The sequence below is a fragment of the Lissotriton helveticus genome, chromosome 6 (assembly GCF_964261635.1).
Source record: "Lissotriton helveticus chromosome 6, aLisHel1.1, whole genome shotgun sequence".
Classification (NCBI taxonomy): Eukaryota; Metazoa; Chordata; class Amphibia; order Caudata; family Salamandridae; genus Lissotriton; species Lissotriton helveticus.
In genome coordinates, this window is record NC_136067.1 from 269,509,906 (window position 1) to 269,798,263 (window position 288,358).

Here is a 288,358-nt window from a genome sequence, read left to right on the forward strand (position 1 = left end):
AAGTGCCTCAGCACCGGGCAATCCCAGGCTACATGGTGAAAATCCACAGGGGGAAGAGCTCCCCCGTAGATGTTGGGGGTGCCTCAGAGTGGGATATGTTGCATGCAGGTAGTTCAATTGTATCATAGGCAGCTGCGTCAAAACATCAAAGAGGCTTTTAAAGATCACAAGGTCCCTGCCTTTCCTAACCTGGCTCCAGATTCACTACAGAGGTGTATGCAGCTCTTTGTTTGGGGACAGGCACAGTCATATTTATGCGGAAGAGTCAGCTCCTTCCTCACAATCTCCCTCAGGAATGCCCATTAGCCTGGTGATGGGTGTTCAGGATGCAAATGTCATACCCGTTATCCATTTTTGTGACTGTCGAGAGGGAAAGCACAAAGCTCAGCAGTCACACAACCAAGACATGTATTCAGAGACAGGCAGAGGCACACGGTTAAAATAAGAAAATGTCAGCTATCTAAAATATGGTCTTGCCATAAGTTCTTATTTTAAATCAAACTCCAAATTTCTATCTGCTCCTAATTGGAAATTACACTTAAAAGTGGCTTATGGGAATCTCAAAGTTAACGTATAGGAGAGATAGGCCTTGGAGTACTGAAAAATAAAATTTAAGAGTATTTCACTACCAGGACATATAAAACTTAAAAGCACATGTCCTACCTTTAGAATACGCTGCACCCTGCCCATGGGGCTACCTAGGGCTTTCCTTAGGGGCGGCTTACATGTAATAAAAAGAGTGGTATGGGCCTGGCAGGTAGGATAACTTGCCAGGTCGAACTGGCAGATTAAAACTGCATACGCAAGCTCTGCAGAGTCAAGCCTGAGCCATGTTTAAAGGACTATTAAGTAGGTGGCACATTAGTAGCATTTAATTTACATCCCCTGGGCACAAATAATGCACTTTACTAGGGACTTATAAGTAAATTAAATATGCAAATTGTGGATAATCCAATGTTACCATGTGCAGAGTACAGAGCATATGCACTTTAGCACTGGTTGGCAGTAGTAAAGTGCTCAGAATCCTAAAACCAGCAAAAATTAAGTCAATTGAACAGGAGGTCAGAAGGCAAAAAGTAATGGGAAACCACGCCAAAAATGCCAGGTCCAACACGTGTTCCCCCAGCTGAAGGTGGGGAGAGCAACTCAACCCCTTGGGATTTCTCTTCACTAAGGCAGAAGCACCTGAGAGACCATCAGCATTGGCGTGGTCTGTGCTAGGACGGTGGTTCACCTTAAAAATCTATTCTCAGCAGGGAGCTAGACCACCCCAACGGTTTGGCATTCTCATCCCTCACCAGCATTACAAATCTCAGGGGCCTGTGGTCTGTCTGAACCCAGAAGTGAGTACCAAACAGATATGACCTTAGTGTCTTCAGCACCAAGACCACAGCAGAGGCTTCCAGTTCAATTGCACTCCACCTCTGTTCCATGGAAAGTAGCCATATAATGATGAAGGCTACAGGCTCATCCAGACCTTTTTCATTTAGCTGTGAGAGCACGTCCCCTATGTCATGATCTGAGGCGTCCGTCTGTACAACAGACTCTTGGGAGAAATCAGGGGCCTTGACCACGGGTGCTATCCACATGGCTTCCTTCAGAGCGTCAAAAGCTTTCCGGGTACGCCTCCATCAAGATCACCTGACATGGCTGCTTCTCTGAAAGTCAGCTCTGTCAAGAGGGCACCAATAGTACCATACCCCTTGATGAATCTCTTGTAATAGCAAGTGAGGCCTCACTTCTGTCTGGGTCTTGGAGGGATTCCAGGCCAAAATGGTGTACATTTTAGGCTGCAGGAGCTTAACCTAAGTACCAAACATCCCTATCTGGCAACGTATTGGCCTTGGTAGTTAGGCCTGAGCTCTCCAGAGCCTGAAGCACTTTCTGGAGGTGGTTCAAGTGGTTCTCCCAACTAGAACTGAAGACCACAATGTCGTCTAGTTAGATGCCCTTCAACTCAGTCAGTACCTGATTGACCAGTGTCTGGAAGGTGGCAGGGGTGTTCTTCACTCTAAAAAGCAAGACCCGAACTGGAAATGACCTTCTTGTATTGAGAACGCTGATCTCTCTTTAGCCCTCTCATTCAAGGATATCTACCAGTATGCAGACAATAATGTGCTGCGGAACTTGCAAGCTCCAAGTCGGTCAGTGAGCTCATCAGTTCTGGAGATAGGGTGCGCGTCAGTCCTGGGGACTTCATTGAGCCCACAATAGTCTACACAGAACCTATGTTCAGGTGTGACACCCGGAGTGGTATCCTTGGGCACCAACACAACTGGGCTGGACCATGGGCTGTTTGAGTGCTCAATAACCCCTGATGCCAGCATCTTGGAGACCTCCTACTTGATGCTAGCCCTCACCTTATCAGACTGCCTGCAAATGTTGTTCTTAACAGGTGTGCTGCCCTCTTACCAACATTATGGGTACAACATACAGTGAGTCCTGGGGTAAGGGAGAATAAAGAGGCAAACTGTCCCAACAACTGGCAGCAGTCTCTCTGTTGATCTAGGGTCAGTGTAGGGGGAAAGCTGACACCTTCCACTGACCCATCCTGTTCCTGGAAGAAAGGAGGTCGGGGGCCATTCACTCTCCTCTTCAACCACAACATAAGTAACCAGAAGCATGGTAACCTCAGAACTCTCAAAGTGGGGCTTTGAGTGATTCATATGCAGGACCCTCAAAGGGTTCCTAGGGATCTTGAGGTCCACCAAGTAGCTGACATCACTCTTGCACTCCTTCATCTCATTAGGCCTAGACCAACAGTCTTGCAGTGCTCAAGGCTCCACGGCCTCCATTACCCATACTTTTCGACCAGCCTGAAACTCAACTAGAGTGGTATTCTCGTTGTACCAAAATGTTATATCTTCCTGGCTAGCTTCCAGGTTCTCCTGTGTGAGCTTCTGGAAGTGGGTTGTCTTGGTGCAGAATGCTAGCACACAGCTAACTGCATCCTGGGGTGGCTTCTTGGGCGCTTGCTCCCAGCCTCCTTTAACCAAACTGAAAGGTCCTCTCATAGGGTGTCCATATAGCAGTTCAAAAGGGCTGAAGTCAACCACCTTCTGTGGAACCTCCCTGCAGGCAAGCAAAAGGCAGGGAAGGAGAGATTTCCACTTAAGTCTCACAGGTTCAGGTAGACCCATAATTATGCTTTTGGGGATAACGTTTAACCTTCCAACCAACCCATTTGATTTAGGGTGGCAAGGAGTGGTGAACTTATAGGTCACATCACACTCCTTCCCTATGGCCTTTATGTAATTAGACACAAGGATGGTACCCCCGTCAGATACCACCTCCTTGGGGAAACCCACAAGAGTAAAGATCCCCAGCAGCGCCCTGACCACAATGGGTGCAGTCACAGTCCTTAGAGGGATAGCTTCTGAGAACCGGATGGCACCAAGATCACAATGAATCAGTTGCCCATGACTGTCTTGGGATGCAGAGGCCCCACCATGTCAATGCTAACCAGCTCAAAAGGGGTGCTTATGACAGGAAATGGTTGCAAAGGGTCCTTGCATGTCTCACCTGACTTGGCACTTGCCTTGCAGTAAGGACAAGATCTACAGAATGCATCTGAGGCCTTCCTCATTTAAGACAAATAAAGGTGGGTGACAAGCCTGTTAATTGTCTTGTCTTGCCCCAAACGACCTGCCAGTGGCACATCATGAGACAAACCAAGTAGGATGGTCCTAAAGTGCTTTGGTACTACCAACACATGCGTTACACCAGGCTCAGGAACCTTAGGCTCACTAGACAGGCATCATCTCTACCAATAGATTAAGTGCTGCCCAGAGGCATAACAACCTGCCAGCCACTCAACCAGCTGCCAAAGACCCACAAGAGTAGAGCACTCCTTCTTCTTCTTGTAAATCTTTTCCCTGGAGGGTTCTCCTTCCTGCCCTCTCTGTCAGTTGGTCAGCTCAAGCAAGTGCCCCAGTTAAGCCACATCTTCCTATATAGGTACCAAGGAATCCCTCTCAGGTTCCACCTCCTTCTGGACCATAGGATTATCAGGGGTGGGTTTCTCATGCCCCTTGCCCTTCTTTTTGGCAGATACCTGGGTCATTGTTCCAGGCTCCAGGTCCATCTGACCACCCTCATGAGCTGCCATGGACCGTGTGGTCAGGGATACCCGCTCAGGCAACCCAATGATCTCCAAATATGACCTCAGCTCCACCTTCTTCCAGGTGGTGTGCTCCAGGTCGTTGCCCAGCAGACAATCCAAAGGCATGGACAGACTCACAGCTATCTTCAGCAGACCTGAGACACCCGACCCCCCTCAATGAATCCAGAGCCACAGAGTAGTAATTCTCATGGTTGTCAGCAGCAACTCAGTGGAATGTGTCTCTCAGAGCCTCCATCCTCTGCCCATTTATGGATTCCCACTGACTGTAATTTTTAGTATTGTCAGGCATGTGTGTTCTGTACCATCTATTCATCACCCAGGGACACTAGGGTTAACTGCACATTCTCCACAGCACTATATAGGACTATTGTCTCCCCAAGTGCTTCACTGGGCAACCTCAAATTATACCGGCCCTTCACCCAACTATCCAATGCCTTGCAAAAAGAATCCACACAATTCACCCAGGTTTCTTTCAAATCTTCTGACTATTCCTGATTTCTGCCTATATTTCCCTGGGATCAGACCAAACTTCTTGATTAGGTCCTCATTCATGGGAGGATACCTTATTGTGTCACTATCCTCTAAGGCCAGTAGAGTATCGCTCGCCTCACTATGGATATGTCTCCGAAAACTAGCCTTCCTATCTTCTTCAGGGACCTTGTGCAGTTGGAGTGGAATTTCATCGGCCTCAAACTATCTTTCTATGTCATCTCTACCAAACCTTTGAGTATATGGACCCTCCTATCGGAAAGCACTGAACAAATGCTGCCATTATCACTGCTAGACTACACCTGCCAGGCTTTGATGTCCAACTCTCTTAAGCTCAACTCCTGAGCCAACATCATCTTTTTCTCCTCAATATCCAATACCTTTTGCCTCTACTCCAACTTCAAGGCTAGCCTTTTCTCCTCTGAGGCCTTCCTCTTCACCAATTTGAGCTTAGACATCATCAATTTGAAAATTAACTCCTTCCTCCTGTTCTCCAGCTCTTCTGGGGACGGACCTATGTATGACACCCTGCATCCTACCCTGGAAGGAATCCCCATTTCTGGAAGGAAGTTACCCTCCTTCTCGACAGACAGCAACTCAAGGCCTCCTCTCAGACACTGGTCAAAATCATCTTCCTCATCCTGCTCATGCTCACACTCCTCTGAGGTCTTATTTAAAGCATTATAGGCTACTAACCAGGGTCTCTGTGCCTTATGAAGATCCACCTTCCTGGTGTCAAAGTGTAACTCTCAATTCTGGCCAGCTCAAACTCCATTCCTGCTGGTGCAGAGCCAGGACCACCAATCAGAGACATGATTATTAGGAAAAACTCAAAAATGACAATCAGGGATTTGAATTGGTCTAGATGTGGATAGTAGTGTACCCAAAATTACTGTAAGTCGTTGCACAAACACAAGTCTTGTCCTCCCCACTGATCACCAATTTTAGAAATTGAGGTTTCTGGTTGGCAGAGTATACACACTTTTTAAGCAGGAGCCACAATCCTAGTCAGGGTAAATCAGATACACACTCTAGAATAACATGTGCTCACCCACTGGTAGCTTAGCAAAGAGTACTCAGGCTTAACTTAAGAGGAAATGTGCAAAGTATTTGTGCAACACTTACAGTAGCACAATTAAATCACCACAAAAAGAGTTCAAACCAGTTTAGTAAAATAGAGAATATTTATCTAAATAAAATAATCCAATCAGTAGAATTCGAGATATGTATTTTCAAAGATTAAAACCATAAATAGAGTTTAGAAGTCAATAGCACTAAAAGTTTACATGTGATCACGCTAGACTGAGGAAAATCCAAAGTTCAGGCCAACCACAATGAAAATCCATCTGGCTAAAGAACCCACGCAGGGATCACACATAAAAAACTTTGTATGGAGCAAAGTGTTGACATCAAACACACAATGTGTCAGAATTTTACCCCTAGTCGGATAACTGCTTTGGAGACGAGCCTTGCAGATGCTATTGAAGAACTGGCGATGTGTCTTAATTGTGCCTCACAATCCGGATCTGCATTATTGTTGATTTGGCACTGCACTGGTGTCAGGGAGCTATGCTTCAATTTTCATGCAGTTGGGTCAATGAACGTGTTTTTGTAGAAAAACAGCTGCAGAAATCACTTCTGAGGCCCAGGACTGAGGAGGAAACCTCAGGGTAGGACTCACAGATGGCAGAGTCTAGCAGAAAACAGTGTTTACAACGCTGTCATAACATCACAGTGCTTTTACAACGCGGTCACTACAACAACCACGTTGTTAGTATGTGATACCTTTACATCGCAAGTCATTAGAATGACTTGCTGTAGTGGGCGCTAAGGTATTGGAAATGAAATCCAACACCTTTCCTGCTGTTGCGTAAACTGGAGCAGGAATAGTAAATAATACTATTCCTAAGTCCCGCGCGCCCCCTACATTAAGTCGTTCTAATGACTTGCGATGTAAAGGTATTTGCTTACTAACAACAACAATGTAATAACATACCTTATAACATGCTATATTCAATTCAAATAATCTTTATTTCGATCCTAAAAGATCATAAAAGATATACAAATAATTTTCATCATTAAGAACATTATAAAAAATATGCTATAAATTTAAAAAAATTCCCCAAGGACATGATTACACACTGATTGCTGGAAAATACAATTTGGTTTTAAAAAAGAGAAGCAGATATTCATGGAGCTTTAGTCTCCCTAATAATTATTGCACGTAATCGCCACATTGCCGTCAGGAATTTTGCCATTACGAACACTGTTGGAGCTGATAAGTCTGTTTTGAGGACTCTGCAGGCCGGGGCATAAGTTCGGAAGCCCAGATTCCTCAAATGGGGGACCAACCAATATCTCCTGATTCTGCTGTATGCTCTGCAGAACAGGACCACATGAAGATCACTTTCCAGTTTATAGTTGCATGCAGGACACACCCCTAAGTCCAGATTACCTTCCCAGGATTTAGTAAGGGACCTCAGGGGGAGAGAACCATATCTCCATTGCATGAAGATCTTCCGTGCAAACACCGGCGACATAGCGTCTAATACATATTCGGGACAATAGGAGTCTTTTGTCTTAATAAATGTGCCCGTTAGGGATCCATCCCGTGTGGAATTAATGGTTTTCTGAAGCATAGCGCTATAAAATAAATTTGAGAGTTCCTTTCTGGGAAGTCTTGCGGCTACTGCTTCCGGGTTGGACCATAACTCTGGGACTCCAACCATAACTCTGGGACTCAGGGTAGGACTCACAGATGGCAGAGTCTAGCAGAAAACAGTGTTTACAACGCTGTCATAACATCACAGTGCTTTTACAACGCGGTCACTACAACAACCACGTTGTTAGTATGTGATACCTTTACATCCCAAGTCATTAGAATGACTTGCTGTAGTGGGCGCTAAGGTATTGGAAATGAAATCCAACACCTTTCCTGCTGTTGCGTAAACTGGAGCAGGAATAGTAAATAATACTATTCCTAAGTCCCGCGCGCCCCCTACATTAAGTCGTACTAATGACTTGCGATGTAAAGGTATTTGCTTACTAACAACAACAATGTAATAACATGCCTTATAACATGCTATATTCAGTCTAGCAGAGTTGCAAGAAATATTTTGTGTCCCTGAGACTTTAGAAAACTGGAGGCAAGCCAGAAAGCCTCGGAGAATCTTGGGTTCAACAATGTAGAGAGCAGGTCTAGTCCCTCTCACACCCAGGCAAGAAGCAGCAGGCCTACACAGCAGAGTTAGTTGCAAAGACGCAGTCCCTCCTGTAGCACAGCAATCAGCAGGCCAAGACAGCAATGTAGGTTTCAAAGTGACAGTTCTTCCTACAGCACAGCAGCTCTTCTTCCAAGCAGAATGTCCGTAGTTCCAGCAAACGTTTGATTTGGTGGAATCAGGGATCGAATACTTACATCCAATTGTGCCCTTGAATGACATGAAAGGGGCTTTTGTAGATCACAAGTTCACTGCCTTTCCCATCCTGGCTTACGACTCACTTCCCCTAATACACTTTTTAATCTTTCCCATTCACCCCACAGTGAAGGGATCCCTTGGGAGTCGATAGGGAATTTTAATCTTTAAAGTTACGCCCTTACTTAATTGTCTTCCTAGGAGCTCCCTGGAACAGGGTTGAGCTCACCCTGTCTTTAGGAGCCAGGGTGAACCTGGTGATTAAGTGTGCCAATACTAGAGTGAGTGAGGATTAGATCATAAAAAAAGGGTTGTTTCTTTTCCCCTCTCCTATTACAGTGGTGATTAGGCTAGGTTTGGCACATGATCCCATTGTTTCTTTCCACATACAATGATACTCCAGAGGGGATACTTTTAGGTCAGAAGTTGTCCCGTAGGGAGGACTTGTATCCTTGGTTAAAAGGATCTGTCTACCCTTTATGGTGCACTGGGGCTCCCCTGGATCTCTGGGCCACTTTTTTTTAGCTAGGTTAACTTACCAGGTCGGAATGGCAGTTTATAACTGCACACACAGGCTCTGCAGTGGCAGGCGTGGCCCATGTTTAAAGGCAGCTGAAGTCGGTGACACAATCAGTGCTGCAGGCCCACCAGTAGCATTTAGTTGACAGGCCCTGGGCACACATAATGCACTTTACTAGAGACATGTAAGTAAATTAAATATGCCATTTGTAGATACACCAATGTTACAATGTTTAGAGTACAGAGCACATGCCCTTTAGCACTGGTTGGCAGAGGTAAAGTGCCCAGAATCCTAAAACCAGCAAAAATGAAGTCAGCAAATCAGGAGGTCAGAAGGTAAAAAGGCAGGGAAAGCCACGCCAAGGATGCCAGGTTGAATATGTATGCAAAGATAAAATATATACATATGGGCTAGTAGCTGAGATAGAACATTTTATTTTCTACTTTCGTGGAAATGCCATAACATACTTTGCGGCGTCAAGAAATGACTAATTACGCTTTTGTAAATATTTTCACAGGAACTGAAAATAGCACTTATGTGCATATTTTGAACTCTGCGTGTGTGCGCGCTCACAACCTTGGATCTTTGCATTTTTCCCAGTTCCCAGTGAAAGCTGTTGTTTATGAATATTCAAAGTCCTATTCTCCAGTGAATTAATGCAAGAACGTGCGCTGTGTTTAATCTATGCGCAACGAATCCATCAATCATTCAGGCCTGATTTAAAAAACATCTTACTATTCATATAGTTTTGAATAGTAGTTTGTTTATGTTTGGTTTACTTATATCCACAAGCCCATTGGAACGTACAGAACGTTTCCTTTTAAAGAAAAATGCCAGTGAATGCACTGATTGACATATGCTGAAAAATAAATAATTGCAAGAAAAGCAAATATCATTACGTTAATAACAGTATGGGAATGAAACACACGTGTTAAAGATGGGATTGCACTTCAAAGCGTTGTGGTTGAGAAATGAACATGTTATATGAACACATGCCAGGTTAATGCAACTTCTATGGGGCCGTGTGAGGGAAAAGTAATATTTTGGGGAACTTGTAGGTCAGGTATGGGATTAACTTGACTTTATATAGGTAAACAAAACAGCTACTGAAAAACATGCTTTTAAGAAGAACAGTGACTTTCCTGTTGACTAAAGAAAAACAGAATAATTCATTGTTAAACTCATATAGTTCGGGTGATGTTATGATTTCAAAATACAAGTCCATCCACATACCGGTACATAGTCTACCCTAATAGTTTGATATGCCTAATTAGATTTTAAAGCAGGAACTCAATTTGTACGGATTTAGGCTGCAAGTACAATGAGTGCTATATAAAATTAGTTCAAAAGTGAAGGAGGCTCACACATAACTCTGGGCCATATTTTTCAAAATGTAACACAGCGCAGTGTAGCAAGTCACCTTGCTACAGTGCGCTGCATTACAGGAAAAGGGCAGGAATGTGTCGTAGTTATGACAATATGACACATTTCTACCTTTTCCCAGTGCTGGTGGACAATGCGCTGCCTAGCATCAATGCAGGAACTGTTACACCATGGTGCAAGTGTGCCTGCGTTGTAAGCAGGATTGTTTGGGCCATATGTAACAAAAAGTAATGCAACACACCAAGTCACCTTGTTGTGCTGCACTGCGTTACAGGAAAAGGGTGCATTTCTGCCTTTTCCCAGTGTTGGTACACAATGGGCGGCCTAGCGCCAATGCAGGTACCCTTGCACCAAGGTGCAAGAGTGTCTGTGTTGCATGCAGGATTGTTTTGTGCAGGAGGGGGCACCCGTAATGTTAAATTTGGGAATGCATCAAAATCCATGGGTGTTTTGTGAGAACACCCAGGCCACGCCTCTCTAGGGCAGAGTAACTGCACTGCATTGCGCTGCTCTGGATTTATCAGGCCACTCAGGGCCCAGCAGAGTGGCACTGCGTGGTTTTAAAAATCGCATTTTGGAGTTGCATCACTGTTGGAAAATGAGGCAGTATCTGTGAGGCCTGCACAAATAGCATGAATACATTTGCCCTTCACTGGGAACCAAACACCCAATTGTAGCGCTTGACTCTCAGAGGGTAGTGTTGCAGAGCAGCCTGAGGCTTACTAAAGGGAGGCAGTGTGGGCTAGTAATCGCCATTTACAGGTGTGCAGAAATAACACTCATTAATTGATTGTCCAGTCTGTACTTTGCTTTATAAAAGTAAGAGTATATTTATTAAACACACACACTACCCGATGCTATGCACCAATTTACAAATATAGTACACACCACTACATCTTAAGGGCTAGCAGTCTGGGCTCTACACCTAAGCAGAGCAGCAAGAATACATGTTTAAGCATCACTTTAGATTCACAGTACTCATCACATTTGTGGATCATTAGTATGCATTGCAATTACAGCCCATAAAGGCATCATAGATGAAATCACAGGATTACGCATATACAGCCAGACACCCTAGCAGGTATGTCTGACAACATAACCCCACATTGCTTATGATATCACCTTACACAGGATTACGCATATACAGCCAGACACCCTAGCAGGTATGTCTGATAACATAACCCCACTTTGCTTATGATATCACCTTACACAGGTACTTAACAATACACATGTGACCTTCAGTCTCTCTAAAAGCAATAACATTAGTAAATGCAGTTCTGGTGCAATTACACCTCTTCATCTCCAGGGGATGCCCTTCTCCAGACATCCCCAACTCAGCCCTTCACTCCTTGATGTACTTCTCCATACACCCTTTAGCTTTCTGTTGGAGGGTCTGGTCCTACCAGGACCCCCAGGTAAGTGCTATGGCACGAGGAGCCCACCCCCGGCCTCTCATGCCCATTTTTGGGGGCCTGGTCCAGCCCTGGCCCGAGGTGCTTAACCAGTGTTTTCAGGGTCCCAGTCCCACCCGGTTGCCCACGCCGGCTCCCCCGTGGCCAGAACCCTCGTGTACCATGAAGTAATACAGAACACAACACTAGGTCAATTTAGAAAAATACAACACATTAAGGGTGTATGACTTTATATACTGTGCACCCCAAATGAAACAAGATTATTAACCCATTGTTCACGTTCACTAAAGAATTGTGCTGGCACAAAACAATGCCTATTCATGGAAAGTGACACAAAAAGTCTTGTATTGTGTGCACCAGCACGGGGGTGACAGAAGCATCTATCTTACTAGATATGACTACACTGTACCTTTCCCTTCAGCCAATCAGCAAATTCAGTTTGTATACAGTTTTTCATGGAACAGTAGTAAATCTGACCCACTTTCTCACTCGTCCCAGTGCCTTCTATTAGCAGCTGAGTATAGGCAGGTCATAGAGTAAAGAGGTCTCTAACTGCTCTGGTTACCTTCCCTTGAGACCTGGGTTAGCAATGTTGTGTAATAGTGAAAGAATGATAACAGTTTGAACCCCTGGCTAACCCCAATTGATGTACAGGGAATGCAGCGTGGATAAGGCACATTATGAGAAAAAAACAACCAGTCAGAAAAAATAAGTTGTGTTCCAATTTCACAGATACAGTTTACCTTGGGACATCTGTGCAAGATGTTTAGGCCGTTCAGGGTGTGGCAGCAAATGATGGGAGCACTCCTCAGGAGTTCAAGACAACTGAACAAGATTGGCTTGATAAATAGAGTTTATTTATTTATTTATTTATTTGTTTTCTTATATCGCGCCAGAATCGACCCTGTCGGGGTATCTCCGCGCTTTGCACGCCAGGTTGGTAAGGAAAGTAGCTATGTGGATGGGCCAGGGTCTCAAATAGATGAGCTAAGACCGTTATTCTTCCAGAAATAAGTTTGTTTTGAGCATCTTCCTGAAGGATAAGTGGTTAGTGTTCTGTCTGAGACCGAAAGGCAAATTATTCCACAAGGTCGGCCCCACAAGGGAGAGGGCACGGCCACCTTGTCTGGTCTTCTTAATAAGTGGGGGTTTTACTAACAGTTGGTTACTTGATCGAAGAGAGCGATCTGGTTTATAGAGTTGGAATTTTTGGGCTAGATATTTGGGTCCATCTCCAAAAAGGCATTTATGAATGGTACAACAGATTTTGAACTTGATACGTTGCCGTATCGGTAGCCAGTGAAGTTCCCTCAATAGGGGCTTGGAGGGAGTTCTTGAAGGAGCGTCCAGTATCAGTCTTGCCGCCGTATTCTGGACCACCTGTAGCCGGTTTAAGGCATCCTCGTTAGCTAGTATCAGGAGCCCATTTGTAAAAATCAAAATCAAATGCCTGAATACAAAAAGATAACAGCAATGTAGATATGCCCTTGTGGTACAGGACAGCAGTGGTGGCCAACCTGATGTCAGAACCATATCACACAACCCAAATCAAAGTGTTTGCCAAGTTCACAAGTATCACGTTATTGTACTATAATTAAATCTTCCTTGATAGCAAAGGAGACATGGATTTCCAGCCATAGCCTATGACCTATATCAATTACCTATGACATTTGGCCCTTGGCATACATTGTGACCCCCTATATTTTAGTGCTATGTTACAAAATGTTGCTATTTTGTGTTGTGTGCCATGAAGTTTTGCAATACATATATAGGTTCCCTGTTCGTGGTGTGTATGTAAAGCAAACACATGCATTAGAGAGTGTTAGACCTGGCACCTTGCCGTGAGTTTCCCTTCCACTTTTTTGCTGATGTGCCTCAGATGTTTTTGCTGGTGTCCACTGCTCAGGGTACTGCGCCACGGCCAATCCGTGCCGCAGTGCAAGTGCTCCCAATGTAAAGTGTAACTGTGATTGATGTTCATGATTGGTTCATTGGATTTACTATCAGTCCCCAGTAGAGTGTACCAGGAGTGCCAGGGATTGTGAATGCCAATACTGCTAGTGGGCCTGCAGCGCTGTTTGCGCCACCCACAGAAGAAGCCTTTTAAAATGTGTCTAGGGTCTGCCATTGCAGAACCTGCGTGCAGTCTGGTACTGTCATGCTGGCTGGGCAAGTGCACACACTTGCCAGCCTCTAAACCTTCCCTTTGCTTCATATTAGTCACCCCTATGGTAGGCCCAAGGGCAGGGTACATTGTAAGTGTAAGGTAGGACCTGCTCTGATGTATGTGGCATGTCCTAATAGTGAATTACAGCCAAATTCGTTTTTCACTATTGTAAGGCTACCTGTTCTCTTAGGCCAAGATGGGCTGCTGGAATTATTACACTCTATAATCCCAGCAGGCTCAGGGAACATGGTAGAAAGTCAAGTTTAGTATGCCTGAACTCAGAATAATAAAATACTTCTTTAAGTAAAGTTTATTTTAATATCCTGTGTTTGCAAATGCTACTTTTAGAAAGCTAGCATTTGCTTGCCTAACCATTTCAGCCCGCCTCTGCTAGGATGTGTACTGTCTGGGATATGTGAGTGACAGGGCTGGGGGATGACAGGTGGTGAATGCAAGGATTACACCTTAGTGGGAGGTGGGAGTGCCCCTGGACTCTGAATAAGGCTTTTCACTGCCACCACAATGCTGGCTCCACCTCCTGGAGAGCGACTGATGACTCAGCCCGACACCTGGCCCAGGAAGAGGGCAGCCTGTCAACAAAGTCATCCTGGCTGCCCCTGTCCACACAATGCTGCCTCCACCTCCTGTGGGGCGTCTGATGTGCCATCCCTGCTCCCTGAAAGGAGAGACCAGAGTACACCCAACAAAGTGCTCAGAGGCTGAAAGAAGTTATGCAGAGGCCCCCCTGGCCTGTAAGAGCAAAGAAAATGCTGTATAAAAGTAGGAGCCCTGCGCCTTGCAAACTAGAATCCTGTTTCCCACAAAGGACCTCTGCCCAACTAGAAGGAGAAGAAGACGCTGGAAGGACTGGCCTGCTGATTGCCTTGCTGAGGAAGGAGAGGAAAGGACTTGCTGAAAAGACTTTGTAGACTTATGCTGAAACTTTCTCCAAGGGCTTGACTGAGCTTGCCCCCTGACCTGAGCCACAGGATCATCTGGCTCAACCTGCTCCCTGCTCGTCTGCGGGTTACTGGGAGGATTTCTGCCCCGCCGGAGCCGTGACCCTGGTGCCCCCCAGCCCCTCCTTGATGCCGTGACTGCTGCTGTTTGGCCGTTCGCGCCGAGGAAGAGCCCCGCTCCGCAGAGCCGCTCTTCCCCCGCTATGTCAAGCCGCCTTGTCACCTTGTCACCGGAGGCTCGCTGCCGTGACCCTGGTGCCCCCCAGCCCCTCCTTGAGGCCTTGACTGCTGCTGTTTGGCCGTTCCCGCCGAGAAAGAGCCCCGTTCCGCCGAGCCGCTCTTCCCCCGCTGTGTCAGGCTGCCTTGTCACCTCGCCACCGGAGACTCGCTGGTGTGCCACCCACGCTCCCGCTTGAAGCCCCCACCGGAACCAAAGATCCAGAGAGCAGACTCCGTGAAGCTTTGGGAGCCCCGGACGCCGGCCTCGCCCTTTACAAAGAGCCACTGTGCGCCCCGCACCCGCCTTCACAGGACCAAACCCCAGGTACGCTCCCGCCTAAGCGTACTCCCCAAGTACGTCTCACCCCCCTGGTAAGGGTGTCGAGTGGCCGAAGCACCCCCAAGAAACGCCGCTCATGATGCACAGTGCTTGCCACGGGCTAGAGGCCCGCAACATTCTTCTTTCCCCTTAAAAGTACTGTGCGCGGCGATTGCCCCTGTACGCCCGGCCTTCCAGCCTTGCCCGCCTTTCTACCCGCAGCGCACCAACGAGGTACGTGCCGACCTGCCTGGAGCTGACCGCGAGGGCGTACTACAGTGACAGGCCCCTGGTCGCTCTAGGCACGGCACGCACATGGTACGAGTTGTCCCCCGTGCGCCGCGAGAGGCGTGCAACTTAACCGGACTGCCCCGTACGCCTCGTAGCTGGAAGCGGTACGCGTCGTACCCGTGCTCACGCTAGATGCGTGAGTCGCGGTAGGGTCTCGCTCATTTTCACCGGGGAAAGCGTACAGAAGCGCTAAGAAGAGGCCAGGGAGTCCTAAAAAGGCCTCAAGGGACTAAGGACATTTTAAAGAGACTAAAAGTAAGAAACAGCTTACAATACAGAAGAGAACTTGCCATTGTTTTACAGCTTGTGGCCTAACAAAACGTTATCAAAGGTCTTGTAGTAATTTGCCTGCATAGAGATATATATATGTTTACATAAAGAAGACGTATTTTTACATATCTACAGCCTGGTGTCAATTTGTGGGGGGATTGGTACATTTACTGTGTGTGTGATTACAAATGCTTAACTCAGAAGCGCCTGAAGAATAGCCTTGGCTGCTCACGCCACGCACCTAGAGGGTAAGCAAGGGTAATTCTAAGGGGTCATCCTTTGCCCTGACTTAGAGGAGAGGGTCCCTGCTTCTCACAAGTGAATACTTGCGCCAACCAGAGACCCCCAATTCTAACAGAGAGTTTTTTCAGTCTTCTTCCTTTTGTTAGGAACCACAGCAAACTTAGGCTGCAGCCATTTAAGTGAAGAATAATCAAGTCACATGCAAAATCCATATTCCAATGTGGTAGTGTCATTGCTGCAATTGGGAAGAAATTAGGACCCCTAGATTCATCGGTTTCAATAAAAGTGGCCAATCTTGTAGCAATAACAATGAAACCAAGTCTTCCAGGTGTGGGGCTGATGGGACAAATGCAGTTCATATCTTTGCTATTCGATCAGTGCTATGCAATTATTGGACCTTTGCTTTTGGAAACGTTAACCGCATCTCTCATGTTGATATCTTGTGGGATTCGAAATTAATTATGTTAGGGCACTCACCTGCTATCCCAATAAATGTTGTGGGGTTATATGTTTTTCTATCTCCCCTCGTAGATTGAGGCTGTGAAGGATTTGGGATCCAAATTAGGCTTTGAATGGGTCAGACTATAGCTGGTCTTGACCAGTTAAAGTCTGACCAGTCCAAAGCCTTATTGGATCCATGTCATTTCTATGATGGTTTCTTTTGGGCCTCAAATGATTTGTTTAGCTGTAACGCTTCTTTTATAATTAATATTTTTTTATATCTCAAATGCTCTTATTTTGTTCTTTTGTGTGGATAATGATCTCCCCCCAAAAAACACGCAAATACAAAAAAAATGAAATCATGTCTTGCAATCTTATGAGAATGTAGTCACCCCTAGCATTTTATATTGTAACCTGGTTTCAATATTTACTATTTACTGTGCTGTAATGCGATACTACCACATTTTCACAAAGCAGCATTACCCCATTATTTGAAATAATACATAGTGAAGAGACAAGTTATCAAGTGGGCATTCAGAGTGCATGGCCCTGGCAGACCAGGCACGATTTCCTGCATAGACAACGTGTGTTATAAAGCCCTAAGATGGTGATCTACGTGATTTAAGAGTGAGTTGCTCCTCAACAGAGTAATTGACTTGACTTTACACTGGGTACTCCAGACTAGACAACATTTGAATATGGGTGACTATGTTTCCTCAAGAGAATGAGATGCATTTGTGTGTGAGTCAGAAATTCTGTTGCAAATTGAAGGAAGACTGATCCCTGTTCAACCCCTGTCAGGGTTTGAATAGCTAGGCCTTTGCACAATAGTGAATAACAAATTTCGGCGTTTTTTCACTAATACTTAAAAGTACATGTCCAAAAATATATTATATTCTACCCTGCTCTATGAACAACCTAGAGCCTACCTTATGGGTCACTTATATGAGGTAACAGGGGAGCTAAGGCTTGTCAAGGGACTTATATTGCCAAGTCAAATTGGCAATTTAAATCCACATTCAAGCTGAAATGGCATACTAAAAGTCATTCAAAGCAATTAATAAACCTTTTAGCAGATTTTCAAAATATTCTCAGACACATGTCTACTTGCAACAGAAAGATTCACCAGTTACTTTAACCCAGAACAGAAAATAAATATGTTTGGCCGTCCAACAGCGGGTCTGACTTTCTTTATAGCCATAGCATTACAAATGGAAGAGGAACTAGTGGAGCTAGACAATGACAACTTTTTGACAGTTAAACTCTGGAAAAGGCATGTCACAGCCACAAAACCTCTGAACAAAAGCCTTGTATCTCAACAAAAGAAGAATTGAAAAATCTTCAAAGGGTGGGGAACAATCGAAAGATGGTCCCAATGGCGGTCCCAAGCTCAAACTTGATAGAAGCAAACTGGGTCCGCTTTCTAACTGAGCATTTTAGTAAGTCTCCAGAAAGTACAGTGTAAGTTATTCAAGATAAGGAAAATGGTCCAGTTGCTCTGCAGCCTTCAAACCTAACCACCTCTTCGCTATACTTAACAGAGCAAATCCGTACCGTAAATAACAAAAGCAGACAAGAAAGAGCTGAAGGCCCAAACAGAATCCCACAAGCGCTGTATAAGACTAACCCAGCTTTTTGGGTGTCCAAGCTGTCAATAGTCTTCAACAGTACCCTTCAATTAGAGATGGGACACAATCCAAGAGTTTTTCTGCACATTGGTGCGCTCATCTCTAGTGTCCACAGCCTAGTGCACTGCGACTCACGTACACTTCTGTTTGCATGTTGGCTGTCCTCTGGACTTCATTCGGCTCACCCCATGTTGCTCAGCAGTTGACTCGGTATTACATGTACTTTCTGTTTCCGTTGCACTGGTCTCCAATTTCCAAGTGGTTGCCAACACCAGACATTCCATGTGAGTTGGCTTACACGCACCCCACACATCCAGAACAGGTGTCATTGTACATGTGGCCCTGCCAATAAAGGGGCCGGGTGCATGTGCCCGTAGCCAGTTCAACATGCTCTCTGCGTGTGTCTCTGTGATCTTGTAGAATGCATGTGGGCCCTGTGCCCTGCAACTTTACATTTTGTGGTGTACATCAGATGCAGACATGTCACAACAGGCAGCAGGTTGGAGTTTGGACATGTAGCTTTGTCATCCCCCACTCAATTCGTAAGGGAAGTGGCCAAGGCAGTTATAAGCACAGCCAACATGGGTGTGTGACTGCTAATTGGACACCTCTGGGCATGGTTCTGTGCTGTGACTGTGCATCTGCATGTGTCTCTGGCAGCGTGGGTCCCCTTAGTGGGGTGTGGGTGGACCATGACAGGTGATAGACCCCTAAGTATGTATCCTGATTCGCATTCCATTGGTTCGGCCCCCAACCACACCTGTTGGGCCAACTCCTTTTCGAGTGCTGACACATGGCATTGGGGTGCCATGTGTGGGTGGGTGAAGTGTCGTGAACCAGCTGTGCTTGCGGGTGCTTCCTGCTGTGTGGTCTGTTGCAGGCTCGGTGTTATCCTCTGAGTAGCTTGGCTGTCCGGGTCCTGGTGGGGAGGTGCGTAGGATAGCCATATGCTGTTGTTGGGTCTCGGTGTCAACGGTGTGGTGGTCCTCTGCGGCATCACTGATGTGTTGTATTATGTGCTCTGCTGCAGGTGTTGTGTGGCCTGCTGCAATGTGAAGGGGAGGTGCATGTTGCCTGTGTGTTGACATATATGTTGGCGCATTGTGCTAGTTTGCATGCAGACTGTATGGCATTGAACATTGTGACTGTCTTCTGCTTTTGGGTCAGTTGCTGGTAGTGTTCTGTCACGTCCGTATCACTGGTCTTGTTATCCTGCGGTCTGCACCGTGTCTTCCTCTCCCTCTTTTCCTTGGCCTTCCCCAACTCTGTTGTTCCTTGCTGGTAGTCTCTGGGGGTTGAGGGGTTCAAGTTGACCTCTACGCTGGGTCACCGTGCATCCATGTTGCTACGTGCTTTGGCTTGTATCTGGTGTATTTTTCCAGTGTTTTTATGGTGCATTGTTCCACCAGACGCATGAGATTTGCAGGCCTGTGGCTGGTTTTCACTACTTTTTGTACCGCGGTTGGCCTCATCGCATGTTTTTTTGCGTTCGCGTATCACATTTTTGCGGCGTGGCGTTGATTTTCACGCACACATTTGCTGTGTTCTCTGGCGTCTATCTCATGCTACCGCCTTGTTGTGAATTCCACATTGACACAGGCTTATTTTCCCGCGATGGGCTGCGATGTTGAAAGTTGCGTTACGCTACTCTTGCAGTAGTTATCACACGTTCTTGTGAATATACCCCCAGAGGGTGCTACTTAAGTCTTCTTTTTAATGTCTGGCAGGTATGAAATTGAGTGCAAAATAAAGAAACTTTCAATCCTTATTTTGCGATCTTCCAAAATCTACTTAATTAAGTATCTTGAGCTCAAGCATGTATTTATGTTATTATAATTATGTAAATAATGTACTTATTCAGTTTTGGTAATAATTCAACACAAGGAAAATTAGAGGTAACCTCATAAAAACATGTTGTGGTGAAAATAATGCACCTGTTGAATATCAAAACGAGCAGCGGGTTTGAAATGCTAAATAGGCTTAAATCGAGATAGAATTATTTAATTGAATTTTTACCCAAGCTGACTGTTCGGTTAATTATTTCAGTGTAGGATACATTTTGAGAAATTATGAGTAATTTTCCATAGTTTCCCAGAATTAGACAAGTTATTCCCACCCCTAACAAATGCACAAAGAACATTTAGGATGATGGTATCTGAACTGAAAATACTGGAACTTAACTGGTCAGCACCTTGAATAACTTTGCTATTTAGTTGCAAATAAAAAAGTGTCATTGTTTTGTTCAATTTTACTATACTTTTTTCACATCATTTTTGCCATTTCGCACTTTGTTTTTAAGCAGCACCTTTCATCACAGTAGGAAACTGGCAGTAATCATCAGTCGAACCAAAGTGTGAGGAGAAAGCATTTGATAATCACAAGCTTTCACCCCATCCCCCCTCCTGTCCCTTCCCCTTGAAAAGTGCGCCTTTGCAGATCTCTTGCTGCCTCTGTGCCAGCTGGAGGGTTAGAAGACAGTAAGAGCTGATTTAGAAAAGTGTTCTGCACCACTTATGGGAGTTCCCTCCTCGGTAATTCAGGAAAATGAGGGGAATGAATTGATTACAAGTGAATTACAGACTCTTAATATTCATTAAACCTTTTATCCTCTTAGAACAGTTGCCAGTGTTTCTGTTACATTGCTTGCCAAGGGATTCTGTGCACGTGCCACCAAGGTTGCCAACTAAATGGAGGTATTTTGCAGTAATGTGGCAATTAAGTGTCATGATTTTAACAGCCAAAGAAATGTTTTCGATACCTTTCGTGGAGCATTTAAAACATTTAAGAAACAGTGTCCAAAGTGAGTTTAATGTATTAAGCTTCTCAGATAATGCAATGGGAAGGTTTGGAATAAATTGCAACTAGGCACATGGCGGAATATTTGTAACAATGAAAAAAGACACAAATAATATATTTGCAATATTTTAGCTCCAGGTGATGTCCTTATCTGATAGACAGTCGATTAGATTAATGTAGGGTCTGTGTGTAACCTGAAGGTAAATTATAAAATCATAAAACCACATATAAGATCAAATCGACATAGATTATTCAAAAGAATGTACAATTTTGTTATGTACCATATACACACTAGCCATCAAGATCTTCCTTATGTGTATAGTCTGCCTAATAGCAGTCGCAACAGTAGTGCAGACCTCCTATGATTGCAAAATGTGTGAAAATATCAACACTATTGTACATTGTCTTATATGGTATTTCTTTAACACACGTTTGATAAAACTAATTCTCACCACATTATAAAAACGACAAAAAAACATAAAATGCAGCATCCCTTAAAGTTTCTATCACAGGTAAATTTTTCTAGAGCTCTAAACCAGTCATTTTGACGAGGGCATGTAATCATACAGTACACCATATTAAATCTAAAGTGTGTGGATACGTATTTGTTAGGATTGGCATCTTTTAGCGTGTTTCCCCAGTCTTTTTGATTTCTGACCTCCTGGTTTTGACTCTGTTTTTTCTGGTTTCGTGTCTCTGCACACTTTCTCACTGCTGTTCAGTGTTAAAGTCAGTCAGACCCTAGTATAGTACACTGTGTGTGCTCAGGGCCTGTAAATCAAATATGTGGCTAGTGGGCTTGTAGCTCTGGTTGTGCTGCCCACACAAGCTTCCCTTCGAAGGTAACTCAGACCTGCCAATGCAGTTTCTGTATGCAGTCTAGTAATGTCACGTCGACTTGGCAAGTGCACCCACTTGCCAGGCCCTAACCTTCCCTTTTCCTACATGTAAGCCATCCCTAAGGTAGGCCCACGGTACCACTGTGGGCAGGGCGAAGTGTATGTGAAAGGTAGGACATGCCCTGGTGTGTGTGGCATGTGCTTATAGTGGAATACTGGCAATTTCGTTTATCACTATTGAAAGGCTATCTGGCCCATAGGAAAGCCTGGGAGTGAATTTATAACATCTGATAAATATAACTTCCCATTGGGACCAGATAAGAAAATAAAGTTTAGGATGCCTGAATTTAAAAATGCATCTTTTAGTAAGGGTGATTTTTATATCCTGTGTTTGAAAATACCACTTTTAGAAAGTGCTTAGCCATCCTGTGTGCCTCTGCTAGAATGTGGATTGCATGTCTGGTCTTGGAATGACAGGGGCTGAGGAGGAGCAGTGGCTCCAGAGTCTGATGGGTCAGGGCTGGGCTGAATAGACCTGGGCTGCATTTAGAGTAGGAGTAGGTGATTTCCTTGCACCTGAATGGGCCTGGGCTGCCTTCCACGATGCTGTCTCCACCCCCTGCCAGGAAGCTCTCTGCTTGAGAGGAAAAAGGAATTTGGCATATAAATATTGGGGCCCAGACCCCAGAACTTTAGAACTCTCTTGGAACCAAGAAGACTGCCAAGAAGAAGAGCTGGAGAAGCTGTGAGGAGGTACTCACTTTGCTGTGTGCTTTGCTGTGTTGGCCTGCAGTGGCTGCTTCTGTCTTAGGCAGTGAAAGGACTTAACTTTCAGTCATTTCTTTTCTCCAAGGGCTTGAGGTAGATCTTGCCCCCTGTTCAAGAAGTCTCAGGAACAGCAAAGACTTAAAGTTCTTCCGCCATCAGCACTGGGGACTCCAGCAGCAGGATGTGATGTTCCCCGTGGTGCTGCAAAGTACTAGCACAACCTGAATGGGCCCGCCAGGGTGGGATCCAATCCACGTCGTTCCAACCACATACGGCGGTGACGACGAAGAGCAGTTTGGCTCTCAACCTAATCTGCTTTCCCCGCCCACGCTGCGTTTGACTCTCACCCCCCACTGACCCTAGCATAATTAACTCTGAGAAGCCGTGAGTGGCCGGGCACTCATTTTGACGTCAGTTATGCTGGATCTAACTTGGAAACGTTGTTGTAGTGAGAGAGAACTCGCAGAGCTGTGAGCTGCCAGACCCTTAACCTGCCAGGAACAGTGTGCACCAAGCTACTGCTGCTTACACAGTTATTACAATATAGTGCATTATAGTACTGCTCTGCATTGATGGCTGAGCAGCGCTATAATGCGTGACTAATGCTTTTCAGTGCGGTGATGCGAATTACCACACTGAAATGCGTTAGACTCACTCCTGATGCTTGATACTTGGCAGGACTGCATCTTCTTCCTGGTAAAGTGAGTGCTTGTGGAGTGCCTCACTCGCTGTAATGTGAAGAGGCGCCTCAGAGGTTTGGTCCTCCCCCCCCCCGGCGCTGCCCTCTGCGAAGGAAGATGCACCCGCCTTCACAGAAGATGAGTAGCGTGATCCCACAGCTGCATTCCTATAGGAAACAGGCACCTCTGCACAACACGGATAGTGGAGAGGATCAGAATTTGTCCTAAAGTGAGAGAAAGCGGGTGTTGAGGGACAGCGTGCCTCTCTCCGGAATTGTGCTGCCTTGGTAAACAGCATTTCTGCATAATGGGTTGTTGCAGCAACTGGGAGACTCCTGCTTTGATGTATTCTCCAGCTGGATTATTCTTTTTGATTCAGCAACTTCCCTGCGAGATCGCAGGCAGTTTTATTTGGCCATCTTGCATGCAGGAGACCCAGCGAGGTCTCCCTGCAATTGTCTTCAGTGTGTGGGTGGCCCCTACCCTTTTAGCCCGCACCTGAGTTTCTTGCACTGCTGACTGGTGGCACGGAGTGAGCTTAGATGGAGCCCACATTAATCCAAATATGGCTGAAACTGCCTAAATTACAGTATAACCTCTAATCAGAGCGCTGGAGCACTATACCAATATGTTCATTGGAATTTTAGAGGATTACTTTCCTGAAATACTTTAGTATCAGTGATCGGAGCACAGATGCGCTGTGTCTATGTGTTCATTGTAATTTTGGGAGATTTACCCTACATATTTTGCATTACCTGCAAAGTATTTATGGTTTTCTGCTGACAGTTGGTAATTCATTTGCATTTTCATAACCTGAATTGCTTTCTTGCACTCATGTGAAGATTCATGTCATAATTCATGTTCGTATTTCTTAATCTGTTGCATTTCATGCCCTGATAATGTATGTTGTTTGTATTCTTGCATTTACAAGCTAACCAGTACAATTTCAGTAACTTCATGATATGCACAAAACATATCATTCATGTCGTTTTGGTCTATGTTATATGTACAATATATACTTTATATTTTTTATATAATCTTGTGTGGAGTCTCTCGTGATGTATTCATTGTGTTTCTGTGTGAGGGTGTTGCACAAACGCTTTACACATTGCTTCAGTTGATAAGTCTGACTACTCTACGCCAAGCTACCAGATGGTGAGCACAGGCTATCTTTGGTGGGCAATTTACTTGCCCTTACTAAAGTGGTGGATTCGGCCTGGGTTAGGTGCACACCTTCAGCAACCAGAAATCCCATTTCTAACACATGTTGCTTCACCCATCGAGCCAAATAAAACCCCCAAGTAGGTCAATATCCTTTTCTGATCTAACTGTGTGTCTTTGACATAGAATCGTCATGGGGATACCATGTCGGATCCACAGATCATGATGAAGGATTTCTTAAGGTTACCCTTCTGATCTAATTCACCCACAAACTTTGCAAAGGTACTCAGTAAAGTTTGGAGGGCTTTTGCGGTATGGGACATTTGAAATGCATCTTCAGCATAAAAAAGGGTGTTAATTGGATGGTGACCAACCTGGGTTTTGTCCCTGCATCCATTCAATGACACCCTTTGTACATTTTTCATTTAAATGATGAAATGACGAATATTAAGGGTTCAAGGACACACCTCTACCTCACTTCCCCATGCTATATGAAACTCGTCAGATCTTTCCTCATTGATGCCATATTGCACCCTAATGGTGGTCCTGGTATAAATATCTTTTAATAAAGTTAAGATAGCCGGATCCACACCCATGTCTCCTATCAAGTGCAATAGGTTGCTATTAGTGATGCAATCAAAAGCACTTGACAGGTCCATGAATGCTAGAAAGACTTTATATTTTTTAGCAAATGTGTACTTATGAACCAATAGGGACAAATTGAAACATTGCTCTACAGTTACAATGCCCATCTGATACCCATATTGGATGTATGACAAAACATGATGTGTCTCTGCTTACTCTCGCAGTCTTCCCAATTGAATTCTCCCCAATACATTGACCAAGGTGTCAAAAAGGGAGATAAGACAGTAACAACTAGGGTCACTTTAATTACCTTTTTTTGTAAATAGGTATAATTATAGATTCAGACCAAGTATGCAATTTTCCTGTTTAATAAGCTGATTTGAGGACATTTATCAGGAGGGTGCCCCGCAATTTGACGTTGGTCATGAAAAGGTCAGATAGAACTCCATCCAGGCTAGTAGCTTTAGAAATTGGGCATTTCTTTATGGCTAGAATCACTTTTTGAAGTTTTTTAACAAATGTTGGTTCGCCTTTAATGATTAATTGTGCATGGTTGAAAGAATGACCCATCTCTGAAGTGCATCTCAGGGACCTAACAGCTACTCAAGTGGGAACATAGTCATGGGCTTGAATGAACACTTCCATGGTCTGGACTCCCCTTTCTCTAAAATGCTGTGTCATTTTTTTCCTTACTCGCTGTCACTAAAGCAGTTCATTTCCCCTTTTTGATCAGTTCTTTCCTCTGGCTTAACAATATTTTATATCTCTCTCTGCATTCTGCAGTATGGGACAGGACTTGAGACTGCTTTGGTGACCAGGTAAATTTCCAAATACTTCTACTTACCCCCTAACCTTTTCCTTGGCGAAACTGGTCACTAAGTCTGGGCCTGAGTAACAGAGTACAAGTCTTTCAAACTTTTCAAAAGTTTTCAAACTTTATAGTTTCAACTACTTGTTTGTGCTTTGGACTCAAAAAGTTGAGATTGTCCGAATGAGGTCGCACACTGCTCGTCCCATCAGCGTGTGACCCCGGAGCATGATGGTCGATGTAGTCGGTATCAGCGGGTGCGCTTCTACCCGAGTGTTGAATCTTGAGGGTGTTCACTGGTGTGCTTGCCATCCCTGGACAAGTGTTTCGCGTTCATTAACGCTCATCAGCAGGGATTAGGCGTGTGCACAGGGTTGCTGCTTGGGCTGCCGAAAATATTCGTAGGTCCAGATACCTCTTAAGGCACGCAGGTGCGTTATCTTGAGGTCGTCACCTCCACTGGCTCAAGGGAGCCTGTATAAATAGTATGTCCGAATGAGGTCGCACACTGCTCGTCCCATCAGCGTGTGACCCCGGAGCATGATGGTCGATGTAGTCGGTATCAGCAGGTGCGCTTCTACCCGAGTGTTGAATCTTGAGGGTGTTCACTGGTGTGCTTGCCATCCCTGGACACGTGTTTCGCGTTCATTAACGCTCATCAGCAGGGATTAGGCGTGTGCACGGGGTTGCTGCGTGGGCTGCCGAAAATATTCGTAGGTCCAGATACCTCTTAAGGCGCGCAGGGGCGTTATTTCGAGGTCGTCACCTCCACCGGCTCAAGGGAGCCTGTATAAATTGTATGTCGGAATGAGGTCGCACACTGCTCGTCCCATCAGCGTGTGACCCGGAGCATGATGGTCGATGTAGTCGGTATCAGCGGGTGCGCTTCTACCCGAGTGTTGAATCTTGAGGGTGTTCACTGGTGTGCTTGCCATCCCTGGACACGTGTTTCGCGTTCATTAACGCTCATCAGCAGGGATTAGGCGTGTGCACGGGGTTGCTGCGTGGGCTGCCGAAAATATTCGTAGGTCCAGATACCTCTTAAGGCGCGCAAGTGCGTTATCTCGAGGTCGTCACCTCCACCGGCTCAAGGGAGCCTGTATAAATAGTATGTCCGAATGAGGTCGCACACTGCTCGTCCCATCAGCGTGTGACCCCGGAGCATGATGGTCGATGTAGTCGGTATCAGCGGGTGCACTTCTACCCGAGTGTTGAATCTTGAGGGTGTTCACTGGTGTGCTTGCTATCCCTGGACACGTGTTTCGCGTTCATTAACGCTCATCAGCAGGGATTAGGCGTGTGCACGGGGTTGCTGCGTGGGCTGCCGAAAATATTCGTAGGTCCAGATACCTCTTAAGGCGCGCAGGTGCGTTATCTCGAGGTCGTCACCTCCACCGGCTCAAGGGAGCCTGTATAAATAGTATGTCGGAATGAGGTCGCACACTGCTCGTCCCATCAGCGTGTGACCCCGGAGCATGATGGTCGATGTAGTCGGTATCAGCGGGTGCGCTTCTACCCGAGTGTTGAATCTTGAGGGTGTTCACTGGTGTGCTTGCCATCATTGGACACGTGTTTTGCGTTCATTAACGCTCATCAGCAGGGATTAGGCGTGTGCACGGGGTTGCTGCGTGGGCTGCCGAAAATATTCGTGTGTCCAGATACCTCTTAAGGCGCGCAGGTGCGTTATCTCGAGGTCGTCACCTCCACCGGCTCAAGGGAGCCTGTATAAATAGTATGTCCGAATGAGGTCGCTCACTGCTCGTCCCATCAGCGTGTGACCCCGGAGCATGATGGTCGATGTAGTCGGTATCAGCGGGTGCGCTTCTACCCGAGTGTTGAATCTTGAGGGTGTTCACTGGTGTGCTTGCCATCCCTGGACACGTGTTTCGCGTTCATTAACGCTCATCAGCAGGGATTAGGCGTGTGCACAGGGTTGCTGCGTGGGCTGCCGAAAATATTCGTGTGTCCAGATACCTCTTAAGGCGCGCAGGTGCATTATCTCGAGGTCGTCACCTCCTCCGGCTCAAGGGAGCCTGTATAAATAGTATGTCCGAATGAGGTCGCAGACTGCTCGTCCCATCAGCTTGTGACACCGGAGCATGATGGTCGATGTAGTCGGTATCAGCGGGTGCGCTTCTACCCGAGTGTTGAATCTTGAGGGTGTTCACTGGTGTGCTTGCCATCCCTGGACACGTGTTTCGCGTTCATTAACGCTCATCAGCAGGGATTAGGCGTGTGCACGGGGTTTCTGCGTGGGCTGCCAAAAATATTCGTAGGTCCAGATACCTCTTAAGGCACGCAGGTGCGTTATCTCGAGGTCGTCACCTCCACCGTCTCAAGGGAGCCTGTATAAATAGTATGTCCGAATGAGGTCGCACACTGCTCATCCCATCAGCGTGTGACCCCGGAGCATGATGGTCGATGTAGTCGGTATCAGCGGGTGCGCTTCTACCCGAGTGTTGAATTTTGAGGGTGTAATATTTTCGGCAGCCCACGCAGCAACCCCGTGCACATGCCTAATCCCTGCTGATGAGCGTTAATGAACACGAAACACGTGTCCAGGGATGGCAAGCACACCAGTGAACACCCTCAAGACTCAAGACTCGGGTAGAAGCGCACCCGCTGATACCGACAACATCGACCATCATGCTCCGGGGTCACACGCTGATGGGACGAGCAGTGTGCAACCTCATTCGGACATACTATTTATACAGACTCCCTTGAGCCGGTGGAGATGACGTCCTCGAGATAACGCACCTGCGCGCCTTAAGAGGTATCTGGACCTACGAATATTTTCAGCAGCCCACGCAGCAACTCCGTGCACACGCCTAATCCCTGCTGATGAGCGTTAATGAACGCGAAACACATGTCCAGGGGTGGCAAGCACACCAGCTGATACCGAATACATCGACCATCATGCTCTGGGGTCACACGCTGATGGGACGAGCAGTGTGCGACCTCATTCGGACACAAAAAGTTGAGAATAACGTTTTACAAAAAAATCTCTAACTCTGGAACTATCCTGTGGATATTGCTCATCTTGGTGTCTAAAAATTAATAAACATATGATCTATTGCTATAAATTGGTGTTGGATTTCTTTTGTGTTGTGTGACTTTCTTCTTTCTTTGTTTGGTGCTTATAAATGCTTTACCATTGTTCTTTTTTTAAGTTCTCGACCTGTGATTTCTTTTCTCTGTTCAAAGTCTTCCATATTGCAACCTGGCCATGGTACATTTATGGTTAAACCCACTGTGTTGTTTGGGACCCTTCCAATGGTTGGCCACTTCAAATCCTTCTTCATGTTTTGATAATTCAACAAACGCCATCTTGATGTCCACATATGGGGGTAATAAACACTAAAGCACACTTCATGACTCACAAAGGTGTGTTAAAAGACTTTTAATTGATGTGACACTAAGATATAATCTGTTGGTCTTCCTCCTCCTCTACTCTTGCAAGTGTGGTCAAATTAAACAGGGGGGCTATGTCCCTCATTAGAGAATACAACTTTAAATTTGGCGAGAGGTAGATAAAATAAGACTATCATAGTTATCTTGTGAAAAATGCATTAGCCCATTTCTCTTTGTGTTGCACAATCTGCAAATTTCCATGGCTGAAAATTGACAAACATAAGCATTGAAGCCAGACCAGATATAATTTATTCCCAACCTTATGCTTCAATAAGCTTAAATCTTTACCCATCCTAAATAGAATCTCTGCTTTTTCTGGGGTGAAAATATCATTATAGAAGTTCTCCCATTGCCTTAAATTCTCTAGGCCTTGAATTTGCTAGAACGTTTTACCTGCTATATATTTTAATTTCCTCCCCTGTAACAAAGTGGAGATGTTGGTAGCCAGGCCTCCTTTGACCCAGACAGATCTTGCACATATAGCGGGTAAGCATATCTTTGGTACCCTTTGATAATGTAGGGGTTCAATAGCCCATGTCTCTTGGAGACAAAGAAGCAAATACCTACTGATCTATTCTTAGGTTTCTGGGTTTGACAACCAGAGATACCATTTTAGATGGCATTTTGTTCAAGATATGGGTATCTGGTTTATCAGAAAAAGCCTAGAGGGACTGCTGTGTTCCATAAGGGCATTACAGTAGGAAGTCTTAACCTTGATAATTCCGTTGCTACCAGAATAACGGATCTGAGGTTTAAGACCACACTATACCCTGTACATCTTTTTTCACATCTCCCTACCTAATTCACTCCGGACACCACTATAATATCATTGAGCATGTCATGTGTACACCCCACTATGAGAAAACGGGCTTTGTGAAGGTTCCCTTCCACACACATGTTTTGCCCCCATTTTGACTAGTGATGTAGGTTTCTCGACTCTGAGAGTGCATTGAGACCTGCTAACCAGACCTCATTGCCAGTGTTCTAACCCCTTACAAAATATATGTTGTATTGACTACCCCCAAGTGGCATAGGCTCACTTACTTATAAGTATCTAGTATATGGTACCAAGGATACCCAGGGCATGCAAGTTAGAGTGTCAACACAGGGCTGCAGCACCAATTGTGCCACCTTGCATTTGACAAGGTACAAAATGGCTCCTAGCCTGCAACTGCATTCTGAAAGGGCAGTTTAAAACTGCTAGGTCGACTTAGCCATTTAAACCAATAGCAAAGCAACCACTTCCCTTAACAATACTTATAAGTCTCCACTAAAGAAGGTCCATTGAGCACTATGACAGGGAGCTGTATATTCTTGAGTGGGGCATATACTTTAATATGTCCCTACAGTCAAATTTCAAATTGACATTTTTTCTGTGGAAAAGTTAGTATCCCGCTGACTAACACAGAGTTACAGGTTGACATCTCAGTCCTGCTAACTTTTGAATGGTCCTACTAAAATGGGCACTTCAAGGTATAAAATTACTTGTGGCATTAATCCAACTTTATGCCAAAGTCAGATATCATGTCACTTTTAAGGGAGGGCAACTTTTAGAAAGTTGCCACTTTACTGTTCAGTTTATTCTGTGGCCTTTCACAGTTGCTAGACACCAGCCAGCCTTCTGCCCTCCTGGGGAGTAGTGTGAATGACTCCCATGCTGCAGGAAGCCAAACAAATTGTTGGTCCAAAAGAGTGAGTTTCAAAGGGTAAGGCACCTTTGTTGGGCAAATGGGAATCTCACTTGTTTAGGGCTGCCCCTGTGTTCAGGTAGATGGGCTGGCTGATGGAAGAGGCAGAGGAAACCAGTTGCCAAAATATTTTTGTCAAAGGTGTGTTATCCACAGGTAGCCACAACTCTTGGATGGGATATCAATCATCTAACAACCACGAAAAGTTTCAGACATCTTCAGAGAGGCACAATAGTGCTCTTTAGGATTGCTACATGCCACTCACAGATGGAAATCATCATAGGCACTAGGGATCCTGGTAGTCCATCGGCTAGTGACTACATGATCCACCCCGGTCACTTTCTGGGCATACATAATGCACCTCTGGCACCCTGAGCACCATATCCCATCTAGACTGTAGAGAGGACCAAAGAAGGACTGACCTGCTGAGCCCTGGACCTGGCAAGAGAGGCTGAACCAACCATGGACTGCACCTACTGCTCCTAACAACAGGCGGCGTGTGCCTGTGGCTCAAGGAAAAGGTGGTCCTAACCTGCAGAACAAAGTAGTGACTCCAGGGAACAGTCAGATCCAAGGCCAAAAAAACTGAAGCCTTCCGTCCTGGCGAGCCAGTAGCCAATTGCAAGGGATAACCCATGACGAGTAGCCAAGAAGACCTCCACTCCAGACTCAAAGGTTGCACCCAGAGCCGGAATGTGGATTGGTCAACAAAGACAGACAGTAGTCCTCACCCCGGAATGCCCCTGGAGCTGCTGTGACTGGAGATTGGTAGCCCAGCCACTGCTGTTCTTCGCCTGGCTCAAAAAGGACATTGCGGGGCTCTGAACTCTGTGGCCAAAGTTACCCCACCTTACCGGTAGACCGGGAAATACCCCAGGAAGACCCCCATCAACAGCACAGCACCCAGAGAATCTTTCAGCATCCTCAGCTTCCTGCATCCCCAGCATCAGGACCACTCTATTGAAGTCTATGGTGGTCTTTATATAAAGTATGTGTGACTTTCTTATATCTTTGTTTTGTGCTTCTAAATGCTTTATCATAGTTCTTTTGTTTAAGCATTGCTGCCCAAAGCCACAGCTAACCAGGGTTGAGCTAGAGGTTTTATCAAATTAACCTAATTAGCCCACAGATGGTTTTGTGAATGTATTACACGATAATGTCATACAACCATACCATATCATAAACCACAAGCCTCACACCCAATTTTTTACCCAGTCAATGTATGGCCTTCTTTAAGCTTCAGACAGATTTCTGTTCCAAATGGGGTAAATTGGGGGCCCGAGATCCAGTGAGTTCAGTTGACCACATTCTGAAGCCCTGCTCCAGCGATGGTCACAACATTTTGGTTGTGGATGGGGTGCAGCATTCAGGTCCTCTCATGTAAAATAAGATTGGATACTCCAATATGCCCCACCTGTTTAGAGCTGCCTTCGCAGTAACCGCTTTAGGGCATGATGTGCTCTTTGAGATCATTCTTGATTTCCTTGCATACAGGATGAATGACATTGGCTGTAGCTGTAGCTTTGTACTAAAATTGGAACAGGCTGCTACTATAGTTTTGACCACCTTCAAATGACCACTAAAATTATCTATTAGATCTTTCTGCTGTGTTTCAAGAGAAAGTAGCAAAGCTTGAATTTTGTCAATAATGAGTAAATATACACCTTTCATATATTCTCCACCACCCTCCATTACTGGTTTAAACTGGTTTTGAGGGAACTAACAGTGATTGCAGTGCTACCTCTCTAATGCTGTGTTTTTCTCTTTTAGTACAAGGCAGAATTTCTGTCATGTTTCAAAGGGGAAAGCTTGAATTTTGTCAAAAATCCCTTTTTCCATAGTGAGCAAATCCACACATCTACTATATCCCCCACCACCCTCCCATCCACTACTGGACTGAATTGGTCCAATTGGTCTATGAGGAACTTCTGAATTCATCGGAAGGTAATAGAACGAACCATCTAGAGGTACAGGATGAGCTGACCCTTCAGTGTAGCCTAACTCAATTCTACGCCCTAAGCGAAGAGCAAGTAGGTCACCTACTGTCACAAACTAAGTCCGGGTCCCCACTTGACCCTTGTCCCCGCATATCTTACATCTAACACTGGAGGAGGTCTGCACATCGCTGAACCCCCCCATCAGATCAGTCATCAGATCAGGGATTTTCCCTTTGGGCTGGAAAATGGCCTGTATCCAACCTATCCTTAAAAAAACCTCACTGGAGCCCCTGGAGGCTAAAAACTACCGCCCGATCTCCTGTTTAACTTTACCCTCCAAAATCTTGGAGAAAGCCATAAACCTGGAGTTGACGGCCTAACTAGATGCTAATAACATTCTTGACTCCTCCCAGCATGGTATTAGAGCTCGACATTCTACAGAATCAGCTCTGATCATGGCTGCAGAGGAGATTCGTAGGGTGATGGTCGGGGTGGTAGGGCGGCCTTGATACTGTTAGATCTCATGGCAGCCTTTGATACCATAAATCATGCGGTATTAGTAAGCAGGCTGCAGACCGTTGCGTTCAGTGGCAAGGCCCTGGCACTTTTAACATCTTTTTTGTCCTCCAGGGCCCAAATAAAACACTGGGAGGGACGTAGGTCAGAACGTTAATTCTCCCGGGTGGAGTCCCCCGGGGCTCGGCCCTGTCCCCAACCATGTTCAACATTTACGTGGCCCTGCTTGCCAGACTAATCAAAATTCATGGTCTAGTGCTCGTGTCTTATGCTGACTACATGCAGCAAGTGGTGCCTGTCACACAAAATGGCTGAACGGTTTCGTAACTGTCTTTCCTCGCTGATGTCGTGGATGAATGCAAATTTTCTGAAACTTAATACCGAAAAAAACGAGATCTTGGAATTTGGTCAGAAACCCTCAATTTGGATGCAAACTATGGTGGCCCACTGAACCCGGAACTTACCCGGTGCCAGTGTCTAAGGCTAGAAATCTCGTGTTTTTGGTGAACAAAGATCTAACATCTGCCCCTCAAATAAACCAAGTGGCCTCAGCCTGCTTTTTCACATTAAAGGTATTACGTAAGATTCTTCCATTCATTCCGTTCTCCTTGAGAAAAACGGTGGTAGGAGCGTTAATTCTATCAAGGATAGATTACTGTAATGCCCTCTATTTAGGCGCTGGAGTTAAACAGCAAAATATGCTTCAGTCATTGCAAAACGCAGCAGCAAGAGTACTGCATGGTTTACCCAAGCATCATTCCACTTTTGTCAGTATAAAACAACTTCGCTGGCTTCCTGTGAGACGTCGGGTGGAGTTCAAAGCCCTCTGCCTAGTGCATAAAGCCCTCTACAGAGGAGCGGCGCTAGATCTACAATCTTTATTTCTCCACTACATCCCACTGCGTTGGCTGAGATCCATGGACACTGGACTAGTTCTTCTTCCAAGGATAAAAAGAGTAAGATGGGGAGGAAACACTTTTCATTTCTGCCAGCCAAATTATGGAACTTCCTCCCTATCCAATTGCAACTCTCGTCCTCTGGCTCCCTTTTTAGGAAAAGCGTAAAAACCTGGCTCACACTGCCCAGCGCCAAGACGCCTCGGCATAAGGGTGCTCTAAAAATACCGTCAGTCAGTTTAGAGGGAAGTAAGAGGTGATTGCACCCTCATTACCGCTGCCCTTTTTTTACCCTTTTGGAGGGGGAGATTTTAAGGTGAAGCAGTGAGATGGATGTAATTGAGAGGCGTTTGCTAGATATATATAGGGTTCCTCTCTCACACAGTCTTCCCCATTGAGCTCTCCATTATACTTTATGCCTACTGATGTTACACTTGGAGCTTTCAATGCGAAAACTTCAGCCTGAATGTTTAATGTTAGGGTGGTAGCCACGATTTTCACTTCAGTGTTATTACTCTCTTTATTTATGACCGCTATACCTTCAGAGAGAAAGTTGGCTAGGGTATTTTCCAGAGTATATGTTTTTCCAGAGACGGGGATTGCTAGATTTCTGTTAACTATAATTTTGTTTGCGTATTAAATTCAGAGCCAAAAGACTAGACTGAGGCTGCGCCCTATGCTCCCATCACAGCCCTGGGATCTGACAAACACAACAGGATTTAAAAGTGCTCTTGTAGAGTGTTATAGTGCATTGGTGCCCCACTTCCTCCACTCAGCCAAATTGAATACTACGCTTTGGAGACAACACAACCACCTGGTTACAGCAACATCCAGCACAGCAGGAGTCAGGAGTGTTATTTCTGCTCAGCCAAACTGATGTGGATGTTTGAGTCTACATAGCTCTTTGGATGCAGGCATGTCCCAAGCAATGGGAGTCGGGAGTGCTCTTGTACCGTGTCGTTGCCCAAGGTCCTCCTGTCAGCCAAACTGGATGCTGGTTCTTTCTTTGAGTCCACAGGGGAGCTCTATTTACCTTGGATTTTTTCTGCCTTTCAGCCTCTCTACAGCTGGTCCTTGCCGCCACCGCCACCGGAGTTATGTGGGGGAAAACGCCGGTCTCGTGAGAGGAAGCCGGTCTAGGACCACAACTCCCAGCAGCCCTAGCAGCGCACACGCCACCCACGCCAGAACAAATCACCTGGAGGCGCTTAAAAGGAACACAGGGCTCCCGCAGCGGGGGAGCTCTTTTTACCTTGGATTTTTTCTGCTTTTCTGCCTCTTTGCCGCTGGTCCTTGCCACCACCGCCGCCGGAGTCATTTCGGGGAAAACGCCAGTCTCGTGAGAGGAGGCCGGTCTAGGACCACAACTCCCAGCAGCCCTAGCGGTTTTAACACAGCCCATGCCGGAACCAAGTTCCAGGAGGCGCTTAAAAGGTACACAGAGCTCCCGCAGCATGGGCGGGTGCGCCCGGGCCAATGGTGGGCCCGTCCGTGCCCATCAGAGGCCGAAGGAGTCTGGCCTGAGCCATGTTATTAACATTCCTATATTGTCCTGGTTCCAATTAGTGTGGACTTTAGAAGGTAACTGTGACTTTATTACTGTTGGTACTGACATTATATCAAGGAGAGGGAGATAAAATGAACAGGTTAACATCTGGAAATGGGCAAGGGGTAGTGGGGACGTTGGACGCCTTTTTATTGAGGGCCGAATCTGCACTCATTCACGAAATAGAACTCACTGAGAATAGGCTGTTCCTGGACCCACAAAACCCTCATAATCGACCTGCTCTTAATGACCCTACTTCACAAACGGGTTTGGAAGTTATTTCATCACAAATCAGTGTGTTACAATCCCCAGGCCTTGAAATTATTAATGCCTCAGATATAGCTGAAAATATTGATACTTCACTAAGACCAAAGGTGGTCACACAGGGTCAAACAGCCTAGTTTAACCAATGGAGTAGTTTCGCTCCGCCATCTAAAAAAAGGGAGGGGCAGGCATCAAATAAATAAAATAATTAAAGTTATCTTCTGCCTAAACCTTTTAGTCGGCTCATCTGAACCCGATACTGCACAAGTTAACTGAAACTGAGGCTAGGTTAGCACATTTAGAAAAATCAGCATCTAGTGCTTCCTTAACCTCTGTAGACCATGGGCAAAACACAGCTGAGGGTGCTGTCGCAAAAGGGGTTGTGCAGCAACCTGAACCCTAAGTAAGACCTGCGATTCGGGATGGTTTGCCCCTCCTATAGGTAGCATGCCCTTCTTCGAACAGCACTGAGACTCCACATCAGATAGGTTTGTTGCATAAGAATGCCCAGACTGCATATGCCCCAAGAAGTGCCAGAGTTGATAAAGCAAGTAATAACCATGAGGAGAGACCCAGAGATACAGGCATTATAGAGGGCCGGCCCTCCGATCAAAGACCCCCTAGTGCCCACACTCTAACCGGCACTTACCCCCGAAGCAACACCATACATTGTAGTGTTGGCTAATGTTTCTTCAATGCTGCCCGGTGACATTGAGCCCTGGTTAACACTGAGGAACAAATCTCTACATTTTTTGAGTGCAAGGACAGGTATTAATAATAATTTGCTATTTTTTAAATTCAATATGGTGCGCAGGACTGGGTGGGTGGGGAAATCTAACAAGATAGTCCACAGAGATTGTATCACATTTACTTTTAGATCTCAAGGTTTGGTCAGAACAATAGAAGAGAGGATGGATGATTATTCTGCAAATAAGAGGGGAATTTTCATCCTACCCTTAGAGTGTTTCTATCAGCCACCTACACCACGATGGCACACAATCGAAGACAGCAGTGCATGGACAAACCCGCACCCCCAGCCCCACCCTTGGTTCCATCCAAATAGTTTTGAGACTTTAAGCGGTCTTTTGCTGATATAGATTGACTAACATCAAACTTGAGAAAACAAGGGGAAAATGTTGTTTTAAATAATGCCCCAGAGATTGCCCCTAATAACGTAGATAGTACAGTAGCTTACACTTTTATATCAGACTATGAGTACTGCCTATATCCACCCCTGCACCGGCATAATAATAGTGCAGGATACAGATATTTCGCCCGCAGAGCTAGTCATGAGTAATACTGCTGGGGAAGGCTTAATGGCTAGGAATATTAATACTCGCCCATTTAGGCTCATCTCAAGGAATATTGGGGGCATTTCCTCAAAGCTATCAGATGAGGCCTGTGTACAATACATGAAGACATTTGATATTATCTGTGCCCAGGAAGCAGGGATGATGTCACTATGGATGGATATTGCTCATTTAATGTTCAGGCAACTCCATCACCCACCGGGAGGGCAAAAGGAGGGTTAGTGACTTTCATCTGCCTTCAATACGAGTCACTAAAAATAGAGAATATAAGAGACTCTCCCTGGTACCAACTTATTTTGATTTCCAACCTGATTGATGCCACACTATAATTTGATCCATTGGTACTACAATATTTTTGACCCGCAAAACTGTGCGGTTATTAATATCCTTAAAGAGGAAATTGATAAAGTTACGGGGAGATTCTTCCCATTGTGCATAATTTGGGTGGGTGATTTTAACTGCACACTATGTCAGCATGGTTCCATGTTTAAATATCGAAAACAAAAATATAGTCAACAAAAATATTGATGTAAAAATATCGATTACAAAAATATCGCCTCCCTATACATAAACAGGTAAGTACAATAATATCGACTCAAAAATATCAATGTAAAAAATATGGATGTAACAAATATCGACTTTAAAAAATAACATAATTTAAATTAAATTAATTAAATAATGTTATTATTAACAAATTAAATTAAATGTAATATATGTTTTAACTAATTATAACAAGTAAACTTAATTTAATAAATATAAACAAAAAAAGTGTACATACACACGTATTTGCTTAAATACAGTTTATTAACTATTATCTTTATTTCATTTATGAACTTTATTAATTATATAAAAATTAAATAAAAACATATACAAATAATTTAAATTAAATATTCTATATTTAATTAACACATTAAACTATTAAAAAAAAATACATACATTTAATAACAAAATAAAAACACTTGAGCGCTCGACCTCGGACCTGATGATCTGGGTTTGAGTCTCGGTAATGACGCCAAACATCCTGTGATTCTTGGCAAATCACTTAATCTTCCCGTGCCCAACAAAAATGAATGTGTGTCCTCATGTAAAGTAACTGGTGCTATGTAAGGGGCTCTGATACCCGATTTGGTTCGGGTCAAGTTCGCGCTATATTACCTACTGGCGATAGCCAGTAGGTATATATAGTTAGGATTGTTTTCCATAGGGTAATCGCAACATTCTATTGGGAATAACTTTGGCGCCGGTTGAGCAATCTTCCTGAAGTTTTCCTTAACTTTGCCTCGCGGCGCTCCGGTCATTCCCTGAAAGTTTAGGGGGGATTCGTCAAGCCGGGGCCGAGATAAAAGGGGGTCCCAAAACGTGTTTTCCCCATGTTAATTTCCATGGGGCGGTTGGACTCACTTTTAGCCCGAACGGCTGAATGGTTTTCCACCAAACTTGGCAAAATTGTAGGGACTGGTAGCCCTATGTGCCTTTGCTATGTCTCAAGATATGTGCTCCAGTGGTTTTTACGAAAATTTACTTTGAAAAAATATATATTGGACTATATATATGTTAGAGCCCAAATGTAGCCCAATGTAGCCCAATGTAGCCCAATGTAGCCCAATGTAGCCCAAAGATGGCCACCAGAGACAAAAAAACAAATGTAGCCCAAATATCAGCCAGATGTAGCCCAACTAAAGCCCAATGACAGAATGTCCCAGAGTGTTCTAAAGAACAACTAGAGCGCTAACAGTCTTACTTATGACAAAAGTATGGCACACCTGAAGTCATCTGGATTGGAATAAAGTGTTAACACTTAAAACATTTAATTTGCAAAGGAACAAAATGAGGGGGTTTATTTTGCCATAGAAATTATGGTTAGTGCTGAAGAAAGAAAAATTAGGGCACATTTTGAGTGACTTCTCAAATCCTCTTATATTTCATAAAAAAAAATCTGATATGCAGTCTCCCAAGATGGCCACCAGAGACAAAAGTGCCTGTGCTTAAAATCTTTGTTAGCAAAGCAGGCATTTGAGATTTAAAAAACGTTTTAATACATAAAAACGTTATCCGCTAATAGAATTAGCATTTAAAAAACCTTGCGAATTCAATGAAAAAACCATAGGTTTCAGGCCTTATATAGTTAGGAATTAGCATTTAAAAAACCTTGCGAATTCACTGAAAAAACCATAGGTTTCAGGCCTTATATAGTTAGGATTTAGCATTTAAAAAACCTTTGAAATTCACTGAAAAAACCATAGGTTTCAGGCCTTATATAGTTAGGAATTAGCATTTAAAAAAACCTTGCAAATTCACTGAAAAAAACATAGGTTTCAGGCCTTATATAGTTAGGAATTAGCATTTAAAAAACCTTTGAAATTCACTGAAAAAACCATAGGTTTCAGGCCTGATATAGTTAGGAATTAGCATTTAAAAAACCTTGCAAATTCACTGAAAAAACCACAGGTTTCAGGCCTTATATAGTTAGGAATTAGCATTTAAAAAACCTTTGAAATTCACTCAAAAAACCATAGGTTCCAGGAGTTATATAGTTAGGAATTAGCTTTTAAAAAACCTTTGAAATTCACTCAAAAAACTATAAGTTTTAGTGGTGTTGTAGTTAGCTGGACATTTTACTCATACAAAACCATTGAAATTGCTCCTATATTGTTAGTTGTACTAACTATATTTCGCACACCTGCAATCCACTGCTGATGATGTCACATATTAGATCATTCATGACATGGTCAGTGACATCACTGATGACATCTCAAATGACATCCCTGATGACATCACTGATGACATCATCCACGTGACAATCACATACACCTTTTCATACACTATTACAATTTTTCATCACTCTTTGTAAAATACAGAGTATCATATTTAAATCCATTGTCACAGCAATACAAGTATCTAAAAATCCACTCAGTGATTCATAGATGTATACACACATCTAATCACTTACCTATGGATTCACTCATACATGCTGTCAATGAACAATAGAGTAATCAAAAAGGCTAAGAAAAGGGCCCTCAATACCAATCGAGAGTCATTACTTGTGAAAACTGTTAAACCTGAAATGAACAAGCCAGTTTTTGTGTCAACTTTTAACACGGCTTCACACCATATAAAACGCTTGGTCATGCATAACTGGAAAATCCTGAACACTGGGGGGATGAACATTCCACCACTACTTTTTTCATTCAGACGTAGCCAAAATCTAAAAGATTTACTGGTACACACCAGACCCAGGGATCTGGGGGAGTGAGGGAGACCAACACACTACCAGGCCTACCTAGATTGATTGGCCACACAAGGTGCGGCTCATGTAGTGTCTGTCATCTCACACATAATTCCAAAACCATTGACCTTGGCCTTCGCACCCCCTGGGAACAGAGATTTCATACCAACTGCAATTCCCAGGGGGTTATATACTTGATCACATGCCCTTGCCAATTAATATATGTGGGGATGACAAGTAGGAAGGTTCGTGTGAGAATAACTGAACATCGCAGTACCAACAGATGCGGGAAGACCAATACTCGACTTACAGCCCACTTCCAGGAAAAAAGACATGGTATAGATGATCTGGAGTGGACTGTTATAGAAAAAATTCAACTAGGAAGATATCAAGCAGACGATCAGAATCTGTTGCTCCGGCGGGAGCAAAGATGGGTTTATCGACTGAAGAGCCATCTGGTAGGATTGAATGACGACATCCCCTGGCAGGCGCTGAGTAGACAATAGTTCCCTATTCAGTGATGAAGCTCTTTCTTTCCGACACACTAATTAGCCTGTTCCAGCATGAGGGTCTGGCTTTAGAATCAAATGGGGCCAGCTGTCATACAAAACCCCGTTCAGGATTTGTGAATACATTCAAGCGCATAGAATAACTTATACCAGCACCTGCCTAGTGGTCGATGTTGAGCCATGAGTGAATGTGAGGGATGTCCTGTTCTAACTCTATGGAGGGGGAATGGCTTATTTACTATGAGCGTCTCCCCTTTGGCATTCCTGTACATGTTTACCCTTGTGAAGAAGAACTGGTGTATGAGACTCCATTGAGGGGGAATTGCTGATCTATTATGAGCGTTTCCCCTTTGGAATTCCTGTACATGTGGACTCTTATGAAGAAGAGCTGACGTATGAGACTCCTAAGCATCGTCTGACTTATATTACTAGCTAGGGGATCTAAGTTTAACAATGCGTATTATTCGCCTCCTATTTTGATTGATCGGGAACCTACGTCTACGTAGTTGGCCGATCGCTAAGTTCTACCTACTAAATCTCATTTTAAGATTCAGGATGGAACATGGGATATAGGGTGTGTCTTGTTAATAAAATATGCACTTAACTACTGTCAACAACGGGTGGTTGCCATAGGGGAATTGAACCCCTGTCATTGGGTACACTCCCGGTTACAATCTTATTTCCTAGGATCTCCTAACAGCGATTTTAATTTCCTGATACAGCTCTCCCCTTCCATTAACGTTTTTTTTGTTTTTGGGCGAAATAGGTAGTATTAGTAAATAACACCTTGTTATTTGACATATTCTGTTAGACCTTAGGGAATGTGACAGCGTCATCAGAGTTTCGAACCCTGTACACGGAGTGGTATTTGCTCTCTAAACTACATTTCCCATAGACCTTGGGACGTACGCAGGGTACGCGATGACGTCCTTTGACGTGGTCACGTGGGACGCCAATGCCGTCTCACAACATTAAGAACCCGGGTTAACATAGCGTACCTGATCTACGCGGTGCCACGGGTCGTGCAAGATACGGCCAGGACAAGCCTTCGGAACGGTATTGTGGGGGCCCTGCTACGAGGGGGGAACGCTTCTAGCATAAGCGTTTTTACACTTGCAAATGAGGGCATTAGAGCGGACTAGAACACTAGAGTGTTCGGATGTATACGAGGGGGTTGAACCTTTCAGCTTACATTTCCCTCACCATTTACTTTCCAGATTGTGTTCTTTGGCGTCCTGTACACCGGACACCAGTACGAGTATATTAATGACATAAACTCAGTAAGTGAAACGTCTGGTTATAACAACCACAGTGGGTTATTTGCAATGGTTACAGTTGGATATTGTTGGTTTAGAACGGCTTTTGAGCTGTTCTAAGTGTTACTAGGTACTTGGTACAGGTGTCTGTACGAAGGCAGAGAAATGGTCTAGTATAAGGGATGCATGCCTTATATACATAAGACTACATAGGGACATTTTATATTTGTGAAAGAAGCCCATGCATTACTTTGCATTTGGGGCTTTCTAAAACAACACTAGACACACTATTTAGTGGCTATAGATATTGTATATAATTGAAAGTTTGAATATGTGGATACATATAAGGGTTCCTTATCCTCCCATGTTGTTCCTCTTTCTTTGCCACAGTGATTGTTTGCCCGCATCTGAGGGGACACTCTCCATATATTACACAGGAGTGGTATGGATTAATTGGACCTACCTCCCTGTTAGGGTAATAATTTTTCTCCGGATTACGGGGGAACCCTGAGTGAAACCGAATGCGACGGTCCTGAAGAAGACCGGAGTGACCATACAGGCGCATCAAGAGCGGTCGAAACATGTTGTCTCTGGCAGTGGTAGGAGGGAAGCCTTGAGGTTCCTAATTATCTCCTGAAGGCACTTTCCCATCCTTTGTTCACTTATTTTTAATCCTGGTAGAGGTGCCAAGAAAAGTCTAATAAAGTTTGTATTCTGGTTGACACCTTTAATCAGTTTTAAATCACTCCTCATACTGCACAATTCCTTTGTCGCACTTTTCGGTTGGAAACACTTGGTGTTTGCACTATTCTCACCTCATAGGGTGTGTTCAGTGTTGTGTTTGTTCAGTCTGTCTTGACTATATGTTGTGATTAAGAGAAATGTATTATTTTTCCACCTCCCTTATGCTCCGTCCTGTGTGGGGTACACCAGGGCGTATTGTAAGCAGGCCCAATGATGAAGCATGTCACATACCTTGGTATGTGAGTGAGGGCAGTTTTCTCAAATAGAGTGATTTGCCCTATTGGGGCTTGCTCTATTCCTTACTGTATTAGTATATATGGTTTTATTATTTACTCTACCCACCCCTTTTGTGTGTACAACTATAGGTCTCCGGGGGTTCGGGGTGGCAGAGTTTAAACTTATTTGACCCTCGCCCCTCTTTTGTGATTGTATAATGAACAATAGAACACTATCAAAAATACTTATACATCTATATCGACATTAAACAACAGCACGCATCCTATTCACATATGAAGTCATCCTACTCACTTATGCAAACAATGGATCATACTTACATATTTACTTAGCAAAACACTTATACAAACACCACTTCTTCTATTCATTTAGATAGTAAGTCATACTTAGTGAATTATAAAATCATTATTACAAGTATACAGTTATCCATACAGTCACTCACACAATCATTGTGTCTTATGTATACTTATTTATATACAACAACTGACACATGTCGGCTGCAGGCTAGCGGTCGCGATACCCTGCTCTAGCTCACACGGGCGTTCTTAACCGGGATCTCTCGGATGAGGGCTAAACTAAGGAGGCTCTTGTTTTTTACTTCTTTTTGAGCGTATATCACCGCTGCGCTGTCTTCGCATGTAAAAGACATTTATTTTCAGCTTTTGCACTTTTTCACGGAGTTGCAGTAATTTACTGAAAACCCTCTATGTTTGGGCTCGCTGGGGGTGTGTCATGTTTAAGTCCCTACCCGGCGGTAACTTACGTGTTGTCGACCCAGTCAACCTCCCACACTCTAATTGCTTCTGCTTCTGTTTCTGCGTCGGCTCCCTGGAGGTGGAACCGAGCCGCCCTGGAGTGCAGACGAGAAAGGCGGGCTCGTTCTCTCCGAAGGGACACTGTAGTGGCAGCTGCAGGACCGGGGGGAGATAACCTGCAAACAGAGGTGGCGAACCGAGGCAGAGACAAGGACAACTCCGCGCAGGATTTTCCACAGCGCAAGGAGGCGAAAGGCTGTGGGAGAGACATTCTTCTAACGAACAAGGTGAAGGGGTTACAGAGAGCAGGGGAGGAGGAGGTGGTTGCTAAACAGTTGGAGGCTGGGATTTTGTTACACCCTAGCTTGGAACCTGAGAGTGAAATAAATGCAACGAGTACAACGCAAGCTATAACCCCCGCAAATAATTTGTATTCTCTCAGGAGCAGAGCTATTACTCACTGCAAACAAGTAACAAATCTGACACCTACAATACCCAGAAAAGGCCATAGGGGTAAAACATCAGCTAAAGTACGGAGCACAGTAAACAAACAAGGGAGGTTAATTCCAGAAAAACCTAACTTTATCCCAGTACTGGAGACTTCCCAGGCATCCGAGCAGGAGTTTCAAGATACTAATGCTGAGATATCGACCTGGACTAGCGGTGCTTTAAAACCCACGCTTCCCAAGCCCTCTTCATACCTCTCAGCAGAAGCCAAGCCCAAACGTTCGAAGAGGTCTAATAAAAAAAAATCAGTGTTAGACCCGGGCACAAAGATAACACCTTCTTTGCGCTCTTACTTTAAAGTGGTTCCCCAGGTCTTGAGCCTTGCACATTCTGACCATTCCTCCAGTGGGGCCTCTCCTGGGGCAGTCTTAAGCTTAGCATTAACCAGCAATATGACTACAGTCCCTGTTTCTGATTCTCCTTCTATGGATGGCATACAGTTAGCTCCTGAGCTAGAAAATCTTTCAGTCTCTAAAGGTGATAATGAGACTCTTAAAGCCCTTAAAACCAACACGAGCGACACTAGACAGGTAGATCCTGATAGTTGCAACACTGCGGAAATAAGTAAGAGTCGAGTATTAGAACCAGATAATCCGCCTCAAGGGACTGAAGTGCCTCCAGTCTTGGACCAAAACGCTCTCAGTATTCAGGGCACTGTACAGCAACTAAGTCAGTTTTCCCAATCTCTCAGTTCCGATGAGCATTCACTATCAGAAGTCGCTGTTTCTACTCCTCCTTCAGACCTCTCTACAATATTATCTATGATTACTAACTTGACAGTCGACATCAAACGTGGATTTGAGGAGTCATCTAAAATTCAAAGAGAGATAAGGTCCTACTGTGAATCACTAGATAGTAAGATTGATGGGTTATATTCTAGGACGGGAGTCTTAGAAGAGACAACAGCGGTAATGTCCATAGAACTCGACAACGCCAAAGAGGAGATACGGAAGCTTAAAAGAGAAGACACGGCACTGGCGGAAAGAATAGAACACTTGGAAAATAATTCGAGGCGCTGTAATATCCGCATTTTGAATGTACCAGAAGCAAATGAAGGTACTAATATCAAAGCATACATTATCCAACTCCTAATTAAAACCCTAAATTTGAAACACACGGAGGAGGAGCTTAATCAGGATATTCAGCGGATTCACAGGGACCCATTCAGGCGCAATCCGCAACGTACAAAGCCTCGCAAGATATTAGTGAATTTTCACACATTTCAACTCAAGGACCATATTTTAAACTTAGCTTTAAAACAAAAATCATTGTCAGGTGAAGGTTTCTCTTTTCAAGTGCGTTCTGACTTGTCGCGGGCGACCCTTGATAGACAATGGGAGTTGGGTCGAAGAATGGAGGCCTTTAGAAACCTGGGAGCATCCGTCCAGTTGAGTTTCCCTGCAGCTCTCAAGATTATGCTAAACAACAAAATGTATAACGTTCACACTGTTCAAGCAGCAGATGAACTATTGTTAAGTTTAGGCACCTCCAATTAATAATGTCAGCTGCTACTATAGCTTTTTCTATAATATTAACTCCATAGAGTTTATAGCGCTTACTCATGAGTGAAACTACAAAGGGGAGGGAGAAGGAAAAAGAGAAAAAAAAAAAAAGGAAAGGAGAAAAAAAAAAAAAAAAAAAATTTAAAATCCTACTTGATCCTGCTTACAGAAGAAAGTAAAAATAAAATAAGGGAAAAATAAGGAAAACGTAACAGTCAACTTAGAAAAGAGAGAAAAAAGGGAAGGGTAAATGTGTTTTTTTTTTTTTTTTGTTTTTTAATATCACTTCACAACCACGTAATGCTCCACTAAAAAAAAAAAAAAACTAAGGAAAAAACAAAACAAAAAAAAAAAAAAAAAAGGGGGTGAAGAAGGAAATAAAATAAATTGGAAAAAAAAAGGGGATAAATGGGAGAGTGGGAAGTGAAGGAAAGGCGTGTGTATGTATATATATATATATATATATGTGTGTATATATGTATGTATATATATGTGTGTGTGTTTGTACATTTCTTTCACATTTTTCACAAATTAAATCAATAAATCAATAAAGAGCACTTTTAAACCCACTTATAGATACTACTTTAAGCTATTGAATTATATTTTCACCATAGGTTCCACTTGAGTTAGACACATCACTTATATTAGGTCCTCTACTATCTTAATTTAAGAACGTTCCGCCTGAGCCCAGATAGAGCTTTAGGGGTATCACAAACCGGATCCCTTCCGGTTGGATAATCTAGGGTTCCTCAGGGGTGGGGGGGAAATCAACACGAGGGAAGGGGTTAGGGGAATAAAAAATAAAATGTTTCTCATTTCTAAAATGGCGGTCGATAATTACATAAATAAAAAATGGGCTAGCTTTTCTTATCTTAGCAATATTAAGGGAAATGTATCGGCAGGACTTTCAATAAATATCAGTAGACATGCCAAGTATGAGCACCATTAAGATTCTCTCCTGGAACGTTAATGGCCTGCGCACCAAACCTAGAGCCAATACAATAGTACAATATATTCGGGATTTTGGTGCCCAGGTCATTATCCTCCAGGAGACACATTTGGTTGAAGATGAAATTTTAGACTTGGTAAAAAAGAATAGATGGATAGATTTAACAGTCTCTACTTCTCAGATAGTTAACACAAAAGGGGTTGTCATTCTTTTTAAAAAAAACATCACTACAAAACTCTTGAAACAAAAGGTCGATCTGCATGGCAGATGGGCAATCGCGACAGTAATGATTGGGGGGTCAAGCATTACATTAGTAGGCTATTATGGGCCTAATCGAGATGACCCATCTATTCTGGCCACGTTGTTTTCCGAGCTGTTACATTTTCCAGAACCAATGATAATAGCGGGTGACTTTAACATCGTCCTTGATCCGAAGTTGGATAAGTCCACTTCTACCAGACAACAGCTACATTCCAAATCAAGAGATTTTCTAATTAAAAATATGCACCAATACGGACTTATTGATATTTGGAGGGTAAGATCGGGCTCGAAATCTGGCTTCTCTTTTCGAAATTATAAGTATCGACACAGATCAAGGATCGATTTCATATTGGTTAACAAGTGCTTGGAAAAGTCAGTAAGGGATATAACTTATTTACCATCACACCTGTCCGACCATTCGGCAGTATGTTTAGACCTTGAACTACAGTCTCACACCGTGACAAGGTCTTGGACAATTGACAGATCGTTCCTTACATCCCCTGAGGATCTGGACTATGTTAAGGTCGAGACGCAAGAATCTTTTAAAACCAACATTGGCTCGGCGTCACACAGTTTAGTATGGGATGCATTCAAATGTTCTTTGAGAGGGATTGTCAAGAACAAAACTTCATACCGTAAGAAGCAATATACTCAAGAGGTTTCACAGATAGAGGCCAATATACTAAAAGCTGAATCATATTTAGAAAATACAAACAACAGCTCAGACTATGCTATACAGACCAAACAGGAGGAGCTCACGAAACTTAAAGGACAAATGGCTTCTGTACTAAATCAGCGAATCCTGCAGAGGTGGGAAGCTAGTAAATTAGCTAATTTCGAATTTGGCGAAGGGGCAGGCAAACTGTTAGCCTGGAAGTCCAGAACAGATCAAAAACGTAATAATATCATTTCTATAATAACGAATTCTGGTACAGCGACTTCAGACCCAGAAATAAGATTAGCTTTTAAAGACTTTTTTCAAGCTATCTATAGGGAGGACAACAATATCACCCCAATTCAGATAGAAAACTGGCTTAACAAAATCACCCTACCGACTCTCTCTAAAGAGCAGGCGAACCTATTAGACCACCCAATTATGTTAGAGGAGGTAACATCAGCCATATTAAACAGTAAAAATGGGAAGGCGGCAGGCCCGGATGGTCTTCCGGTAGAGATTTATAAGCATATTGTAGCCGATATCGCCCCTTTTCTTACCAATTTATTTAATCTGATACTGGTTGAGGGAGACTTCCCCCCTCCATCATGGAACAAAGCTTCCATTACGCTTATCTTGAAACCAGGCAAAGTAGCTACAGCCTGTGGCTCATATCGCCCAATTTCAGTCCTCAACGCTGACTATAAGATTTTCGCGTCTATACTAGCTATACGAATGGGACAGGTAGCCCCCTTAATTTTACACTCTAACCAGAAGGGTTTTGTTAAGGGTCGCCAACTCTACGAATTAATTTACGACCTTATAGGTGCAATTGACATGGCAACTACTTCATCACTGCCCTTGGCCATTCTTGCTTTAGACGCTGCCAAGGCCTTCGACAGGGTCAATTGGAAATACCTGTCGGGGGCCTTGGAAAAATTTGGGGTGGGCCGAGCTTTTCGTAGAACGGTGGAACTATTATACCATGAACCTTCAGCCTCGGTCTTGGTCAATGGTGGGCTGTCGGAACCCTTTACCATTACAAGAGGCACCCGGCAGGGTTGCCCGCTCTCGCCCTTACTTTTTGATATTTATATGGAGCCTTTCGCCCAATTGATTCGTGAAGAAATTAACATCACTCCATTTAGTCACAGAAATTGGGAAAAAAAAGTGTCTCTATACGCGGATGATCTTATGATCTTAACATCTGACATCAACACAGCATTCCCATTAGTAATTAATCTGGCACAAAAATTCGGTAAAATTTCCGGCTATGAAATCAACGCCACAAAAACCGAGGTAATGGTATGGAACATTACTAATACGACATTACCAGTACAACCCTGTGACAATATGAGATATTTAGGTATTAAAATTTTAAATGATATCAACCAGATTGCCCACATAAATTTTACCCAGGTAGCCAAAGACTGCAGGAACTTAATGAATTCTTGGAGACATCTCCCATTGACGCTCTTAGGCCGCTCGAATCTGGTCAAGATGTCCATCCTGCCTAAATTGACCTTTATTTTCAACAGTTTACCACTTTACTTTGAGAAGAAAATGATAGCAAAGATGCAAAGTGAGATTACTTCATTTATATGGAGGAATAAGTCTGTAAGAATCTCTTGGAATAAACTAAGGCGCCGTAGGGAGAAGGGGGGTCTGGCTGGCCCCGATATCCAAATCTATGCTTGGGCATTCCAGTTGGCACATGCTCGAATCCTATTTAAAACTCCAAAAGATCAGGGCATAGGCCTTATGTTTTCTACACTACTAAAATGTGAAGGCTTAAATCAAACAGGATTTTTATTTAAGTTTGGAGATCCAAAATTTTTTAAGAAAATTAAGTTGAAGATACTACAGGGTCTGGCAAGAACCTGGTACAACCTTAGAACTACTACCAAAATAGGCTACTATTCCAACGGTTCTCCTATATGGGATCTTCCAGCTCCACCTGAATGGACTAAAGATGCATTGATAAGCCCGCTAAAAGAAGCTGGGATTTTGACTTGGGGTGATCTCTTTTTTGAAGGGGAAATGTATTCCTGGGAACATCTAGTGAGTAGGGTAGGCTCAAACTTATCAAGACTGAAATTTCTCCAGATCTCCAGTTGGGCGGCAGCACAAAAATCTGACTCCACTCGCCAACTAATCCCTTTATTGGGTGATATCAGCCAACTAGAATCCTCCCTACTTGACAATGCCCTAAAAACCAAAGAGGTTTCCCATTTCTATAATTTAATCTTAGAGGAAATAGACGGAATATTCCACCTTCCAGATCATCTTTGGGGTCGTCTATTGCCGATAACTAATCTGCATGAACTTTGGGAAATATCCTTTACCGTGTTATGGGATATTGTAAAACCAGCGTGGCTGCGAAGAAACCACCTCTTTACCCTCCATAGGGCTTATTATTCGCCTCAGAGGTTGTCCAAATTTTCATCTGGTACACCAGTGGCCTGCCCTCGGTGTGGACAAGTCGAGGCCTCAGATGCACATATGTTTCACGATTGCCCACATCTAACAGTTTACTGGCAATCAATAAGCAACAGACTAACATCTTCTATAGGTACCATGGTGAATATAGATTTAGGCCTTGTAATCTTTGGAGTAAAAGACAAAAAGCGTAGTGCAAATAATAACCTTTTGTTCTACTCAATTTTGGTGGCTCGACGAGAGATTTGTAAGCGTTGGAAAGAGGCCTCCCCACCGACTCTACAAGATTGGAGTTCCTCCATGCTTTCTATATCGAAACTAGATTTATCTAGAGGAGGTAAACCAGAAAAAAGAGCTTTTTGGTTGAAACTCGATTGGTCTCAATGAGTAGAAACTGGGTTTTTTTTTTTTTTTTTTTCCCAGTTCCTATGATTACGAAGCCATGTCGAACTCCTTTTTGCTTATTCACATCTGTCCTTCATACCTAAGGTCAATTGTGGCATAGGCGGTGGTGTAATTTGGCTAATGGCAAGTTCCATCTTATATTGTTAAAGGGGTTGTGACTTAGCGTTAAGCTAATCTAGCTGTAGGGTCTTGGCGCTCCCTCTTAAACGACCGACCCCTACCAGTCATGTACTGAGACAGCATTTTAGTCTTCCAAGTCACACTCTTTCGAGCCCACGGCTCTGATGGTTCAGCCATGGTTGAGATGAGGAACAAAAAAAATTAAAAAAAAAAAAAAAAAAAAAACAACTGGCACATACATTGCCTTTTATTTTTCTAGTTTGTTGGACCTGTACCATTGAGAAATATATTTGCTCATCACCACACCCATAAAGATATTCACTCACCCAAACAACTGTTAGACCATGTAGTTTTAACTTCATATATCTACTGAATCAACTATTCACACATCTTTGGACAGTCACACACCCCCCACCGAACCACACACACTCTCACACTCCCATACAAATACTCAGTTAACTAATCAATAACTAATATAGGCTTTCACATAGCTAGTAACCAACTGTAGAATCAGTTTACACAACAACTGACAAAGTGATACAGATATTCACACAGTTTAGTCACTATCCACTATATTTAGTGAGACATTATAAATTGGTCAAGTAAACAGTCAATTACACTGCTACTAAATCCTCCATCCAAATATTTATTTATATATATCCACTTATTCTTCAATGCAAATTGCTATGTATATAATGCATATTTAAATAACGAAGCAAACCACATTCACTGGATGATGTCATCAGTGATGTCATCAGTGATGTCATTTGGGATGTCATCATTGATGTCACTGACCATGTCATGAATGATCTAATATGTGACATCATCAGCAGTGGATTGCGGGTGCGCGAAATATAGTTAGTACAACTAACTATATAGGAGCAATTTCAATGGTTTTGTATGAGTAAAATGTCCAGCTAACTATAACACCACTAAAACTTATAGTTTTTTGAGTGAATTTCAAAGGTTTTTAAAAGCTAATTCCTAACTATATAACTCCTGAAACCTATGGTTTTTTTCAGTGAATATATACATATATATATATATATATATATATATATATATATAAAAAAACATTGGATAGCGGGAGGGTAAAATTTACTATTCCCACTCCAGTAGGTGCAACAGTAGGGAAAGCGCTGGATAGCCTAGGGGTAAAAATTACTATTCCCACTCCAGTGAATGCAACAGTAGGGAAAGCGCTAGATAGCGTAGGGGTAAAATTTACTATTCCCACTCCAGTGAGTGCAACAGTAGGGAAAGCGCTGGATAGCGGAGGGGTAACATTTACTATTGCCACTCCAGTGAGTGCAACAGTAGGGAAAGTGCTGGATAGCGGAGGGGTAAAAATTACTATTCCCACTCCAGTGAGTGCAACAGTAGGGAAAGCTTTGGATAGAGTAGGGGTAAAAACTACTATTCCCTCTCCAGTGAGTGCAACAGTAGGGAAAGCGCTGGATAGCGGAGTGGTAAAAATTACTATTCACATTCCAGTGAGTGCAATAGTAGGGAAAGCGCTGGATAGCATAGGGGTAAAAATTACTATTCCCACTCCAGTGAGTGCAACAGTAGGGAAAGCGCAGGATCCAAAAACAATAAAAAAGAAAACTATCAACATTTTTATTACATTTAATTTCTAATTTCAACATAATTATTATAGAAATGTAAATATATTATTATTAACAAAGGTAATAAAAAATAATTAATTACACGTTAGCACTATAATATCCACAACACACACTTAAAATTAATTACACAATTACATTTAACATTTACTAATTAATTAATGAAAATGAATTTATTATTATGTATTAATTAATCAATAAACAATTAATTACTTATCAGCTTTCACACAATTTACACATATAAACACCACAACACACACCTACAATTAGTTACACAATTACAAATAATAATTACTAAATAATTAATGGTAATTCATTTTAAAATATTTAATAATTAATAAATAACACATTTATTACTTACTACCCTTCACACCATTTACACATATACACACCACAACACACACCTAAAATTAATTCAACAATTAACAGAATTAATTATTAATTGACTAATTGAAATTAATTAACAACTAATTATTAAACTATTAATAATTAATACATTAACACATTAATTAATCAATTCATTTTATATAATTAAATTACTTCCTACCCTATTCCCCTATAAACCTACAACCCGCTACGGAACTAATAACGCAAAATTAAACTTAAAATAAATTATTAACTAGAAAATTTCTGAAACATATAATAAAATGACAAATAATTCTTATTAAAAACACTAAAATACATAACATTATTAATAAATCGATATTTTTGTAAACTATATTTTTGTAAACTATATTTATTACAACTATATTTTTTAATCAATATTACTTACCTGTCAGTCGATATTCTTGTCATCTATATTTTTGTTGTCGATATTTCTTTCAAACGATATTTCTGTGGCGATATTATTGTCCCACGATATTTCTCCGTCGATATTCCTGCTCTGCACCGTCAGCACAGTATGCGCAAAATATGTGGGATTGTAGACACCGCAGATCACCTTTACCTCACTTTAAGCATACCCCACAGGGCGAACTATTCAACAAAATCATTGTAGTAAATGACCTATGCATGATTGATACTTTGGTCAGTATTTCTTCTGCCCAGTTTCCAACTTATCATGGTGGTGGTAGAGCTAGCACAATTGATTTCATTTTGATATCCAATAAGTGTGCATGTCTTGTAGATAGTTTTGTGGTGAACCAAACCCTGCTAGCGACCATAATCCCCTTACAGCCTCCCTTCATGTTGTTGCACAGAAGAGTTGGGGTGATGATCTTTAATTAAAAAATAATGGCAATCAGGTCGTTAGGCTAAAGTGAAGCACAACAAATTCCTCAAAATTTGAGGAGGCCATTATCAAAGCAAATCTAAGTAAAATCATGACATGCTTAGCTTTTTACTCCAATCCAGATGCTATAATGCAATTTTTCAAATCAATCTGTGAAAATGTGGATACAAATCTGACTAAATCAATGAGGAGTTGGGATTCACCGGAAATAAGATGGTTTAACGCTGAAAGGCGCAAAAAGATCTGAAGAAAGCTTTACATGCAGTCCTCCTTGACAGGGCTTTGATCAAGAGCGTTAAACAGGCCTACAAAAGCGTGCTTAAGCGTAGGAAGGACGAACTCAGAAGACTAGCCTGGAAAGATCTTGATGCTTGGGAGTCTCGTTTTTGGAATATATTTAACCTAAAGGGTGTCTCATCAGAAGATCAAAGGGATGAGATAGTCATTAACCCACAAACGCCATAGCAACTTAGTTCATCCCTATCTTTAAGTGAGGTTGAGGATGCCCTAGCAAAGGGCATTTCCTCGAAAGCCCCAGGACAAGATGGGTGCCCTTGGACCAATTTAAAAGTAATGCTCATCTATGGGGCCCCTTGGTGCTAACTGTTTTTAAAGCAGTAATAGTGGGTCACATTCCATTATCAGGGAGAAATGCAGTGGTAGCCCTGAATTTTTAAAAAAAGGTATCAGGAACGACCCCACATGCTTTAGGCCGATTTCTTTAATCAACGCCACCTACGAGGTTAGGGAAGGGTAATCCTTGCACATTTGGAGTCATGGGCCAATGCCTCTGGACTCATATTGAATACTCAATATGGCTTTAGAAGGGGAATGGGAACCAATGAACAGTGCCTCAACTTGTCCATGATTATGGGCATGAGGACATGAGGGCCGGGGGTCGATCCAATTGTTCAGTGCTTTCGATACAGTGAGCCGGGGAAGTTGTGGACACTGATGGGAAATATGGGTTTCAAAGAACCCCTCATTACCCTGTTGCGCAGGCTACATGCGTCTACCACTGTAGCTGTTCACTTTGGTCCGGGAGGGGAGAAGACAAGGCCCATTGCTTCAATTGAGGGGGTACGTCAGGGCTGTATTCTGTCCCCGTTTTTATTCCTAATATATACAAATGGTTTGAAATCATTCTTGTTAGAACAGTAACTAGACTTCCCAAGTATAGAAGGTAAATGGGTTCCATTGCTGTCTTATGCAGATAATAGAGTTTTGATGACCTTAACGGCAAATTACCTCCAAAAATGTTTGAATGCGTTTACTGAATTTATGATGGCATTGGACTCAAAGGTAAATTTTAGCAAATCATTTATTATAGTATGCGGTCCAAAGCAAACAAAAACAAGAACCTTTGTGGCAGGAGTATGAGGCTACTATAAAAGCTCCCAAATTCAGATTTTAGAGAATACATTTTTATTATCGATGATTCCTAGCAGTTCTTCAACACTTTTTTGTCACTCTGAAGTGGGTCTGGATTAAGTAAAAGATAGGATAAATATTGCCCCATTGATTTTATGGGGGAAAATCTGGACTTCGGAGGACTTTTTATTCTTGAGGAGTATCCTTAGAGATTGTATGAATCTTGATAACGCAATGTCACTCCCCTGGCTCCGTTAAGTTAAAGATACTTTTTATAACATAGGCTTGGAAAATTATTATGATAATCCCGATGGCATCCAATCAAACATGAAACAGGTTATAAAAACACATTTCATACTGAATTAACTATGTCTAACCAGGATTATGGAATACCAGATTGTGTGTCTCTAAGTCAACAGCAATTGTATTTGTCTTTTACAATGCATGTTCAATCTCGTTTCCTTATGACTAGATTTCGTCTTTGCACAGTGCACTTTCTTGTGGCCTTTCCTAAACAGGCTGGTTGGTGTGAGAGACTAACCCCCTGTCCCTGTAATAATTTAGCCAGTCAGAGCACATTGCACTTTATGCTGTTTTGCACACTTTATAAAGACGCAAGGGAATATTTTATCAAGCCTGTTTTAAAGGAACTTCGACCCTGTTCCTATCAGGAGGGCTTTAATTATCTGTGGTCATTATCTACCGCTGCTATTTGCAGCTCTGTGCTTAACTTTATTAGAACTACATTTTTAATCAGGAAACGCTATGAATCTTAAAATGAATTCAAGTTTTTAATTGATTTTAGGAGGTCTTCTAATACTTTGTATTTTGCATAAATGTGTTGCAGAACAATAGGAGGTTTTATTTTACGTATGTATGCAAACTTTTATGATTTAATTGAATCAAATAAAGTTATTTGGATCGAACTGAGTCCACACAGCCCCAGGGTTGCAGTGGAATACTACTGAGGTCAATCAAATCAGTGCATTCATTTAAATAATAATAAATTCCTGTTATCAATGCAGGGAAATATGGTAAATGGTACATTGTGCTAGATTACTGTAGTAATTATTTTTAAAGAAAGATGTTTGCATTAGGGTAAGTTATCCCTTATACAGCATGTAAGCAGGAGAATGTCTATGTCAGATAGATTACTCCATATAAACATGTTGGCCCACATGCATCATTGAGAATTGCATTCGCAAACGGTGCAAATCGCAATTTTCGGCCATTTGCGAATGCAATTCTCAAATTTTGGATGCATCATACTTTTCGCAATTTTAGGAATCGCAACCATGTTGCGATTTCTAAAATTGCGTTTGCATTTAAGAAATCGCAATTTGAGATTTCTTAAATGCAATACATGATAATTTTTAAATTGCGAATTCGCAAATTGGAAGGGGTAAATTAGCATGAAGTTGAACTTCATGCTAATTTACCGAAAACTTTCAAACATGCACAAGTTACATATTTGAAAGTTTTAATTTACACATTGGGGCATGTGTGTGTGTAAATTGCATTTAAAGTTAAATTTCAGGGGTGCAGGGAGGGGTTCTTTGGACCCCCCTGCACCCTTGAAATTGCATTCACATTTTGCGAATTCGCAAATTGAAAATCGCAAAATGTGAATGCCTTCCCATTGATTCCTATGGGCTTTTTGGCCCATAGGAATCAATGCGAAGCTTTTCCTTAATTGCGATTCGCAAATTGTGAATCGCAATTAAGGAAAAATAAGGAATCGCAAAAAAAGTTGCGATTTTTTCATGCATTGCCGTTTGCGATTTCTAAATTGCGATTCCTTAATTTTCGCAATTTAGGAATCGCAAACGGAAACGTTGATGCATGTGCCCGGTTGTATTTCCCATCAGCTGCATTGCAAGTGCATTGTAGCCCAAAGCTTTTGTAAGACATCAAATTTCAAAAGCTTTATTCGACAGGATGTCATAAAAGCAACACACAATACATCACAACACAATACACTATAAATAATACAGTAACAATTCACATATTGAATAGTTATTAAATTCCTTGGTCACGCTCTTTGGAAATACAGATTTAAAAAAAAAAAAAAAGAAGAACATTTATGGTCAATTAAAAATTACTACATGAATAAAACCAATTTTAAAAACATCAGGTGATTTGCTAGCTAGCATCATGTGGCTGAAAAGTGCGAGTGCGTTTAATCCAAGCCCACCTTAGAAATTTCGCTACAGCAACAGCTATACAGGGTGAGCAATCTGACTCTAATATCCTTAGGGATTCAATATGTCTCCGAGTACCCAAGTTTAAGCAAATGGGTTTTAACCATTTGCGACGAGGGGCAACATAAAGGGGGCATACAAAAAATAAATGAGCTATGGTCTCAACCAAGTTTAAGTAATTGTGACATTTATCATCTCTTAATGGTGCCCATTTATAGGTAAAAGCTTTTACAGAGAGGGTCCCTACCCTGAATGGAAATTACAATTTACGGTCTAAGGGACTCTCTATGATGTCCCAGTATGCCTCGCAAAGGGGGCGTGATTTATAATCTAGAAAACGGCCAGTTAGGTTGGTATTAATTCTACCTCTATGAGTTTTTACCCAGACCATTTTCCAATATTTATCTTTCAGTTGTTTTTTTTTATGGGAAAGTTGACGTGTCAGGTTCTTCCCATAGCTGGCTGAGTTCCAGCTCTTTTAAGAGTGTCCTTAGCTCTTTAAGCCACTGAATTGCATGAAAGCGATCTGCCTTAATCAAATCCCTCAATGCAAGGGCGTAATGATTCAATTCTGGAGTGATACAGATTCGTCACCAATACAATAGTGGTCGTAATCTCGCTATGTCCACCGCGTTTTTCCTACCTAGATCAAGAAAAAGTGGAACAGTAGGGGTGCTTTGGGGAACACCAACCAAGCTGCGTAAAAAAAAAATCGCCGATTTAGCCAGTTGGCTCAGGCTGGTAAATCCCCAGAGCTCTGATCCATATAAAGTAGCACTTAATACTTTTATATTATAAATCTCCAAAGCAGGTGTAATTGGCTTTGTAAGAGAAGATTTATATTTAGAGGATAGGGCACCTGCAAGTTGATGGTATATTTAAATAGCCATGTCTGTGTGACCTTTCCAACCCATATTGCTCTGGAGTAAAATACCTAGATAGGTAAAAGCCTCCACTTCCTCTAAGGGATTATCGTTCAGGTGGATTTTGCCTTTGAAAGTTTTTCGCTGATTCAGGGACATGGACTTGGTTTTTGAGGTGTTAATCTCAAGTCCACGCAGTTGGCAACATTCCCCAAATGCATTGACAGCCTTCTGCAGCCCACTCGGAGTCCGAGAGACAATCAGCGTATCGTCCGCGAACATGAGGACGGGTACGCGAGCCCCAGCTAGGACAGGAGCATCTGTGGGGGAACTGCGAAGATGGTCCACTATACCATTTATGTATAGAGAAAACAGTGTGGGGGCCAGGACACACCCCTGCCGAACACCTCGCTCGGCAGGGAATGGGTCGGTGACCTCACCCTGTGCCCCCCATCTGATTCTAGCAAAGTTGTTCTCGTGTAAGCGGACGATGAAGGTCAATAGCTCAGGGGACATCCCTAATTCAGCAAGAACTTTACAGAATTTAGAGCGGGGGACTAAATCGAAAGCCGATTTCAGGTCTACAAAGACTGCATAAAGTGTCCCTTTATTTAAAACAACATTCCTCCAATAAAGTGCAATAAAATAAAAGACTTGATCAATAGAACTAGTGCAGGGACGAAAACCGGCTTGGAATGGGGATAAAATGTTGTGTTCTTCTACTTATGTTTGTATTTTATTTTGGACTAGTCGACCTATAAGTTTTTGAGCTGAGTCTATAAGACTAATAGGTCTATAGTTACTTGGGAGGGATTTATCACCCTTTTTATAAACCGAAATTATTTCAGCTCCTTTCCACGAAAAAGGAATCGGAGCACCCCTAGCCACTGCGTTAGCCAGCAATGAAAAATACTGGCACCAAGACGGTCTATCATTTAAAAAGACATCAGCAGGAATGCCGTCCATGCCTGGAGCTCTGCCCCCGGTCACACAATCTAGTGCTATACTCACATCTTTTGTAGTAAAGAGCTGGCTTTGGTAAAAGATAGTGGAGGGTAGCGGGCACTCTTTCTCTATCAGGCTACGGGCATATTGCGGTTTAAAGAAATCCAACTACTGGGATTTTGCAACATTATTTTGGGGGGGTTCTGCTAATCCTCCCCTAAACCATTTAATGATGTTCCAAAATTGCTTGGAGTCTTTTGCTGCACAAGCCGATTTCAAATCCCGCCACCTATCCTCGTCCCACTGTCTTTTGGCGTCTCTCTGTACGCATCTATATGAATCCCTTCCCTCTCTCACTCTAAGGGGATTCTTTGACCTTAGTTCCACGCTCAGAGTTTGGCGGGCTAATTTACATGTGTCGTTATACCACCTAGCCATATAAAACTTTTTACCTCCCTTTTACGGATTTATGGCCTTACTAAAAAAAGGTTTGAGTTTGGAAAGAAGATGGGTGTGTGCCTCTAGTATTATTTTGGGGAAGTCCGGGCTACAGGTTTGTGGGTTCAGATGGGCTAATTCACTGGCAACCTCAATTTTAAGCGCCTCCAATTTTTCAGGGTTCTCAATGAATTTACCCCATTTGACATGGCGCATATTATTAGAGGCAACAATGTCTAATGTGTCCATCCCTCCCCTTGGGGTGTCATCTCTAACCCCCATTTGCGCTTGAAATATCGAACAAAGGGGATTGTGGTCACTCTCCAGCCTGGGTTTAATGGCCATGCCTACCCGGTAATTCCATGATCTTATGTCCACCAACAAATAATCTATTCGACTACTGTACCTTCCGTTATCAAATGTGTTTTTTCCCTGTCGGTCAGAAGGGGTTCTTCCATTAGCTGCTCTAAGCCCTCTTTCTAGGCACATAGCCTTTAGTTGTATGGCTGCAGCTGACAATCTCTTTATAGTGGGTGCTTCAAGTTGTGGGATTCCCCATCTATTATCCTCATCAGCGGTAAGAATCTGGTCCTCTTGACCGAGTGGTTCAAAGGTTGTATTAAAATCACCACCCACTATAGGAACTAGCTGCTCTGGGAAGACCTCAAGCTGGGAGTCAAGAGAGGCTATTACCTCAGATATATGTCCCCCTGCTATGCCCCTGGCGTAAACGTTAAAAATAGCCACCCTATAGCCATTTGTTCATTCAAGTCTAACTGTCATAATGTCATTCATTGAGGACATGATTTGTTGTGCCTTACATCGTAGGGTCTGGCGAACCCAGATTATCAGGCCACCTACTGGCCGACCTTTTTATTTTTTGATAGCGGGAACATAGAAGTTGAAAACCCCCAGATGAAAGACTGGAGCTATTGACCAAGACTCCTGAAAGAGGTTGATATCATGCTGGTCAATGAACCTACACCATTCCGGAGATAATAGCTTGTTACCAATTGCCGCAATATTCCATGTGAGAAGGGACAACCTTTCCCTGTTTTGAGGGGTAGTAGATGTGTTCAAAGAATACTCAACTCCTGAAATGTGACCCTCTATCTCTAATGATTGCTCTATGTTGGAATGCGTTGGGGAATGGGTCTCTGGCGGATCACTACCTGTTATACAAAAATCACGCTCCCTGTTAAAATTCAAACCTGTCGCTGGCGGGGAGTCACTAATATGGGTAGATACAACATGCACTTGCGGTAGTTCCAGTGGTTTTAACAATGGTTCCGAATCTTTACTAGTAACGACCTTCCCCTGATCCAAAGGATCGTACACTCTACTATTCAATGGTTTTTCTCCCTGGTAATAATTAGAGTCACCATGCAGTCAATCGCATTCCTCCATATCAGTCAAGGCCCCAAACCGATTTCTCAAACTGATTCCACCCACCATAAGTGGAGTAGCCCTCCCAAATGGCCTAGATGGATGGAAACGTCTTGACCTAAATCTACTTAAATTCATTACACACCAAGCCTATCGTAGAAAAATTCTAGAATTAGTGGGATTATTACTGAGTTCCTTAGTTGGGGAGGGAGTAAGTTGTCCAGCACATCAGTCAGCACCTGAGGACTCGAAAAGTTCATAGCTATGCAATCGCCCCTTAATTTTTTCTTGTGATCGCCTAGCCATGTCACCCTTCTAGCAATTATGATTTCCCCCGCTAGTTGCGGGTTGCCCCTAGGGGATATCCTTATGTTATTAGTCAGCCAGTGCAAAGCTTTATCAACTAAAGAAGCTGCCGTTTCCACTTGGCCAGGTCCCAAAGGGGGAGCATTGTCCAAGACAAGAACTAAGGGTAGGGCCTCAGGAATAAATTGGAATGGCTCTCTCTCTTGTAGAGGTTCAGTATATATGTTTGAGGAGGCACCCAGACCAATAGCTACAGTAGTAGTGAGTAGGGTCCCTCTCTCCTGGTTTGTTGGTTCACTAATATGTTTTGCGGCAGTAATTGCAAGGTTTTGATCTTTAGGTTCTAGCCCCTCTATGGCAGAAATGCCCTGAGTTAAAGGGGGTCAGTGTACCTGCCCCTTTGTGGTAACTGACTGGCCATCTGGCACCTGATGTAAAGCTATTCCTGCCATGGAGGCAATAGACTGAGATATCAAACCATCATTTTGCTCCAAAGCAATCATCCTATCTTCAATAGAGGATAACCTAGACAAGATAGGGGTCAAAGTAAGATCTAGTTTTTCTTTGACGGTTACCCAAATAGTGTTACATAAGTGCTCCAATGAAGGTTGGGAAATCAGAGGTGGTTGTTTAGATATTTTTAACTTTGCTTTTGAATGCCTTGTCCCCTTCTGTTTTACCTTTCCAGGAGGTACCAACCCACCAGCCCTAGTACATCGTCTCACAACAGGTGCGGGTGACGGGGAAGTACAAAGTGACACATCTTCAGTACAACCTGAGGGAGAGACATTTAGAGACTGGACATGACTACTCTTTGACATAGGGAGCGGATCAACCAGATCTATTAAGTCCAGAGGAAGACCTGGGGATACAGTCTGTGTTGCTGGGATGTCATGTATCATGGCAGTAATAGTACGACCTGGGTCCAGCAAGCGCCTTCTTTCTGTTCTTTCGATTTCCTCATTTAATATGCTTGATACTTTTACCAAGTATGAGTCCAGAGTCGCTCCTCCCCCACCATTAGGTTTGCAGCCATCAGTTCTCTTTTTCCCCATGATATATCGGCAAAGAGGATGCTTTGGTACAGTACCTTGATTTAAGGCAGATGTTGGAGGGGTAGCCCAGCCCAGCCCCCTCCGGCCCCGGATGGCCACAGACGGTCCCGCCCTTGTCCCGGGCTTCTCCCGGCGCGCCCCGCGGGGCGAGAGGCGTTCCTTGCTCTTGAAGCGCCTCCGGGCGCGTCGGGAGCGTCACTACTGCTGCGCTGGACCCCGGGGCAGCCAGGAGATGTAGTTTTCCTGCTGCTGGTGGGTCCGGCGTGATGACACTGCAGCCGTTGCCCTCACGGCGTGAAGCTCAGGGAGTAGATGCCGTTGCCCTCACGGCGGTAGAGGCAGGTACGTGAAAGCCGTTGCCCTCACGGCATTGAAAGAATCTCTTTGCTGTGTCCCCCGAGCGCGTTCGGTGCTCCTTGCTCTTAAAGCGCCTCCGGGCATGTCGGGAGCGTCACTACTGCTGCGCCGGACACCGGGGCAGCTGGGAGATGTAGTTTTTCCGCTGCTGGTGGGTCCGGCGTGATGACACTGCAGCCGTTGCCCTCACGGCGCAAAGCTCAGGGAGGAGATGCCGTTGCCCTCACGGCGGTAGAGGCAGATAGGTGAAAGCCGTTGCCCTCACGGCGTTGAAAGAATCTCTTTGCTGTATCCCCCGAGCGCATTCGGCGCTCCTTGCTCTTAAAGCACCTCTGGGCGCGTCGGGAGCATCAATGCTGCTGCGCCGGACCCCGGGGCAGCTGGGAGATGTAGTTTTCCCGCTGCTGGTGGGTCTGGCGTGATGACACTTCAGCCGTTGCCCTCACGGTGCGAAGCTCAGGGAGGAGATGCCGTTGCCCTCACGGTGGTAGAGGCAGGTAGGTGAAAGCCGTTGCCCTCACGGCGTTGAAAGAATCTCTTTGCTGTGTCCCCCGAGCGCGTTTGGCGCTCCTTGCTCTTAAAGCGCCTCCGGGCGTGTCGGAAGCGTCACTACTGCTGCGCCGGACCCCGGGGCAGCTGGGAGATTTATTTTTCCCGCTGCTGGTTGGTCCGGCGTGATGACACTGCAGCCGTTGCCCTCACGGCGCGAAGCTCAGGGAGGAGATGTTGTTGCCCTCACGGCGGTAGAGGCAGGTAGGTGAAAGCCGTTGCCCTCACGGCGTTGAAAGAATCTCTTTGCTGTGTAAGACATCATAATACAGCCTAAGTTGCTTTATATTTTTCTGTGGGTCGAATATTATTTTCTCATTCCATATCACACAAGAAGGAAAAATGGTGCCATGGTCTGTTTTGGCTCCAGAACTGCATGTGGTAATGCTTTTTTTCAAACATGTATCAGCTACTTTCTTCAGTGTAGTCACGGATGAAGTCTAACAAAAGGTGGAGGGAGGATACTCCCAGCAAGTGAGCAGAGGTTCATCCATTTCATCTAGTAGATGCAGTTTATAGTGATTTTGAATTGCTTACAAGTAGACAAGTGTTTGATTTGACATGTGTTTCTGGCAGTTTTTCTGTCTTTCAGAATAAACTTGTCTGGCCCTGCTTTCCTCGTTATCTCAACCAGATCTCTTTCCATTACCCCACAACCCCCAAATCAATCCGTCTTCTTCCGCCATGCCTTTCATCAGCCTTGTCCTGTTCTGCAATTCCTATAGACAAGCCTGACTTTTGTCTCACACTCATCACACCACCTCCTTACTTGTCTTCCACCTCTCTTTTTTACCTTGGTGACTCATGTATAGACCTGCCAACCTTAGGATGGTCTTCCCCCAAACTTTTTGCATCTCCTCCTCAATTTTGCTGAACCTATTTTTGATGGCAAACAACGTTTACCCCGAAACTTTTTCCCTGCAGGGAATCACAACACGGTCATTACAACAACTGCGCTGTGATTCTGCATACCATTACTCCGCAAGTGGGAAAAACGACTTGCGAAGGGGGGGGGGGTGGAGGGAGGTGTTGGATTTAAAATCCAACACCTATCCTAGTGTCCGCACAGACTGGAGTTGGAATAGTAAATTATACTATTCCAACATCCAGCGCCCCCCCCTCTGCATGTCATTGTTCCGACTTGAGGTGTAATGGTTGTTACAACGACCGCGTTGTGATTCCCTGCGGGGAAAAAGGCTGTGGGATTTCGACACATATTCATTTTTGATGGTCTTAGGACCCTGGGCATTTTACCACTCCTAACCAGTGCAAAAGTGCATGTGCTTTCTCCCTAAAACATGTTAGATTGGCATATATGGCATATACCCAACTGTCATATTAATAAATGTACTTGTAAGTCCATAGGAAAGTGGTACTACACGTACCCAGGGCCTGTAAAATAAACGGTAGTGGTGGGCCTGCAGCACTGATGGTGCCATTTACTTAAGTGTCATTGCAGAGTGTGTGTGCAGTTTTAAACTGTCACTTTGACATGGCAAAATAAACCTTTTTACCAGGCACAAATCTTCCTTTTTAATACATATATATCAATCCTAGGGTAGGCCCTGGACAAACCAAAGGGCATGGTGAAAAAGAATTTAAAAAGTTGGGCATGCACTTTTAGGTTTACATGTCCTGGTAGTGAAAAACGCTTTCATTTGTTTTTCACTACTGCAAGGCCTATTTCTACAATAGGATAACATTGGAATTGCCTTATTACATGTTTTACGTGTCATTTCCAAATGGGAAGAGACAACCAGTTCATGTTTGGTGTCTTTGTGATTGGGTGTGAAAAGCACTATTTAGTGGTGAAGTCGGGTTTTTGATCACAATGTTAAAAGTGCCACAGTTCGAAAGTTGGTAATTTTCTACCCTTAGTCTTTTTGTGCCTATACCCTGGTATACATCGCATGAATGGGTGTAACTGACTGTTACACTTTGTGAATTCTTCCTAGACAATCACATAAGTGTGCCGGGTGGGGCATGAGATAGCAGGATGGGGGGTGAAGCTGAGCACAGCTCCACTTACACCAGAATAGCCTGTGCTCTGCCTTCATACAAAGGGCCCAATGACCCTGCATTGACACTTCAGTCAGCTTGGAACCAGGGTGGGGGAGACAGGAAGTTCCATGCCCTTCATAGCCACTGTCTAAAACCTTCTCCAGGCTTCCAGAACAAGGGCACCAGTGTATAAAATAATGACTTCAAACACCAATTTTTCAGCACACTTCTGGTTCTTGGATACAATGCCAAAAAGAAGGACTGCTGTGCAGCTACAAGGACTTGCACTCTGCTTGACTACTGCCCTAAAGGAACTTCTGGACCCCTATGCAGACTTGCTGCCTGCTGTTTTCTTAATTGGGGAAGAAGAACTGGACCTGCAACTTTATCTTGAACCCAGAGTTACTCAAAGGGGTAGTTTGCTAACCTTCTGATCTGAGCCTCAGGGACATTAAAGGCTCCCCAACCAGGTCCTGAACCCAGCTGCAGTGAGTTCCTGTGCCACAAGTGGTGCCCTCTAGGTTCTGGACCCTTGGTGTGGTCATGGGCTCTCTAAATCAAGCTTTTGTGCTCTTTGTGTCTGTGAACGGGCCCATGCGTACCCGAACCACGCTGCTCGCTCCGTATTTCAGCAAGAGTCATCCCCAGTCCATTTCTTTGCACAGCGAGTATTGATCACCTGCGGAGGACCACCACTGCGAAGCTCCAGCCTGCCTTTCCATGATGCCTAGCTTGCTTTTTGTGCCATGCAAACTACTACCTGTGATGCTCTTATTGCTTCCTGCAGCCTTCACCAATGTGAATGAGACTCTTGCCACAAAACTTGAGAAGGCAAATCTTGAGTCAGACTAATTTGGAAATGTATCCGACCTAACCATAGCATTTCTTCAGCCAAGACCTACATGAAAACATGATGTAATCTGTACAGCCGTAAAAGTAAGACAGCAAAACAACCTATATATCAACAGCACTCTCAGACCCATCCAAAACTAGCAGCTTTTGTAAGAACTCCCACACACTCACAGGGTGCCTGTCAAAAACTGCTAGAAGTCGTCTTACATCACTAACAAACTAGTACTCTAGCAGCACCCCTTGACCCATCAGAGTTTCAGTAACACACCACCAGAAGCATGCTCACACTCCTCTCAGGTTAGTAGTTAACACTACTGTCAACGCTCACAAAGCAGACACTTCTGATGTCATTCTCATTCCCCTCAGTCTAGCATTCAAACACTACTGACTGCAGACTCACACTGTTCATGGACTACAGTCACACACCACTGACAGAACTCTCACATCCCTTAGAGACTAGCAGTATCAGATTATCGGAAGCACTCTCACACCCTTCACAGAGATGCAGTCACATACCATGGAAACCACTCTTGCAACACTCACACACCAGCAGTCTTAGAATACTGAAAAAATGTTCACACTCCTGACGGACTAGTAGTGACACAATACCAACAGCACTCTCACACCCTTCACATAATGGGTGCCATTTTAGCCCCGGAAAAGGTGCAACTGGCATTTCTTTAGGAAACCATTTTTTCCCCAAAGCTATTACCTCGGCCTGAACATTAGGTGAGCCTTGTTGCGTCATGACGTAAGTTGAATGGTCTTTTCAGACTGTCTCATATTTTTTACGAACGATGCCTCAACAGTGCATGTGCAGTGCAACATCATCTTGTCTCATTACTCTTGTAGGTAAAAGAAAGCTGCGTATGTTCCAGACAATTATTAATTATTCATTGCTCATTTTACTTTTTCTTCTATCATTTATTCTAATATGGCTATCTGTAATGGAAGTTCATGCATTTGCGACTCCAATAGGTTCTTAACTTCACTCTTTCAAAGACGTATACAGCTGCTGAGGCTGCACTGCATTCATCAGTTGAGAGAAGATCTAGAAGAAGTATGGGAACATCTTGGCATGCTCCTCACAGTTGTAGACACCATTATAAGTTTGGAATGATGAAAGCCCAGTGTGTTCTGGTCATAGTTTTTACCATTGAAGCTCAAAGATGTGGTGTGTACTTTTTAAACTAATATTCATATTCATGTATGTGGCAGCTTTCTTATTTACTTCGTCAAAAGATGTTGGGCAAATTAACTGCTTTGTAATTCCTCATATCTGAAGGACTGTGATTATAAACATGTAATCATGGACAAGGTGTTATTCACGCATTATGTACAGCCATTCTTCATTACTACAAGTCCAGGTCTTCCTCTTCATAGACAATGAGTATCCCTCCAACCTCTCCCATCCTGTTTCACTGCCAGTCTCAAGAATGAATGGATATTTGGTAATTTACAGGGAATGCCGGTGAGTCATCAAAGTTTTAGCTGGATGTGACGAGGCAGAGAAATTTAAAACTTCCACATATCTCAAGAATTGAAAAAGACCTCTATTCCTTTTACAAATGCAGAACGCATTTTGTCTTTCTCCAGGGGTGATGGTTAATGTTTTAGAGCCACTGCACAGTCTCTATTAAATTCTAAACTCATACATGTTTATCAACTAAAAAACCTTTACACACACTACGGGGTCGATTCTGATCCGGTAAAAACTGCTCTGAATAGCCGTTCGGAGCGTTTTTCCCGTACGAATCGTACCCTGCAACGTCCCCCGTATGTACGACGAAGTACGATTCGTACCAGGAGCAGGACTCTGTACGAATCGTACAGAGACCGTACGACTCGAATCCCCGTACGAGTCTCCGTTGGAACCCGCTGTACGCGACATCTGTACAGCTCGCGGCTGGTTTATACGACCCATCAAGTGCGATACGTGTCGGGTACGCACCGTACGACCCTTTTTCTACGGGAGCTGAAAACAGCCGTAAAAGCAGAGTTCGCCACAAAACAGGTACGGAACGCCCCCCCCCCCGGGTACGGTGCGTATCCCTCATGATCGCAGGGGTACGCACGTACACCCAGCATACATGGGGTACAATGCGTACCCATGCGATCATGGGGGGTATGCACCGTACCCCATGTACCCTGGGTGTACAGTACGTACCCCTGTGATCATGGGGGGTACGCACCGTACGGTGTGTATGTGAGTGTGCGCTTTTCCGTACGAATCACCCTTACCTGACGTGGACCGTACGGATCGCGTCCTGATACCCCGGTCCGGATCGTACTCGTTGGGTCGTACGGCGTGTGTACGAGTCATACGGAGAGGGCTCCTGATACGAATCGTACGGGCGTTTTTTTTACTGGATCGGAATCGACCCCCTAATGTCAAACCAATATTCAACATCGTAACAAGATCACCAGTGTCAACATTCCTGTTCTGAAATCTGCCATGACAGGGTTATATTAAAAATATCACTGAAAAAATATTGTGTGACACAAACATTGTGTGATATAAATGGCCTACAAAATAATGTCCCATTGGTTGTAGAATTTTGCTATTAACAGGGGCAATATTAATGCAAATGATGTTTGGGACGCAATGGGCCCGATTCACAAAGGTAAACTTAGACGTTTGGTCTAAACTTAGACCAAAGATCTATGTTTATGAATTTGGGAATTCATAAAGGGCAATTATGCTTACTATCTTTATGTCTCCACTCTCTCCGCCCTGAGTCATGGACATTAAGATAGTACTCATGAATGCCCTTTGTGAATTCACAAAGTCGTTAACTTAGACGTTTGGTCAAAGTCTAGACCAAACGTCTGAGTTTAACTTTGTGAATCAGACCCAATATTTTTGCCAGATGATAGACTGTTCAAAATTGTATGACCATCTTTTTTCAACAACTTTATTTTTAGGATTAACAACAGTGGAAAATACCATCTTTGTGTGGTGCATCCAAGCTTTTTGCATTGATTGTTTTGCTGCCAGCAGAACTATGTGCACATTACTACTGCAAGCCAGAAGAAAAGTGCCTGTGCTCCCCCTTTCAACATGATCAAGTTAGAATACCCATGACTGGCAGAATTAGCTTACATATTAGTCCCTAGTATATAGTACAAACAGTACCCAGAGACTTTAAGTTAAATGTTACTTGTGTGCTGCAGCACTAATTGTGCCACCCACTGGAGTGACAGTGCAAACATAATCGCATACCTACCATTTGTAGCCTGGCTCAGCAGTTTAGACATTAGCCTGGCTCAGCAACATTAGACCTGTCAAAATAACCCCTCTTGACAGGTCAAAACCTTCCTTTTAAATAAAAATAAGTTACTCCTAAATAGGCCCTATTGCCTATAGGTAAGGTGCATGGTATTTAAAAGTAAAACATAAAAATGTTTCATTTTACACATGTCCTTACAGTGACAAGCCCCAAAGGCTTTTTTCTCTGTAAAAAGGCTAGCTGTTCCATAGGAAAGCATTTGGATGCAATATTACATTTAATGAGGTTATCTATGATGAGGACACTTGTTAAAACTCCAATTAAGAGCCTGTTACTGTGGAGAGGAGAGAGGGGCAGGACCTCAAGCCCCAGTGTTCCCAGCGGCAGTCGCCCACGCCAGCAGATGTGCGCCCATGTGTGCCTACTTCAATCGCTTCGGGACCTCGCTGCGTGGGAGCCCGTTACTGATGAGAGGAGGCAAGGGCAGGACCTCAAGCTCCAGTGATCCCTGCGGCAGCCACCCACGCCAGCAGACGTGCACCCGAAGACACCTTCTTCAATCGCTTCAGGCCCCTGCTGCATGGGACGTGCACGGGTCACGCACATGCATGTGCCCAGGCAAAGACCTTGCCAAGAGCAGGCCCGTCTGTGCCCGTCAGCGGCAGGATGAGGCTTGACCCGTTCCCTTGGTTTTTATATCCTCATAGGCAAGTTACTATTCCCATAAACGCATTTTATGTAACTGACTATATTGTATGAGACAATCCAGGGGGTTTGACATTTATCTAATCTTGTGAGCACATTTTATCATATGCCTGCTAATAACTCTAGTTGTTTCTCTTGACCTAGTTATCAAGTTAGTGCATATATCTAAATGCAGGGCAGTAGAGCAAGCACAGGGGGCAACAAGTGCAAAGAAGGAAGTAGCAGAAAAGGAAAAGAGCACCCTGGAGGAAATAAATAATTTGATTGGGGAAGTGGAATTACTAATATGCCCCAACCAACCGCAACCAAAAGTGTTCTCCAAGGAAAAGAATAGAGGGAGCATCTGGAAAGAAAATGATTGTTGTGCAACGGCACCCCTCTATAAAGAGCTATCTGACATCACATCCAACACAAAGGGGTAGGCCTAGTAAAAATCAAAATGGCACTAGTTTATCCAATTCCACAAAACCCTTCCTCCCCCCCTTGAACGACCAAAATGGAGGCCCGATACAGCCTGTTCTGAGAACAGTTCGGCACACAGTAGTGTCAGCATCCCTGCCAAAAACAACGTCTAAACCCACATTGAATTCAAAAGAAGGATCCATTAAGGAACTAAAACAGCAGATAAAGGATCTAACCAAAGAGGTTAGAACACAAAGTAATGGTTAGCAAATTGTCTGAATCTTTCAAGTTAGTAGCAGACACAATGAATGAATGAAGCAGATTTGATAGAGCTATTAGCTAGTAGCAGATAAAATACACATGAAGGATCACCTGCTTAGTTCTAAAATAACCACGCAAAAAGAACACTATCCCGGCAGGCAGATCCCAGGAGATAGGAACACAACTGGTAAACCTCATGATCCTTCTTTACAGTATGCAGAACGGACCCTATCCATTGTCAAAAGGGTTTAGCACAGTATTCTGCACATCAAAATCCCAAAAGTCTCTATAGCACCGGGCCTCAGCCACCAGAACGGGCTAACACTTATAATTACCCTCTAAGCACCATTTACAGACTGAGTAGGTTGATTTAGTTTGCACAACCTTAAGATGTTCACTTCCAGGGGCCTGATCACAAACTGTGTTTTTTAAACTATTGTTCATAAATAACCACCTAGCCTGATTAAAGAGGGTGACGAATCATTAATCAACAAATGCACCCAATGGATCAGACATGTTAGGGGTTGTAGATTAATCATTAGGGAAGACATATTTGCTCCTAAAAGGTTTCCACAAGCAGGTTCTAATTTGGAGTACATAGCCCTGACATTAGCCAGCAGTTAGTAGAAAATCTGGTGGCATTTGATGTTCGGACTTCCCATCTAACAGACGCAAAGATTAGAATGAAGCATAACCCCAAGATCTCTGATTGGTACATGTTACCCATAAATTGGTCCTATCCTGTTTAGAAGGGTCCCTTTTACGTGAAATCAATTGATGGTCAAGGAAACTTCTCCATCAATTTCATCAGGATTTAGTTAATGAGTCCATTGGAGAGGGCACCGGCCTTCAACCAATTTTATGCGTCCTAAGTAAATCCTATTCCCTAACTGAACGCTTGAATATAGGTAATAAAAAAAGCAGCCCAAGAGGCCTGAATGTGCATCCAGAGCTACACCAGCCTACCGAGTCACCCCAACCTCATTCCTCTCATGGAACATCGCGGGACTGAGGCCAAAAGGAGCCTCTCTGCATTGGACTGACCTAATTGATAATCAGGATATTTGTTTATTTCAGGAAACATAGGCCACAGATCGAATATTTTGTCTAGGATACCTGAATTATTAAAAACCGGCAATAGGAGGACAGCTGGGCAGACCATCGGGTGGGTTGACCTTATTGATCAAGCAAGATATAGCATATAGGATTCATGTTCTTCAGATCGATAGTCCAGATATCCTGGCCATTCATATGTAGACTAGCCCCCAGACCCATATGACAATTTTCAACATATATGCCAGAGGACTAAGGTGGAAGAATGTCCAATACTGTTTCCTTACTAGACGACTATCTGGATTGGAATTCAAATATAGTCAACCTAGTTATAGCAGGGAAGTTTAATACAACCTCTGAGCCCATTGACCATGAAGATAGTAAGTTAATAGAAGAGGAAGATGCACAATGGGAAATCCCCATGTTAGAAATAGCACCCATCAAAAAATGGACAGATGCAGCCATACAATTTAAAGCTCTGTGCTTGGAAAAGGGGATCAGGGCAGTAAGTGGGAGGACGACATCTGACAAGTTAGGGTCATATACATTTATTAATGGCCATAGTGAACCTGGAACAGTGGCATGCCCTTATCGATATGGAGGTATTGGAGAGAGTTGAAAGTGATCATACAGGGGTGTAACACCGCCAGTGTAAAGTATGACTAGAAACGTACTGAGTTCCAATGACATGAGGAAAGTTAAATGGGATAAAATTATTGAAAATCCAGAAGTAGTAACAGCTATAATGGCAGATGTCACTAACACCTTGAATGAGATACAGACAGTTCAGAACCAGAAACATCTAAATAAAGTTATAGTTGGGGCCCACAACAACTTATTTGATAAAATAAAGACATATCTCTTAAAGCTGTATAGTCAGTATTCTGTACCCCCAGTGCTATTCAGGAAAATTGATATAACAAAGACTGTAGGCAAGCTTACAAGTCTCTTGCTGTAGCAAATAGATCAAAAATACGGCAATTATCAAACAAGCAAGGAAACTTCACAAAATGACCCAGTCGAGAGCAAAAAAGGGACTGGGATGAACAGAGATTGCCGGATCTCCACCCAGCTAGCACAGGGAAAAATCTTCAACATTTCTGACACAAGGGGTAGAGGAGGGCACGCTTTACCTCTTTACAATCATGTGGCACCAGAAACATGGACTGTGTACTTTTTGAAACAATACGTGGAAGAAGAAGAAGTGGTTGAGCCCTTCTTAATCCCTCCTCACAGGTCAGCTCTGTCTTTTGACATCTCCGACGTAGGTGTAGTGCTGGGAGCAGTTACGGAAGGAAGAGCTTAGACAAGGTTTTAGACAGTATCCCAGCGGACTCATTTCTGTATGATAAGGACACCTGGCAAAGATATATACTGATGCTAGCCAACGCATTAGCTTCTGGCACTCCCATTCCAGAATCTTGGCGAGGCATTGACAATATAACCATTTTTTAAAAAGGCGACTGATCTTTCCCTAGTAATTATAGGCCAATAAACTTAATTGATTCAGTGCAAAAGGTGGTGGTAAGACTATTATTGGCAAAAATCCAGGACTGGATGGCAACAAATGATATAATAACATCTTTCCAGGCAGGCTTCTGTGCCCATATCACCACTATTGACCAGGTTTTTCGCTTTATATTAATATACTGGCATACAGTAGTGATTGCAGAGGGCACCATTAGTGCTACCTTTGTAGACCATAATTCTGCGTTTCACTTGGTCGCACGGAAAAAACTTTTGACGGATCTTATGGAACTGGAAATGCCACTAGATCTATTATCCCTTATTGTCAGACTCCATGAGGATAACTTTGCTCAGGTGTGATGTGGTGCACAGGGTAACATCACAAACAGATTCTCTGTCTCAAAGTGAGTTCGACAAGGGTGCGTTATGGCCCCATCTTTCTTCTCTTTATTGTTGAATGAGGTTGCACAATGTTTTGCTACCTACCCTACAGATGCCCCAGTCCTAGCAGGTATAAAAATACCAATTCTTATGCTCGCTGATGACACGCTCATTATATCTAAAACACAGAGCGGTCTGCAGTGAGTACTCTTTCATTTTGAAGAATTCTGCAGGGTGCAAGGACTAGTGATTAATGCGAGCCAAACCAAATGTATGGTCCTACATAAGCATTGGGTAATAAAGGATAATGTGTTTTTAAATAATACGCCAAGGCCAATACGACAGAAGTTTTCAATTATTTGGGAGTCACCCTTGCTAAAAAGCTGACTTGGAAACCCCAGATTGAAAAAATAGCCTTAAAATATCGACAACTTGGAGGAGCATTAGTGAAAGAACACAAAACCTCACTAACAAAGCCAATAAGCCCTGCGTCACAGATTTATAACACCAAAGACATGGCCTTGGTACTATATGGCTCGGAATTATGGAGATTCAGAAATTTAACACCACTAGTCTTGTCTGAAAACAAGTTTCTAAGAGGCATTACAACCCTCCACAAACCACCGCACTAAAGCCACTGCACAATGATATAGGCTGTAGACCGCTGAATGAGGTAGTGAGGTTTCCCACAATAGCATACTGGTGCAGATTATGGACTACCCCTCAGATTACACAGTATGCTGCAGCACTTAAGGACAACCAGGAGGCTGATACTACATGCTAGATCAGCTGGTTTCATAAAGTAAAATGCATGCAGGTAGCAATGGGCTTGAGACATCTATGGGAGGAACCCATGGGCCAATGGTTTCCCTCGAAAAGGGAATTGAAAGAGCTATACTGGTCTATGACTACAACCGATATATTTAAATACATCTTAGCAGTGTGCAATGTCAGTTGCCAAATTCCTGGTGAGGATGTGGGTAATACGGTTCAAAATGCAAACCTTGTCTGGTGCTACACAACCTAGTAGCCAATCAAGTGCACATGATCTAGTGTAGTTAGCAGGGCTCTTAAGGTTAGGCCAGCATAGTCTTACTATAATTAACAATTTCTGGACTATGCTTAGTAGAAGCAGAGCCCATTATTATACAGTATGTTGGTGTGTACTTTTACTAGAATGAAGCATATGGCATGTTACATACAGGAATAAGGCAGTCCTGCTGCTAAACAATGACGGTACTGTAGCACCAGGACTGCTATATGATTAACAGCCGCTTTTTTAGATTGTTGAGGTTTAAGCCTAAGCATTCCAAAGAGGAATAATGAATGATTTTAAGTAGAATAATGAATAATTTAAATTGGTAAATTGGTTAATATCCGTTTTTGTACAACGGATATTTCTAGGATCTCATGATTATTAGCTTATTCATAAATGTATATATCTTGTGGCTTTTATTGGAAAATGACTTTGACATAACTAAATGTTTTATGTTTCTATGTTAATGTACTTTTATGATCTTGGAGATTGAAATAAAGAGATGATGATGATGAAAACTCCAATTCACCTGTGAAGTAAGATTCCTAATAAAAGTTTGGGAAAAGTTACATTTGGAAAATTACCTTTCCCCTACCTTCAGACTCTGGATATCCATTTGTATGAGCACCAACTGTCAACTGGCAGCTGAATAGACCCCTTGATGAGGTGTGGAAACTGCTCACTGAGCATGACAAAGGCTTTGGGAGCTATGTCTGTTCCTCTGACAAGATGAACATCTGGGCTGTGTCCAGGAACTTGATAAATTTCAAGGGAGCCAACTTTGTCACAGGCAATATGAGATCCAAAATAATGACTAAATGCAAAGGTAGAAATCTTCATCAGGTAAAGGTGATAAAAGTGTGGTGGAGAAGTGTGGCTCACTGGTTAGAGGAGGCAGACCCTGAAGCAGAGGTCAGACCCGGGACCAGGGTTCAATTCCCGACGCGGCAGGGTCTTGAGCCCAAATATCCACGGACTCGATAATTCTCGTTTCGGTGCCTACTCGAATCACGGGTTCACACTCTGCAGCTCTGGGCATTAGCCTGCTTAATCTCCACTATGGCCCCCCCGCGGCGGGATGCCTGGCTTTCACCTTGGGGAAGCCAGGACGGGTTCCCAAGGCAAGCGCCGAGATGCCTACGGGTAATCGAGCGCTATATAAGAATGCATAATAATAATAATAATAATCCGGCGGGCGATGGACCTTCCTTTTCGTCGAAATTCAAATTTACCCGCTCAGAATTTTCCCATCAAAGTCAGTGGCTGCACCGACCTCATCCAACACCACAGAATTAACTTCAGCTGCAGCTCCTATGAGGGATTTTAATTTCCATTTCAAAGACTGAGTCCAATCTTAATAAATTAAATACTATACTGTTTTGTAGACCCTTCAAATACTGAAGTTATCAAGAACATATGCAAGCTATGTTTTGGATGATTTTGTGTGCTAAGATATATCAACTTTTTTCTCAACAATAAATCAGATAAGAGCTGCCAGTTGCGTGCCAGCCCACCTTTCCTTAAAATACAATGAAAAAGAAGGTATTATAAAACCAAGCTTGATTGATCCATATGGCATTTATTTCATCTAGGCCACCTACTTGTAGCAATACATCCCGTGTAGCATTACATATTTGACATTGCAAACTAACTAACCAGTTAAGTTTAAGTTTAAAAATTTGTATAGCGCACTACTCACCCAGAGGGTCTCAAGGCGCTTGAGGGAGGGGGTACTTTACTTATCGAATATCCAAGTTTTTAGTTGTTTTCTGAAGGAGAGGTGGTTCTGTGTAAAGCGGAGGTGGGTGGGGGGAGAATTCCTGATCTTGGCCGCTAAGTAGGAGAAGGATCTTCCCCCCATGGTGGATCTTTGGATGCGTAGAATTGCGGCGAGGGCTTGATTGGACGATCTTAGTTGGCGGGTGGGGGTGTAAAAGGACAGGTGCGCGTTGAGGAATTCGGGTCCTAGGTCGTAGAGGGCTTTGTGTGCGTGGGTGAGGAGGCAGAACGTTATTCTCTTGTTGACGGGGAGCCAGTGGAGGTCTTTCAGGTGACCGGAAATGTGAGCTTGGCGGGGGATGTCTAGGATGAGTCTGGCCGAGGCGTTTTGGATGCGTTGGAGTTTTTTCTGTAGTTTGGCTGTGGTTCCGGCGTAAAGGGTGTTTCCGTAGTCCAGTCGGCTTGTGACCAGTGCATGGGTGACCGTCTTTCTTGTTTCGGTGGGGATCCAACGGAAGATTTTTTTGAGCATAGGTAGGATGTTGAAGCAAGATGATGAGACGGCGTTGACTTGTCTGGTCATCGAGAGGGAGGAGTCCAGGATGAAGCCCAGGTTGCGTGCGTGGTCCGTCAGTATGGGTGCGGTTCCCAGGGCCGGTGGCCACCATGAGTCGTCCCAGGCGGAGGGGGATGATCCTAAGATGAGGACTTCCGTTTTGTCCGAGTTCAGTTTTAAACAGTCATCCATTTGGCTACTTCTTTCATCCGTTCGTGTAGGTTGGTTTTGGCGGTGTTTGGGTCTTTGGTGAGGGAGAGGATCAACTGGGTGTCGTCCGCGTAGGAGATGATGTTGAGGTTGTGTTGGCGCGCGATGGATGCGAGGTGACTCATGTATACGTTGAAGAGGGTGGGACTCAGTGATGATCCTTGTGGTACGCCGCAGATGACTTTGGTGGCTTCTGATCTAAAAGGGGGAGGCGGACTCTCTGCGTTCTTCCGGCGAGGAACGAGATGATCCAGTCCAGTGCTTTTCCTTGTATTCCGACGTTGCTGAGGCGTTGTATAAGGGTGCTATGACAGACTGTGTCGAAGGCTGCGGATAGGTCCAGTAGGATGAGGGCAGCTGTTTCTCCGTTGTCCAGTAGAGTTTGAATGTCGTCTGTTGCTGCGATGAGGGCGGTCTCGGTGCTGTGTTTGGCTCTGAAGCCGGACTGTGAAGGGTCGAGGGCTTTGTTGGATTCGAGGAAGGCGGCGAGCTGATTGTTGACGGCTTTTCGATGACTTTTGCAGGGAATGGGAGGAGCGAGATGGGGCGGTAGTTCTTAAGTTCAGTAGGGTCTGCTGTGGGTTTCTTCAGGAGGGCGCTGAGTTTGGCATGTTTCCAGCTTTCCGGGAAGGTAGCGGAGTTGAGGGAGCAGTTGATGACGTCTCGGAGATGGGGTGCGATAATGGAGTCAGCTTTGTTGAAAATGTGGTGGGGGCATGGGTCGGTTGGCGATCCTGAGTGGATGGTGTTCATCAGGCGGATGGTGTCTTCAGTGGTGATTGGGTTCCAGGCGCAAAGGTTGTTGGAGGGGGGTTTTAGTTCGGAGGTGGGTGGGTGGACTGGTTTCCAAAGCTGTTATGTATGTCAGTGATTTTGTTGTGGAAGAATGAGGCTAGAGAGTCGCAGAGGTCTTGGGAGGGAGTGATGTCGTTGGTGCCGGCGGTGGGGTTGGTAAACTCTTTGACGATGTTGAATAGTTCCTTGCTGTTGTGGGCGTTGTTGTTGAGTCGATCCTTGAATGCTGATTTCTTGGTGGATCGGATCAGTTGGTGGTGTTTGCGGGTGGCGTTCTTGAGGGTGGCCAGGTTGTCAGTGGTTGGGTTTTTTCGCCAGGCTTTCTCGAGGGTGCTACAGATCTTCTTGGATTTCTTAAGGTCATCATTGAACCAGGGGGCTTTTTTGCTACCTTGCTTGGTTTGATTGTTTTTCAAAGGTGCTAATTCGTCAGCACTGTGGGTGATCCATTGTGTGAGGTTGGTGGCTGCTTGGTTTGGGTCCGATGAATTGGCAGGAGGGTTTTAGTGGAGTGATGTGAAGAGCTGCTCGGTGGTGATTTTGTTCCAGTTTCTGCGGGGAATTGGTTGTGGGTGGTTGTGGGTCGTAGTCTTTTTGTAGTTGAAGTGAACGCAGCTGTGGTCCGTCCAATGGAGAGCTGTGGTGTGATTGAAGGAGATGTGCTTGCTGGAGGTGAAGATTGGGTCGAGCGTGTGCCCGGCATAGTGGGTGGGGGTGTCAACAAGTTGTTTGAGTCCGAGATTGGCGAGGTTGTCCAGAAGGGTGGTGGTGTTGCTGTCGTTGTTCTTTTCCGGGTGGAAGTTGAGGTCTCCCAGCAGAATGTAGTCCTCGGAGGGGAGGCCATGTGGGCTGATGAAGTCAGTGATGTCTTCGCTGAATTGTGTGCGGGGTCCTGGTGGCCTGTAGAGGAGGGTGCCTCTGAGTGTGGACTTGGGGTCGGTGTGGATCTGGAAGTGAAGGTGTTCGGCGGCTGCGAGGTTTTCGTCGGAACTGGTTGTGATACGGATGGTGTTCTTGTGGACGATGGCGATGCCTCCTCCTGTTTAGTTGATGCGGTCTTTTCGGATGATCTTGTAGCCGTCCGGGATGGCTATGGCGATGTCGGGCGCTGATGAGGCGTTCATCCAGGTTTCTGTAAGAAAGGCGACGTCCGGCGATGTGGTGTCGAGTAGGTTCCAAAGTTCAATGGCGTGTCTGTGAACCGAGCGGGTGTTGAGCAGGATGCACTTCAGGTGGTTGTTGTCGGAGCTCTGTTTGGAATTTGTGGATTTGGTGTGGGTCCTGATGCAGTCGAACTTGCAGGAGTGGCAGGTGAAGGGTCCATGGGTGTGTCCTGGGGCGGCTTGGTAGCAGTTTGGGGTTCGGCCGGGGTTAAGTGCTGAGAGGGTTGCGGCTTCGTACGTTATGCAGGTGGAGTGGAGTTTGCGGGAAACAGGGGGTCTGGCGCTGGGCGCGGTCCAGGCGCGGACAGGCGTAGACGGGCTTACCTTTGGCACGCCTTCGGCGCGCATGGGGCGCGTCCGCTGCGCGTCTGTTGCTCTGACATATGTAGATAGTGGAGGGGGCGGAGCGAGGGAGGAGCAGCTGGGAGGCGGGAGCGGGGTGGAGGAACGGGCTGAGAGGCAAACAAACAACAAAATGGCAGCAGAGACGAAAGCGAAACAAGGCGAGATTGGGGCACAGTCTGGGAAGTCGCAATGATGTGGGCAGAGGCACCGGCACAATCTGGCAAAAATTATTAAACAAGCAGTGCAATCTAGCGCTACGATATAAATCTGGCACAAGTCAATGAGCAGTCAATGCGATATAGCGCTACGATATAAATCTGGCACAAGTCAATATGCAGTCAATGCGGTATAGCGCTATGAAATAAATCTGGCACAAGTCAATATGCAGGCAATGTGAGCAACGCACAGAATGCTTAGATTTAGCAGTGAGCAGTCAAGTGCTACGATACCGGGGAGCGTGGGGAGAGACCGCTTCTGCACTAGTCAGGACGGTCACAGCGTTAAGGCAGGCAGGACGTTCCTTGACTCTCTGGGGAGGGAGGAGCAGCTGGGAGGCGGGAGCGGGGTGGAGGGACGGGCTGGGAGGCAAACAAATAACAAAATGGCAGCAGAGACGAAAGGGAAACAAGGCAAGATTGGGGCACAGTCTGGGAAGTCGCAATGATGTGGGCAGAGGCACCGGCACAATCTGGCAAATATTATTAAACCAGCAGTGCAATATAGCGCTACGATATAAATCTGGCACAAGTCAATAAGCAGTCAATGCGGTATAGCGCTACGAAATAAATCTGGCACAAGCCAATATGCAGGCAATGTGAGCAATGCACAGAATGCTTAGATTTAGCAGTGAGCAGTCAAGCGCTACGATACCGGGGAGCATGGGGAGCGAACGCTTCTGCACGAGTCAGGACGGTCACAGCGTTAAGGCAGGCAGGACGTTCCTTGACTCTCTGTAGGAGGGAGGAGCAGCTGGGAGGCGGGAGCGGGGTGGAGGGACGGGCTGGGAGGCAAACAAACAACAAAATGGCAGCAGAGACGAAAGCGAAACAAGGCGAGATTGGGGCACAGCCTGGCAAGTCGCAATGATGTGGGCAGAGGCACCGGCACAATCTGGAAAAAATTATTAAACAAGCAGTGCAATCTAGCGCTACGATATAAATCTGGCACAAGTCAATAAGCAGTCAATGCGATATAGCGCTACGATATAAATCTGGCACAAGTCAATATGCAGTCAATGCGGTATAGTGCTACGAAATAAATCTGGCACAAGTCACTATGCAGGCAATGTGAGCAATGCACAGAATGCTTAGATTTAGCAGTGAGCAGTCAAAAAGCGCTACGATGCCGGGGAGCTTGGGGAGCGACCGCTTCTGCACGAGTCAGGGCGGTCACCAGTGACCGTCACCGGTCAACCAGTGACCCCTGAGTGACCTTGCAGACATTGGCTATATGTGTTCAGCTTTATGCATGCTTCTACTCTTTGTTTCCATGCTGTATAAATATAGGACGAGGCACGTATAATAACTCTGAGCTGTGTTTCCGATTAGTATTTGGTTACATCCCATAGGGCACTCTTTTATGATTCCCAAATGCAAGGATTTCACTTAGAACTTGAATAGAATTTCAAAAGGTTCTTTTATTTGTATACTGTTTTTGAAGAAATTATCCTCTTTGCTTTAATATCAATATATACATTTCATCAAGAGCTCCATCTGCTCCAATGCATTTCGGGTGTTTGCCCTTCGTCTGGGAGGATGTCTGTAATGCGAAAACATGATAAACATAGCTATGATCTACAACAGCATCATATCAGCATAAGAAGACTTATCGTAACAATTTCCCAAGTGAAACATGGGTGTGTAATATATAGTGTCCGCGAAGTGTCTTGTGAATTCAAACACTGAGTGCAATATAAGTGCATGAGCCAGTGTCAGTGAAAGTGACTCAACAAACGAACGTGGTGAGAAATAGCGGTGAGTGAATAAATAAAATGGGGGCTTACATGGACTCTTTTACAAGGCGGAAATAGTTCCTGAAAAACGGGCAAAAAAAGGCAGTGGGTAAAGAAGTGGCAGTCAATGGCTGCGGGTTAAAAGAATGAGTGCGGCGCCAAGCGCATAATAATCACTTACATCAGTTCCTGAACGGGGCCATTCGGTCCGTAGTTGTGCAATCGTCTCAGAGCGGTAACGCTTCCTGGTAGATGAAGAGTGGCTGCGCGTATGTCACGTGTTGCGGGCTTTGGGAAACATCAGCAGGAGAATGGAAGAAAGACGTTGAAGAAACCGGTGATGGAAAACAGAGTGGCTGTAACCAGGGTTACCGGGATGAACAAGAGAACACTCAAAGTAAAAGAACGCAGCAAAAACGAATCTAAAGGGGGAACCGGCTAATGAAAGAAAAGGCGTAAAATGCAAAAAACGACAAATACAGATTAGGAAAGATAAAAAACGGAATGTGAAGGAAATGGATGACCCAACAGTGGGTTGACCTGACAGAAGTGCAATCAAATATGTAGTGTAGATAATAATGTCACCAGTCGAGCAAAGGATAACAGGACATTGGCCCAATGAATGGCCTTTTAACAGTGTTACATTAATACATTGAATTTAAAGGTAACAAGCGAATTCAATACGATCATTCATTCCATAGGGTTTGGCTGAATATAATGTTGAAACTTAGTACGGTTTGGTGAACATTATCTGCGCCATCTTGCCTCTTCCCCTGATGCCACACTTTTTCGTGTCACCCGCCATTTTAAGATGCCCTGAGCCGAACAAGCCCTTTTGCATGCCGCTGGCCCCTGACATAGCCCTTCGCCCTCATTAAGCCTGCACGCTGACCAACCCCCTGCTTGCACCTGCCTTGAATCATAAACCCCTCTTCGGCGCTTCTCTGCCTCAGGCCCTCATCCTGTTCCCAGCACAACACCTCCCTTCTTCCCTTTCATGATCCCCGGCCCCTTTGATGCAAACCCCCTTTTCCCCGTGTGTCTGTTTGTCTTCCCCGTTCGCAGGCCGACACCCGGCTCTGCCGATACCATTCCTTGCCCCTCCCTGTACAATAGAAAGCTTCCCTCATCAAAGGATCCCCGGGTTGATCAAAGCCCCCACCCCATGAGATCCGATCGAACCCCGCATTCCATGAATTGACGGAATATCCTGCTGCGCGATACTCATCACCTGTTGTGACCAGGGTGGGGACCTCTACTGTAAATGTGTGTGGGAACGGGCCCGGAGGGGGGGGGTTCCGGGAATGTCTTTCCGTACATCAAAGCTTTGTCATGAGTATGTAAACTGTAATAAAAACCGCAAAACCCTGTATATAAGGGGCCAGACCTCAGACATAAGTTAGAGCACCTCAGAACGATACCTGCTGTCCGTTTTGCCGTGTTCTCCTCCGGAGAGAATAAAAACCTTGTTTCCTGCCTTCCAGTCTCCAGCGCCTGCCTCTTCATTGATTAAATAACTAGAGGGTCACAGAGGCAATACCGCCGGGCAAATATCGATTGTCCCCGACCCGAATCAGGTTTTTACAATTGGCGTCCCAAGCGTGGGGCCCATCAGCGACTCGTGGATCCAGTGGGAGAGGTCCCGACGACAGAGTGAACGACTGCAACGATCGGGAGAGCTCTTGCCCAATAGACCCTCGTCTGGCAGCCGATCATCCGAACTTCACTAGTTCCGAACAGACCTCTCTCGAGTGATCTACGGTCCTGACTGGGGACCATTAGGAGTGCCGTGAGAAATACGAGAAAAAGAGGACGAACGGGCGCTGGATTCGGAAGACAAGAAACTGTCCATACGGTCCGGGTAAGGTCGTGTAAACACGACGGATTGCGAAAATAATTGATTGCTTGATTGTTTACAATATATACTAGTATTACTCTTTGTTAACTTATTTTGGAGATTCACTGTCTGCACGCGGAGAAACAGTAGGCTCTTTCCCTTCTGCAAACAGTGAAGGATAGGTAACGCAACCGTCGCGCCTATTTTTCTCCCCCACTGACTCTATTATTTCTTAACGGTTTTTGGGAGACTCCCTCTCCCTCACTGATTAACTGGGTTATTTGACCCCGAACTACTGTTCGCAGATTGTCTTCTGGAGATTCTCTGTCTGCAAACCGGAAACAACAGATTCCTCTTTGCGGATAGTGAAAGGGTAGAGGACGCAGACTTTTGCACCTTACTTACTCTCCCCATTGACCTTACTCTATCTTATTTATTTTTTGATTGTTTGATTGTTCCTCGTTATTGGTTACTCTTTTTTATTTTTTGTTCATGAGGTATTCACTGCCTGCAAACAACGTAGAATAGGAATATTCTGTCTAGTCTTTGCACCTAGTGATAAGATAGGCAGTGCTGACTTTTTAGTCCCTCGTTACGAGCCGTCATGTCTGTCTTCTCCCCATTGATTGATAATTGGTTCAGCCCGGACCGTGTATTAGAGGTGGACCATATAGCTCCACTAGAAGGCACCCCTAATAAGGACATGTTCATAAACTATGGATTAGTTACCATAGCCTATAATAAATTGTGGCACAGGTATACCAAAGAAAGTCAAGACAAACAGTGGCCACTGGCAGGATCCTTTGACCTTGATAAAATAGAAACGTTGGAAATAGCCCTTCGCAATAATAAGACAACGCCTATTATGCTCGACAGTCTCGGTATGTGGCGCAGAGAGGCTATGCAACGACAGAAAAAAGACGAGGACAAACCAGGTAGAGAAATATACCGACAGGACAACCCCGGGACACCACGACCCAAAAGTTATCCCCCGACACTACGCAAAAGACGGCCAGACTTAGGGCCAGACCAATGCGCTTTTTGCAGATATGTCGGACACTGGAAAGCCCAATGCCCGACTCTACTGAGCGTGATTAAGGGCAAAGGGCCGACAGGAATGACAGGTCAGCAGAATGAGAAAAAGCGCGAGACAAAGAAAAATCCGACTCGCACGGACAGACCAGATAGAACCACCACGTTTGATTATACCCGATGGCACAGGTTCCGCCAGAACGATTTCAGCGACATGTTCGAGTTTTCCTAGGTCGGACAATATAAAAACGGGAACCCAGCCTAGCTCTAAATTAACAGACGGAAAAAGATAATTTTGGGCCAAATAATCACTGTTTTATGTTTGTCTTTGGATCTTGTGTGTCATACTTTTCTACTACACTCCCCGTCTGAGTTTGTGTGTACGTAATATATGAATCTGCGTCATCCCCCTGCACGTGCTTCCATGTTACATAAACTATGTTAATAGAAATTTTTAGCATGAAACAACCTGGAAAGAAAGAAATGGGAAACGAAATCAGTAAGCCACTGATAAACACGAACTTTTATTTTAACATAACAAACAAAGAAAAACACAATAAACGCTAGAAAAACAAGAACGGTAAACTGTAGAACATGAAAGTCAATAGAACATTCGCCCCCCCCCACCTTCTGGAACCTTCCAAAGTAGGGTAGGGTTACGGCTACGCCCAACCGGCGGCAACCCATATAAGGCGGGCCCTGCTGCCAACTCTTGGTCAGGAAATCTTAACGTATGGGGGAGCCGGAGGAGAGGCAGGAGCCAGCAGCCTGGGCAGTTGCAGGTAGTCCCGCCACATGCCTCCTCGGCCAGCCGCAACGGGCCTGGATAGTCTTAAGTAGTCCCGACACATGTCCAGAGAAGAACGAGACACCTCTTCCTTTTCCCTTCCGTAACAGCCGCAGCAGCTCTGGACGGCGGGATGTCCTGCACGTACCTCCACAACAATTTGTCCAAGTTGGGCTGGGAGGGAGAGGCGACGCGGACGAGCCTCTCCCACCTCCACGGATAGGAGGTCTCCCAGCCCCCGGCCCAACGCCGAACACCCCCAACCAGGCGATGGTGCCCCAATACTTGCGCAGCACCGAACGTGCAATGGTGCCCATATTTTCGGAACACCGAACCTGCAATGACTGCACCGATACTCGTGCCGCACCGAATGCGCGCCACAGGTGGCCATACTCCCACAGCACAGAGCACACGACTTGGGAAGCACCGGATGGGGAGAGACCTTCGTGCGGGCCGATGAAAAAGAGCAGCATGGGGTGCACCGGAAGAAGGAGACGGCGCGAACGAGTCTCCCTCGCCCCCCCAGGTGGGGGCATCACAGCTGACACCCCAGCCGAACGTCCCGCTTTCACAAAACAGAGCCCTCTTCCTTTCACTCCGAAGGATCTCTTCCACTCTTGCAAACTCGACGAGAGTGGCCCCTGTAGGGCCTCAAAATGGCGTCTGGGTCCGCTGGAAGGCGGGCCCCGGCCGCTAGAGCAACTTTGACCAGCAATATAACTCGGACACTTGCCCACTGGGGCACAAGCCCCCATCTCCGACAGCATCTCCGCAGCCTTGAAGATTCTACAAAGGTCCCCGGCGGAGCCTTCGGCCACTGCAGGCCTCCGGTAAGGGGCAACTGCCTTGATCGCCAACGAAATAAACATGACATTGCCACTCCTTCTGTTAGCATGAATTCTAGAACTGCCGAAAAGGACTCTGGTCCAACTGCCGGTTGTTAGAAACATTTTTCCCTGATGCTACTTCCGGACTAACCCGGCCCCGCCCAAAATGGCGCCGGTATCAATAGGAACTTACGAACACCTCGTGGTGTTCCTTCGCACTAATACAAACTTGATGTTCTGAGACTTATATGATCCTTTGTACACTTGGCTAGAAAAGACAAGGAGAGCTCACTCGACTAACATTGTGAAAGGATCCCGTTAAAAATGTTGAGTATTAATGTACGATGTATTATATTTTTATAGCTGATGTATAACCCCATTTATAATGCACACATACGGTATGCATATAGGAAATCTGATTGCAACTATTCTGACTATGCTTCTAAAATTATGAAATAAATGCCCCCGAACCCCCAGCCAATTAATAGACGTTTTAGTTTCTTACAAATAAATGAATAAAACTTTCCGATGTTTTTATTGCTACAAGACGACACCCCCCCCACTGTACGCACTTTAACCATTGCTGTGTCCGGCCAAATACGACCGCACCCTCATAATCCACGTGCTGAAATGATTTTGCAAAATAAAGGTTTTCGAAACTATGAACGGGTATTGCATGTTTTATTTTTGTGGGATCGGTGGGAGAGTTCTTTTCTGTGCACCCTACTCTGCTCTCTCTTTAAGGTTGAAAGAAGATGGTTGCCCAGCCCTGGAGGTCGGATCGGATCGACAACACGACACTCTGCCTTCAAAGTACGCGACCGACTCATGAACCCTCGCACGGAGGAAGACCTCGACTTCCAAGGATGGGTAAAACGAACGGCGTAAATGAGGGAATGTAAAAGAAAGGTGAAATAAAATGATGTAAATGTTATAAAGTACGACGTTCCAAGGTATTAGGGAACGGAGCTGACCCAAGAACCGAAGAACCTTAGAACGCCACAGCGTTGAAGGAGGTTTAAGGACCCCGATAGTGAGATACATCTTTTGACTAGGTACCTCGCACTAGACACCTCTGGTTTCCTTTTTACGTTTCCCCGCACACGACCTATATGGGCACACACCCCCCCCCCCCGACTCCAGAAACCATATCCCCGGGGACTCTGCCCCGAGGAGGAAAGCCGAGTAAGAGGTAAGTAAAGGACTCTTGAATCCATGTATTTGAAATATGCGCGAATGCTGTTCCCCTCCCCTCCCCCCTTTTTTCCTCCCTCTGCAGGTTACATCAGAGATTACAGCCGAGGTGTGGCGAAGATCTGAAGCCTTGCCATGTCTAATACACGAAGCAGACTAGCGCTGCAAGGTGGTGCCTAAACACGCCTACAAACTACTCACGTGTCGAACAAACCCGAAAAATTAGCATGACCTGATAAAAAGTGATCACCCTTAAACCAGACCGGACGAATGAACCCATGTCACGTACGATGCGAAACTATGAGAGAATGTGTGTGTGTGACTGAGGCATTGACTCAACTGGTCGAAGGACCGAGAATGCAAGGAAGTGCGACAAAATGGTACCCCTCTTTTCTTTTTCCCTTTTTCTCGAAGCATGTCCCCTCTGCCCTGTCTAATGCTCGGACTGCATGATTTCAACATACTAACGCAGACCCGTGAATGTCCTTTGCTGTGTAATGCACTAAATAGCCTTTCGTAAATACACTGCCACTCTCTGTCGCACGTGTACTATTTAGCCTGCTGTTGCACCCTCTCTCTCTCTCTCTCTCTCTCTCTCTCTCTCTCTCTCTCTCTCTCTCTCTCTCTCTTTCACACTCCCGCTCTTCCGAGCGATTAGCCCCGAAATTGACAGACTGCCACCCCTAGCACACCACCTAATTGGCTTCAAATACCGCCGGTATTTGCTCAAACTTGTCTTTAATAAAATCACCCTAATGCTGTGTCACCACCTCTCCTTTCCGGAAATATTTGATGAAACGAGAATTGGTCATAAAGGAAAGGACAGGTAAGCTGACTGAGGTTCCCTAAATCTGACCCGAAATGAGGGAACTACATGTCAGCGGCTACTACTATGAAATAAAAGTGCCTCAGATAACGCGCCCCTCCCCGTCCCAAATTGTCGCGATACCCAAAACCATAAAGGTAACCGAAACCCCCCATCTTCTCAGGACGCTCCCAGTATTGCGTTCAGTTTCCCCCCCCAATCAACGTTTTCTATGTACCTAGGTGTCTTCCGATGAGGCCCCTGTCTTCTCTAATTTAGTAATCCGGCTGCGAGAGGCTGCATAGGGACCAGAATGATGTTTTGCAAAATTAAAGATTAGACCGGAGCAAAGAAAACCATTACACTGAGCCTTGTCGAAAGTGAAAATGTTTAGTTAAAGGGCAGGATGCATTGATGATATAAAAAAGGTGTTTAGCCTATGTTCGTCCCTCAGCGAGAAGCCCATTAGTACCATGCGGTTAGCTCACACCACTTTTTATTAGCATTGCCCGGCTTACATTACAGGGGTGGGCCCCCATCAGATGACCTGTCGTGACTATATTAAACAGTTGTGAAGGAAAGCCATGGTAAACCCAGCAGGTCCACCATCGATCATTTATATGTATAGCGAACGTTCCTATCTTCATTTGCCTGGAGCTGGGAGAGAAATAGACTTATGTGGTTACTTTCCTCTACCAAATCTCTAAAAACTGTCTTTTCAAACTCCTTCAAGGGTACGGCTGTCGGAGGAAAGAAGGACCGGATGTGGGAGCACGTGGCCTGACTACGAACTATGGAACGTCTGCGACATGGGCCAAGGCGAGACCGCGACAGAACAGAGCTACAGGACGAGGCACTGTCTCCAACAAAATGAGAAGGAAGGGCTAACCTGATGCCCCTGTTCCATGTTCGAATGTGTGCCGAAAGGTCCCCGCTCTCTAGACTCGGTCATGAGCCCGCCTATCTGAAGTCTCTCGTTCCCCTAGTTTGTTCCTGATTTGGCCTTGCTCCATCCCCCTTTTTCTCCGACCTACCCTATGGACTATTTTGTACGCTCTTCTTCCACCTGAACTTTTGACTATTGATCCCAAAGGACACCGGGCGAGAAAGACCCTTTTTCTGACCAGAAACGCGAGGAAAGGGTCGTGCCCTGCAACACGGAACTTAGAATAGAGCTGGACTCGTAGCTCCACCGCCGGTGCTCCACAGTGCCAACGGAAGACGAAGAATCGCTGAAAGCTTACTAAACCTCGAACGTTCCCGATCATTTCCGCCACGTCTCGTTTCTCTCCCAGCCAACATTGTATTGATTATGTAACAATCCATCAGTTCGCCTTATGAAATGTACTCACTTTTGCATTGCATTACTATGACTTTCCTGCTAAACAAGTTTATCAAAGTTTACCAATAGGTCCGCCTCCTAACACTAGAAATGTTAAAATGTATTGTTTACAACTCTTTCATCTAGGGTTCCTACCGTTTTTCTTTCTCATGCCCACCACAATAGAACCGAGTAGAAAAAGAACCAGCAAGATGTCTTGGATATGTTAAAGGGAGGACTGTTGAAACTTAGTACGGTTTGGTGAACATTATCTGCGCCATCTTGCCTCTTCCCCTGATGCCACACTTTTTCGTGCGCACCCGCCATTTTAAGATGCCCTGAGCCGAACAAGCCCTTTTGCATGCCGCTGGCCCCTGACATAGCCCTTTGCCCTCATTAAGCCTGCACGCTGACCAACCCCCTGCTTGCACCTGCCTTGAATCATAAACCCCTCTTCGGCGCTTCTCTGCCTCAGGCCCTCATCCTGTTCCCAGCACAACACCTCCCTTCTTCCCTTTCATGATCCCCGGCCCCTTTGATGCAAACCCCCTTTTCCCCGTGTGTCTGTTTGTCTTCCCCGTTCCCAGGCCGACACCCGGCTCTGCCGATACCATTCCTTGCCCCTCCCTGTACAATAGAAAGCTTCCCTCATCAAAGGATCCCCGGGTTGATCAAAGCCCCCACCCCATGAGATCCGATCGAACCCCGCATTCCATGAATTGACGGAATATCCTGCTGCGCGATACTCATCACCTGTTGTGACCAGGGTGGGGACCTCTACTGTAAATGTGTGTGGGAACGGGCCCGGAGGGGGGGGTTCCGGGAATGTCTTTCCGTACATCAAAGCTTTGTCATGAGTATGTAAACTGTAATAAAAACCGCAAAACCCTGTATATAAGGGGCCAGACCTCAGACATAAGTTAGAGCACCTCAGAACGATACCTGCTGTCCGTTTTGCCGTGTTCTCCTCCGGAGAGAATAAAAACCTTGTTTCCTGCCTTCCAGTCTCCAGCGCCTGCCTCTTCATTGATTAAATAACTAGAGGGTCACAGAGGCAATACCGCCGGGCAAATATCGATTGTCCCCAACCCGAATCAGGTTTTTACAATAATTTGCTGATCCAAACGTTCTCTCTGCGCAACAAGAATTTGTTATTGTCTCGACCTTCCTTCCTTTCTGTGACCTCTAGGATCATAAATTTGAGTTGGGAGATGTTATGATTCTGTTCCACGAAATGCGTGGCAATTGAAGATTTAACATTCCGTGTCCTTATGTTTGATTTGTGTTCATTCAAAAGTATTTTCATTTTACGTTCAGTCTTACCGACGTATACTTTACCACAAGGACATTTCAGAAGGTAAATAACGTTAGAGGTGTCACAGGTGGCTGACACTGAGAGCTTGATGTTATGGCCCTTCATGGGGTGCGTCACACTTTTTTCGGGTATGATGTTATTGCAACTGTTACAGTTCATGCACGGTCTTGTACCTTTAGCTTCCACATTGATTTTTTTGGGTGTTTTGAGAATCTCTCCTAGGTTTTTTCCTCTAGTATATGCAAAAATGGGAGTATGAGTGAATATAGAGTTAAAACCAGGTTCAAAGCTCAAGATTGGCCAATGTCTTTTGATGATCTTTTTGTACTCAGTGCTCAAGTTGGAGAATTTTGAGACAACTACTGTCTGTTTATTAGGAGGTTTGAGAGTGGTTTTGAGTAGTTCTGTTCTGGGCATGGAGTGTGTTCTGGTTTTCGCTTCTTCTACAATGTGATGGGGATACCCTCTTTCCAAAAACCGAGCTCCCATTTCGTCAATGCGAGTTGAGATTCTGTTTGGGTCGGATGTTATTCTTTTGGCCCTGATCATTTGTGACATTGGTAGATGTCGCTTCAATGACATCTAGTGAAAGCTGGAAAAATGTAGAGTATTATTCCTGTCTGTCGGCTTCCTGTAAACATTTGTAGTTAAACCCTCAGAGTTCAGGGTGATCTCTACGTCCAGGAACGTGATTTTGTCAGTGCTGATTTCCAACGTGAATTGGATCCGTTGATCAATTTGGTTCAGGTTTAGAAGAGCATCCTGCAATTTTTCTCTGGTATTCTTCCAAATGATGAACACATCGTCTATGTATCGTACAATCAGTTTAATGTTCTCGCTCCATTCTGGTTTAGTGAGAATGTGCTTTTCCTCATATTGTTGCATGAATAAATTTGCATATACTGGTGCAGCACAATTACCCATAGAGGTACCTACTAGTTGGAGATACCAATCATCTTTGTATTTAAAATAGCTTTTGTACAAGGTGAAATATACCAATTCCATTAGAAATAGTTTCATGGATTGATCTATATCCAGGCTTAAAATGGCTTGTTCAATGGCTTCAATCCCTGATTTGTGTGGTATGGAGGTGTAAAGAGATCTTACATCTGCCGTGCACAACAGAAGGTTCTCATTCTCATTAATTTGTAAATCTTGAAGTTTCAGTAAGAATTGTGTGGTATCTTTTATGTAGCTTCTCATTGTTTTAACTGCTGGTTGAAGATATTTGTCTAAAAATTGGCCCACAGGTTCATGGAGGCTTCCACATGTAGATACAATAGGTCTCGGTGGTGGATCAGTGGGATTTTTATGGATTTAAGGAGCCATGTAGATGAATGGACTTTTTGGATTCTGCTTGATGAGAAATCTTCTGGTTTTTTCTTTGATGGTTCCAGCTAAAAAATCTTTCTCCACAAGATCCTTAAGAATGTTGGCAAATTGTGTTGTGGGATTGTAATCTAATTTCATGTAGGTGGTGGTATCTGATATATGTTCATTGAGTTTGTTATCATATATGGTAGTGTTCATGATCACTAGTGCTCCTCCTTTATCTGCCTTAGTACAAGTGATGGACTGGTTATTGGCTATGCTTTTAAGAGAATCCAAATCCTTCTGTGTGATGTTATTCCGTGTTTTTTTGTTAAAATTCAATTTGGATAAATCCTGTTTGATTAAATTCTTGAATAAATGTAGAGTCTTGCGGCTAATTGGTGCCTGATATGTGCTTGCAGTCTTCAAACCAAGTAGTTGGTCAGGCTCTTGAATGTCTTGAACTGGTAGAACATTTTCAAAAAAAGTCTCAGTCTTAGCTTCCTCATTAGTTTGAAAGTACTGACTTCGAATTCCAGTTGATCTGTTTTGGTGGTAGGTACAAAAGAGGTCCCTCGTTGTAGTAGTTTCTTTTCATTAGCCTTCAGTGTGTAGTCTGAAATGTTGATAACTAATTGTTTTTTGGGTTTGTCGTCTTTTTGTCCTTCTTTGTTTGAGTTGTACTCCTGGTGTTGGGATGATCTTTTTCTTTTGCCCCACCGAGGTCGTCTGTTTCTAGACCTTGTTCTAAAAAAGGAGTCACAGTGGTTTGAATTGAGGTAGTCGGTTGAGGTACATTAGTTTGTGCGGGAATGGTTAGTCCAGTTGTTTTAGGTAAGGTGTCTGATGGCCTTGTTGCTATTTGTGGGCGTTGACTTTGTGGTCTACTGGTCGTGTCACTGCCCGATGAGGAAGTGTCAGTGTATGGAGTATAGGGACAGTTTCTTCTTCTTTGGGCGTATACTTCCGCCCAGGTGTAGACCTCACCTAGTTTGTAATCCAAGGTGTCCCTTCGAAACTTCCTGATCTTCCTCTCATTAATATCCTGTGAATGTTAAGCCAATTGGTCATTGATATCTTCCAATATTTGAGACTATTCCTCAGTTGACATCATGTTGAACAACTCATTAGTCTCTTCTTCAATTTTTTTTTTTTTTTTTTTTTTTTACTTCTACAATTTCTTTTGTTAAGTCATTCAAAAGGTAGATTATAACGTATAATAACTCTGCTATAAATTCTCATGCAAAAAGCCTCTGCCTCGTTGCGCATTCTAATCTTAAACTTTAAGTAAAGTGGCTGCAGGTAATGTTTACAAAGGCCTACTGTAAAGTGGCACAACTTGAGAAAATGAGGTAATGTCTCTTCACCTCCAAAAGAGTACAGATAATAATCTGACCTCTCGTCTGGGGCGTCGTATCCACCTTTTGGTTACTGAAGCCACTGGTAATGTTCCCAATCAAGATCTTTTTTTCAGGACAATTGACAGATGTGTAAACCATGGTAGAGAATTAAGAACCTGTTGCTTCATAGTCTGTATGATGCCAGTTCCTCCTTAGACTATATGGGGAACCAATATTATAATGGAGCGAATGCAACATGATCCTCAATTTTTCCTAGACATAATTCAATTCTCGTAGCCAGCATTGTTGTGCCATGGCCAGATGCAATAACCATTGAATTATATAATTTTCAGTGATTTGTAGTTCTGTGGTCTTCTTATATCCTCAAATCTCGATACCATATAGGTAGGCAGCCCTTGCTGGCTTCGATAAGTGATTGCCACAGGAATTTTTAAATCTCACACCACTCCAGCTTGCTGGGCCAGAGTGATGTTACTTTTAGCCAGCTGTGAAAACCACAAACATTTTTCATCCAATCGAAAACCTAAGTAATCATAAGTGGATACTTGAACTAAAGGTGTTTTATAAACCTTAAAAATGTCTCTCAGGTTCTATTTTTAGGTTGAGAATCATACATTTTGTTTTCCCAACATTGATGTACAATTTCATAGCCATGCAATAAGACCCGAAACCTTCCAGCAAATGGTGCATATATATTTTTCTGTTATAGCCAACAATACCTCAGTAAAAAGTAAGTTTGGTATATGGTCATTGCATGATTTAGGTACGTCAATATTGAGGTCCTTCAGAGTTGTTGCAACTCAATTTATGTAGCAGTTGAAGAGGGTTGGTGCTAAGACGCAACTTTGTTTTATGCCTGTATTGGTATCTCCGTAGTATATTTGCCTCTCGTGCTATATCTAATCCTTGTAGTGTTTCCAGAGTGCAAGGCAATTAGGAACATCAGGATGTTATCTGGGATACTCATTCCGCTTAGGATTTGTCATAATGTAGAGTGATACATGCTATCGAAAGCTGGTGGGAGTTCGACAAAGACCAGATAAAGTGAAAACTTTTTTAAGCAAGCATATTTGAACAGATTAAGTTCAGTCTAAAGACCTTGTTGACCGCACCGTGAAGCAACAAAATCGCCTGCTAGTTAGAAACAAGATCTCTTGGACCCATTTTGTGTATAGGCACTATCATTGATTTTCTGCATGATGGGGGGATCTCGCCTAGAGACCAGATGTTATTAAAAGTGCAAGTTAAAAGCGAAGACCAAAGTGTTAACCGTGAAACTTTATCCGGGCCAGCTGCCTAATGAAGTTTTTGAGCCCGGATTCCTGGCCCGACTCCCTCTTCAGTGAATGTTTGCTTTTGCTCTAGGGTCGGTGGATTTCCAAGTGTTGTGCAGACTGTAACTAAAGATGCATGATCTAAAATGCAGTGTTTCGTGCCTTCATGATTATTAGCTGTTAGCTTTAGCTCCATGGTCCTGCTATAGTCTTCGGATTCCATTGTCTCAGTGGTGATTGAAGCGCCACCTGTCGGCCCGTGATGTTGTGCTAATGGGACTATCGACCCATTTGGTGGAAGCTCAGCATCTCTTTTGTACAGGGTGGTAAAATGATCGATCCTGAGTTACGGACTAATATTCAGCTCCATATTCTTTTGTCCCCCCTCACTACCACATCTAATAATGTCCCAGAATTTCTATGGATTTCATGAGGATATGGTGTCCAACAGACGTAGCTTGTACGAATAGTACTACTTATTATATATTTTAGTAACCCCTTGTACTGTTTTCTTTTATCAAGAAAAAACCTGTTCATTAGCTACACACAAGTGTCAATTCTTTATGGCCAGAGACAGAGATTCCTTTAGTTTCGCACACTCCACATCACAAGCAATCCTGGCCTAACAATTTCTGGACTATGCTTAGTAGAAGCAGAGCCCATTATTATACAGTATGTTGGTGTGTACTTTTACTAGAATGAAGCATATGGCATGTTACATACAGGAATAAGGCAGTCCTGCTGCTAAACAATGACGGTACTGTAGCACCAGGACTGCTATATGATTAACAGCCGCTTTTTTAGATTGTTGAGGTTTAAGCCTAAGCATTCCAAAGAGGAATAATGAATGATTTTAAGTAGAATAATGAATCATTTAAATTGGTAAATTGGTTAATATCCGTTTTTGTACAACGGATATTTCTAGGATCTCATGATTATTAGCTTATTCATAAATGTATATATCTTGTGGCTTTTATTGGAAAATGACTTTGACATAACTAAATGTTTTATGTTTCTATGTTAATGTACTTTTATGATCTTGGAGATTGAAATAAAGAGATGATGATGATGAAAACTCCAATTCACCTGTGAAGTAAGATTCCTAATAAAAGTTTGGGAAAAGTTACATTTGGAAAATTACCTTTCCCCTACCTTTAGACTCTGGAGATCCATTTGTATGAGCACCAACTGTCACCTGGCAGCTGAATAGACCCCTTGATGAGGTGTGGAAACTGCTCACTGAGCATGACAAAGGCTTTGGGAGCTATGTCTGTTCCTCTGACAAGATGAACATCTGGGCTGTGTCCAGGAACTTGATAAATTTCAAGGAAGCCAACTTTGTCACAGGCAATATGAGATCCAAAATAATGACTAAATGCAAAGGTAGAAATCTTCATCAGGTAAAGGTGATAAAAGGATCCGGCGGGCGATGGACCTTCCTTTTCGTCGAAATTCAAATTTACCCGCTCAGAATTTTCCCATCAAAGTCAGTGGCTGCACCGACCTCATCCAACACCACAGAATTAACTTCAGCTGCAGCTCCTATGAGGGATTTTAATTTCCATTTCAAAGACTGAGTCCAATCTTAATAAATTAAAGACTATACTGTTTTGTAGACCCTTCAAATACTGAAGTTATCAAGAACATATGCAAGCTATGTTTTGGATTTTGTGTGCTAAGATATATCAACTTTTTTCTCAACAATAAATCAGATAAGAGCTGCCAGTTGCGTACCAGCCCACCTTTCCTTAAAAATACAATGAAAAAGAAGGTATTATAAAACCAAGCTTGATTGATCCCTATGGCATTTATTTCATCTAGGCCACCTACTTGTAGCAATACATCCTGCGTAGCATTACATATTTGACATTGCAAACTAACTAACCAGTTAAGTTTAAGTTTAAGTTTAAAAATTTGTATAGCGCACTACTCACCCAGAGGGTCTCAAGGCGCTTGAGGAAGGGGGTACTTTACTTATCGAATATCCAAGTTTTTATTTGTTTTCTGAAGGAGAGGTGGTTCTGTGTAAAGCGGAGGTGGGTGGGGGGAGAATTCCTGATCTTGGCCGCTTAGTAGGAGAAGGATCTTCCCCCCATGGTGGATCTTTGGATGCGTAGAATTGCGGCGAGGGCTTGATTGGACGATCTTAGTTGGCGGGTGGGGGTGTAAAAGGACAGGCGCGCGTTGAGGAATTCAGGTCCTAGGTCGTAGAGGGCTTTGTGTGCGTGGGTGAGGAGGCGGAACATTATTCTCTTGTTGACGGAGAGCCAGTGGAGGTCTTTCAGGTGACCGGAAATGTGAGCTTGGGGGGGGATGTCTAGGATGAGTCTGGCCGAGGCGTTTTGGATGCGTTTGAGTTTTTTCTGTAGTTTGGCTGTGGTTCCGGCGTAAAGGGTGTTTCCGTAGTCCAGTCGGCTTGTGACCAGTGCAAGGGTGACCGTCTTTCTTGTTTCGGTGGGGATCTAACTGAAGATTTTTTTGAGCATACGTAGGATGTTGAAGCAAGATGATGAGACGGCATTGACTTGTCTGGTCATCGAGAGGGAGGAGTCCAGGATGAAGCCCAGGTTGCGTGCGTGGTCCGTCAGTATGGGTGCGGTTCCCAGGGCCGGTGGCCACCATGAGTTGTCCCAGGTGGAGGGGGATGATCCTAAGATGAGGACTTCCGTTTTGTCCGAGTTCAGTTTTAAACGGCTGTTCTTCATCCATTTGGCTACTTCTTTCATCCCTTCGTGTAGGTTGGTTTTGGCGGTGTTTGGGTCTTTGGTGAGGGAGAGGATCAACTGGGTGTCGTCCGCGTAGGAGATGATGTTGAGGTTGTGTTGGCGCACGATGGATGCGAGGGGACTCATGTATACGTTGAAGAGGGTGGGACTCAGTGATGATCCTTGTGGTACGCCGCAGATGACTTTGGTGGCTTCTGATCTAAAAGGGGGAGGCGGACTCTCTGCGTTCTTCCGGCGAGGAACGAGATGATCCAGTCCAGTGCTTTTCCTTGTATTCCGACGTTGCTGAGGCGTTGTATAATGGTGCTATGACAGACTGTGTCGAAGGCTGCGGAGAGGTCCAGTAGGATGAGGGCAGCTGTTTCTCCTTTGTCCAGTAGAGTTCGAATGTCGTCTGTTGCTGCGATGAGGGCGGTCTCGGTGCTGTGTTTGGCTCTGAAGCCAGACTGTGAAGGGTCGAGGGCTTTGTTGGATTCGAGGAAGGCGGCGAGCTGATTGTTGACGGCTTTTTCGATGACTTTTGCAGGGAATGGGAGGAGCGAGATGGGGCGGTAGTTCTTAAGTTCAGTAGGGTCTGCTGTGGGTTTCTTCAGGAGGGCGCTGAGTTTGGCATGTTTCCAGCTTTCCGGGAAGGTAGCGGAGTTGAGGGAGCAGTTGATGACGTCTCGGAGATGGGGTGCGATAATGGAGTCAGCTTTGTTGAAAATGTGGTGGGGGCATGGGTCGGTTGGCGATCCTGAGTGGATGGTGTTCATCAGGCGGATGGTGTCTTCAGTGGTGATTGGGTTCCAGGCGCAAAGGTTGTTGGAGGGGGATTTTTGTTCAGAGGTGGGTGGGTGGACTGGTTTCCAAAGCTGTTATGTATGTCAGCGATTTTGTTGTGGAAGAACGAGGCTAGAGAGTCGCAGAGGTCTTGGGAGGGAGTGATGTCGTTGGTGCCGGCGGTGGGGTTGGTAAACTCTTTGACGATGTTGAATAGTTCCTTGCTGTTGTGGGCGTTGTTGTTGAGTCGATCCTTGAATGCTGATTTCTTGGTGGATCGGATCAGTTGGTGGTGTTTGCGGGTGGCGTTCTTGAGGGTGGCCAGGTTGTCAGTGGTTGGGTTTTTTCGCCAGGCTTTCTCGAGGGTGCTACAGATCTTCTTGGATTCCTTAAGGTCATCATTGAACCAGGGGGCTTTTTTGCTACCTTGCTTGGTTTGATTGTTTTTCAAAGGTGCTAATTCATCAGCACTGTGGGTGATCCATTGTGTGAGGTTGGTGGCTGCTTGGTTTGGGTCCGATGAATTGGCAGGAGGGTTTTGGGTGAGTGATATGAAGAGCTGGTCGGTGGTGATTTTGTTCCAGTTTCTGCGGGGAATTGGTTGTGGGTGGTTGTGGGTCGTAGTCTTTTTGTAGTTGAAGTGAACGCAGCTGTGGTCCGTCCAATGGAGATCTGTGGTGTGATTGAAGGAGATGTGCTTGCTGGAGGTGAAGATTGGGTCGAGCGTATGCCCGGCATAGTGGGTGGGGGTGTCAACAAGTTGTTTGAGTCCGAGATTGGCGAGGTTGTCCAGAAGGGTGGTGGTGTTGCTGTCGTTGTTCTTTTCCGGGTGGAAGTTGAGATCTCCCAGCAGAATGTAGTCCTCGGAGGGGAGGGCATGTGGGCTGATGAAGTCAGTGATGTCTTCGCTGAATTGTGTGCGGGGTCCTGGTGGCCTGTAGAGGAGGGTGCCTCTGAGTGTGGACTTGGGGTCGGTGTGGATCTGGAAGTGAAGGTGTTCGGCGGCTGCGAGGTTATCGTCGGAACTGGTTGTGATACGGATGGTGTTCTTGTGGACGATGGCGATGCCTCCTCCTGTTTGGTTTATGCGGTCTTTTCGGATGATCTTGTAGCCGTCCGGGATGGCTATGGCGATGTCGGGCGCTGATGAGGCGTTCATCCAGGTTTCTGTAAGAAAGGCGACGTCCGGCGATGTGGTGTCGAGTAGGTTCCAAAGTTCAATGGCATGTCTGTGAACCGAGCGGGTGTTGAGAAGGATGCACTTCAGGTGGTTGTTGTCGGAGCTCTGTTTGGAGTTTGTGGATTTGGTGTGGGTCCTGATGCAGTCGAACTTGCAGGAGTGGCAGGTGAAGGGTCCATGGGTGTGTCCTGGGGTGGCTTGGTAGCAGTTTGGGAGTCGGCCGGGGTTAAGTGCTGAGAGGGTTGCGGCTTCGTACGTTATGCAGGTGGAGTGGAGTTTGCGGGAAACAGGGGGTCTGGCGCTGGGCGCGGTCCAGGCGCGGACCGGCGTAGACGGGCTTACCTTTGGCGCGCCTTCGGCGCGCATGGGGGGCGTCCGCTGCGCGTCTGTTGCTCTGACATATGTAGATAGTGGAGGGGGGCGGAGCGAGGGAGGAGCAGCTGGGAGGCGGGAGCGGGGTGGAGGGACGGGCTGAGAGGCAAACAAACAACAAAATGGCAGCAGAGACGAAAGCGAAACAAGGCGAGATTGGGGCACAGTTTGGGAAGTCGCAATGATGTGGGCAGATGCACCGGCACAATCTGGCAAAAATCATTAAACAAGCAGTGCAATCTAGCGCTACGATATAAATCTGGCACAAGTCAATAAGCAGTCAATGCGATATAGCGCTACGATATAAATCTGGCACAAGTCAATATGCAGTCAATGCGGTATAGCGCTATGAAATAAATCTGGCACAAGTCAATATGCAGGCAATGTGAGCAATGCACAGAATGCTTAGATTTAGCAGTGAGCAGTCAAGCGCTACGATACCGGGGAGCGTGGGGAGAGACCGCTTCTGCACGAGTCAGGACGGTCACAGCGTTAAGGCAGGCAGGACGTTCCTTGACTCTCTGGGGAGGGAGGAGCAGCTGGGAGGCGGGAGCGGGGTGGAGGGACGGGCTGGGAGGCAAACAAACAACAAAATGGCAGCAGAGACGAAAGGGAAACAAGGCGAGATTGGGGCACAGTCTGGGAAGTCGCAATGATGTGGGCAGAGGCACCGGCACAATCTGGCAAATATTATTAAACCAGCAGTGCAATCTAGCGCTACGATATAAATCTGGCACAAGTCAATAAGCAGTCAATGCGGTATAGCGCTACGATATAAATCTGGCACAAGTCAATATGCAGTCAATGCGGTATAGCGCTACGAAATAAATCTGGCACAAGCCAATATGCAGGCAATGTGAGCAATGCACAGAATGCTTAGATTTAGCAGTGAGCAGTCAAGCGCTACGATACCTGGGAGCATGGGGAGCGACCGCTTCTGCACGAGTCAGGACGGTCACAGCGTTAAGGCAGGCAGGACGTTCCTTGACTCTCTGTGGGAGGGAGGAGCAGCTGGGAGGCGGGAGCGGGGTGGAGGGACGGGCTGGGAGGCAAACAAACAACAAAATGGCAGCAGAGACGAAAGCGAAACAAGGCGAGATTGGGGCACAGCCTGGCAAGTCGCAATGATGTGGGCAGAGGCACCGGCACAATCTGGCAAAAATTATTAAACAAGCAGTGCAATCTAGCGCTACGATATAAATCTGGCACAAGTCAATAAGCAGTCAATGCGATATAGTGCTACGATATAAATCTGGCACAAGTCAATATGCAGTCAATGCGGTATAGCGCTACGAAATAAATCTGGCACAAGTCAATATGCAGGCAATGTGAGCAATGCACAGAATGCTTAGATTTAGCAGTGAGCAGTCAAGCGCTACGATACCGGGGAGCGACCGCTTCTGCACGAGTCAGGGCGGTCACCAGTGACTGTCACCGGTCAACCAGTGACCCCTGAGTGACCTTGCAGACATTGGCTATATGTGTTCAGCTTTATGCATGCTTCTACTCTTTGTTTCCATGCTGTATAAATATAGGACGAGGCACGTATAATAACTCTGAGCTGTGTTTCCAATTAGTATTTGGTTACATCCCATAGGGCACTCTTTTATGATTCCCAAATGCAAGGATTTCACTTAGAACTTGAATAGAATTTCAAAAGGTTCTTTTATTTGTATACTGTTTTTGAAGAAATTATCCTCATTTCTTTAATATCAATATATACATTTCATCAAGAGCTCCATCTGCTCCAATGCATTTCGGGTGTTTGCCCTTCGTCTGGGAGGATGTCTGTAATGCGAAAACATGATAAACATAGCTATGATCTACAACAGCATCATATCAGCATAAGAAGACTTATCGTAACAATTTCCCAAGTGAAACATGGGTGTGTAATATATAGTGTCCGCGAAGTGTCTTGTGAATTCAAACACTGAGTGCAATATAAGTGCATGAGCCAGTGTCAGTGAAAGTGACTCAACAAACGAACGTGGTGAGAAATAGCGGTGAGTGAATAAATAAAATGGGGGCTTACATGGACTCTTTTACGAGGCGGAAATAGTTCCTGAAAAACGGGCAAAAAATGGCAGTGGGTAAAGAAGTGGCAGTCAATGGCTGCAGGTTAAAAGAATGAGTGCGGCGCCAAGCGCATAATAATCACTTACATCAGTTCCTGAACTGGGCCATTCGGTCCGTAGTTGTGCAATCGTCTCAGAGCGGTAACGCTTCCTGGTAGATGAAGAGTGGCTGCGCGTATGTCACGTGTTGCGGGCTTTGGGAAACGTCAGCAGGAGAATGGAAGAAAGACGTTGAAGAAACCGGTGATGGAAAACAGAGTGGCTGTAACCAGGGTTACCGGGATGAACAAGAGAACACTCAAAGTAAAAGAACGCAGCAAAAACGAATCTAAAGGGGGAACCGGCTAATGAAAGAAAAGGCGTAAAATGCAAAAAACGACAAATACAGATTAGGAAAGATAAAAAACGGAATGTGGAGGAAATGGATGACCCAACAGTGGGTTGACCTGACAGAAGTGCAATCAAATATGTAGTGTAGATAATAATGTCACCAGTCGAGCAAAGGATAACAGGACATTGGGCCAATGATTGGCCTTTTAACAGTGTTACATTAATACATTGAATTTAAAGGTAACAGGCGAATTCAATACGATCATTCATTCCATAGGGTTTGGCTGAATATAATTTGCTGATCCAAACGTTCTCTCTGCGCAACAAGAATTTGTTATTGTCTCGACCTTCCTTCCTTTCTGTGACCTCTAGGATCATAAATTTGAGTTGGGAGATGTTATGATTCTGTTCCACGAAATGCGTGGCAATTGAAGATTTCACATTCCGTGTCCTTATGTTTGATTTGTGTTCATTCAAAAGTATTTTCATTTTACGTTCAGTCTTACCAACGTATACTTTACCACAAGGACATTTCAGAAGGTAAATAACGTTAGAGGTGTCACAGGTGGCTGACACTGAGAGCTTGATGTTATGGCCCTTCATGGGGTGCGTCACACTTTTTTCGGGTATGATGTTATTGCAACTGTTACAGTTCATGCACGGTCTTGTACCTTTAGCTTCCACATTGATTTTTTTGGGTGTTTTGAGAATCTCTCCTAGGTTTTTTCCTCTAGTATATGCAAAAATGGGAGTATGAGTGAATATAGAGTTAAAACCAGGTTCAAAGCTCAAGATTGGCCAATGTCTTTTGATGACCTTTTTGTACTCAGTGCTCAAGTTGGAGAATTTTGAGACAACTACTGTCTGTTTATTAGGAGGTTTGAGAGTGGTTTTGAGTAGTTCTGTTCTGGGCATGGAGTGTGTTCTGGTTTTCGCTTCTTCTACAATGTGATGGGGATACCCTCTTTCCAAAAACCGAGCTCCCATTTTGTCAATGCGAGTTGAGTTTCTGTTTGGGTCGGATGTTATTCTTTTGGCCCTGATCATTTGTGACATTGGTAGATGTCGCTTCAATGACATCTGGTGAAAGCTGGAAAAATGTAGAGTATTATTCCTGTCTGTCGGCTTCCTGTAAACATTTGTAGTTAAACCCTCAGAGTTCAGGGTGATCTCTACGTCCAGGAACGTGAATTTGTCAGTGCTGATTTCCCACGTGAATTGGATCCGTTGATCAATTTGGTTCAGGTTTAGAAGAGCATCCTGCAATTTTTCTCTGGTATTCTTCCAAATGATGAACACATCGTCTATGTATCGTACAATCAGTTTAATGTTCTCGCTCCATTCTGGTTTAGTGAGAATGTGCTTTTCCTCATATTGTTGCATGAATAAATTTGCATATACTGGTGCAGCACAATTACCCATAGAGGTACCTACTAGTTGGAGATACCAATCATCTTTGTATTTAAAATAGCTTTTGTACAAGGTGAAATATACCAATTCCATTAGAAATAGTTTCATGGATTGATCTATATCAAGGCTTAAAATGGCTTGTTCAATGGCTTCGATCCCTGATTTGTGTGGTATGGAGGTGTAAAGAGATCTTACATCTGCCGTGCACAACAGAAGGTTCTCATTCTCATTAATTTGTAAATCTTGAAGTTTCAGTAAGAATTGTGTGGTATCTTTTATGTAGCTTCTCATTGTTTTAACTGCTGGTTGAAGACATTTGTCTAAAAATTGGCCCACAGGTTCATGGAGGCTTCCACATGTAGATACAATAGGTCTCGGTGGTGGATCAGTGGGATTTTTATGGATTTTAGGAGCCATGTAGATGAATGGACTTTTTGGATTCTGCTTGATGAGAAATCTTCTGTTTTTTTCTTTGATGGTTCCAGCTAAAAAAGCTTTCTCCACAAGATCCTTAAGAATGTTGGCAAATTGTGTTGTGGGATTGTAATCTAATTTCATGTAGGTGGTGGTATCTGATATATGTTCATTGAGTTTGTTATCATATATGGTAGTGTTCATGATCACTAGTGCTCCTCCTTTATCTGCCTTAGTACAAGTGATGGACTGGTTATTGGCTATGCTTTTAAGAGAATCCAAATCCTTCTGTGTGATGTTATTCCGAGTTTTTTTGTTAAAATTCAATTTGGATAAATCCTGTTTGATTAAATTCTTGAATAAATGTAGAGTCTTGTGGCTAATTGGTGCCTGATATGTGCTTGCAGTCTTCAAACCAAGTAGTTGGTCAGGCTCTTAAATGTCTTGAACTGGTAGAACATTTTCAAAAAAATGTCTCAGTCTTAGCTTCCTCATTAGTTTGAAAGTACTGACTTCTAATTCCAGTTGATCTGTTTTAGTGGTAGGTACAAAAGAGGTCCCTCATTGTAGTAGTTTCTTTTCATTAGCCTTCAGTGTGTAGTCTGAAATGTTGATAACCAATTGTTTTTTGGGTTTGTCGTCTTTTTGTCCTTCTTTGTTTGAGTTGTACTCCTGGTGTTGGGATGATCTTTTTCTTTTGCTCCACCGAGGTCGTCTGTTTCTAGACCTTGTTCTAAAAAAGGAGTCACAGTGGTTTGAATTGAGGTAGTCGGTTGAGGTACATTAGTTTGTGCGGGAATGGTTAGTCCAGTTGTTTTAGGTAAGGTGTCTGATGGCCTTGTTGCTATTTGTGGGCGTTGACTTTGTGGTCTACTGGTCGTGTCACTGCCCGATGAGGAAGTGTCAGTGTATGGAGTATAGGGACAGTTTCTTCTTCTTTGGGCATATACTTCCGCCCAGGTGTAGACCTCACCTAGTTTGTAATCCAAGGTGTCCCTTCGAAACTTCCTGATCTTCCTCTCATTAATATCCTGTGAATGTTTAGCCAATTGGTCATTGATATCTTCCAATATTTGAGACTATTCCTCAGTTGACATCATGTTGGACAACTCATTAGTCACTTCTACAATTTCTTTTTTCTTTTTTTTTTTACTTCTACAATTTCTTTTGTTAAGTCATTCAAAATGATAGATTATAACGTATAATAACTCTGCTATAAATTCTCATGCAAAAAGCCTCTGCCTCGTTGCGCATTCTAATCTTAAACTTTAAGTAAAGTGGCTGCAGGTAATGTTTACAAAGGCCTACTGTAAAGTGGCACAACTTGAGAAAATGAGGTAATGTCTCTTCACCTCCAAAAGAGTACAGATAATAATCTGACCTCTCGTCTGGGGCGTCGTATCCAACTTTTGGTTACTGAAGCCACTGGTAATGTTCCCAATCAAGATCTTTTTTTCAGGACAATTGACAGATGTGTAAACCATGGTAGAGAATTAAGAACCTGTTGCTTCATAGTCTGTATGATGCCAGTTCCTCCTTAGACTATATGGGGAACCAATATTATAATGGAGCGAATGCAACATGATCCTCAATTTTTCCTAGACATAATTCAATTCTCATAGCCAGCATTGTTGTGCCATGGCCAGATGCAATAACCATTGAATTATATAATTTTCAGTGATTTGTAGTTCTGTGGTCTTCTTATATCCCCAAATCTCGATACCATATAGGTAGGCAGCCCTTGCTGGCTTCGATAAGTGATTGCCACAGGAATTTTTAAATCTCACACCACTCCAGCTTGCTGGGCCAGAGTGATGTTACTTTTAGCCAGCTGTGAAAACCACAAACATTTTTCATCCAATCGAAAACCTAAGTAATCATAAGTGGATACTTGAACTAGAGGTGTTTTATAAACCTTAACAATGTCTCTCAGGTTCTATTTTTGGTTGAGAATCATACATTTTGTTTTCCCAACATTGATGTACAATTTCATAGCCATGCAATAAGACCTGAAACCTTCCAGCAAATGGTGCATATATATATTTCTGTTATAGCCAACAATACCTCAGTAAAAAGTAAGTTTGGTATATAGTCATTGCATGATTTAGGTATGTCAATATTGAGGTCCTTCAGAGTTGTTGCAACTCAATTTATGTAGCAGTTGAAGAGGGTTGGTGCTAAGACGCAACTTTGTTTTATGCCTGTATTGGTATCTCCGTAGTATATTTGCCTCTCGTGCTATATCTAATCCTTGTAGTGTTTCCAGAGTGCAAGGCAATTAGGAACATCAGGATGTTATCTGGGATACTCATTCCGCTTAGGATTTGTCATAATGTAGAGTGATACATGCTATCGAAAGCTGGTGGGAGTTCGACAAAGACCAGATAAAGTGAAAACTTTTTTAAGCAAGCATATTTGAACAGATTAAGTTCAGTCTAAAGACCTTGTTGACCGCACCGTGAAGCAACAAAATCGCCTGCTAGTTAGAAACAAGATCTCTTGGACCTATTTTGTGTATAGGCACTATCATTGATTTTCTGCATGATGGGGGGATCTCGCCTAGAGACCAGATGTTATTAAAAGTGCAAGTTAAAAGCGAAGACCAAAGTGTTAACCGTGAAACTTTATCCGGGCCAGCTGCCTAATGAAGTTTTTGAGCCCGGATTCCTGGCCCGACTCCCTCTTCAGTGAATGTTTGCTTTTGCTCTAGGGTCGGTGGATTTCCAAGTGTTGTGCAGACTGTAACTAAAGATGCATGATCTAAAATGCAGTGTTTCGTGCCTTCATGATTATTAGCTGTTAGCTTTAGCTCCATGGTCCTGCTATAGTCTTCGGATTCCATTGTCTCAGTGGTGATTGAAGCGCCACCTGTCGGCCCGTGATGTTGTGCTAATGGGACTATCGACCCATTTGGTGGAAGCTCAGCATCTCTTTTGTACAGGGTGGTAAAATGATCGATCCTGAGTTACGGACTAATATTCAGCTCCATATTCTTTTGTCCCCCCTCACTACCACATCTAATAATGTCCCAGAATTTCTATGGATTTCATGAGGATATGGTGTCCAACAGACGTAGCTTGTACGAATAGTACTACTTATTATATATTTTAGTAACCCCTTGTACTGTTTTCTTTTATCAAGAAAAAACCTGTTCATTAGCTACACACAAGTGTCAATTCTTTATGGCCAGAGACAGAGATTCCTTTAGTTTCGCACACTCCACATCACAAGCAATCCTGGCCTTCTTGAGAGGGATTTTCAGAGGCAACAAGACAATAAATCAGCTGACAGCTAAGCTATTAAAACTGGTCTGATCAACATTTGATCATCAGCAAATGCTGTTATTTTTCAGTTTATTACAAATGTAAATATTTGACAACTAGTCATTGCACCATATGTAGCATCCTTCATGCAACTGAGTGCTCCATGAACGATTGCAGCTCTACATTGCTCAAAGGTTTCGTAAGAGACTTATGCTGATGAAATCATTAGCAGTGCTCATTCTGGATATGGCCATTTTTTGTGAAGCTCAGCCTTGCACTGATATGCAAAAGTGAGCCAGCAGTGTCTACCATAGGATTTGTTCTCGAGGGACAATCTCCAGTACAAGTTCCACCATGTACATAGCAGAACAGGAGTCAGATATACAAGATGTGTGCTTTAGGTAAAGACAAAAGTTGCAAATAGGCATATTAAGTGATACACCGCTTGACCTTTTTCTTGTGCCTGCATTCATTTAGCACAAGCATTTGTTGCAAATTAATGTAGATCAAGTTTTTGCTCTGTCTTGGACTAAATACATCTCTGGAATACATAAAGAGCAGGATGTTGAAAAGAAGGTTCGACTCTTGATAAGGGTGAACTTGTGTACAAAGTCTCCAAGTTGCATGCAGCATGTGCGTGTACTTAGAATTTGCCTGTATGTAATTTACTCCTATTGCAACTCGAACTGTATTTAAAATGAACAGATTCAATTTAAACATTATAGCCAAAATGCTAATTATCAAGCTTTATGTTATCTTATGTTAATAACTATTTATAGAGTGCACGTACACCCGTAGGTTTCATGGCGCTATTATAGAGAGACAGAATACAATCCCTAAGCGTAGGACTGCTTGAATAGCCACGTTTTCAGGGACTTCCTGAAAACCAGAAGATTGTCACAGTTCCTAAGTAATAAGGGGAGGGAGTTCCAGAGAGTGGCCACCAGATGGGAGAAGCAGCTTCCTCCTTGCCTTTTCCTATTGAACGAGGGGATAGTAACTAGACTAAGATGGGTGGAACGTAAGTTACACTGTGGTTTAAAGGTGGTTATCATGTTTCTTATAAATTTAGGGCCGTTTCTGTGAAGTGCTTTAAACGCAGTGCAACTCGTCTTAAAGGCGATCCTTTGGGCCATCGGTAACCAATGTAGTTTTTCCATGCCAGGTCTAGCTGACTTGAAATAATGCAACCAAGCGAGACCGCTTGCCCTCTGTGCACTGCTACAACTTAGGTCTGGCTGACTGCCATTTGGGTTATTTCCATATGAGTCTGGCCGCCTGATTTTGGACCATCTGGAGTCGTTTTAGGAGTCCCGCTGGAAGGCCAAGATATAGAACATTCGAGAAATCCAAGCGAGAAAGTACCAGGGCTATTACTACCTGTACGAGTGCCGAATGGGTCAGCAGATGTGCAATTTTCCTGATTTTTTGTAATTGGAAAAAGCTAGAGGATACCACAGCTCCCACCTGTCCTTTAAGTGACAAGTCGGCGCTAAGAATGCCCCCTAAGCTTTTGATCGAGTGGGAAGCCGTGGGCGGGGGGCCCATATCGGTCGGCCAGAAATGTCGGCCCCAACTGAGCTCACTCTTCCCGGGCAATACTAATTCTGTCTTGCCCGGGTTGAGTTTGAGATGGTTAGAATCCATCCACCTCTGTATGTGTGACATTGTTGCCTGGAACTCGTCAGCAGAGTCCGGGAAGTTCAAGGGAATTATTAGCTGCAGGTCGTCAGCGTAATTAAAGATAGTAATTTTAAGTTTTTTTAGGGAATGTACCAGAGGTCTAAGGTACAAATGAAATAGAAGTGGTGAGAGTGATAAGCCTTGAGGCACCCCACAAGAAGAAGGTAGCCTCGGGGCTGTAAATGTACCAAGTCTCACAGACTGTGTCCGGTTGATGATGAAGGAGGCTATCCATCTGAGAGCGGGCCCCTGAGGCCGACCTGCTCGACACGGTTCCACAGTATGTTGTAGTCGACCGTGTCGAACGCGGCCGACAGGTCCAGGAGCACCAAGGCCTGATGGATGCTCTTGTCCGCATTGACTCTTAGGGTGTCCTGAACTGCGCGGATCACAGTTTCTGTGGAGTGTGACGGAAGGAAACCGGCTTGATTCGGTGCTAGATAGTCGGAATGTTCGATGAAATTTGAAAGACATCTAGACACGTGAGCCTCAAGTAGTTTAGACAGGAAGGGGAGAAGGGAGATGGGCCTATAATTGGCCGGATCCAAAGGATCTGCACCGGGTTTTCTATGAGTGGAACAACCGTGGCATTTTTGAAAGTGCAGGGGACCTTGCCCTGTGAAAGAGATTCGTTCAGGAATGGAAGAATGCTCAGGGGTGGAGCCGAGCAGACCTCTTTCAAAATGTGTGGTGGGCAACTGTCGTTGGGTGACCCGGAGCTGACCCGGGATAGGAGCTCCGAGAGTGTTTTTGGGTCAATAAGGGGGAGGGCATCAAGCGTATGGGGGTTATTATAGATGTCATCCATAGGTTCCAGGCTAAGCGGGTTATGGATGCTCCCCTTTATGGCAGAGATTTTATCTATGAAGAACTCATTGAGTGAGTTGCAGAGCTCCTGGCTCCTGGGTGGGGGCCTGAGTGGGAGCTGTTCTCTCGCTATTGTATAGGTCGTTTACTATTTTAAAAATATCCTTTGATTTGTTTTGGGAATTTAATATTTTCATTGAAAAATAGTTAGCTTAACTTTTTAAAATAGTTTTTTGATATTTTCTGCGAGCTGTGACGAACTCCTCCTTATCTTGCAAGGTGTATTTAGCTCTCCATTTCCTTTCTTTCTGTCTTAATTCAAGTTTTAATTTCTGTAGGTCAGAAGTGAACCATTTATGGGCATCCATGCCACGTGTGCGGTAGAATTTAACCGGGGGAGCATAGGTGTCAGTGGCCGCTGATAACCAATCCATAATGTTTCCTTCCATGATATCTACATTCTTGCAGATTTTGGGTAACGTAGATATCGGAGTGTCTATAAAAGCTGATGTGTTTACGGATTTCCATTTTCTAGTTACACCTCCCGCCTTGGGTAATGGTTTGATGTAACCATTAATGGTAGTTGTGAACTGAATTAAATAATGGTCAGACCAAATGCAGGGCGTGATGGAGGGAAACGAGAGTGAAAGGTTGTGAGACCATATTTGGTCCATGATGTGACCCTTTTCGTGGGTGGGAGAATGAATATGTTGGGCCAGGTTAAGGTTCAGAAGCAGTTCCTGGAGATCGGCTGCCTGGGGGCCACCTGCGTCGTTATTGAACGAGTAGTTCAAGTCCCCGACTAGGAGAACGTTCAGAAAGTTCACCACAAGGGAGGCCATCTGTTCTCCTAAAGATATTGGAAATGTGGCCATCGCTTGAGGGGGACGATAGATCAGTACAGAAGCTACGGTCACTAGGTGAATCGTATTTAATCTGACGGAGGTAGCTATTACAATGGACATCTTCGTGTATTTATAATAGTTGCCTCTGTTTTTGCAAACTTCTAAGAAAGTCCAAAAAAGTCTGTTTACCTGCATTGAAAGTGAACTTTTGGTGCAAAATATCTTTTGACTGTGAAACTTGATTTATCACTGCTATTGTCCCTGCTTTGCTTTGTGCAAGCACCAGCGAAAACCTTTAGTAAATCAGAGCCCCAGTTTCTAACAATCAAACCACAATCCTGAATGTCACAACTTCCTCTTAATGACAGTAAAATGTGTTACGACAATTAAAAAGAATGTTAAGGCTTCATCTGCCCCCATACTGCCTAGCACTTCCAGATGCATAAAAACCAGATTAACAGAACATAGACAGACCAGGTCTTGCATGGGTCCATGTGATAAGCGAAGAGAGGCTCATTCTCTCTGAAAACTAGTCAAATCAAGTTTGAAGTTCTCCAAGGATTTTCACTCTCACCATGAAACACCATGTCCTCATGTAACGTAACTGGTGCTATGTAAAGCGCTCTGATAACTGATTCGGTTCGGTTCTAGTTCGCGCTATATAAAACTCTGCAAAAACAAAAAAAGAAACATTGACAAGCAATTTCTGAATTATCTGCCATTCCGGTATCCCAACACACTAGTCTCTGTGCCCTTTCTAAATATCAATTGTAGACATTTGGAAGGCTTCTGTGATTCTAGACTCTCACTCTCATTCATCATGCATGGGGAGGTGGCAACCAAGGTTGTTCACCTCAGAGACGTATGCTGTACCAACTGAACCTCTTTAATGAAGAATATATGACTGCTGAAAAAAGCATAAAACAATCACATCTGTGGTAAAACTGAGCAAAAAGATTCTTATTAGAAATTAAACAATTAGATCAACTAAGTGTTCCTTGCATTAGCTGCCGGTGCAAAAAGAATAACCTTCAAGGTGCTGCTCATGACTCACAATACACAATGAGGCTGGTGGTGTGGAATTTTTCTTTGCAAAACCGTTTAAAATAAACTTGATACATTTCCCTGTTTTCCCACGAATAGGATAATTATGTCCCTAGAATATGTAAACTGAGTACCCTGGCACTCAGCCATAGGGTGAGGTGACCCTTAAAGTGAAACTCTTCGAAATCAGGGACAGTCACTCCTCAATATGCCATAAAAGAGACACCATAACAATTAGGGTAGACTCTATCCCATCCAGGCAGGGAGAGATATCTAGCAGTGTCAGGGAGGGATGGAGGGATAGAAGAAAAATATCCATGGTTAACCAAAGGGATTAAGCAGGTTGCTGAAAAAGGTGAAAGTTTGCAGGGCGTTTCTATGCACAAAAACGTTAACCTAATGTGGCTTGCAGAGGGGAAGATTATGGAAACGTGGGAGAGTCAATTGAGAGATAGATTCCTTTTACTGTGAATAAATCAAATCTATCTACACAATTCCTCTTTAAGAGGTGCAATGATCTAAGGAAACTATAACTTGCTACTCAGCCATGCACAGTGTAGTCATAAATGAGGTGATATCAGATGTCATCAGTGATGTCAAAAAACATTTAATGGGTAATGTAATAGGTGAGGTCGTAATCAGTGCATGACAAGGATATGAGTTATATTTTTAATACAAGGATCCTCCAGACAAGTGAGGTTCTTGATAAGCTTTATTGACACCCAACAGGGAGGCAAGTGGTCACAGCAAAACCCAGGCTCCAACTGCCCTTTGCTTGACCAACATCATTCTTTCTCTGACAAGACACATTCCTCATAAAGAATGCTCACTCTTAAAGGAAAAGATACAACACATCTCCCCCTTTACAATACAAAACATAATAAGAATAACAGGAATAAGAAAATGATGAAAAGAAGATGAACTAAAAACAACCTATAATAAAACAAGGAAGTAATACAGGATAATAATATAGTAATCACTTGGAACAAAATCATAGTAAATCACTTGGAACAATAATCTTGTAAATACAGAGGGGGTCTCCTAATTCTAATGCTGCGGAGAGGAATGTTCTGCGCCAAATGGTTGGAACATTTTGATTTTACAAAACAACCAGAACCTGGCTTTACAGAAACATCAGAATGTTCCCCAATACCATTCTCCCCAGCACACTTGGATAACCGAGACATACTCCATACATCTCCCCCTGCAAGCATCACAACATTTTTCATAACCTTCACAATATGCCTGGGTCCAAAGTATTTAGATTCACCTTTTGGTGACCATACCACCTTCTTAACGTAAACAAGGTCACCTACTTTCCATGAGATCTCCGTAGCTCCTTTCCTGATATCAAACCTCCGCTTGTAGTTGTCCTGATAATTTTTTACCCTCCAATCACTAACAACACAACCTCTTTCTTTCACACATAACCATAAAGGATTCAACTTAGAACCAGCCACTCTTCCTTTCAATTTTTTAAAAGGTGACAAACCAGTCACACTATTAGGAGTGTTCCTGTGTGCCCAAAATATTTCTCTGAGAATAGGTTTGAGTGGGACCCTCATTTCCAAAGCAGTCTGGGTGCAAGCTCTGATTAATCTATTCATGCTCTCCACCAAACCATTTGCCTGGGGAGCATAAAGGGCGGTCCTCTGATGAGTGATGGATAAATCATTCAAAAAGTCTATCATCTCTTGTGAGGTAAACTGCACCCCATTATCAGATACCAGAACATCAGGGACCCCTTCACAAGTGAAAGCATCCTTAAGAAACTCAATAATGTTTCTGCTCAACACTGAACCCATACAAGCAGCAGATAACCACTTCGACGTATAGTCCACCAGAACAACAACAAACCTCTCAGAAGGAGCTAAATTCTCAAACGGACCAACAATGTCCACAGCCAGTTTAGACCAAGGACGCTCCGGAATAGCAACAGGTGAGAGAGGGGCGACCCTCACTTTCTTGGACTTATCAATACTAGCACACATGATGCAATCTCAAACAACAGACTCCACTTCACAGTCCAAATCAGGCCACCAATAGGACTCCCTGACCCTCGCCTTCATAAGCCTACGCCCAAGATGACATTGATGCGCTAAATTCATGATTTTCTCCCTGATCATCAAAGGAGGAATCAATCTGTCACCCCTAAATAATTCGCCCTGTACAATATTTACTTCATCTCTTACATTCCAATAACCTTTAGCTGGATCAGGAACCTCCCTCAAAGCTGGCCAACCATTTACTGTAAATCTCATAACCACATCCCTTGCTGGATCACTGGAAAAACAATCTTTCCACTCCACTTCATTCAAAGCTGACTCTTTTACCCAGGAAATATTTTGAATTTCAGGATCGCACCCCACAAACTTTTCCAGAGGCGATCTAGACAGAAAATCAGCAGGTATATTCTTAAAACCCGGCAAATATTCTACCAAGAAATTGTACTCCATGAGTCCTTCAACCCACCTCTTGATCCTGGGAGTCGTGCATTCAACATTCCTACAAGAAAACAACTGTACAAGAGGTTTGTGGTCCGATCTAACAATAAAAGGTATGCCCCATAAATAAAATCTGAAATGATTGATGGCCCAAAAACAAGCCAGAGCCTCACGCTCTATAACAGAATAACGTTCCTCAGCACCTTTAAGTGAGCAAGAAGCAAATCCAATGACCCTTTCTGATCCATCAACAATCTGCGAAAGCACAGCCCCCAACCCACGTAAACTTGCATCGGTAGTCAAAATAGTTTTCTTGTATATATCAAAATGTCACAAGGTTGGCATTTTTCGCAATTTCAGATTTCACGGTTTCAAAAGCCTCAGAACATTTCTTGTCCCAATTAAAAACAGCACCTTTCTTTAATAGAAGTCTAATTGGCTGCATCACGCTTGCGAAATTACGAATAAATTTAGATTAGTACTCTGACAATCCATTGAAGGATTTTACCTGATCCTTGTCCGAAGGAGGCTGAGCTTGCAAGATAGCCTCAGCCAAATCAATTTTGGGACTAAGACCCTCCCCTGAAACGGAGTGTCCCAGAAAAGATACAGAACTCACTCTAAATTTGCATTTATCACATTTTAACATCAACCCACATTCTTTCAACCTGGACAGAACTCCAAATAAAATGTCATCATGTTTGCCCATGTCACTCCCATACACTAAGATATTGTCCCAAAGGAACAATACAGAGTTAATACCAGATAAAACATTTTTCATCACCCTCTGAAAACAAGCAGCCGCACTTGCCAAACCGAACGGCATTCTGACAAATCTGTAAGCACCAACCGGTGTTACAAAGGATGTCAGATGTCTAGAATCTTCATGGAGCAAAATCTGATGATACGCCGCCGATAAATCCATTACACTAAACACAGTGGCACCACCCACTCTCGTCAAAATCTCATTAATATTCGGCAAAGGCTGCCTGTCAACCCAAATTGAACTGTTCAGACTCCTTAGATCCACACACATCCTAATTTTGCTACCCTTGTGTTTTGGAGGCAAAACAATGGGCGCAAGCCATTCTGAGGATTCTATTTCCTCAATCACCCCAAGTTTTAACAACCTATCTATTTCATCCTGGAGTGGTTTCAACATAAGATTAGGCACCTTCCTTACTTTGTGTACCACAGTTTTTGCATTACTTTTTAGAATTATTTTATGTTTAAATCCCTTCAAAAGACCTAACTCCTCAGTGAAAACTTTAGGAAATTTCTCCAGAATATCTATAATATCATTTTGTTGAGAAACCAACATAACTTGTTCAGGAGCATTTGGTTTCAAAATGATCCCAAGGTCCCTCTGATGACGCCAGCCAAGAAGATTATCCCCCCTTTTAGTAACACAAACCTTGCCCACAGTTTCTCTCCCCTTAAACAAAATGGTCTGAATAGAATATCCAACTAAATCAATTCTTTGTCTCGCATACCCAACTGGATTGATATCAGGAGCCAACAGCTTGATTTTGTCAGTCCCAAAAATAGAAAACCAAAACTTGTCGCTAATGAGCGTAAATAGTGAGCCAGAATCGGCTAGTACAGGAACCACCTCATCTGCAATACAAATGTCACAAGTGGGCATGGTTACAACATCAGTGTCTATCGGCTTTACATCATTCACCACTTCAACAACATTTGCATTATTTGGTTCCACAACTTCCACAACCTCAACAACATCAGTATCTATCGTTTTTACATCATTCACAACTTCAAATGATGGTTCCGTGACACAATGAACAGCATGTTGAAGCCATTCCTCTTCTTCGTCAACAAAATTCACGTTGCTGTTCTTACACATTCTTGCGTAATGCCCCTTTTTGCCACAATTCCTGCAAACAGTACTTTTTCCAAAACAGTACGGGTAATTCGGACCATGCTTTTCACTTCCACATCTGGGGCATCTAAACCTACTGTCTTTATTATAACTAGAAATGTGTCTAGGTTTCTCAGATCTTAGGGAAATCTTCTCTTGTTTCATGGGAATTTTACCTACAGCTGCAACATTTACTTCAGGTTGAAAGATTTCTCGATTTTCACTGGTAATGCAAGAAACAGGGTCTAATTGACTAGGACCCTTCCTTATCTCTTTCACCCAAGTGGAGGTGTGCTCAACGCTTTCAACTATAAGTATGGCCTCTTTCAAATTGGGATTCTTTGACAGTAATTTTTCTTGGATCTTTTGATCATTTGTACAACGTACAAGTTGGTCACGAATGAGCGAGTCAGTCAGTAGATCAAATTCACAGGTTTGCGCAAGAGACTTAAGTGCGGCTACATAATTTCCTACCCTCTCACATTTCCCTTGCGTACGCATGAAAAACTTATGTCTCTCCATGACTACATTGATGCGTGCTCCAAAATGATTTTTTACAAGGAGAACACTCATCTCGTACACATCACTGGGTTCACCTGCACCTCTGCCAATGGGTATAGGATCCAAACTGTCATATATATTTCTTCCTTAAATTCCCAAATTGTTTAGCAAGACAGCTTGTTTCCTGATTGCAAAACATTTTTCACCACCAATAGCGAGCAGATATGAGTCAAAAATCGGTTTCCATTTCTTCCAGGGTAGGATTGGTTCACCCTGCTCACTTAGAAACTGAGGCAGCTGGTTCATCCCACTTGTTGATGATGTCATTCTGATAACTAAATTGCTGAACAAGCTAAAACAACAATCTAAAATAATAATTTCAAATAATTACTGAAAACAACAAGCTAAATCAAAGATGCACAGCTGAAAATAAGACTACTTCAAACAAAATGAAACAAAATGCAAGAAAATAAATTTAACAGAATCCAAAATGGTGGTTCTTTCCTTACTTCTTATGTGTGATACTTCTCAATTTACTCCACTTGCCTCGTTCTTCATAAAGCACTTCCAACAGTATCACACTAAATTTCGAAATGACACGCTGTGATGCGCTGTAATTGCCGACTCCGTCTTTACTGAGCAACAAAGCGCACTTCCAGGACAACAGAGTACGATGCTCTCACACGGCAACAGAGCAGATTTCCTAGCAACAGACTGTGTTCCGGTATCCAAGTGTGTCATGCCACATCGCGTGGTTACGTCACAAATCCAGCTCTCCGCTCACTGTGAACACGGAAACAGAACGCGTCGTGCGTTCGTGCACTGTCCGTTCCCAATTTTAAATGACGCCACGACAAGTAAGTTAAGTACTACTAAGTAGCTTAACTTTTCAAAACACAAAAATCTTCCAATCGGCGTGCTAATCTTGGTCGCAAGACCCATGTACTGCAACTCTTTGAAATGGTGCGCTCGTCTTGAAACGCATCCAGCAGTCAGTAAAACATTCACAAAAATAGCAAATAATTCAGAAATGCTAGTTCTCACGCACGCTGGGTTCCTCAGTTCCTGCTGGGTGGTTTCCTTCGTCGCCAGTAATACAAGGATCCTCCAGACATAGAAAGGTTCTTGATAAGCTTTATTGACACCCAACAGGGAGGCAAGTGGTCACAGCAAAGTCCAGGCTCCAACTGCCCTTTGCTTGACCAACAACATTCTTTCTCTGACAATACACATTCCTCATAAAGAATGCTCACTCTTAAAGGAAAAGATACAACAAGTTTCTTCAGTTAATTATAACTGGTGAATTTCAGTGCTATTTTGAGTCTAAAATATTATGTTTTAACTGGTATTTTCACCTAACCTTTGTTTTTTCCACTGAATTTCTATGTTTTTCTTTAATGTAAAGAAAGATAATAATAACATACCTGTAGGAGTTAGCCCTTTTTGGCTAAAGTTCCCTAAACTTTTTGCTTATCCCCAAAACTTTTTTTTTTATATGGTGTTGCCAACTTAGATGCTTTGGACACTTTGCCACTGCGAAACAGATTCAAGGTGCAAGTGCTCCCTGTATAAAGTGCAATGGTAATTGGTTGTCCATGATTTGTATGTTTGCCTTTCTAGTAAAGTCACCAGTAAAGTGCACTATGTGTGCCAGGGCTGGTAATGCAAATGCTACTAGTGGGTCTGCAGCACTAATTGTGCCACCCACACAAGTAGCCTTAAAAAGGGAACTCAGGCCTGCCATTGCAGTGCCTGCGCGCAGTTTGTTAAACTGCGATGTTGATCTGACAAGTGCACCCATTTGCCAGACCTTACCCTTCCCTTTCAATGCACATCAGACACCCCTATGGTAGATCCAAGGTACCCCCTGGGCAGGCTGCAGTGCATGTGAAAGGTAGGACATGTACTAAGGTGTGCACCATGTCCTGACAGTGAAATAATCTCCATTTCGTTTTTCACTGTTGAAAGGCCATCTTACCCATAGATAGAACGGGAAGGCTGTGTATTATGTTCCAGCCTATCTTCCCAAAGGCTTAAGATGGAAGGTTGAAGTTTAGTGTGCCTGAACTCACAATGTAATAACACATCTTTTTATGAAGGTGGGTTTTGCATTGTGTGTTTAGAAGCCACTCTTTTAGAAGTGGCTGGATGTTTGTGCTCTAACATTTCTGTGTGTCTCAGTCTGGCTGTGGATTTACTGTCTGGATTTGAAAGCAATAGGATCTGGGGAATGTCTTGACCCAGGGGAGCAAGTGAGACAGCAATAGGTTGACAAGCATCTGGAGTGTAGGGGGAGGAGTAGCCCAGAAGGTGAAGACGCCTGGGTTGCTGCAACAATTGTCCCATCTCCTTCTGAGGGATGATAATCCGGACCCCCACTAATCAAAGGAAGAAGGTGTCAATGGCAGGGAGGCACCCAGAACTGGTTTGAACAGGGGTCAGTCCCCCCCTGAACACAAAGATTTCATAGCCATGAGGGGGATAACTATGAGAGATGAAGCACCTGAACTTTGGAGAATGGCTTGATCAAGATTGAACAAGGCTGGCAGTACTTCGTGGTCAAGCAAAACATTTGCCATGGGAAAAACAACTGAAGAGACTGAAGGAAAGGACTGACCCTTGCTGTGTTCTCTGGGGCTGGCCTACAGTTTGGTGTTTTAACCAAGGAAAAGTTAAAGGGACTTTGCTGTCTGCTGTGTCCCCCTGCTTGAAAGGACTTTGCTATGCTGTATCCTGAAGTAACTTATCCCCAAGGCCCGGGTGTCGTGAAAACTCAGGAACACAAAGGTCTCCAGGAGAGTCTCAGCGACGCTGTGTGCATGTGCTTTTTGCAGCCTGAGACCCTCGCAAGAAGTGCCCTGTGATCATGGGCACCTGGAGTCCAAGAGAGGATCAGCGATGCTGTGTGCGTGTGCTTTTTGCAGCCTGAGCCCTTTGTGAGGATTGTCCAGTTATTGTGTGCACCGGAATCCAAATTAGTCTCATCAACGCTGTGTGCATGTGCTTTGTGCAGCATGAGTCCTTCGTGAGGATTGTCTTGTAATCGTGTACAATCGGAATCCAACTGAGTCTCAGCAACGCTGTGTGTGTTTGCTTTGTGCAGCATGAGACCTTTGTGAGGATTGCCTTGTTATTGTGCACATTCAGAGTCCAAGTGACTCTCAGCAACGCTGTATGCACAATCTTCGTGCAGCCTGAGACCTTCGTGAGGAGTGCCCGGTGATTGTGCACCCGAACCTTAAGGGAGTCTCAGCGACGCTAGGTGTGTGTACCCAGTGGCAGCCTGAGATCTTCGTAGCAGTGCCGGCCCAGACTGGCAGCCCTGGAGGAGCTGAGCCGCCGGCTGTTGCCAATTCACAAAGATTGCATCGGAGGCCCAAGTCACCGGAAGAGGAGAGGAGAGTGAGGTTGCACTCCCCAGGTAATGTGTGTCAAAGCCTGGGGAGTGGTGCGGGCTCGGAGGGAGACGGCCTCTCGGCCTCTCTCTCATTCCGGCAGTGCGAGCCTCTGCTTTAGATCATATCGCGGCCCGTACTTGCCAAGGGAGTTGCAGTACCGGGGCCGGAGTGCGGAGCTGCACTTTTTGTTATACCATACCCGTGTTGGGGGCACCTGTTGATAGAGGCTGACTGCAAGTCAGAAGGAGTGGTGGCGAGACCGACTAAGGCACCGTGATCAGTGCTTCAGTGTATTACGCATTGCCTTATGTCTGCTTAACGGAGTACCTGATTGTCATATTAAACATTGCATCATTTCTGCATAACGGAGTACCTGTTTGTCATATTACACATTGCATCATTTCTGCATAACAAAGTACCTGATTAGTGTATTATGCATTGCATTATTCCTGCGTAACAAACTAGCTGATTGGTGTATGATGCATGACATTATTTCTGCATAACAAACTACCTGATTGTCGTATGACGCATTGCATTGTTTCTGTATAATCAACTACCTGACTAGCGTACTGCACATTGCATTATTCCTGCATAACAAACTACTTGATTAGTGCATTACGCATTGCCTTATTTCTGCAAAACGACATACCTGGCTGTTGTATCACGCATAGCATTATTTTTACATTGCAAAGTGCCAGATTGTTGCATTACGCATTGCATTACTTTTCCATTGCAGAGTGCCTGATTCTATCATTACAAACTGCATAACATTGTATTAGGACTACAGTGGAATGTTTAGAAGTGCTCATTAATATCGTCAGAACTTACAACGGCTGGCTGGCCTAACAACCAGCCAGGAGAAACATTACAGATACTCATATGTTAGATTTATAGTGTGTGGTCTTATCGTTTATCTTTTTATATGAAATGTATACTTGTTTTATAAAACTAGTGTGGAGTCTATTTCTGGTGTCATCATTGGGTTGCTGTTAGCATGGTTGCAAATACTTTACACTTTTGCCTTGAAGGTAAGCCTGGCTGCTCGTGCCAAGCTACCAAGGGGGTGAGCGGGGCTGTCTCAGAAGGTGTCCTTCCTTTCCCCTATGTGGAAACACGAGTCCCTATTTGGTCTAAGGTACCTACCTCAGCCAAACAGGGATCCCGGGTCTAACAATACCCAATTATAAAGTCACTTTAACTTTTTTCTGTAAATTTCTAAGATTTTGTTAACATGAAGCAATATACTATTTGCAATTAAGCGAACCCTCTGCTGTGCATAACGTTTAGACATGCCTGGGATGAGGTTGCCCAAAACCTCTGCTGCCCTTGGCATTCAGCCATGCCTGCGTCCAATCCTCTGGGGGCAGCCAAGCTCCTACTGCACACGTTCCTTTAAAAAAAAAAAATCCCAATCCTGCAACATTCTCATGTGAGTGTCTCTGGAGGCAGCGTGTCCACCTTTCTCTAGCATGACTCCTTTAGGAGCACATGTAGCATCACAGGCTTCTGGGAGACTCCTGCTGGATCTTGGTGCCCTGAAAAAATGTTTGTTTTAAAATTGACAAGAGGGGGGTCCCTCATCAACCTTTTCTACAAGGGCTTGGGCATCAGGGTATTCCTACTCTACCCCGTTATACTTCAATTATTTATAATTTTCAGGACAAGGGAACTGAGTCCCTGAGTCCTGTACTGGTCACTGCAACATTTCTATTTGTATTACGGCCAGCCACAAGCTCTCTTGCGGGGCTCATGGAAGCCTCTCACTCCCACAAGATTGATATGGCCAATGGGAAAATGACCCTTGCAGCCAATAACCTTGGTTCATTATTTGAAGTTGTGTACCCACTAGAATCTCGTGAGACTCTTGCGTACCCAATCATCCACATATCCACACATTTGGATCCTTCAATTCTCAGAAAACACCTGAACAGATGCGCATAAAATCACAAAAGCATGCTTTCTGGGTATAGATCTAGCTTCCTGCTAATTTTGATATAATTCAATTCAGCTGTTTTGGCTGTACTGCTGACTAAAATTCCTATGGAAATTACATGGGTAAATTGAATTTTGAGACCCTTCCCCCTTTTTCTTGCCTCCTACTTGATCCATCACCCCCAAAACGTTCCAGAAAGGAACTGAGGTGGATGAACGTTTTCCCCGACTCACAGATACGCGGTCAGACAGGCCCCTTGAACCAAACCCAAGCCTACCGATTGCCAAGTCACAGGTGGGATTACACTTCGTCCAAAGACAACCGCGCACCCAGGGAAGACCCTGATGGATCCCACGCAGGGCCGCACTGACCGCAATGGGAACCTGGCATTTCCCTGGTGGGCCTCCGGGGCTGGGGCCCGTTTTGGGACCCTGGGTTGCTGATTTTGTCACAGCTGTAAATTCAGCAGCTGTAACGAAATCGCCCGACACCGGCCCTGGCAAATTGCTGGGCCGCACCCAGTGGCGTAGCTAGGGGGGGCGGTCCGCCCCAGGCGGCACCATTTTTGAGGCACTGGAGGCCCGTTGCAGCCGCGGTGACCTTTATAATTTATTTGGAAACGTGTTGCACCGACCCGGTGGCCTATGACCGCGTTGGCTGCACCAATAACCAGTCATTATTGCACAGCTGCTGCGGGCCGGCCAGGGGCATGGCATTCACGTGAGATGGTCACGCGATTGCAACAGTGTATCCATAATCGCTGTGAGTGTGCGGCAATTATGTTTTTTTTTAGTTTGCTGCCGCTGCTCGCCACGCCACAATAATTATTTTGGTGCCTCCTTCATAATTGGCGCCAGCGTTCACTGGACAGTTATATGGGCCATGCTGAGTCTTGTTAGATGATGTTATGCGCAAGCCATCGTAACCCGTGCCGTGACCGCTCGCACCCCCCGCAGGCTTGCCTCAGCCTCCTGAGGCTCACCAGGCCCCACCAGTGTTGGCGGCAGCTGTCTCAGTTGTGAGCCTGCTGCGGCTCTGCCCTGTAGCGATAGCTGCTGCTCACCACTTTCGGCCCGTGCTGTCATTAAAATAAAGATCCCCTGAACTAAGGGTCAACCAACTTGGGCCCGACCAGAGCCTGCTGACTGAGCAAGTCCCAGCCCGGGGGGGGGGGGAGGGGGGGGGAGGCACCTATTGTCATGGCGCCATCTTCGTTCGTCGCCTGCCTCGAATTGAAGTAAGTGAAAACTCTGAACTTGTTAAACTATCAGTGCTTTTAAATAAAACTGATGTCCCTTTACTCATTTGATTAGGCCAGATTTATAAGGACCGAGCAGTCTAGAAAGCAATTAGGTAAAGCTTGTTATTTTACGTTAGAGCAGAAGAAATTAAAGTACACCTGGTCAAGATTTCGGTAGTGGAGTCTGTAGTGCACCTTGGCTACATTCCATACCCCAGCGAACGTTGATGTGTGCTACTGCTTTCAAGTGGGAGGATCCATGGAAAACAATCCTTATTCGCCTCCCCCTCTGTTTATCCCCCACTACAGCAGTTGTTATTCTCTGTACTGAGGTGAGCAAGTGGCAAGCAAACTGTGCAGTTTTTTGAAAAACATAATCTAACCCATTACAATAACTGACCTCTAAAATGTAAAGAAACATTCTTTTATTTGCAGTGGCACAGCGCACACTGTAAATGACTGGTGCAGACCTGAGTCCTCGTTTTGTATAACAGTACGATCAGTTTAGAAGAGAACTAGGTGCTTCAGTTTCTGGTGCTTTGCTTTCCAGCAGTTTTAACATCTTAGAATGTCTTGTTGCTCAAATGGGTTTAACTGCTTATATTTATATGTTTTCTTGGTTTTCATTGCTTGATTTTGGTTGCAACAAAGTGTCACTCATATTTGTTGAAATGTCACACATAATTACGCTGAATTTATTAAAATGTCACACAAAGCAATCTGAATCCTTGGCAGGTATGGTATGTTCAGCAACTACTGTGCTTAAATAAAGGACGCATGTTGGATGAATAGGTAGATTAAAGGACACAAACTATGCCATCGTGCTGGCATTGCTGACCGATACAGGTATTTGCTCCCCTGTAGCTGGTGAGACGTGAGAGGCAAAGACTGCTGAGTTACCACCTGAGCTCTGCAGTGCGAGACCAGCATGTCTTCAGGCCTGAGCAGTTGAGATGTGTTACTGTTGTTGTTAAGGTTAGGAACACGTGTGTAAGACAGAGTCTGCCATTAGTATCACACACAGAGACTGCCTGCTTTCGGTAACTGCTGCACAGTGCACACAAACGTGGGACTTACTTTTTGGCAATTTAATTGAATGCACCGCGGCCGCCTGCAACAACAGTGCTTTCAATTAAATTGCCAAAAACTAAGGCCCAGATGTAGGTAAAATAGATTTACCGATTTTAAATTACCGAATCATACCGATTCGGTAATTAAAAATCGGTAAATCTAAGGGGTTGAGATGTAGGAACATCCAGATGTTCCTGCTACCGAATCGGTAAAAATCGGTATTTACCGATTCGGTAAATACCGACCGGTAATGGCCCATTCATTCCTATGGGCTTTGAAGCCCATAGGAATGAATGGGGCATTACCGGTCGGTATTTACCGAATCGGTAAATACCGATTTTGACAAGGGTGCAGGGGGTGTCACTTTGACACCCTCTAGCACCCCCAAAAAAGATTCGGGGGCCATGTGGCAGGCATACCTGCCCTAAGGGCAGGTCTGCCAGTCATATGGCACAGGTGTGCATGCACACATGTGCATGCACACCGGAATCGGTTTTTTACCATGAAGTTGGATTTCATGGTAAAATACCGATTCTGTAAGGCTTGTGGGACTCAGAAGAGTCCCACCTACATATCAAAAATACCGAATAGGTATAAATACCGATTCGGTATTTTACAGATTCGGTAAATTTACCGATCGGTAAATTTACCGAATCTGTAAAATAATGTGTCCCTACATACCGATTACTGAATACCGGTCGGAAACGGCCCAAAATACAGATTTTCGGCCGTTACCGACCGACCTACATCGGGCCCTAAGTCCTGCATTTGCACTGTGCAGCAGTTACCGAAAGCAGGTCAGAAGGAGTGCAGGTTGCAGGGCGGTTTAACTAAGTCCCGCGGCCGCTGCGTTAGTGTATCCTCCGACCGTTGTTGGCCCCCCATCCCAGCCTCAGAGTCCAGGGCTGTCAATCAGTTGAAGCACGCGCGGCGCGCGCGAGCGCTACCAATGAGGGCCCTGTAATGACATTCATGGCCACCCCTCGTCTCGCGATCAGAACGTAGCAGTGACGCGTTACGCGCTTCACCGCTACGCTGTCATCGGCAGTAGTCAATTCTGGCCTGGGGCAGTGCTTTATTATACTTGCAGGCAGCTTTGGGCATTTTTGCTGACCTGGCTGGCTCTCTGGACTGTGAGTCTGCTGCACTGCAGACTCAGTACTAATAGGGAAACAAAGTTGAAACCCCTGGAACCACCCCTGCCTGCCATAGACCCTGCCTGGAGCGAGTGAGGTAAGAGGAGAGCAGCAGCAGATTCAGAGGGGTGGGTGGCTGAGTCTGTGGCTCATCCATGATAGCTGCCAAGGTTACAGATTGCTATGTGTGGCACTTTCAGAAATTCATTGTAATTATGAGTGACATTTCAACATCCAGAAGTCGCACTTTCTCAGAGGCAAAAATTAAAATCCCTCAATAAAGATGAAGGAAACATATGAATACCAGAAATTACACCCATTTGATTATGGGGAAACTCTTAACATTTTGAAACAGGTGCAAAGCAGTGTCATGTATGTGCATGTTTGCATTGTGCTGAGGGGTAATTGTTCACACAGCTCTCTGATGGATGTCATATGCGGTTTTTCTGAGTCCCCAGATAAATCATGCAGTCTGTGTGTTCTTTTTTGTACTGCCAGTCACCAGTGTATTCAACTGTGTAGCCTTTGACCGTGTCATGTATGTGCATGTAACTTGCATGATCGAGGTAACTATTAGCAGCAATACTACGTGTCTATTGGATATCTTTCAAGTGCTCACCATCCTTTTTCCCCAGCACCCCCCTCACCCCCCAAGGGGCGGCAATCTGAGGGATAGCCCCGGGTGCCACATGCTCTAGCTATGCCCCTGGCCGCACCTCCAACCCCCCGGGGGCGACCGAGCACTTTACCAGGGTCGGTTTAGGTTCCCAGTCCAGTCCTGATCCCACATATAGGCAGTTATACCCCAAAACCGGTCAGAGGAATTTGGCCGTTTAAAATTGGTTAAAGGCGCGTGTCCCCAAAATACCACAAATATAGATGTCACATACAGTTAGGAATACTCAGCCAATCAGGAAACAGCATACACACCACACATAATGATCACACTCTCCTCATGCCAAACATCTGGACACACACACTGGCCCACACTAGCTCTTGCCTCTGTCGAGAGACACCCATGTCCCCCTTATCAGATAGTTGTACTTGTTGTTTATGACTAGGCCAAGAATGCTAGATTGGTCTATTGTACCTCTAGAACTGTATAAATGGTCGGCCTAAACTTCTGTACAATAAGAGACTTTCTTTGGACACTACTGTGTCGTTACTCTCCCGGCCACTGAGTTTAACTAAACCAACTTGCTCTTATTTTGCAAAACACCTCTTGTTATCCAAGAATTATTATAACACATTTTCTCCTGAAAAAGCTGTTCAATAAATAAAATAAGAAAAATATCATTAAAAGACATAAAATGCAGAACAAAACACAAGTTTTACCAGCTTGTTGCAGATAAACATGTCAATGGCTTGCCTCCTTTCAGCCTTTTGGAACTATACATAATATAATCAGTTATAATTCATCTTTACTTGCATACATTCTGAATCCCCTTTCTGGATGACTCCTTTCTCACTTCTGCCGAGACATGCTTATATATAGAAAAAAGGTCAAAGAGCATTCATGTAATGTAGATAAGTTCCCAAAAGGCCAGGTAAGTTACCTCTACCACTGCAGAATTCCCAAAGCAGAAGGGGCTTCAAACTTTCATGTAGGCATTACCTAGATGTATGCATATTCAAATGATGTGGTTGCTCCAGCTTTGAAGCGCAGGTCACCCATGGAGTGCCTTAGAGAAAATCTCATTAAACAAGACAGGAACTATTATCTGTACATCTAGGGACCTCAATGTCAAGGAGATGGCTCCAGCAAGAACATTGCTGATGAAACAGATTGACATTAAAACACAATACCTCTCATTATTTTCACACTCTGTAGAGATACAGCGCCAGCGACAGGAGTATAACGAATTAATTGACAGCTTCATTAATTCATGAGTATAGCACGCATAACTGGCCCAGTAAAATCGCCTTGCAAAACAGAAGTAGGGTTGAACGTTAAAGGCTATCGGTAAAACAAAACGGACTAAGACTAGAATGTCAAGATTATTTTATTCATTAGTCACAAGACACCTTACCTTCCACAAACTTGATTGTTTTCGTCATTTCTCAGATGGCTGACTTAGATGGCCTCTTCTCAGTAATCCCATGTTATCACTACTAATTGGGTAGTGGGGAAATAATGATGTATATCTATGTGTAAGCACTGCATGAGCATAATTATTCAAGGGTCAGAAAGGTAAGCAAGGCACATATTTATCAACGGTGCACGTTCTCTTGTTACTAGTCTGCACCGGTTCAGACCAAGGAGAAAGAAAGAACAGCCAGACAGTGCATCTCTGTGATGGCAGCTTTTTATATAGAGACCATTTTTCAGACGTCAACAGCGAAGAGTTCAAATCTCACCAAAGAACCTGAGCATCAGTTTGTTTCTTCCAACCAAAAGGGGAGAGTAAAAAAATGCTTCAAAGAGAGATGGGTTGGACGTCTTCCCTAATAAGATCTGCTGATAAACAAAACAGAGTCTACCTAGTAGAAGATGAGCCAGTAAGGATAACATGCATTAGCAAACCGAATGGGTCTCGTCTTTGGGATCTATTGACTGTGCCACTGGTGTTTGCCATGCGCATTGCATGCCCAATGCTGTGCAGCATGCCTAAAGAACGAAAAAAGTTTTTTGCGGCCGCCTATGTCAATTTTTGGACATTCGCATCACGCATGCCTATGACACAGGAGCTTTTTATTTCCTGTTTAGTTTTCAATACAAGTGGTATTAGTAGGTAAAAAGATGGGTGGGGAAAGTATAAAGGGGGGCAAACGCAGCCCATGTTGGTGGAAGCAACACAGAGGGTATGTGTGGGGGGAAAGAAGCAATGGGCAAGAGATCAATGTGGACCGTGCTGGAAGGAAGCACATGGTTGAGCAAGCATTGGGGAAGTACTGTGGTTAGGAGGAAAGGCGACAGCCAGAAGAGGAGGGCACAGGTGGGGGAAGCAACAGAGAGGACAATGTGGAAACAAATGGGCAAAGCACATAGTGCGAAAAAGCAACAGTGAGCGTACCAAAGGGCATATGCAACATAGAGGGGAGGTGGGGACAAGCACGCAGGTGACAGAGTGCAGCACGAATGCAGAGGGTGAGAAGTACTTGAAGGAAAAAGCTAGAAAAAACATGCATTTTCATGGAGTGCTTATTTGAAAAGGAAGAAGTAGTGTTTGTGTAACAAGCAGTGGAAACATAGAGGTCAGCCAATCAGAAGTCATTGTGAAAAGGCAATACTCCCGGGGAGGGACAAACACAAGATGAGCAAGCTGGTACACTAATAAGAGGCAGGCAAACCTGACGAGTGACGGGAAAGCCAACCAATGGTAAGTAAAGGGCCGCAAAAGTTTCCTCTTGATAAGCCCTTAATATTGCACACAACAGACAGCGCATACGCTTCTAGTTGGTGAGACCTAGACAGGGAAGATTGTTACTGAAGGGTGATAAACCCTCTCTCCTCTATCGTAGAATGCTTCATCGGCAGCTTGAAAAAGTGGCTTCTCACGCCCTTCAACCCCCCAGATTTTCTAATTTTGGACCTCTGGCATTTGGACATCAGCTATGACTGACTCTCACTAACTGAATCTCACTCACTGTAAGATTTTACTAACATGGACTTTAATTGTAATTACCTGTCCCATCTTTTCAAATAAGGCCTATTGCTATTGAGTTGGTGGAAGAGTCTCTGCACTGGTTGCACATGAGCACAAGTGCACACACATGTACACATGTGTGCCGCCTTAGCAAGTAGGACTACTGTCTAACTCAGACTGATATCTCCGCACAGGTAACCTGGTGCAGATGGGACCTTGAGTAAGTTGATCATGGACTGTGCTCCACTTATAATTCAATTAGTTCAAATTAAATATCCCCATTTATTTATGACCAGGGTGAGAGTCTGTAGTGCCTTACTGTACATGTGTGGTGCTTTTTGTATCTAAATTTTAGATGAAGCTTGTGTCCAGTCCGTAATTTGAGTCGGTCTGGGGGGCCGTTGACACTCATTTTTGGGGACCAGTACTTATTTTCTGCATCATTTATCGAAAGCAAGAGAGGGATGAACACGCAAGCATGATATAAAGGGGCTGGGAGTGTTTGGAAGAGGTATGAGGTGGATTCCAAACTACACAGCCTTGGTGTTCCACGCACTAACATTTAATTACACCAGCCCTATGCTTCTGAGCAGAGCTTCAACACTGGCAATCATTAAGCACTGCGGCTACTTCAAACAGTAATTTTTGATTGGCATACCACAGAGAGATTAATAATATTATTTTTCCTATATTCCTAAAGATGAACAGCACAAATGAAATATTAATTTGGTACTATTTGTGCACCTTCTGATACTTTGGGTTTTGCAATATTTTTTTGAGCCTGTCTAAATGATATTCTAGTTTTGATATACCATATTGGGCAGGTTAGTGTCAGGAAAGTGGGGAAAAACAAGAGTCAGGAAAGAAAGGCCTGCTGTTGAGTTTGGTTGACAGTGTACTCCATCACAAAGGTGCTCTACCTGTCAAAAACCCTGATGTGCTTTGTTTCATGTCAGGACTGCCAGGTGCAATCATGAGATGTAAAAAATAAATATCACCATAAACCTCCTCAGAAAACTCCTACGTCCGCTTTGCAGGTTTCTTTTTGATAAACAAGGAGTTTGCGGATCGGCCACATGAAACATGGCAGGTGACAGCAAACATTCAGTGCCATCAAGGGAGCTGCCGAGAAAGTGGCTCCTCTGAAAGCAACATGGTGGACAGTAGTCCAGCTAGGAAGGTTGGATGTTTTGTCTCCGCCATATGATCAGCAATCACATTCTAATGAGGCCCTCTATCTGGTGAAGATGCAAAATGTCCTTGGGGGTCTTGCTCCAGGCATTGATCAATTTGCTCTCTCCACTATACAGGGATGGGTACCCTTTTGTAGTAATTCTCACATGATGATAGAAAAATGCATGAGAAGTCGGACAGTGTGCTCCCCTTCAGGGCTTACTGACCTATTTATAGGAAGGGTGGCAAGACATGACATCAATATTAAACAGCAAGGCTTTATATTTGCAGCATATACACAGAAAATAGACACAGCAATGTACAAAAATATGCACTATGAATAAAACCTAGAGGTAACATATATGGCAATATTCCAAAGGAGCAAAAACTAAACTTTATATGTCGGGTCATAGGTCAGAAGTCACACAGGCCTGACACATTGAAAAATACCAGTGCACACATGGCAATCCAATGCATTGGGATCAGCTTTGTTTACTATCTGGATGGTGGCAGCACCTTCTTCTTGCAATCACTTTTTGAATTCACTTTGTTCTGTTCACTGAGAGCTAACGTGCAGCATATCTGACCTTATGGAAGCCTCCAGAGGTTGTCACTGAGAACTGGACAAAGGCATTGCTACTAACCAGTGATAATTCACTTCACCCACCGATTTATCTCCCACAGATCGACCGGTGGTCAATGGCCTATATAACAGAGGGAAATGGGTGATGGTGGGATAATGGCACATGGGGACATGCATCAGCATAGCCCTGCAAACTTCACTATACTGATGATCCTGTTCTGCCTGGTGGTCAGGCAGTGCTGCCTCTGGAACCTGCACCTTGCAGATCCCCTTTGGTAAATGGTAATTCTTCGGATTCCCATTTATACCATAGGATTTGGGCACTAAAATGTACATCTCAAGGCCATCAAGAACTGAAATGATCATAATTGGATCACTCTTAAAGAGAATACAATGCACTTTGTTTCCTTTGGTGAACTTGCTACGGGCCACATCGAGGAGGACTCTACACTCTTTTATTTTTGCCCAGGGTTCCCTGCATCACCTCTCGCGTTTCCCGCTTCGCGGGAAAAGCTCGCAGCTGGGGGAGAAAGACACCATGACGAGGGGCGAACCACAACGCCCACAATCCATCTGGGCCAGTGAGGCACACCAACGCCAGGTCACACCCCCCACAGGTGTGCTCAAAACCGGACTCAGTCTCCGGCAAAGCGGGAGCTTCCAGCACTTTGTTTCCTTTGGTGAACTTGCTACGGGCCACATCGAGGAGCACTCTACACTCTTTTGTTTTTGCCCAGGGTTCCCTGCATCACCTCTTGCGTTTCCCGCTATGCGGGAAACGCTCGCAGCTGCGGGGGAAAGACACTGTGACGAGGGGTGAACCACAATGCCCACAATCCATCTGGGCCAGTGAGGCACACCAACGCCAGGTCACGCCCCCCACAGGTGTGCTCAAAACCGGACTCAGTCTCCAGCAACGCGGGAGCTTACAGCACTTTGTTTCCTTTGGTGAACTTGCTATGGGCCACATCGAGGAGGACTCTACACTCTTTTGTTTTTGCCCAGGGTTCCCTGCATCACCTCTCGCGTTTTTCGCGGGAAACGCTCGCAGATGGGGGAGAAAGACACCGTGATGAGGGGCGAACCACAACGCCCACAATCCATCTGGGCCAGTGAGGCACACCAACGCCAGGTCACGCCCCCCACAGGTGTGCTCAAAACCGGACTCAGTCTCCGGCAACACGGGAGCTTCCAGCACTTTGTTTCCTTTGGTGAACTTGCTACGGGTCGCATCGAGGAGGACTCTACACTCTTTTGTTTTTGCCCAGGGTTCCCTGCATCACCTCTCGCGTTTCCCGCTTCGCCGCGGGAAACACTCACAGCTGGGGGAGAAAGATACCGTGACTAGGGGCAAACCACAAGGCCCACAATCCATCTGGGCCAGTGAGGCACACCAATGCCAGGTCACACCCCCCACAGGTGTGCTCAAAACCGGACACAGTCTCCCGCAACGCGGGACGCGCGCGGGCAGCGCCGGGAGAAGCCCGGAACAAGGGCGGGACTGTCTGTGGCCTTCCGTGGCTGGCCACGGCTGGCCTGGGCCACCCCCTTCAATTGCACAGATACCGAAGTAAGATATCACGTAGGAACTGAAAGTCCGTCCACTGTCATTATTTGTCCATTGTGCTAAATCTACAGTGTAAAATATGAACAATATTTTGAGTCTAGGATGGAAATCGTCAGTGGGAGGCTCTGTTAGAGGGACCTTAGATGCTTTTATTACAAGGGCTACTTCTGTCTTAGAAAAAGAAATACTACTAACTGAGAGACGAATATCTTCAGAATGGAAGAGCAAACGATCATCCTTGGGGGCTATTCAGTCAGCTAGAACACCTACATCAACCAGTACTAGTAACGACCGAGCAAATGATATAGGTATTCCCCCGCAGCTTCAAGACCTTTCAGCTCGAATAGCGACTCATCGGGATACATCTATTTCTGACACCAGTCTAGACACTCAATTAGAACCATCTTTGGAAGAGTCACTACTTGTCGTTCCTAGTAACTCTCTTCCTGCGAAGATTACTAGTATTAAACCATCAGGGCAGGCACTTCCTGTTCAAAAAGAAAGAGGGGAGGCACGAAGCATAGGGGAAATCGCACAAAAACCCGAAGGGCTGTCACGAGTCCAAAAAAAACAAAAGTCCATATGTAAGCGAGGACAATCAGGGTTCTTCGTCCATGCACTCTCAGCAAATATCAATGAACAACATTGAGCATTTGATTAAATCTATGCTTTTACCAATAGTTGAGAGGGTCAAGCGAATAAATGTACAACTAGAGGCCATCACTGACATTGGAATAGCTAACTCCAATCTACTTAAAGAACTGTTAGCCAAGAGACCTCCCATGATTATTCCTGAGACTAGGATAGCGCCTACAGTAACTGATAATGAATCCGGTAGTAGTAAGTCGCATCAAACAGCTCATGACAATCCCACAGGTATTCAGCCTCATAACATAGTTTTAGAGCCCACTAATCCTAAAGATCTACCAGAAAGTGGGCATCTAAATGAGAAAGTTCAGGGGAATCAGGTTATGCAGAGGAGTCCTAGCAAGAACAAACATGTTATGGGACCTGCAAATCATATTGATCTTCCACCGGAGGCAGAACCCCTCGTTATTGTATTAACTGGAGTACCCGAGTTGCCAACAGGGAAATTTGAAAACTACCAGATCCTTAAGAACAAAGCTATGCATTGGCTAAGAACAAATAGACCTTTGCCCGCACATCTAGATGGTGAAATTCTAAATGTTAGAAGGTTAGGTTGGATAGGGAGGAGACCGAAGGAAATTCAAGGGGATATAATAGTTATACATTTTAGAGATCGTAGGGTGATAAATTACATCCGTGACTGGGTCTCTGATGGTTACGAGGGAGGTATTTTGACCAGAGACCTAAGCTATTTTTACCCGAACGCTCTAATTGATAACCCTTGGAGACGAGGGAACCTAAGTTCTCGGACGTATCCGCCCCCAGTGTTTAACATCCTCACTTCTAATCGTTTCTCTTCTTTAATGGGGTTGGAGGGGGTTGATTGACAGTCATCCAGGAGCGATAAGTCTTTAAGAGACCATGAGCCTCATTCATCCCAAGTTCAGAGGGTAGTAAGTAAGGAAAGAATTGACACAGGTACAAATAGTTGTACTAGAGGGGTGGACAATTGCGTGAACATGCAAACGGCTGATACCACTTCCCTTCATTCTGCTCCTGTTCTAGACACAAAATCAAAGTTACACCCAAGTACGGAAACATCAAGAAGTGATTCTCCCTGCTTCAGAGAGCACAGTAATTGCCAAGATTTAAATATTATTTCCTGGAATATCGCAGGGTTAAACAGAAATCTGTCGGATCCTACATGGCATGCATTTGTCGGAATGTATGACATTATACTTTTACAAGAGACCTGGATGTTAGAATGCCCCAATAGGGTAGGCTATAAAACGTACTGGGTGGGGGCGACTCCTTAAGTAAAAGGAAGATCATCTGGAGGATTGGCTATATGGGTCAGCGTGTCTTTGCAAATTGTGATTACCTCTCTAGATATTACATCTCCAGATATACTGGGCTTAAAATTAAAGACTAAAGATGATAAAGTTACATATCTCTTTAATGTATACAATAGACCATCTCCAACAAATGGCCCATCACTAGTCATTGATCAGTTGGACAGAGTCCTTGAAACATTAAGCCATGGCCCAAGTATATTTATAGCTGGTGACTTCAATTGTAATTATGAGCCAGTGCTTGGCTACGGTGATTTGATGGAGTCCAAGGACCAAGCGTATAATATACCATCTCTGGCAAGTGAAAAGGAGGTGAAGTGCACAGCAGCTGTGACTCTGCTCCTAGGCTTAACTCTGACACATAGTCTTAGATCATGTAATGGGCGTCTTCCATCAGATAGACCAAAAGCCCATACTTTTCGTAGAAACATCTCACAAAGTTACATAGACTATATGATGGTGTCACTAAGCTGTTGGTGTTTCTTGCGTGACTTTAAAATAATCTCTAGAACAGAGAGTGTTCATTTACCCTTGAGTTTGAGGGCCTCTATAGAACGTCTTTCTATAGCAGATTTTGAAAAACCGAATTATGACCCCTCAGATGATCAAATCATGTTAAATAGGAATGACTGTGCAGTTAAATGGCCATACATCTTGGAGGACAAAAAAGCAATGATGAATATCTATTCAATCTTTTCAGATATTTTATCTACGTATATTAAGAGTAATGCCCCGCCTCTTATGTTGACTGATATTCATGGTAGGCTCGTAGAAGCTTTAGGCCCAATATTAAGTAAAACTATACAAAGAAAGAAGGGTGCGACAACAGAAAGGGTCAAACTTGGTAAACCATGGTTTAACAAGGATTGTCGAGCAGCAAAATCCGAGTTAATAAAAGCTATAAAAAGTAATGATACTGTTAAAACCAGGGTAAACAGGTTTGCCTACAATCAAACAATAGCTGTTGCCAAGAGAGTCTGGGACGAGGAGATATGGGCAGGTCTTTTAAATGCTGCAAAGGAAAAGGATCAAGCAGGATTCTGAAATTTATTTACAAAAGGCAATAGGACAGGCGGTAAATTCAGAGACCTCTATTTGGATGAGGTCACCTGGGTTAACCATTTCTCTGGCCTCTTCTCTGAATCCAACACTGAACTTAATATTGACCACTTCGATCTGACGGACGAAATGATTGAGCTAGCAAAGGTTGCCAAGCTACACTTTTCATTAAAAGAAACTAATTATGTTCTAGGTACAATAAGATCTGGTAAAGCTCCGGGTCCCGACAGAATTCCCGGTGACCTTTTAAAACATGACTTAACAATTTGGGCTCCGTACATGAACGCTTTATGTAATGCAATAGCGAATTTCGACCCGATGCCAAACACTTGGAGGGGGGCTGAAATTATCACAATTTTTTAAAAGGGGAATAGACTTGACCCGGCGAATTATCGCCCGATCAGTCTTATAGACATTCCACAGAAAACATTTGCTAGACACATATTGTTGCGTCTTTCATCTTGGATGGAAGAAGTTGATCTGTTAACAAAATTTCAAGCAGGGTTCAGAAAAAAGATCAGCACCATTGATCAAGTCTTTAGATTTCAATGCTTATGTTGGAAGTATATGACGATTAGACAGGGCACATTGTTTGTAGCATTCATGGACCTTAGAGCTGCTTTCGACTTGGTCTCTAGAACCAGTCTTTGGATTCACATGAGAAACCTTGGAGTACCAATTGAATTACTAGTTCAAATTATCAGGATGCACGAAAGCAACTTTGCAAAAGTAAGGTGGGGTCCACAGGGAGAACTTACTAGAGAGATTCCAGTGAAGCGCGGAGTGCGGCAAGGTTGTTTGCTGGCACCAACCTTGTTATCCTTATATGTAAATGACATCCCCTCCTTCCTCGAAGGAAGCAAGAGCGACTCACCAAAGTTAGGGGGGGATGTGATTCCCGCACTCCTCTTCGCAGACGATACCATCCTAATTTCTCAGACTTCCGGTGGCCTCCAAAACCTGATAAACACCTTTTACCTATATTGTAACAAAAAAGGACTTGAAATTAACCCTAGCAAAACAAAATATATGTCTATCAATTCAAGTAAAATGTTTAGAAAAATATTGAAACTGAATGGCGAAAGACTAGAGTATGTGAATAATTTTAACTATTTAGGTGTCACTCTGGATTCCAAAATGTTATGGAAACCCCAATTGGAAAAGAGTAAAATAGTTTTGCTCCAAAACTCTATGCCTATTTTAAAAAAACATAGAGAGAGTACTTCTAAGGCTGCATCACCTGCTATAGAGGTTTTTAAATTTAAGGCCCAGTCAGCGGCCCTTTATGGGGCAGAACTCTGGGGTCCACACTGCAAGCGTAATTTTGAAGAGGGAGAGAATAACTTTGTACGAAGGTTATTATCCTTACCTAATAGAACTCCAATGGTACCGGTTTTCTTAGATATTAATCTACAGCGTACTGACTGTCTCGCTGCGTTGCGCCCCCTTATGTATTGGATAAGAAGCTGGATAACTGACGAGCTTGTCCATTACAGATCGGGGCTCCAAGAGATAATGCCTTTTGGTTGTTTAAAAGATATCTTATGGTTTAAACACATCGCTTCTTGGTTTAAAAGAATAGGTTTCTCAAACTATTGGGAAAACCCTCAAGAGTTATCAAAAACCTGTAGCAAAATAGTAAAACGATCATTCTGGAACTTTTTAAGTAACACACTGCTACAGGATACCAGTTTAGGATCTCTGTCTACAAGGTTTCTCCAGTTTAAAGATACTCCTAAATTTGAATATTCTCTTGGATGAGGTTGATCCTCCGGTAGCACAATCATTATATCTCAAATTTAGATATGGGGTCCTTCAGACCAACGACATGAAATCTAAATGGGACAGTAATGCCCAAGATAAAGACTTTGACAAATGTGTATTCTGTAAAAATGTTACATCTGTTAAAGAAAATGACATGCATATCTTATTTTTCTGCCCGGCTTATCAATATTCGAGGAAAAGATGGATCAAACCCTTATGTAACATCCCTAATTTAAGACACTGCAGACAGGCAGAACGGATTCTGCGATCGGACACTACTCAATTGGTTGTATTCTGCGTGTCCAGGTTTCTTATGAACGTAATGTTCCTTAGAGCCAAAAATGGTTTAAAATTGTAATCGCAGCAGTGCATTGTTTAAACTGATACATGGAGGTAATAAGTTTACTTAATTTCTCTATCCCAAAACGCACCTTGTCTTTTACTTTTATAACATCATATTGGAGTATTCTAGTAGCGATTGACCGATTGTATAATAATATTTTAAATTTTATGGAATGTATATTTTTAACTTCAATACTCCTGTTATTTTTATACTCATAAATAACTATTGTATTTTTTTATATACAAACGATTTTATCTGTAAAATATTGATGAAATGTGGAAATAACACCCCCCTCTCTCTTATTTGGCATAATTGTTAAGATTGTTTAATCGTTGTAATCCTTGTGATGATGATTTTAAAAACTACTGTGTTGTATTATTTTATTTTATGTACTTTCATGGTCCATAGAAGACCGAAATAAAGTTTTATGAAATCTGAATACAATGGAACCAATATTCATAATCTCAGAGTTTAATGTAATTAACTCTACACTTAGACCAAAGATCACTGGTGAAAAGTAACTATCCAAATTGTCCAAGGCTTTCATTTGGTGCTATTTTCAGCAGTTTTTCTAAATTCAAATTGATTTAACTTTCTCTGGATCAGTTCTATATGGAGGGTATAATTTAGGCCTCCCCCGTTACCAGGGAGTTAGTCAAACTTGCATAATCTATTTTTGTGATTCTAGGTGCACAGTGATACAAAAAAACAAATGGCATCCAAGTGCTTGTCCACAGCAGAAAGACTGGTTTTATTGCCTGCATGGATTAGTTCAGAAAAAATATTCTTGCATTTTAAAGACATTTTACCAAGCTCACTTCCACTGTTAGCGCTAATGGCAAATGCTTGGCTCCATTCACTGCTCCCAGTCTACCCGCAAGAGTAGATTTTTTATTTGTACGCTGAATTAGAACCCTCATATTCTGCTGATTTAACTTATCTTTCACAGTATAAACCTTGAAATTTGATTTTAGAAAACTCCTTCTTTCTGTCTATAAAGTTTTGGTAGTCTTGTGATGGCACCTGAATACCTGTGTTGTCTTCATAATGCGGAGTTTATATGGTGTCTGCCATGAATACCTACCTCTATCCAGGTCTGGGTTTTTCAAAGCCGCTTTGTCTGTTTTTTTACATCTTTACATATACAGCATGTATATACCACTAGTTCAGGCCACCCTATTCACCTCTTTCATTTACTGTTTATATCGTCTGTCGTGATCATTTGTGAGCTGAGAGTCACTTTTTGGTTTTTACCTTCTTAAGAGTTGGGATCCTGTAATTTGCTATTTATAAAAAGTTAAATAAGTGGTCAGTTTTTCTATGATTCATTGGATTATGGGACACATGGCACTAGAATATACATAGCTATTTTTGGTGGACATTCCTTGAGATGCACTGCTAAGGCAAAGTGTTAGCCAGTGAGATGCTTAGCCAATTCGATGCACATCTCTACCTACCACAAATTCTTCACAGAAAGATAAATCCAGTCACCTTTGCTCCCAGAAGAATTTTGTAAGTATTAAGCATGGATATTTTTGAAGTATCCCTGGAGTACCATAGAATTAAGGTTTTCAGGAAGCTGTAATGTATATTCTATCATTGTATTTATTCATGTTTCAGGCCTGCTGTTTTTGACACACTTTTTTGATTTCTGTCCTTTCTGTTGAATTTGAAGATTCTCTCTGGAAGTCTGTTGGATGAAGCTCCACTAGCCAGGTTTACAATTATGGTTTTAGGGGCAGATTTACGTTTCCTGGCGCATCCTTGCAAATCACCAGGGATGCACCAAGAAACGTGCGACACAAAATGCCATTGTTACATCACCACGGATGCGCCGCATTTACAAACGGCTGATACCACTTCCCTTCATTCTGCTCCTGTTCTAGACACAAAATCAAAGTTACACCCAAGTACGGAAACATCAAGAAGTGATTCTCCCTGCTTCAGAGAGCACAGTAATTGCCAAGATTTAAATATTATTTCCTGGAATATGGCAGGGTTAAACAGAAATCTGTCGGATCCTACATGGCATGCATTTGACGGAATGTATGACATTATACTTTTACAAGAGACCTGGATGTTAGAATGCACCCATAGGGTAGGCTATAAAACTTACTGGGTGGGGGCGACTCCTTCAGTAAAAGGAAGATCATCTGGAGGATTGGCTATATGGGTCAGCGTTCTTTGCAAATTGTGATTACCTCTCTAGATATTACATCTCCAGATATACTGGGCTTAAAATTAAAGACTAAAGATGATAAAGTTACATATCTCTTTAATGTATACAATAGACCATCTCCAACAAACGGCCCATCACTAGTCATTGATCAGTTGGACAGAGTCCTTGAAACATTAAGCCATGGCCCCCGTATATATTAATAGCTGGTGACTTCAATTGTAATTATGAGCCAGTGCTTGGCTATGGTGATTTGATGGAGTCCCAAGACCAAGCGTATAATATACCATCTCTGGCAAGTGAAAGGGAGGTGAAGTGCACAGCAGCCGTGACTCTGCTCCTAGGCTTAACTGTGACACATAGTCTTAGATCATGTAATGGGCGTCTTCCATCAGATAGACCAAAAGCCCATACTTTTCGTAGAAACATCTCACAAAGTTACATAGACTATATGATGGTGTCACTAAGCTGTTGGTGTTTCTTGCGTGACTTTAAAACTATCTCTAGAGCAGAGAGTGATCATTTACCCTTGAGTTTGAGGGCCTCTATAGAACTTTTTTCTATAGCAGATTTTGAAAAACCGAATTATGACCCCTCAGATGATCAAATCATGTTAAATAGGAATGACCGTGCAGTTAAATGGCCATACATCTTTGAGGACAAAAAAGCAATGATGAATATCTATTCAATCTTTTCAGATATTTTATCTCCGTATATTAAGAGTAATGCCCCGCCTCTTATGTTGACTGATATTCATGGTAGGCTCGTAGAAGCTTTAGGCCCAATATTAAGTAAAACTATACAAAGAAAGAAGGGTGCGACAACAGAAAGGGTCAAACTTGGTAAACCATGGTTTAACAAGGATTGTCGAGCAGCAAAATCCGAGCTAATAAAAGCTATAAAAAGTAATGATACTGTTAACACCAGGGTAAACAGGTTTGCCTACAATCAAACAATAGCTGTTGCCAAGAGAGTCTGGGACGAGGAGATATGGGCAGCTCTTTTAAATGCTGCAAAGAAAAAGGATCAAGCAGGATTCTGGAATTTATTTAGAAAAGGCAATAGGACAGGCGGTACATTCAGAGACCTCTATTTGGATGAGGTCACCTGGGTTAACCATTTCTCTGGCCTCTTCTCTGAATCCAACACTGAACTTAATATTGACCACTTCGATCTGACGGACGAAATGATTGAGCTAGCAAAGGTTGCCAAGGTACACTTTTCATTTAAAGAAACCAATTATGTTCTAGGTACAATAAAATCTGGTAAAACTCCGGGTCCCGACAGAATTCCCGGTGACCTTTTAAAACATGACTTAACAATTTGGGCTCCGTACATGAACGCTTTATGTAATGCAAAAGCGAATTTCGACCCGATGCCAAACACTTGGAGGGGGGCTGAAATTATCACAACTTTTTAAAAAGGGGAATAGACTTGACCCAGCGAATTATCGCCCGATCAGTCTTATAGACATTCCACAGAAAATATTTGCTAGACACATATTGTTGCGTCTTTCATCTTGGATGGAAGAAGTTGATCTGTTAACAAAATTTCAAGCAGGCTTCAGAAAAAAGATCAGCACCATTGATCAAGTCTTTAGATTTCAATGCTTATGTTGGAAGTATATGACGATTAGACAGGGCACATTGTATTTAGCATTCATGGACCTTAGAGCTGCTTTCAACTTGGTCTCTAGAACCAGTCTTTGGATTCACATGAGAAACCTTGGAGTACCAATTGAATTACTAGTTCAAATTATCAGGATGCACGAAAGCAACTTTGCAAAAGTAAGGTGGGGTCCACAGGGAGAACTTACTAGAGAGATTCCAGTGAAGCGCGGAGTGCGACAAGGTTGTGTGCTGGCACCAACCTTGTTATCCTTATATGTAAATGACATCCCCTCCTTCCTCGAAGGAAGCAAGAGCGACTCACCAAAGTTAGGGGGGGATGTGATTCCCGCACTTGTGGTACTGAAAATTTGGACCTGTGTCATAGACATATTCGTATCATGACGAATTTGATATCAGCAGGCCGAGAATGACTAGTGGACTATGCACAAGCATTTTTGTCATGTTTGAGTGACGAGATCACCCTGTATTCTGAGTTTTCACCCAGAACCCTTGGGTTCCATTTTGTGAATGGCAGCCATTTTGTGATTGCCCTCACATAGGCCGGTGGCTAAGGCCAAAAACTGAGTCTGAAGGACACGTTTACCTTTGCTGACTCCTGCACGACCTGGGCAAGCTGACTCCACTGCCCAAGGCAAAACCTGTTCGGTCAGTTCCTCTCCCAGTGGCCGATCGAGATAGTATCAAAGCACAACATGCCATAAACCTTTCATCGCACACAAACCCTTCCTAATCATACACACACCTGCCTCTGTTTCTTTCTTTATGACTTGCTTTACGAGGAGGAAGCGCCCGTTTTTATTGGGGTTTCGTCGATATCTGATGAAAATACTGGGCCTTGCCGGGTAATTGATTGTGGGCTGAACAAACTGAAATATGGGCTTGTCATCATGACTCTGCTTTTTCTTTGTATTGAAAATATGTGAATGGTCAACTGTAAAATAAAGAATGTTTGCCTGAAGCATAATATTTTGTATAAAAAGAGAAGGCTGGCTTTGTAAGATTGAGCAGTTTCCTGAGAATATACACCGTGTTGTACTTCTAGGACGCCTGTTACTTGGTTGCAGCCAATAAACTCGATCTTTGACTTCACCTAGAAGACTCTGAGTTTCTGTAGTCTGAAACAGGAAGGACCCGAAGTCCTAGGGTGTGTCCCTGGCACCGCTGGGTTCCGAAAAAACCCAGTACTTCAGTTGGCGCCCAACGTGGGGCGATATCAGCGGTACCGGTCCAAGCCAGAGGTTCGTGAGGAGCTTCGTGTGAAAAATCTGGAGGAAGGCCGCCACTTCATCGACCCCTGCATGTCAACGTGGTCAGAAAGTCTTTGCTGTGAGGTTCCCCGCTTCCCGACGGCTACGAAGGACTACTGCCCTGACTATCGCCCTGTTTTGGACCCTTGATGATTGGTAGAGCGAAACGATAGACGAGTCTTCTGGTGACGTCATCGATACTTCAGTTAAGTATAAGTGGAGCGTCTCCCAGTCCTTAGTTTGGTTCTTAGTTTGGGTATCCCCTTGGGATCTTTGATTTGGAACTTGCAAGTACCAAAGCCGAAGGACTCGTGTATTCACGAGACTATCGCAATCAATAATCCTTTGAAGTTTGAAGCTAGACTAGAGAGCGAAGATGCCTGGTCTTAGCAGACTTGGAAACTTGTTTTGTCTTGGTTGTAATAGGGATTCCCGATTGGAGGATTCGTGTCCGGTTCCTCCGATTGGAACTCCAACCTATGAGCTCTATGTGAAGCATGGAGTAGGCCCCATCACGTATAATGAAGTATGGATCCGATACACTAGAAAGGATGGTGTTTTAAAATGGCCCCAATATGGTAGTTTTGACACAGAGATATTAGATAATCTAGAGGTTAGACTTTTTAAGAAGAAAGCCCGGCCGGTGATGGTTGACTCTTTCCGCCTATGGCGAAAGGAAGCCAAACAGAAAGAAATTAAATTAGCTAAAAAGAACAAAAGAGAAAAGGGTATTTCAATAATGCAAGCTGCTATGCAATATAAAGATGACGAGAAAGAACAAGCGAGTGAACAGTTGCACAGGCAACGTAAAATGGCGATCGATAAATGTTACCCAGTTTTGCCGCCTCTTCAGCAAGATGCAGCAAAAGAACTTGAGAAAGATCCTTTAATGTCTCACTTATTAAGTTCGCCACCCCCCTATGCGCAGAGTGCTGCTGCAGCTCCGCAACCTTCAGTTGTGCAACCTCCGGTTGTTGTGCCCCAGGTTCTTCCACAACCGCCAGCTCCTCTTCAGTTGGTTCCTACTGCTACGGCGCAGCCCCCTCAAGGGCCGCTGACTTTGCTACCTGCTCCTCCTGTACTTCTTACGACTTTGTCTATTGCATCGACTACCTCTTCTGATCTCCCTACTGTTACTGCGTCTGCATCTGCATCTGCCTTGCCTCACTCTGCTTTTACTCCTGTTCTTTCGTCGACTTCTCCTTCTGTTCGGCAGAGAATGACTGATACAGTCGCTAGTCTTCTGTATCCTCTTTTTGGGGCAGCGAGTATGACTCCTGCTTCAACACACAAACAGTTGTGTAGTCAAATGCCCGACTCTAGAGAGCGGGAAACATTGAATTATTTGGCACACAAATGGGTTACAGACCCCATAAGATATGAGCTAGATTCTGTTATGGATGTCTTCCATCAGTGGGAAGCATCAAAGCAGAGGTACGTTTTTGAGAAAATGTGTACTTTCCTTTGTGAGGATTTGGAGGGAAATGATTTGGAGCCCAATCCGCCTGAGTTATGTCATGTACGGTACGAGTTTGGGAAAGGCACAATTGTGGGTTCAGATGTTAAGAAAGCAGTCACGACATTGTTATCGCTTAAGAGTGGAACTATTTCTCAAAAGTTGTTTGAGTCTGATTTTTCCAAGAGAAAAGGGAAACAATATCCAATGAGAGAGGTTCCCCCAGTTTGGAAAGAAGGGGATCTAGCAGCTAATCCACCTGTTCAGCCTCACTTTCAGCGTGTTTGGGTACATGTTCCTTGGAAGCGAGCTGAAGTTTTGGCCCTCAAGCAGACTTTGCCTGACCCCCGTAAAAATCCTGCAGGGTATTACAAGGAATTGTCACAGACTGCAGGCTCTTGCATTATGAATTTAGCGGATATAGACATGTTGTTTGGAAATGTCGTTCCACAGCCTTTATGGGGAAAGATTCGTCATGCGGATCATGATCAGGAGTTAGGTGATACATGGGTTAATATCGCCGCTGCTGATGGCAGACAAGTTGGTGGTGCTAAACCCGAACCTTTAGTGGCAGACCTCCCTGGTAGGATAATTACTTACATGAAGACTTTGATGCCTGCGATGCGGGTGAATTGGGACAAATTGTCTGCATGTAAGCAGAAGAAAGAGGAAACCGTGTCTGATTTCTTCACTAGGTTTGAGGAGACGTTTATCGACCACAGTGGTCAAGACATGAGTACAGAAGGTGGTCAACGGTTGTTCGTTGACAAGTTCGTGCATAATTTGCTTCCTGAGTTGTGTAAGAAATGAAAAGATTCAAAAAGTTCGTGGGCCGTTTCCTCTTCAGCACAGATATTGGCTACTGCCCAGTATTACGAAAATCGAGATAAAGATGAGAAAGATAGAGCAGAGAAGAAAACGAAAGAGTTAAAAACAAAGGTCCTCTTACAGCAGGCGTACCCGCCTCGTGGTGGTCAGAGTAACTATCAGCAGCCTCAGCAGTTTCAGAGAAACATGCAAAGGACCGAATATCCTCAACAACGCTTTCCTGTAGGCCCTAATCAGTGTGCATATTGTAAAGAGGAGGGCCATTTTAAACGTAGTTGCCCTGCTCTGCTACAGTGTATGAATGGTGTTTCAAGCGCACGAGGTCGAGGTACTCCACAGGCGCCTAGAGGTAGAGGGCGTGGAAATTTCCTACAGAACGGGCGATCTTTTCCGCCACAGAATTCAATGAATAGTTTTGATCAGCAAAATAACGCGTCTGGTAGGACGCCTCAGTACTATGCTGATGACTACTATGCAGAAGATGAGAATATGGAAGGTAATGATTGCTAGGACAGCCATAGACAGAGAGAGGGAGTTGTTTCAGTTCCAGTAGATCAGAGTGGACCTTATGTTGAGGTGATTACATCAGGTGTGTCAGATACTGGTGCTACAAAGAGTTCTATTATGCACTCTAAACTCCCTGGCGCACCTTTGTCTGGCAAAATGAATGTTTCAGTAGGTTTTTCTGGCGCCCCGGTTAGGAACCCAATTTCTAGTCCTATGTCACTTTCTGTTGGACCTTGTGAATTAGAAGCACCCCTTATTAATAGTTGTGCCACAATTTCCAGTCGTTCCTGATATCACTGCCCTATTGACTATGATTCCAGCTTCTGCGACTTGGTTCTCAGTGATTGACCTGAAAAATGCCTTTTTCAGCATCCCGATTGCCGAAGAGAGTAGGGATATTTTCGGCTTCAGTTTAGGAGGTCGAAGCTTCCGCTTTAAACGAGCTCCCCAGGGCTACTGCGACAGTCCATCAATATATAGTCAAGCTTTAAAAACACAGCTTGATATGATTGTTTTACCCGATGGCGCTACACTTATTCAGTATGTTGATGATTTGCTTGTTGCTGCAGATACTGAGAAAATCTGTAAAGAAGCCACATTGTCGTTGTTGCATCATTTGTCTGATTTACATCACAAAGTGTCTCTTTCCAAATTGCAATATTGTCGACAAGAAGTGACCTACTTAGGTCATCTCTTATCGAAGGAGAGAAGGAAACTGACCCCAGAAAGAATTCAGGCAATAGCGAAATTGAGTGTGCCTAGGACACAGAGAGAAGTGCGTGCTTTCTTGGGCATTACGTCCTATTGCAGACAATGGATACCGAATTTTTCTTTGTTGGCCAAACCTTTGGTGGCATTAACTTGTAAAGATACACCGAAACCCCTCCCATGGTCTGAAGATTGTCAGAAAAGTTTTTCCGAATTGCGTGATGCATTGTGTTCGGCTCCTGTGTTGGGTACCCCGACTACAGTAAGCCCTTTACATTGTATGTCCATGAGAAAGAAGGTTGTGCATTGTCAGTGTTGACACAGTTGTTCGGGAACAAGCAGCGTCCATGCGCGTATTTTTCGTCAATTTTGGACCCGGTATCTAAAGCATTGCCAAGCTGCTTAAGAGCCACAGCGGCAGCAGCTATTTCTATTCGTCAGTCTGCTGGTTTAGTGATGAATAATACATTGGTTGTGATGGTTCCACATGCAGTGGACACGTTGTTAAATAGGACCAAGACACAGCACTTAACTAGTGCTCGATTGTCAGGTTATGAGTTGACACTTTTAGCGAGTCATGTACACATAAAGAGATGCAACACGTTGAATCCAGCTACGTTGTTGCCAATTGTAACAGAGACAGATGCTTCTGAACAGCATGATTGTTTTCTCAGAACAGAACAGAAAAAGAAACGAAAGGGAGAGTAGACCTTCAGGACACTCCTCTTGTGAAGTGTGATGGTACCTTATGGGTGGATGGTTCATGCTTCAAGCTTCCGAATGGTGATACGACTGCGGCATACGCTGTTACGACTTTGCATACGATTGTTGAAGCTGCACGTGTCCCACATAATTCAGCTCAAGCAGCAGAGTTGATTGCACTTACAAGAGCGTGTGTGTTATCAAAAGGAATGAAAGTGACCATATATACTGACAGCCAGTATGCATTTGGTGTGGCCCATAGTTTTGGACGATTGTGGAAAGAACGTGGATTCCTGACTTCGCATGGAGCTAAGATACAGCATGGTCAGTTGGTAAATGAGCTTCTCGAGTCTCTTACGTTGCCCCTTCAAGTTGCGATTGTAAAGTGCAGTGCACACAAGAAGGTGACTGATGATGTTGGTCGTGGAAATGCATTTGCTGATGAAATCGCAAAAGAAACAGCGAGGGATGTGATGAGCCGAATGTATTTTGTAGGCCCTGCGAGATGGGTTGGTGACGTTGGAATGTGTGAAGACACGATAGAGAGTGTGAAGTCTATTCAAGCTGAAGCTACAGAGAAAGAGTTGCATGTGTGGAGAGAGAGTACGGGTAAATTGGATGCAAATGGTTGTTGGGTTGAATTGTCAGAACGTCAGCGATGGTTGTTACCCGATGCGTATGTGCTTGCAGTGGTTACAATGGCCCATGGAATGGCTCACATCAGTGTAAAAGGGATTTGTAAGTTGTTGGCTCCAGTGTGGCAACATGCTAGAATCCCAAAATGCGCAGAGAATGTAGTCAAGAATTGCATGGGGTGCTTGAAATACAATCCTGGTAGGGGAACTCCAGCTCCAGCTGGTCATTTTGCGCCTCCAACGTACCCGTTCGAGGTTTTGCAGCTAGATTTCATCCACATGGAAAGGTGCAACAATGTGAAATACGTACTCGTTGTTGTTTGCGCCTTTTCGAGATGGGTAGAAGCATATCCCTTAAAGGACAACACTGCCTTGTCCACAGCTAAAGCCCTTGTCAAAGAATTTTTCCCCAGATTTGGAATGCCGAGAATGGTCTGGAGTGACAATGGGAGTGAATTTGTAGGACGAGTGATGAAGAAAGTATGTGAAGGGCTAGGCATCCAGCAGAAATTCCACGCTGCAAACCACCCCCAATCAGCTGGACTAGTAGAGTGCTACAATGGCACGTTAAAACTGAAATTGGCCAAAATCCAAGCAAGCTCCAGTCTTAAATGGCCTGACGCTCTGCCTTTGGCACTCCTATCAACCAGAATGACTGTGCATTCGCTAGTGGGACTTAGTCCCTATGAAATAGTGTTCGGCCGTCCAGCCAACATATGGGGAGTGCCAAGGCCGACAAAATTCAGTGAGATCGAACACCCTGTACTGCTTGACTATTTGTATGAATTGACGGCTAAATTGCGTGTTTTACACCAACAGGTTCACGATACTCTGCCTCAGGTCTCTGAAGCTCCAGGACATCATATCGATTCTGGATCCTGGGCGCTGGTCAAGAATTTCCAGCGAACAAAGAATGACCAGCCCCGTTGGACCAGCCCCCACCTAGTCCTGCTGTCAACGAGATCCGCCGTGCGAGTGGAAGGCAAAAAGAACTGGATCCACGGCGTACACTGCAAGAGGGTCCCTTTGCCTCTGCCGTACAACCGGTGGGCCCAGGAGGGTGTTGCTGACTCTGAGACTGAGACTGTGCCTCGTTTTCTGCCTTTCAGCGATGCACGCATAAAAGGAACAATTACTGAACAAGAAAGTGACAATCTTTTGCAGGAAGCTGTGCCACCGTCAACCGATTGTACACTACAGAGCCTGAACTACTATTCCAAGACCAGACACTACATGGAAAAAGACGTTATAACCTGAGGCCAAGAACTATGAACTAATATTTTTTTTTCCTTTTCTTTGTTAAATTTTGAAAAGTGCAGCTCTCTCATCTGAGAAACTTTTTTATTTTTGTTTTTCGAACCACCATCCGGGTTCAGCTGTAGGGTCGCGGTTGCCCAAGTCTTTGGAGTGCAGCTAAAGACGTTAGGTCGACAGTTCAGGTTGGTCTAAGGGAGTTGCCCTGGACTGACAGAAGCATTCCTTAGCATAGAACACCCTACCATCGCGAGCAACATTTAGAGAGGATGGAGTTTTTCGAGATGGAGAGACCTGCCATAGAGATGAACTTTAAAACTAAAATATGTAGAATGATGACCAAGAAACGTTTTTTGATATTATGCATTTTCATGTTGTTCAGTGTAATGATGTTTTTAATAGGATATGTTTTATTCTCTTTTCGAATGACATGTGCACCCACTACACTGCCCATACCTCCTCCTACTGTTTCCTCACATTCTTTCCACCCTTTTCCTAAACACGAGTCCGTTAGGAGATTAGAGTTTATTAATAACTCCTTTGTTCAGCTTTTGCACCAACACCAACTAGTAATGAACACGACTAACTGTTGGGTGTGTGGTCTTATGCCTCACACAACGGATAAAGGTATCCCTTATCTGTTCCTGCCTTTCAGCCATAATGGTTCTGTGTGGGCATACAGAACAATGTTCATCTACGCACATGAAGTCTACCCCCTACGTTCTGTGAAAGATAATCCTAAGAATAGTGCTCTAGTTAAGGGTATAGTAGCTATGATTAGGGAAGATACTTCCTATGAGACTATCCTGAGAGATGAGACACTAGCATACATTGGATGGAACGTGACCGGATATGGAGTTACTCTGGGTGAGAAACAGCGAGCTAAGAGATCCTCCCCGATTTGGATTGTACCCCATCAGGTTCACCTATGTCTGCAAGGTAATGGCAAGAATCCCAGAGCTCAGTTAGGGAAAAGCATCTGCACTGAGACATATGTTTTTGCGTCCCAGACTTCCCCTTCGTTCTTAGCAGCTAAGGGTACCTATTTCATCTGCCATGATAGAGCCTATACATGGTTGCCCCCTGACTTTTCGGGCACATGTTTCGTTTCGTTCCTGTTGCCTCCCACCTACACAGCTGCGGCAGATTACCACAAGAGAAGGATAGTTAGAGGTGTCTTCAGTAAAGAAGACACTGCAGGACAAGAATTTGGAGACTTCATGAAGGGTTTTCTGCTGTTTTGGGGACCCATGGTTAACAGCAGGAACATAAGGCAATTGACGAGGGTGGTTGAATCCACCGTAGATGAAACTGCCGGTGCCCTTAGTAACTTGACTGCTGAGCTCCAGTCGGATCGCCTTATGACCCTTCAGAACAGGGTCGCGTTAGACGTCATACTTGCAGACCGAGGTGGGGTATGCAGAGTGATCCAATCGAGTTGCTGTGTTTTCATTCCAGATAACGCTCCAACAGTGTACCAGGCCATCTCCAAACTACATAAGATCTCTGAATCTATTCATGTGGATAAAGGAGATTGGTCGTTGATGGAGTGGTTCTGGGAACTGTTATCCGCTTGGGGGTGGAAGATTCTGATGGTCATTGAGATGATCTTAGCCATTCTTTTCCTGTTCTGTCTGTGCGTACAGTGTGCTCCTGCTATATGTGGCCTCTGTGCTACATCGTGTGTAAGGAAACCTATATCGAGAGACGAGCTAAGTAGTAGGATGATGCTACAGCAACATCTCAATGATTTTAGGAATACAGACCTGGACTCAGATTAGCGTGAGGATAGGTTGATTGCGTATGTAAGGCAAAAGGAGGGTCTGTGGTACTGAAAATGTTGGACCTGTGTCATAGACATATTCGTATCATGACGAATTTGATATCAGCAGGCCGAGAATGACTAGTGAACTATGCACAAGCATTTTCGTCATGTTCGAGTGACGAAATCACCCTGTATTCTGAGTTTACGCCCAGAACCCTCGGGTTCCATTTTATGAATGGCAGCCATTTTGTGATTGCCCTCACATAGGCCGGTGGCTAAGGCCAAAAACTGAGTCTGAAGGACACGTTTACCTTTGCTGACTCCTGCACGACCTGGGCAAGCTGACTCCACTGCCCAAGGCAAAACCTGTTCGGTCAGTTCCTCTCCCAGTGGCCGATCGAGATAGTATCAAAGCACAACATGCCATAAATCTTTCATCGCACACAAACCCTTCCTAATCTTACACACACCTGCCTCTGTTTCTTTCTTTATGACTTGCTTTACGAGGAGGAGGTGCCCGTTTTTATTGGGGTTTCGTCGATATCTGATGAAAATACTGGGCCTTGCCGGGTAATTGATTGTGGGCTGAACAAACTGAAATATGGGCTTGTCATCATGACTCTGCTTTTTCTTTGTATTGAAAATATGTGAATGGTCAACTGTAAAATAAGGAATGTTTGCCTGAAGTATAATATTTTGTATAAAAAGAGAAGGTTGGCTTTGTAAGATTGAGCAGTCTCCTGAGAATATACACCGTGTTGTACTTCTAGGACGCCTGTTACTTGGTTGCAGCCAATAAACTCAATCTTTGACTTCACCTTCACCTTTGACTTCACCTAGAAGACTCTGAGTTTCTGTAGTCTGAAACAGGAAGGACCCGAAGTCCTAGGGCGTGTCTTCACACTCCTCTTCGCAGACGATACCATCCTAATTTCTCAGACTCCCGGTGGCCTCCAAAACCTGATAAACACCTTTTACCTATATTGTAACAAAAAAGGACTTGAAATTAACCCTAGCAAAACAAAATATATGTCTATCAATTCAAGTAAAATGTTTAGAAAAAGATTGAAACTGAATGGCGAAAGACTAGAGTATGTGAATAATTTTAACTATTTAGGTGTCACTCTGGATTTCAAAATGGTATGGAAACCCCAATTGGAAAAAAGTAAAATAGTTTTGCTACAAAACTCTATGCCTAATTTAAAAAAAACATAGAGAGAGTACTTCTAAGGCTGCATCACCTGCTATAGCGGTTTTTAAATTTAAGGCCCAGTCTCACGGCCCTTTATGGGGCAGAACTCTGGGGTCCACACTGCAAGCGTAATTTTGAAGAGGGAGAGAATAACTTTGTACGAAGGTTATTATCCTTACCTAATAGAACTCCAATGGTACCGGTTTTCTTAGATATTAATCTACAGCGTACTGACTGTCTCGCTGCGTTGCACCCCCTTATGTATTGGATAAGAATCTGGACAACTGACGAGCTTGTCCATTACAGATCGGGGCTCCAAGAGATAATGCCTTTTGGTTGTTTAAAAGATATCTTATGGTTTAAACACATCGCTTCTTGGTTTAAAAGAATAGGTTTATCAAACTATTGGGAAAACCGTCAAGAGCTATCAAAAAACCTGTAGCAAAATAGTAAAACGATCATTCTGGAACTTTTTAAGTAACACACTGATACAGGATACCAGTTTAGGATCTCTGTCTACAAGGTTTCTCCAGTTTGAAGATACTCCTAAATTTGACTATTCTCTTGGATGAGGTTGATCCTCCGGTAGCAAAATCATTATATCTCAAATTTAGATATGGGGTCCTTCAGACCAACGACATGAAATCTAAATGGGACAGTAATGCCCAAGATAAAGACTTTGACAAATGTGGTTTCTGTAAAAATGTTACATCTGTTAAAGAAAATGACATGCATATCTTATTTTTCTGCCCGGCTTATCAATATTCGAGGAAAAGATGGATCAAACCCTTATGTAACATCCCTAATTTAAGACACTGCAGACAGGCAGAACGGATTCTGCAATCGGACACTACTCAATTGGTTGTATTCTGCGTGTCCAGGTTTCTTATGAACGTAATGTTCCTTAGAGCCAAAAATGGTTTAAAATTGTAATCGCAGCAGTGCATTGTTTAAACTGATACATGGAGGTAATAAGTTTACTTAATTTCTCTATCCAAAAACGCACCTTGTCTTTTACTTTTATAACATCATATTGGAGTATTCCAGTAGCGATTGACCAATTGTATAATATTTTAAATTTTATGGAATGTATATTTTTAACTTCAATACTCCTGTTATTTTTATACTTATAAATAACTATTGTATTTTTTTATATACAAATGATTTTATCTGTAAAATATTGATGAAATGTGGAAATAACACCCCCTCTCTCTTATTTGGCATAATTGTTAAGATTGTTTAATCGTTGTAATCCTTGTGATGACGATTTTAAAAACTACTGTGTTGTATTATTTTATTTTATGTACTTTCATGGTCCATAGTAGACCGAAATAAAGTTTTCTGAAATCTGAATACAATGGAACTAATATTCATAATCTCTGAGTTTAATGTAATTAACTCTACACTTAGACCAAAGATCACTGGTGAAAAGTAACTATCCGATTTGTCCAAGGCTTTCATTTGGTGCTATTTTCAGCAGTTTTTCTAAATTCAAATTGATTTAACTTTCTCTGGATCAGTTCTATATGGAGGGTATAATTTAGGCCTCCCCCGTTACCAGGGAGTTAGTCAGACTTGCATAATCTATTTTTGTGATTCTAGGTGCACAGTGATACAAAAACAACAAATGGCATCCAAGTGCTCAGCCACAGCAGAAATACTGTTTTTATTGCCTGCATGGATTAGTTCAGAAAAAATATTCTTGCATTTTAAAGACATTTTACCAAGCTCACTTCCACTGTTAGCGCCAATGGCAAATGCTTGGCTCCATTCACTGCTCCCAGTCTACCCGCAAGAGTAGATTTTTTATTTGTACGCTGAATTAGAACCCTCATGTTCTGCTGATTTAACTTATCTTTCGCAGTATAAACCTTGAAATTTGATTATTAGAAAACTCCTTCTTTCTGTCTATAAAGTTTTGGTAGTCTTGTGATGGCACCTGAATACCTGTGTTGTTTTCATAATGCGGACTTTATATGGTGTCTGCCATGAATACCTACCTCTATCCAGGTCTGGGTTTTTCAAAGCCGCTTTGTCTGTTTTTTTACATCTTTACATATACAGCATTTATATAGCACTAGTTCAGGCCACCCTATTCACCTCTTTCATTTACTGTTTATATCGTCTGTCGTGATCATTTGTGAGCTGAGGGTCACTTTTTGGTTTTTTACCTTCTTAAGAGTTGGGATCCTGTAATCTGCTATTCATAAAAAGTTAAATAAGTGGTCAGTTTTTCTATGATTCATTGGATTATGGGACACATGGCACTAGAATATACATAGCTATTTTTGGTGGACATTCCTTGAGATGCACTGCTAAGGCAAAGTGTTAGCCAGTGAGATGATTAGCCAATTCGATGCACATCTCTACCTACCACAAATTCTTCACAGAAAGATAAATCCAGTCACCTTTGCTCCCAGAAGAATTTTGTAAGTATTAAGCATGGATATTTTTGAAGTATCCCTGGAGTACCATAGAATTAAGGTTTTCAGGAAGCTGTAATGTATATTCTATCATTGTATTTATTCATGTTTCAGGCCTGCTGTTTTTGACACACTTTTTTGATTTCTGTCCTTTCTGTTGAATTTGAAGATGCTCTCTGGAAGTCTGTTGGATGAAGCTCCACTAGCCAGGTTTACAATTATGGTTTTAGGGGCAGATTTACGTTTCCTGGCGCATCCCTGCAAATCACCAGGGATGCACCAAGAAACGTGCGACACACAATGCCATTGTTGCATCACCACGGATGCGCCGCATTTACAATGCGGTGCGCCATGGCACAAGGATAGGCAGATGCGTGTCCCATCTGCCGGCGTAAGGTTGGCGCAGTGCTGGAGTTGTGTCGCGGGCGCAATAAACTCCAGCACTGTGCCAACCCGGCCTATCCTCCACATGGTGCGTCACACCTTATGCCTGCTTCAAGCAGGTGCAAGGATTTGATGCAGCAGGGTCGGAAAAGTGACAGAGTGAAATCTTGTAGGTTTCACTCAGGCACTTTTCCGAGGTATTCCTGCACCGGTACGCCCACCCTGCACCTGAACACCCACATGAAACCTGACACGGGTTTCATGTGGCGCAGGGCTTCACAATGTGATGCATCTCCCTAGATGCGTCATGCTAGCTTTACGCTGCCGCTTAATCACAGAAGTGACACAATGGCGGCCCAAAAGTGGCGAACAGGGCTTCTAAATCTGCCCCGCAGTTTCTAAGTTCAACTGGGAGTCCTGGGAGCTCTGATAACCCTACTTACTTAAAATAAGCAATAGGGATAAGCCCTCATCTTGGTGGTGATGAGTTTAACGACTAAAAAAGATGGTGAGTTGACGTACTGCGAAAATAACATAAGGAGCTATACCTACCAATAGCCCCAATATCGTTTACCAAAATAATCAGTCAGTTGGCAGTGAAGAAAAATCAATTGTTTATTAACACAAAATACCCTATAGAGGAGCCTCTCCGTCGTTATCCAGCCAGTGCGCAGAGAAGACTGCCGGTTCATAGTCAATACATGGCATATATACCTTTATCATGATGCATGAGATCACCCTACATGGAAAGATACTAATTGGCATTGAAACTAGAAGGAAAGGCCATATATGGCACACAAGGCTAGTTTGAAAGTCTGCTTCTACTATTATTGGGGAGGGTCAGGAGGGGTGACTCCCTTTCTTCTCGGTGCCTGGGAGCACAGGCACGGCGCCTTTAGGAATGCGCTTATCACCTCTGAAGCCAGATGCGATGTAGGGTCTCAAGACGGGAAAGAATAGTCTGCATTCAGCTGCTTCTTATAACTCAACTAACAGGGGCCTACTGACTACTTGGAGGACAGCTCGTGACCTCTGCCGAATCTAATGTGTGTACAAACAGAATAGCGTCTGTCTGGTTTTTGGTTTGTTTTTCAAGGAATACAGAAAAACATCGGGTAAAAGGATTCCCTATCAACTTAACTAGATAGACAAAAGCTATAGTGAATAATGGAGATACATCATGCTAACAAAAGATTACTCTGATTACAGGAAAATCGATTCTATCTCTCAGAGTATTGGGGGGAGTAGCAATGCACCAATGGAGTAGGACGTGAGCTGCGGCCCTCCCAGCTGAACAACGCCATCTGAGAGTATTCTCCTCAAAATTTTCCCAAATTGTAACCCCTTTTCTGTTGTTAACCATAGAGCTCATTCAAAATATATCCCAGAGCCATATCTCATGTGGATATCTGGGGAACCAAGCAGTGAATTGTGAAAACCCGTGAGAATGCTCTTCAAAATGAAGGCATGGCTTGGAGAAGAACGTTGCATTCCCCGTTGACGGCTTCTATGATCACCTCGCTCTGCAGAGGAGAACTGATCAAAGTCTGGGGATGCCCTGGCGAACAGGCCCTAAGATCTTGACAACCTTCTCCCGGGGCTACAGAAATGTTTGGTATTGGCGCCACTGGGGCCCAATCAGCCTGTGACGTATGGAGGAGAGTTGGAATGGTGCTGCTGCGGTGCTGACAGAGGACTGCTGTACAATCGATGAGGCCCTGAGTGCATGGCGTGGCCCGGGAGCACTGTCAGTACCAACATGTTACTCGGCACCCCTGACTATGGCTGTGAGAGTGCTCAAGAGGGCCTCCATGTTGGAGCCAGTAAAAACAGTCTGCAGTCCCTCTTAGTTGACATCCCCTGGCAGCCCTGTACTACGGACTAGTTCCAATCATGGACCGGGAACACCTGATGTCATGCCCTGAGGCCTCCTGCTGGGCAGCATGCTTTGCTGGATGCGGCGCTACCATCGTCCATAAAATCTGTAGTGTGCAAAAAGAGGCTATTATGACGAGAGCAGTTGTGGGCACTCTGGATGTACATTGGGACTGAACTGCGGCTCAAATAGACGCCACCTAATTGCTCTGCTGATGCTACTCTGCTGACCTGTGCCTGAATTTACAGATGGGGGTGCACCTGGTGAGACGCCCATATTACAGCCTATGAGGATGATACGTTGAACTCCCACAAGGAAGTCGGAAGAGCGGCCGCCGTGGAGTGTGCCAATTCTGGAACAAATCCATACCACCCTGCAGCAGTAGTAGCCCCCACCTCACAACATTGCAGCAGATGAGCTGGACAGGCTGCCTGCGCTACTCTGCCTGGGAGACCTTAACATTGCCGGAGCGGTATACAGTATCCTTGTGACGTAAGTACTGCCTGAAACGGAAGGCTTAAACTGCATGATCATCCATTCCTCCGCTCTTGGACCCTACAGTGTTAAAACTAGGGACCTAGAACACTGTACGCCATAACTACACAGTGAAGGGAACTTGAAGCCTACTGCCTGTGAAGTCTCCACAATCGGGTACTTGGTCTCACTGACTGGTCGTCCTGCTCTCCCCTCTCCATGTAATGTCCTGATGCTGGGGATCTTTCTCACTCCCCCATCTACCCCTATTGCACTCCCACGAGCTGAGGTGGCCTCCATTAGGGTACTAGCTTTGCTCTTGAGTGGGTCATCAGAACTGCTTGCTGGGGAGGTGGAGTGTGACCCCTCCCTCAGAGCCCTGAACATATTGGCTGGCCGAGCCCCATGGCTTCGGAGAACTGTTTGGGTCTGGCAATTACATAGAGCTGACTGCTGGCTCTTTTCATAGGGTTTCTACTACTAGCTCCCCTGAAGATCTTCCTCTGCCCCAGAGACTTAGCGAACCCACTTGAGAGTTAAGAAGAGCCAACCTACTGTAAAAGATGTACCCCCTGGGAATTAACTGGTGCACTGCAATGAGAAAACTTTTTAAAAAGACGGAAGCGAGCAGTCCTTGCCCCTCCCAGGAATCTACTCCTACTACTATGAGGAGGTAGCCCTGAGCACTGGACCTTCAGCCAGGGTTCACCATGGGCCAACACTCAATACTATGCTACAGGCCATCGGTGCCTCTCGCGAAGCACGGAGTTGAAAATTGATACTATGGTAACAAACATGAGGCTCTTGAGGTATGACCAACAAAGGCTGACAGAGAGTGTCACTACTACTGAATGCTCCCTGGAGGACATTACCTCTGAAATGGCATCCAAGCGTGAACGAATGTCACATGTGCAGGGCACAGTTAATACCCTGGAGGCCAGGGCCGAGGATGCCAAAAACAGAGCTAGGAGGAATACATTTAGGATTATATGTCTGACGTACTGCACAGAGGACTCTAACACAAATATGACATCCTTTTTGGAACAATGGCTCCATGTTAAAGTGGTCCTAGAAGGACTTTATCCATTCTATGCACTGGAATGTGCATGCCATGTCCCTGCAAATCCATCACTGCCTGGTGCAACCCCCATACCAGGAGTGGCCAAATTATTGCAGTACAAAGAATATGATCACCTCCAGAACCAGGCTCGGCATAAGGGAGACATACTGGTGGAGAACCACAGGGTAATGATATTCCCAGACTTTACCAGGATACACTTAGGGATGAAAAGTTCACACTTTACAAATGAAGAATTATTATTATTATTATCACACTCGAGAAATTGCAAGCCGCATTCAAAGTCATGGTACTAGGCAGGGTTACCAGAGGGGATGCAAAACACACAAGGTGATGGATGGAATGTTGCACATTGGCAAAACATTGACCCCCAGTCACATATCTGGGTTTAATACATCGTTATTTGGCTCACCATGCCACCCCAGTTCAGATATGGCCATATGCAAATCAGTCTTGACCCAGTGCATCATGGGAACAGTCCAGCCCGAACTGCCTAGCCATGTCTTCCCTGGACCGGAATCAAGCATCCTAGGACTGGTTTCTGGCTATCAGCCGTCATCAGCCAGGATAGCTTGACTCCAGTGGCGTAGTGAGCACGGGATTCACGTCTGGGCATACCCTTCCCACATTGGGTGAGTTCAGACATGGCCATATGCAAATCAGTCTTGACCCTGTGCCTCATGGGAACAGTCCAGCTGGAACTGCCAAGCCATGTCTTCCCTGAACCGGAATCAATATAAGACTAAATTGGTTCATGCCGACCAGGCTGGGTTCATTCCAGGACAAAATAAAGTACTTCGAATTTGTAGGATTCCTGTAATCCTAGATGCTGAGTTTCTAGATAAATGTGGGGTTGAGATAGTTGCTATAGGCATTGAAAAATCCTAGCTTCCATTGCAGTTGCGTAGATAGGTGTGGGTCTTGGTTTGGTCCAATGGACTAAACTCTTCTCAGCACCTACAGCACTAGTCCATAGCAGTAAGGTTGTCTCAAACTCTTATGTAATAAGGCAGGAGAAAAGACAGGGATGCCCACTTTCCCTAATGCTGTTTCCCATTGCTTTGGAGCCATTCGCTGGTAGTGCATGCTCTGGTGCGTCCTATCGTGGTTTAGAACTACAGGGCATTTCACACAATGCTGCCCTGTTTGCAGATGATATGCTCTTGTTCTTGCGTGATGTGGGCTCAGACCTACCATGAACAATGAAACTACTGGAGCACTTTGGTAGGGCTTCAGTCTTGGATGTTAACTGGTAGAAATTCAATCTGTTCCCGTTATGTAGCAACTTCCCTCAGCCCAGAGACCTACATAGACTTACCTGGGGAGGAACATGCCTGAAATACCTGGGTGTTAAGATTTGTCATGACTCCTGGGTCCTACTTGATGTAAACATTGGTGCAGTCCTTAGGGCACTCTGTGTAAGCATAGCCTTCTGGAAATCCTTACCATTCAGTGGGGGGACAAATTGCAGTAGCAATACATGGTGGCACTACCCCAGCTGCTGAATTTATTTACCGCATTTCCTAATATTATTCTCAACAGATTCTTTTGGGAACTTAAATACCCTGATGGTTGAACTTATTTGGTGAATAGGCAGGCGCAGAGTAGCGATGTCCAAATCACAGTGCTCAACAATAGAAGGGGCCAGAGGCCCCAGCCGTGGAAGCCTATTACTTAGTGACACAGCTGTAATGGTTCAACCAATGGATTCGTTCTTAGATTAACTCTGGGGGAGAAGCCCCTTTCTCATATCCGAGCTTTTGCGCCCTATTTCATGTCCTCCTGAATCCCAGACAACCACTCTGGGAGGGTCCCATGGAATTGCAAGTTGTGTGTTGACGCTGGCAGCTCAGCCTACAGTGTGCCTATACCCGGGCACCTTATGTGCTGCTGTAGTGGCTGGAGCTGGTGGCTTGAGGTGGTGCTTTGACGGGGTTTATGGACTGGATGACTTATGGGATGGCCCGTTTAGGAGATCTTTACAGAGACAGGGAACTTCTTCCATTTGAAGACTTCTCTGCAGCTTTCAAAATACCAAGTTGACAATTCCTATAACTGCGGACAGTGGCTGCGACACCGAGGGACCATTAGGGGGTTGGTACTACTGAACTCTCTATACATAAATGCAGCCAAACACTCTGCACTGCAACTGGGTGCATCAAGGCTGTTACATGTCTGTAGCAGGCATTTTGAGCTGATCGTGTTACACCATTAGTGGAGCTGTAGAAGAAATGGGAAGAGAACCTCACACTCCAAATCGCAGAGGTGGAATGGGCCACAATACTTGCCAACACATCTGTGGTATCTGGAAATTCTAGGTTCAAATTGATTAATTTTTACTTAATACATATGGCCTACCTCAACCGTGGTAAAATTAATAGATTCTACCTGGCTGAGACGGCCTATCACAGATGTGGTGAGCATGGTGCTGAAATGCTTCATATGGTGAGGACCTGCCCTCCACTGATTGAGGATTTGGATAAAGTGGTTGCATATAATAATGAGATTACCCACAGAGCAATCCCCTGTACCCCATGGCCTGCTTCCTTGGGTGGTTAACACGCCCCAATAAACTTAAAATTACTACTCCATTAATGGACCTGGCTCTGCTTCTTGCCAAGCGAGAACTATAAATGCATTGGAAACCCACACGGGTCCCTCGACTGACCAAAAGGAAAGGTAATCTCCTTCAAGGGGCAGGATTCGAAGATGCAGTGTTATTCCATGAGATGAGGAGGGGGTGCGGATCAATTGATAAAGAGCGGGCGTGGGACCATCGAGTGGATTGCCTTAAAGAACCTGAGCTGGAAACCCCTGACCGTTCCCACTACCTGGAAGCGGCTCAGAAGAGGAACATGACTAGCTCCATTTGAGTATTATACAGCAAGAGTTCTGTGTATCTCTGAGTATGGGAGGGGACTGAATGACCACTAAATAAATGTGGTGATATGTGTCTTACGAGACGACTTGGTCAGAAGCAGGGGCTGGGGCAGGGTGAGATGAGGGTGGTTTTATCAGATGGGAAGGGCTATTCTTATGCAATGAGTAATCTGTGGATAGCCTTAGATGTGTTGCTTGCAACTGTGTAACGATGGATGGACTAACTTATGGTATAGAACCCAGAAATAAGTTTATTGTTACTGTAGAAACTGAATTAAAAATGTTGTTAAAAAAAAAAAAGAAGAAGAAGATGGTGGGAATTGCAATAGGGCTCCCTGTTCCTCGCGCAAGATAAGACGTGTCACATTTGTGATGACAGTAACAGTTTTCCTGAAGGAGGCTGCAGTGATTTTGAGAGCCACTGAAATGTTGCAATGTAATCAAATTACAGGAATAGTTTGTTTACTATGAATAACTTAACAGTTGGGAACTCATTTTGTAACTGAGTAGGAGGGGTGAATGGGTTTTCTAGATCTCAAATTTTGTATTACAATATCTGTTTGTATTTTGGTGGTAAAGATTTCGATAACGAGGATGTCATTTTCAGAAGACTACACAGAAGGAACATTCGGATTTTCTAATAGAAATGCACTTAAATATGATATCTAGGAGAAAATGACGAGTTTGTTCATTTTTTGCAGTATTTCTATACCCTGTCCTATTTTTTAGAGACGCTCCCATTTTTGATCAACATTAGAAAACTGGAACATTGTCAGTGAGAAACTGAAACATAAAAGTGAGTACTTCTTGGTGATCATGAATCCGGACCTCTCAAGTTTCAGAGGGTGATTCATGAGTAGTTTTCGGATTCCAGGCTAGTCCTTTGCATTCATTCACTTGTAGTCCTGATGTTATAATGGACGAAACACGACAACAAATCCCAGAATGCAAAGAAAAAAACCCTGGCCTGTATGAAATAGTCAAGAATTTAACTGAAAAGCTTGAGAGTTCTGATATGCCTATTTACACATTAACAATAGAGATAAAATATCCTCTCGCCTCGGTGATGACGGATGAAGGCAATATTTCCCTTTACTCTTTATGGGTGCGTTCTGTCTTTTGATTGCTGTCTTAACATTTCAGCCCATTCATTGATGTGCTAGCCACTGCAGGCAATAAATATTTTAAAGACTTTTTCGACATTGATTCAAAGGTAACTGCTCCTCGATTTCAATATTTTCATACTATATATGTACTGATTCAAAAGCCCCTCACTGTGGGTTTTCAGAAGATGAAAAGCCTGAAGGTGAAGAATTGGAATTACCCAAGAATGCATTATGTTTTATTATGGGTGCTGTTGTTAATTTCTCCAGTGATTGCTTCAGGGAGAGTTCAATAAGTCATTTTGATGAATCATGAGGCTCCTCTCGCCTTCCAATTACATCTCTCTTCATGCAATGCACTTTTTTGTCAAGGCTAATTAATCCATTGCAACTTAATAGACCTAAATTGCACTTCTAATTGCCGGCATTGTTTTTTTTAGTCCCGAAGCATTCTGTCTTTCTTGCAGTGCACACAACATTTTGATTATGTGTGGCAAGAAAAGCAGCCATTCTGAGCCAACTGCATCAAGATGCTGCTTTTTACATAAAATAGACGGCTCAGTACTTTCCAGTGCACTCCAGTAGGATGCAGAAAGGCACAAAATGGAAGATTTAAAAATAAGCAATTTGTCACAGGCAAATGTGCCTGCCTTCCATCAACACGGGCCTCGTGATGTACATAAAAAGGGAGCATATGCTGCTGTAAAGCACAGTGTACATTTTTACTGACTTACATTAAGTACGTTTTACAACATACTTCTGGAAAAGACATTAAAGTAGGTTTCACATGCACTATTGCAACCACACTGACAGACATTTTAGAACGTGATCTAACTACTTCCTTTACATTCATTAGTGATGTTCACAAACGTAGACTAAAGCCAATACCTAATTAGCTGCAAGATAAAATATCTAGAGTGGGTCTCAAATGTAGAGTATGTGTAAACATCAATGTTATGCATATATAAGATCAGCAATGCCGTATAGTATCTCTCATCTATCCGTCAGATGGCCTCCAGATGTACAGCTACCATTACTTTAACTTTGCAAATGCAACTACCTACATATAATAATCTGTAAGTACTTATGAACATATATTTACAAAACGTGTTTCTTCAAATAATGGACAATTTAATCTTAAAGATGTTCCCAACAGACAGCTCTAAGTATTTGTATGTGTCAATATACAGTATGCATACATGGTAATAGCTTTACTGAAAGCTCCTTCGGACATTACATTTCACGGGTATATGCTCAGTTATAAAGGCTTGGATTCAACCTAACCTCAAATGTGTTGTTCTAGAAAAGTAGCATAGAAAGCCTTACGATGGGTAAGGACTATCCCTGGGCACTCTTTGTGCACAAAAGTGCGCAATTGAATATATATCAATACTTCAGATCTGTTAAGAACGTTGTATTCTTTAATTGATTCAATCAGAAGAGTATTCAAGTCAAGTCAAATTAAGCTTTATTTCGATTTAAGTTGCAAATCATAAAAGCATACAATAAACAGTTATATAAACATACATTGCAGTAAAAAACAGAATATTTACAAGTTAAAATATGAGACCAACCTCGTGGGTAATGGTCCAGTAATTGGATGACATTCTATTTAAAAAATTAAGAATAAAACTTTTTCCATTGCAAGTTTTTCTCGCTTAATTAAGACAGTTAGCAGCATACAGAAAAAATAAGTTAGAAACTTTCCGTATTTATGTTATTATAAGTCCAGAAAAAAAACCCAAAAAAAACCTAACTTTTGTACAATATTCAATCTAGATTCATTCGATGACGGACAATACACTTAAGAAAACTAACTATTATGAGGACCATCCGCTCTCCCTCCAACAGCTGCAAAAAAAGTAATGCCGGGCGACATTGTCTGTAGCCAATTTGCCGTAGCGGTGGAACAAGCCATTTTTTCCTAAAATCATTATAGAATTTACAGAAAAGAATGGTGTGTAGAGTAGATTGCAAAGAGGTATCGTCACAAGGACAAAACGGAAGATCTTTAGCCCAGTTGTTTCGAGTAGGGAATGCAACCAGTCGATGCAAAAAGTTCATCCTGAACTTTACCAAAAGATAACGTTCATAACTCGTGATGTTATATGTAAGGTACGGCTGTATAGTGGCTACCGTTTGTATCAACAGGCTGTGCACAACTGATGGTTTCATAACCTCATTCATCAGTCTCAGTTCTTCAAGATGTGCAAGACATTTTGCCTTTAATGCCTTCCTCGGTACCTCACGAATTAAGGAGGGATTGTAATAGTATTTGTCCCAACCCAAATTGTGAAAGAATATTCTAATATACAACAACCACCTAGATTTGTGAACGTTATCCATGGCCAGACAATCGGAGAGAATAGACTGTGTAAGAGTTGCTTTATTCGATGTCCATATTCTGCGCCATAATAGGAGGGGTTCAACTTTCGCCAGATCCGTCACATGTGAAAGTCCCAGCTCTGTGTGACAGGCAAAGGTACCCGTACTCCTAGGAACCGCGAGAAGGTACCTCAGAAAGAAGTTTTCTACCCTCTGTATACTGTCCGTAGTCACAAAGCCCCAAAGTCCCGCCCCGTACAGGGCCACAGAGAGGCATTTAGCGTTATAGATCATGATGATTTCAAGGGGAGCTCTCCTACCCAACTTCCTGGACAAGTTGACTAGGGCTGTAGTAGTTCTTATAAAGAGGAGTTTTCTAGTTTCTACTGCCGGTTTCCAGGATAGTTTGTGATCTATCATTATGCCCAGATATGGATATTTCTGTGTGGTCGCTAGTTTTTCCTGCTTTAGGTAGATGTCCCTCATTTTACATTTAAGACCGGTACCTGCCCTCATGACAAAGGTTTTACTGATATTAATATTTAGGTCAAGGCCTGCCATAAATGTGGAATATCTATTTAAACTCTTTTGAAGTTCAACGGGGGTACGGGCTAGTATAACGGTGTCGTCTGCGTAGAGCAATGCGGGTATTGGTCGGTTATTCACCACTGGAAGGTCCTTACCAAAAGATAACGTTCATAAGTCATGATGTTATATGTAAGGTACGGCTGTATAGTGGCTACCGTTTGTATCAACAGGCTGTGCACAACTGATGGTTTCATAACCTCATTCATCAGTCTCAGTTCTTCAAGATGTGCAAGACATTTTGCCTTTAATGCCTTCCTCGGTACCTCACGAATTAAGGAGGTATTGTAATAGTATTTGTCCCAACCCAAATTGTGAAATAATCTTCTAATATACAACAACCACCTAGATTTGTGAACGTTATCCATGGCCAGACAATCGGAGAGAATAGACTGTGTAAGAGTTGCTTTATTCGATGTCCATATTCTGCGCCATAATAGGAGGGGTTCAACTTTCGCCAGATCCGTCACATGTGAAAGTCCCAGCTCTGTGTGACAGGCAAAGGTACCCGTACTCCTAGGAACCGCAAGAAGGTACCTCAGAAAGAAGTTTTCTACCCTCTGTATACTGTCCCTAGTCACAAAGCCCCAAAGTCCCGCCCCGTACAGGGCCACAGAGAGGCATTTAGCGTTATAGATCATGATGATTTCAAGGGGAGCTCTCTTACCCAACTTCCTGGAAAAGTTGACTAGGGTGTAGTGTAGTTCCTATTATCCCAATAGGCTCTGCGCATTGGAATAATATCTTCAATAGTATAGACGTAGGACAGAGGTTAACTAGGTCTTCTACTGACGATATTAGACTTAAAGTTTAGTGTTTGCCAGCTAGCTCAGAGTTCACTAGAAACTTTCTCGAATAGACAAGGAGAAGTTTAACCTCCCTGGATAGACAAGAAGGGATTTAGTTTCTGACAACCATAGAACATGACAACTTTGCTCTCCCCTAATCAAGAGTATATCTCTAGAGTCGTGTGAAAACAAAAGACAACTTATTTTACTCAGTCAGTTCAGTGCATTCTTAGTTTCACCAGATTGTAGAGAAAAGGAAGATACGGGCGTGTTCAATAAAAGATGTTATTTATTGATCAGTCTCTTTTCTCATACAAGAGAAATCAATCGCTATTATTGCAATACTTATTGTTAAGTAGAGTGCATACAGTAAAAACAGAATTATATAATAATACTGTAAAATCATTGATATGGTTTCTTAGCCATATGATACTTAAAATGGATAAAATAGATACATACATATATACATTGACTAATCGTACTCAACTGGTGCTTCTAACTACGCCTACCTCAATGTACCTGACCTAAGCCTAATACGTGGGCGGGAGTAGATAAGTAGCAGTTTAAGTTAAGTTTGCTTTGCCAAGGGTCTGCTTCAAGAATTCTCTGTAAGGGGTTATTCAGTTCAGTACCTGGGATTTAGAAGGCTGGAGGGCTGGTATCTCTATCTCAGGACTTGATATCCCAGCTGCCTGCAAGGGCGGCTGGAAGCGCCGGAGCTGGATTTCTCGGCAGGAGAAAAGGCAGCGTCTCTTTCTCAGCGCGTCAGAAAGGAGGGGCAGCGTCTGTGGGCTTCGCTGTCAGCTGGGCTCCTCAGCAAGTCTCGCTGCTCCAATCTTGTCACCACCTCGTGTGTTTGCTTAAGGCAATGTCGGTATTATTTATACCTGAAAGGTGCCGAGATTGACGTAAGGATGGACATAAATACGTCAATAAGGATGTCATAAGAACTGCTCGTTCGCACATTCTTTACTGAAGTTCTCGGCTAAATCAAAACAATGGCTGCGGGGATTTCCCAGGTCGCTGTAGGTTTGATTTGTTTTGAGAACTCCGTATGCCTATTAGGGGGCTGGAGAAATAGTGCTTGCCTAATGAGATGGCATGCGCTATGACCTAATCAGATAACGGGCTTCTGTGCCGTTGTATGGCTAATCAGATAACGGGTTTTTGTGCAGTTGAATGGCTGCTAGTTAATTATTAACCAGACAAGGGTCAGAAATAGGGGGATCGATACAGTACCCATAGTAAATACATCACACCCACTCCACGTAATCTATGTCCATATTTACAAATCTAGGCATAGTAAACAAAACTAGTAGTGCATGTGTATACCGAACCACACCAAAATACAATCAAATGCATTTTGAAAATTGGAAATGCGAAATACACGAAAAGATGAGTATAGTTACTATATGCACTTCAAGCAGTATAATAATGCAAAATCTAATACGCATATTTTGAAATCAGCATGAACGAAATGCGGAAATTACACATGAAATGGCTCTTAATACAGAAGAAAACATTCGAGACCATCTCATCACAAAATCATAAATACTTGTGAACATGCTAGAGGGTAGCTAATGTCTCTAGAGTAGCTAAAAATAGAAATTTTGTTCTCTAAGAATAGTTTTACTTTAAGCAGAAGATAAGTGTCCCAAAAAATCGTAAATATTTTTGGAAATTGAAAGAAAAAAAAAATGTCCCGCTCTCCGTAAAAACTGGTGAGAACATTTCTTATTGCTTTATTTTCAAAGTTGAAGGCCAAATTCAGGGTGTAGGGAACGCCGTGTGCTAGTTTGCTCAAAGTCATTCTTTCTGCTCTGGTGAAAACATCATATTGTTGAGACTTTCGAAAAAACTGCTTCTTGCGAAAGTTCCACTAACTCGGAAAAATTTATTAACATGCATTCATGAGCATGATTGCCTTCATTGATGTATCGATCAGCATAGCTGACAGAAGGTCGTACCTGATCGATGCTGCTTTCATCTTGTACTTCACAACTCTTCAATCGTAGTGGTGAAGTCTCCACGAATGCCGTCATCAGGATTGGTAGCCGCTGGGGACAGTACAATGCATGAGCCGTTACCGGACCCAACAAAGTCTCTGCGTCCATTGGCACATCCGATTGTAGTGTCAGACAGGTGTCCAACACGCATTCTTCGCCGCATAGCAAGCACCTTAATACAGGCATAACACAACTTTGCCACATCGGTCTAAATGAAAGAAACCAAGTCATGTTCAGGTCTCTAAGCCGGGCTATTGCAAGGACTTTAGTTATGCGGTCCCTGTAGCGTATGCCAAGTGAGCAAGGGACTCACGTCTGAGCATCCCCTTTTGTATCGCTTTGTTCGCCCTAAGTGTGGCAGGGTATGCTCAGACCTGAGTCCCTTGCTCACTTGGCCACTGGATTCAAGATAGCCTGGCTGATGAGGATTATGAATCCGAAACCGGTCCCAGGGTGCTTGTTTCCGGTCCAGGGAAGACATGGCTTGGCAGTTCGGGCTGGACTGTTCCCATGAGGCACAGGGTCAGACTGATTTGCATATAGCCATGTCTGAACTGGGGTGGCCGAGTGAGCTAAAGAATGGTGGTGGATTAAACCCAGATCAGTTGACTGGGGGTGAGTGTTTGATTTGCTCAAACGCTCCGTCCATCATCCCCTTTTGTATCGCTTTGTTCGCCCTAAGTGTGGCAGGGTATGCTCAGACGTGAGTCCCTTGCTCACTTGGCCACTGGATTCAAGATAGCCTGGCTGATGAGGATTATGAATCCGAAACCGGTCCCAGGGTGCTTGTTTCCGGTCCAGGGAAGACATGGCTTGGCAGTTCGGGCTGGACTGTTCCCATGAGGCACAGGGTCAGACTGATTTGCATATAGCCATGTCTGAACTGGGGTGGCCGAGTGAGCTAAAGAATGGTGGTGGATTAAACCCAGATCAGTTGACTGGGGGTGAGTGTTTGATTTGCTCAAACGCTCCGTCCATCATCCCCTTTTGTATCGCTTTGTTCGCCCTAAGTGTGGCAGGGTATGCTCAGACGTGAGTCCCTTGCTCACTTGGCCACTGGATTCAAGATAGCCTGGCTGATGAGGATTATGAATCCGAAACCGGTCCCAGGGTGCTTGTTTCCGGTCCAGGGAAGACATGGCTTGGCAGTTCGGGCTGGACTGTTCCCATGAGGCACAGGGTCAGACTGATTTGCATATAGCCGTGTCTGAACTGTGGTGGCCGAGTTAGCTAAAGAATGGTGGTGGATTAAACCCAGATCAGTTGACTGGGGGTGAGTGTTTGATTTGCTCAAACGCTCTGTCCATCATCCCCTTTTGTATCGCTTTGTTCGCCCTAAGTGTGGCAGGGTATGCTCAGACGTGAGTCCCTTGCTCACTTGGCCACTGGATTCAAGATAGCCTGGCTGATGAGGATTATGAATCCGAAACCGGTCCAGGGGTGCTTGTTTCCGGTCCAGGGAAGACATGGCTTGGCAGTTCAGGCTGGACTGTTCCCATGAGGCACAGGGTCAGACTGATTTGCATATAGCCATGTCTGAACTGGGGTGGCCGAGTGAGCTAAAGAATGGTGGTGGATTAAACCCAGATCAGTTGACTGGGGGTGAGTGTTTGATTTGCTCAACCGCTCCGTCCATCATCCCCTTTTGTATCGCTTTGTTCGCCCTAAGTGTGGCACGGTATGCTCAGATGTGAGTCCCTTGCTCACTTGGCCACTGGATTCAAGATAGCCTGGCTGATGAGGATTATGAATCCGAAACCGGTCCCAGGGTGCTTGTTTCCGGTCCAGGGAAGATATGGCTTGGCAGTTCGGGCTGGACTGTTCCCATGAGGCACAGGGTCAGACTGATTTGCATATAGCCATGTCTGAACTGGGGTGGCCGAGTGAGCTAAAGAATGGTGGTGGATTAAACCCAGATCATTTGACTGGGGGTGAGTGTTTGATTTGCTCAAAGGCTCCGTCCATCATCCCCTTTTGTATTGCTTTGTTCGCCCTCAGTGTGGCAGGGTATGCTCAGACGTGAGTCCCTTGCTCACTTGGCCACTGGATTCAAGATAGCCTGGCTGATGAGGATTATGAATCCGAAACCGGTCCCACGGTGCTTGTTTCCGGTCCAGGGAAGACATGGCTTGGCAGTTCGGGCTGGACTGTTCCCATGAGGCACAGGGTCAGACTGATTTGCATATAGCCATGTCTGAACTGGGGTGGCCGAGTGAGCTAAAGAATGGTGGTGGATTAAACCCAGATCAGTTGACTGGGGGTGAGTGTTTGATTTGCTCAAACGCTCCGTCCATCATCCCCTTTTGTATCGCTTTGTTCGCCCTAAGTGTGGCAGGGTATGCTCAGACGTGAGTCCCTTGCTCACTTGGCCCGTGGATTCAAGATAGCCTGGCTGATGAGGATTATGAATCTGAAACCGGTCCCAGGGTGCTTGTTTCCGGTCCAGGGAAGACATGGCTTGGCAGTTCGGGCTGGACTGTTCCCATGAGGCACAGGGTCAGACTGATTTGCATATAGCCATGTCTGAACTGGGGTGGCCGAGTGAGCTAAAGAATGGTGGTGGATTAAACCCAGATCAGTTGACTGGGGGTGAGTGTTTGATTTGCTCAAACGCTCCGTCCATCATCCCCTTTTGTATCGCTTTGTTCGCCCTAAGTGTGGCAGGGTATGCTCAGACGTGAGTCCCTTGCTCACTTGGCCACTGGATTCAAGATAGCCTGGCTGATGAGGATTATGAATCCGAAACCGGTCCCAGGGTGCTTCTTTCCGGTCCAGGGAAGACATGGCTTGGCAGTTCGGGCTGGACTGTTCCCATGAGGCACAGGGTCAGACTGATTTGCATATAGCCATGTCTGAACTGGGGTGGCCGAGTGAGCTAAAGAATGGTGGTGGATTAAACCCAGATCAGTTGACTGGGGGTGAGTGTTTGATTTGCTCAAACGCTCCGTCCATCATCCCCTTTTGTATCGCTTTGTTCGCCCTAAGTGTGGCAGGGTATGCTCAGACGTGAGTCCCTTGCTCACTTGGCCACTGGATTCAAGATAGCCTGGCTGATGAGGATTATGAATCCGAAACCGGTCCCAGGGTGCTTGTTTCCGGTCAAGGGAAGACATGGCTTGGCAGTTCGGGCTGGACTGTTCCCATGAGGCACAGGGTCAGACTGATTTGCATATAGCCATGTCTGAACTGGGGTGGCCGAGTGAGCTAAAGAATGGTGGTGGATTAAACCCAGATCAGTTGACTGGGGGTGAGTGTTTGATTTGCTCAAACGCACCGTCCATCATCCCCTTTTGTATCGCTTTGTTCGCCCTAAGTGTGGCAGGGTATGCTCAGACGTGAGTCCCTTGCTCACTTGGCCACTGGATTTAAGATAGCCTGGCTGATGAGGATTATGAATCCGAAACCGGTCCCAGGGTGCTTGTTTCCGGTCCAGGGAAGACATGGCTTGGCAGTTCGGGCTGGACTGTTCCCATGAGGCACAGGGTCAGACTGATTTGCATATAGCCATGTCTGAACTGGGGTGGCCGAGTGAGCTAAAGAATGGTGGTGGATTAAACCCAGATCAGTTGACTGGGGGTGAGTGTTTGATTTGCTCAAACGCTCCGTCCATCATCCCCTTTTGTATCGCTTTGTTCGCCCTAAGTGTGGCAGGGTATGCTCAGACGTGAGTCCCTTGCTCAGTTGGCCACTGGATTCAAGATAGCCCGGCTGATGAGGATTATGAATCCGAAACCGGTCCCAGGGTGCTTGTTTCCGGTCCAGGGAAGACATGGCTTGGCAGTTCGGGATGGACTGTTCCCATGAGGCACAGGGTCAGACTGATTTGCATATAGCCATGTCTGAACTGGGGTGGCCGAGTGAGCTAAAGAATGGTGGTGGATTAAACCCAGATCAGTTGACTGGGGGTGAGTGTTTGATTTGCTCAAACGCTCCGTCCATCATCCCCTTTTGTATCGCTTTGTTCGCCCTAAGTGTGGCAGGGTATGCTCAGACGTGAGTCCCTTGCTCACTTGGCCACTGGATTCAAGATAGCCTGGCTGATGAGGATTATGAATCCGAAACCGGTCCCAGGGTGCTTGTTTCCGGTCCAGGGAAGACATGGCTTGGCAGTTCGGGCTGGACTGTTCCCATGAGGCACAGGGTCAGACTGATTTGCATATAGCCATGTCTGAACTGGGGTGGCCGAGTGAGCTAAAGAATGGTGGTGGATTAAACCCAGATCAGTTGACTGGGGGTGAGTGTTTGATTTGCTCAAACGCTCCGTCCATCATCCCCTTTTGTATCGCTTTGTTCGCCCTAAGTATGGCAGGGTATGTTCAGACGTGAGTCCCTTGCTCACTTGGCCACTGGATTCAAGATAGCCTGGCTGATGAGGATTATGAATCCGAAACCGGTCCCAGGGTGCTTGTTTCCGGTCCAGGGAAGACATGGCTTGGCAGTTCGGGCTGGACTGTTCCCATGAGGCACAGGGTCAGACTGATTTGCATATAGCCATGTCTGAACTGGGGTGGCCGAGTGAGCTAAAGAATGGTGGTGGATTAAACCCAGATCATTTGACTGGGGGTGAGTGTTTGATTTGCTCAAACGCTCCGTCCATCATCCCCTTTTGTATTGCTTTGTTCGCCCTAAGTGTGGCAGGGTATGCTCAGACGTGAGTCCCTTGCTCACTTGGCCACTGGATTCAAGATAGCCTGGCTGATGAGGATTATGAATCCGAAACCGGTCCCAGGGTGCTTGTTTCCGGTCCAGGGTAGACATGGCTTGGCAGTTCGGGCTGGACTGTTCCCATGAGGCACAGGGTCAGACTGATTTGCATATAGCCATGTCTGAACTGGGGTGGCCGAGTGAGCTAAAGAATGGTGGTGGATTAAACCCAGATCAGTTGACTGGGGTGAGTGTTTGATTTGCTCAAACGCTCCGTCCATCATCCCCTTTTGTATCGCTTTGTTCGCCCTAAGTGTGGCAGGGTATGCTCAGACGTGAGTCCCTTGCTCACTTGGCCACTGGATTCAAGATAGCCTGGCTGATGAGGATTATGAATCCGAAACCGGTCCCAGGGTGCTTGTTTCCGGTCCAGGGAAGACATGGCTTGGCAGTTTGGGCTGGACTGTTCCCATGAGGCACAGGGTCAGACTGATTTGCATATAGCCATGTCTGAACTGGGGTGGCCGAGTGAGCTAAAGAATGGTGGTGGATTAAACCCAGATCAGTTGACTGGGGGTGAGTGTTTGATTTGCTCAAACGCTCCGTCCATCATCCCCTTTTGTATCGCTTTGTTCGCCCTAAGTGTGGCAGGGTATGCTCAGACGTGAGTCCCTTGCTCACTTGGCCACTGGATTCAAGATAGCCTGGCTGATGAGGATTATGAATCCGAAACCGGTCCCAGGGTGCTTGTTTCCGGTCCAGAGAAGACATGGCTTGGCAGTTCGGGCTGGACTGTTCCCATGAGGCACAGGGTCAGACTGATTTGCATATAGCCATGTCTGAACTGGGGTGGCCGAGTGAGCTAAAGAATGGTGGTGGATTAAACCCAGATCAGTTGACTGGGGGTGAGTGTTTGATTTGCTCAAACGCTCTGTCCATCATCCCCTTTTGTATTGCTTTGTTCGCCCTAAGTGTGGCAGGGTATGCTCAGACGTGAGTCCCTTGCTCACTTGGCCCGTGGATTCAAGATAGCTTGGCTGATGAGGATTATGAATCCGAAACCGGTCCCAGGGTGCTTGTTTCCGGTCCAGGGTAGACATGGCTTGGCAGTTCGGGCTGGACTGTTCCCATGAGGCACAGGGTCAGACTGATTTGCATATAGCCATGTCTGAACTGGGGTGGCCGAGTGAGCTAAAGAATGGTGGTGGATTAAACCCAGATCAGTTGACTGGGGGTGAGTGTTTGATTTGCTCAAACGCTCCGTCCATCATCCCCTTTTGTATCGCTTTGTTCGCCCTAAGTGTGGCAGGGTATGCTCAGACGTGAGTCCCTTGCTCACTTGGCCACTGGATTCAAGATAGCCTGGCTGATGAGGATTATGAATCCGAAACCGGTCCCAGGGTGCTTGTTTCCGGTCCAGGGAAGACATGGCTTGGCAGTTTGGGCTGGACTGTTCCCATGAGGCACAGGGTCAGACTGATTTGCATATAGCCATGTCTGAACTGGGGTGGCCGAGTGAGCTAAAGAATGGTGGTGGATTAAACCCAGATCAGTTGACTGGGGGTGAGTGTTTGATTTGCTCAAACGCTCCGTCCATCATCCCCTTTTGTATCGCTTTGTTCGCCCTAAGTGTGGCAGGGTATGCTCAGACGTGAGTCCCTTGCTCAGTTGGCCACTGGATTCAAGATAGCCTGGCTGATGAGGATTATGAATCCGAAACCGGTCCCAGGGTGCTTGTTTCCGGTCCAGGGAAGACATGGCTTGGCAGTTCGGGCTGGACTGTTCCCATGAGGCACAGAGTCAGACTGATTTGCATATAGCCATGTCTGAACTGGGGTGGCCGAGTGAGCTAAAGAATGGTGGTGGATTAAACCCAGATCAGTTGACTGGGGGTGAGTGTTTGATTTGCTCAAACGCTCCGTCCATCATCCCCTTTTGTATCGCTTTGTTCGCCCTAAGTGTGGCAGGGTATGCTCAGACGTGAGTCCCTTGCTCACTTGGCCACTGGATTCAAGATAGCCTGGCTGATGAGGATTATGAATCCGAAACTGGTCCCAGGGTGCTTGTTTCCGGTCCAGGGAAGACATGGCTTGGCAGTTCGGGCTGGACTGTTCCCATGAGGCACAGGGTCAGACTGATTTGCATATAGCCATGTCTGAACTGGGGTGGCCGAGTGAGCTAAAGAATGGTGGTGGATTAAACCCAGATCAGTTGACTGGGGGTGAGTGTTTGATTTGCTCAAACGCTCCGTCCATCATCCCCTTTTTGTACAGAATTGTATAGTCAGCACCCTTCTGTGCCAAACTGATTTGTTTATCAGTAAGGTTAAAGATATTAAACAGTGACGTTGTGTTGATTAAACGCCAAGGCACATAGCCTGAACGCAGATTTTGTAACGTCCAGCCAAGATGTACAATAGAACGCAATTGGGACTGACCGTGTTGTAACATCAGTAAGTCTTGCGATATTATATCGATTGCTGAAGACACAATACTGTCCAGTGAATATATTCTGGAGGACAGAGTCATTAACCCATTGTCCACAACAGAAAGTGATTTTTCCAAATTAATACAGTCATTTTCCCGTAGTTTTTCTGCTGTCTCAATTTGAGTTTCTTTCCAAGCTTCATTGTAAGCTGCATATATAGAGGCAGCTATGAAACGTTTTTGACGCTGTTTGCATGGTCCCATAATGAAATCGCGCAAGTCAGCACCCTCTTGAAGTAAAGTTAGGTGTTGCTTAATTTCTGCCAGTGTGGATGTTTGTAGCCATTGAAGGCAGAGCTTGCCCACACTGTAAGTAGTTACTATCCCTGGATGTTGTCTTTGGGAATATCTAGGGTCTGGCCTGGTCAATTTGAACCCCTGTATTTTGTTCAGGAATCTGTCTTGACAGTTATTTGTGTCTGTGGGCCAGATCAACCATTGTTTCCAATCAGGATGTGTTCTGTTTTGGTTTAAAATATGGTTCACGTCTATCTCAACATCTATAGAGCTATTACTGTTCGTTGTTGGCTTTGGAATAGACGGTTTGTTTAAGTCTTTGATTTTGGCTAAGCCAAGACAGGTAGTTTGTTGAATAGTGTCATTCAAAAATATAATTTGTTCTGGGATCATGCAGGCTCTGAACAATGATTCTATACCTTGTACTTGCCATTCTTTTGTACCCCAAACAGTTTTTGCTTCAATGTTATTGTTCCAGAAATCAAAACCAAATGTATTCATTTGCTCAAAAAATGAATCTGAATATATCAATTTCGTGTTTGTAAGCATGGTCTTCATACCTGTCTTATTCGACAATTTGAAACAAAATGTTTCTGCATTACTTGCGTTAAACCCTGAAAAATATGAATATTTATCATAAAATGTTTTAGAACTACCCTTTGGAGGAGTAGCACAATGTTCCCATTGGTTATAATTTAAAACATTTCTAGGTTGTGCAGATTTATGGAGATAATGGTTACCATAGTGGTTGTAGCAGAACATTTGATCATAATTAGACGAACTCTGCAAATAATCATGTTCTGTAAATTTAGCAGACATTACTAGGTCAGACATCATATCCTTAATACTTTCAAAGTCCCAATCATCAGCAAATGTGCTTGGTTTTACAAAATCACTTAACGAGATCTTAAATTGATGTGGATACTTCAGGATTTCAACCGGGCCATAGATTTCATAATCAGTATTGTCCCATGCTACACTGCCTGGTATAGGATTGGCTGTGAAGTTCACTGAAGAAAGTTCTCTTTTCTCGACATGTGAAGATGTGTGTGGTTTAAGGACCAAGTTGATTTTCTGGCTTGCTGTGTCCATTTTAGCATATTTTCCCTCAATGAAATGTCCCAAGCATAGTACCATGATGCGCCAAAGTATGAGGACAAATGCACCTAATGTCACCCAAATTTCAATCCATGGAGAAATCAGATAGGTTCCCTTTAGTTGATGAAAAAGTTCCTTTGCTTTGTCTTTAAAAGTTTTTGTTGATGGCTGTACTTCCGGTTCACTTGGATCTTCAGAAAAATCATCGAAGTTGATGAAGTAGCCGGATGCCGTTCTGTCAATTGTTCCAATTGCTTCTGGATTACTTTTTGCTTTTGGATTTTGCTTTGTTTCATCAGAAAAGTCTGTAGTTACATCATCGTAGGTCGGTGTTTCTTGATGAAAAGCTTTGATTTGGGGTTTAAGAGGTTTAAGTTCCATTGCTTTGTTGCATAGTCCTTGTTGTTTCACTGTAGATTTTTCAAATGTGATCAGTCTTTCAGTTTAAACCTATGTGGATGTAGCAAACTTTGGTGTTCTGCTACTTCTTGGGAGTCCACTTGGCCTACTATTTGTTATCGGCCACATGATTGTGGTTTAACCAGGTCGATGGATATGACTCGGTTCTCCTTTTTTCCAGCAAGGGGCGGTAGTACTACTGATCTTGTCCCGTTGATAGACAAGACAGGAACTGCTTTTCTGTAAGAAGGCCCAAATTCCTTCTTTACCGCGATCTTCTCTCTGACCAGATCCCCAACTTTTGGAATCCAGACAGGCCTTGCTGGGACAGGTGGTTTTTCTTCAGTGGTTGTTGGCTGCTGTTTCAACTTTATGTTGCTCAGGTCTTTTCTTGTTTCATTTAAGTCCTGTAAAATAGCCAAACGATCTTTGATATCAAAGCATTTATCTTTAACCACTGAAGTCTGACTATCAAGGTCCTGGATCAACATTCTAGTCCCGAACAATAGTTCGTACGGACTGAGTCCTTTCAGAGAATTTCTTGGCAGGTTATTTAGACTACGTTGGACACTTATTAAATGTTTGACCCACCCAGCTCCTGAACCTAATACCTTTGCTGTTATAGATTGCTTTATGTCACGGTTTTTTCTTTCTACGATTCCGTTTCCCTCAGGATGAAATGGACAAGAGTACCGCAATGCAATGCCCATGCTGGTCATGGCCTCCCTATAAGCTCAAGAGCTAAAAGCAGGACCCTGGTCAGAATGTAGCATGCCAATTGCGTATGTGCCGATAAAGACTCGCAAATCTTTTATAACAGTTCTGGCTTCAGCCGATCGCTGGGGTCACATCCATATGAATCTCGTGCATGAATCCACTGCGACCAAGATATATTTATAGTTACCATCCCTTTGTAAGGGACCACAGTGGTCCAGGTAAACACAGGCTAATGGTTTATCTGAGATTAAAAGGGGCGTCTGTGCTGGTCGCCTCACTGTTGATACCTTCATTCTCTGACATATTTCACATCCTAGAACATAGTTCCTTGTCTGTCGTCTCATTTGTGGCCACCAGTATCTCTGTTTTAATAATGATACTGTGGCTGAAACGCCAGCAAGTACAGAAGCAAGCCCTTCGTGTGCCGCTATGATTAGTCCTAACCTATGTTCCATGTTTGGAATTGCCCTATCCCCCACTCTTCGAGCAAACGGAACATTATTTGCATCAGTTATGTATGAGTACTTTACTGGAAAGCCTTTCGGGAGTGTTTCTATCGCATCTTTTACTGTAGCGCTGACAGCCTGTAATATTTCGCTGTCTATTTTTGTTTTTGACCGAGTGATGGCAGCTACGGAAGCCCTTTGCACAGCTGCCTTCGCGGCCTCATCAGCCAATGAATTCCCTGCAACGTGAACGCCATCACGTTGATGACTCAGTGTATGTATCACGTGAGTCTTTTGCAGTTCCTTTTGCAAAAGAACTACTTGTTCCCAAAGCATTTTATGCTTGATTGTGTTACCTTTTGCGTCTTTAAAACCATTCTGAACCCAGATCTGCAAGTATTCATTGTAAGATTGGACGCAGTAATATGAATCGCACACTATGAGTGTGGGGAATTCTCGATCGGTATTTTCAAGCGCCATCTTGAATGCCAGTAGTTCTGCTCTTTGAGCTGTACAGTCTCCTAGAGATTGCGTTTTAGTGACCACTGGTTTAAATTTCCCTTCATGCCATTGACCCTTAACAATCGCGCATGCAGCACTGTAAGCTTGTTTACCCCCTACTGCGGGTTGTGCTGATCCGTCTGTATATATTATACAGCCATAGTGTTCTAGAGGCAGAATTTCGGTCAGCGGAGGACATTCGAATTCATATTGGAGAAACTCTTGTGTTTTTAAGTTGGGATCAAATTCGTATGCCACGTCTGTTGCAGCAAGAGAATTAGCCCATTGTATCCATCTCGGATGGAGTGCTTTAGCATTCTGAATGCTTGCCTTTGTTACCGCCTCCAGGGCTGGTATCGGTGTCACGATGATTATTCGTTTACCTTGTGCTAGAGCTCGTTCTTTTGCTACAGCAGTCTGTACCGCGGTTAGAATTTTTTCCGTTGGGCTAAATTTCATTTCAGCTTTTGTGTACAAGTGTGATTTGTATGCAATTGGAATATGATTTGAGAAGGCAGGCATAATTATTTCTTCGCCATGAGGGCACTCCCTGACAAACTCTGGTGGCCAGTCTCTTTCAGCTAGAAGGATGTCATAGCCCTTGGAGAGATTATCCCAAAAGAGACCCCTTATTTTCCTAGTCTTATCCCCCTCTATACGCAATGTTATTTCATATATTTTATGAGGTTTGCTAACTCTGGTATCTGCAGTTTCCACCTGAATGTATTCATTCGTGTCCACTGTCTCCAGATGATTCATAAGGATCTTGCGAGCTATGCTCACTTCTGCTGCGCTGTCTAGCATTGTCTGAGCCCATTCTCCGTTTTTCAGCTGTGTCCTCAGTATTCTCGGCATGGTTGATTACTTTAATACTGGCTACCTTCTTTTTTGGAAACTGTAATTTTTTATTTTGATGAGCAGGTTCCTTGTCTTTGGACTTGACGTGCTCTTCCCTGTGTTCTGACCGTCCTCTTCTTTCCGATTTCTGCGAGGAAGTCTGAAAAGATCGAGAGGGACGTGTGTCAATATCTTGATATCTATCAGGTTTTTTTTATATTATCCCTATTTCTAAGGTTGTATTTTTTCACAGAGGGCTCCCTTTGGGGAGACTTGCGTCCTTGGTCCGGAGATCTTTCTCTCCGCCGAGGAGACCTTCCTCTGGACTGGAATCTTTTTTCTTTGGGAGTGGATTGTTGTTTTCCATCCCAGCTCTTCTTTTGATTGTTTAGATTATTTTTAATAAACACCTTTTCAGGACTTTCAATAAGTTGGGGTTTTACAGGTATTCCACCCAAACTATCTCTTCCTAGTTCTTCATAGGATTTTTCTATGATTCTGGCAATTTCAAATGGTTGATCTGCTATATTTGTCTCTTTCAACCTCTGGCGGATCGTCACATTTGCTGCTTCTCCCTTTATATTGGCTAATAATATTGCCGAGACCTGCTTGAAGTCTTTTAGTAGTTTCATACCAAGAGTTAAAGCAGGTTCTGGACCGTATTCATCTTGAATTTGTTTTAGCACATCTGGTATTACTGACATGGATGGGACACCATGTGTTTTTGTGTAAATGGAAGCAAAGACTGTACCCCAAGTGTCACAGTCCTCCACATGTGGTGCGATTCCCATTGGAAGACAGATAGTCAGAATTCTGTGTTTCTCAACAGAGGTGGTATCAGGGAACACTGCCTCTATTTGAGTGATTTTTTGTGCTAACCAGAATGGAATTTGTTCCCGTTTTGCGGGTACTTTACCTAGACAGGACTGTATGTTCTGTGGTGTAATTTTATTTGTGTTCCCCTGATGAGGGATCAGCTGTGGAATTTTAATCGATGGTTGGACTGTTGAAATCCGCATTACAAATTGGACTAATTGTCTATGTATTTTAATTAATTGTTTTAGCTGGGCTAAAAGATCTGGTGCAGGCATTTCTTCAATGTCTGGATGTGGTGTGTATCCGGCTAGGACCGGCCACGTTGCTCCTGGTCTACCTAGTGGACCGAGCCTGGTGATGTGATTATTATGTTTTAGGGCGCCATTAAACCAGAGCAGGTGCTCTTGGTATTTGAGTGGTATTTCCACCTCCTCGAAAGGAGTGTACTCATTAGGAGGTTCCTCTATTTTATAATAGTGGGAGTCCTTTGTTACAGCGTTTGCTGCTGGAAAGTTTATCCATGAATAGAATACCTCTGTCTGCCGATATTCGTGTGCCTCAATTACGAATATGACTGTACCACCTCTCGGTGTCAGCCCATTTTCTATAAGTTTTAAAGTTATAGATTTTCTTATGTTGACCGGGATGAGTATTGCATCCGGGTCTTGGTGTAGGAGACTATTGTCATCCGCTAGGAGTTGAGCTGCTATTCTAGCTGTCTCTCTTTCTACTTCATTGTCTGACATTTTACTGACAAGAAGATTTTGTTTATTTGCAGATCAGGTTTCTATGGAAACAAAGATTAGATGCACAATATTTTGGAACAGTGTATCCTTCAACGTTGAATAAACCAAGAACCATACATAGGAGTCTCCTCCTACGAAGTTTGGCGGATATAACCTTTCACCCACTCCAGACGTCTTTGAAGTATTATGGGGAAAAGGGGGTCTGTGTGAAAAAGCACGACTGAGTTACTCTAATGTCTTACGTTAGATTTATCGCCTATCCAAACCGTTGGGCGCCATGTAGTGTAGTTCCTATTATCCCAATAGGCTCTGCGCATTGGAATAATATCTTCAATAGCATAGACGTAGGACAGAGGTTAACTAGGTCTTCTACTAACGATATTAGACTTAAAGTTTAGTGTTTGCCAGCTAGCTCAGAGTTCACTAGAAACTTTCTCGAATAGACAAGGAGGAGTTTAACCTCCCTGGATAGACAAGAAGGGATTTAGTTTCTGACAACCATAGAACATGACAACTTTGCTCTCCCCTAATCAAGAGTATATCTCTAGAGTCGTGTGAAAACAAAAGACAACTTATTTTACTCAGTCAGTTCAGTGCATTCTTAGTTTCACCAGATTGTAGAGAAAAGGAAGATACGGGCGTGTTCAATAAAAGATGTTATTTATTGATCAGTCTCTTTTCTCATACAAGAGAAATGAATCGCTATTATTGCAATACTTATTGTTAAGTAGAGTGCATACAGTAAAAACAGAATTATAAAATAATACTGTAAAAGCATTGATATGGTTTCTTAGCCATATGATACTTAAAATGGATAAAATAGATACATACATATATACATTGACTAATCGTACTCAACTGGTGCTTCTAACTACGCCTACCCCAATGTACCTGACCTAAGCCTAATACGTGGGCGGGAGTAGATAAGTAGCAGTTTAAGTTAAGTTTGCTTTGCCAAGGGTCTGCTTCAAGAATTCTCTGTAAGGGGTTATTCAGTTCAGTACCTGGGATTTAGAAGGCTGGAGGGCTGGTATCTCTATCTCAGGGCTTGATATCCCAGCTTCCTGCAAGGGCGGCTGGAAGCGCCGGAGCTGGATTTCTCGGCAGGAGAAAAGGCAGCGTCTCTTTCTCAGCGCGTCAGAAAGGAGGGTCAGCGTCTGTGGGCTTCGCTGTCAGCTGGGCTCCTCGGCAAGTCTCGCTGCTCCAATCTTGTCACCACCTCGTGTGTTTGCTTAAGGCAATGTCGGTATTATTTATACCTGAAAGTGCCGAGATTGACGTAAGGATGGACATAAATACGTCAATAAGGATGTCATAAGAACTGCTCGTTCGCACATTCTTTACTGAAGTTCTCGGCTAAATCAAAACAATGGCTGCGGGGATTTCCCAGGTCGCTGTAGGTTTGATTTGTTTTGAGAACTCCGTATGCCTATTAGGGGGCTGGAGAAATAGTGCTTGCCTAATGAGATGGCATGCGCTATGACCTAATCAGATAACGGGCTTCTGTGCCGTTGTATGGCTAATCAGATAACGGGTTTTTGTGCAGTTGAATGGCTGCTAGTTAATTATTAACCATACAAGGGTCAGAAATAGGGGGATCGATACAGTACCCATAGTAAATACATCACAAGGGCTGTAGTAGTTCTTATAAAGAGGAGTTTTCTAGTTTCTACTGCCGGTTTCCAGGATAGTTTGTGATCTATCATTATGCCCAGAAATGGATATTTCTGTGTGGTCGCTAGTTTTTCCTGCTTTAGGTAGATGTCCCTCATTTTACATTTATGACCGGTACCTGCCCTCATGACAAAGGTTTTACTGATATTAATATTTAGGTCAAGGCCTGCCACAAATGTGGAATATCTATTTAAACTCTTTTGAAGTTCAACAGGGGTACGGGCTAGTATAACGGTGTCGTCTGCGTAGAGCAATGCGGGTATTGGTCGGTTATTCACCACTGGAAGGTCCTGGCACCACTTAATCATCTCTCTTTCCAATCCGTTGGTATATAATGTAAAGAGGAAGGGGGCCAGGACACAACCTTGCCTAACCCCTTTTTCTACTGCAAACTCCGCCGTTAACTCTCCTCCCACCCCGTAGCGCACCCTTGCTGTAGCATCTGACTAGAGTTCCCTCAGAAACTTGACCAGGTTCGATGGTGCCCCCATATCCACCAGTAGTGTCCAAAGTTTGGAATGGGAGACACAATCGAACGCAGATGATAGGTCCACATAGACCATATACAGGTCTCCTCTTTTAATGTGAACGTAGCCCAGTCTTGCAGTTGCTCAAGAATGACTCGACCCGCCTCCTTTCCGTGGGAGTCTAAAAGAGAGATTGGGCGACAGCAGGTTACCGACCCCCGATCCCCTTTTTTACAAATGGGAACTAGTACGGATTTGGATTATGATTCCATAAGGCCTATAGTACATGTTGCGTTCAGGACTCTAGTTAGAAGAGGTGTCCAGAGGTCCATCTGGGTTTTAAAGAGATCAATGGGGACACCATCTGGACCCGGTGCCTTCCCGTTTTTACTAGTTCTCAGAGCCAGAGCAACTTGCTCCACTGAAAACTGTAGGTCAATGGGATAGGGGCTATATAAATTGTCTCGAGTATTTGGGTTCTGAGAGTTGGGGTCCTGAGGGTTAACAGCCTCTGGACCGGCCGCAAAAATCCTGGAGAAGTGGTGGACCTAATCCTTTTCCTCTATTGCTACCTCTAGTTTTGGATGGTCAGTATTATCAACTAGGAAGGGAGACTTGACCACTTGCCAGAAAGCAACAGAGTTTTTATGGGTACAACTTTCATGGAGTTGGGCCCAGAGTTAATTCTTTAACTCTTCTTTCCTTCTCTTTAATGCGGAATGGTATGTTTTCCTAAGGCTTGTTATCTCGTGTGGAATCCTGACCGATTTCCTTATAGAAGTTTTTAGTTTTGAATAAGCAACCGTGCACTCGTGATTAAACCATCCCTTCCTCTTCTTTGATTTATGTTTGATTTCTATACACAGAGCTTCGTTTATGGCATTGATGATCATATCAAAATTAGAAATAACTTCTGTTTCTGTCGTATCTGGAGCAAGACATTTCATAATGGAGGGGAAGGCCTTTACTATCACCAACTTTGTTATTGCTATAGGATCTACTTTCCCCCATTTCAGCGCATATCCATTTAACCTGTTCAGTGTCACGTTATTTTGTGCCAAAATAGAGCCAAGACTACTTTTTGAGTTATAGGACAGTGGGAAAGAGATGCTAAGTGGATAGTGGTCACTTAACGCAATTGTGTGTCTAGTAAATACTGTATCTATAATCCTCTCCCCATTTTCGACCAGGATATAATCTATAGTTGTTTGATGTCCTCTCCCATGAAATGTAGGAGCCATGAGTGACTCTGCATTATCCAGTTTATTTGCTTGTGCCAATGCTAACTCAAACAAGGTTTCATTTAAGTGACTACCTAGAGTGGAATGTCTAAAATGTGAGATGGGATTATTACTCTCATCGACGATGCCACAGATGTTATCGTTACCAACTGTGCATGGTCCCAGATTAAAATCCCCCCCAAATGATTATCTCCTCATTGGCTGTCTTCCTTGTTTTGGATATTAGTATGGAACGGATCGAGGATACCAAAATCACTGCATCTACGTCGGGGAGATATTTATAGAAATTTACTATAAGGAAGTTATCCTTTTTGTTTAAAGATAAACTAAGAATCTGGAAGTTAGGGTCCAGTTTTATAGGGACTAGTTCCATTGTGTTAAGGAGGTTTGAGATGTAAATAGTTAGACCTCCTTTAGCTCTACCTGATGTCGATGGTTGAGCGGATGTAAAATAGGTTCTAAACCCTTCTACATGAATCGCATCAAGTGACCAAGTCTCCTGAAGTGCTATAATATCAAACTTGGGAATAAAGGCCTTCCATTCATCGGTTATCACCTTGGAACGTTGCCCTGCTATATTCCAGAATAAGACAGAGATACGAGGTTTATTTCCATTCCCATTACATCCCACGGTACCTATTGTGGTTTTGGTTGCAGGTTTAAGATATTGGTCCTGTTCAAGAACGAGAACAGAATGAACGCGCGATGCTCCCCAGGTGTGGCTCCGGCTGCTAAGGCTGCTGGTAGTTGTAGTCTCCTTGAAGCAGGGGCCCCCCTCCACTCGGCGGCCACTCAGTGAAGTTAGGCGAGTGTGGCAGCGGGAGGCGGGAGGCGTGCAGCGGGCATTCAGAGCAGGCAGGAGAAGATCAAATGATGACAGGAGCAAGCGGACTCAGGTACCGAGCACTACAAACAAAGGTGAAGAAATGTTCCCCGCTCCACCAGAGGTGGTGCGGTAATTTATGCGCCGCTTGGCGCGCTGCTGCCCAGGTGCGGCTCCGGCCGCTAAGGCTGCTGGTAGTTGTAGTCTCCTTGCAGCAGGGCCACCCCCTCCACTCGGCGGTCACTCAGTGATGATAGGCGAGTGTGGCAGCGGGAGGCGGGAGGCGTGCAGCGGGCGTTCAGAGCAGGCAGGAGAAGATCAAATGATGACAGGAGCAAGCGGACTCAGGTACCGGGCACTACAAACAAAGGTGAAGAAATGTTCCCCGCTCCACCGGAGGTGGTGCGGTAATTTATGCGCCGCTTGGCGCGATGCTCCCCAGGTGCGGCTCCGGCCGCTAAGGCTGCTGGTAGTTGTAGTCTCCTTGCAGCAGGGGCCCCCCCTCCACTCGGCGGCCACTCAGTGATGTTAGGCGAGTGTGGCAGCGGGAGGCGGGAGGCGTGCAGCGGGCGTTCAGAGCAGGCAGGAGAAGATCAAATGATGACAGGAGCAAGCGGACTCAGGTACCGGGCACTACAAACAAAGGTGAAGAAATGTTGTCCCGCTCCACCGGAGGTGGTGCGGTAATTTATGTGCCGCTTATCGCGATGCTCCCCAGGTGCAGCTCCGGCCGCTAAGGCTGCTGGTAGTTGTAGTCTCCTTGCAGCAGTGGCCCCCCCTCCACTCGGCGGCCACTCAGTGATGTTAGGCGAGTGTGGCAGCGGGAGGCGGAAGGCGTGCAGCGGGCGTTCCGAGCAGGCAGGAGAAGATCAAATGATGACAGGAGCAAGCGGACTCAGGTACCGGGCACTACAAACAAAGGTGAAGAAATGTTCCCCGCTCCAACGGAGGTGGTGCGGTAATTTATGCGCCGTTTGGCGCGATGCTCCCCAGGTGCACCTCCGGCCGCTAAGGCTGCTGGTAGTTGTAGTCTCCTTGCAGCAGGGGCCCCCCCTCCACTCGGCCGCCACTCAGTGATGTTAGGCGAGTGTGGCAGCGGGAGGCGGGAGGCGTGCAGCGGGCGTTCAGAGCAGGCAGGAGAAGATCAAATGATGACAGGAGCAAGCGGACTCAGGTACCGGGCACTACAAACAAAGGTGAAGAAATGTTCCCCGCTCCACCAGAGGTGGTCCGGTAATTTATGCGCCGCTTGGTGCGATGCTCCCCAGGTGCGTCTCTGGCCGCTAAGGCTGCTGGTAGTTGTAGTCTCCTTGCAGCAGGGCCACCCCCTCCACTCGGCGGCCACTCAGTGATGATAGGCGAGTGTGGCAGCGGGAGGCGGGAGGCGTGCAGCGGGCATTCAGAGCAGGCAGGAGAAGATCAAATGATGACAGGAGCAAGCGGACTCAGGTACCGGGCACTACAAACAAAGGTGAAGAAATGTTCCCCGCTCCACCGGAGGTGGTGCTGTAATTTATGCGCCGCTTGGCGCGATGCTCCCCAGGTGCGGCTCCGGCCGCTAAGGCTGCTGATAGTTGTAGTCTCCTTGCAGCAGGGGCCCCCCCTCCACTCGGCGGCCACTCAGTGATGTTAGGCGAGTGTGGCAGCGGGAGGCGTGCAGCGGGCGTTCAGAGCAGGCAGGAGAAGATCAAATTATGACAGGAGCAAGCGGACTCAGGTACCGGGCACTACAAACAAAGGTGAAGAAATGTTCCCCGCTCCACCGGAGGTGGTGCGGTAATTTATGCGCCGCTTGGCGCGATGCTCCCCAGGTGCAGCTCCGGCCGCTAAGGCTGCTGGTAGTTGTAGTCTCCTTGCAGCAGGGCCACCCCCTCCACTCGGCGGCCACTCAGTGATGATAGGCGAGTGTAGCAGCGGGAGGCGGGAGGCGGGAGGCGTGCAGCGGGCGTTCAGAGCAGGCAGGAGAAGATCAAATGATGACAGGAGCAAGCGGACTCAGGTACCGGGCACTACAAACAAAGGTGAAGAAATGTTCCCCGCTCCACCGGAGGTGGTGCGGTAATTTATGCGCCGCTTGGCGCGATGCTCCCCAGGTGAGGCTCCGGCCGCTAAGGCTGCTGGTAGTTGTGGTCTCCTTGCAGCAGGGGCCCCCCCTCCACTCGGCGGCCACTCAGTGATGTTAGGCGAGTGTGGCAGCGGGAGGCGGGAGGCGTGCAGTGGGCGTTCAGAGCAGGCAGGAGAAGATCAAATTATGACAGGAGCAAGCGGACTCAGGTACCGGGCACTACAAACAAAGGTGAAGAAATGTTGTCCCGCTCCACCGGAGGTGGTGCGGTAATTTATGCGCCGCTTGGCGCGATGCTCCCCAGGTGCAGCTCCGGCCGCTAAGGCTGCTGGTAGTTGTAGTCTCCTTGCAGCAGGGGCCCCCCTCCACTCGGCGGCCACTCAGTGATGTTAGGCAATTGTGGCAGCGGGAGGCGGGAGGCATGCAGCGGGCGTTCAGAGCAGGCAGGAGAAGATCAAATGATGACAGGAGCAAGCGGACTCAGGTACCGGGCACTACAAACAAAGGTGAAGAAATGTTCTGTGGTGTCTTGAATGTATGTAGACATGCCTTTGACACTGGCTTGTAGATGTTTGTCAATGTATATTCCAGTAGGTTCGTGGATAGAGTTACAGGTGCTGACGATAGGTCTGAAAGGTGGCTTTGTGGGGTGTTTATAAATTTTTGGCACTAGGTAGATGTATGGTACCTGAGGGTGCTCCTTGATCAGGAATCTTACAGAAAGAGACAAAAGATTCCTGATCAAGGAACACCCTCAGGTACCATACATCTACCTAGACACCACAGATTTTCTTACTAAGCTTCACAACATCATTATTCCTCCTGACCGCTAATCATCCTATGTACCATCGACGTAAGTTCTTTATACACCTCAATTCCCCATAATCTGGGCCTAGAAGCTTTGGAATCTGCTCTAGTACAAACACAGAAACCAGTTGATTTACAGATTTTCATTCTGGAACTGATGCAATTCACACTTCTTCTAATCAGAAATGGGGGAGATGGAATATTGATCCATTCATTTTCCAAAGGATATCTTATAATCAAGGGAGAAAGGATCACTTGTCCTGATCAACCTTAGGTCTGCAGGTTGGTTGGCGGGGGGAATTCTGTCCCAATATTGAGACCCTCATGCACGTGATGGGTATGGTGGTGTCTGGGAGCGGTATATCTTGATTCTCCGCTTCTATTTCACGTGTGTGCATAATCATCAGGTCTACTTAGGTTATGCAGCCTCCACTAGGAGGATTTTACCCAAGGTTGGTGCAGTAGTGAGCCAGAGATAAAAAAACTAGAAACCAGGAGGACAAAGCTTTAATAGGTCTGATTTCGGGTCTGGTAAACTCAGTAGTAGTGCATCCGATTTTACTTGTTTAGGAGTTACAGTTGCACTTTGAGTAACGAGGGGGTTAAAAGATTGGTCGACATGTTTCTGCCTCTATCGCCTTACTACTAGGACTTACGGGCATTCTTCAGGACCGTGAAATGACGTGCAAAAAATATAATACAGTGTAAAAAGGTGAGAAGAAAAAGGTTATTGACCTGTTTCTAAGTCTTGGAGGTCAAGAGCAGAGCAGCGCGCACAATAGCAAGCTGAGGACGAGGCGCAACAGCCCGCTCCAATATCTTTACCGGCTGAAGGAAGTGTGCATTAGCAATGCGCGAGGTACCATAAGACCTCCAAGACTTAGAAACAGGTCAATAACCTTTTTCTTCTCACCTTTTTACACTGTATTATATTTTTTGCACGTCATTTCACGGTCCTGAAGAATGCCCGTAAGTCCTAGTAGTAAGGCGATAGAGGCAGAAACATGTCGACCAATCTTTTAACCCCCTCGTTACTCAAAGTGCAACTGTAACTCCTAAACAAGTAAAATCGGATGCACTACTACTGAGTTTACCAGACCCGAAATCAGACCTATTAAAGCTTTGTCCTCCTGGTTTCTAGTCTTTTTATCTCTGGCTCACTACTGCACCAACCTTGGGTAAAATCCTCCTGGTGGAGGCTGCATAACCTAAGTAGACCTGATGATTATGCACACACGTGAAATAGAAGCGGAGAATCAAGATATACCGCTCCCAGACACCACCATACCCATCACGTGCATGAGGGTCTCAATATTGGGACAGAATTCCCCCCGCCAACCATCCTGCAGACCTAAGGTTGATCAGGACAAGTGATCCTTTCTCCCTTGATTATAAGCAATTCACACTTCATCACAGTTATTTCAAATCTTCTAACAACAAACATTACCTCCAGCTGTCTGGAGTTGCAATGGGCAAGTGTGCCGCTCCGGCATACGTGAATTTGTTTATGTACCTTTTTGAAAAACAACACATTCTGAATCATCAAGATTGGCAGCCATTCCTCTGTTCATACCTTCGGTACATCAACGACATTTTCCTAGTATGGAAGGGCAATGAAACACAATTGACCAGTGCCATCAACTCCCTTAACCTAGTGAACGACCGCATTCAGTTAACTCACACTCTCAGTAGATCAGAAATATCCTTTTGGATGTACAGATCAAATTAATTAACAATCAATTTGTTACATCGATACATACCAAGGTCACTGACCGCAACAATTACCTTCATTACCAAAGTTTTCATCAGCCAAGTTTAAAACGTCATCTACCCTACTCACAACTTCTTTGTGCCAAAAGGATTGCATCTACTCCTTACCCTGTATGCTCAAGATAGTCAGAACATCATTACCAAATTCCATCAACGTGGTTACCCGAGAAATCTCACTCAAACCGCAGAACACAGAGCATCTACTAGAACCAGGGACGACCTACTGAAACCTAAAGACAATTCCTAGGAGGAAGATACACGCCCTGTATTCGTGTCTAAATTTTCCACACAATCCACCAAAATAAAAGAGTCGATTCGCAAACACTGGCCATTGCTGCAATTGGAAACTGACTTCAACAAAATCTTCGACAAACCACCAATCTTCGCCTACCAGCGTTCTAAAAACATCCAATCTCTATTGAAACAACCCACACTGCCAAGGAATACTGTCTTTAAAGGCACGATACCATGCCACAACTGTGGACACTGCATTAGTATTATACAAGGCAATTGTCTATCTCACCCCACACAAGGCACTCCCATACACCTTCAAGTTAATGCCACCTGCGATACAACAAATGTTGTATATATGCTAAAGTGCCCGTGTGGGCTCCCATACGTGGGCAAGACTGAACGTAAAATTAAAACAAGACTTACAGAACACCGCAGCAACATTCGCACGAAGAACTTAAAGTCATGTGTTGCTGCTCATTTTGTCCAATATTCTCACAATCCCAGTCAAATTTGATTTCTGATTCTTGAAGTGGTGAACAAACTTCCACATAAAGACAATAATAAACACCTGTTACAACGCGAATTATATTAGATACATCGCCTCCATGCTCTGCATCTGAAAGGACTCAATGACAGATTAGAATTAAGCTGTCACCTATGATTGTACTATGATAATCTCTTGATTATATACTTGGTCCCTCTTTTGTATATTTATTGATGTTCACCTATGTGTACCATTGCTTTTTTTATTTCATTTCCCACCCAGCTCATCCATACTTCCCGATCACATATTCTTTCCCGCATTTACCTGCCCTTTCTTTTCCCCTTCTTCTTATTCTTTCTTCTTTCTAACCTTGTTTATCCATCCAATTCTTTTTCATTGTATTTCCTCACATTTCCTTCTCACTTCTCTCACTCACATGTTCCACCTTGTGCTTTCCACATTTTCACATTATACTTATTTGATTTCCCGATCACTAGTTAATTCCGGCACATTTACATTGCTATTTTTCATTTCAACACGCCCTGGTCCCCCACAGATCGCGCTATTCATTCACTTTCCCTGGTTTGCTTTCCTGGCGTAGTCTTCTTTTTATGTATACGCGTATCACTCTTCCTTAAGGAGCATGTACGCATGCTCGCCGTCTTCCGGGTTGCCGTTTACACGGACCGGGTTTAACCGCCCTGACGCTGTCCTTTCACTTATTGCTCCATGGCCGGTAAGTGGCCCTGTTATCTGTTCACACAGTTTCCGTTTTTCACGTTTCTCCGTTATGTTCTTTACACACTTTTGTACCTCTTGCATGCACAGTCTCGGTACTCCGTGCTATTCATTTCGTCATCTTGCCCCGTGTTCTTATTACACGTGGCGCATTCTTTTACTTTATTTTATGAGTCAATGCTACTTTTATTATTATTTTTTTCCTGCTTTTTAACTCTGGGTTCTATGCCCATACTGATAACACCGTGGTTTTCCTGGCACGTAATTTACTTCATTTTCGGTTTCTTTTTTTCACCCATTTCTGGTCCTAATCTAAATTCTCAACATCCTCACAACCTCCCTGATTACTAACATTGGTGAACACTTTAATTTTCCAGTTGCTCACACATAGGCTTTACTTTTATGGGTACTCCTCTACCCAGTTTTTTTTACATATCCTGCGCTCCCAGTCATCAGCGCTCTATAGCAGTCTTTTCTTTTTCACACAGATTTCCCCTGAAGAAGTGCAAACTCGCACGAAATGCATCGGGGATTATTCTATTATGGAGTATAAATTCATATGAACTTTGGATTCCGATCTATACATGTATCAAAACTTTACTATCATATGATGTAATATGAAGAAATGAGACATTTTGTAATACCCTTCTGATTGAATCAATTAAAGAATACAACGTTCTTAACAGATCTGAAGTATTCAATATTCAATTAGGCACTTTTGTGCACAAAGAGTACCCAGGGATAGTCCTTACCCATCGTAAGGCTTTCTATGCTACTATTGTACAGCACCTTTTCGAACCAGGAGGTGATCTCCCGGAGCACCTATAAATATTTACAATTTATTTGACATTTTGGTTAACATTGTTCACTTCGGAGTGCAGCGGTCCCAATCTACAATTTCTTTGTTCTAGAAAAGGCCATCTTTGTGATCAATGTACATAACTTTGGGTCACTTCTCATAAAAAAAAGTCTGTATTAATAAGCTGTTTATAGCTAAAGGCTGAGATTCTCATGTTCAACCAGTTATCTTGTAGCATTTTGTTACCACCTTCTTTTGTTATTCTGAATGAGTTAATGATTTCAAACCTGTACTTGGAAGTGTGACTTGAAGTATATATTTTTGTGCTACTCTCTAGGCTCTTCTAGACATATCTTTAAATTCGCTGAATGGTACGTCGAAAGTCAGAACTCTCCACGCACAGAATAGAATTTGAGGCAGAAAGAAGAAAATAGTATCCATATTCTTGGCAACTTTAATTTGTAGGTCCAGAAATACAATACTTGTCTTACAGCATTGCTATTTAGATCACACATATACTCTAAAAGACATTCAGGAATCGAAAAAAAATGCATTTTAGATATAACGGCAAGATCCAAAATCACGACACTCTAAAGTTTACCAGCAGGGGTAAGATGGCAGCCGTAAGCTAAACGGTTGCAGCTTCTGTTCTCAAGCAGGCACTCCCCCGGTCCTCCCCGGTTGCAACTAAATTAGCGCTACTTCTTAACCTCTCCTGCTACGAAGCTGCCTTGTTCTTTTACCAGCGGGTGATTTTCTCTTTTTTTTCCTGGCTTGAACACGTATGGCCCCGTTGCTCCGCAAGACCCTGCCGGCATTTCAGGTGTCGCGGTGAGAGAGAGCAGCTCGGGAGTGGAGGGACAACAGCGTTGCCTGCTTCCGGGTTCATGTCACTGGCGGTAAAGTCAGCACTGGGGATTATTCCAGTTTGATCCCCGGTAATGGCATTGGAGTTGGAGTTGGCGGCACACTGTTGGGGGAATCAAGCTCACAGGTAGGATGTTTGGAGCCTGGACCCTGCAGCAGATATTTGGTGGCTCTTACGCAGCGAGAAGGTAAGAGCCCCTTTTGTACCCCTTTGGACTTTGGCAGGACTTTTGCGGGACTTTAATCTCATCGGTTCCTGTGAGGGATATCAAGTGATTCCCTCTGTTCTGTCCAAATAAGTTCTCAGTGGAGTCGCAGAGATTTTGTACTGCATGGAAACAAGTGAGGCAAGTGAGCTAAAGCAATTTGATTTTTCTTCTTCGAAAGCTTGCAGATAGACACTGTGTGCTAGGGCAACCCCGGTACATGGCATTATTGATATCCCTCAGACATCTCTTCCTCCTAGAGTCTCTCCACCAGTAGAGGAAGTGCGTGTGTAGGATAAGAAAGCAAGCTTAAAGGAGCTAAAACTGACTCCGCAGTTGAGCCTAAAGGAAGAGGAAAGGGCAGGGGTAGGGGAAAGAAGATAGTGACCTCAAAAGTGAAGATAACACCTTCCCTGAAATCGTTTTATAATGTTATGTCTACATCCTCCTCTAAGATATTGGCTCCAGACAAGGAAACCTCCGGGAGGCTGCAGTATGCCATTATATTAGATCCCGCACAATGCAGTTTTCTTGAAGGTTCAGATCTTCCGCGAGTAGACATGCAATCCCCAGACCTCCATATCTATTAGGGTGTTTTGGGAGATCCAGCAATGGGTGCTGAGAGTCCTGGTGCTTCAGGTGTTTCCAACTCTAATTTTGTTATACAGCCTGCAGTTGGTCTCTCAAATAGGTTTACTGTTTTTGGGCAAGTGAGGCTTATGAAGGTCAACAAGATTCTCCCTCGGTGATTGTTGATCCTGAGACTATTTCAGGCACTTCAGGTCCACCAGGTTTCTCTGGCTCCCTGGCAGATATCTTATTATCTTTGAAGGATCAAATGAGAAATAGATTCACAGTCTCAGAGACTAATCAAGCTGCGATCCAAGCCTCCTATTTGGTGTTGGCCCAAAGGTTGGAGGAGGTCTCTCTGAGAACGGATGCATTAGAACAGGAGTTGCTGAAAATTAAGGAGGCACTCCACACGTCAACAACGGAGATAACAAAAATGGCAAATCCGAACAAAGAATTGAAGGAAGACCTTGAGCGTCTTGAGAACCACACTAGGAAGAATAATTTGAGACTTATTAATGTTCTGGAAGCAATCGAAGGTGCGGATATCAGAGGGTTTGTAATCTCTCTGTTAAAAGAAACAATGTTAAAAAACTTCCCTTAATGTAGATCTTTCCCAGGAAATACAACGGGTGCATCGCGATCCATTCCAAAGAAACCCGGCTAAGCAAAAGCCAACAAAAATTTTTATTAATTTTCTAACGTATACTGTCAAATAAGCAATTCTTACTTCGGCCTTAACCTCATCACTGCGGCGCGAATTCCGCAGCAGTGCTGAACATTCCAATCGCGGGCGAGGTCATGACGGCTCCCGGCCGTCATCAGCACACGCCCACCGTGACTCATGACGGCTCCCGAAGAGGTTAAAGGAGGCAGGATATCATCAACAGCTTTTTTTAGTTCATTCTCTTTTTCTATTAGATTGGATGTCTTGCATATTACTGCAACAAAACAATGGGAACTGGGCAAAAGGATGGAGGCTCTGAACATACTGGGGGCTAAGACTCAACTGAAGTTCCCAGCATCCTTGTGTATTATGTGGAACAATCATATGTATATGTTTCGCTCACTTGAAGATGCCGATTTTCTTATATAAAAAATTAAAGGAGGGGTTTAAGCGTGGGATGGGAGAAGGTGAAGGATGGAAGGTGAAGGTGGAAGTAAGGGGGTGCCCGGTCAATGAGACCTGTGATTGATCATTATGATATTCATTTTCTTAAGACCCATGGGACAGAGGCCAAATAGGCGTTGGCCTAATAGAAGGGAGGGTTTCCCAGAGGGAAGGTCACAGGGGGAGTGAGGGGGGGGAGGTGGAAGTTTGAACTGGGTGGGGAGCAGTGGGAAAAAAGATAAAAAATATCCTCAATCTTACATTATAAGGCAGCTGTCATGGTAGTTTTGGGTTTTATTCTCAGATGGCAGGTACTTTACTCATGAGTAACGAGGTTAAATTAATTAACTGGAACGGTAATGGGTTAAGGTGCCCTTGTAGACAAAGGCTGGGCATGAAATATCTAGAATTATCCCCTGCTCAGATCTGACGCATTTAAGCTATGCAGAAAGTAGATCTATTTTCTCTAAATATTCCTGGGTTGAGTATTTTTGTACCTCTGAACAGCCGGTACACAGCAAGGGGGTCGCCATTCTGATAAAACTGGGAGCATGATGTTCCATCAAATCTACCTATTCCGATCAGTCAGGGAGGTGGTTAGTGACTTTTTTAGACTTTGGAGGTTTTGAGTTAGCATGTGCCTCTTTTTATGGTCCCGATGTTTAATTGCAAATTGCAATCAAACATGCTTTAAATAGTATCGCCAGTATTAATTGGGGGTGACTTTAATGTCCTTTTTCATCCTATGAAAGATAGATCAAATCAAAGTCACTTTGTGGGGGCTCCCCGAGGACAACGAGCATTGAAAAATATGTTGTATGATTTAGATCTGGTAGATGTTTGGAGGGTATCAATGGGCAATAAACATGGGTATACGTTCCACAGCAAGACACACGGCCACTTCTCCAGATTGGACTATGTACTAATAGATAGGCCAAGTGTGGTTAATATTACTGGTATTATGGTTCTGCCTAGTCATGTTTCTCACCACACCCCGATATTGTTTTCCTACGTTGGTAAAAAGGCAAACCTGTCTCCCAGATGTGCACTTAAAAGGTCTATGCTGGTAGATATTGATATAGTAAGGACACTTAAATCAGCCACTGTAGACTATTTTGCTGATAATATCGGATCTACATCCATGGATTATGTTTGGGATACCTTTAAAGCTAACATCAGGGGCATCCTACACAGTCTTATATGCTTTAAGAATAGGGCAGGTGCTCGGTAGCTACATACATTGGAGGGGAAAATTCTCTCATTGGAGAAGGAGCGGTCTTGGATTTGTCACAGAAGTGCCCACAGGGTATCTCAGCTCAACAGGGCTTGGAAGATGCCCGCCAGGAATATAGGGGAAAGTTATATCATAAATGTAGGGCACAGTGGATGACAAAAAATATGCAAAACTTCAATTACGGTGGGAAGGCAGTTGTACTCTTGGCGTACAAAGCAAGCGTAGACCGCACAAAAAATACTATTAATGAACTGATAATAAATCAAAGCAGTGATAAGTCAAGTAGTGTGGAGGATATGCAAGGCTGCCTTCTCGCTTTATTCGCAGAACTTCACCAGGAAGAGATTGTGCCCAATACTGATACACTTCAAAGTTGGTTGAAGAGTAAATCTCTACCAACGTTAACTAATGAGGGACGTGGTTGTTTAGATGCCCCAATTACTGAGATTGAAATTAGAGATCAAATAAGCAAATGTAAAAACAACAAGGCTGCTGGTACGGACACGCTCCCAAGTGAGATCTACAAACTACTCATTGAGGATGTGATCCAGATAATGGCTAGCTTATTTTACACAGTGTATAGAGTGGGGGGTCGGGTCCCGAATTCCTGGAAAGAAGCAACTTTCATTTTAATTCTTAAACCTGGGAAGGATCCCTTAAAAGCGGATTCGTGTAGACCAAGATCTCTGCTCTATGCAGATTATAAAATCTTTATGAGTGTTCTTGCAGGGAAATTGGTCAAGCTGGCACCTCAGTTGATAAACCCAGATCAAAAAGGGGTTATCCCCGGGAGATATATAAAGTAGCAGACCCAGCAGTTAATTGGTAATATCGATTTGGCAATAGGAAGAGCGGGTCCCTTGGCCGTAGTGACATTCGACGCAGCAAAGGCATTCAACAGAGTCTGTTGGATATACTTCTGGGAGGTACTTAGGCAGATGGGATTTGGTCCTATCTTTGATTAAACCTTAATAACTGCTATCAAGGTTCCTCCTCTAAAATTCTGTTAAATGGTATGCTAACTTCTAGCTTTAATATTCATAGAGGAACCAGACAGGGCTGTCCTATCTCCCCGTTGCTCTTCGACATCTATATAGAGCCATTCGCACAAGCGATAAGACTAGATGATGCAATCTCCCCTTTCAAATTTCAGCAATATTGTAGTAACTTGGCTCTTTATGCTGATGATTTGTTGCTATATACGGACAATCCGGGGGTGGTTATTCCAAGGGCTGAGGCCCTGGTAATGGAATTTGGCCTATTAATGTGATAGTTTGCTAACACCGCCAAAACTGAGGTGATGTGTTGGAACATTGATGGCTGGGATGACACTACGAGTAAAGAGTTTAAATATCCGGGTATCACCATTGTTAACGATTTGGAAAAATCCCTCAGATTAATTTGAATAAGATCATAAAAAAGTGGACCGTAGATATGCAAGATGGAAAAATCTCCCATTGACAATTTATGGTAGGGTCAACTTGGTGAAAATGGTTATTTTACCCAAATTGACTTACCTGTTTAATGCCCTATCCCTTGAATTCCCCAGTAAAGACATATGTAAAATCCAGAGTAAGATTGGGAGTTTTGTGTGGGCTAATAAGGGGGCAAGGTTGTCTTGGAAAAAGCTAAGACTTAGGCTCACCAAGGGAGGGTTAGCCCTAACAGATATTAGTTGGTACTCAGTCGCCTTTCCATTTAAAAACATCAGGATGTTACATGTAAAATCAGAATAGACATCTTGGGGGTGATCATTGGGGGAAATGGTGAGGTCAGAGGGGGGTGGCAAAGGGGAAGGCTTTCTGTGCAGATTTTGGGCACCTCTGTTCTTCAAAAAGGTTCAGCTGAAAGTTCTTAGGGCAGCCCTTATTCTTCGGCACAAGGTCAGATGTAGATGGGGTATAGGGTATTATTCAGACTTTGCCCCAATCTGGGACTCTCCTGGGACTCCGTTATGTTTGAAGGATAGCCTCGCAACGCCAATTAGAAGGGCTGAGATTACTATTCGGTCAGAGCTTGTGTCAGCCGAAGGTGTGTACCCTTGGGAGGTCTTAAGAGCCAAAATTGCCACCGGATTTTCCATATTTAAACACTTACAATTGGTCTCCTGGTATGCATCAGTAAAGGAGGATATACAAGGAAATTGAGAGATGGAACAATTATTACAACAAGTATGTATTAAAAGAAAGGAGGTTTCCTTGTGGTATAAGAAGTTCATGGAGATGGAAGATTTGGAACTCCTCCCGCAGTATACAGCATGGAATCAATCGACGTTGAGCCTATGTCTGAAGATTTCTATGAACCCTCCCTGAAGCTTCTGTATAAATTTGTGAAACTGGCTAGTCTAATAAAGAACCATTTCTTTGTCATCAATAGGCTCTACTACACCCCGGCAAAGATCGCTACGTTTGAACCATTATCTGCCCCCAAATGTCCAAGGTTTAATTTTCTCAAAGCTAATGACATCCACCTTTTTTATGAATGCTCTGATCTCAGAACTTTCTGGAGGGGGGTGGGGGATGGTTTAAGTGTTATCTTTAAACTTAATATCAAGATCAATCTCTCATTGGTAATATTTGGGTATAAATAACAGAATGTATGTGAAGAATCTCCAGCAGGTATATATAGGCCTTTTGTCATATTTGATATTGATAGCCCAAAAAGAAATTTGTAGGAAGTAGAAAGATCCGCTGCCCCCATCGTGTGATGACTGGTTAAAAGCTGTATTTGCCACTGCACGCCTGGACCAGGAGGGAGAGACTAAGATTAGTGTGAACATCTGGCAGGCCTTACTCTCTTGGGGTAGGCAGCTGCGTTTGGTATAGTGCTGTCCCGGAACAATCTGGTCCTATTATTACACCATGCCTCTAATGAAGGGGGTGGGCCCGGGAATGGCCTAAGCATATGCCGCAGCTGTAGGGCGCTTAGGTACAAATTTACGGCTTCTCTTTCAGAATTGCAGATGTCTATTGGTGAGATAAGGATAGAAAAAAAGTCATAACTCTCCACGCACAGAACAGAATTTGAGGCAGAAAGAAGAAAATGTTATCTATATTCTTGGCAACTTTAATTTGCAGGTCCAGAAATACAATTTTTGTCTTACAGCATTGCTATTTAGATCACACATATACTCTAAAAGAGGTTCAGGAATCGGAAAACAATGCATTTCAGGTATAACGCCAAGATCCAAAATCAAGACACTCTAAAATTTACCTCAAAAGTGTTCCTACGATAACTGGATCAGAGATGGTGTTAAACCGAAATACACAAGGGAATGTGTCCCCGCATTAAGGCATCTCCCAGCAAATCAAAACCAGGAGCAATACAATGTATTAAAATAAATTCAATTTGAAATATATTTGGCTCACTTAATAGCTGAGTTCTATATTAATGAATAGTTCAAAAGTTTTATCACAAAATTCAAAAGCAATACAGTGTAAATGCCATAAACGCTCTCGGACGCAGAGTTATACAGAGAATAGCAAAAAAAACGTATTTTATTCTAAGCCTAAATGAGTAACAAACAGTGGCGGCTCCTCGGCTAAGGTGGAGGAGCGTCACTCCACTGAAGAAAAGGAAAAATAACATGATAATAACTACTGTTATTATCATGTTATTTTTCCTATACCTGTCAATGGCTCTCAGGCTGGGCGGGACTGGCCAGAGTAGAGGAGGAGTGGGGTGCACTCCCTAAGTGTGCATGAATTATTTGGCCGGCCCACTTTGCATGTCCCTACCAAGCTGCATTACACGCCTGGTCAGGAACAGGCACCCTGTTCCAGTCTGAGAGCCGACCCACGGTGTTCAGACCAATCACAAATGCTGCATTGCATTGTTGTGATTGGATCTGGGGAGTTTGTGTGCTGGGGCTTCCTGCTGCTGGACCGGAGTCTGCAGGAAGATGATGGAAGATGCAGAAGAGGCGGCAGCCGGCCGGCCGGCTGTTCCAGGTAAGTAGTCGTTTTATTTTTCGATCTGACTTTCAGCCTTCCCCCCTTCCTCAACACCTTCTATGCTAATGTTATCAGAAGATATTATAACAGAATATGATACATCAATATTAAAATATTACATGAATGAATAGTTCTCAGTGTTCCAGCAGAAGAAACACTAAACATGTTGCAAGTTATAGCTGAACTGGGGAAAGCTTTTTGCAAGCACAACAATAAGACCAATGAAAAACAACAACATTGCAGTTTGACTGTGTTCTGCAAAGCTTGTGCAAAAGGGATGATTGTGGGGAAAGGGGAAGCACTGAATGACAATGATTTCCATCTTGACAAGATGGCAATTTACACATAAATGTCCATATTTATTCATAATTAGACTAACATACTTCTACACATCATAGAAAATTAGTTAAAAAAACAATCATATTACAGCATCCTTACATTTGAATTTTCGTGTTTAAATGTATACTTCACATTGCTAATAATGTACAAAAATGCAAACCCATAAAAATCAGTTATATAGATCCAGACATGTATGTGTGCTACATATTCATTGGCCCTGATAATTCTGGGATGTGGTGTTCTTTAAATAGGCCACCCTTGTACCTTACTCTGCTCTCATGATATCTCGCTCTCGCTTCTCTAGGAGCCTACTGGCCCATCACTCAGCCGCGGACCGTGGAGGGAGTTACGGTGGGGCAGGGAGGCGGGGAGGGGGAGGGGTGGGTTGGAGGGTGCTAAAAACAGGCATATGGATCATTGCAGGTAAGTACACAATTTAATTAATAAAACGAAATTCGTAGCGCGCACTGCATGGCAAAAAGCAATGCTGTGCGCGCTACGAATTTAGTTTTATTAATTAAATTGTGTACTTACCTGCAATTATCAATATGCCTGTTTTTAGCACCCTCCACCCCGCCCCTCCCCCTCCCACCTCCCTGCCCCACCGTAACTCCCTCCACGGCCCGCGGCTGCCATCACTCCCTTTGAATCGGTGCCACAAGTGTGGCGGCTTTTTGGCAAATATTGGCAATTTCCGCCCTTTTGCTTTTAGTGGGTGCATTTTCGTATTTCTTATTAATCGTAGGTGCCTCTTCTCATCCCCACCACACATCCCTGTCCTGAGAAAGACCCCATAGTAAGGTGGAACTCAACCTACATCTGTCAGGGGTCGAAACGTCGACTTTTACATCTTTTCCTATCCATGAACAACGGAATTATTGTCACTGTGTTCCGTTATATAGGCTAGGACTACAATTGTCTCTCTATGTGGCTTAGTAATATGCTTCTGTGATGTCAACTATGTATTTTTTGACCATACTGAATCTCTGAAACTTTTCACTCAACCCCAATTCCTCACGAAAAACCATTTACCTACCCCACTCCCTCCCCTTTCTTTGGGCACTTTTTGTATATTTACAGTGAAGAGTTTTGTCATAATTATATTTTGTTGAGGATGTGATTATATAACATCTCTCATCAATTAATTGAAGAATTGTTTTTTCTTGTGATTAAGTACAAAGAATTGTCTGTGTTTTCAAAATTTATACACTAGGACCACTTTCCCTGCAACATATTCATCTAAGTCTGTTGCCAGACATGTGTGTTGTCAAGGTATACCATGATTATGTTTGCATATGATGATGCGAAAAACAATCCTGTATTTGTTCCTCAACCTTGTGGTAGAAAAATCCAATTTAAACTGGATATCATTAATTTCCAAACAAAATTTACCATGTTTGTTAACGCAAAATTTGATCTACTTTTATCAGTCAAAATATTTTATAATCATTCGAATCTATGAATAGTATAAAGGTGTAAAAAAAGTAAACTTAATAATATTTATTGGCAAGCCTCCTAGTTTTATTGCAACATCTCTAGTACACTTCACAAATAATGTCAAAGATCAAACATAAAGATTTAAATGTGCATTGAAAGATTTAGATGTATTTTTTCTTGCATCTAGTGCTACATATAATGGGCTTTGCTGGAAGTTTTGCTGTGAAATAACACCAGTTATTCAATTAATCAATTTTTGATCAGAATGGTTTCGCTTTTTTGAGGTGATTTCTATTATTGCATAATCATGTCAATCACATTTCAATTCGAGCTTCTTTAACCCATTAGTATTACAAAATTAGGGAGCTGAAAAGTTTTGTTTCAAGCCATCAAGTGGGGTCAAGTAAAAGTGTGGTCCCAAAGCAATTATTTGCCAAGGTAAATCCCATAGGCCATTTTGGGAAATGATACAGAAAAAACATTTGGAAGAAAGTTTTCCAAATTTGGCAGAAAATTAAAACTTTACCCAGAAAGCAGGGTGGTCATGATGAGGTTAAAAAATGTGGTCAATTTGAATTGTTGGTGCCTTGATACGCAAGGTTTGAAAACGTATTGGGGACCAATCAATCCTGATTGGCCTCAACAAACTGAACATTATGGTGTGGGAGCCAATTTATGACTCATGGACATTTTTCCTGCATCTTGAAATGAATTAAAAAATATAAGTGGACAGGGTGAGTACACCATGTCACAAGAAGGTATTGGTTGGTGACAACATGTCCAAAATGTTGTGGTAGCTCTTAGATAACTCATGGGTATGGTACTCATTAAAATGCATGTAGTGACAAAAAAGGGCCACAAAAAGGAACACCTATAAAGGGTGATAACAGATTTTAGTCACAATATGAACTAATGTTTTGTGGTGCATGCTAAAGTTTAGAATGTTGGTGTGTTCTAATGTGTTCTAATGTGATTCTACCCTATGAAAAAAATTATGATCCTCTGCTTGAATTTGAAGAACCATATTTGAGAGAATCCTGTTTGCTCTCATGGTTTTCGCACAGAGGTTATGAATTTGCTCCTGAAGCTAAAATGAGAGCGCATTTTGTATAAGTTCACACTATCTTCCTCAGCTATGTGCAAATAAGGTATTATATTCTGAATAAAATGTATACTTCCAACAGCAGCTACAGCTTGTCAATTGATTCCCCAGTTTTCTACTTGCAGCATTCAGCAGTGTTTTAATGAGGATCTAGAGAGCTAACAGTCTGTATTTATGAGTAAACCATGGCAAACCTGTAAGCATCTGAATGGAATCAAAGCTTTAAAACTTAAATCATATACTTTAGAAATGAACACAATCAGGCCGATCATTTTGGCATACAAATTATAGTTGTCTAGTAATCTAAAATGAGGACAGTGTTACACCTAATTGGCACATGTAATTTACTTAGAAGGCTTTAGTATATTCTACTGCATGTACCCATGATATATAAATGTAATGTTACAAGTGGGCTATGGTACTCATTGTGCCACTCTCTAACGTAGCTCTGCAAAACATTTGTCTGTGCTGGAGATTGCGAGCTTCAAAGGGGATCCATTAATAATTTAAGCTGACAGGAAATTCAAAAACAGCAACGCAGCAACGTAAAAGGCTCTTGGGTAAGTCACTTAAACCTGGCAATTAAGGATTTAGGTATTCAAGAAGCTTGGGTAGCAAATATGGGAAAAGCACCTTTTAATCAATTTCTCAACTCCTTCATCTACTCTAATAGATAACAAGGTACTTGCGCAAAGGAGGCATGCCTGGACTGTGGTAAGCTCTTAATCTAACTTACACCCTTAGGGGTACCTGGCAGAACATTTTTCAACAGCACTAAAGCACCACTTCATGTTATTTTGCTTTGGTAACATGAAATCAAAAGATTTAGGGGGCATATTATCAAGAACGGGGTTAAACAATATCACCAGTTTAGCGCCAGGTAACTGCCGTTAAAGCGGCGATAATGGGCTTGATATTATGCCCTTGAGAATTCCAATAGAAGTCCATGTTCTGGTGTGAACATGGGCTTCTATTGGAATTCTCCAAGGCATATTATCAAGCCCTTTATCGCTGCTGTAGCGGCAGTTTTCTGCTGCTAAACCAGCGTTAATTTTACCGCCGTGCTTGATAATATGCCCCTTAATTCCCTCTTGGAAAAACCAGCTGCAGAATCCAACCTGGAGACTTTGTGGCTGCAAATAAGACTCAGTAGCCCACATCTTCTGTGTCTGTGCAGTATCATTGCCGCTAAGGAAATCCTTTTGAAATTCCTTTTCAGGAACGTGGGAATATGTTCATATAGGCAAGCTGTAATTACCTGGCTAAGTGGAATGTCAGTCCACCTTGCTTGTAGGGGGGTAAAGTTTTTAATGCCATTATTCAAATAAATGTGACATAAGAAGGAGTAAGGACGAACTGTATTTCTTAATTGCATAATACACTGGGACTTTAAGTGAAATACAATTATGTTCTATGGACATCTTGGTCGTGGCAAGCAGTTTTTAATACTAGTATCTAATGGCTGTGAGAATCATTTATGAACAGATTTTACACTTTTTGAAGGTGCTTGATTGAGTTTAATAGTATGTAATGGTTAATTTAGCTGGGCAAAGCAAATCCATGTGAGTTAATGGATGGCAATGCCACGAAGACTCAGCCCTAAACATTAGACCTCTGTTAAAAAACAACCCAACCAGAGAATTCTCGACCCATTTCAATGCTGCCATTTGTTGGAAAACTGTTAGAAGAACATGTGAATGGAGTGCTGACAGAGTTTCTGGAAACAAACCAATGCCTTCATCCTACACAGATGGGATTTCACGCTCAGCATAGAACAGAATCAGCACTCCTGGCAGTGGTAGAGGAACTTAAAATGACACTGGATCAGGGAAGCTCAGCCGATATATTACTTTTTTACCTTAGCGTAGCTTTCGACACTGTGGACCACCACACTTTGTGAAATAGACTGCTGGACATGGGTGTCCAAGATAAAACCATACATACAGTGGCTGGCATCCTTTCTAAAAGGTAGAACTTTCCAAGTCATGGAAACAAACCTCTTCTCTGAGACGATGCCTCTGACATGTGGGGTGCCTCAGGGCACCGCACCGAGTCCCACACTGTTTAATGTTTACATGGGACCACTAGAACAGATATCGCAAGAGTTAGATGTCTCCATGACATCTTACGCGGATGACACTCAGTTGGTGATCTCCATAGATCCTCTGATAGCTGAGCATCCTGCATGGAAAGCGTTGTGGATTGGATAACGAACAGCTGTCTAAAGCTGAGCAGGAATACAACGGAGCTGATGGTCCTCTGGAACATGTTTTGGAATACTTAGATTGCCCTGCAAAGTCCTGGAGTGTATCCCATACAGCTCAGATAGACAGTAGTCCATTCCTTGGTCACGTCACGTTTGGACTATGGAAATTCACTCTTCCTAGGGGCACCAAACTACATTACCAATAGGCTTCAAGTGGTCCAGAATGCGGCAGCAAGGGTGCTGTGCCACATCCCAATGCAGGAATCAGCCAGGGAGAATCTAAAAGCACTTCACTGGCTCCTGATGGAGGCCACAATTAAGTTTAAGGCACTCTGTATGATACACAGAGCTTTACACAAAAAGGGCCCGAGTAACATCAGAAACATGTTGATCCCCTATGTCCCAACCAGAAGCCCCAGAATGGCTGACAAAAACTAGCAGAATCAGGAGAGCCAGATGGGAGGCAGATCCTTCATCTGGCACCCAAGCTAAGGAATTCACTACCACACAAATCTAGACTCCTGGAAACGGAAGAGGTCTTCCAGAAGTCGATAAAAACTTGGCTGTTCCATCAGTATTATTATTCTACCTCTATCCTTTCTATGGTATGGGTCTCTTAGCGCTTGGATGTCTTTGGGCAGCTATGCACTCTGTAAATCACTTAAATCTGGTTTTGAGATGCACTCTGTAAATCACTTAAATCTGGTTTTGAGAAACTACCCATCTTGCATATAAAGGAAGCATAGCGTGACGAACAATTAACTGCTAAATCCACACACACACACCTCCTCTTATAAATGTTAGATGTAAACATATTGCTGCTAGACATTGAATTACTTTTTAACCATGAAGCACAAATAGCTGCTATATATATGGTTCTGCCCTCTTTTTAAATCCTGTTAAACGTACATAATAATGCTGCTATTACCCGGAGGTATTTGAAGACTTGTGTGAATTATATGCACTTACTCACAAATTGTTCTCATGTCACTTGAGACCTGTTTATTCATAATTATGATTTTTTATTCGATCTTTTTGCATGTTGTAAAGTTTAAAATAACTATCAACAAAAATGATATTCTATTCAATTTAACGGTTTCTCAGGCTTAAAACTGCTATTTCGATTTGGTAAAATAACCTTTTGCCAGGTCCAAACCCTCCTTTTCAATACTTATTGGTCAACCCTAGCAGAGGCCCCAATAGCTTATAGCAAAGAGTGCATGGAATTTTAAAAGTTTGATATGTGTACTAAAGTTTTTTATATCCTAATGGTGAAAAGCTCCTCAAATACTTTATCACTGTAGTTTAGTTATCTCTCCCATAGACGTCCTTGGTTACCTTAGTACACTTAAGTGCTAACTTCAGTTTGGTAGCAGATAGATAAATACTACTTCCACTCATTTGAATTGTAATTTATAATGCTGTTTAATGGTAAAGTCGAATTTTAAGTTACAGTTCTGAAAATGCCACTTATGAAAAATTAACACAAGGTGATGATGGATGGAGCCCTGAAACTTTTCAGACACTCAACCTCAGTCACACATCTGGTTTGAATCCCTCATCATTCTTTAGCTCACTTCGCCACCCCAGGTCAGACCCACCTATATTCAAATCAGTCTTGACTCTACCTCATAGGAACAGTGCAGCCCGAACTGCCAAGCCAGGCCTTCCCGGTACTGGAAACAATCATTCTGGGACCGATTTTGGTGTAACACCCCTCATCAGCCAGGCTACCTTGAACCTAAGTGATCAAGGAACCCAAGTCTGGGCATACCCTGCCTACTTAGGGTGAACAAAGCAAACACAAGGTGATGAAGGATGGAGGGCTGAAACATTTCAGACTCTGACACCCAGTAACATATCTGGGCTGAATCCATCATCCTTCTCTAGCCCATTTCACCACCCCAGTTCAAACCCAGTTATATGCAAATACGTCTTGACCTTGTGCCTCATGGGAATAGTCCTTGGACCAGAAACAAGCATTGTGGGACTAGATTCAGGGTATTACCCCTCATCAGCCAGGCTAGCTTGAATCCAGTGGCAAAGTGAGCAAGGGACCCACACCTGGGCATACTTCTCCAACTTAGGGCGAACAAAGCAAACACAAGGAGATGATGGCCGCAGACACTCACCCCCAGTCACAGATCTGGGTTAAATCAATCATCAGCAGTATTCTGTCTAAACTAAAAGTGACTTTCTTCCAGTGTGTAGGGTAACATGATTGTGAATGGCTTTCCAGTGGTGTGATCCAGTGGTGTGATGTGTATTCCTTCCAGACATAGGAATAAAAGTACCTTAGTTGTGTGGCAGGGTGCTCCTCTCCTGAGCAGGATAACCTAGAGGTTTGTACTCTTCCTACACTTGAGCTACATGAACACAACAAGCTTCACAAGGCTTTTCCTGGGTAACCAGAGCTCTCGACTCCCTTATCCCGATGGTTTCAAGTAAGTGTGGTCTCCGTGCCCCCAGCCCCTGGTATGATGGCAATCTGCGGGCCTTGAAAAGTGTCTGCAGACGGGCGGAGAGAGACTGGAGGAAGAGGTATGACAGCAGCAAAAAAATCCTGTACACCGCTGCTGTCAAGTCTTACCACCGTGCGGTCTGTAGAGCTCGGGCTGCATATTACGCTCTGGAGTTTCGCAGCAGTGGGAATCCGGTTAAAACCATCTTTAAAGCTCTTAAGGACCTTATGGCAAGGAAGCCTGCCGGTAATTCTATCAGCTCCAATACCCATTGTGAAGCGCTGGCGGCTTTCCTCCTGGAGAAGGTCCAGACCATCTATAGGGCCTTTCCCACTGCTGCACAAACCAGCGTGGGGTCATCCATCCTGCCGGATCTGGTGGTATTAGACTCTTTCCCTTGTCTCTCCTCGGAGTCCTACACGGCCTTGGCTCTTCGAGTCAAGTCTGGGTCGCCGGCTGACCCGCTCAAGCCACTAATGTTCAGAGACCAGACTTTTGCTCGCCCGGTCTGTGACTTAATCAACATGTCATTATCATCTGGCCAGGTGCCTCTGAAATGGAAGCATGCGGTAGTGATGCCCATTTTGAAAAAACCATCTCTCGACCCTACAAAATCGGAGAACTACCGCCCGATCTCGCTTCTCCCGTGGCCAGCCAAACTCGCGGAGGTGCACGTTAACACCGCCCTCACTGATCATCTGTCGCGTACCAACATTCTGGACGATACCCAGAACGGTTTTCGGGCTGGCCACAGCACGGAGACAGCATTGTTATTCATGGTCGAGCACCTGCGGGCAGTTCTGGATGCAGGTCAAACAGCGGCGCTTGTTTTGTTAGATCTAAGCGCTGCCTTTGACACGGTCTCCCATGAAATTCTCCTGCAGCGTCTTGTGGAGATAGGGGTGACCGGCACTGCACACCAGTGGTTTCGTTCGTTTCTCATGGACCGTTCCTTCTGTGTGGCTGCCCCGCCCTATCAGTCCAAACGTCATCCTCTGTCTCTTGGGGTCCCACAGGGTTCCTCGCTGAGTCCCACGTTGTTTAACATCTACGTGAGGCCGCTGGCTGAGGTTGTGAAGCTCTGTGGTATGACCATGGTGTCGTACGCAGATGATACCCAGCTAGCGGTCACGATCAGCGGGGACTCCGGGGTGGATGCCCCAAGATTCAGAGAAGGACTTCGGGCGGTGGCTGGTTGGATGACGACCAACTGTCTCCAACTAAATGCCAAAAAAACGGAGGTGATGGTCTTTGGCAAGCGGACGGAACTATGGGGAGATACTTGGTGGCCTCCTGAGCTTGGTCCCACCCCCACTCCGGTTGTGGAGATCAAGAATCTGGGGGTTTGGCTGGACCCCTCCCTTAATTTTGTGGGCCACACCAAAAGGACGGCGGCGTGCTGCTTTGGCATCTTGCGCAATTTGAGACCTGCTCTTAAGTACTTCGATGCCGCAACCCGTCAACTCGTGGTACAAGCAACGGTTCTGGCTCGGCTGGACTATGCCAGCTCCCTTTTTATAGGGCTAAACCAGGCCGAGTTGACCCGTCTTCAAAGAGTGCAGAACGCAGCGGCCAGAGCGATCGTAGGTCTTCCTAGGTTTTGCTCGGCCACTCCAACTCTGCGAGCCTTGCACTGGTTACCCGTTAGGCAGCGGATCCACTTTAAAGTGCTGTGCATGTCTTTTAAGATTCTGAAGGGTCTGTCACCTCCCTTATTGCGTCAACTCTTGTGCCCTTACATCCCGAGCCGCACTCTGCGCTCTCTGGATCAAGAATTGGCAGTAACCTCTCGTTTCAAACTCAGTCGGGTGGGGGGTCGCTCCTTTAGGGTGCGGGCAGCCGCACTTTGGAACACTCTCCCCTTGAAAATCCGGACTCTTGGCGACTTGCTCTCCTTCTGCAAGGCTGTTAAAACCTTTCTGTTTTCCCAGCTTTGTTAAATTTTAAACTCCTTTTTATTATTTTCTGTCTCCTGTTGTGTTGTGTTCGCCACCTTGTCGGTGCGCCGGGACGCTCCTTCGCTGGAGCAGCTGTGCGCAATACAAATAGCACTAACATAACATAACATAACATAACATAACATAACATAACATAACTTCGGGAGCATCAAAGGGTAGTCTGGGGCTGTGCCCACCCTCTTCCTGTCTTTGAACGCTGCCTGCCCTGTGACTGGCAAATTGCAGCTCACAACTAGGCCTGCTTGCCACTGCCTCCCCTAGACAGATTGAAGTCAAACCCAGGAAAGGGGGAAGATTCCACCCACAGGCTGGCACGGGGCATAACAATCTCAACCTCAGGCCCTCTCATCACGTACGCCTCGACCGGGAAATCAGAAGTGACTTCAAGGACTGATTGAGCTACATGAACACAACAAGCTTCACAAGGCTTTTCCTGCTTTCCAACTGACTAGACACACTGGACCTGTCCTGGTTCCTTACGCTGGCCTCTGCGGGAGGGAAGGCAACAGTAACACATGTTATGTACTATGCTTGGGGAAGGTAGGTATGTGGTATAAACTACATATAAATTACACCTGATTGGTATTACTATTTGTAATAGAAACAGGATAGATCTGGACTTTGCCTCGTATTGCAAGGGAAGATGATTCGTTTTTGGTTCACTTAAAGATAGACATTGGCTGCCAGCCTTAGATAAGTGCTAGGAATTCTTTCAGTCTGTGTATGCCTTTTATTTTGGTGAGATTCAAATAGTGTCATATATGGTTGCTGTTCTGTTATTCTTAATTTTGGGGATGGTGAGTAGTTTTTCCCAATTGGCTACACATTAGAGTTTGAGTAGCAGCTTCCTCATTGACTAGATGATACATGTCTGGGATACTACATAGGTCGCTGATGACTGCAAGAGTTGAACGTGCTCACCTGGAAGAGTAAATTTTGGTTGCCAATGTAGGATGCTAACTACTGCTGAATGATAATATTCAGGGCCATACAAGATATTGTACTTCAGGGGAGCTGAAGTAGGGACAGGATGCATCTCCCCCCCCCCCCTCCACCCCCAGCTCTAAACCTACAGCAGACATGCACAGACAAACTCTAAGGTGCTTCATAACAGCTGGTCAATGCCAGCAGGCAGGCCACACATATTTCTTCAAATCCAGAGGTGCCTGTCCCACCTCATATCAATTCATGGCTGTCTTTAGAGCCTGTATACACTCACTTGCTTAAATTGGCCTGCTTCTGCCTGTCCTCTTAATGGGAGTTTGGATTAGGTAAACGTTATTTGGTCCTGCTTGTGCATTCTCTCCTGTGTCCAGTTTGCATGCCCTTTGGCCCGTACTTGCTGACATTTGCCTGGTTTATGCTTCCTATCCTGAAGAAACCTATGCCTACATATTCCTGTCCTGCTTGTTACAGCACACTATCAGTGCCTGACTCAGTTCCCATACACTGAACCATTGAACTGATCTACACCTGCTTCGCAAAGATATCTTGAACTTTTAAAGCACCTTCTTGGCTATCCACATCAGAGAGTTCCTCATGTAGATGTCCACACAGTCTTGGTTCCTTTTTAATCTCCATCAGCATCATTTATGGTGTCCATTCCTCCATCCAAACTCTGTTTCAGGTTGGCTTTTGATGGGACCAGGGTGGTAACAGCTCTTTGTCCACCACCTTCATGTCAACAGGAGTCCAAACTGAAACACCTCATTTCCAGACTCAGGGCCCGCTTCACAAAAGTAATCTGAGACAAAATCCTAACTTTATAACTTTTGGTATTCACAAAAGGCATTTAGGAGTAGTAAAGTTAGGATTTTGTCTTAAGTTTGACTTAAGTTTTGGTCTTAAGACAAAATCCTAACTTAAGTTTAACTTAGGTTTAATTTAGGATTTTGTCTTAAGTTCGCCCAATAAACCCTGCCTGCCCGGCCTTCAGAATCATGTCTGAGAGCGGCAAAAGTTGTCCTGGGACATCCCTGTACAATAACTGTCAATGCAGCTTGACAGTCTGTTGAGTCATATGTAACTCTTGGTGCACACTAAAAGGGTAAGATTAGGATGCCAAGTCAATTCTTGCAGCTGTCCTGTCTGGTTGCTGAGGATGCTGTAAATGACAAGTATGTATTATAAAGAAATAAGATTGTATTTTAAGCATCTAGGTACACAAGCTTGCTTTTCTGTTGATTTGTGGGTATTGTAGTCTGACTGTTTGCCTTGCCCCTGGGCTGGCTCACATGCTGTGGCCAGGGAGCTCACCCCCAGGACACAGTAGGTTTGCTGCCAGCATGGGCGTGGGCAGGTAAATGTGTTTGCTCCAGCATGGCTGGAGCATTTTCAAAACTCCCACCAATGAGAACACAAAGGCTGGTCCCAGCAGGAGGGAGCTTTAAAAATGCTCCTACCGGCTAGGCATGCACGTCATTTGGATGTAGTCAGGAGTCACAGCTCACCCTCTAGCTTGCTTTCTTCTACTCTTGGTGCTTTCTACTCTTGATTGCCCCCTCTGAAGCCAGGGGTCACACAGTAAGTGCCAGGAGTAGCAGGGAGCAACTAGAGGCCACAGCTGTGACACCTGACTACCTCCAAATGACATCCATGTGACTGGGAGCAGACTTTGGATCTGTTTCCCTGCCCACAGTGATGTGGGCAGGGAAACAGATCAAGATATGATCAGTGATGTCATAAAAATGTTATAAGTGGTGTAATATGTGAGCAGTGCATGGCAGGGCGCAAGGTATAGTCGGGTCTGCAACCTATATATGGTGAATTTCTATGGGTTTTAGAGTTAAAAACATGAATATTGGTAATATTACCACTGACATATTCACCCAACTATACCATTACTTGAGCTGCTTGATGAATCTCCATCAAATTTTGTAGTTCAGCTTCTGTGTTGAAAGTTGTGATCTGTCAAGCGGAAGCTTAGAAAAAAGGGGGCATCCCAAAACTCATTTTACTCATGTTATGTTTATGGTGATTTTTCATTTTTTTAACATGACTACAGCACGAACTGGCGATTGGAATTACACCAAATTTTACAGAAAGCTATATGTTGGGCCAGACAGTGTGTTTTTTGTTATTTGGTGTAAATACGTTCAGTAGTTTTCAGCAAAATGAAAGTTTGAAAAATATAGATATCTGGCGACGGGAGTCGTTGCAGTGGACTCCCGGATCCACAGTCCCCTTACTGCTATTTGATTGGCTGTCAACACTTCAAACCAGGAAGTGTTGGCAGCCATCTTGGGGCTCGGCTTGAAGCTGAGTCCCAGAAAAATTTAAAAAAATTATGAAAAGGGGGCAGTGTGGAAATACCCTGACCCCCAGATATGGCTGGGGGTCCCACAGAGACCCCACTTGGGCTTATAAGCATTTTGTTTTAATTTTGCTGTGGACCGCCAGTCCGTGGCAATGTTAAAAAAAAGACAGGCGGCTCCCACCCATTTTTTCCATTAAGTTCCCAGGTGGTCCAAATCCAAGGGGCATGCCTCCCTGGGAAAACCAGGTAAACTGATGCGACGGAGGCCCTTATGGCCTCTCACGAAATCTCAGGAAACCACCATCTCCCCAGGGCTGAGTCCACCACCTTCACAGGGCTTTCTTCAAAATAAATGTGGGGTGCCACCTGCCCCCCAGGGCTGTGGGGCAAACAAACCTCCCAGGGCTTTAAATATCAATAATGGGGGAACCCCATGGACCCCCACAGCCCCAGGGGCTCTACCTCCATCAGACTTTCTTCAAAATGAATGTAAGGGGGCTGTGTGGCCACCCTGCGAGCCCCAGGGACCATCACTTCCCAGGAGTTTGAAACTTCAATACTGAAGGGGCTCGTGGACCCCCAGCCCAGGGTAGCACCACCACCCTGGGGCTTTCTTCAAAATAATTGAGGGGCCTCAATGTCCATCCACATGTCTGGGGACCACCACCTCCCCAGTGCTCAAATCATATAATTTAGGAGGGGGTCCCTGGGGCTACTTGAAAGAAAGGGGGGGAGCCAAAGATATGGCCCTGCAGACTGCTACCCCCCAGGGCCAGCTCCAGAAATGTCCTGGGGTGCCCCCTCTGGGCATTGCAGTTTGCTATGGATTGGCTTAAAGTGTAGCCTGTGTCTTTTTCCCTGCCTCTGTCAAACGAGCAAGGAAACAGACAAATTGCTTTGAGTTACAGGGAGCTGCATGTTCAGCAACTCCCTGGGTCTCAAAGCAATGCCTGCTCCTGTAGGAGGTTGGGAGCTGGCAGGAACTGTAGGGCCTGTAGGCTCCCCCTGTGGTCCCAACAAATGTAAGTGAGTGCCGAGGGTAGGACCAGGGCACCCACCCTACATGCTGGGCCCCAAAGGAAATTGGCCCAGGAGGTGGGCCATGCACCCCCCTCCTATAGTTATAAAAATAAATAAATAAAGAGCAGGCCCCAGGGGATGGGGTGCCAGGGGCTAAAATAGGCCAAGATAAGGGGGGTCACATGCACCCCTTTCGTTATTTAAACAAATAGGCAAAAAAGAAAGGCCAGGCCCTTAGGGGTTGGGTTTCCCAAGGCCAAAATCAGCCCGGGAGGGGGCCTAGCAGCCCCACTCCCTTTCTTTTGCACAGTCCGGTGACCTCAGACCTTCAAATGCACAGGATTGCGTGCCCTGAGATGGGCGGCCAGGCCCGGACTGGCCGTTGCGGGCACCGGGCAATCCCCCGGTGCGCCGCAAGGATGGGGGCCGGTTTTGGGCCCCTGGGGGCCGTTTTTGTTACAGGGCCGTTTATGCAGCATAGCTGCAAAATCGGCCCTGCAACAAAATCGGCTGAAAACCGGCCCCGGCAGAGATCTCAGACATCCCCCCAGGGGCTGGCCGAGCACTTTGCCGGGGCCGGTTTTGGTTCCCAGTCCGGCCCTGTGGGCGGCTTTGTATGAGACTGAGCAAAGTGATGTGGGACTTGTAGTGCCGGCAAGAATTACGTTCCAATCCTAAGTGCATGTAATGTTCTGCTGGTGCATTCAAAGCCCATAGATGAGCCTCAATCGGCAGGTGCCTCTTAAATCCAGCTTTGGTGCCCCACAAAGCGAGGCTGGACAATTCCAACCCCAGTGGCCCCCTAATTAGCAGGGTGGTGCTTTCTCAGCGGCAGGGCCACCGCCCATATCTCATGCTCCAAAGTGTGCCCTTCAGCAAGACGCATCCCAACGCCAACATGAGCTGCAAACTCTTTAATTGGTACAGAGGTCATCAGTCCGCTGATCCCTTTCACAGCTAATACAGTACTGCTGCCTGACGCTTTTCAAGGAACATCCTCTTTTTCAAAGGCTAGTGGTGATAAAGAAAAGCACAGTCCGGTAACCTCAGCCCTTCAAATACACATGATTCTGGGCCCGTGATGGGCGGCTCTGTATGAGTCTGCGCAAAGTGATGTAGGACTTGTAGAGCCGGCAAGAATTATGTTCCAATACTAAGTGCATGTAATGTTCTGCTGGTGCATTCAAAGCCCATAGATGAGCCTCAACAGTCTTGCGCCTCTTTAAACCAGTGTTGGCACACATGTCAGGTTGTTTACACTTATTTCATCACGTATTAATTATTGGACCTCAGTACCCATAATGCATTGAGACTGTTAATTGCACTCATCTAATGTTCATTATGGATATTGCAACTTTCGTTCTGATTCCTACATGGTATCGCCTGCCGCCACTTTCACAAATTGAAATGCTCTGATTGCCTCAAAGAAGTCAATTTCATATAAGGCAAAATGGTAGTATAATCAACAAAAAATAAACGTGTTGCCTCTGCTGATCCACATGTCACTCTTCGAAAACTTTCCAATATAGTAACACTGCTCTGGAAAGTTTCTCTATTCCAAGCTCCCGGCATGTGAAGAGGTCACGTCCTCCATAGATCCTGGCTGGCAGAAGTTGTTTCCAAACCCACACATTCAGAGTGGGTCTCCCGTTAGGTTAACAGTGGCCTCATTCTTCGTTCGCTGACTTTGTCACTATCTCGCAGCCGTTGTGAAAGTGGCAGCAAAAATATTGTTTAAGTGACTGAAGGCATTTTTTGTCTTTCTTGTTTGTAGACTGTGGGTTTAAAAGGAGAATAGCTGACCACAACAAATGTTGTGTATGATTAAGACCCTGAGGGGTTGAAATCTGTTATGCTGGAACTCTCTGCACATAAAGAATGTTGTGCTACTAATAGGCTTTTGGGATATATATATATGTGACCAAGAACACGAATGTGGTCAAAACGCGTCGTATTTACCGGCTGTGCCACAAATAAACTGCCATGCTGACCGAGTGGGCACATGTGATTTCTTCCAACGAATATTGCTTCCTGGTCTGCGAGTTGGTGTGACCTTAAGCACCTCGTAGGGACGTAAAGTGTCATTTTATTGTGTAAAAATCTAAAGACACAGTGGTGAAGTGCCTTGTGTGCATGACTGAGTAGCTTGAACACTGCTCTTTGTCGCTTGGGTAGCCAGTGAAGATGTTTCATGCACATTGATGCTGCGCACAGTTTGCTTTTATTACACACCAGTTTGGCTGCAGCATTTTGTAGCACCTGCAGGTGTGTAAAGAGGTACTCTGCCATACCTACAAACAGAGCATTTCCATAATATAGCTTGCTGATGAGCAGGGCCTGTGTAACTGTTCTTCTACATTCCATTGGGATCCAGGGAAAAGTCTTCTTAGGAGTTTCAGGGTTGCAAAACCCCTTCCACAGAGGGCACGCACATGGTCCTTTAGGGAAAGGCTATTGTCAATCAGGATGCCTAGATTTTTTGCACATTGCTTGGTTGCTGGGGCATCTCCCAGGGTTTGTAGCATCCCAGATTAAGTTGGCCCCTCCAAAGAGCAGGATTTCTGATTTCCCTGCGTTTAGTTTCAAGCAATATTCTGACATCCATTGTGCCATCTCTGAGAGGCAGTTGTTTAGTTTTGCTCTGGTATCCTCATACCTTTCCTCAAGAGCTACCACCAGCTCTGTGTTGTCCGCATAGGAGCAGATACTGAGAACCCATTTTTTACAGATTTTTAGCAAAGATTACACATAGGCGTTAAAGAGTGTAGGGCTCAGGGATGCTCCCTGCAGGTACTGGCTTTGGTAAAAAATGGCCCAATTGTACTGTTTGTGTTCTATTGCTCATAAGCAAGCTGAGCCACTGTAGGGCTTTGGCATGGATTCCTTTTTCATACAGGATTTTCAGCAGTTGGCTGTGTGAGACCGTGTTGAATGCTGCCGACAGGTTCAACAGTATCAGGGCTACAGCTCCCCCCTGGTCGTAGCCCTGATGCCCGTTTGTGAGGGATCTAATAGTTCACTAGACTTTAAATAATTGTCTATTTACCAACCTCTCCAAGACTTTGTAGAGGTATGGGAGTTAAGAAATTGGGCTATAGTTTTCGGGGTTGTGAACATCTGTTCCTGCTTTTTTCAACAGGGGGGGGGTCACTACTGCCTGTTTCCAGGCTTCAAGAAAAGCAGGAGTGTTAATCTACTAACACATTTTATTGGTATGTACATAACTTTTGAATCATTTGAAAGTACTACATTGGAACGGAAGACTTATATGGGTGTTTGATACAAAAGAGTATCACAGTGATGTGAAAAAATATATGAGATGGACTGTATCTATAAGAGGGTATGTGTTAGAGGTTAGTGGTGAATGTTTTGGGGAGTTAAAGAAATATGAATTAGTTCCTCTTTAATACGTTGCGTATTTTATTGAAAAACTAGCTTACCCATCGCGCGTTGCTGCGATCTCCGAAGAAAGGAAATTCAAGGAAACTCGTTATGATAACATTCAATTTACATTGTGTCATTTTTATTGCAACTTATTCATTTTAATAAGGAAAACATTTCAAAGTGTTGTTTTAATTCTATTTATTTATTCGAGTGCTTGTGGATACATGATTTTTTGTTTTTCCGTCTGGTGCGTATAATCAGTATTCGAAAGATTATGAGGGTCCTGGGGGACCGATATTTAAAAGAATTGTATGCCAGAAACCTTCGTGGGAGTGTACTCAACAACTTCCCAAAGTTTCCTGGCGATCAGATGAATGCTGTTTTAATTCTATTTATTTATTCGAGTGCTTGTGGATACACAATTTTTTGTTTTTCCGTCTTGTGGGTATATCAGTATTCGAAAGATTATGAGGGTCCTGGGGGACTGATATTTAAAAATTGTATGCCAGAAACCTTTGTGGGAGTGTACTCAACAACTTCCCAAAGTTTCCTGGCGATCAGATGAATGCTGTTTTAATTCTATTTATTTATTCAAGTGCTTGTGGATACACAATTTTTTGTTTTTCCGTCTTGTGCGTACATCAGTATTCAAAAGATTATGAGGGCCCTGGGGGGCCGAAATTTAAAAAATGTTATGCCAGAAAACGTCGCAGAGTGTATTCAACAACTTCCCAAAGTTTCATGGCGATCAGATGAATGGTGTTTTACTTCTATTTATTTATTCGAGTGCTTGTGGATACACAATTTGTTGTTTTTCCGTCTGGTGCATACATCAGTATTTGAAAGATTATGATGGCCCTGGGGGGCCGATATTTAAAACAAATTTATGCCAGAAACCTTTGCGGGAGTGTACTCAACAACTTCCAAAAGTTTAATGGTGATCGGATGGTTGGTGTAGTAATGCATAAAGGACAAACAGACAGACAGACAGACAGACAGACATTCGTTTTTATATATATAGATAACAGTATAGTCTAGTGGAAAGTTGCAATGAGGAACTAAGAATGTTTTACATGTCTAAATATCAAGTGCAGAATAGATTCATCTGTTATTTGCATTGTGGGATTTATACTTCTTTCAGTACCATTAGTAAAGAGGAATAGTGTAGTGAGAAATAAAAGATGAAAACATGTTGTCCGGCTGTATATGAATTAGAAAGAATTAATACTAAGGTATGTATTGGGAAGTGTTTGTCAATGTCGTTTTTAACTTATATGACTGCTTTGCATATGCTTAGATGGTGATATATGGTTTTTGTGCTTGCACATAACTATATATATGGCGGGACTTTTGACTTTACTTAAATATGCAGAGAGGTATATATCTTTGGAAAGATGGCTTGAAGATGTACATCTATTGAGAAATCGCATATATGTTTTTATGGTGATCTTTGTGATGAAAATGTCATGTACATGGCGAGGTTAATGTTTCTTCTTTTAAAAGGGTTTGCTTAAAATTGAGGAGGATTAATGGTGCAGACTGCCTCAAGAGATTTTGTGCTAGCTTCATTTTGAATGTAACTTTTGTTTGAAATATGCTGAACATATGTTTTAGTAGCAGAAGTATTAGAGAAATGATGTAGGTATGGTTTTCGCAAATTGTTTGTGCTTTGAAAAATTTCAAAATGTTGTTTTCCGTTTTAGAAACTTAGTGATACATGTGCACACTCAGTAAGAAAGCAATGTATGTTTCCAGGGAGCCATCTATGCAATTATATATCAAGTGTGATACCTATATCTCACACATACATAGCTCAGAAGAAAAACATATATACAGTAAAACAGGTAGTTGTATACCAGCAGAAGGAGATAACCAGTGAGTCAGAGATATAGTGACAACTGTTCTGTATCTAACAGCAACAAAGTTACTTTCACAATCAGTCAGGCACTATTGAGGCACTCATGCAAACACCCAGCCTCTAGTCAAGTAGTCATCAAATCAGTGAATGACTATCCATGGAGTTATTCAATTACCCAGACACTACACATGTACTCTGGCAATCAGGCAGGCAGAAATTATGCAGTCATTGAACTATGCTGGTACTAGAAATACATTTATCTAATCACCTAGGTACTAACAATTTACTTATGCAATTAACAAGTCTGTAACTATGCAATCATTATAACATTTGCGCAGAACCTATGGAGCCATCTAAGCACCCACTTAAACCCATGCCGTCATTGAAACACTCAGGCAATACTCATGCACTCATCTAATTACGTAGATAGTACCATTGTTGTAAACCTATCACTCATCCAATACCTATGCAGTCATTTAATCACTGAGGCATAAGTCTTGCACTAATACAATAACCACAGCAGTACACTTACTTTCAGCCAATCTCTCAAGCTTTAACAATGAACTCATGCAGTCATTCAGACATTAGTCATGCACTCGACTAATTATTAGCCATGCACTAATGATGTACTTATTTAATTCTCCAGGCACTACCGATGTAGCTATCTAAACATCCAGGAACTACCTGTTTACTCAAGCAAAAACAAATAGGCAGCCTCCAGTCGCTGAAACACTATTCATGCACTCACCCGTTAGGCTAGGTGCTGTGCACACACTTAAACAATAATATATGCACTATCCATGTACTCAATAAATCACCTATATACTCTGTAGGCACTATTGAAATCATCCAGGTACCAGAGTTGCACTCATTTAATCATCCTACCACTATCTATGCATGTATTGCACTATTGAAGCATTAGTCATGCACTTGTCTAATCATTCAGCCTCTACTCATGCACTCATCCAAACACCCAGATACCAGTGGTATACTCACGCAAACATGCAGGCAGTAAGTATGCAGATATGGTATTACTCATGGAGTTATGACATAGGGCTTGATCAGGATTAGGCATGGGCGGAAAATTAGTTCCGCTTGCGGAATTTGCATTTTTGTTGGCAATTTCGTGGTCCGCGAATCACACGAATTTGCCCAAAAATCCACAATTCGCTAGTTGGCGAATTTTTTTGCTTGGTCGCGCTTCAAAAATACAATCTCGCACGTGCAGCTTTGACTTACCGTGATTCTGAGTTCACTGAGTTGTTTTCCTCCCGGTTTGCGTGCGCTGCGCCATTTTGGATCTGGCTGCATGATCGAGCGAGACTTTTCGACCGCGAGTACGTCATGGAGTCCCGCCATCTTGCACTGCGAGACTTTGAGAACATGAATACTTCATAAGGGCCCGCGATCACGCATCGCGAGAGTAAACAATTGCGAATACGTAGATCCGGCGGGAGATTTGAACAGCTCGCTTTCCCGAAGTCACATAAATTGCAATTCTGCACACGAAATCTTTTGCTGGCAGCCTAAACCTTCTGAAAACGATGCTTTGGATCAGAATAACTCCTCAGATTGACATTTGACTGCACTTTTGTGTGCAAGGAGTCCATTTTTGGGGGGGTGGGAGGAAGGAAGTGCCCCAGAGTCTCCTGTCCAGCAGGCTCCTCCCAGTGCTTTGTACATGTCCTGGTCACTTTTCATTTGGATCTGGAGCTGGAAGGATTACTCTTTGTGGCTTTTGCTGGATATTTGTATTTGAGTACTTTTTGTTTGGATCACTTTTGGATTTGAGATTTTACAAGTAAGTTGGTGTTGTTTGTTTGGGGCATTGCAGTTGCTGCAACTACAATTTATAAACTTGTTCACAACTTTAAAAAAAATATATTGTGAGTAGCCACGGTATCCAATAGGCCCAGGTTTAGTCATGGGTGCATTATACAACTGTCTCTGTGAGTTTTGCTGAACTTAAATATCATTTACATCATGAATGGCATGGAATTGAATAGCTCACTGTTATATGTAGAAGTTTTATTTTTATTTTGGGGTGCGTGTTAAAGCCACACTAGCCAGTAGGCCCAGGGGTAGTCAGTGATGCATGGATCAAGACTTTCTCTGGGGTCTATTGAATTTAAACATCATTTAGGGCATGGATGCCATTGGATTGGGGTGATTTTTGTGTGTATTTCGATTTTGTGGGTGTTGTTGAGGCCCGGTCCAGGTCCTAGGCATGTGGGTGGGGGCCATTTTGATGCCTGGTCCAGGGCCTGGCCATGTGGGTGGGGGTCTAGGGGCCATTTTGAAGCCAGGCAGTGTGCTTTGTGCCATAGGCCTGCACCCAGTCTGCCTTGCTTTCATCCATTATGCCCAGGGGTAGTCAGTGGTGCATGGACCAAATCTTTCTGTGGGGTCTCTTGAAATTAAACATCATTTAGGGCATGGATGGCATTGGATTGGGGAGATGCTTGTGTGTATTTCGATTTTTTAGGTGTTGTTGGTGCTTGGTCAAGGGCCTGGCCATGTGGGTGGGGGTGGGGGGGCATATATTAAGGCCAGGCAGTTTTTGCCATAGGCGGGAAGCTTGCAGTTGCGGGCCAGTAGGCCTAGGGTTATATGATGAATGGGTGCATGAAACAACTCTCTCTGTGTGGTCTCTCTTCTATTAATTTAAATATCCATTTTTGATTAGAATTGCAATTTTTATTTTGGGTCTTTCCGTTTTTGGGTGTGTTGTGTTAATAATAATAAATGCCTAGTTGCAATAGTATTAATTGAAGCATGACATATGCAACATTTATTTAACTGATGTTCCTCTGGCTTCTTTGCTTTTAGGTGCACAAAGACTGAGGACCAGGAATCATCCTCATCATCATCACTTGTTGTAGTGCCAGGAAGACGTTCTGCTGCTGTGTGTGCACAACGTCACGTGATGTCACGTGTGGACACAGACAACTCTGCAACTCGTGCAACTGCGTCCTGCTGTTCTGACATCTGAAGAAGATGGGCCCAAAGAAAGGTGGCAGTAGCTCCTCTACCAAGAAAGTTGCCAGTGCCACTGCCAGTAAGAAGGAGCAGAAGAAACAAGTGGCACCACTTACCAAGGAGATTGTGTGCCGACCGACACTTTTTTGGGGGAAAAAAACTAGGCCTGCTGCAGCGGTGTCCGCCAGGGACCAAGCTGGGAGCGGCACCTCCGCTTCATTGGTCTCAGTGCCACCACGCCAAGTTAGGCCCAAGCCCATGAGTGCCACAGAGGCAGCCATGTTAATTGCACTTTCATCATTGACCAGTGATGTTGGTGTTGACTCATCGCAAAGTAGCATCCAATCAACGCAGGGTGCAACTCATCTGATGAGTGTTCAACCACAGCCGCAATGACAACCACAGGTGCAACAAGGAGAGGCGCAAGGAGAGGCGCAAGGAGAGGCGCAAGGAGAGGCGCAAGGAGAGGCGCAAGGAGAGGTGCAAGGAGAGGCGCAAGGAGAGGTGCAAGGAGAGGCACAAGGAGAGGCACAACTGTCCACCATGCTTGTTCCTCCAGAAGTAGCGGCACATGAGGAAATCGAGATTCATGCAGAGGTATCAGCCGTGCAAGCCACTCCTGATGATCCATTGTCTTTCAGATCCCCAGCAAGGAAGGGCTACTAGTACAACTTCGTCTTTAAGCCCCCTTCGTTCTGATGATATAGATCTTGATTGGCACCCACCAACTCAGTCTGAGAGGGAGGCACGCCATGAGCCGACAAAGCTAGGTAAAAGGAAGGTTCCCACAAGGCTTTCAGTTATGGGTGATGACGAAGAAGTAGAAGTGGTGTATTCTGCTGCTGATGAAGAGTCTGACGATGACGACCCAGTCACTACTGTCGTCACTCCAGCACTAACGGGCATGCAGCAGACAGATATTTTACCATATTCTGAAATGCTGCACGGGATGTGGGCGGCGTGGCACTGGTACCACCACCAACACAGATAACTACTACACCAACACGACCTACAGCTTCCATATTTTCTCTTCAGAAGGGCCCGCAGGGACCTCCATCCAGCTCAACCTCCATTTCCTCAAGTAATGGTGCTGTAAGTGCACAACAGAGACAAATTCCGCCACGCCCAACCTCCACTTCATCTGGCATTGAAATTGGCACCTCCACCACCACCAGAAATCTCAACTTCCCAGTTTGGGACTTCTTTAGTAATAGCAAAAAGGTGGAAAACCACGTTATTTGTTTGATGTGTAAAGAAGTAGTTAGTCGGGGTAAGCTTGGTACCAACTATGGTACCGGAGGCCAGAGAGGTCATGTCCAAAAACACCACAGCATCCAGTGGGAGGCGCACCTAAGTAACATCCGGAAAGCTAAAAGTACAAATCCAAACGTAGCCATTGATATTGTGTCTGGTGATGACGAGGAGCTGATCATGCAGGGGAGGTGAAGAAGCGAGAGACATTTTTTCTGGTACACACAGTACCCCTGGCAGCAGCACTGCAGTGATAGCACCCACACCCTCTACCCCAGCAACATCTAGGAGGCACAGTAAGAGTCTGGTAGAGACACCAATGTGAAAAAGTACATCAATGAGCCTAACTGGGTTGAAGAAGTCTGGATCATCATCACATATGAAAATGGTCCAGACCACCATTAAAAGCATGTTTTGGTCAGAGGCGCCATTTTAACGCAACCACCCAACGGCACATCTGTATAATGCAATGCTGGCTAATATGTTAGTGCTGGAATCCTCTCTTTTTCTTTCGTGGAAGGGGTGGGTTTTCTAGAATTTGTGGCAACAGTCTGCCCTAAATGGAAGTTTCCCAGACGGTCCTATTTTGCCAGAGTTACGGTTCCAGCACTACATCAAAATGTGCTGGACGTGATTGGGGCAGCTTTGCAGAAGAGTGCTGTTCACACTACCCACCTGACAACAGCCATGTGGACCAGTTTCCAAGTGTTTACAGGTGTTGACAGTGTCACAATTTTTCAAGCTACTCGGAAACATGCAACAGTAGCATTGTTTGCCATGGAGAAATCTCATACTGCAGTAAACATGTTGGAGGAGTTTAACAGTAAGGTCTTTGAATGACTGCATCCAAGAAAGCGCATGATTGGTTATTTTTCCACGGATAATGGCAGTAATATAGTTAAGTGATGATAGACACAAACTGGAATAGTATTTATGTCCTTTGTCCAGCCGGACAGGAATTTATTTGGCGATGCACACAATCAGAAAGTAATATCAAGGGGGCACAGCCCGTGACCTACGGTGAACAAGACAAAACAACAAGTATAGGCAAGAACGAGCAAATCGGTCTGTATACTTATAATCAGTGAACAGACTTGATTGTAGTTTGAGTGACCATTGTACATAGTATTCACAAGCATATTCAGTACATATGATCCTATTGCGTCGACGACGTTTCAATGCCGAAAAACAAGATAAATGGCATCATCTTCAGGACAAATATATAAATCATGTTTGTCTTGGAATTATAAACAATTGCCTTTCATGGAAGACAGATCCTTAGGCGGGGAGGTAGTACAGGTCGAGAGAAGTGGATCGATTTGGACCAATGATAGCGTGTATTTCAGATTATCCTGCTTTTGAGTCAATTAGACCACCCAGATCACGGCTCGAGTTGTGCCGGTTGCAGAATCACAGTAGTAGTTTGTCCCCCTATCCAATCAAAAAGTAAACTAGTATCTTATTCTTGGCGGCCATTGATATTTTATTGTTGGGAATTGTCAAAGCATAAACATTAGGAAGACTTCAATAGACATTATGGACAACCCAGAGGACTGCACTCAGTGCCTAGAGCTATTGGTGAATAGGAGTTTTGTTTAACACCTTTTTCCAACTGTGCAAGCTTAGCTAGCTACACAGACAGACTAATAGTAATAAACAGTAGTAGCACAGAGAGTCATAGTAGAGGCAAGATAAGAATTTAGAAACAGTCTACAAGAAGATCAAAGACGATGTAGGAAAAAATAGAATTATGATGAACGTTTGGAACAAATAGGTGCTGTAAAAGTTAGAACCAATCCTGGCTTTCCTGCTCCGCCGGCGCCGCCACCACCACCTCTGTCCTCTTGCACCTGGGAGGAGCTGATGTACATGAAAGAAAGACACAAACATGGATGATTGTTGTCAACTAAATGAAACATTTAGAAAAAACAATAACAAATTGTATCGGGAAAATAAACACCAATCGCACTAAATTTATTGACCTATCTGATGTGGTCTACTTGGATATTAGTATTGCTGGATTCGTGGACCGTCTACTTGGGAAGTTATGTAACTCAATAAAACAACTACAAAAAGTTTCTACTAGGACTGGCAGCACTCAGCAGGACGCAAAGTGACAGACACGTCATGATTGCAGACCACTAAAAAAATTCCTACTACATAACAAGTCATAATATACTTAACCTATCAATCCACCACCACTATCTCTTCTTAGTGGCAGGAGTACAGAGGAAGGACTGGACTTGAGTCTCTAGTCTCTTTAGCAATACACAGTTCTGTAAAGTACACTCATACATAATCACCTGGTTGTAGGTGTGCCGGACCCCAGACTCCCCATACATGGCCTGGCACACCTTACCCCATAGCTGGCGATGCTCCCGGAGGCCATACCCAGTACCGGGCCTGCCGTCTGCCGCGATGGTCTTGGGGAGGTGGCCCTGCACAAAGAAGACCAGTGCGGCCACCTCCACCGCGCTGAAGATCTCCCTTGGACTTACTGACTCCCCCCTTAATCGCCCGCAAGAGAGCCGGCTACGGGGTGCGGGACTCTTCCCCTTTGACTTGCCAGCTCCCTTTGCCATGGTGCTGGGTCAAAGAAGAAAGGAAAAATAGGAAGGAATAGGGAAAAAAAGTAAAGAAAAGAAAAGAGAGAGCTAAAAAAAGTAGTTATTTAAGTAACAAAAAGTTGAAAAAACCCAAAATATAGATGTACAAAAATAGAGAGATAGATAATGAGTAAAAAAGATTTTTAAAAAGTAAGTGTGGGCGTAAAATCCGTTTCGCAGGCGAATTTGCGGATTTTTGACAATTTCGCGATCCGCGAATCGCGCGAAATTGCCCAATAATCCGCAAATTTGCAAACTACGAATTATTTTGCTTGGTCGCGCTTGAAAAATACAATATCGCACGCGCAGCATTGACTCTGAGCCTGCCGAGTTGTTTTTCTCCCGGTTTTGCGTGTGCTGCGCCATTTTCGATCTTGCTGCGTGATCGCGCGAGAGTTTTTCGAACGCAATTACGTCATCGCAGCTTGCACGGCAAGAGTTTGACAACGCGAGTACGTCATAAATGCCCGCGACGGCGCGCAGCTGACTTCCGGCGGGAGGTTTGAACAGTTTGCGTTCCCGAAATTGCAAAAATTGCAATTCTGCACAGGAAATCCACCGCAGGAAGCATAAACCTTGTGAAAATGATGATTTTGATCAGAATAACTCCCCAGATTGAGATTTGGCTGCACTTTTTGGTGCAGGAGTCCATTTTTTGGGGTGGGGTGGGAGGAAGGAAGTGCCCCAGAGTCTCCAACTTCCTGTTCCAGTCCAGCAGGCTCCTCCCAGTGCTTTGTCCATGTACTGGTCAGTTTTCATTTGGCTGTGGAGCTGGAAGGATTACTTTCTGTGACTGCTGCTGGATATTTGTATTTGAGGACTTTTTGGACTTTGGAGTTTGGATCACTTATGGACTTGAGATTCTACAAGTAAGTTGGTGTTGTTTGTTTGGGGCATTGCAGTTGAGGCAACTCCAGTTCTAAAACTTTTTTCACAACTTTAACAAAATATATATTGTGGTGGGTAGCTAGCCACAGTATCCAGTAGGCCCAGGGTTAGTCATGGCACATGATACAACTGTTTCTCTGATTTTTATTTTACTTAATTCTCATTCATGTCATGGCTGTAAAGCCTCACTAGCCAGTTGGCCCAGGGGTAGTGAGTGGTGCATGGGTCTAGTCTTTCTGTGGGGTGTCTTGAATTTAAACATCATTGAGGACATTGATGGCATGGGATTGTAGTGATTTTTATGTGTTTTTCGATTTTTTGGGGTGTTGTTGGGGACTGGCCATGTGGGTGGGGTCCATTTTGAGGGCTGGTACAGGCAGGGCCTGGCCATGAGCTGGGGGTCAAGGGGCCATTTTGAATGCAGGCAGTGTGCTCAGGCCTGCACCCAGTTTGCCTTGCTTTCAACCATTATACCCCGGGGTACTCAGTGGTGTATGGGCCTAGTCTTTCTGTGGGGTGTCTTGAATTTAAACATCATTGAGGGCATGGATGGCATGGGATTGTTGTGTTTTTCGATTTTTTGGGGTGTTGTTGGGGACTGGCCATGTGGGTGGGGTCCATTTTGAGGGCAGGTACAGGCAGGGCCTGGCCATGTGCTGGGGGTCAAGGGGCCATTTTGAATGCAGGCAGTGTGCTCAGGCCTGCACCCTGTTTGCCTTGCTTTCAACCATTATGCCCAGGGGTAGTCAGTGGTGCATGAACCTAGTGTTTCTGTGGGGTGTCTTGAATTTACATAAAAAAAGATATCAAAAAATAAATGACAGTGCACTCCTTCATTCTCCAGTTAGTCCTTATAATTTTAGTTTCCGCCTTTTATGCGTGCTAGCCCGGTATCGTGAACTGCCGAATCACATGCTAGTAACATCACTTCAAACACTGGGGCGTATTGACGCCCCAATCCGGACGCACAGCATTGATTTGCGCATTACAATAATGCCACAGTAAATCCATTTCATCAGTTTTTATTCCAAATTAATCCATTTTTTGTACAATGGGCTCGAAATGCATTGGGTGAAAGAGATTATTTAAGGAGAAATACTTATGCTGCATTCCGTGCGTTAGGATAAGGCCACGTGCATTCCTACAGCGTTTAAAGGAAACAAATGCATCTACAAGTGTCTTACATGTGACAGACCAACGAGAATGAAATTGTACAAAAAATGGATTAATTTGGAATAAAAACTGATGAAATGGATTTACTGTGGCATTATTGTAATGCGCAAATCAATGCTGTGCGTCCGGATTGGGGCGTCAATACGCCCCAGTGTTTGAAGTGGTGTCTTGAATTTAAACATCATTGAGTAAAGTAAAATCATATATATATCTATGGCAGCGCAGGATCGTGCACCCTCCCGATGACAAGTTGTATGCTAATTGGCTGTCAACACTCCAAACCAGGAAATGTTGGCAGCCATCTTGTGCCTCAGTAGAACCGAGGCACAACAAAACAGTAAAACAAATGTGCAAAAAGTAAAAACGGGGCAGGGTAGAAATACCCTGACCCCCTAGGCCTGCTTAGGGGGGTCCCACAGTTTTTTTTTTTTTTAAATCTTCAAAATCCGCACAGGGTGCGCGGATCCTACAGATGAAAAAAAACAACTACGACTGGGCTCCTGTGCTTCCTTGCTATTTAAACGCCACACCCGGGGCTTTATAAAAAAAATTGTGGGGTGCTCACAGCCCCCCCAGCCCCGGGGACTGCCACCCCGGGGCCTTCAAATGAACATGGGTGGGGGGGCTTAAAGGCTCCTCCAAGCCCCGGGGACCGCCACCCCTGGGGCTTTTAGAAAATATTTGTGGGGGATCTTCGCCCCCCTGCAGCCCCGGGGACCTCCACACCCGGGGTCTGTGTTTTTGTTTAAGAAATTAAAAAATAACCTGTGTGGGGGATCTCAAGCCCACCCACATGCCCCGGGGACAGCCACCTTCCCGGGGCTCTAAAAATTATACTTGGGGGTCCGTGACGGACCACCCAGCCCCGGGGACCACCACCTCCCCGGGGCTTTCAAAATGTTTGGAGGGAGCCGCACAGCCAGTCGGAGGTTACTACTACAGCTGGCCCTATCACCCCAGCTCCCTGTATGCTGGATAGCTTCGCCCCTTTGGCCTTTACTTCCATAAATGAAATACATTCTAAAGTTACATCGGGATCCCCTAGTGACCCAGCACCCCCTCAGTTCCTCACTTTGGCCATGAATGTCATTTGTCCTGTTCTTCTCGACGTCCTTAACACCTCTATTGCTACGAGCATAGTTCCGACTGGGTGGAAGTGTGCAATGGTCAGGGCTCTTTTAAAAAAGCCCACGTTAGACCAAAATAATCTAGCTAACTTCCGCCCTATCTCCCTGTTGCCCTGGACGAGTAAACTGCTAGAAAAACATATTAACAACACCCTAGTAGATTACCTGGAATCAAATAGTCTGTTAAGTATCTCTCAGACTGGGTTCCGTCCCCAACATGGGACTGAGACAGCTTTGTTAGCAGTAACCGAAGAAACACAATCGGTGCTGGACCAGGGAGGGAAAGCGGCCATCATATTACTAGATCTCAGCGCCGCATTCGACACGGTTAACCATGCTACCTTATTACATCGTTTGAAGGGCATGGGAGTGTCGGGTGCATGGCTCGCTTCCTTCCTGGATGAACACTTCTTCCAGGTGTTTGAGGGCGAGGCTGTATCCACCAAACAGCCTCTTAAGTGTGGGGTTCCTCAGGGCTCTGCCCTGAGCCCCACACTTTTTAACATCTACATGAGGCCCCTAGCGGAGATAGTTCATCCGTTTGGCGTTCGTATTGTCACCTACGCAGACGACACTCAGTTGGTGGTCTCATTAGACCACTCTGAGGGGTCGTCTAGCACGCTGAGTCTATGCTTGGAAGCAGTGGCTAAATGGATGAAATCCTCCTACCTCAGATTGAATGGAGAGAAGACGGAGGTCATGTTACTGGGTAATCCTCCACCTACCAGTCTGGCCTCCTTCTGGCCCACATGTTTAGGCCCCCCTCCCCTCCCTAAATCAGAGATAAAAAGCCTGGGAGTCTGGCTCGATAAATCACTGGATTTTACTTTTCAGGCTACCAAAACTGCATCCATCTGTTTTGGGCTGATGAGAAAGCTCCAGAAGGTGCTCCCTTTGCTTCCATTCCAGGCGAGGGGAGTCATGGTCCAGGCCCTGATACTCTCACGCCTGGACTATGGTAATGCTCTCTATCTGGGAGCCCCGGCGGCAGTGATTTATAAACTCCAGGTCACTCAAAACTGTGCGGCCCGGCTACTTTCTCAAATTCCTCGCTGGCAGTCGGCCAAAAACGCCCTAAAAAATTTATACTGGCACCCTGTGGCAGCAAGGGTTCAATTTAAGGCTATGTGTCTTGTTCAAAAAGCAATTTGTAGAACTGGTCCAGCCATAATGCACCCTTTGGCTACCCCTTATCTTCCCCTCAGAGCTTTGCGCTCAAGTTCATTGCAACTAGCCACTATGACCAAGATAAACAAGGCTCGCTGGGGCGGCTGCTTATTCTCACACAATGCTGCGAGAATATGGAATTCTCTTCCGCTTATCCTCAGAGAAAACAACAACCGGATGGCATTCAGGAGGCTTCTAAAGACTCACTTGTTCAGCAGCGCTTGTTAATCATCCTAGCTGGCTGCCTTGACTTCAGTTAAAAGCGCTGCGAGGCCTACGGGTAGTCTGTGCGCTTTATAAATGTAATTTTTCATTTCATTTCCTGGAGTGTCCCGGGGTGCCCACCCCCAGGACACTGTAGTTTTACTATGGCAGGGGGGGGTGCAACACGGCTCCAGCCCTGCCATAGCAAACTGCTTTGCTATTTGGAAGAGAGAGCAGGAAACCTGCTCTCTCTTCCAAATAGCAAAGCAAATTGTTTTTCCACAGGGGGAGCTGCATCTTAGCAGCTCTCCGTGTGGAAAAGCAAAGCCGGCTCCCGCAGGAGGCGGGGAGCCGGTGGGACCGTGGGGGTATTGGGCACCACCCCATGGTCCGCAACGGAGAGGGCCAGCCCCGGGGGTTCGGGCTATTAGTGGCCCGGGAGGGGGGACCCCCGGCCCCCCTCCTCAAATTAAAAAAACAATGCGAAAAAAAACATACAAAGGCTAGCCCCGGGGGGATGGGGTCCCCGGGGCCATAAATGGCCCAAGGTGGGGAGCAAGACAGCCCCATCCAAAAAAATAATTTAAAAAAAGGGCCTTGCTCTGGGGGATGGGGTCCCCGGGGCAGATTATGGCCTCAGGAGGGGGGCCATGCAGCCCCCTTCCCGATTTCTTTGTTTGTTTTTAGAAATTAGGGGGCAAACCCTGGGATGAATGAATGAATATAAGACTTTAACAGCACAGACTTAGCCCAGGGGCATCAAGGCGCTGCGGACAAAAATCAGTGTATCAAAGTTCACAGGCTACGAGAGCTAAAATATTAAGGGAGATGGCAGATGAAACAAGAGAAAAGCCAGGTCCTCAAAGATTTCCTGAAAGAAGAATATATTTCCAAAGTGGAGATTGAGAGAGGAAGCAGATTCCACAAGTTGGCGCCTATCAGCGAGAACTCCCTCCCCCGCCTAACTTTCCTAGACCTAGAAACTGGTACCCAATTCTTACTAGCAGATCTCAAGTTCTTACTAGGGATGATTCTGTGAAACATTTTATTAATGCCTTCAGAACCCCTATTGTGAATGGCCTTGTGCACCAGGTATAGGGCCTTGAACACAATTCTCCTGCCAAGCGGGAGACAGTGTAGGCTCCTAATGGAGGCTGAGACTGCATGAAATTTAGGGAGACCCATCAACAGGCTAGCGGCTGCATTCTGCACCAATTGGAGTCGATGCAGGAGCCCTTTATTTATCCATAGATAAAGGGCATTGCAGTAGTCCAGCCTGGATACCACAAGGGCAACCACTGCCTGTTTCCAAGCTGGAAGGGATAGAAAACGGAAGATCTTCCTAAGAGTCTGTATCATCCCAAAGCATGTTGAAACAGTTCTATTTATTTGTAACTTTAATGACAAAGAGGAGTCTACAATAATGCCTAGATTATTGGCACTGTGACAGGGGACGGGGCAAGATCCTAGAGAAACAGGCCACCAGGCCTCTGACCATATATCTGACTTGTCTCCAAAGATTAAAACCTTTATTTTGTCTCCATTGAGTCTAAGGTAATTCTCCACCATCCATGCAGCCACCGCTCGCATGCAATTTTTAAAATTTACTACTGAGGCTGACACACTCTCTATGATGGAAATCAGAATCTGAGTGTCATCAGCGTAGAAAAGGACTTGTAAACCAAAAGACCTAACCACGCCAGTGAGCGGGGCTACATAGATATTGAAGAGAGTAGGACTCAATGAAGATCCCTGAGGGACTCCACAAAACAGTTGTTTAGAGGCAGACAAAAATTGGCCCATCTTAACTATTTGTGAGCGATCCATGAGGAAAGATGACAACAGATTAGGAGCGGATTCCTCTATACCAATTTCTTGGAGCCTACCAACTAGTCCACTCGGAGAGATAGTATCGAAGACTGCAGTCAGGTCCAGCAGGATCAGCAGAGTGGTGTGACCAGCATCAACCTGTTGCTGAATGTTGTTAAAGACAATGGTTAGTGCCGACTCTGAGCTGTGTTCCCTCCTGAAACCATGCTGCGAACCATCGAGCAGTTGGAATTCCTCCAAGTAGCAACTGAGATGGCGATTAAGATGTTTTTCCAGGATCTTGGCTGGAACTAGCAACAGGGAAAGGGGCCGATAGTTTTTGGATTCGGTCGGATCAAGCGAGGCCTTCTTAAGCAGAGGTTTTACCACTGCAGTTTTCCATGCAGTGGGAAATAGGCCAGCAGAAATGGCGGAATTAATGATAGTCGTTAGAGGAGGTACAACTGCCTCTATTCCCAGTTTCAAAATCTTAAGGGGACACGGTTCAAGAGGAGAACCAGACCTGATCCCACTTAACAACAATTCAGTTTCTTCTTGAAGAATAGGTGGAAAAAAACGCAAGTGGCAGTCCACTGTGGGGACTTCCATTAAATCAGAAGGGGGAGTTGTTTTAACACTCACCAGATTTAAATTCTCCGGGGAGGTGTAGATGTCCCTTATTTTGGCATGGAAAAAACCTGCCATTTTATCACAAAAGTCCTGAGAGGCCTCTGTGCTGGCACTAGTTGAAGGGATCAAGAGAGAGTTGATAATAGAGAAAATTTCTCTAGAGGATCTGGTAGCTTTGGTCATGGCTAAAAAATAAGAGACCTTTTCCTCACTAATGGGGGTCCTTATATTCCCTTATCTGGCTTTAATGCAGATCCTTTTCGGCTCCCAAAAAGTCTGTCCACCATTTTCTTTCCTGCTGTCGGCAGACTTGCCTAAGCTTTCTCAATCTCTCCAAGAACCAAGGGGCAGAAGGACGTTTTCTTGCCTCATAGTGCTTCTTAAGGGGGGCAAGAGAGTCCAAAGCTGTTTTTAGCCAGCTAGTAAACTCATTGTAGACGTCATTAATATCAACATGAGAGGAGGGGCAATAATTACTAAGTTTATAACGAAAAGCCTCCTTACTAACCCATCTGAGATTTCTCTTCCATTCCACCCTTTTCCTGCTACTAGAATCTAAGGGAGGTACTGACATTCCCAGGGTAAAGGGAATGGCGGAATGGTTACACCGGGAGAAGGGAATAGGATCCAGGACCTTGACCCTAGGGTCATTGGAAAAAATCCCATCGAGGATATGTCCTGCCGTATGTGTAGAGCTTTTCACTAACTGAGGAAAACCACAAGAATCCATAACTTCCAAAAAGGCCTGCGTTTCAGGGCACACCGTTTTCTTTAAGTGAAAATTAAAATCCCCCCTTTGAGTAGGCTAGATAGTGCTCTATTTGGTTACTAAAGTTCTGGGGAAATGGGGCTCTGGGTCCAGGGGGCCGATAAGTAATCACTCCACTAAAACTTTCAGTTGGAAGAACCTTCAGGGAAAAATAAAGAGCCTGATAGGGATCAGAAGGAGTGGTAAGGGCCTCTGTAAAGCAGGAGTAAACATCTTTGTACATTACCCCTAGACCCCCCCTCCTACTTCCCCTCCCTATCCTGTCTCACAAGGAGGTACCCCAAAGGAATAGCTTCCACTAGCTCAGGGCCCCGAGCAATCTCTGGCCCAAGTTTCTGTGATCAAAACCCAATCAGTAAACACCACAGAGGTGCGTTGCAGAGTGTTGTAAAAAAGGGCATGGCCTCTGAATACCTCTCTGCAATGCAGCTCTCTGGCACACACTGGAGGTACTTGGTGGGCTAGTTGGCCCCCAGGGACCCTCAGGATTGAGCAGGAATTAATTCTCCAACTTAAAACGCGCCACAAGGGCATGTTTGCAGACATCTCACCTCAAGCCACGTCCCCTTCCTTCACTGTTGTGCAAACGCGCCCTGTGGTGAGTTGTAAATTAGGGAATTAATTCTCTTTGAATAGTGAGGGTCCCAGAGGGCCAACTAGCCCAAAAGGTATCTCCAGTATGCTCCAGGGAGCTGCGTTGCAGACAGCTGTTTAGAGGCCATTCCCCTTTTTACACCTCTCTGCAGTGCAGCTCTGTGGCGCTCACTGGAGGTACCTAGTGGGCTAGTTTGAGCCTAGGGACCCTTAAGATTCAAGTGGACTTAATCTCTCAACTTAGAAAGGCCACAGGGTGTGTTTACACAGTGGTGAAGGGAGGGGAAGGGGCCTGAGGTGACTTGTGCAAACACGCTCTGTGGCGCGTTTTAAGTTCGGGAAATTATTCCCCTTCAATCCTGAGGGACACTGGGGGTGAACTAGCCCAGCAGGTGCTTCCAGTAAGCGCCACTGCGCTGCGTTGCAGAGAGTTGGTACAGGCCGTGGCCCTTTTTACACCTCTCTGCAATGGCGTTTACTGGACGTACCTAGTGAGCTAATTTGCCCCTAGGGAGCCTCAGGATTCAAGGGGACTTAATCTCCCAACTTAAAACAGCAACAGGGCGTATATACACAGTGGGGAAGGGAGGGGACGGGGCCTGAGGTGATGTGTGCTAACAAGCCCAATGTCGCGTTTTAAGTTGGGAGATTAAGTCCCCTTGAATCCTGAAGGTCACGAGGGGCTAACTAACCCACCAGGTGCTTCCAGTAAGCGCCATTGCGCTGCGTTGCAGAGTGGTGGTCTAGGCCGTGCCCTTTTTACATCCCTTTGCAACGCAGCTCTGTGGCGCTTACTGGAAGTACCTAATAGGCTAGTTGGACCCTAGAGACCCTTAAGATTCAAGGGGACTTAATCTCCCAACATTAAACAGCCACAGAGCGTGTTTGCACAGTAGTAAAGGGAGGGGACGGGGCCTGAGGTGAGGTGTGCAAACACCCCCTGTGGGTCATTTTAAGATGTAGTTTTAATCCCCCTGCCCTATTATATACTAGGGGCTTACCGAGGAGGTCATGCTAATCACAGGGAGACCCCAACGCATAGTGTTCCCTAGTGTATGTAGGTGTTTTCACTGTATTCTAAGTGTCTTTTAACATAGCACTGGCTCTAGGACTGGTTAGTCAGAGTCAGTTACCACCAGTACCCATCTGAAAAAGTTGATGGCGCAGGATGATTTTGCAACAAGGCTTCTTTCTGCTCTTCTATTTGTTCTTTCTGCACGTTTTCTTTCTTCCTGCACTTTTCTTCCTCTTTGTTGACTTCTGTTGCTTCTTTCTGCATTTCTTTTTTTCTATCTCTGTAGGCATAGTTCGAAATTAGCGGTTAAAAAACCTTTGAAATTCACGTAAAAACCATAGGTTTCAGGCATGTTATAGTTAGGAATTAGCATTTAAAAATCCTTAGAAATTGACTGAAAAAAACATAGTTTTCAGGGGCGTTATAGTTAGCTGTATATTTCACTTGTACAAAAGCATTGAAATTCCTCCATTATAGTTAGTTCTACTAACTATAATGTACCATGTACCAACTGTGAGTGTACCAACACTCACAGTAACATATTAAAAAAACCACAAACTGACTCCACAACAGTTTAGAAAAATAAAGGTATTTAATCTAAACTACACAAGACCAAAACAACAAAAATCCAACATATACAGTTCAAGAATATGATTTTCAAAGAGTTCTAGGGTTTGCGTTAAAATAATCCACAGATGCATCACATTTAGCCAAAAGTACCTTTAGATGCGACAAAAGTTCTAAATGGAAGCTGCAGCGTTGAAAAACAAGAGATGAGTCACTCCTGAGAACTTGGGGAGGTGATGCGACAGCCCCGCTGGATGCAGCGGGCGTGTTGCAATGAATCCGATCTGTATGGGGAGGGATGCGATACCTTGTATGGGTTCCGGTGCGCAGGTTTCGTAGGAAGCGTCTAACAAAGGCACGATGCGACGATCTTCTGGACGCCGATGATCTCAGGTGCGGCGGTGATGCGCAGCGTCGATCTTCTCCTCTTGTGGCCCCTCGATGTGATGGCTCTGCGACGATGTTCACAGCGGTGTGATGTGGTCCACCAGCAAGCGGTGCGGCGATCTCACCCAGTGATGACAGGCTCTGCAACAATTCTCGCAGCGACAGGAATCTTCCCGCACCGGGCTGATGCGTTCCGTAAGCGAATGATGCGTTGGCTCCTGCAGCGGCAAGAGGCGCTGCGAGGATCTCGATCTTTGCGGCGGTGGGAATTTCCTCGCACTGTCGGGGATGCGCTCAGCAAGTGAGAGATGCGTGGAAATTTGCAGATTGTCTTCATTTCTCCTTGTCCAGCTTCCCAAACAGCAGGCAACAACGTCCAGAGGCCTCTCAGTCGGATTCAGCACTCTAGGAAGGGCAGAACTCTCTCAGCAGAGTTCAAGGGGGAAGCTGGGGGTGAAGTCCTTTTGTTCCTGGGACTTCTTAACAGGAGGCCAGCTCTTTTCAGGCCCCTAGAGATCTCTTCAAGCAAGGGGACTAAGCACCAACAAAGTCCTTCCCCTCTCCTTGGCAGCAAAGCAAGTGCAGGTCAGCCCACAAGCACACAGCAGGACAGTCCTTCCTCTTCAGTCATCCAGCTTTCTCCTTGGCAGAGGTTCCTTCTTGATTCCACGATGATCTGGGGTCCTGTACTTATACTCCAAAAAGACTTTGTTCCCTTTGTGCAGGAGGGCTCTGAGCCCGGTCCAAACCTGAGCGACCACAGCGCCTCTACCGGCCTGGTCGCCCCCACGCTCTCCTGCCTTCCACTCCAGCACCTACCTGCTCCTGTGCCTGCCTGCCTGCCTGCCGCCGCCGCCGCCGCCTGCTCCCTCCTTCCTCCTCCAGCGCCCCAGCCGCCGCAGGGCCGCCCGCACCCGTTTTTCCCGCCGCTGCCAGCCTGCGGCCCCGCCCCCCCGCCAGCCGATTGGCTAACCTGCTCCCGCCTCCCCGCAGACCCTCCCTACCGGCTCCCTACCGGCTCCCTTCTTATGACGCCCCCAGAGCGACCGCGCAGCGGACGCGCGCAGCGGGAGCACCGAATGAGCGCCGAAGGTGCGCCAAAGGTAAGCCCGTCTGCGCCCGTCCGCGCCCAGTGCCAGGGCACCTGTCCCCCGCAGCCACCAGCCCTCCCGCCGGACCTACGCCGCCACCGACCTCTACGCACTCAACGCCGGCAGACTCCCGGGCTGCTACCGAGCCACCCCGAGACGCACCCGCGGACCCTTCTGCTGCAACGCCTGCAAGTTGGCCTGCATCCGGACCTGCACCACTCCAGCAGTGCCCAAGACCTCGACGAACATCAGCAACAGCCACCTGAATTGCATCCTGCTCAACACCCGCTCGGTCCACAGACACGCCGTCGAGCTCTGGAACCTGCTCGACACCACAGCCCCAGACGTCGCCTTCCTCACGGAAACCTGGATGAACGCCTCCTCAGCGCCCGACATCGCCATCGCCATCCCGGACGGCTACAAGATCATCCGGAGGGACCGCGTCAACCAGACCGGAGGAGGCATTGCCATCATCCACAGGAACTCCATCCGCATCACGACCAACACCGACGACACCCTCGCACCGCCCCCCACCACCACCCTCCGCGCCTGGACCCCGATCAGCACCGAAGACACCATCCGCACGATGAACACCATCCACTCCGGATCTCCGACAGACCCCTGCCCTCACCACGTCTTCAACAAGGCCGACGCTGTCATTGCACCCCACCTGCGGGACATCATCAACACCTCCTTTGACACCGCTACCTTCCCGGAGAGCTGGAAGCACGCCGAACTCAGCGCCCTACTAAAGAAGCCATCAGCCGACCCCTCTGACCTCAAGAACTACCGACCCATCTCGCTGCTCCCGTTCCCCGCAAAAGTCATCGAGAAGACCATCAACAAGCAGCTGGCCGCCTTCCTCGAGACGAACGGATCCCTCGACCTCTCGCAGTCTGGCTTCAGGACCAACCACAGCACCGAGACCGCCCTGATCGCAGCCACCGATGACATTCGAGCCCTGCTCGACAACGGAGAAACAGCGGCCCTCATCCTCCTAGACCTCTCCGCGGCCTTCGACACCGTCTGCCACCGTACCCTAGTACAGCGCCTCAGCAACGTCGGAATCCGGGAGAAGGCGCTGCAGTGGACCATCTCCTTCCTCGCCGGAAGGACACAGAGAGTCCGCCTCCCACCGTTCATATCAGAAGCCACCGAAGTCATCTGCGGCGTTCCTCAAGGCTCCTCGCTCAGCCCAACCCTCTTCAACGTCTACATGAGTCCCCTCGCAGCCATCGCATGACAGCACAACCTCAACATCATCTCCTACGCCGACGACACCCAGCTGATCCTCTCCCTCACCAACGACCCCGCCACCGCCAGAGCCAACCTACACGAAGGGATGAAGGAGGTAGCCGAATGGATGAAGAACAGCCGCCTGAAACTGAACTCGGACAAGACGGAAGTCCTCATCCTGGGATCCTCACCCTCCGCCTGGGACGACTCCTGGTGGCCCCCCGCCCTGGGCAGCGCACCCAAACCAACAGACCACGCACGCAACCTGGGCTTCATCCTGGACTCATCCCTCTCCATGACCAGACAAGTCAACGCCGTCTCCTCGTCGTGCTTCAACATCCTACGCATGCTACGCAAGATCTTCCGGTGGATCCCCACCGAGACCAGGAAGACGGTCACCCAGGCCCTCGTCACCAGCCGACTGGACTACGGCAACGCCCTCTACGCCGGAACCACCGCCAAACTCCAGAAGAGATCCAGCGGGCCTCAGCAAGGCTCATCCTGGACATCCCCCGTCGCAACCACATCTCCGGACACCTGCGAGACCTGCACTGGCTCCCGGTCAACAAGAGAATCACCTTCCGTCTCCTCACCCACGCACACAAAGCCCTGCACAACCAAGGACCAGGATACCTCAACAGCCGCCTCCATTTCTACGCTCCCAAACGCCAGCTCCGATCGACCGGCCACGCTCTCGCCGCCGTCCCCCGCACCCGAAGAGTCACCACAGGGGGAAGGTCCTTCTCCTACCTCGCCGCCAAGACCTGGAACTCCCTCCCGACCCACCTCCGCCTGACCCAGGACCACCTCGCCTTCAGGAAGCAGCTCAAGACCTGGCTGTTCGAGCAGTAGCGGACCCCCCCTCCCCAAGCGCCTTGAGACCCTCCGGGTGAGTAGCGCGCTATACAAATGCTTTGATTGATTGATTGATTGATTGATTGATTCTGGAGCACTCTGTTTACATGACTCATTCTTTCCTTTCACAGTGCAGAGCAGAAACATCAGATGCCCCACAGGAGGTGGAGCCAGCATTGTGGAGTGAAAGCACAGCCCTGGAGCACTTTGTTAACATGATTCCTTCTCTCCTTTCACAGTGCAGGGCAGAGACATCAGATGCACCACAGGGGTGGAGCCAGCACTGTAGGGGGCAGGTACAATCCTATTCAGGTCCCAGATGAAACTCCTTCCTCCCATCTTGATGCAGATCTCTCTATTGACCACTGGTAGGACTCATTCTGTCTCCTGGAATCCCCAGCCCTGTCACTCACAAACCAGACAGTTAATTCACAAACAGGCCAAAGGCACACAGAAAGGTCAGACAAGAAAGCAGCCACTTTCTAAAAGTGCCGCTTTCAAACACAGGATTTAAAAAACATCCTTCCTAAAAGATGTGTTATTAAATTCTGAGTTTAGGGATACCAGACTTTTATTTTCTATATTGCTACTATGGGAAGATATGCAGGTAAACATTATACACAGCATTCCCCATTATAGCCTATGGGCAAGATAGCCTTTCAATAGTGAAAAACGAAAATGGCTGTAATTCACTACCAGAGCATGTCACCCACACTAGTACATGCTCTACCTTTTACATACACTGTACCCTGCCCAGGGGGGTACCTTGGGCCTTCCATAGGGGTATCCATTGTGTACAGAAAAGGAAGGGTTAGGTCTGGCCAGTGTGGACACTGGTCAGGTCAGCATGGCCGTTAGCAACTGCACACAGGCACTGCGGTGGCAGGCCTGAGATACCATTTTAGGGCTTCTCATGTGGGTGGCACAATCAGTGCTGCGAGCCCCCTAGTAGCATTTGAATCACCAGCCCTGGCACACTCAGTGAACTTTACCAGGGACTTCCTGGTAAAACAAATATGCCAATCATGAATAACCAATCACAATATCAATTTACACAGAGAGCATATGTACTTTAGCACTGATCAGTAGTAGTAAAGTGCCCAGAGTCCTATTGCCAACAACCACAGGTCAGGAAAAATAAAGGAGGAAGAAGCAAAAAGTCTGTGAATAAGCCTGCAAAAAGGGCCATTTCCAACACACACCAATACATGTTTCTAAAAATCCACTCTGTATCTCCTAGATCTACACACACATCTAAACAGTTACCAATAGATTCACTCATACATACTGGCAAATATCAATAGAACACTATCAAATATACTTATATACCTATATTGACATTACACACAGGCACACATCCTAATCACCTATGCAGTCATCCTGCTCACTTATGCAAACAATTGATCATACTTACATTTACTCAGCTACATACGTATACAAACACCACTTCATTTATTCATATAGATAATAACTCATACTTAGTGTCTTGTAAAATCACTATTACAAGTATACAGTTATCCACACAGTCACTCATACAATCACTGACTCTCATGTATACTTATTTTTATACAACAACTGTCATATACACTGCCTTTTATTTTTCTACTTTGTTGGACATTGAGAGATATATTTGCTCATCACCACACCCATAAGACATTCACTCACCATAAACAACTGTTTTCACGTGCAGTCTTAACCTCATATACCTACTAAATCAACTATGTACACATCTTTGGACAGTCACACCCCCCCACCCAACCCCACTCACATTTATTCTACCATACAAATACTCGGTTAACAAATCAATAACTAATATAGACATTCACAAAGCTAGTAACCAACTTATTCAGTAGTTTACACAAGAGACAGAGTGATACAGATATTCACACAGTTCTACCACCATCCCATATATTTAGTGAGACACTTTAAATAAGTCATTTAAACAGTCAATCACACTGCTACTAAATCCTCCATCCAGACACTTATACAATGACTCATTCTTCAATACAGATTGCTATATATATAATACATATTTAAATATTGAAGCAAAGCACATTCACTGGATGATGTCATCAGTGATGTCATTTGAGATGTCATCAGTGATGTCATCAGTGATGTCACTGACCATGTCATGATTGATGTAATATGTTACATCATCAGCAGTGGATTGTGGGCGCGCGAGTTATATTTAGTAGAACTAACTAGAACGAAGGACTTTCAATAGTTTTGTACGAGTGAAATGTCCAGCTAACTATAACGCCCCTGAAACCTATGGTTTTTTCAGTGAATTTCTAAAGTTTTTTAAATACTAATTCCTAACTATAACATGCCTGAAACCTATGTTTTTTTCAATGAATATATATATATATATATTTACTGAAAAAAACAGTGAGATGTCACAGTGATGTCATGAGTGATGTCACTGACCATGTCATTAGTGATGTAATATGTGACGTCTGAATGGGAAAAAGAGAAATTGGCACTGGGCAAAAGTGCTACTTGTTCATTTGTGCTGCAAGTATATCATGGATATCCAAACAATGAATGTAATTCACACATATATATTACTAAAAAAAAAAATTTTCATTATTTTTCTGTTCACAAAGTTTTTTTATATGGTTGATATCAAAATATATTAAGCAGACTCATATATATATATATATATACAAAGTTAATGTCATATGTTTGAAAAAACCTTCATAAATAAATTTCATTATTGATATGACCACACTGAGAAATTGACAAAAATAACATCATTTTGTAAAGTGCAATGAAATAATCAATACAACACTCCAACTGAATGTCAATTCCAAATATTTTAAGGGAAACACTGATTATATGACATGGTTGTCACCAAAATATTTTAAGGGAAACACTGGTTATATGACATGGTTGTCACCAACGCGTTACGGTGTTTAACCTTCCTCAGGGTGTTTCTACCAGTGGCAGCCTAAAACAGAAAAAGAAGCAACTTAGACATATATCCATGATACAAATGCAAAAAGCACTGTCCAAAACAATATAACTAACAAAAAATTGTGAACCCCACCTCCCAACATAACTCAGGTTTCAGAAGGCACAAAGCTAACAATAAGGCCATTCCATCATACTTACATCAAGGTGCAGTAACATACCCATACATGTTTGAAGAACACATTTTGTCAAGCATACTTTTATCGCGGTGCACTAGCATGCTCATACATGTTTAAACATGGAGATGTGTGGCTCAATGGTTAGAGCAGCAGACCCTGATACAGAGGTTTAGCCCGGGACCAGGGTTCAATTCCCCGCCTTGGCGGGTCTTGGGCTCAAAAATTCCACTGACCTGATAATTCTCGCCTCGGTGCCTATTCCAATCATGGAGTCCCACTCTGCAACTCTGGGCAATAGCTTGCTTAATCTCCACAAGGCCCCCACAATGCTATGGATGCCTGGCCTCCACCCTGGGGGTGCCCAGGTGTGGACACCTCACAGGGAAAGCCAGGATGGGTTCCACAGCGGTATTCGTACAACCGCCTTGAGGCCCTTGCGGGTTAGTAGTGCGCTATACAAGTATCAATTTACATTTAACAACTCATTTTCTCATACATACTTATATAAAAAGGTTGTACTGATTGACATGATCCTATGTCAGGTCCTATCTTTAGATGATGGCTACATGGGTCCTATGTTGAGTTGTCTATGTAGTCCTATCCTTGATTAATAACGGAAGGAACTTATCATTAGACGGTAGGCAGTGATTTTTATGTAACTGCTTTGAAGAAAGAACCAACTGGACAATTCAGATATAACTTACCAAAGAAGCATTAGGCTTTTGGTTTCTTTTCTTGTATCATGTATTCTAAAGTTATATCCAAAGCCATTCTAATTATAGGGCAATGCACTATCCAGACTTCTAGAAATGGATGGAAATAATACTGTCAAAAGAGTAAAATCATAACAGTCCACAAAGAAATCTATATCCTGAAACAAGAGTGCTGTAGATAACTCTTGTTCTATATTAATGCTTACCTAAATAGTATGTCAGGTAGGGTTGTCAATGGTCATATGTTCTAGCACCTTTGATGATTTATCCTTAGGTTTTCTTAATGGAGTTCTTTTACTTTGTAGCTGCCAAAATATTACAAGAGTGGTTCAGCCATCAATCCTCGCTACAGACGTCGCTCTAGACACCTGGTATAGTATAAAGTGACAATATGATCTTACCTCCTAGCTCTGACCTCAATCACATGTGGTATGTAGGTATATCTCCCAATACGTCCATTAATCTGGGGTGACCAATGAATGGCTAATGTGAAGAGGTAGTTGGCACTTCTGATGTGAATTAAGTCAAACCCACAACATGATGAAGCATATAACCTACGAGGCAGAAATAGCAATTCTATAATTATGTGGTTGTAACAGTATTATTGGAGCAGATAAAAAGAACAGATAAGCTGTCCATTTTGGTTACAAGTGGTGCTCTGGACACAGGGCTCGATATAGATCTTACCTCCTAACTTTATCATAAATCGCATGTGATTTATGGAGGCTTATAGATAGCTAATATTCAAGGGCAGTTGTTTTGTCTGATAAGGATAGGATCAAGACCACAGCATGATGAAGCCTAATGGGGAGAAGCCAAAGATAGAAGTATAAGAAACCACTCTGCCTAAAGATTATCTGTGAATCGAATCAATCAATTGATGAGATTTTGCTTACAATTTGGCAATTATCCACTTATGCAGTCAGACAATAGTCCGCTTCTGCCAGTTTATCAATATATACTTATAAAAACCACATGCAACAAGGGGCCAGTACAGAATGTAACTAATTGGCTATGTACACCAATAGGGGTACATGTGGGATGCACGGTGTCTCAGTAAAAAGCAAAAATGTAACCCGCTTCCAAATCAGTCAGTACAATGAAATGCATAGTAACACAGAGGTATTATACGCATATATGGTGCAGAGTATGGCTCCATCATTGTGTGCACCAATTAAGATGCGCGTCAGCTGCACGGTTAGTTGAGTATTCAAAAACTGCCCTTCCTTTAAAAAGCCGCAGTGCACTCGGAGCAAAAACTCTCTAGAAAAAGAACAATAGAAAGCTATTGTCAAATTGATATCTAATATAGATATTGGCAACATGATATCATGTCGGTAAAGGCTCCTGCTATATGGTCTATAGCTCAAGGGTTGCAATCTATATAAAATCACGGCATTCGCAGCAACGCACACTCACCTATGTCTGTCAAGACCTATGGACCGCGTATTCCCGAAGCCGGACGGAATGGGATCACAGCCGATCCTCCTTTCTATTTGAAGGAATCTACCTCTAATTGTTCGTCCACATTATGTGATGACGTCATAATGGTGCGCCCGTAATCGACCTCAATATAAACAAGATTAGCGGCCATCTTTGTGTTTGTCTAAATAAAGCTTGTCACCAAAAGTCGGGACAATGCGATGACGTTTTATGAGTGCACCCGAGATCGGCCTGAATATAAAGAAATGTAGTGGCCATCTTAGTAGTTTTATAAATAACGACTGTCACCAGTATGCGGGACAAAAATGTCCTTATTAAGCTATTATTAACTAAATATGTGATGAGTTAAACATCACTAGAGATTAATAACAGCATGAATATGAACAAGTGTAGTGGCCATCCTAGTAGTTTATTAATAAAGCTTGTCACCAAAATATGTTACGTCATCAGCAGTGCATCGCGGGCGTGCAAGTTATAGTTAGCTGAACTAACTATATCGGGGGAATTTCAATGGTTTTGTATCAGTGAAATGTCCAGCTAACTATAACGCCCCTGAAACCTATGGTTTTTTCAGTGAATTTCTAGGGTTTTTTAAATGCTAATTCCTAACTATAACGTGCCTGAAACCTATGGTTTTATTTAGTGAATTTCAAAGGTTTTTTAAATGCTAATTTCTAACTATCCCTACAGAGACAGGACATGTGAAGAAACAAGAAAAAACGCACAGAAAGAAAAAAAAGAAATGCAGAAAGAAGCAACATAGGTCAACAAAGAGGAAGAAAAGTGCAGGAAGAAGGAAAACATGAAGAAAGAACAAACAGAGGAGCAGAAAGAAGCATTATTGCAAAATCCTCCCGTACCCTCAACTTTTTAAGACAGGTACTGGTGGTAACTGACTCTGACAAACCAGTCCTAGAGCCAGTGCTATGTTAAAAGACACTTAGAATACAGTGAAAACACCTACATACACCAGGGAACACTATGCGTTGGGGTCTCCCTGTGATTAGCATGACCTCCTCTGTAAGCGCCTAATATATAATAGGGCAGGGGGATTAAAACTACCTCCTAAAATGCGCCACAGGGCTTGTTTGCACACGTCACCTCAGGCCCTGTCCCCTCCCTTCCCCACTGTCTAAAGGCGCCCTGTGGCTGTTTTAAGTTGGAAGATTAAGTACCCTTGAATCTTGAGGGTCCCTAGGGTCTAACTAGCCCACTAGGTACCTCCAGTAAGTGCCACAGAGCTGTGTTGCAGAGAGATTTAAAAAGGGACACAGCCTAGACCACCTCTCTGCAACACAGCGCAGTAGTGCTTACTGGAAGCACTTGGTGGACTAGTTGGCCCGCAGGGTCCCTCAGGATTGAAGGGGAATTATTTCCCCAACATAAAACGCGCCGCAGGGTGTGTTTGCACACGCCACCTCAGGCCCCGTCCACTCCCTTCGCCACTGTGCAAACACACCCTGTAGCCGTTTTAAGTTAGAAGATTAAGTCGCTTGAATCCTGAGGGTCCGTAGGGGCAAATTAGCCCACTAGGTACGTTAAGTAAGTTCCTTTGCAGAGAGGTGTAAAATGGGACACAGCCTGCACCACCTCTCTGCAATGCAGCGCAGTGGGGCTTACTGGAAGCACCTGGTGGGCTAGTTGGCCCCTCAAGTCCCTCAGGATTGAAGGGGAATTATTTCCCCAACTTAAAACGCGCCACAGGGCGTGTTTGCATACGTTACCTCAGGCCCCATACCCTCACTTCATCACTGTGGAAACGCGCACTCTGGCCATTCCAAGTTGAGAGATTAAGTCCCCTTGAATCCTAAGGGTCCCTAGGGCCTAACTAGCCCACTAGGTGCCTCCATTAAGGGCCACAGAACTGCGTTGCAGAGAGGTGTAAAGAGCGGGCGTGGCCTCTGAACACTTATCTGCAACGTAGCTCCCTGGTGCATACTAGATATACCTCTTGAGCTCGTTGGCCCTCAGGGACCCTCAGTATTGAAAGAGAATTCATTCCCCATCTTTCAACTCGGCACAGGCGCGTTTGCACAATGGGGAAGGAAGGGGGCGTGTCCTGCGGTGAAATGTCTGCAAATGAGCCCCCTTTTCCCCTTCAATCCTGAGGGACCCTGGGGGCCAACTAGTCAACCAGGTACCTCCAGTATGCGCCAGAGAGCTACGTTGCAGAGACGTGTTCAGAGGCCACGCCCCTTTTTACAACACTCTCATTTGAGGAGGAATTAATTCGTCAACTTAAACCGCGCCACAGGGTGTGTTTGCACACATGTCAACTCAGGCCACGCCCCCCCTTCACCACTGTGCAAACACGCCCCCTGCCGTATTTTAAGTTCGGGGATTAACTCCCCTTGAATCCTGAGGGTCCCTGGGGCGCAACTAGCCCACCAGCTACCTCCACGAAGCGCCACAGAGCTGCATTGCAGAGAGGTGTAAAAAGGGGCATGGCCTCAGAACACCTCTATGCAAACCAGCCCCCTGGCGCATACTGGAGGTTCCTGGTGGGCTAGTTGGCCCCCAGAACCCCCCAGTATTCATGGGGGCGTGTCCTCCGGCGCGATGCCGATCTATTTTTTTTTTTTATGAAAATTTGAAAAAGAAGGGGGGCTACACAGCCCCCTTCTTTTTCTAATTTTGTGGCCGCGGTACTACATCCCCCGGGGGATGGCCTTTTTTTTATTAATTACTTTGTTCTGGAGGGGCGCTCTGTTGCTCCCCTCCTCTGGCCACGTAGGGTCCTGGGGACCCCAGCCACCGGGCCGGCGTTTTTATTTATTATATGTCCTAACATGTTGGGGATGGGGGTGCGTGGTCCCCCTCCCGGGCCACTTTAACCCCGGGGCTGGCCCACTCCATTGGGGACCGTGGGGGAATCCCCAATCCCCCCACAGTCCCGCCGGCTCCCTGCATCCCTCTGGAGCTGGCATTACTTTTCCACATGGGGAGCTGCTAAGATGCAGCTTCCCATGTGGAAAAGCAATTTGGCTTGAATTTTGAAAGGGAGAGCATGTTTCCCTGTTCTCTCTTTCAAAATCCAAAGCAAGTTTGCTATGAAAGGGCGGGAGCCGCGAGGCTGTCGTCTTATAGGTAGGGCATTTAGCATATAATGTGTTATCACAGTACAAGTGGTGGTCTATTCACATAGAATCGCAAAGTTTATTGCAATATGAATGTACTAACCCTATATAGATTTTTCTATACAGATGAGAAGTAACCATGTATTATGCATTGAATTTCACTTCAGTTGACACAGCCCCTATATTGGACATTATTGCGTTTGAAAGTATTCAAATAGAACATCGTCAATGTATTTGTACAGTTATTTAATGTTTTACAATTTGCGTGTCATTGGTGAATTTCCATCTTTTTCAATCATAACATGGTGTTCCGAGATACAATATGTACGACGCCAGTGCCCAAGTTAATTTGGTGCTCAAAAAGTCTTTTTACCATGTTCTCAGGTGACACCTCAGCACATGATTGGTTTAGTGGTGTTTTTAAATATGGTTGGGTTCCAATGCATTGACGTTTAGTGAGCAAGGCGACTGAGTTTGCCGAAACGCGTCTTGTCTTTTAGCACATGCAGTTCACTTGAAAAAAAGCAAAAAATAAAATACCTGTTAATCAGGGAGGCTCGGCTTGGCTTCCCTCCAACGGACCCCTCCTCGTATTGAAGCTGAATCCCTGCGGCAAGCTGGATTGGATATATATATATATATTACCTACTGGCGGTCGCCAGTAGGTATATATAGTTAGGATTTTTTCTCTATGGGTTTTTTGAAAATTCTATGTCTAATAACTTTGGCGTTTGTGGACGGAATTGGCTGAAATTTTCAGGAAAATGGCACATTTTGTTTCTGAGCAGCCCTTGAAAATTTGGGGGGGGTTCGTCCAGTGGGGGCCGAGAAAAAAGGGGGGTCCCAAAACGTGTTTTTAACATTGAGTTTTCCATAGGGCGGTTGGCCTCACTTTTAGCCCGAACGGCTGAATGGATTTGCACGAAACTTGGCAAAATTGTAGGGACTGGTAGCCCGATGTGCCTTTTGTAGGTCTCAATATATGTGCTCCAGTGGATTTTGAGAAATTAACGTTTAAAAAAAGATATATATCTGTAACAGCGGACCGGGCAGCGCACTGGTTCGCGGACTTTTCGCGCAACGGAGCTTTGTGAAGCGAAGCTGATTGGTTCTCCGGCGTCTGTCAACATTCCAAACAGTCCGTAGCGGCCGCCATCTTGTCTCTCGGTAGGATCGAGAGACAAGAGGAGGTCAAAACAAAGGGGGAAATAACTATAAGGGGGCATAGTAGATCCTCGCTGACCCCCTAGGTTTGATGTGGAGGTTTTAAAAGGGCCCCGCGGGGCAAAAAAAAAAAATAATAATAATAATTGAACGGCTGAATGGATTTGCACGAAACTTGGCAAAATATTAGGGACTGGTAGCCCGATGTGCCTTTGCTAGGTCTCAATATATGTGCTCCAGTGGATTTTGAGAAATTAACGTTCAAAAAAAGATATATATCTGTAACAGCGCTCCGCTTCGCGTAACGGAGGTTTGCGAAGCTGATTGGTCATTCTGTCACTGGGCTATAGTTGGGCTACATCTGGCTGATATTTGGGCTACATTTGTTTTTTTGTGTGTCTGGCGGCCATCTTTGGGCTACATTGGGCTACATTGGGCTTCATTGGGCTACATTCGGCTAATTAGCATATAGCTCATCGCAAACTAGGAATGGTAAAGAATCGCTATTTATTCCTTAAAGTTCGCTATTTAGGAAATGCAAATAACTTTGATGATACATATGGCGGTTCATCTCTAACAAGATAAGAAGCATAGGGATACATTTATGATGACTGGCGCATCACCAGGGATGTGTTAGTCATTCTGTGCCGCTGTTCCGTCACCTATGGTGTGCTGCATTTACAATGCGGCGCATCATGGGGCAAAAACAGCACAGATGCGTGATGTATCTGTGCCGTAAAGGTGGCGCATTGCTGGAGTTGTATCGCAAGTGTGATGAAGCTCCAGCAAGGGTCGGGGGTGCCCCTGTCGCAGGGTTTCTGTTCTCACACAGAACTGTGGACAGAGGATTGGAACCTCGGCGAATGCATTGCTGGAGTTGTATCGCAAGTGTGATGAAGCTCCAGCAAGGGTCGGGGGTGCCCCTGTCGCAGGGTTTCTGTTCTCACACAGAACTGTGGACAGAGGATTGGAACCTCGGCGAATTAGGGTGTCCCAAAACTCACGTTAGTAATCAAAAACTATTTAGCAAGCTAGGTACAGTGTCACATTGGATATAACAAACTCTCAATGTTTAGACAATCCAGAATATGAACTTATAGTACCTCAGGATACGTGGAACTCATGAACAGTCGGTCGTTATAGATTTCTTAGAAACCAGAACATGGAGTTAAGAAGAACAGATGTGTATTTGAAATGTTTATTTACTAATGCCGTCTTCTCAGGCGTAGTACCTTAGATAATAAAAGTACACATATTATCAGTAGCAAAATTACCAGCATAGTTACTAGTACATAAAAAGTGAATGGTGATAGTATGTTAACATGCTGTAAATGAATAAGAGTTAGCAACACTTATAAGCAGCCGCGGGCCGTGGAGGGAGTTACGGTGAGGCAGGGAGGCGGGGAGGGGGAGAAGCAGGGTGGAGAATACAAGTACACATATTATCAGTAGCAAAATTACCAGCATAGTTACTAGTACATAAAAAGCGAATGGTGACAGTATGTTAACATGCTGTAAATGAATAAGAGTTAGCAACACTTATAAGCAGCCGCGGGCCGTGGAGGGAGTTACGGTGGGGCAGGGAGGCGGGGAGGGGGAGGGGCAAGGTAGAGAGGGCTCCACCCTGCTTCTCCCCCTCCCCGCCTCCCTGCCCCATCGTAACTCCCTCCACGGCCCGCGGCTGCTTATATCTCACCCTCCCTAATACACATATTATATTATTTGCTAAGAAGGTCTCTTTGTGTTGGTTTAGGGCGTGCCCATACTTTAGTGTCTTAGATTTGAAGGAATCACATCAGCATACACCAGCTCTCTCTTCATGTGAACCGCATCAACTGTTGTGTATGTGTGTTCGGCAAAGCAATATAAAACCCGCCTCATGCCCAGAATTGGCAGAAGTTGCACTTATGTTATGAGTATGAAGTCGTGGAGATCAGACCTCATAACAATTCTGTATCGTGTTGTTCTTGAAACTTTAGCACTCGCTGTACAGATATAGTTTAACAAGTAAAGCAGATAGTAGACCAATAACATATTATTCTCATGTAAACCACGATGAACTACTAGGTGGAAAGCTAAAGCAACAACTAAGTGTCGTGTGCAGAAGTTGCAAAAAAGGAAAAATGGCGTTTAAACCGGTAATGAGCCCATGCTAACTTAACACGGTGTAAAGATATCCAGGACCTAGATGACACCTCCTCATGATCCGGAAACGAACTGAATAAGATAATAGAAGTGCCATCTCATGAGAGCAGATTGCAAGTTTATATGTGGACGGTCCGCAAGGTAAAGCATTAAAAACTAGGAAAATTTAATGCTAAAGAAAAATAAAACAGCCAAGTACTTTATCGAGTCTTAAGCCAATAGGCAAGGTAAATAATAAAAACTTGACAAATAAGTCAATGAATTGTCAATGAAATGCTAGTACTCAGCATATCAAACATGAAAAAGGTCTATGACATAACTGTGTATGCAAAATAAGCTGCAACAGCCTCCAATAGGAAGTCACCGTCTTCATCCGAAAACAGTTCAGCCATCCAATTTAAAAGCGGAAAAGAACATACGTGCTCTCCCAGCACCGGATCCTCTATCACCATCAGAGGACAGCTCGGTGGGTTTTCAAGAAAGCTCTGTTCCAAGAAAGACTGTGCTGCCGCCAGTAAATTCCAGGGACCAAGTAGTCCATGCATCAATGCCACAGCCATAATCCTTTCGCCAGGACAAACCAACTCGTGAGTAATGATAGGAGTCATCAGCTGATTAAAGTCGACGTCAGGAGAAACCGGTCCGCAGAGACACAAATCAATGGCCCAATCGAAATCACAGGTCAGGCAGTGAAATACAGGCTGGACACAGGTGAAGTAGGAGAACCGAAAAGATAATCCATATGCCGTGCTTAATATCGCCAACGGCATTGTGCCATAATATTCTAGCATGCGATTGCGGAACAGTGTCAGCAGCTGCAGGGTCGGAGGTTGCATAGGAGGGACATCCATATTTAAAAATGTAAAAAAGCACAAGAGCGTCCGCTGGTAATGCAAGTAAAAATGCCAATCCACGAACCAGAGTGCAGAAAATACAATGAAAGGAAGCAGGGATGACTCCAAAGATTTTCTCAAATGAAGTCACGAGACCACTGGTAACAACTTTAAAAAAGTGTGCCAGGGATTTTGTGGAGGATGCGTTAAAGATAGTCGGAAACATGTTGCTGAAATTGAAAGGCAAACCTGTGTACGGGTGTTCGCTATGTGAAGTACGAAAGTTTCACGGGCCGAACTCAAGGCCACCTCTCTCTGAGACAAAAGAGCTCTTATTCTTGCCATGCCGTTGAAACGTGTCCCAAGGTTGGTATTTGTGGCCAGATTGAAAACTCCCTATGTTCATGTGTGGGAGGAAATAGAACATTTCTGCAGCAAATAACCCGTTCACTTACTGTTACGATAAAAGGAATACTTTTAATTAACTCAGAACAATCTTCATTATTGAGCATCAAATAACTACCATTTTCCAACAACTTGAACGTGGGGATGATAGCAGGAACTGGCGTGCCTTGCAACACGCAAGCCATATTTGGTCGGTGTTTGTTGCATGAATCGTGTAACTGTATGTGCCTACACATTAGTGAATGATCTGGCGTCTCAGTGCATTCCTCTCCATTCAGATAAACTTCTTGATCATCTTTGAAACATCTGTATGTGTATGGAAGCGACCAGACCTCATGAAGAAAAGCACTACCTAAAGGTTCATAACGACCTATTGGTATATATTTCATACAATTTGAAAACTTATATAAAGCAAAAGGCAGCGTTATTAAACCGTGGATAAGGCATGTTGCCAAAAAACCCGCAATCCTCTGCTGATGATGTCACTGAGCATGTCATGAATGATGTAATATGTGACATCATCAGCAGTGGATTACGGGTAATGGTATCTCTAGTTTACTCCCCTATAGCTGTCTTTCTTTTAACATAAGTGTGTGTTTCCTTCCCTTATACTTACTGTTTTTGGTTCGCTTCCAGTTCGCGTACCAGCGAGCGAACTAGGAAGCGAACTAAGAGAAATAGAGGTTGGCACAGTTCCAAATATTGTACCAATTTTTTAATAACGGGGAGGTAGTTCTGAAAAGAACTTTTTTTTTTATTTTTCTGAACATTTTTTTACTGTTTTTGAATTTTTCGGAACAGTTTTATATTTTTTTGGGTTTTTCTTGGAGGGGGCAATGAAAACGATTCATTGTAAAGGGCTCAACAGGAGCAACAAAACAAAAAAAAGAAGTATTTATTATTTTGGGCGTTTCGGACAAACTTGCATATGATAGTCAATAGCTCTGTTGATCAGAGTGATGCTTTTTTCTCCGTAGGAAATGAATCCATCGCAAAATGCGCAGGTGTGTTTTACATCACCAAATCTCATTTGTATATTTGGCACCATCTCCCTGCCCTCTGGTCCCGTTACTTCCGGTACAACAGATCTTCTGGCCATAATAGGGAGATTATCTAGGTCGTTCCGAAACTGTGCAGCACTGTAGTTGTTAGGATGCCACCTAGTCATATGGCGATGCATTGTGTAGTTTCCGAAACTGTATTTTTTGTCGGTCCCTCTGGACAGTCTATCTTGACATATAAGGCAAGTTACGTATCTTGCATTTACTTTTTTCTGACCTTTGGGAATTTTAAAAAATTGCCAAATGAAGTTTTCTTTCCGGTGAGACGTCCTGGGCTGCTCAGGCAAAAACTGCCTCTCTTCGTGCTCGTCCTCCTGTTCCTCTTCTTCTTCTTCTTGTTGAATTACAACTTGAGCAGGTGGTCCACTCTTCCTTGGATGTGGTGGAGGTGGTGGGGAAGCACCAGCTGAAGCTACTAAAGAAGCCATTGCTCAGTGATCACAAAGGGTCTTTCTCTCACAATGATGAAAGTCAGAGTGAGGAAAGAAGGAGGGATTTTCATCATTTGGGAAAAACAAGAGTTCTCAACCAATCAAAAGTGTTCATTTTAGATTATATGACCTAGTCTTACATCATTAGGAAACCAAAAGTGAAATGAACCAATGAAAAGTGTTATTACCAAGTCACATGACTTGCTGTGTTTACGTTAAGCGCTTTGCAGGGCCTCCCGGTTTGCTTCCAGAAACCTGCGCTTTGCGACTCGCTTCGCGTACCAGTTCGCTAACGTAGCACGTCATATGACGTATCACGCGACAACGTGAAACGTCATGCGGACGGGAGGCGTCACGATGTTGTTTTCTAACGCGGCACTTGCGGTAAAGAAACGTTTACCGGCTCGCGGTCTATTTCGCGGCATCAAGGTCAGCTAACGGGAAGCTTCCCGATTCGCGAAGCGGGAACGAAGAAAAAAAAATATTTAAAAAAAAAAAATATTCATAAACATATAAAATATATTTTTGGATTTAAAGAAGAATACATTTTACAGCTACAGATATTAGCTGTTAAAAAACCAATGAAATTCACAGAAAAAAACATAGGTTATAGACCATATATAGTTAGGAATTAGCATTTACAAAACCTTGAAAATTCACTGAAAAAACCATAGGTTATAGACCATATATAGTTAGGAATTAGCATTTAGAAAACCTTATTTTACTCACACAAAACCATTGAAATTCCATATATAGTTAGTTGCACTAACTATATATCGCGCACCCGCAATCCACTGCTGATGATGTCACATATTACATCATTCATGACATGGTCAGTGACATCACTGATGACATCACTGATGACATCTCAAATGACATCACTGATGACATCTCACTTGACATCAATGATCACATCACTGATGATATCATTCATGTGATAATACAATGCATCTCCTCACACTGTAATATAACCTCCGTTACACCCAGTGTTAAATAGAGAGTATCATTTTTGAAACCATTGACACACCAATACTAGTTACTACATACGCACTCACTGATTCCTATGTCTACACACACATTCACTCATACAATCATTCATACATACAATCACTCATCTTTACAACACTATCATATGCACTCATACACCTATACAGACACTCACACTCTGCCACTCATCCATGGAGTTACTCACACACCTCGTCAGTCCTGAAAAGAATCAATCACACTTCCATTTTCTCATCTATACAGTTAAACACAGAACACCTTACATTTTTGAAACATATACTAACACATAGTTACTCTCTTATAGAATCACTGATACAAGTACACATTGATCGGCACAGAGTCACACACCTCCCAGCCAGCCATACACACACTCAGTCTCCCATACAAATACTTGTGCAACCAATCAATAACCCATATAGCTACTTATATAGCTACTGATCAACACATGCAGCAGCTTGCACAACAACAGACATACTGATGCACACTTTCAGACAGTTTAGTCACTAACCCGTGCATTCAGTAAGACGCATTTAATCACTCACTCATACAGTCAATCACGCACCTACTAAAACCTTCATTCAGACACTTATACATCCACTCATTCTTCAATATGTAAAACATATTTAAACTTTACAGAAACACATAATCACTGGATGTTGTCATCAGTGATGTCATCAGTGATGTCACTGACCATGTCATGAATGATGTAATATGTGACATCATCAGCAGTGGATTGCGGGTGCGCGATATATAGTTAGTGCAACTAACTATATATGGAATTTCAATGGTTTTGTGTGAGTAAAATAAGGTTTTCTAAATGCTAATTCCTAACTATATATGGTCTATAACCTATGGTTTTTTCAGTGAATTTTCAAGGTTTTGTAAATGCTAATTCCTAACTATATATGGTCTATAACCTATGGTTTTTTCTGTGAATATATATATATATATATTTATATATATATATTCACTGAAAAAACCATAGGTTATAGACCATATATAGTTAGGAATTAGCATTCAAAAAACCTTTTTTTACTCACACAAAACCATTGAAATTCCATATATAGTTAGTTGTACTAACTAAATATCGCGCACCCGCAATCCACTGCTGATCATGTCACATATTACATCATTCATGACATGGTCAGTGACATCACTGATGACATCACTGATGACATCTCAAATGACATCACTGATGACATCACTGATGACATCTCAAATGACATCACTGATGACATCACTGATGACATCTCAAATGACATCACTGATGACATCACTGATGACATCTCATTTGACATTACTGATCACATCACTGATGACATCATTCATGTGATAATACGATGAACCTCTTCAGACTCTAATATAACCTTAGATACACTCAGTGTAAACAGACACTCACAGACTGTCACTCATCCATGGAGTTACTCAGACACTTAGTCAGTCATGCAAAGAATCAATCACACCTCCATTTCCTCAACTATACAGTTATACACACCTTACTTATTCAAACATATACTAACACATATTTACTCTCTTTTACAATGCCTGATACAAGTACACAATGATCCATACAGCCACTCACACATTCACTGGCTCTTATGCACAGTTATTTATATATGTCAACTGTCACATGTACTGTGTTTTACATATGTACTTACTTTGACATGTAGCACTGAGATATCCATTCACTCACCAATGCACTCAGTCAACCGCCCATACAGGTGTTTCCACATGCACTTTTGAACCCATACATCTATTGAATTAACTGCTAACACATCTATGCACAGAGTCATACACCTCGCAGCCACCCACACACACACACTCAGTCTCCCATACAAATACTTGGGCAACCAATCAATAACCCATATACTTACTCATATAGCTACTGATCAACACATGCAGCAGTTTACAGAACAACAGACATAATGATGCACAAATTAAGACAGTTTAGTCACTAACTCATGCACTCAGTGACACACATTTATTCACTCACTCATACAGTCAATCATGCACCTAATAAATCCTTCATCCAGACACTTATACATCCACTCATTCTTCAATATGTAAGACATATTTTAACTTTACAGAAACATACAGTCACTGGATGTTGTCATCAGTGATGTCATTTGAGATGTCATCAGTGATGTCATCAGTGATGTCATTTGAGATGTCATCAGTGATGTCACTGACCATGTCATGAATGATGTAATATGTGACATGATCAGCAGTGGATTGCGGGTGCGCGATATATAGTTAGTTCTACTAACTATATATGGAATTTCAATGGTTTTGTGTGAGTAAAAAAAGGTTTTTTAAATGCTAATTCCTAACTATATATGGTCTATAACCTATGGTTTTTTCAGTGAATTTCAATGGTTTTTTAATAGCAAATACCAAAAGCTTTAAAATGTATTTTTCTTTAAATCCAAAAATATATTTTACATGTTTTTATAACTTTTTTTTTTTTAATTATATTTTTTGTTTCGCTCCCGGTACGCTCCCGGTTAGCTTCCCGTTAGCGCAATTTGGTGCCGCGACCCGGTCCGCGAACCGGTAAACGTTCCGTTTCCGCAACTGCTGCGTTAGAAAACAACATCGTGACGCGTCGCGTCAGCGTGACGTATCGCGTTGTCGCGTAATACGTCATATGACGCGCCAAGGTAGCGTACCCGGAAGCGAACTGGTACGCGAACCGAGGCGCGAAGCGCTGCTTCCCGGAAGCGATCCGGGACGCGGCCCAAAGCGCGTAACGTAAACACAACAAGTCATGTGACTCGGTAATAACACTTTTCATTGGTTCATTTCACTTTTGGTTTCCTAATGATGTAAGACTAGGTCATGTGACCTAAAAGTAACACTTTTCATTGGTTTAGAACTATTGTTTTTCCCAAATGATGAAAACCCCTCCTTCTTTCCTCACTCTGACTTTCATCTTTGTGAGAGAAAGACCCTTTGTGATTAGTGAGCAATGGCTCATTAGTAGCTTCAGCTGGTGCTTCCCCACCACCTCCACCACATCCAAAGACGAGAGGACCACCTCCTGAAGTTATTATTCAGCAAGAGGAGGAAGAAGAGGAAGAAGAGGAAGAGCAGCAAGAGAGGCAATTTTTGCGTGAGGAGCCCAGGAGGTCTCATGTGAAAGTAAATTATATTTGGCAATTTTTTAGTTATCCCCAGGGCCAAAAAAAGTCAATGCACGGTACGTAACTTGCCTTATATGTAAAGAAAGCCTGTCCAGAGGCACCGAGAAGAAGTACAGTTACGGCAATTACACGATGCATCGCCATATGAGTAGGTGGCATCCTAACAACTACAGTGCTGCGCAGTTACGTGACCAGCAAGATAATCCTCCTTTTATGGCCAGAAGATCAGTTGTGCAGGAAGTGACGGGACCAGAGGCGAGGGAGTTGGTCCCAAATATTCAGATGAAATTCGGGGAAGTGAAACAAGTGTGCGTGCATTGCAATGGGTTCATTTGCTACAGAGAAAGTAGCATCACTCTGATCAACAGAGCTATCGACAATCATGATTGTCCGAAACGCCCCAGACAATAAATTCTTTTTTTTTGTTGCTCCTGTTGAGCCCTTTACAATGAATCGTTTTCGTTCCCCCCCCCCAAAAAAAACAAAAAAAATATAAAACTGTTCAGAAAATCCAAAAAAAGTAAAAAAATGTTCAGAAAAATAATAAAAAAAATATAAAACAACAAAAACAATAAAAAAAAAAAGTTCTTTTCAGAACTACCTCCCTGTTATAAAAAAATTGGTAGAATATTTGGAACTCTGCCAACCTCTATTTCTTTTGGTTCGCTTCCCCGTTCGCTCTCCGGTACGTGAACCGGGAGCGAACCAAAAAAAATGTTAAAAAAAAAAGAAGAGTAATTATAAGGGAAGGAAACAGACAGTTATGTTAAAAGAAAGACAGCTATAGGGAGTAAAGTAGAGATACTGTTTAATAGATCTATTTACTGAAGAAAAGAGTTAAGAGAGTATAATTGTGAAAAACAAAATAGATAAGGAAGTGAGAGAAAAAAAAAGAGAGTAGAAGAATAACAAACAAGAGTTTCTTAGAGAATGTGAATGAATAATCAAATTAAGATTAAAACATCGGAATAACAGAGAGAAAAAACACAATGCAGAAAAGAAGAAGTAACAGAAAAGGAATGATTGAAACAGCAAAGAAATGTAAATAACATAGGGGCATATTATCAACATAGGCGATAAAAATTTTGCTGCTTTTATCAGCAGAAATCTGACACTAAAGACGCTTTTGCGGCAGTTTTCTGCCAATAATTACTGCTTTTATCGGCAGAAAACTGCCGCTAAAGCCGCTTTTCCGGAAGAAAACTGCTGCTAAAGCCACTTTTGCTCAGACGTGAGTCCCTTGCTCACTTTGCCACTGGATTCAAGCAAGCCGGGCTGAAGACGGCTGGAATGCCAGAAACCGGTCCTCGGAAGCTTGTTTCCGGTCCAGGGAAGACATGGCTTGGCAGTTCGGGCTGGACTGTTCCCATGAGGCACAGGGTCAGACTGATTTGCATATAGCCATGTCTGAACTGGGGTGGCAGAGTGGGCTAAAGAACGGTGATGGATTAAACCCAGATCCTTTGACTGGGTGTGAGTGTTTGATTGATTCAGATACTCAGTCCATCACCACCCCCTTTTGTACCGCTTTTGGCCGCCATAAGTGTGGCAGGGTATGCTCAGACGTGAGTCCCTTGCTCACTTTGCCACTGGATTCAAGCAAGCCGGGCTGAAGACGGCTGGAATGCCAGAAACCGGTCCTCGGAAGCTTGTTTCCGGTCCAGGGAAGACATGGCTTGGCAGTTCGGGCTGGACTGTTCCCATGAGGCACAGGGTCAGACTGATTTGCATATAGCCATGTCTGAACTGGGGTGGCAGAGTGGGCTAAAGAACGGTGATGGATTAAACCCAGATCCTTTGACTGGGTGTGAGTGTTTGATTGATTCAGATACTCAGTCCATCACCACCCCCTTTTGTAAAGCCACTTTTGCGGCAGTTTTCTGCCGATAAAAACACTGATAAATGTATTGCCTGTGTTGATAATATGCCCCTTACTGTGCTTGAACTACAGAGAGAAAGCATAATGAACAAGTAGTGAAAGAGTGATCAGTCAGAAACAGTGAGAGTAATAGAGACAGAGTGAGTGAACAAGAGTGACGAAGTATGAGAAGAGAGGGACTGACAAAAATAGTGGAAGGAGTAGAGTAAGTAAGTAATAGAGAAAGGATTGAGGGAAGTAGCAAAGGCAGGAAAGTGAGGGTTAAAGAAATGAAGTAGTGAAACTAATAGAAGTTAAATGTGATAGAAATGTAAAGAAAAGAGTACAAAACATTTACCTTATAATTGTCGTTAACTTAGTCACTTGTAATTTTTATACTTTCAATCTGTGAAAGAGAGAACAAACATTTGAAAAATATTAAAACATGTATTTAAAAATTAGAAAAGACAAGGGAAAAGATTGAAGGACAAACAGTTTTTCAATAACTTTGACACTTACAGAAGCCTCTGCTTCTCCATGCCCCTACACAGTCCTAAAAATATACATTTTAAACTAACAGTATCTTGATGCAGATGAAGTGAGGCCTATCTTGCAATATGGTGCATCTTTTGCACTGCTGCTGTCTCACAACAGTGATGCAATGGCAGCGCAAAAGAGGTGCAAAGCCATCATAAAATTGCCCTTAACATTTTAAATAATTGTTTCAGGATGCCAATAAGATGTGTCCTATCCAGAGGTTTGTTTCAGGTGAGGCCTACTCAGGGTTCCAAATGAAATTTCGAGTTGTTGAAGAGTACAGAGGAGATAATACATGTGAAGGCCTACCAATGAAGTAAGTCATGTACACTTCACTCTTGAACAAAGGCCAGACCTCTATTGTGTCTGTGGACAGACCTAAACTTAATCTGCACAATGTCATTCGTAAACTTAGGAAACACAGGTGATGTAATTGAAAAATGTGGAGTTTCTTTTCCTCATTTCACAATCACATCACCTGTGTTTCCTTTGCTTAGGTATCTCATAGTGCAGATGGAGTCTAGCATATCAAAGAGTACACAGAAGTTGAGCAGTGTATACAACAATTTTGACATTTACAGAAGACTCAGCTTCTTATCTTGTTGGAGATGAAGTGAGGCCTGTCTTGCAACATGGTGCATCTTTTGCATCACTGCTGCATCGTTTCATGTGGCACGGGTTTTTCACAGCATGACACATCTGCCTAGATGCATCAATTTGTAATTTTGTCGCCTCATAGCAAATCTTTTCCACCGCCAATGCGTCACAAAAGTGACGCACAGTGTCGCAAAAGAGGCATACACCTATCATAAATCTGTCCCTAACATTTTAAATGATTACTTCAGGGTGACGATAAGGTGTGGCCTCTCCAGAAGTTTGTTTAAGGTGAGGCCTACTCAGGGTTGCAGATCAAATTTACGCTTGTTGAAGAATACAAAGGACATAATACATGTGAAAGCCTACCAATGAAGTAAGTCATGTCCACTTCACTCTTGAACAAAGGCCAGACCTCTTCTGTGTCCGTGGACAGACCTAAACTTCATCTGCACAATGTCATTCGTAAACTTAGGAAACAGAGGTGATGTAATTGAAAAATGTGGAGTTTCTTTTCCTCATTTCACAATCACATCACCTGTATTGCCTTTGCTTAGGTATATCATAGTGCAGATGTAGTCCAGCATATGAAACAGTACCCAGAAATGCACACTGCATGCAAGAACTTTGACACTTACAAAAGCTTCAGCTTCTGCATGCCCCCTACACAGTGCTAATTATATACATTTCAAACTGATGGTATCTTGCTGGAGATGAACTAAAACGTATCTTGCAACATGGTGCATCTTTTACACAAAACTGACCCACAGCGGCGCAAAAGAGGCGCATGGCCATCATAAATCTGATCCTAACATTTTAAATGATTGTTTCAAGATGCCGATAAGGTGTAACCTATCCACAGATTTGTTTCAGGTAAGTCCTACTCAGGGTTGCAGATGAAATTTAGGTTTGTTGAAGAATACAGAGGAGATAATACATGTGCAGACCTACCAACGAAGTGAGTCATGTCCACTGCACTCTTGAACAAATGTCAGACCTCCTCTGTCTCCTGGAACAGGCCTAAATCTCATCTACACAATGTGATGTGTAATGTTAGGAAACACAGGTAATATAATTGAAAAACGTGCAATTTTTTTTGCTCATTCCACAATCATATCACCTGTGTTTCCTATGCTTAGGTATCTCATTGTAGAAATGTAGTCTATCATATGAAAGACTACGTAGAATGTGAGCACTGTATGCAACAACTTTGACACTTACAGAAGCCTCTCCTTCTCCATGCCTCCTACACAGTTCTAAATGTACATCATAAATACAAACAGTACAGAATTAATTATACATGTTAAATGGTTTATTTTTGCTGTTCTCAGAATGTATCAAATTTCACTAAAAACAGTGACTTGAAGGTATTGATCATATAACAGCGGGGAAAAAAAACCACAATCAAAATGATTGTGTTTAAAAAACCCATACAACATAACAAATCAGAATTCAGAACTCCTTAAAATTAACTTACTTTCCATGACGTCGAAGGATTTCCTATGAACAGCTTACACTCTGTTGTGCTGTTATTACTTTCAGCCCGCCACTTTCTGAAAGAAAACCTCCATCGTTTTGAAAAATATGTTACATACAATAAATGACTTCTCGCTCTCTACCACACGTTTCCACAAGGCCAAATCATGTAAGAGCCATTTATAACTCTTGAAATTCTTGTAAGCCAATCCCGTCATTTTGTATTTCCGCAACTTTCAGAATTAAAATGTTGAAGACCATTTTCACAATCCTGGACTAGTAATATCTTACCCTTCTTGCTCACTCATGTTCTACATTTCCTATGACACTGATACTGCTTACTATGAAGCAGACTTACACTACCTCTATGACTACTACAATTATTTAATTCTCTACATCGCGCTCACAGGTAATTGGTCTCACGGGCACCTGTTTCGGCTTGCTCCGGATGTTGCGTAAGTTCCTCCCTCTGTTATCTCAGGAACACAGGAAGATCACCGTGCAGGCGATAGTTGGCTCGAGAATTGATTATGCTAACGCTCTCTATCTCGGCCTGCCGGAATATCTGCTTCAACGGTTACAGGTGGTCCAGAACTCTGCAGCCCGGGCCATCTTTGGACTATCTCGCCGTGCTAGAGCCTCGGGTCTCCTGGAGGCACTGCACTGGCTGCCTGTCCGGAAACGTATAATTTTTAAGATTCTGACTCTGGCGCACAAAGCCCTGCACGCCTCCGGTGCGAAATATCTTCAAAAAAGATTGACCTTCTACCATCCAGTCAGGTCGCTGAGGTCTGAATCCCTGTTCCTTGTGGCAGTGCCTCGTGTGAAGAGGGCACGCATTGGTGGCCGTTCTTTTAGACTACTGGCGCCCCAATTGTGGAATAAGCTGCCAATGGCCCTGCGCAGTATTCCAAACTTGTTGGCCTTTAGGAAGGGGCTCAAAACTTGGCTTTTCACCTCTTAGTTTTTTTCTCTGAGCTCTGACGGTTTCCTTTCTGTTTTTATCTGTTGTGTTGTAGATAGCTTGCAAAACACAGCGCCTGGACACTCTTTGAGTAGCCGTGCGCTATATAAAACCCCAGTATAACATAACATAACATAACATAACATCACTTTTAATCACAAAGCAATATAAAACAGTAGACAGCATTGCAGACTTACATTCCCTCCACTCCATGTTTTGATTGGCTGCTTCAATTAGCTTATAAAAAGAAACAGTTTTTCTGAACTCATTCAAAGTGCAGTTATTTTCCCATGACGTCAACTGTTATGGTAAGAAGTTATGTCTCTGTACTACACTTATCCTCAAGGCCAAATCGTGTAGGAGCCATTAGAACCTCTTGAAATTCCTCAGAGCACATCCCGAGATTCTTTCCCTAAAATTTTGGTTTTAAAAACACCAGGTAAGAATTTTTAAGGTCATACGGCAATTTTTTTTTTTAAATTAAAACAGAATCGTTGCAGAATGACCAGCCATTTCTAGACTTTAAATAAGCTGTGTAATGTCCTGATGTTATTGAAGGACCGTCATGATATATAATTGCTGCAGTTACAAAAGTCCTTCCTGATATTGACAACTGTGAAGCCACAAAATTTTTAATTAAAGTTGTCAATTTTGTTCCATCAGGCCTACATCGTTGGAACATTAAAATGACATACTGGCCATATGTTCGTATAAATAATGTTGACATCATTTCAGATTTACATTGGCTACACTCCATGTTGTGATCAGCTGCTTTTACTAGCTTATTAAAAGAGACTGATTTACTGTCTGGCAAAGTTAAATATATAAATCTTTCTGAGTCTACACTAGTAGTACTTGATACCCTACAGTTCTCGCAGTCATGCTGCCATTGATAAGAAAGCCCAACAGGTGATCTACATCTACACCTTCAGCATGCAATACATCAAGTATATACATTAAAAACTCCTAACAATCTTGCTGAATATTTTGAGAGAATTGTGTTTGACCTGAACATCTGTCTAACAGATTTCGAATTTCAGACACACTTTCTATTTTTGTTCTATCAGTGCTACATTTCTCTAACACAGAATTTAACAAACTGCAAAATCTTTGATCAGAATTGACCACAATCTCTTCTTTTACATTTTCTAGAGAAAACAAATCATTAACCACTACATTAGCATAGCAGTTGACACCAGAACTGTTTTCAAATTGAAAACCAACAACATCTTCAACAGAATCCTTTTTGTTTCTGCTTATAATTTCAGGTTCATCGACTTTTCGTCTTTTTGCTACAACCTCCCTAGTATTGGTCACATTTCTTCGTTTCCGGCCTACCACACGTTTCTCAAACAAAGGATATTGAGGCAAATGTGGCGCATACTCTCTTCTTAACCTATTGTATTCCTTAACACAATCTAGATCCACACAAATGTTTGTGACATCACACTCAATCAAGTACAATCCCGATAAAGTTCTAACTCGTGACAATGCCACATATGCCATACCCTCCTTGAACACAGAACTGCCAATATTCACCAATGCACTGTCTACACTTAAACCTTGCGATTTATGGATTGTCACCGCATATGCCAAGAAAACAGGAAACTGCTTACGGCGAACATATAAGTCTTTTACAAGCAAAAATCTAGCAGAACAACGACCAATTAGCTGTACTTCCTCAATGCCATCAAGTTTAATTTTTAAAAATTCAGTTCCATCTCTATTTCTGTATTTCACAAAATCAACAACATTACCCATTGATCCATTTACCAGACCTCTTTCAACATGTAAATTCCTTCTTAAAATTATACGGCAGTTTAAGCACACATTCAGAGTCTTTTCAAAACCTGCAGTTTTAGATATAGTCTTCTCTAATGAATCCAATTTTGTTTTCAAATTCTCAGACAAAATAATTGTTGATCCCATATGCTCTACTCTGTCAATAGCTTCCAGTTTCACAATCTCTTGCTTTTCTAAATGCAACATTTTGTTGTTGAAGATGGCACATTCTGCAAGAGTTGGCATCAAACATATTCCAGATTTCTTCTAAGTAATTTTCTGAAAAATATTCTCAGGCACAACATCTTGTTCTGGATATAAATTTGACAGTAATCGTGCATGTAAAGCTTCTTTCCCATGCTCGGTCACTTTTCCAATTCTAACATCTTGTAGAATATTCTTGTAAACTTCATCCTTCGCCTGACGCATATTTTCATGCGGTTCAGCATAATTGAAGTTTAACCATATATTGACGTTGCCAATGCTCCCTAGGCACTTCCTGGTATCTTCATGCGTGAGCATTTTGAACACAGGTTGTCCTTTCACTGGTGTCAGCTGCAGAAGATCTCCGAAAACAATGATGTGCTTGCGACCAAATAACACATCATACTCTGTTTTGAGAACTTCTTGCATTCTCAAATGTACAAAGGCAAGCATGACATTGGAAACCATGCTTACTTCGTCAATGATAAGAAGTTTCATTTTCCTCAAGATTCTTGAAACTTCACAACAAGCATCTCCAGATAGCTTGTGATATTGTAATTTGTTGTCATGCTCCACTGGCAGCATCAGTAAACGATGTAAAGTAATCCCTTTAATGTTATGTGCTGCCAGTCCAGTTGGAGCGGTGACAACACAAGACAGCGATGACTCAGTCCTTTCCTGCAAATAACATGAAATTGCTTTAATGAGGAAACTTTTTCCAGTTCCCGCTTCTCCACTCACGTACAGTCGGACAGGCTTCAACGACGTACATGAGCACTCTTTCTTCTCATGACTTAATCCATGATCAATTTGCTTGGTAACTTCGTCATATATTTTCCTCTGCTCAACGTTGAGTTGTCTTTCCAAGTCTTCTAAGTTAACTGCATCCTCCTGAGCATATGCCATGGCTCTTTCCACTTCATTCAACGCAGTGGCAGCTTCATTTTTGATAACAGGTCCTCCTAGTGGATCCTGACTCAATGAAGCAGAACTCTGACTGTCCTGAGAACTGTCTCTGGCAATCTCGGCTGCAATCGTTGCTTCCTGCTGGATTTCCACATTCAACATTTCTACATATTTAGGAAAAGCAGGACATTCTATGGTCTCCTTGGCGGCAGTGAAAGAGTCTTCGTAACAGAGGAAATCTCCAAGCAGTTCCTCTTCTGCACGCCAAGGCTTGAAAAGTTGCAAAAGTGCTAAATAGAAAATCTCCTTTTTTTCAGGAGATTCGCCACTCAATTTTCGATGGTTTACCAAGTGGCATTTTCTTTGCTTGACCAGACATCCCTCACTTCCAATTACAGCATACACTCCTTTCTCAGTATCTTCTTTGATGTTCCTCTTGAATATGTAATTTTGTAGAACCTCATACAGACAAACATTCTCGAGGTGACTGCTTCGATTTGGATAATATGTATCCAACATGTTGCTCTTCAAAATGTCGGTACTGTTTGGCTCCTTTTCCGCCAAATACTCAATTTCCCGCACAGGTTTCAGAACTCGATTACGTGTTGCAGCAAGACCAAGACTCGCCCAAACGATACTCCTAGATTTGGCATAGAGACTTGCTGAAGACAACCGGTCAGAACATTCGTAAGCTCCGATTTCTCGATGCGACAACATCTTCAGACTGAAACTGTACAACTTCTTACTGAGGCTCTTTTCATGGCAAATGTCCTCCCACATATCCTTCAATTCTGTCTTTTCTTTTTTGGTGATGTAAGATGTCACATACCGAGCCACAGCCATACAGTTATCAGCCACAAACTGTATATCCATGTTAGCATTCCACATGGACAAAATCACTGGGTTGTAGTCGTTGATGTACTTGGACTCTTCGTTCCTCTTCAAATTGTATGTGTTTTTAGGTGATTTCTTCATCACATTATGTCGCAGCGAAGACATCAAACTGTTTACTCTTCCTTTAGAAATCACCGGTCTTGGAAAGCCGAAACGACATTTGGTGTAGAACTTGTCCTTGTTTCGGAATTTACGGCGACAGTACTTTCCACAACGATGGCTTTGGAAACGTAGAACTTTTTCTCTTAGGCTTTTCTTCTCCTTTGCGTTTGGAACAGCACACGTAGAATACTGTTGTATGAAACTCATCACTGAGTCTTCTGAATCTGTTCCAAATTTAGGTGCATCCTTGATCCACAACAGCATATGTATGTGAGGAGCACCTCTTGCTTGGTACTCCTTTCTCCAGAAGAAATCCAACACCTCTCCAAGAGGTGGATTCTTCTTATTCATGATGAAAGACATCATAGCTTCAAATCTATGATTGAAGTACCGGCATACATTGACTGGATCCAAAGAGCACAGTTCTCCGGGTGTCTTGAATTCGATGTTTTCGATGTTTCCATTTGCCTCTCGTAGAAATTCAAGTAAGTCTTCCCAGCCATACTCGGCACAGCTCAGAGTGAGGAACCATGTGGGAGTTCCTAAGTTCCTCAGCATACATTTTAAATCACCATGACGACGGTACCAGTACTCATTAGTACCACGCTGACACGCCATGAGATTAATCAGGTGAGAATCCAAAATACTGTCTTGGACATTGACTTTATCCATAAAGTCACTTGCCGAGATGTTTTGCATGTGTATACCACTTTTCAAGATGTGGTTCACTGCATATGACAGTCCAGACAGATCGCTTTCAAACAGGAGATGAAACAAATAGGGAATACATTGTCGAAACCTAGCATCTCCTGCATACAATCGCAAAGTCCGGTATTCAGAAGCAGGAATTTGATGAGGTCGCTCATCATATCTTCCTCCCTGACCTGTTGTAAAAAGCTGTGGGAAACACCGAGCTTCCAAACTTTCCTCCCAAACACTAATGGGACTCCCTTTGGCTTGTTTCATTTGAAACAACTCAATAGCATTCCCCATGACTTCCTTGGAATGCAAAGGATGAACACTATAATGTTCATATATTTCTTCACTAGTAGAGGGTTCTACTTTCTCAATTTGACCAGCACACAAATCGCTATCCTCTTTCTCACTTACTTCCTCTTCTGCAACATATATATTCTTATAGTACTTATTTTTTTTTTTTCAAATACAATGTTGCCTTTTTGACTTTCCTAACATCCACTAAATCTTGCCATATTTTCTTATTCTTTGTCGGAACCCCATTAACTAAGATAACCAGAGGGTCCTCTTCCACTTTTTCTACTCCAATTGTGTTAATGTTTTTCTTCAAATCTAGAGGCAAATAAACAACTCTTCCCTTTAATCCTCTCTGTAAATCTGATGGAGGCAATTTCCCTGTCTTTGGCTCCATTCTTACAATAGCCTGAAAGGGATGGATACTTTGAATCAAAATAGATTCATAAGTATTTAAATCCTTCAATTCAGAAGGAATCTCAACCAATTCCAGATTATTATGAACTGCTCTAGCAGGCATCTGGTTTTGATTTAATTTGCTACAACAATAAGTACACACACGTTGATCCGATCCCAAATCAAAACAATTTTCTACCATCAAGTATGTTGTGAAATCCTTCCATTCACTATTATTTTCCCTTTCACTTTTTGCATATAAATCCACTAACTTAGTCTGATTCTTATAATAAGTGCGTCGACAACACACACAAGTGAAATTAGGCCTCTCACTTGATTTCACCTGAAACGTAGCAATTTCCCTCTGAAAATTATCTGTACTGGAAACCTGTACACTATCTTCCACATTACCCTCTTCTTCTTGGTCAATTTCAACATTCTCCTCTTTACTTCCAAAGTAACAAAACTCAATTTCTTCACAAATATTCTTCACATCTATTTCAGAACCATGCAAAAGAGCAGTGCATAATTGTTTAAGCATAACTGCTGGACTCTTAGCATAATACAACATTCTAACTAATTTCCTCACTTTATTATGATGCACTGCTAGCATCCTGAAATGATGAAAAACACTCTGGCATACTCTCCTGGAAAGACAAGCCAGTGAATGACCATGCAAACCTGTCACTTCTCTCACTCTGCAAGGATCTAATTCTTGCAACAACTTCATTTTCTGCTTCAAACTTTTCTTATTAAATGTCCGTACAAAATCACAAAGCAAATTAATGGAATCCTGTCGCACACTGCAAATACTACTACACTTCCAGGTGTACACAGGTCCCTTAGGACGTCTTCCTAAAACCTCATTACCTAACATCTCTTCTGCCTCTGTTGTCACAAGTTTTTCTTTTTCAACTGGACAACCATCTTTCACTTCATAAGCTCCACCACTGGTGTCAACTGCATGCACCAAATCATTATCCTGGAAATAACTCTCCTCATTAAAAAATGCCTCACAACTTGAACTATGCATCCATTCTCCGGAAAAAACTTCACAAAAATTACTACGATTAACTATTCTCTTCCATCTACTATTTGTTTTGAAATCATAAATTGCCTTGTTTAGCTTCCTAATTCTATTGATTATCAAAATAAATAACTTACGTTTAATTTCAAATGCCTGATCAATAACTTTCTCAACTTTTTTTTTTCTCTTATAAAAAACCACTTTCTGTTGACCTTTCTTAATATTTTTTAACAAATTGCCAATTATCCTGTTGCGGAACATTCGTTTACGAATGTCCCTAAACTGTTGTTTCCTTCTACTATCATGCACAGAGTTATCTCTTGCTCTAGCAGTAACATTTTTGATTGGCCTTTCCTTTCCGTTTAAATTGCTTCTCTTTTTCTGGACTGAAACATTTTCTGTAGTAATACTTTTTTTACTACAAATATTTCTTATGAATGTTTTTGTGGTCTTACCCGGTGCTTTCTTGGTGACTTGACCAGTTTTTTTGCTAGAGGACTGCTGCATTATTTCATGGACTTGCTGTCTTTGACGTTTTGCAGCCTTTCTAAGTCTATCCTTGGTTGGCATGCTGAAATCTTGAAATGATCTGCAGTTGAATCTGTGGTAAAATATAATAAAAAATGTTATTAACCACTATTACCAAACAGTAAATCAATAACAGTCATCAAAAACTTAACACACTACTTCACATTTTTACATAGAATATTTTTTAGTGCTTGGCAAATTTAGAATACAGAAATAGCAGAAAAGAAATGGAATTCATATTCATTTTACCTGTGCTGTTTTATATGTGAATCTGATCTAATTTTATGAGCATATTTTAATATTTTATTGAAGACACTACACATAACCTGTTTTTGAAGGTGTGTTTAATTTAAAATTAAACAGTTTACATTTTTACTTTTCATTTATTGTAAATTTTAAAAATAAATGTTTATAGTTCCATAGGCTCAAGCAGGTCAGCTTCCCACCCTATGTCATACAATTCTGACAAATCTGCATCCTCATCATGTTCTTCTTCATCCTCAGGATTTAAATCATCCAAGGGATCTACTTCCACTGACGTTTCAATTACGAGTTCAATGATGAGGTCAAGATCAACTGATTGCTGATTGGCCCGCCCGACACCTCCCTTTCGCCCTATTCACTACCGCACCCTCTGACACTCCTTTTCCTCTGTGTCCGATTGTCCAGGCCGGTCCTAGGGTATCAGCTAGCCCTGCAGATGTAGTTTATGGCCCCAGCTGTAAAGAATCACCCCTCTTCAAAGGAGTTATAGTAGATCAAGGCCCACACTCGATGAGATCCATCACAGCAGACGCGTTCCTATTATCTGAAAACCATCCTGTATTGTGATTGGGGAGGGGACCGAGCCTGAAGCGGAAGATTCCAGGGATGACTCTTTGTACATCAAAGTTTTTACAATTATGTGTCACATTAAAAATATATAGCACTCCAACAAAGTAGTAAGATTATAAAACTTTAATAACTTATAAATATATACAAGAAAACAAAAACAGTAATAACATATAAACATTTTTAGGGAAAAACAACGAAGTAGCGGTCGGCTGTGCGAATAGTCCCAACGCAGCACAACGTCCAGATTTCTGGCGTGGGGCGTCGCGGGGGGTGGGTCATCAGTAGCAAACTGTTGTGCGAATAGTTCCAAGGCAGCAGAACGATGGCACCAAGGTGATGTCCAGTAAGTTGCCGCACTGGTTTTGGTATCCTACAATGCTGCTCCGAATAACGGCGTGGGGCGCCCCGGGGGAGGCGGCGTGAACGGGCCTCTCCAGGTGGAGTGTCATCTGTTGTAGTGGGGCGCCCCTTTACCGTTTCAGTTGCCATTCCGTCCGTTTTTGGTCCACTGTGTCAAAAGCCGCAATTCAGCTGAGTTGCGCCCACTCTTGCGGTGCAGCGATAGGCGGCTGTCACAGGACTCTCAAAATGGCGGCAGGCTGTTTCCTTTTTGGGCCTGGTCCACTGAAATGGCCCTGGGACACCTTGGAAATCGGACGCTTGTCTGCTAGGTCTTGGACCCCATTCTCGAAAGCGTCCCCTCCGCCTTGAGGATTTATCAAAAGTTTTGGGGGCCCCCGACTCCTGTAGGCTTCTGGTGGGGAGCGGTTGCCATGATTGCTCACGGAATGACCACGACGGAGCTACGAGATGGTGGTGCTCTCATGCTGAAGCCAGCTTCAGTCTGAAACATCCAGAAACAAGGTGGGGCTTTCATCGTTTGGGAAAAAAAAAAAGTTTTCATCCAATGAAAAGTGTTGTTTTTAGGTCATATGATCAAGCCTTCCATCATTAGGAAACCAAAAGTAAAATGAACCAATGAAAAGTTTTATAAACAAGTCACATGACCTGTTATGCGGCATAGGGTATAAAATGCGGAGAAAATACGTTGGCACGTGAGGCGGCGTCAGTAGCGGACCGATGTGCGAATAGGCCGAAGGCAATACAACGCGCCAAGATCCGGATGGCACCGAGGTGGTGTCCAGCAAGTTGCAGCACTGGTGTGGCCATCCTACAATGCTGAAAGTCGGCGTGGGGCGCCCCGTTGGCCTGTGAGTTTGCGTCAGTAGCGGACCGATGTGCGAATAGGCCGAAGGCAGCACAACGCGCCAAGATCCGGATGGCACCGAGGTGGTGTCTAGTAAGTTGCCGCACTGGTGTGGCCATCCTACAATGTTGAAAGTCGGCGTGGGGCGCCCCGTTGGCCTGTGAGATGGCGGCAGTAGCGGACCGATGTGCGAATGGGGCCAAAGGCAGCGCAACAATATTTTCGGAATAGAAGACACCACAAGGCGCTGAGATGCCAAGATCCGGATGGCACCGAGGTGGTGTCTAGCAAGTTGTGGCACTGGAGTGGCCATCCTACAATGGTAAAAGTCGGCGTGGGGCGCCCTGTTGGCCTGTGAAATGGTGTCAGTAGCGGACTGATGTGCGAATGGGGCCAAAGGCAGCGCAACAATATTTTCTGACTGACACCACAAGGCGCTGAGATGCCAAGATCCGGATGGCACTGAGGTGATGTCTAAGTTGCGGACCGATGTGCGAATGGGGTCAAAGGCAGCGCAACAATATTTTCTGTATGGAAGATACCACTAGGCGTTGAGATGCCAAAATCCGGATGGCACCGAGGTGATGTCTAGCAAGTTGCTGTACTGGTGTGGTCATCCTACAATGCTGAAAGTCGGCGTGGGGCGCCCCATTAGCCTGTGAGATGGCGTCAGTAGCGGACCGATGTGCGAATAGGCCGAAGGCAGCACAACGCGCCAAGATCCGGATGTCACCGTGGTGGTTTCATAGTTGAGAGGCACTTCATCTGCAGTGGGGCGCCGAGATCCGGATGGCACCGAGGTGATGTCTAGCAAGTTGCTGTACTGGTGTGGTCATCCTACAATGCTGAAAGTCGGTGTGGGGCGCCCCATTAGCCTGTGAGATGGCGTCAGTAGCGGACCGATGTGCGAATGGGGCCAAAGGCAGCGCAACAATATTTTCTGAAGAGAAGACACCAAAAGGCGCTGAGATTCCAAGATCCGGATGGCACCGAGGTGGTGTCTAGGAAGCTATGCAGTTGAGTTGTGTGCGCACTTGCGGCGAATAGGTCGAAGGCAGCATAACAATGTTTTCTGAATAGAAGACACCACAAGGCGTTGAGATTCGGTTACCACCGAGGTGATGTCTAGCAAGTTGCCGCACTGGTGTGGCCATCCTACAATACTGCTCCGAATAACGGCGTGGGGTGCCCGAAGGGGGGGGGGGAGGCGGCGAGAACGGGCCTTCCTAGGTGGAGGCTCGTCTGCTGTAGTGGGGCGCCCCTTTACCGTTTCAGTTGCCATTCAGCTGAGTTTCGGCTGCTCTTGATGGTACAGCGACAGGCGGCTGCAACAGGACTCTCAAAATGGCGGCCTGTTCTTTGGATTTGGGCCTGGTCCACTAAAATGGCCCTGGGACACCTTAGAACTCGGACGCTCGATTTTTTTTTTCCTTTCCTGTACATGCAAAAAAAGGTAAATGCCCGGTACGTTACACGCTTCATCTGCCACGATGAACTCTCCAGAGGAACCGAAAAAAAATATAGTTATGGTAGCTATACCATGCATCGTCATATGGAGAGGTGGCACCAATTAATTATAGTGCTGCATAAAAGAGAGATTTGGAGGAGAACCCTTGACCTGCTAGTACATTCATCAAAGAAGTGGCACTGACAGCATCAGAGGCAAGGGAAACGGTCCCAAATATTTAGAAGAACTTTGGAAAGATTAAAATGACATGTTTAGATTGTGGCAAATTAATTTCATGTGGACAGATGAGTGTTACTCTAATAAATACAGCATATGAACATCATCATAGTCGATGGTTGGTAGAGACATTTTGACTATATCCTGGACCTGCCCGTCCTCGCCCAAAATGGCGCCGGAATAAATGGGACTCGTAACTCCTTGTTGTGTACTGGTTGCAGAACCTTGAAATCACGAGATACGTATGCAGTTTTGAAGCACATGGCGGGCGGGGACGAGAATTGATTGAATATTTCGACATCCCTATTGATATTAAGTTCTGATGTGTTATTGATTACTGTACTATTGAAAGTTCGAATTAACGTCACCGATGGTACTTGCCCGCAAATGTATATCTAGATAATTTTATTGTAACTGGCCCTGTCGTATTTTAATTATAAAATGTACGTCCACCGATTCCGTAACTGTTAGACACCTTAGTTCTTGCAACCTAATGGCCCGCCCGTTACGTTCCTCTACAGTGTAAATGTCTACTCATCATATACGATTACAGTTTGCTCCGTGGCCGGCCCACGTGGTTATAGGCTCGTATTTGTATAATGAAATTTTCACAATAAAGGTGTTTAAAAGAAAACATGGTAGTAGTATATACATTGGTAAAGTTTTTAATAATAGTCACTGTTTTAGAATCAGTAAAAGGCAAGTGAAATAAAGCAGACCAATTACATGAAGGGTAAAAGGTATAATTCGAAGGAACGCAGTAAAGATAAATGGTCAAGGGCTGTTGTGTTTTCTACTCCTGCAACATAAAGTGATCGATAAGAATCTCATATTCAGGCGTATCGGCGACTAAGACAGCAGGTCGACCCTCTTTTGCTCAACGGCTCCGTCATGGGACGAAGAAACGCTCTTTTTCTCGAAAAAAGAATATATTTTACTTGCAGGACAGTTGTAAATTTTCCGGGAAAGTACATTAGCCTGGAACATTATAACATATATTTAAGAAAAAATAATGTTCGGAAGTAATAAAAAGCGTAATTTTTAGGTCATATGACCAAGCCTTTCATCATTAGAATAAGAAAAGTAAAATGAACCAATGAAAAGTTTTATTAACAAGTCACATGACTTGTTATGCTTACGTTACGCGCTGCGCGCCCCGGATGACTTCCGGATGCGCTAACGCGGCGCGTCATATGACACATTACGCGACAACACAGGTCCAGAATATAGTCAAAATGTCTCCACCAACCAGCGGTTGGAACACAACCCCTTTCAGCAGGCTAAATAGTTCTGTTAAATGACAACAGAAGGGACAGGCAACAAGAACCATCAGTCAAAGAGGGGAGGGCTAGTTCTTCTCTACCGGGTTACATTGGGGCGCTACCGGAACTGATCGAATTGGTAGTCTACAGTGTTTCTGGATATTCAGACTGAAGCTGGGGTTAGCATGAGAGCAGCACCATTTCGTAGCTCCGTCGTGGCCATTCCGCAACCAATCATGGCAGCCGCTCTTTATCGTTATTTTGGGCGGGGTGGGTGGCGGAGCCAAGCTGTTTTGCAGCCATCATTGTGTGGAGTTCAGTTCATCTCACTAGTTTTGTATTTGTCATGAGGGGTTGTTCTTAATGTTTCTATTTTAGCGAGGTCAAAAAGAGATCCCATTAGTGGCCTACTGATTTTGCTCGATTCCTTTTCTTTTTTTTTTACACGATTTTTCGTTATCTGCGAAGACTAAACAGAGTATTGCGACTCTGTGTTTGTTTGTAAATAGAGAATGAACCAAAGAGAACCAATTCTAAAACAGTAAATACTTGGATAACAATCAATCAAATGGAGAGAGAAGCAGGCACGACGTATTACAACGGGGGCAAAGGCCTGCGTTAACTACCCTTCACTATGTGCAAAGAGAGAGTACTCCTAATAGAAATGAGGGGGGGGGCACCATTCAAAGCAGATTAGTGTGCATAAACACGAAAATGTTTTCACTTACCACGTACTTGACATTCGACAGCTTATGATATTTGCTATTAAAAAACCATTGCAATTCACTGAAAAAACACCATAGGTTATAGACCATATATAGTTAGGAATTAGCATTTACAAAACCTTGAAAATTCACTGAAAAAACCATAGGTTATAGACCATATATAGTTAGGAATTAGCATTTAAAAAACCTTATTTTACTCACACAAAACCATTGAAATTCCATATATAGTTAGTTGCACTAACTATATATCTCGCACCCGCAATCCACTGCTGATCATGTCACATATTACATCATTCATGACATGGTCAGTGACATCACTGATGACATCACTGATGACATCTCAAATGACATCACTGATGAGATCACTGATGACATCATCCAGTGACTGTGTGTTTCTGTAAAGTTTAAATATGTTTTACATATTGAAGAATGAGTAGATGTATAAGTGTCTGGACGAAGGATTTAGTAGGTGCATGACTGAATGTATGAGTGAGTGATTAAATGTGTCTCACTGAGTGCATGGGTTAGTGACTAAACTGTCTTAATTTGTGTCACATTATGTCTGTTGTTCTGTAAACTGCTGCATGTGTTGATCAGTAGCTATATGATTAACTATATGGGTTATTGATTGATTGTCCAAGTATTTGTATGGGAGACTGAGTGTGTGTGTGGCTGGCTGGGAGGTGTGTGACTCTGTGCAGATCAATGTGTACTTGTATCAATGATTGTATAAGAAAGTAAGTATGTGTTAGTATATGTTTGAAAATGTAAGGTGCTCTATGTTTAACTGTATAGACAAGAAAATGGAAGTGTGATTGATTCTTTACAGGACTGACTAGGTGTGTGAGTAACTCCATGGATGAGTGGCAGAGTCTGAGTGTCTGTATAGGTGTATGAGTGCATATGATAGTGTTGTAAAGATGAGTGATTGTATGTATGAATGATTGTATGGGTGAATGAGTGAATGTGTGTGTAGATGTAGGAATCAGTGAGTACGTATGTAGTAACTAGTATTGGTGTGTCAATGGTTTCAAAAATTATACTCTGTATTTAACACTGGGTGTAACAGAGGTTATATTAAAGTGTGAGGAGATGCATTGTATTGTCACATGAATGATATCATCATTGATGTGACCATTGATGTCAAATGAGATGTCATCAGTGATCTCATCAGTGATGTCATTTGAGATGTCATCAGTGATGTCATCAGTGATGTCACTGACCATGTCATGAATGATGTAATATGTGACATGATCAGCAGTGGATTGCGGGTGCGCGATATACAGTTAGTGCAACTAACTATATATGGAATTTCAATGGTTTTGTGTGAGTAAAATAAGGTTTTTTAAATGCTAATTCCTAACTATATATGGTCTATAACCTATGGTTTTTTCAGTGAATTTTCAAGGTTTTGTAAATGCTAATTCCTAACTATATATGGTCTATAACCTATGGTTTTTTCAGTGAATATATATATACATATACCCTTGATCACATTCGGCAATGCTGTATGCCTTACTTTTTAATACACACCCCCCAGTATCACATGATTAACAAAATAAAAGAAAGTCTTCCTCCTTTCTTCACATTATAGTTATCTCTTTTCTAAAACACCATTGATAAATTAATTTCATGATATTTCTTAATTTTTTCATTTTATGAAGCAACTTCACGTTGATTTAGTGGGTTCAAGGCCAATACATAAATAATAATAAATATGTATAAATATATAGGTAAATAGACAAATACAAAAATACATACATGGATTCATAAATACACAAAATAAAATATGTGTATACTACATACATATATATTGTACAAATATTGTTTCCAAAACCATGTAAAAATACCCGGTGGTTAAACGTATCCTTTCACATAATCTTATTGTCACTGCATGAATGCTATAGCAGTATTGTTTCACTACAGCCTTAAAACCGCTATTTACAATCTTAATGCCCGTTTGGATGCGTCTAATGTATTTTGTTTTTTATTTTTATTTCTATATACTAAGTTAGTGTTTTAAATCTATTAGTTGCTGAAAGTGTATTTTGTGCTCTGCAGTTCCAGAAATAAGTGCTTAAATACGCAAAGTGTCTTGTGCCTCATTGTGCAATATTAGATTGAAAAAAGAGCTGGTGCTATTTTAAAATACAACACAAAAATCCATATGTTCTGGATCATAGGAACATAGCCAGGGAGAGATTGTAGGTCCACCCTATTTGGGTGTGCCTAAATAGAAAATAATAATTTCTTTTCTTGAGTCCCCTCACTCACCCAGGGTTGCCCCTAGATGACATGCTTCATCATTGGGGCCATCCCAAGCATCTACTTCTTGGGGCATGCTGCGACTTGCGAAGGATAAGTAGGAGCACTGGATTGTGAATCCATGTGTAGTGCAGTGTATGGGGGAGTGGTGTTTTGTGCTAATTTAAAAATACCTAACCAGTAAGCCAAAGTTGTATTCCTGCTTCTAGTCGGTAGGATAGAAAGGGAGTAGATAAAAGGAAAAAGAACTGTTATGTGGTTATAGTACCTAATAATTCGTCAACATGTTTCGAGGTGTCCCCTACACCTTTTCTTCAGAACAACGTGGGAGCCAGCTCCATGTGTACCACTCCGGTGAACAAACCTAAATTAAGGTGAAAATCAGAAAAAATGCAGAAAGCTCATCTATTACATGTGCTTTTCAATTATACATACTGTTAATGCTGTACCCGCAGTATCTGTATTGTGGGAGAAAAGTAGATTATATATTAGTACATACTTCCTGCCCTAAGGGCAGGTCACGGTTTGTAGGCAGTGGCTGATCAATGTAGTCGGTGCCTATGAAAATTAAAAGCGATGGTAAAGTGCTCTGGTGCTCCTAAAATAAATAAATAAACAGTAATAGGAAGTGATAAATGTTCCACTGTATGTGGTTTCACTGTTTTTTTGGTCCGCCTGGGTGGAGGGGCCTGAAGAACCCTCTAGATGTAAAAAATGAATTATAAAATCAGGAGCTGTGGCTGTGCTTGAAATCAAGGATGTACTCTGTAGTTGCACTTGAGACTGTAACACTGTAGACTAGGTTTACCTCATCACTTGTGTTTGTGAATTACATTATGTGGGAATGACCACTAGGAGAATAAGCACCAGAATCTGTGAACATAGAAGCAACATCCGGTGCCATTGGGCAATCAGCAGGATGACAGCACACTTCAACGAAAAGCAACACACCCCAAATGACATGAGATGGGTAGTCCTAGAACACATAAAACCATGTGAGAATTTGGAGCGAGTCCTTCTAGAAAAAGAACAAAGATAAGTGTTTAAACTCCGCCCGGACAACGTAGGATTGAATGACAATATCCTGTGGAGGCAGTTCCTAAGATAATGCACACTATGCAAAATGAAATTAAGGAACAAATAATGAGAAAACAACAACATATTTAGGACAAAACCAGTTGTGTTTTGTATGTGAGAAAGGGTATGCATGTTCAATTGTAATTGTTTTTGTTGAAAAGAAAATCCAAAACTTTTCTGTCCCCTTAAACCAGAAAAAAACTTCTACCCTAAAACACCAACTAAACGTATTAATTAATATAATATAGTTCCCTGACTATACTCCCCTATTATAATGGAAAGCTTTACCCAATTCAAAATGGCTGACAGCTGTCTGAAAGCAGCAACAGGGTTCGATACCCACTGCCGACAAATTTAAAAAAAAAATGTAATTGCCATCCGTGCCTCTCTAGTTTCTTTAAAATGACATAAAGATACGAAGAAATAATTTAGCCCATAAAACACAAACTAAACATATTAATTAATATAAATATAGTTCCCTAACTGTATCCCCCTTTTTATAATGGAAAACTTTACCCAAGTTAAAATGGCCGACGGCATTCTGTAAGGAGCTACAGGGTTCAGTACCCACTGGCCACAATTTTTATAATTTTAAATTTGCCACCCGTGCCTCTCTAATTTCTTTAATCAAACATAGAAACAAATAGAAATAATTTAGCACTCTGACTAAGCGCATTTCTTTGTAACAAACACGAGCAGGATGGCGCTCGCGACGTGCTATGTTCTTTAGAACCACTACGTGCACTAGTCTTTACCTCCCCGCGGTGACTGGGCAAAAAACTGAAAACTACAAAACAGCCCCGAGGCTCCGACATGCTAAGATGCGGTCGAGCCTTGGAGCTTTAGGTCACACCGACCGAGGGTAACAGAACAAAGTAAGATCTTTCTTCCTCCTTTTCCCTAAACAGATACAGCGTTTCTAAATAGGAACTTAGATCAGTTTCTAAGAAATTCTGCCTGTATTTTAAAACACTCGATCTCGAGTGCAACTACAGAGTACATCCTTGGTCTTGAGCACAGCCGCAGCTCCCGATTATACAATTCCTTTTTTACATCTACAGGGTTCTTCAGACCCCTCCACCCAGGCGGACCATGGGGCATATTACTGCTACTTAAAAAGTACGTTTTCCTAAATGAAGTATAATGTTATGTGTTACATGTTGTATGTGTTTACAAGTGTGTCCTGTGCAACGATTGTATGTTTAACCTTAACCTTTATGATATACGTTGAACAGCAGACTGTGAACAAAAACAGTGAAACCAGATACAGTGGAACATTTATCACTGCCTATTGCTGTTTATTTATTTAATTTTAGGAGCTCCAGAGCACTTTACCATCGCTTTTAATTTTCATAGGCACCGACTACATTGATCAGCCACTGCCTAAAAACCGTGACCTGCCCTTAGGGTAGGAAGTATGTACTAATATATAACCTATTTTTTCTCCCACAATACAGATACTGTGGGTACAGCATTAACCGTAGGTGGTACATATGGGGCTGGCCCCCATGTTGTCCTGAAGAAAAGGTGTAGGGGACATTATTAGTCACAGCACGCCCCAAGCAGTAGATGCTTGTTATGGCCCCAATAATGAAGCATGTCACCTAGGGGCAACCCTGGGTGAGTGAGATGACTCAAGAAAATATATTTTTATTTTCTATTTAGGCACACCCAAATCGGGTGGACCTACAATCTCTTCCTGGCTAGGTTCCTATGATCCATCACATATGGATTTTTGTGTTGTACTGTAAAATATAGGAGGTTGAACCTAGTTAGTTCCTCCTTCTCCCTCCCTTTTTTGATGGCTATTTTAAAATAGACAAGTTGTTTAAAACTATTCCATCAGGAGTGTTTGAAATTAGTTGTTATTTATATCTGGTAGCAGTATTTTCAGTCTCATATATTCTTAAAATCTGCTACTAATTCTCAAGTGGTAAAATCATGGTGGTACATATGGAAATGATACATTATCTCTGGGAGGTCCCGATCTTGATAACCTCTCTTAGATTACAGAAAATTGTGGAGATCTTCAGTGTTGTTGAGCCCTGTCAGTGGTTTACTATCGAACTCAAGAATCATGCTTGACTCTATTTGTCGCAACAGGCATTCCCTATTGCCTCCTCTGCGCAGGCTGGGAACCGCATCAACAATAAAGTAACTAAGGCACTTCAAGTTGTTGTTGTGCTCACTCCTAAAGTGGCGTGCAACTGGGTATGTGGTATCGTTGTTGACAATGGCTCGTAAATGCTGCAAAATCCTGACGTGCACTGTAGCTTGGTGCTACCTATATATTTTAAGCCACAGGTGCATGTCAGGACACCTACTACATATTCTGTTCAGCAATTGAAACTGCCCTTAATGGCAGTCTCACCCGGGCTGAATGGAGTAGAGTAGTGTGTGCTATTTACGCCAAATGTACATGCTAGACATGTAGAGCATTTGAAACAACCTTGCCTGGGTTTGAGCCACATACTGTTCGTGCTGAGTTCAGGGCTATTCTTGACTATCTGAGATCTCATAGACATCGCTTTCCTGCATGTTATAGTTGGTTCTGTGGGGAGTCTAGCTGCCAGTACTCCATCCGTGAGTACAATTGGCCAGTTTTTCTTTATGATTGACCTCACCTGCCTTTCCTGCTGACTGAATATCATGATCAGTCTTGGAGTATAGTCTTCTTGTGGGGGTTGTTTTCTCTCTCCCCAATTGGCATCAGGGAATCTTTGAGTCTGTCTCTCACTTTTTTCACCGCATCCCTAAGTGTGCCTTCATTATATCCTCTCCTTCTAAACCTTGTCAATGCCTCTTGTGTACATTTTTCAAATTCAGTTAGTGTACTGCAAATCCTTTTGAGTCTTAGAAGCTCCATGGGACACTTCTTACTAGATGTTTTGGGTGCGCACTGCTGGCGTGTAGTGTAGAGTTGCCTGCAGTGGCTTTCCTATGCAGGGTTGTTTGCAATTTCCCTCCTCTATGTACACCTTTACATCAAGAAATTCAATACTCGTTTTACTCATACTGGATGTAAATTTTAGATGTGCGGTATTAACATTGATATCTTGAATGAATTTTGTAGCACTCTCTTGATCTCCTTCCCATACAATAAAAACATCATCTATGAAACGTAACCAGTGTTTCAAATGCAGGAAATACATATCAGTGTGCTGCCCTCAGAACCTGTTCCTCCCACCAGCCAACATGCAAACAAGCATAGTTGGGGGAGAAACAGGCTCCCAGCGCAACACCCCTTAGTTGTTTGTACAGATCATTGCCAAACATGAAGTAGTTATTGTATAAACACCATGAAATAAGATCTAACAGTATTTTGTAGTGCTTGTAGCAATTCAAAGGTCTGGTGTCCAAAAAATGCTTAACCGCATTTAGACCTGTTTGATGTTTGATGTCCTATCCTGCTATATTGCGACTCAATGTCCAATGTTATTAGCATTAGATTATCCGCCCACTGGATTTCTTTCACTTTTTAAAGAAAATCCCTGGTGTCTTTCACATAGGTTGGGAGCCTTTTGACGAAGTCCTGCTAGAAAAAGTCCACATACCTTGTTATATGTTCACCCACGCTGTTAATGGCAGAAATGATCTGTCTGTATTTGGTTTTTATGGACTTTCAGAATAAAATATATTAGTGGGAGGACTGGGTATTCATTGTATAAAAATGTATATTCTTCAGATGATATTAACCCTCCCTTTTGCACTGCTTTTGGTTTATTGTATTCCTTAATAGTCGTTTTCTCACAGCATTGCTAATTGTTTAGTGGTAGCTGGGCTTCTTCGAGGTACTCTTTTTTGGGCCATATCACGATATTACCACTCTGATTTATTTATAACCACTTCATGATTGTCCTTGAGTTTTTTTATCAATTTGGCATATTGAATTTCCTTAAAATACTGGATGCGTTTTTTCGTGCTACACTTTATAATACAATTTCTTTATGTCATCCGTCACTCTTTAATGAAAAATGTCAATCGCATCTTTTGGCATGACTGGGAGAAATGTTGAATTTGGCATAAATGGACTGCTGCCCGCACTGTGCTGGATTATCTTGATGTTTTGTAATCTTTCTTGTGTCAATTCCATGTGATCTATCTCCTGACTTGCCAAATTATTTCCATTATTCAACTCATGCAATATTAGCAGGGTAGGAAAAACTGATGTTTGGAGCAATTCTTTGTTCAAACTGGTAGTTTGTTATGCCGATCTGGAAAGGTCTGTGCCCTCCTTGATAGTATTGATAGTAAAAAATGTCTTTAATTTCAGTTTTCGAATGAAGCAACTCTTGTGCAGTGAAGTTACTTTCTGGGCAGAAGTAAGCCCCAGAGATAGCAGTTGCTTCTCTGCTAGTGTCAATGTCATTGTTGATAAATTGATAATTGTACTATCATCTAGTGCTGTTAGACCTGGCATCTTTGGCATGGGTTCCCCCTATCTTTTTGCCTCTACCTCCTGTATTTTTGATGCTGTGCTGGCTTTTGTTTTGCTGGTTTAGATGCTTTGGACACTCTGCCTCTGCTGATCAGTGCCAGAGTGTAAGTGCTCCCTATGTAAATTGTTATTATGATTGGATATACATGAATGGCATATTTGTATCACCATGAAGTCCCTAGTAAAGTGCACTGGGTGTGCCAGGGCTGGTGATGACAAATGCTACTAGTGGGCCTGCGGCACGGATTGTGCCACCCACAAGAGTAGCCCTAAAATGGTGTCTCAGGCCTGCAACCGCAGTGCCTGTGTGCAGTCTGTGAACTGCCATGTCCTCCTGGTCAGTGTCCCCACTGACCAGGCCTAACCCTTCCCTATTTGTGCACATTGGTCACCCCTATGGAAGGCCCAAGGTTCCCCCGTGGGCAGGGTGCAGTGTATGTGAAAGGTAGAACATGTACTGGTGCAGGTGACATGCTGTGGTAGTGAATGACAGCTATTTTCATTGTTCACTATTGTAAGGCTATCTTGCTCCATAGGTTAACATGGGGGATGCTGGCTACAGTGGCTACCAGCATTTCTTCTCATAGTAACAAGATAGGATATAAGAGTCTAGTAGCCCGGAACTCAGAATTTAATAACACCTCTTTTAGGAAAGGTTGTTTTTAAATCCTGTGTTTGAGAACAGCACTTTTAGAAAGTTGCTGTTCTCTTGTCTGACCCTTCTGTGTGCCTTGGCCTGTTTGTGTATTGACTGTCTGGTTTGAGAGTGACAGGGGCAGGGGATTCCCCAGGAGGCTGGCTGAGTCAGCCCTAGGCTGAATAACTGCATTTGCAACCTGAGTGGTGGGAGTAGATAGCACCTGGGCCTGAATAGGGCTGTGCCTGCCTTCCACAATGCTGGCTCCACCTCCAGCTGGGCGGCTGACGACCCTGCCCCTCACTCTGCAAGGAAAGGAGAAGCCAGGAAAACAAAGTTCTCAAGCAACACCCAGAACTGGTTCAGACCGGCGTCAGGGCCCACTTGCACAAAGAGAACAAAGACTTTTAGGGGTATAAGTACAGGACCCCTGACAACAGAAAATTAGATCATCCTGAAATCAAGAAGGAGCCTCTGCCAAGGAGAAAGCTGAAACTGAAGAAGGAAGATTGTCCAGCTGTTGCTCTGCTGGATTACCCTGCTGTTGCTTTGCTGCCAAGTAGAGGGGAAGGACTTTGCTTTGTGCTGTGTCCCCTTGTTTGAAGGAATCTCCAAGAGCCTTCTAACAAGCTGGCTCCCTGTTCTGAAGTCCCAGGAACAAAAGGACTTCACCCCTGAGCTCTACTGAGCGAGTTCTGTCCTTCCTGGAGTGCTTGACCCATGGGTGGTGCCTCTGGAAGTTGTACCTGTGTTGGGAAGTTGGACACTAAGCTTGAGAGACTTTGTTAAAGAAAAGTTATCGCATCGCTCGCTTCGGAGCACATCCCCAACAGTGCGAGAAGATTCCCGCAGCCACGAAGGTCGAGATCATCGCAGCGCCTGTTGCCACTGTCAGAGCCGTCGCATCCTTCGTTTGTGGGACGCACCCGATCGGTGCGGGAAGTCTAACATCGCTGCGAGTGTCGTCGCAGAGCCTGTCGTCGCTGGGTGAGATCGCCGCACCGCCTGCTTGCGGACTGCATCACGTCGCTGCGAGTGTCATCGCCAAAGTCAACGCATCGAGGAGCTGTGAGAAAGAAGATCACCGCTGGTCTGCGCATCGTCGCCCGGGGATCGTCGCACCTCCAAAGATCGTCGCATTGTGCCTTTGCGAGAACAAACTTCCTACGGAACCTACGCACCGGAATCCATACAAGTGGCCTTCCTCCCCATACGGACCGGATTCGTCGCAACACGCCCGCTGCTGCAGCGGGGCTGTCGCAAACGCCTCCCCAGGGTCTCAGGAGCAACACATAGCTTGTTTTACACCGCACCAGCTTCTGCTTTTGGAACTTTGTCGCAACTAAAGTTACTGTGAGCTAAACGTGACGCTACTGTGAACTTTTCACGTAACTGTGTATTAATTTTTATCGCAACCTAAAGAATTTTATCGCAACCTGAAGAATTTTTATCGCAACCTTAAGAATCTTTTGAAACCATATTCTTGAACTGTGTATGTTGGATTTTTGTCGTTTTGGTCTTGTGTAGTTTAGATTAAATACCTTTATTTTTCTAAACTGTTGTGGAGTCAGTTTGTGTTTTTTTTACTGTGTTACTGTGAGTGTTGGTACAAATACTTTACACATTGCCTCTGGTTAGCCTAGACTGCTCGTGCCAAGCTACCTAGAGGGTGAGCAGGGGTTATCTCAGTGGGTTTCCTCCTACCCTGACTAGGAGCAAGGGTCCCTATTTGGACAGTGGTACCTACCCCTGCCAACTAGAGACCCCCAATTCTAACAAGTGCTATTTCCTTCGCCAATGTTATGTTGGGGCTTTTGTGTTTCCTCCTTTTGCGCGGTGCCCTTCTCCTTGAGTTTCTTTGTTTCCTGTTGGCCTCTTTTGATTTTGAGGTCTCATGGTCTGCCAGCAATCCAGAGATAAAAAATCCAGGGGCATATTAACAAGGAACAGGGAAAATTAACGCTAAGGGCACTTAGCTTTAATTTTTTTAATGCCCGCTATCGCTGGAGAATATCGCCTGGTTATCACGTTATTAACAACGTTAACCACCTAGGCAATAAAAAATCCAGCGATAGCGGCATTTTGGGAGGTTATTGCTGGTAATGCAGCGATAAAACTACAAGGCTAGGGATATCCTTGATGATAGACCATGGTGGACTTAGTCATGTAATCCACCTCCCATTGGATTACATGGCTAAGTCTAAAAATTAGCAGATGTAAAAAAGCAGCGTTATCCGTGGTTAGCGCTGCGTTTTTTGTCTCTAACAGGGTTAGCGTGAAGCTTGATAATAGGAGAAATGTCGCTTAGTGACATTTCTCCTATTATTTTGCTATGAACACCCATTTTGCATCTCATTAGAGATGCTAAGGGAAGCGTAGTGAAAATGGGTGCTAACATGCGATTTTGCATGTTAGCATCCTGTTGTTGATAGGGCGGTATTTTTATCTCCGCTTCTTTGGCTTTTAAAGCCAAAAAAGCGGCGATAAAGCCCTTGTTAATATGCCGCCCAGTTCTTCCACTAGGCTGAGTTTACTCCTTTCGTCGATTCACTCATGAAGCTTGAGCTTCCACATTCAGACCCCGTTTCACTGCCTCTGAATTTGATGATGCGTCATTTGTTGCACCCTCTGCTATTTTTGTAACCGTCACTGTGGTGCTCTTGGGCCTATTGTTGAATCTTATACGCTTAGCATTTTCATATTTTTGTGCATAGGTAAAAATGTGCCTTGCTTACAATTAGCCTTGTCACATGAACATTTATATGCTTTTCGCATTCTAATTTTTTTCTCTTGTTTGTTTAGCCATTCTTGAATTTCTTTCCTTGTCCTTGTTACATAATGTGTTGCTTCCATTTTGCCTAGTTGTTCAGTGATATTGTTTATTTTATTCAACAGTGGTTGGCGTCACAAAGACAACACGGTTTTATTCAACATAGAGATACCACAGATCATGTTAAGAGGATCATTTCCATGCTGGACTGGTCGCAGGGTACTAATTCCCCTGTTGGTGTGGCCCTGTTGGGTGCTGAAAAAGCATTCAACAGGGTCTCGTGGAAGTTCTTGTGGTCAGTCCTAGCATGGAAGGGGTATCCGGTAGAAATTATCACGGCCATACAGACATTATACCTTCAACCATCGGCTGCTATACATTTCTCAGGTAGGTTGTCAGGGAATATTGCGATAGCAGGGGGGACAAGACAAAGTTGTCCTTGTTCCCCCTTGTTATTGGCTCTTTATATCGAACCGTTTATAATCACCCTGGAGAATATTACTGCAATAAAACCTGTTGAGATAAACAACGGGGTGTATAAAGTATTTGCGTACCCAGATGATATTGCTGTGGTTACGTCTGATGTTAGCAATGCTTTACTTAGGATTATCGAGGCAGCCGAGGTATTTGGGCGGTTCTCGGGTTACAAATTAAGTGTTTCTAAGACACAATTGATCCACTCGGAGGCTGGTCGTCCAGCTGACATTAATTTTGAAACAGAGGCAGCCTATTAAGGTATCAAAATATCACCTAAAGTATAGGACATTATCCCCTTGAACTTGGATCCAATTATTTCTTCTTCTAATAAGACACTAGAAAGGATTAATAACTTACACTTATCTCTTTATGGGCGCAGTAACATTTTTAAAATGCTTATTTTTCCCAATTTTTTTTATATATTCCGGGCTATCCCTTTACTTATTTCAGCCTCCTTTTTTTCCCGTATTGAGAGAATGGGCTTGAGGTTTTTGTGGAGCTATCGTCGCTCTAGGAGAGCCCTTAAATGGTATATGCTACCTAGAGTAAGAGGAGGCTGGGGTGTCCCCAATTTCCGATTATATCACTGGATAGCCATATTGCAACATATGGGGGTTTTCATTTTGCAGGATGATCCAACGGAAGATTTTGCTGCTCCTTCTATTTATGAGATGTTACTGGGTGTAGAGGCGAGGCAATGCCTAATCTGAATAATTGAACCCAGTTATTATAAGAAAATAAAATGTAAAGTTGTCATTGCCGCCTTTGAAATATGGAGAAAAACCTTAAAAAAAATTGGGCATAGGTTCTAATCTGAATTTACATACCCCATTTAGGAATTGTCCTTTACTTCCAGAAATATTCAGAGATCAGGTTATGGTTAGGTGGCATAGTGCTGGAATTTGTAAAATTGGAGATTTGTGTCAGGGGAAGCAGTTAGTTTCTTTCAATTTTTTGCAGAAGAAATATAAGTTAGCTCGAATCGATTTTTTTAAATATCTTCAGCTACGTAGTTTTTTTGAGCAGAAAATAACTCAAAACCTGATCACACTAAAAAGAGTAGAAATTATGGAAGCAATCAAATTAAGATCTAAAATGGGGCCCTTATATCAGATGTTTATGGAAAAGGCGGAGGATGATCTTGAGGTCTGGGAAGTAAAATGGCAAAATAAATTGGGGGTAGAGGGAATCAATCTTGAGAGAATCATCGAGTTGGCTACTAATGTCTTATTTAATGGCCCCTTAAAGAGCCAACACTTTATGTCTATTTTTGAGTTATATTATACGCCAGGAAAACTTGCTAAGTGGAACTCTACAAGGGGGAATAAGTGTAATCGCTGTGGGTTATATACCGCGGATGCATCTCATATGTTCGTTTTTTTGCCCCAAACTTTCCCAGTTTATTAAGGAAGTAGAGTATTTTTTGATACATAGTTTGGGTATCCGACAGCAATTGTCGGCAGAGTTGGTGATCTTTGGTTTTCAAGAAAGTCCGGCTAGTTCTCGGTCGGAGGCTGAAGAAGGGCTTATTTTTATCTGTATGTCTATTTTTCGTTTATGTATTACGTCTCAATGGCTGGATGCTGAACCACCAACCTTTAGCAATTGGCAATCTAGTCTATTGTCTATATATCATCTTGAGACCACGGTGTATAAAGCAAAGGGCGTGAGAAGGAAAATTCAGGGGTTGAAACTGTGGTCTACTATCGCTAATTGGATTGAGTTCATGATGTATTGGTACGATGAAATGATTTATTTTTAACTATATAAGATGCTTATCTGTGGATATTGAAAGATGAATGATGTATTTTGATTGCCTATATATTATTGCTTGTTTTCTGTCTGCTAGCTGATATAAATTTCAAATAAAAAATAATTAAAAAACCACAAAAAAAAACAACAGTGGTTGACGATCGATATCGGCATACTTAATTAAAATTTTAACGAAGTACATGGATGCCTTTAAGTTATTTTCACCCCATTCCTTCAGCATGTCGGGGTTAGGATTAGCAAAGCTTGGGGCTAGAAGAATACTTAACCCATAAGGTACCCTTCCTGCTTCTTCATGTAAATGTAAATGTATGTGTCTTGTAAAGCGCACTGCTGCCCTGAGGTGTCGTGGCGCTGTAGACCGCTGGGGATCCCATCCTGGCTATCC